Genomic DNA, 288,358 nt, shown 5'->3' on the forward strand with positions numbered 1-288,358 from the left:
GTATCTGCAAGGTAGAACCCATCCCCAGAAGGTATAAGAAATGACTGGGATAACTTAATAAACATTGATACATGTATCTTTGATTATTTTTTCTATATCTTCAAGGTAGATTGCTAAATGGGAAATTACTGAGTCATAAAATATAGACTTTCTTTATAGAAAGATGTATTAATTTACTTTTCTAGAAACAGTGAATGAGAGCATTAATTTATTATCTCATTTTTAATACTGAATATAATTCAAAAATTCTTAGTATAAAGATTGGAAAATGGTCATTTCATTGTTGTTTAAAGTCTCATAAAATTTAAAAGGTCTCATTTTTCTAGAAAAAATATGAAACACAGTTAAGTATATAGCATATTTTCTATAAACCATCTCTGAATCTACCCAGAGGGTCTCCCTGAACTATCATTAAACAGAACCATTTTTTGGTAACTGTGGGGTTTTTTTTTTTTTTTAGCGTAGCTCTTCAAGAGAAACTCATCAGTCCATGAGGGTATGCTTTGCAAAATCAGTATGTTGAAGAATCCTGGCTTCAAAAAAGGATGGGCAGGTCCCATTCAGGACACAGGATGCTGGGAAATAAGTTGTTGGAAGTTATAAAAGAGTCTCAGAGGATGTGGAAGGGACTGAAACAAACACTGTCTAACAGCTCATTTGGCTGAGATGTTTTTAATGAGAAGAAATCCTGGAGAGATGCTAAAGTGGGAAGAAATCATTACGCTCTCTTAAAACAGCGGATGCCAGAGTGAGATGCTAGAAATGACACAGGTCAGACAAACAATCTGGTGAGTCAGCCTCCTGTCAAGCAGCAGGTGGTGGTGAAAGGATGACCACCTAAGAATTGCAGACCATGCTATCTGGGGGACAAGGTGTCCACTCTGAAACAGGCAGAAGGCACTTGGTATTGAGGAGTTCCTTGAGTGACCCCTGGTGGGTGTCCTTGACTCCCCATTGAGTACAGAGAGCTAAATACATTGTCCACCCAAGCATGAGGCCAGGTCAGTGTGTTTCAACATACAGAGACAGACTCTGGGCTCTTAGCTGTGTTTCTGAGGAAGGACCAGTAAAGGGAAATAGAACTTTGCATGCTTTGAGGATCTGGGCAAGTTATTGGTCAGGTCCATGGACCTAGATATCTAAACGTGAGGTCAGTTACTAGAGTTGACTTGCAGGTAGATGAGGATATACTAGAGACCTATGACCCCAATTCCATCCAGTCCTCTAAAAAGGCTTGATATTGTCTGGAGCCTGCCTCTCGGTGAGGCTGAGAGATCTTGGCCATGGTATGGGGAGACTGATGTGACAAGGAGCCAACCATCATGAAAGCAGACAAGGAAGCTGCTCTCAAGGACACCCTAAATGAAACCCAGAGTATCACATTTCATTCTCACCATCCAAGCTCACAAAAAGGTGGAAACTTCACATGATAAATTGCAAGAGATTTATGGGTGAGAAAAAGAAATAAGTATTACAAAAGGTTCAGTAGGGAATGAGCAAAAACTGCATCCATTAAAGTAGGGAAAAAGGAAATGAAATGAGCAGGCAAAGTGAAGTGTGCTTTGATACTGGCATGGGGGACTGGAGAGCAGGAGAGAGGTTCATAGGGACATATTCTTCTCAAAGGCTGCTAGTAAATCAAGAGCATGAGATTAATGATGACTTTAAAATGGCTAAGGGATTGAACTGATTTCCTTAATCTGTCTTTAATAAGAGAAATGGAACCAAGCAGTCGTTTCAATTAAGTGGTAATGTAGAGTTTGCAAAAACGTCCACAGCTGGTAAGAAAAACCTGGAGCCTGTATAAATATTCAGCTCAGCAGGTCTTGATGACATTCATCCTTAAAAAATGATGTCTACAAATAATCCATATAATGCAGGAAACGGGTAGGCAGAGTGAGGAGCCAGCAGGAGGGGGCAAGAATGAGAGAATGCAGCCTGCTATTGAGTACCTACTGAGTACCTACTGAGTGCCATTCAATATGCTATACAGCAGACTTTACACATGGCATATGTGAGCCATTCTCATTACAGTCCTAGGAAGCACACACTCCAGGAAATATATTTCAGGGTACGTTGTTAAGAAAAATCAGTAGGGAATTGTGAATAATGGGTAGCATCAAATGCTTTCCCACATTAAAAAAATTTTTTTTTTGAGGTACTGGGGATTGAACTCAGGGGTGCTCTACCACTGAGCTACAACCCCAGAGTTTGAGTCTTGCTGAGTTTCCCAGGCTGACCTGGAACTTGTGATCCTCCTATCTCAGCCTCCCAAGTAGCTGGAATTACAGGCTTGCACCACCAGGGCCCGTGCCTCGTGTCTTTAACATGGTCAGAGGTTGCCAGTTCATCATGAGATAGCTAATCTGAAGAGAATATGTTGGGTTTTGTTCAGTCTGACAGACACCTGAACACATATTACATATTTCACCTGTGTTGGGTTGGGGATGCAAGTTGAAAAAGTATCTTTATCCAGTCCCTGTCTTTGTAGTGTTTATGAACTTATGCAAGCAGCAAAAATAAGTTGTAAAATAGTGTAAGCTAAATTGTTGGTACAGGCTCTGAGGGTCAAGCCAGAGAACACAGTGCTCACACAGACTTTGAACACGAGGAAGAAAGACCTCAGGAAAGTGGCACTTGGAATAGGCTCTAAAGATGGAAAGATCTAGGCAAAGAAGAGTATTGCTTTCCTTACAGAGGTTAGAATAGCAGTTAGGGTGCATGGGGTGGGGAAGATGGTAAATAGGCTGATTGGTATGGAGAAGGCAGAACAGGAAGAGGAAGGAATAAGGCAGGTAGGAAAGATGCTGAGCTGCAAACGTTTAGAATACAGGAAGAAAGGAACAGAGCCCAATTTGGTCATCAAGGAGTTCTGGGTGAGCTTTGAAGAGTAAAGGAGTGACATGAGGAGAAGGACTTTCTAGGAAGACAGGTTCGTTCGGCATTGAGAATGCAGAAGGGATAGGAAATGGATTGTTAGGAGGATGGGCCTTCAAAATCAGCTCATCACTTTCCTGCTGCCAGTGTGATTTAAGCTCCCACAAACTCTCTGCTAGATGACTGAATTAGCCTCTCAACTGGACTTCCTGCTGCTGTCCTTACCACCTTTGGATAATTTTGACAGGGCAGCCAGAGGGGTTCTGTTAAAGCATAAGCAGATCAGGTCACCACTCGGTTGAGAACCTTTCAATGGCTCCTATCTCAAGGAGAAGCCCAAGTTTGTGCCACATCACCAAAAGCAGTGCCTGTTCCAGCTCTCACTTTATATTCCTCTTAGACTTCATTTTCTTTGCCCTTCATTTATTGCTGTTCATCAAATATGGTTGACGACAGTCCTACTACAGGATCTCTCCATCTGCTACTCTCTGCCTAGATAATGCTTTCCCCAGGTGCATCATCCTTCTCCTTGAGATCTCCATTTAAATATTACTTTTCACTGAGACCTTCTCTGGAACCCTTTCTAAAATTATAAACCCTCCCACCATTTTCTTTCTTTTTTTTTTAAAGAGAGAGAGAGACTTTTAATATTTATTCTTTAGTTTTCAGCAGACACAACATCTTTGTTTGTATGTGGTGCTGAGGATGGAACCCGGGCCACACGCATGCCAGGTGAGTGCGCTACCACTTGAGCCACATCCCCAGCACAACCCTCCCACAATTTTCTAACCACCTTCCCAACTTTGTTTTTCATTCACACTTATTACACTGAAACATACAATTTATTTGAATTATTTTCTGTCTCTTTACCTCTTTATCTCTGAGGCAAAGGTTTTGTTTTGTTTTAGTTTATTGCTATGTTCTCAGCACCTATAGCAGATTGTTATAGGCACAGAATCATATTTATTGAGTGGATAGAAGAAAGAATGAATGAATGAATGAATATCACAGGTGAGAGAGGTTGAGGTTGCAAAGTAGATGCAAGCTGCAAGAATAGAAAAAGTTAATGACTATGAAAATGGCAAATCCATCAGCTGACTGCAGGAGAATTAAGGAAATGTCCTCTGAGCAGAAATACCAGTTACTCAGCAATTCTGAATCCACGTACTGATAAGGCCAGAGATTTTTGAAGGGAAATAATCTTTGAAGTATAATAAACACCTGAATTAGAGTCCTTCAATGACCTGCTCCATGAATAAATCTCAACTTTTTATTTCCATGATGTTTCTAATGAGGTCTTGAAACATGTACTTTTCTCTCTTCTATCTTTAATTCTGCTTGATATTACTGCAAAAGGATCTGTTTTAATACTAGTCATAATTCTAAAATCAATATTAATATGATCTATTCCCTTTAAGAACTCTTTTTTAAAAGGGCATCCAAGGTTCCTTATGACAAATATTATAATTCATTGTTTTGCTATATTAGAAATTCGAAGAATCTCTTGGATATGGAAATTGAAAATAAAGAAGAAAAAAGATATGAGGTAAGTGATATAAAGAAATATGTGAAAATTTAAGGAAAAAAAAAACAAGAATGAGGTAGACCAAACTTTTTCTTAAAGTGCTGTTATAAATAAACATGTGCAGGCCTATAGTGTTTTAGATCAAGAAAGAAAGAGCAGTTGGGATGGGGGTGGGGGAAGGTATGAGCCTGATCATCCTGCGACGGACAAGAGAGAAGCCAGACGGAGGCTCTGCAGAAAAGGCTTAATGTCCTCTGAGCATCCATCTGGAATATGAGGTTAGAGACAGGGAAGGTATGTGTGGATGGAACTGGGAGGCTTTCAAGACTTGAGGGATTAAGAAAGGGGGAAGGATAGAACTTCGATATGTGAAGCTGGTTTCCATCAGTCCATATATTTAAGTGTATAAGAAATACTGCATCTCTATTTCTTCTCCTCAACTTCTTCTAAAGCCATACCTCCATCCCAGCAGGCGAGCTGGAAATCTATAGCTGTTCTTTCAAGTGTTCTGTTTACCTTCTTTAGTTCAGGGTTGTGTCAAAGTTGTTGCCCTACAAAGCGCCAGGGTGATGGTGATAGGGTAGCTATTGGAAAGTCCTGCTCAGATCCTGCTATGGCAGGCCATGTGTCATCTCTTCAGGTCCACACTGTGCAGCCCTTGGTCAGGACTAGGACACAAGACAGTCCAGCCTTCCATGGTTATTCAGTAATCTCTCCCTCTGAGTTGCTCCTGCACATACAGGAAATACTTGCAACCACACGTTTGTCTATATTTCTTGTAGGATGTTTCATTCTGGAACATCTTTTTTAGTTTGAGAGGAATTGCCTCCTCTTCAAACTCTATTCTCGGAACAATAATTTCAGGCCTTCGGGAAAAATCCAGAAAGCAACAGAACAATTTCCATTGAGATGAAGAATCATAAAAGTCTACTACCCCCTTGAATGGGAAAAATATAGGGAGACTGTTTTACTTTTGCATCACTGAGTAAAATACCTGAAAAGAACAACTCAGAGGAGGAAAAGTTTATTTGGAGCTCACAGTTTTAGAGGACGCAGTCCAGACGGCAGACTCCATTTCTCTGGAACCAAGGTGAGGCTGCACATCATCAGGGAGGGGCCCAGGGGAGAAAGCTGCTCACAGCTCATGTTGAAGTGAGGAAGGAGGGGGTGAAGGGGTCCCAGGAAAATACACCCTTCCAAGACTGTCTCCCACCCTGAGACCTACCTCCTCCAGCTACATCCCACCTGCCTACAGTTACCATCCAGTTTTCTATTATTATGCACAGCTGCTCATTATTTGAGTAATGATAATACTATTTAAATTCTAAAATCAATATTGATAAGTTCTATTCCCTTCAAGAGCTCATTTTTAAAGTGGCATTCAAAGTTTTTTATGAGAAATTATAATACATTGTTTGGCTATTAGAAATCTTGCAGAACCTCATAGATACAGAAATTGAAAATAAGAAAAAGATATGAGGCAAGTGATATGAAGGAATGTGAGAATGAGAAAAACTGAGGATAAAAAAATAAGAATGAGGTGAATAAATTTCTTTTTCTTAAATAAACTTGCAAAATGATAATGAGTAGCTGTGGAAAATTAATAGACAACTAAAGTCAAATAGGAAAACCAGAGAATTTGCCTGGAAGTTTAGGAAAAGACTTTCATATCTTGCACAAGAAAGCAGAGGTGAGGTCCAAGTCTAGAACAAAAACTTAGTGTTGATTTTCCAAGACAGCTAAATACCTAAACAAGGCAGACTTGTTATACCTATGAGGCTGGGGGAAAAATGGAACCCTGACACTTGGAATGAGAACACCTGAGAAGATGTCCTTGAAAATATTGAATTCCCAGAATCTCAACATGACTATCTCATTTTGCCAAGGATTAAGGTGGTTCCTAGGATACAGAACTTTTAGTGCTAACACCTAGATAGCTACGAGAGCTGCTATTCACTCTATAAGTTCTCTGATTTCTCTGAACCTGCAGAAGGAATTACTTTGTGCTTGCTAGAAAATAATGCATCTCTCTCTTTCAAGACAGAATGCCCTTTAAGACCTATCCAGATTTCTCTTCTTGCCTTCCAGGCTTGTAACTAGGATTAAGTCCGAATCATCTAGGAACATGCTGGGCCTGATAAGGGCGAAAAGGAACTCTACTCCAAAGAAGCTGTGAGTCCTAGCCAATGTACACTGACAGATGGCAGGGAAGTACCAGTGGGACTGGATTCTGAGATTGCTTGACTAAGGGGAGTTGGACCATAAGATTGGATAAAAGAGAGTTTATTGACTTGGGAGCATTCTGTAGAGATTCAGAATTTTCATCTTTGCAATGCCCCCAGGAGATGGTGTAACTTTGTTTCTAGGATGGCTCCTAGAAGCATGGAAAAGGCAATGACCCATACTGTGCAAAACTGGAATGCCAATTTCCCTGGCAGAAAGAGGAAGAAGGGATTAAATAACACAGGGAAGTGGGATGTACTAAATATATTATATGTTATGTGAGCCCTGAAAACCCACCAAAGGATTATGTTCCACCAAAAGCCCCAGAGGAAACACCATTTGCCAAGACCACCAGGAATATGCTGGAGACTGGGGCTCCAGCATTACTAAAATGTTCCAGAATGATAAAAGATCCCCAAATGGTGATAAGAGTGGTGATATGACTCATAATAACAAAGACCAGGTAAGGATGTGCAATTGCTCAAAGTAAGTCAGTGACATCAATTATCTTATAAGCAATAGGGTGGGAGGAGCAGCCAAGGGGCCTGGCCTGCAGAGAGTTGGGGAGATGATGACAGTGGTTCCTAGACCAGCAGCAGCACCAGCAGCAGCAAGGAACTTCTTCGAAATGCAAATCCCCAGGCATTCTGCAGACCTACTGAATCAAAAACTCTGGAAATGGGCCCCAGGCATCTGTGGTATAAAAATTCTTCAAGTGAGGCCAGTACAAGGTGAGTTTGAGATCCACAGAATTAATGGATCACAGCCTCTCAAAGATTTTACAGACAAGAAAAGTACTTATTTTGTACTATCAGAAGAAATGAGGAATGGTAATGAGGATGCTCATAGCAAGTCAATTTCTGGACTTGAGAGTTTTCAGAACCACGGTTGACTAAAGGTTACAGGCCCCCATGATGAAGGACCCTGAAGAAGCACAGTAAGTAAAGTACTCATGACAACTCATCTAGTTCTTGACCAAAGAAAGCTATGGCCATTTACTAGGGCAAATGTAAGCTACAGAAATAATACATTTCATGACCCCTGGGTCCAAGTTGACTTTAATACCCAGAGTCCTTGAGTATCATTATGCTTTCCTTTCATTAGAGTGGGCACACATAGAGACTGGGTAACTGATGGAGCTCTGGCCAAGTTCTATGGACCCACCTAAAGGTCACTGAGCCAGTGTAAGATGTTGAAATACTTGATACTTGGCACAAGCTCCACATTAGGTCCTTAGCTTGTGGTTAACAGCTATCACAGTGGGGAAGACCAAGTAGAAATCCCTAAAACTGCCTTTCCATCCGAGCCAAATAGTAACAGAATAATAACAGAATATTCCTTCCCAGAGATAGGGCAGAAAATGTGCCACATGTAAGGATTTAAGGGATAATAGTTCCTATATTTCCACCCAATTCACCAATCTGTCCCTTAACATAATGATGTACACCCTGGTAGATGATAGTAAACTTCCACTAATTCAATTGAGTAGTGGTATCTTCTCTAGAGCAGAATAAAAAGGTCTCCAAGTTATGATATATGTGGCCATTAATTTGGTAAATGTGCTATTTTCTATTGTGATCTGAAAAGATCAGAAGGAGTTTACATTCATGTTGAATGGGTGACAGTATACACACATAATTTTGACTCCGGATTATATTAACACCCCTGCCCTCTGTCATAAGATAATCCAAAGAGATCTGTACCCTTTAAACATCTCTTTGAATGTCTCATGTGCTAATTAGTAATATCATGCTTATAGAGCTAGATAAACAAGAAATGGCTAGTAGGCCAGAGACCTCGGCAATATTGTAAACTCCAGAGCGTGGGAGATAAATATGAAGATACCAGGTCCTGACATTGGATTTTTGGGAAAAAATATATATGTATACACACACACACACACACACACACACACACACACACACACACACATATATATTTTCCCACAAGGGATTGAACTTAGGGATACTTAACCTCTAAGCCACATCGCAAGCACTTTTAATTTTTTATTTTAAGATTGGTTCTCACTAAATTGCTTAGGGCCTCACTAAATTGTTGAGGATAGTTTTGAACTTATGATCCGCCTGTCTCAGCTTCCTGATCTGCTGGAATTATAGGTGTGTGCCACCATGCCTGGTGCATGTTTATTTTAAACATGTCAGTAAAATGTCTAAAAATCCAGTTGCTGAAAGTAACTGAAATATTTCCTCAAAAGTAAAAAATAATTCATTGTACATTGTTCCTTCCTCCATATGGAAATGAAATACAAGGCCCGGGAGACTGCTTCAGGGTCTAAAGACAGCATATTTCACACCTGGGGATACTGCCCTGGCCTGTCTTTTAGGTGACCAAGAAGTCTTTCATCACCTTCATATAAGTGAGACTTGTAGCACAAAAGTGGTCTGTAGCATGTTCAGACAGAGCTCATGATGGGAAAAAATGCTTTAAGAACCTTTTGCAAGTTTTTTAAGGGAAAATCATAAAATAGGCCCCTAAGTTTCTAGAACCAGGCTAAATTCTTTCTATTGGAGAATTATACACCTTTTACAAAACTATAATTTTATTTTTCCTCATTTTGTATTGGTGCATTAGCATTGTACTTAATAGTGGAATTCATCATTACATATTTGTACATGCACATAACACAACAATATAATTTGGCCAATATTATTCCCCAGTACTTCTCCTTTTCCTTCTCTCTTCCCTCTCCTTAGTCTTATTCCTATACTCTCTAGGTCTTCAATTTTCATGAGACACTCCTTCACCCCAAATTTTCCTTTCTTTTCATCTCTAGCTTCCACATATGAAAGAAAACATATGATCCTTGACTTTCTAAGTTTGCTTTATTTTGCTTAACATAATTTTCTCAAGTTCCATCTATTTTTCCTGCAAATGGCATAACTTCATCCTTCTTTATGGCTGAGTAAAACTCTACATTTTCTTTACCCATTCATACATTAATGGACATCGAGGCTCGCTCCATGTTTTGGTAATTATGAATTGTATCTGGTATGAACATGGGTATGCATGCCTTGCTGCAGTATGATGACTTTAATTCATTAGAACAAATACTGAGGAGAAATATAGCTGGGTCAGATGGTGGTCTAGTCTTGAGAAACCTCCATACTGATTTCCATAGTGATTGTACTAATTTATAATCCCCAACAGTGTAAAACTCTTCCCTTTTCTCCACATCCTCTTAAGCATTTATTATTGTTTGCAATTTAAAAAATTGTTTTTAGTTATCGATGGACCTTTATTTATTTGTTTATGTGGTGTTGAGGATCAAACCTGGTGCCCCATACATGCCAGGCAAGGGCTCTACCACTGAGCCACACCCTAGCCTCTTATTGTTTGCATTCTTGATGACTGCTATTCTAACTAGAGTAAGATGAAATCTCAGTGTAGATTTGATCTGTTTCCCTAATTGTTAATGATATGGAAAATCTTTTCATATATTTGTTGTCCTTCTGTATTTCTTCTTTTGAGAAGCATCATCTTAGTTCATTTGCTCATTTATTAATGGAAGTTTTTTGGTGTTTTTTTTTCAGTTCTTTATGCATTCTCAATATTACTACTTAGAAGAGTAGCTACCAAAGATTTTTCTCTCATTCTGTATGTTCTTTCTTTACACTGTTAATGGTCCTTTGTAGTGAAGAAACTTTAATTTGATGTCATCTCATTTATTAATTCTTGACATTATTTCCTGAGCTTCAGGGTTCCTACTGGGAAAGGCATTGTCTGTGCCTATGTGTTAGAACGTTAAGCCTGTTTTTTTTTTTTCTAGGAGTTGTGTCATTTAATTTATGATCTAATTCCTGCGTCTTTGATTTGACTTTTGTGCAGGGTGAGAGATGAGGGTCTTTTCTCATTTCTCATCATAAGGATAACCAGTTTCCCCATTGGTTAAAGAGATTCTTTTCTCCGATTTATGTTTTTGGAACTTTTGTCAAGGATCAAATGAGTATCTGAGTGGATTTGTCTGTGTGTCATATTCTGTGCTATTGGTCTATGTGAATGTTTTTATGCCAGTCTCATGCCATTTTTGTTACTATGGCTCTAGTATAATCTGAAGTCAGGTATGGTGATTCCTCTGGCATTGCTTTTTTTGACTTAGAATTGCTTTGACTATTCTAGGCATTTTATTCTTCCAACTAAATTTTAGTACTGTTTTTTCTAGTTTGGTGAAGAATATCATTGGTGTTTGGATGGGGAATGCATTGAACCTGTATATTGTTTTTGGTAGTATGTCTATTTTTACAATATTAATTCTGCCTATCAATGAACATGGGAGGACTTTTCATCTTGTTTCTTTTTCAATTTCTTTCTTCAATGTTCTATAGAAAAAAATACACTGTTTAAAAGCTGTCCATCTTTTTGATCCCTAAGGGACTATGAGTTATCTGACCCTGATAGAGATGCAATACCTCATTATAGAAAACTAATTAACCATGTACATTATGCATCTAGAACTTCCCATCATGAGCTGAATTCCCTCAGAACCCACCAAATCACAAGGTTGGGCAGTCCCAGAAAAAATCCATTCTAATATGGAGATATTACTTCAGGACTAAGCATGAGCAGGACCAGAAAGTATAAGTAAGTGGCCTAAGACTTGGTGCACACCTCCACTTGGTACACACTTATTTTACCCTCCCTCAGATCATACATATATGGAAGTTCCTTGGCAACTAGCTATCTGAGGAACTTGGTTTAGGGAGGTATGGTTTGAATGTTTGTCCTCTTCAAAATTCATGTTGAAATTTAACTGCCATTGTAATAGAATCATTGGTGGGATTGGTTCTATCATAAAAGTTTGGTTATTCATTTCTTTCTTTGCCCTTCTGCCTTCTTCCATGGGATGAACAGCAAGAAGTCTATTGCCAGATGCTTTCCCCCCCTTCTTCTTGTTTTCCAGTCTTAGAACAGTTTTAAATGAATTACTCACCCTCACATATTGTTAAAACAGTGCAAACTGGATTAAGACAGGAGGTGAATGAAAAACAAAAATGGATGGCAACTACATTGCAGACCCACTTAGAAATGGTCATGAAACATGTTGAAAAGGAAAAATCTTCCCAATGGGCAGAGCCTCAAGAGGTGCACATGGTTAAATACTGTATAAAAAGTGGCTGTGGTTAGTGTGGGTACACACGCACACACACACACACACACACACACACACACACACACACACACACTCTTTTGGGAATGGTTAACCAGGAGGTTTCTTGTCCAGAAATGTGGAAGGACAAAAATAGGAAGACTTGGGACAAGGGAATCTGAGCTAGAAGCACAGGAACAGACATATGTTAATGAACAGAAAGGGCAAGGGTATTTATGTCACAACTAACAACCACCAGAAGGAACTTGCCCAATAGAAGATTCACAATACAATCAAGTCAATGAGTAACTCAGCAGATTAGCATAGGGCAACCCTAGTCTCCAGCCACCCTAGCATTGACATAATAGGCAAGTGGGTGGAAAGGCTCTTGGAAGGCGAGATGGATGCTGACTGGGCCCAGCAGCGTGCATTCCCACTTTCAGGACTACCTCTGAACTACTTCCATCCAACACTCAACCTGCCAGCATTGGAGATCAATGTTGAGTCTTCAATATGGCACTGCTCCTTGACAGGTCTATTGATGAGTCCGTGACAAGTAAACTACATTTTGCTCCTTCCATTTGGAAGAGAGACTTCTTTTGAAAGGAATAGATACATCTACATGTTAGTTTGGCTTTCAATCCTGTGAGGTTTTAGCCAAAATCACTTTTTTTTTTTTTTGTGAAGGACTTAGGAATGTTTGACTTACTGGTATGCTCATAACATAAGATTTGGGGAGCCTTTTACAGCAAAGGAGGTGAATATATGTCTATGTTCATGAGATTCACTAGACATTTCACATATACTGTTCAGAAATTCAGACTGTGTGGCCCATGTTCAGTGACTGAATGAGGCAGAGTTAGGAGAACTGGACTATTTAACCTAACTCTGATAAGCCATATATTTTGTGTAACACTCTCCCATGGGGCTGGCTGAAGTTTGTTAGGCCCACATCATTGTTTGATTATCCCTCTGCCCAATCCTGCTTCCTCCCCATCCTTTCCTCAGACATGGATTCCTAATACATACCCTTTACCAGGACTCCTTTTCGTTCTTTGCTCTCAGAGAACCCAATCTGGTGAGCACCAATCCAGCTGTTGCCCTCTGTTGATGGTTGTATCCTGTAAAGACTATTTAGCAATCTATTTTGTACCCAGCAAATCAGCCCTGTCTTGCTGTCTTTACAATCTCACACTGCCTTCTTGGAAACAAGCAGCTGTGGAGAGTGGGATTCTTTGTATTCAGAATGGAGAATAGGACAGTGGCAGACATTTCTATAGTCTCAACTTCAGGATAAATTGAAAGGCCACACCTAGGTCACATTCTTCTGGCCCCATATTCACATTACACTACTTCTTAAGTAGTAAGTGATGCACTGGATCAGGGTATAACCGTAGTCAAACCCTTTCTAACATGCACAGGTGTTCCCATGGAGTTAACAAGGTTGACTCTGGAAAGCAGGATGATTCTAAGAAATCCAGGAAGTCTGGCTGAATTATAGCATTGGGTCATCTGTGCTAGAATGCCCTTTGCATTTTAGAAAATGCTTTGTCTATAGCTAAAAAAAGAACAGGAAAGTTCACAGAGGAGTTACAGATTGTTCAAGTCCCTTTGCATAAAATCTTAAATTTGGAAAATCAATTATTTTGAACTCCATGTGAATATCTCCCTGAAATTAATAGGACCACCCCTGCTATGTTGAACAATGAAACCTAGTGGCCACTTCTACTCAGCAAAGCTACTGCTTTCTTTGCTTTGAGTTGACACATAGGTCAAACACATCAATCCCTCACTTAACTTTGGGCCTTACCAGTATTCCTACTGGTGTTCAGAAAAGGTAAGGGGAACCCTGGGAGAATGTGGACATGAAGGTTGGTGTTATGAATTAGATATGTGGTGTTCCTCAAAACCTCATGTATGAAACAGTGAAAGGAGGTTTAGAGGTGAAATAATTGGGTTATGAGACCCTTAAACCAATTAGTGAATTAATCCCCCATAGGGATTAACTGAGTGATAACTGTAGGTGAGTGGAGTGTTGCTGGAGGAGGTGAGTATCTGGAGGTGTGTTGTTGGGGTGTATATTTTGTCCTTCTTGAGCAGAGCTCTCTTTCTCTCTGCTTCTTGGTGGCCATGTCCAAGCTGCTTTTCTCTACAACACCCTTCCACATGGTGTTGTCTCACCTTGAGCACCAAGAAATGGAGTTGGCCATCTATGGACTGAGACCTCTGAAACCACGAGCCCCCAAATAAACTTTTATTCCTCTAATTGTTCTTTACTTCTATGACGATTGGTCATAGAAATAAGAAAGCGAACTAAAACAGTTGGATTCTTTTAAAATATACTACCTACACTAATACCAACTTGGAAATGTATTAGATCAGAATTTCAAAAGGATATTTAAAGCAGATATGAACTGCTTATTTGCTGGATGATTCACCTTCTAATTTCTCTAGAGTATTCTTGTAGAAGATTTTTTTTCCCTTGCAGTGTGCTGTTTTAGCAGAAACAGAAATCTAAAGTTGAGGCTTATTTATTTATTTTTGGAGCCCCTGGAGAGAAGAAACTCACAGGCAAAATATCTGATCACATATTGCATATCTAACCATGGAGACAAATCTTTCCCCAATTATTTTGACTCTTACTTTTAAACTCTTGCACAAACCATCTACCTGTATAGAATGTATTCATTTCTTCAGATACATGGCCACATTCCATGTTTTCCATGCCCAACTAAAACATATTTTCCAGGAAGTTTTCTGGACAGGTCAGAAACATTGTTCCCTTTGTTTTGATTTTATTCCAACATGTTTTTTTAGAAAAAAAATTGGAATAGGGAGTGTGCATGTTTCTTATTTCACTTTGTGGATATGTGGCTATGATTCCAGAATAATGAAGACTAAGAAAAGAAAAAACAATGTGAGGGGCAAATGTTCACTCTGCCCCTGAATGCTTATAAAAGTCCAATCATGGTCTTTCAAGACATTAGTTATAATTACTGAATACTATGCCAACCAATATAAAACACAGTGAGAGGTGTTTTATGTTAGGATGCACTAATATGAGCTGGCACCAGCTGGCCAATGTTGTTGATGTATATCCCCCTTCTCAACCTCAGGTTCAGCAGTGTGGGCCATTGCAGGAGCATGTACACCATGGCCATCAGCAAATGATAAAAAAGATTAATATGTTTTTTTTTTCAATCCAGCAAGCTAGTTTATCAGCACTCTATTTCATTTATTTTTATTACTCTTTCTACATCTTTTATAGACTAATGATTTTCCCTATGTTCTTCAATATGGAGTAAATTTATGATACCTGTATTAAAGTAATTGTCTAATTCTATATTCTAACTCAGAGGTTGGTTACCTGTGGTGGGATATTGTTGTCTGCTTGTTTTTTACATAGCCTATGAGCTAAGAATGATTTTACCTTCTTAAAGGGTTGTATAAAACAAGCAAACATCATTAGCCTCCAGAAAAATTAAAATAACAAACACAATGAGATACTGCTTCATAGCAGGATAGCTACAGTAAAAAAAGAGAAAATAATAAGTGTTGGTGAGGATACACAAAAATTGGTACAGTACAGTTCCTTAACATGTTAAACCATAGAGTTGCTATAGCAAGCCCATTCCTTGATGTATATGCAAGGGAAATAAAACTTATGTTTGAACAAAAAACTTGACACAAATGTTCATAACAATATTATTCATAATCATAATCTCTCCAAAGTGCAAATAAACTCAAATGTCCACCAGCTGAAGAACAGATAAAATGTGGTATATCCATACCATGGAATATTATTTGACCATTTGAAGAAATAATATGTGTTGAAACATGGAAGAATTTTAGAAATACTATGCCAAGTGAAAGAAGCCTGTCACTAAGGGTAACAAATTGTACGTTTTCCTTTATATGACATGTCTAGAACAGGCAAGTTTTACAGAGACAGAAAGTGTAATGTTGGCTGCCAGGGATTTGAGGGAGGGATGTATTAAGGAGTAACGGTCTGAATGTGCATGGGTTTCTTTTGAGGGTGATAAAATTATTTTAGAATTTATTGTGGTAATGTATGCACCAGAACACTGAATTTAACATTTTAAAAAAGTGAATTTTATAATATATCAATAAAATAATATTTTCTAAAAAGTGGCTCCTAGACTTGGGATTGCACATACCAATAAAGCATCCCAAAAATTTAGGAATACACCACAGATACCTAACTTGTTTGTTTTGGGTAAAAAAGAACATGTATTGACCATCTACTATCAATATAAAGTTTATAAAAGAAAGGAAATTTTAATGCCTAAGATTTAATCAGTAATGAAGAATAATTTTTAACTGGAATGAATGTAGCTTCACTAAAACAATATTATTAATTTTCATAAATAAACTACAATATATAACTTACCTTGTTTTAAAAAGCATTTTTATATTGCTTGAAGCATAAAAGCTCTTGTTATTATTTTTAAAAAAGACTCAAGTATAGAAATAGTTAACATAGAAGATGTTATTTAAGTCTTGAGTTTAATAGTTATATAATTAGGTTATGTGTTTTAATGATTGATTTATTGATAATGTAAAATAAAAAAAACTGAATGGATAAAACACTTTATTCAAAACATGTAAAGAATGATATATTCAAAACTTAAAAAATAAAAGACAATTTCTGGTAACTTAAAAATAAAGAATATCTAAAAAAAACTCACATTAACATCTATTTAAAATACAATCTCAAATTCAAGGCTAATCTTTGACTTTCTCTATTTTACAACATCTGAGCTAGAATCTCCCTCTTTACCCATGTATACTCTGTTAAGTAACTGTTTCAGTTCTAAAACTGAAAAATATAACTTAGGACAAGAAAGAATACATACTATTGATCACTTTCTAGACACCAAAATAAAAAGTTCAAGTGACTAGAAACTAATTTTCACTATGAAAAAGAAGTTAGTAAAACATTGCTTTTGAAAACAGTGGGTGGATTAGTATTCTGATTTGAGCTATACAAATACTTATTTCTACTTGAGGACACTCCATATCATCCACTATGAATTTATACAGTACAGGACATTTGCAAAAAGCCTTCACCCCATTTGTTAGTCAGGACTCACAATACCTAGCTGCAGTGAAACAGCTGAATTAACTTCTACTTACACAGGGAGAACTAAGGCACATGGGAGACTTTGCCAGTGCCAGAGCAAGACCTCATTTGCTTCTGGCTCTTTGTGGAAACAGCAAGCTAGATGCTCCTTTGTGTCAAGGACATTAATGTGTTTAATGACAGGAATAAAATTCCTGGAATTCGTTGTGGGGGAATTCATTTTGGCTCCATAAGTAAAAAAGTTCAGAGCATGGATAAGGCAGAGGATTCAACAGGCAAAAGGTTAGTGGGGAGAAAGTTAAAATGAAAATAAAGATTTCTTTCAGTCAAAGATCACTTTTCAGAAATAAAAACAGCAAAACAAGAAATAGGAAAAAAAAATAGCTGAGGAACTGTAGTTTCTCTTTTCTAAGCAAAGGGGCTTTTATAAAAGCACTTTCAGAGAAGGATCTCTCTTGAAGATAACCCTTATATATCTTATCTTCCCCCATGGCATAAACCCCTATGAGTTAGAGAGCACTAACTTACAGGATAAAACTGAGAAGTAAAGAAGTTAAGACCCATGAAGAGTGGATAGGCTGGAGCAGATGTTGTGTCTTAAAGCATTGGCTTAGAAATAGAAACAGAAGGTGGAGGATAAACAGAAACTTTTATGGATAGACAGTGGGATAATCCAGGGATCCAGTAGCAATACCAGCTACTTAACTTTTAAAAAAAATTTTTATGAAGGATTTTGAATTTCAAGTATATAATTAAATCTAAGATGACAAATACTCATCTGAGTATTGAAATTCTCAGTTAAAGGAAACACATGCAATAAATTCTCACAAGGCTATGTGAAAAAAGCACAGGCATATATGAAACACTGTGGGCAAGTTCTAACAAATACATTTAAGACAAACTGCTGCAGCCTCTAATTAAAAATATAAGGAACAGTGATCCACCAATAAGACTCGAGGAATTTAATTTAGCCTGATCAATATACTAGGGTGAATTTTTTTAAAAACTGGTCATTATTGGGAAGATATTGAAAACCAAAAAAACAGTGCCCATTCACTTGGAAAACCATGTGCACTTCTGGGCTTCATAGCTCCACTGTGAGTTATGAAGGGAAATTAACCTCTGGAGGAGACACATAAAACACCTCTTCATGGCTGTCAGACACATATGGAGTAGGGCAGGCCACAGTTCTAAGTCAGTGTAGCAAATCTGATGTTTTGGGTTCCCAGGGAGGCTTTCCCTCAAGGTCTCCTCTAATCAACTTTCACAGTTAAATCCCATGCCATGGAAATAAATACAATCAGTACAGGTCATGATACCAAGGATACTGCTGGGCCATGGGGGACTGGTCAAAGAAACTTCAAATGGCAGTGCTGGGAAAAACCATAAGAGGGCAACTGTTTGTTTATCCATCTTTAGAAGAAGCAAAAGATTGACTATAAGGCTGCTTTTGGTTTATCAAAGAGTATATGGGGTGTCAACTCTGATCTAATAACTTTAAGTACAAAAAGGTATCTCCACTTGATCTGTCTCCTGTGTAACTCCTATGCTTCTGGCAGCTGTAAACAACATAGCTGTAGAACAGAAACACCAGTATTAATTCATGGAGATGTTGTTCTTTTCCATAAGTTTACAAGACACTGATTTTTAGAAAACCTGGTTCTCTGAAACTCAAGAATTTAACACTAAATTTCACAACAGGAAGATAAGAACATAACTAGTCACTTTATATAGATAATAGCCTTAGGTCCCAAACACTGATTGGGAACAATGGAATAGATTTATTCATGACCAACAGAATGGAGAATGTTTTATTTGTCAATAGTAGTTTCTCTTCTTTCTGAGATTCAGAGGGAACTTCTATATCATGGTTCCAATTGATAATTTATGATAAAAAGATGAATAGTTTCTTTGAATTATTTTACATTTTCTTATTCTAGTCTACTCAGTTTCAAACTTCTAAAATTGAGTTGAAACTTAAGTAGAGGAGAATAATTAATACAGAAATGGTCATACAGTAGTAATAAACATAGTATTTTACAAATTTAAGCTGGTAATGGAAATTTAAATATACCCTTCCTCCTTTCTCTCTGTTTCTCTCTCTGTTTCTCTCTCTCTCTCTCTCTCTCTCTCTCACACACACACACACACACACACACACACACACACACACACACACCCTGCAGGGAGAAGGGGCAAGCTGTCAATAAGAATAAATGCCGATAAATTTTCTTCAGCAAGTAGTTGACATTAGAGGTATGAAAACCTGAGAAATCCTTATAGAATCACGTTACATTTAATAGAATGTCTTGAAATTGGGAATGTTAATCAGTCTTTATGTATACCTTGGGGGTTGTTGGTTGGTTAACGTTCGAAGTATCCCAATCAGGACTACACACTCCAGGGGCTTTAGCATTTGAAAAACTGTTCACTTAGAGATTATTTGTCTTTAGTTTAATACCAAAGACCTTGTTAATAAGTGAGTATTTTCAAAAGTCAAATTAGTGGCATTAAAGCTATGTGGAATGGCCTAAGTAGTATAGGGCACTCCAGCTCTCCATGAACAAGCCTAACCTAGGATTCCTAACTCATCCTGTGCAAAAGTCAAATGGTCTACTGGCTGCCTGGCTGAAACTGCTGGGATAGTTGGATTTACTTCTAATAACTCTTTTAGGTAGGATGTCATTAGAATACCTTAAAGGACAGAGATAGACTCTTTTCAAGCTTACAGGACAGGTTGGATGGCTGTTCTGGTGTCTACTTGCTTACAAACACACATGACACAGTGCTTAGCTAAGACCTGAGTTCAGTGTAAAAAATCACCTGGTGAGGCTGGAGGAAAGGTAAACTCCCCCACCACCAGCTATTAGAGGCTACTAAAACACCCAATAATTGTAAATGCCCAAATTGGCAGAGGCCAGCTTATCACTTGGTTTGATGAGAGAAACCCATGCATTTCAACAAAGGTAACAAGATTAATCCAGTTATAACCTATAGTTTAATAAGCATGCAAGTATTATTTTTTAGTTAATAGGAATGAAAGTCCATGGTTCTATAAGGTCTGCCGAAGCATGACGGATGAATGCCTTGCCAGTCAAAAGCCAGAAGGAGACAAGCACAGAGCTGAGCCACAGGTGAGTCCCTGACATTTCTACTTCACACCCTTTCTATTCTTCTCCTAGTTTTCTACCAAAGGCACCTCTTTTCACCTGTGCACAATACCAGTGTTACCACCCCTGGGAGTTCAATGAAAGTGAGAAAAAGAAACAGAGCAATAAGTGTATTAAAGAACTACCTTGATGAAGGATGTCAGAGAGAAGTTTGTGCCCACTAACACCCAACCAAGTAGGATGGAATGGGTTTGAGTTTTAGTTGCCATTTTGTAGCTGTGGATATGAGAGCCTTTCTGAATATTTAGAGAACATCAAAACCTAATTAAAAAAAAGAGCATATCCACTTGCTTTCACCTTAATATTTCTTATAGTTTTTTTCCCATGATTCCATGATCCTTCCTATAGCTCTGCTTAAAAATGGGGAAAAAAAATCAAGCCAACTATATTTCCTAACACCAAAAGCAGATTGGAAAAAAAGTAATAGCTGACTGATGATCAGCATGACCTATGGTGGTGGCCTGGTGTGTAATGTGAGCCCATCTGTCCTCCTGAGGGCTCTTGGAAAGAGGACAAAACAAGAGTCTGGTCCTATCCAATGAGGTAATTCATGTAAGGTGTTTGTTCTGGAACCTAGTTCATACTATGCACTCAATAATGTTAGTTGTTAGCAATAACTGGTAAAACAAGAACCACCACTAGTTATAGCAACATGAATTTTTCCATTCTAGCTAAAGCTTAAAATCTACAATTCAGACATGAGACTTTCCATAAGGGAAATACTTATTATAGTCAAAGTAAAATTTCATGTTGCTACTTGGTTCTTTCTGGGGACATTAGAGTTCTCTAAATGCTGGTAAGGGTGCCAGACATTGAAGTTCAATATACAATAGAGTGAAAGGCATCTGTTGGTTTGGAACCTTATAATTTCCTGTCCATGATCTCCTTGTTTAATTCTCAGGAAGATATTATAATCTGATTTATGGAATAGACAACTGATGCCCAAGACAGGTTAAGTGACTTGCCCAATTTTCCACAGTAAAGGGTAAAGCTGGGAATAGAACCTGTTCTTTTCAACCTCTACATTCCAGGGAATAAGAGATTTGAAGGCAGTCTTAACTGTATGTAATAAATAGCACCAGGAAATCAGGGCAGGAAGAGACTGAACAATGATGGGAAAAAATGCATTTAAACTACCATGAAAGAGGACTTAGGAAATTTTCTCAAAAGGATGAAGAAATTGTCCTGTGTCTTGTAAACAAGATCACAGAAAACAATAAGGGAGCCAGCTCATTTAGTTTGCTGTATATCATTTTACACTCTACTATGTGCATGTTGTAGCAAAGCCTAGCACAGGTAAGAATTGCATATTATTATGTGCCCCCCAAAACATGGACTTCTTCAAATTCAGAACATATAAAAATCCTAGGAATAGGGAAAACTATTACAGAAGAGATAATAAGTCTCTGCCATTTAATTCTTGTCCTGTCATGTTAGGCTGATCCTATGTGATGCAGATGCTTCTTCCTATTAGTTTGGTATGCACAGAACCCAGTGTTTTGCTCTTGCAGTAACAATGCAAACTCTCAGGGATGGGCTACATATAAAATAGGCAATAAAGGCTGTGTTTAAGGTGAGTGTACACCCTTTCCAAGTGCTATGAAGATTTATTTCTAGCACAGTGTATTTTAGTAAACGAGTCATGGTATCTAATATCAGCTGTATATTATATCCCTAAACCTCACTCATGGACATTTAAAGTCTAACTTCCAAATTTAAAAGGCATCATTCAGGCAGTCTAGGCTCTAAATTTGGAGATCAACAGCCTAATTTTGGAAAGTATTTTTTAGTTCAGGGATCTAGTTGATCAAACCCTTTAAAAACTCTTCTCAACTTAGTTGTTTTCAGAGAGAGAATATGATAGGCACCAGAATAACCTCTTATATGACCCATGAAAAGGGTCAATGGCTGTAAAATCTACCAGTTTGTTCAAGAAATATCAGAGCTGACTGAAAGGCAAAGAGGATACTCAGCTAGTTGGCTGAAAGAGAGATGTCTACATCCTGAAATTTCTTTTCCATAACTACACGAAGAATGTGAAAGGCAGACAGTGGTCCCTCTTGGGAAGGTGCTGAAGAAAGGACAAAGGACTCCTGAAGCCCCAGTGCTTCTGAATCCCTTTCTGTGGTACAAACGAAGACATCTGTACTTTGTCTGGGTTCACAGTGTGCTTTTTTGAAGTTAATTCAACAATCGTTTCCTCAATAAGTCCCTAAAAACCATTCCCAGTACTTAAGGCATTTTTAAAGCTTTGTAAAGGAGGTAATGCACCACCACAACCCCCAGTATTTATAAAACACTTTGCTGTCACAGAGAGCTCTGAATAGTCACCTTATTTTTGAAAAACAATGCAAGGATTCCTATACCTTCAGCTACACTCACTCAGTGATGGCATTCCAAGCAATAAAGTTGATTATCTTCTTTGTGACAGAGGCAGTAAACACTAACTCAGAGGTAGCACAGTGATTCTGCAATAAGAGTCATTGGAGTTTTACCCTCTGATGCTCTACATCTATTGCCTTTAAAATTGCCAAAGATTTGAGTTGGAATGTAAGCTTCCTATTCTCCAGAATTATTGGTCCCTAGGTAATGGAGGGAGAATGTATTACTACTGTAGAACAATGAAGATCATTTTTCTGACAACGCATGGAACTGAAAGAGGAAAACAAACTCAAACACAAACTAAAGCCAGTACAACATGAATCATAAAGTTTCTTTGGCATCTCATTAGAAATCTAGGTTAATGTTCTCCTTTCCCTTTGCTATGTTAGGTTGGGAATGTGCACTATTTTATTTCAGTGCTCCTGATACTGTTCCCTAAGATATAACAAGCTTATAGTGTTTTTTTTTTTTTTTTTTTTATGCCTGTGACACACCTCTAATCTTCCAGAATACACAGTAAATCTATACTTTCCTTCAGATGTGAGAAGTCAGTGATGGGCATTTGCACATGTACCTGTGATCCTTCTGTCTGTGCTCACCCACTGTAATTACTACTGTTAATCCCCATGATGGAAAGTTGGCAAAGGGAGAGGAGGAAACTTCCAGAAGACATTTCAAGACATCAAAATTTAAAGGATACCCTGGTATATAAGTCACTATATTGTTTGTTTGTTTGTTTTTAGCATTTTTTTTTTACCCTTCTCAATGAGGTAAAGTATGGGAGGAAGAATATAGGACATGTGGGTTTAGCACATATGCTATATTAAAGTGGTTTTATTTTTTTAAAAATTAATTTTTGAATTTTTCACCTGACTTTTAAGAGCAGGAGTTCTTTCAGGTGATTTTCCAGTAGGCTTTTCTGAGGTAGATAAAACATGGAAGGTAAGCAGTGTGAAGTATGTAGGAGAGCTAAAACCCATGTGGACTGATATTAGTTTGAAATTCCAGAAGTGAAAGCTGAGTATAATCCTAGAGAAAAGTGGGGACAAGGAGAAAGGCTGTATACCGTTTAGGCAGGGATTTTAGAAATTAATCGGTAGAAAATGGGCTAATGTGGTAAAACGGACAGGACTGTGGGAACTCGACAGAGCAATAGGCAGACTTCTGTTACATACAGCTAGTCTCAAGTAGGCAGGTAATAGCAAGAACTGTGGCTCTGCAAGACCTTACTGACAGAGAAGGGACATATATCACCTTGACAAGGCTATTTAAAAGCAACTGACAGGATTGAAGGTTTAATTGCCTTTTGTTATTGTTGTTTCTGGATAAAGAGCAAATCTTGCCTCTTTCCTCAGGCCTTTTACACAGGTATTGTAATTTCATTAAGCATGTCAGGGAAATCTAAATCCCAGATAAACAATCAGTGAAATGGATTCTGAACTCATTTTCCATCCCTTTGAATTAGAGATGAACAGGCTGGCCTGCCTGAGACCCGGCGAGTTTAATACTACCAGCTGGGGCCTTTCTTTCTGGAGAATGACTACAGTCATCACAGGCAGATGCTGCACTTCCAAATGAACATGCCATTGTAGGCCAAATGTTAGTAGTTAAACACCATCATCACTGAACCACACAAAGCGAGTTCACAAACACAGCTGGTGGTTAAGAAACCCTTAATGAAGGAAAGAAATCTGCTATTAGCTCCAAGTCATTCATCAAGACTTCCAATAGAGTTAGATTGGGATGGGTTATACTACAGAGAATAAAATAACAATTGGCCTCAGTTTCTCTCCCCAATCTAATAATAAACATTTGTTAGAACAACCATTGGTAAAAGAGGAAAATCACACATAATGTTCTCGTGGGTTGATGTAGACTCTCTTGGGGTCGTTGTTTTGATGATGTTTGCCAGGGCTCCGGTCTTGATAGCACATCTGATTGTAAAGGGGGTACATTTGCTGAATCCCATCTTCTCCCGCTGGGTTCTCATCGTCAAAACTCTTGCTATTTAGTCCATTCTAAAAATTCAAACATTGTTTACATTAGCAGAGAAGCTTGTTTGCATTTTTCTATCACTTTGGGGGGAAAAATAGACAAAAACAGAATTCATTAAAATCTGTGTCCCCAATTCATAACCCCATGAGGAATTGAATGGCAAGGTCAAGTTCAACAACTTATCATTTTCCAATCATCTGTTGCTTACAATACCTGAATAAGAATGGTGGCAGGCTCCTAAATACAAAATTGCAACTGAAGGGGCCTGTGATTGGTTTTAGGTTTTGAAATTAAGAGTTAGTATCAGGTAAGATCAACTGGAGAAGAGCAAGGTTATGAACTTCAGGAGTCTCTCAAGCAAGGCTCAAGCTTAGAATTGACATATGATATATAAAGAGAATTAAAACAAAAAGAAACCTCAAAATTCAGCACTGAGGACACAGCAAAATGAACTGGCACTTGACCTTCTGCCTGACAACACTGAGAATAAAAAAGGCTGCCCAAAATATCTTTTTGTCTTGACTTTTCTTTCAGGTTTGACCTTGGCCACAGTTGGCTTGTACAGTAAAATTAATTCCACGTGATGCTCTGTGGTGTATATGCTACAGACCCCTCTGCCTGGTGACTAGTTTCATAACATCTGATTACTTCTGAAATTACTTAGAAGTAGTTCTTAGATTACTTCTAAGAGTAAGGAAGCTCAAGGTCTTTACCAAACCTTAGCACAGGCACTCTAATAGAGAAGAGATGTGGATATCCAATGATATTTTAATAAGCATGTGAGTAACCAGCTCTAGCTGGGCAGATCCTGACAACATGGCCATGCTACTTACAGAGTGTGGGAGACTGCAAATTTCTCTTTCTTTTTTCTGAGTCTGCAAAGGCAAGTGTTCAGTCTGGAAGAAGAAATAAAAAGACAGGCATTTTAAAGCATGGTGAAACATTTCAACCAATACCAGGAAGACTCCTATTTTTAAAAGAGCCAATCGTGTTTTAAGTGTCTACCAATTAAGCAAAATGATGTTCCACAGGAGGATGGAAAAAGCAACTACACACTCATTCTCTCTCCCGCCTCCCCTCCTGGCTCCAGACTTGTTTTACAAAAAAACAAAACAAAACAAAAAAACATACAGAACATCTGCTGCAGAAACTTTATATCTTACTTGAAAGCTCAGCTAGGTTTTCTGCCCTTTCCCAGGAGGGACATTTTTTCATTAGTAAGTAGTTTGGGGTTAGAAATGAAACATTAAAGATTTCATATATATATGTCATTTTCATCTTCCTTATTACTCCCCCATACCCAATCCCACAGATTATGAAGGGGTTCATCACTTTCAAATCTCAGAGGGTCTTTCTCAATTTCCCTCTGCCTTCCCAATACATACCTTACACATGTTAGACCCCACTTCAAATACCACAATTTTTTTTTTCTTTTGTACCAGAGATTGAACCCTGGAGCATTTTACTACTCAGCCACATCCCCAGCATGTTTTTTTTTTTTTTTTTTTTTTTTTGAGACAGAATCTTGTTAAGATGCTTAGGGCCTCACTAAATTGCTGAGGCTGGCTTTAAACTCAGATCCTCTTGCCTCAGCCTCCCAAGGTGCTGGGATTACAAGGCTGCACCACTGTGCCTGGCAAATATCAAATCTTTGTGAAGCCTCAGCATCCTCAGGCATCTATAATCACAATAATTTATTTGCTTGCTTGTCTTCTTTACTAGACAGAATTCTGGTTGTAGTATCTTGCAAACATTATCTCACCTAATCTTTATCAATAATTCTACAAAACTGGTATTTTTATTTCACAGGTGACTAAATCTGAGGCTCAGAGTGTTTAAGTAAGGTATTTCCCATCTACGGGGATATGGTAGATTGTGATTCAAACTTGGTTTTATCTGATTCCAAATCCCATAGTCTTATATCCACTGTTTCCAGCTCAGTGCCTGGAAAATGCATGAATGAAAAGCATGTCTGAATGTGACAGTGGCAGACTGTTAGCATGGTCTGTACTTCACTATCTTTGCTTATGCTGTCCTTTTGCCCCTTAAGCACTGGCAATTGATATACTACCCATATATACCCATATATACTATTGATATACTACCCATCCATCATGGCCCAACTAAAAAGTAATCCCTTTTTCCACAATCTCTCCTCACATTCCCTGTTAATCTTTTTACTCCCAATTTTCCAACTGTTCTTGTCTGTACCTTTTATAGTACATATCGTCTGCCTTGTTTTACAGTCCCAGTGTCTGTATCTTTCAATTCCAGTAGATAGTGAGCCTGTCTTGACTATTGCTAGGGTCTGAATGTTTGTGTTCCCCAGCCCACCACCCACCCCAAATTCACATACTGAAAACTCATCTCAAAGTGATGGTTAAGGAGGCAGGAATTCTGGGAGGTGATTAGGTCATTAGGAAAGGGCCTTCATGAAGGGGATTAGTGCCTCACAAGGGACCAAAGAGATCAGAATTTTCCTTTTCTACTATGTGGGTTACAGTGAGAAGATGGCCATAACACGAAGAGGGTCCTCAGACCTGAATCTGCTGATATCTTGGAACTCTCAGCCCACAGAACTAGAAGAAATAAATCTCTGTTTTTAAATGCTACCTACCTTATAGTATTTTGTTATAGCAGTCCAAATAGACATAGTTACCTCTAACCCCACATTTTAGCAGAGGCTTCTGAAATACTAAGAAGTGAATAGTTAATGAATTGATTGGAATCTACCATCAATTCTTGATACCCTATGTCAAGGTTATCCACATTACAAATTATGACAATTTTGTTGCCCCAGTCATATTCAGCATGATTGTAGGGTGCTTTATACATGAATAGTTGATACTAACTAGACAGGACCAGCTTCATAAATGTGTGACCAGGCACACAGAACCCTTGGCATTTAATGCTCTGAAGTGGTCATCTTAGAATTTTTAAATTACTTTATTATAAACTTTTAAATGACTTAATAGAACAAAGGAGCTATTAAATAATAGACTTCAGGGGCATGTAGTCTTAGCTCAAAGACATTTTACCTCCTGATGCTAGTCCTGGCTGTTCCTCTCCCACCCTAGTGCCCAGGTCTCACCAAGCCCTCCTCTTCCAACCACTGCTGCCCTCCACCCTAGCAGGGGTCAGAGCGCTAGTTCAGGGAAGCTTAGGGTCAGATGTACATGGAGGCCACACCCCAGTGAAAACAAATCTCCTACTCATCCCCAATCTAGGTACCTAATATTGCCACCCTGACATTTCTTAATTTTGAACAAGGTATCTTGCATTTTCATTTACACTAGGCCTCACAACTACGAGGTCAGTCCTGCTCCAAGGAAAACGGACTTGTTAAAAAATACTTCAAGATAAAATTAGCATTTTCTTGTTTCTTCTCTTCACTGTTTTGGATTATCCCTGTAGTTGTTTCACTTCCATTTTAATATGGATAATTAAGAAATGATTCTATATCACTCATAGTTGAATCTTATTTGATAAGAGGCAGAGGAATAAGAAGCTTCTCTGCAGAGAGGATACGTGTGGAATTTCTAAGCCACTAGAGTTCATGTTCTCTTTCTGAAAAGGTAGCTGGATGTCTTAAAAATTGATCTTATTTATAAACTGACTTCTTCTACTTCAAGTATACCCTGTATTGCAATAATAAAACCAAACCATGTTTGTGTTGAGTTTTAGAAGAACAAATTGGTAAAAGCCATCATAACCTGCTATCTCTTTTATCAGCAACAAGGAACCTTTCATAAGGTCATGTCACAGTCTACTCACTCTTTTCTTCATGTCTAATAGTGTGACTCAATTTCTAAGTCTCACAATTTCATAGAAGGGAAAAGCAACTAAGGTAATAATGTTCGAAGCAACCCCTGCTTCCAAAAAGAAATAAGAGTATCTACCAAATGCATGCAACAAATGATTTCTTGTGCTTGTTTGTTCCTCATTTAATGGTCTGCTCATGTGAAAGTGAAAGAAAATAGAAAATAAATCCTGAACACAACCTCCTTTGATGGCAATAAGAGGTATCTTCCACTCTGGCCCCTGCCTATTCCTCCTATTTGTGGCAGTGTGTAGAAAGTAGGGATATGGATAACAGTGGAAGAGAAGCAAACTGGGAACACATGATGTGGATGAAAGATGTGCTGTTCCCTCTTTACTGTAAAAAATTCCAAATGGTAAATCAACACAACCATATACTAAATTATTCACTTCTTCTTGAACGTGCTGTGTAACAATCTGCATTTGGTCATCAGTGAAACACAAAAACAACCTTAAAGTGTCCTGAGTAACAAAGCAACACATATAATGATGTTAGGGAACTACAGAGGCTAAAGACTTACTTTGTTTTAATACAGATTTCAAAGAGTCATGGGTCTTATGAGTAATAACAGGATTGCTACTTTCTCCCTCATGGTAGGAGATATAAAATTAGCCAGAAGTGGTGCATTTAACAAGGAAGGACATGAGAAAGTTTCTAGCTCTGAACAAGAGTAAACAGTGCGCGAGCACTACAAACTATCTTCATGCAAACTGACTGGACAGTAAGTGAATGTGCACGGCCCTCACCATTTTACCTTCTAATTCTCCATCATTAAATCCCTACAACTCACGGGAACCCATGAATTTTGCAATGTAGAAATAAGATGTTGAATCCTACTGACTTTCCTTTTCAATTAATAAACTTTTTTAAATTTTTTTTAATTTTATTTTATTTTTTGAATTTTTTTTATTGTTGGTTGTTCAAAACGTTACATAGTTCTTGACATATCATATTTCACACTTTGATTCAAGTGGGTTATGAACTCCCATTTTTACCCCGTATACAGATTAATCACATCAGTTACACTTCCATTGATTTACATATTGCCATACTAGTGTCTGTTGTATTCTGCTGCCTTTCCTATCCTCTATTATCCCTCCTCCCCTCCCCTCTCCTCCCCTCCCCTCCCCTCCCCTCTCTACCCCCTCTACTGTAATTCATTTCTCCCCCTTGTATTATTTTTCCCTTTCCCCTCACTTCCTCTTGTATGTAATTTTGTATAACCCTGAGGGTCTCCTTCCATTTCCATGCAATTTCCCTTCTCTCTTGCTTTCCCTCCCACCTCTCATCCCTGTTTAATGTTAATCTTCTTCTCATGCTCTTTGTCCCTACTCTGTTCTTAGTTACTCTCCTTATATCAAAGAAGACATTTGGCATTTGTTTTTTAGGGATTGGCTGGCTTCACTTAGCATAATCTGCTCTAATGCCATCCATTTCCCTCCAAATTCTATGATTTTGTCATTTTTTAATGCAGAGGAATACTCCATTGTGTATAAATGCATGCAATGGAGGAAGGATAGCATCTTCAACAAATGGTGCTGGGAAAACTGGAAATACATATGCATCAAAATGAAACTGAATCCCTTTCTCTTGCCATGCACAAAAGTTAACTCAAAATGGATCAAGGAGCTTGATATCAAATCAGAGACATGGTGTCTAATAGAAGAAAAAGTTGGCTATTATCTACATACTGTGGGGTCGGGCTCCAAATTCCTCAATAGGACACCCATAGCACAAGAGTTAATAACTAGAATCAACAAATGGGACTTACGCAAACTAAAAAGTTTTTTCTCAGCAAAAGAAACAATAAGAGAGGTAAATAGGGAGCCTACATCCTGGGAACAAATCTTTACTCCTCATACTTCTGATAGAGCCCTAATATCCAGAGTATACAAAGAACTCAAAAAATTAGACAATAAGATAACAAATAACCCAATCAACAAATGGGCCAAAAACCTAAACAGACACTTCTCAGAGGAGGACATACAATCAATCAACAAGTACATGAAAACATGCTCAACATCTCTAGCAGTCAGAGAAATGCAAATCAAAACCACCCTAAGATACTATCTCACTCCAGTAAGATTGGCAGCCATTATGAAGTCAAACAACAACAAGTGCTGGCAAGGATGTGGGGAAAAGGGTACACTTGTTCATTGTTGGTGGGACTGCAAATTGGTGCAGCCAATTTGGAAAGCAGTATGGAGATTTCTTGGAAAGCTGGGAATGGAACCACCATTTGACTCAGCTATTCCCCTTCTCAGTCTATTCCCTAAAGACCTAAAAAGAGCATGCTACAGGGACACTGCTACATCTTTGTTCATAGCAGCACAATTCACAACAGCAAGACTGTGGAACCAACCTAGATGCCCTTCAATAGATGAATGGATTAAACTTTTTTTTAAAATAAGCATGTGAATAACCAGCTCTAGCTGGGCAGATCCTGACAACATGCCCACTGTCCCTCCAACATACATACATACATACCACCCCATCAACATCTGGCACCACAGGGGCACATCTGTTATTAAAGATAAACTTTTATACACACCATTATCCCTTAAAGTTTAGATTACAGAATTTACTCTCATGTTGTACCTCACACAGGCTTTAACAAATGTATAATGACATGGATCCACCACTGTAGTATCATGTAGAATAGTTTCACTGCTCTTAAAGTTACTTTTGCTCCACTTATGCATCCTTTCCCATCTACCCACTCCTGGAAATCACTATGCTTTGCTGTCTCCATTGTCTATATTATCCAGAATGTCCTGTAGTTGTAATCATTCCATATGCAGTCTTTTCAAGTTGGCCTCTTTCACTTTATAATACTTAAGGTTCCTCCATGTCTTTTTGTGGCCTGATAGCTCATTTCTTTTTAGCACTAAATAATGTTCCATTGTCTGGGTATACCCATTTATTCATTTGCCTATTAAAGAGCATCTTGGTTGCTTCCAAGATTTGGTACTAATGAATAAAGCTATCACAAACATCTATGTGCAGATTTTTTATGGACACAGGTTTTCAATTCATCTGGATGAAAATCAAGGAGCATAGTTGAGGGATTGTGCAGTAAAAGAATCCCTAGTTTTATAAGACATTTTCTTCAAAAGTGAGCATACCATTGTGCATACCCACCAGGTATGAATAGAGAGTTCTGTTGCTCCACATTCTCTCCACTATTTGGTGCTTTTAAAAAATTAATGACCACAGTGTATAAAGTGTCTTACATAGTACCTTACCTATGTTTAGTACGTAATATATATGAATAAAACTAATGTTTGAACACTATATATTATTCTATTTTTCTTGTATCTTTTCCTAGAAAGCCTTAGGCTACTCTGAATCTGTAATACATATTTTGATTTCCCTACATAATGTACTAGACTGCAGCTATTTCTTTTGAACTACAATCTATATTCACTCTTCAGATTTACTGAAGTCATGTGGACTCTCATTCCTGGCTTGTAAAGGCAACATTGGCTTTTTGTGTTTGATTTGTTGTCTTAGTAAACATTTTACTTTCTCTGACCCAAAAAATATGCTAGAACTTCCATTTTTAGTATTGTATTATATTTTACTCCACTTCTATAATGTTTTTAAATCCCATAAGCATAGCTTTCAGAGTTAAGCTTTATTTTCAGTGATGATAGACCTCTCAGGCTGCTATTGTTATGGGGCCTACAAAAACCTGGGAAGTGCCACTTGCTTTGAAAGTGGAAAATCTTCAAACCAGAGTCTTTTTGGGACTGTTGCCCCCACTGCTGAATTTAAGTCTTTCTGAGCTTTAATTTTCTTTCATAATTTCATCCTCTAAAAGTTCTATATTTCCTTTGTTAGGACTATACTTCCTCTGTCTTCTTAAGCTTTTCCATAACACATACCCTCTCCTGGTCAGTCCTAACTGACATTCACCTTTTACAGGAGTTTCTGAAGCCTAGAGCAGTCAGAACCTCTGCTTTCACTCATCTGTTGGGACCACCACACTCTTCACTTTGTGGACTCAGGTACCTAGATCACTGCCTTCTCCCTCTGTCCATGCCATCACTTTCAGTGACCTTGATGTTCACAGAGATAACTCATCTTATGCTCCCATCCCATTCTTTGATCTTTGTCTCTACTTGAGCATATCACTCCCACACCAACAAGAATCTCTTGTCATGTTCTGAAACTTTAGGCCTCTACTCTCTCATTGGTCTTGCCACCAATTCCTTCTTCCCGGTTTACAGACCTATCCAAGCTTCTCTCATCTTAAAAGAGAAATGAAAGGATAGTATATTTTAAAACATTGAATTCCCAAATCCTTTACACACCTCCTAATCCTCAGCTTTACAAGATATCACAAACTCACACCTTCCTGCTCAAAGATCACCATCTCCCTTCAGTTCCTAAGGCTCTAAGTGAAGGTGAAGTCTTGCACCCCATGTGTAACTGGTTGGTCCTCCAGTGCTGCCTTCCATTTTTAAGCATTTGCTAAGCTTCCCTGTCACATCCCTTGGTAATTTTCCACTGACACTTATGTCACAGCAGACATAACTAAATATTTTAATGTGGACTAACTACTTTTTATAGAAAGAGTACATGTTATATGAAGAATGCATGAATAATGAATGTTATTTAATTACTTTGATTCTGTATGAATTCTTGTTCAGTCTCTTAGAAAAATGGAACAAATTGCCATACACTGCTCTCTTATGCCTGTCAAGAAATCCTGAACCCTTCATAATTCAACACTTTATATTACTTTTTCCTTTTAATTTTATTTGTGCTTTCCAATTTCATTACTGACCAGGTGAATCATGTCCCCCTCTCTTTTTTCCCCTACCTGGTCACAGTTTCATACCTAGGGTTCATGTTCAAATAACTTTCCAAATGACTCCAAATAGAAGTTTCTGGAATTACTGAGCTAGAGAAAACCTTCTTCTGGTCTTTTTCGTTCAAGATGCTGTCTATCTGTTGGCATCTGTAGGGCTTCTGACTATCAGCATGCCTTGTCCTGTATGTCTTCCTTGTGCTGACAAGTGATGCCTTTTTACTTCTGCTACCAGTTGTGATGGAGAATTAAGACAAGAGTAGGTCTTTGTGTCATAAACTGCCTCAAGGCAAAAACTGGGCAAAGTGAATAAAATGATAATTTTCAGGCACTGGACAACATGCTGCACAAGACTGGGACCTCAAGGAAACACACACACACACACACACACACACACACACACACACACACACTTTTCTGACTTTTCTGCTGGCATAAGAAGGTCACGGGGTCTTGCTGAGCTCAGTACACAGAATTCAGCATTCAGGTAAGTTAAGGTGGCTGGAATCTGTAGGGCATAGTACTAAAGAGAGAGTCTCACACAAAAAAAGCTCCAGAAACTTGCATAGCTTTAACTGAATTTATTTTAACATTCTTGCCTACTAATCCCCTTGGCTGTATATTAAGCATGGACAAAATACAGAACTACAAGTGGAAAAAGAGAAAGTACTTGGGCTGGGGATGTGGCTCAAGCGGTAGCGCGCTCGCCTGGCATGCGTGCGGCCCGGGTTCGATCCTCAGCACCACATACCAACAAAGATGTTGTGTCTGCCAAGAACTAAAAAATAAATATTAAAAATTCTCTCTCTCTCTCTCTCTCTCTCTCTCTCTCTCTCTCCTCTCACTCTCTCTTAAAAAAAAAAAAGAAAAAGAGAAAGTACTAGAAAGCTGTTATCTTAATAACTATAAAGCTTGATTAAAATTTGGTGACATTTAAGTTCAAGCCAGCCAACGTAGAAAATCCTCTCTACATGTAAGACTGTATAGGTTCCATTTTTTTTTGTTACTATAACAAAATAACAGAGCCAAGAGACTTTATAAATAAAGTTAGTTCATGGTGACTTGAGGTTCTGGGGTTGCATGTGGTGATGACCTCTTTATTGTCAGAGTGTTGCCATAGCCCAGGGCATACATAACATGGCAAGAGACAAGGAGTATACATGTGTGTGACTGGCCTCAGGATTCCACCACAAGGGCTCCACTCTAATGACCTTATCTAATCTCAATCACTTCCTAAAAGCTCACCTCAAAACACCATAGTTGGTGTACATTTCTTCCCTCTTCGTACCTCCCAACAGAGATTAAACTTCAACACATAAAATCTTGGCAGACACTTAAACCATATCTAAACCAGAAGAGACTCTCAGTAGAGACTCAGTGTCCTGCCTTTAGAGTAAGGTTAAAGCCACTCTGGAGAATGGGCAATTGTAAACTAAAGATTAAAGCAAGGTTCGAGAAGATCAAGCTGATCTTCAAGAAAATGAGATGACAGCCAGAAAATAACTTAATTTTTATTAATGAACAACAGCAAAATTAAAAAAAATTGACACTGTACCATTAGAATTGTCCAGCATCCATTTAAAATTTTCTGACCATGAAATAAAGCAGGAAAAAAAAGTAGGTCAACAGAAATGAACCCAGAAGTGATAGATATGATGGAATTAGTAGGCAAGAATGTTAGAATAAATGCAGTTAAATCTATAAAAGAGAGCATCAAAATAACATGATAATTTTAACAATGATGAAAAAGACAAAAAGAGAGCTCCTAAAGCTGAAAAAAAAATACAGTATCTGAAATTTAAAAAGTTACTAGATATCTTAATAGCAGATCAAACAATGACAAAGAAAAGATCAGTGTACCTAAGGGCAGAAACTAACAATACCAAGAACAGATGGAAAAAGGCCCTCGGTGATCTGGGATTCTATGATTTATGGAATTATAGAAGGAAAGGAAACAAAAAAAAAATGTTGAAGACCTGCCAAATTTTTCCAAATTTGATGATTTACAATTATAAGCTCAGTATACCCCCAAAACGACACACATAAATAAAACCATTTTAACTATGTTTCAAATCAAAATTGCTGAAAATCAACCTTAAGGAGATAAAGATATATCTAGAAGAAAAAAACAAGAGAATATATGTAGAGAGAAATACAGTTGAGAATTATCCCTGGCATCTCACCAGTGATGGAAGATGAAAACAGAAGACAGTACCACTAGGACCCTGAAGTACCCAATGAAAAAAAGGTCAAGCTAGAATTTTTATGTCTCACAAAAATGTTTTAAAAATGAAGGCAAAATAGGAAATGTCCAAACAAAAGCTAAGAGAATTTGTGGTCAGTAGATGTGTACCATAAGCAGTCTTCTGGGAAACTTCTTTACATGGAATACAACTGACTCCAAAAATAAAAATTTTCAATTTTGACATTTTTTAAAGAAGATACATTATAATTTAAGAAAAAACTAAGAGGAATGGGTTGTCATTTTTGCAACATGGGAAAATTAAATGTGTAAGAATAAAGAAAAAGGAAGGAGAAAACAGAAGTAAATACTAAGTTCATAGATTTTATAAAACAGTACAATGTTGTAGATTAAGTTAAAAATGTATATGATAAATTCCAGGTAAATCACTAAAATAGTGAAAACAAATAAGTATAAATAATAAGTCAAGGGCTGGGGTTGTGGCTCAGCCTTAGAGTGCTAGCCTCGCATGTGCAATGCCCTGGATTTAATCCTCAGCACCACATAAAAATAAATAAGTAAAATAAAGGTATTGTGTCCAACTACAGCTAATAATAATAATAATAAGTCAATAGGTGAATATAAAAACACTTTATACATCTAATTTAAAAGGTGGCAGGAAAAGAAGAAAAAAGGAACAAAAAAACCATTGATAGAAATAGAAAACAAATAACAAAATGGTGACTTTAAGTCAAGCCTTAGCAATAAATAAGAATGGAGTAAATATAGAAATTAAAAGCACAGATTTTAAGACTACATAAAATAATCAATATCCAACTACATTGTGATTTATTTGAAATATTTTACATAGATATAGGTAGGTTAAAAACAAAGAGATAAAAAAATACAACAAAATCATAAAAAAGATTTAAAAACTAGAGTGGCTATAGTAATATCAGAAAAAATTACTTCAGAGCAAGGAAAATTATCCAAGATACAAGGGGATCTTTCATAAAATAATAAAGTGATCAAATTATAAAGAAGACATAACCCAACACTTATGAAGGTGTACATACCCAATAAGAGAGCTACAGAGATACATAATAACTGACATAACTAAAAGGCAAAATAAATAACATTCACAAATATACTTGGAGCTAATACTCCTTTCTCCTGTAAGAGGAAAACTTGTGTTTATTCAGAAGGCTTGAATTGACCAACAGGACCTAACTGGCATTTATAGAATACTACAGGTAACAACAGCCGAATACCATTTGATCCATGCACATGCAACATTCAATAGTTCAAACCAGATGATGTGTCATATAAGAAGTCTTAATATATTTGAAAAGATTGAAATTCCATAGATTATTTTCTAGTCATTATTGTCAGAAAAAAAATTTATGAGAAATCAGTAAAAAAAAATTCAAAATTTGTAAATTAAATTATGCATTTCTAAATAACTCAACCAAAAAAGAATTAACAAACCTCTAGATAGTAAATAGGGGTGGGAGAAAAAAGAAGGGAGAAGGGGAATAGCAAGGATAGTGGAAGGAGATGGTCATCATTATACAAAATACATGTATGAAGATGTGAATTTGGTGTCAACCTACCATATACAGAGATATGATAAATTGTAGTATAAAGGTGTATTAAGAATTGTAATGCAAAAAAAAATCAATAAGAGAGCTCATGTATAATGGCATAATTTGGTGTGAACATACTTTATTTAGAGTTATGAAAAATTGTGCTATGAATGGATAATTATGAATGTAATGCATTCTACTATTGTCATGTATAAAATAAATAAATAAATAAATAACAAAAAAGATAGAAAGTATTTTAAATTTAACGATAATAAAAAAAATCCTAAAATACAAACTTCTTGGGAATTCAAAGACAAGTGCATATACTTCAAATGCTTGTACTAGAAAACTGGTACTTTAAATGAGGTGAAAAAGAAAAAAGTCTCAAAATTTTTTTAATAAACTAAAATTTTTCTTTAAGAAAGTCAAAGAACAACAAATGAAATCCAAAGAAAAAAAAAGGAAAAGGAAGAACAAAGAGTGAACAACCCATAATAATGTACAAACACTGAAGACAGTAAAACTGATTCTTTGACAAGATCAGAATATTAGAAAACCCCTAGCAAGAAAAACAAGAAAATCAGATCAATATGAAAATGAAAAAACATGACATTACTGCTGAACCCATATAAATTAGAAGGAAAAAAAGAAATGTGTTATGAACAATTGATGCTAATTAATTTCAACAACATTTCCTAGAGGAAATGGACAAAAGTCTTGAAAGACACAAGTAAAATCCTTTCCACAAAGAACTTCCTAGTATATACTATTAAAAATTTAAAGAAGGTCACATACTACTCTTAAAAATTCTTTCATCAAATGGGGAGATTAAAACACCTTCCATAACTCCTTTAGTGAAATTATTTATCTGTATAGCAAAACCAGAGAGATATTACAAGAAAATAAAGCTGAAGATTTTCATTAATTCCCCCAAACTTTACATTGAAATAGCATTCAATAGTTGAATGAGTAAAAAACAAATTATGGTATACCTAATAAAGTAGGATACTTCTCATTAATAAAAATATAAAACTGTACACTTAAAATATGGCATTGTGCTGTACAAATTATATCTCAATAAAATTGAGTTTTTAAAAAAATGTCTGTTTCTATCTTATTATAGCAACTCCGTTTATGAAGAGATAAGGCAGAATGAGAAGTTATTTTGGAATCCACTATGATAAAATTTACTATGTATTTTTAACAAATTGTTCCCTATGCAGAAATTTTTCTGCTACAGTAGCCAATTGCTTATTTATGTTCTTATAACTGAGTTACTAATCTGTAAAGATATACAGATATGTCTAACATACATAATTCACAAAGTATGGATTCTACAAGGCCTATATGATATTATATGCCTATCTGTGCAGTACCTCTCTGAAACAATTCATAAACCATTATTAAAACTATGGACCTATCTGGGTGCTACAGCTTGTGCCTGTCCCAGTTACTGGCAGGCTGGGGTAGGAGGATCATTGAGTTGAGAAGTAGGACGTCAGCCTGGACACTACAGCGAGGCCCTGTTTCAAAATACAAAACAATCCTCACCCTCAAACAAAACAAAACTGTTAACCAAAGGTTGATTTCCCTTTGTTAGGAGAGAGGCCCATGTTGTAGGAGCAATAACTATAAAGACTATTCTAATCAAGCAGAATTTATAACAACATTAATTAGACACTTGTTTAATGTGATACCTAATTGTTATGTTCTCCATGGTAATTATACGTATGGGTAAACTAGTCACATGAATTTCTCTTATTATTATAGTAGACCCTTAGCATTCACAGACTTAACATGGCTGATTTCAAGTATTCACAAATGAGCTTAAAAGGTTTATGACAGGCAGTAATTTGTAATTTTGTGGAGACATAAATTGAAATCAAGACCTGGGAGGTTTTGGTGATAAAGCTAATCATTTAGCTAGTTAATGCACTGAGAGACTACTCAATATCCATCGCTCAGCGTGTCTTTTATTTTTACTCTTATGTATGATTTTTATACAAGATAGGGTTATTCAGGAATGTAGGGTTTCTGAAAAGTAGGTGAAGTATCCTTCCATAAATGCCAAGGGAGTTGCCATATTATTAATCAAACTTTTTCTTTAAAATTTAAATTTTTTCCTTGTTATTTTTTAGTTAATTCTTAGTTCTCCAGTGTTTGCGATCAGTCATGATCAAAGCAGGCTGCCATCACACATCTACAAGTTAAACAGGTAATCTGTTCTGAATATTATTCTCTAAGACATGAGATTTATTTGCAATGTCTGAGAGGCTAAGATTCATTTCTATGTGACAGGAGGCTTCTCTCAAACCTTACATGGTGCTATCACAGAGTAGGTGCTCAAAAAACACTTGAAGTACTATTGAGACACACAATTTGTTCTAACTCCCACTTTTACTCAGGGGTCCTCACCAATGACTTTAGGGCTAGAGAGTTGGGAAACCTGTGCTAGCTAAAGAGGAAACTTGAGTCCTGAACCACTACCTGCAAAAACAAGGGCAGAGATAGGTTTGAAATGGTTTATGAAAAATGAGTGAATAACAAAAGCACTAGGTCCTTGACACAAGATCTTGTTAAGACTAGGGCCTAGTGTTAAGTAAGAAGAAAAGGGAAGAAAGTTTATAATGTGGCAAGTCAAAGAAGAAATGATCTCATGGCAAATTTTTCAAAGGTAGCCTTAAATCATTAGGTAGAAGAATGATAGATACATTATCCTACAAGTTAACACTGGATTTTTCTCAAGACATCATATAAGTGTAATAGCTTAGTCACTGTTGAAAATGGTTCATTCAAAGGAAGGCAGTGTTCTTATCACTGAGTCAACATTCTAGATTTTAATTTTTCAACATGAACCTCAATATGACACCTGTTAATACAATTTTTTATCTTGGTTTATAGTCCAACTTAATCCTTACATTAAAATATATGAGAAAGTTATACTTCACTTACATTGTAATATGTATGCAAAGTACGTAATTAAATAGATGATAAAAGTGATGGAGAATTATTTACAAGTAACCTAGACACACATAATACAATTTTAAGATGTCCCCACATAAATTCTAGTCATTTACAGGGCAAAAATCAAATGGTTATGCATTCCTATGCACTATTTTCCATAATTAATTAAAAATGCACATTTTAACATCAGGATAATATGGTAGTGTCACAATGGTTATCTTTGCTCTTCCAATATATATATATTATTATATTGCTCTTCCACTCCATGCTAATACTATACCTTATTATATTATATTATACTATACCTTATTATACCACTCATCTCACTTATCTTCAAATTATCCTATAAGATAAACTTCAGTTCAGAGATCCACCTGTTAATGTTTTTCTTCCTCAAACCCAACAATCCTCAAGAAGATGAAGACTGTCTTTTCTGCATTAGACACAGTTATGGCATCTCAAGCCTCTAAATGCAGAAATATCAACCATCACACTATAGCATACTGTTTTGTTAAAAGATGCGCTCTTAGAGATAATGGGCCCCAAACAATCTCATTGATGGTTTAAATGTAACAGTAGAATTTTATCTGCTGAAATAAGAACAAATATCTAATTCCTCCCCAGAGATCACTAATATAGGCCTTCCCAAGTCTCATATTTAATTTAGCATCTGAATTCTTTCTTGGTTTCAAGTATTCCAGATCTTCACTTATAATAAATACCAAATAGAGAAAAATTAGGTATTAGCTTTAAAAGGCAAGGGTATAGTAGATAAATGTATACTTTGCTAAAAATGCAACTGTATTTCATATCTAATCTTTTTAGAAACTTAATTTTCATTACATTTCAAAATAACCTAAATAATTTCAAAGCAAACTGCGACCCTTAACTTCCGATATGTAAAAAGAAACTCAGTTAAGAACGTCTATGTGGTTAAAAATTTACATCATTCTTAAAACAAAACTAGAAAGGACCTCATAAAATCTTCAGTATTGAACATACTGAGGAGCCTGGAACAATAGGCAATATTCTAACTGCAGAATACTACTTCCCTTGTTATTTCTTCCTTTTGAAAGGTGAGACATTTATGAATGATCTTTTCCAAAGAGGATGCCATGAAAAGAAAATTAAATACAGAAAGTGCTCAATTCATTTCCTTAATGGTTACTATCTTACTGTAAACCATCTAAGTTCTCCCTTGTTTATATTTAATTAATAATTACATATATTTTTCTTGAGATCTTAAATTTAATTGACCAGTATTTTTCTGGAAGAAACAAAATATAGGAAGCATGCACCATTTTTCCTGATAGCCCCAATGACCTAACTTCCTCCCACTAGGCCCACCTCCCAAGGGTTCTACCACCACCCAAGGGTGACATATGGGGGACCAAGGCTTCAATACATGGGCCTGTAGGGGATACTTGAGATACAAGCTATAGCAGAAGGGGTGTGTGTGTGTGTGTGTGTGTGTGTGTGTGTGTGTGTGTGTGTGTGTGAGAGAGAGAGAGAGAGAGAGAGAGAGAGAGAGAGAGAGAGAGAGAGAGAGATATGAAAACTTAATATTTAACTTTCAGGGCCAACAATTTTGTAAGTGTAAAATTCAAAGGCAATTTTGTTTGAAAATAAGTAAGTTTAATACCAGTATGGCACTGTCCTGTGCAGAGTCACTAAAGAAGTCAGGGCAACCCTTAACACCTAGAAGCACAAGTAGAAGGCATCAGTAACTGCAAGGTTCACAGCACCAGTGATGTCCAGAGAAAAGTGAAGCAGATCATATAAAAGTAGGAGAATCCTTTCAGTGGACCTATGTTGCCTAGCTACTGAAATTAGTATTTATTTTTCATTTTTCTGGGCTTCAAATTTTTTCTGATCTTTAATTCATTCTACAGAATCCGTCTTAATTTTTACATAGTGATACTGTCTTACTAGATGCTACCCTAATGAGGAAAGAAACACTGCTTGTCAAGAGTAAACAACACTTAAAATCTTTTCTCTTCTTATACATATAATTTATATGGCTGAACAGAGTTTGGATTTTTCCTATTGGCCCTTAAAACAGGTTAAAAACTACTACAAACAACAGGTCATCTACAAGTCTAGGACTGGTAAATGCCATTGCAAGATGGCATTCCTTGAGAATGAAAGGGGAGTCAGTCACTTTGTTATGACAGTGGAGGAACTACATAAAATTTTTAAAATATCAACACCCAAACACTTAATGAAACATTCACTTATTATTTTAAGTGCACATTTTCCCCCTGTATAAACTAGTGTAACCCTAACCTGTGGGTGACCCTGCCTGTACTCTTAATATTTAGGGAGGTGTCCTAAAGCAAAAATAGCTTTTCCCCTGGTCCTATGCAATAGTTAAGACAGTGTTAATGTCAACTGTCATCACATTTGCGATGTGATGGGTATTTTGATTCTGTTGTCTCTAAAGAACTGTGCTCCACAGAAGTGAATGAACTTATAATAGTCCTATACAATAACCTCATCCTTAGTAATAATGAGATGTAAAAAGAACTTAGGGGTTTTGGCCCTCCTGGAATTTATAATCTTTTCATATGACTTTGTTTTCAAATAGTTCAACAACACAGAAAGGCAGTTTAAAAGCGATTGGGATGCCTGTTATGCTTTTACTTTGCCAGAGCACTGCAGGGATGCAACCACTTGCTAATATATTATCGTATGCCCAAATCACTACAGGTCCACAGTCTCTCATCTGCAACTGTTAGAAACAGATGTGTCTTGGAATTCAGATATAATTTTTAAATTTTTAATCACATAATAATTGTACATATTTATAGTGTGTGCATGATAATTTGATACACATATTTAATGTGTAATGATCAATTCAGGGCAATTAACATTTGTGTTGGGAACTTTCAAATGCCTCTCTTCTAGTTATTTTTAGATATGTAATAAATTCCTATAAACTAGTCACCCTACTTACTATATAGGGTGTCTAGGACTAATTTCTCCTGTCTTAACTGTATTTTGATGCCTATTATTCAACTACTTCTGAGATCAACATTTTTAGATTCTATACATAAGAACACAATATTTTTCTTTCTGTGCCTGGCTTATTTCACTTAATACATGCCCTCCAATTTCATCCATGTTGCTACTAATGACAGGATTTCATCATTTGTATAGCTTGATAGTATCCCATTGTGTATACAGACCACATATTCTTTTTATCCATTTACCCATCAATGGACATCTTAGTTGATAAAATTAATTTTTTTTGGATTTTAGAAAAGTATCATATATTCTATATATTTAAAAACCCCATCTAACAGGATCTGATACATATTTCCATAATCAAGCACAAATAGTTCTTCAGTGGGAAATATAAATATTCATATTAAGTGAGGAAAAATGACTATAACACTATGAAAATCATTTGTTCAGGTTAAACATGGGTGCAGAATATGTTAGGAAAAACACAAAGTGTTTAGGGTAAATAGCAGAGTGAAGATCTATAATATAGACCACAGGATTGACAGGTGTTCAGAGGCCAGAGCAAACAACATAAGCTATGAGAAGGTGGGGGACAAGTAGTCTATGTGGGGACCCAAATCTTGCTGGTAGAAAGGGAGGAATCACATGATCACACTGGGTATGTCGGCAGTATGGTGAAGTCAAATAATGGAGGGCCAGACTAAGAGGCTCAAGCCCCAGATCTCAGGCTAGGGTAACAGTGAGAGCTGGACCTGAAAAACATTAATTTGGCTGATGATGTTGGCAACAGAAATGACCAGGGTTCCCAGGGACTAGAAGAATCCAGGATTTTATTAGGTGGCAGAGAAAACAAACAAACAAAATACCAATGGACCCAAATAAGCATGCAGAAGCTGAGGATATATGCAAAACACAAGGAAATAAAAATAAATGAGGGCTATACACTTCATTGTGAGACGAAAGGTTTTATTTGTCTACGAAAAGAATAACAGTGTGTGATACAGATGAGATTACTGTAGATTGAGTCTAGGAGTGAGAAGGATCAAATTCCATTCAGGAAAACAAAAGAGATTTTTACAAAGACCCAATGGAAGGAGAAAGAAATGCCAGCTCAATTGGAGGAGGGAGTGTATTACAGGGGCCAGCTATGGGGGAAACCATTGTTCTTGGAGAGGACAAAGATATAAAATCCCAAGGTTTGGAAGAAGCAGGTCATGTTACAGACACTGAAATAATTGTTAGGTTCAGGAAGGAGTAGAAGGTATAAGACTGCCAGGCACTTATACCTGGATTTTGGTGGTTCCTATAGAAGCTCCTGATTAGAAAGATCATGCATCATTATAGGTGAAAAATACAGAAGTGAAAGCTGCTCATGACCTAAAAGTGACAAGATGTAAGAACACAAGAAGGCCTAAATGTTAGCACATGGAGAAGATGGATGCTCAAGTGAAGATGAGGAGCAGCTTCAGGTTCAGAAATCAACCTTCCTTGTTCAAGGAGATGAAACGTCTCATATTAAAGAAGAGTGGCATGCACTTGCAAAAGGAGTTCTGCTTTCCTAACAGACCCAGGATGGATAACACATCAAATGAACAACACCTGTGTATTAAAGAAAAAGGCATAATTGTTTGCTTTCAATTGTAGCTTGGTTTTTTAAAAGAATACTGCATTTCACCAGGAATAGTGGTGCACTCCTGTAGTCCCAGAGGCTTAGGAGGCTGAAGGCAGGAGGACTGCAAGTTCAAAGCAACTTAGTGAGGCTTAAGCAACTTAGCAAGGCCCTGTCTCAAAATAAAAAATAAAAAGAGCTGTGGGTGTAGTTCAGTGGTAGAGCACTTTCTTAGCATATGTGTAAAATATCATTTTATTTGAATCTGCATTCAGTTCACTCAAGAATATTTAGATGATGAATGTCAACAAAACAACTGAATGCCTCCTTATTTTGTGAAATGCTGTAACATACATCATCTACCTCAAGCACATGGCTACAAATCTGTTCAACAGACCTTTAACAGGGGAAACCAGATGACAAAAGGAGTTGTTCTGAGAAAACACATGTGCTTACATTTAAGTGCTATCTTTTTTGACTTATCAGATGACCCCCCACACATACAAACACACACACCTGTTTTCAATTTGTTTTTTTACTAGCTTCTACCCATATGAACAGTAGGCTCATATATTTCCTTATAAATAGCTTTAAAATGTCAACATGCACAGGCTCATAGAGTTCTGTCCTGTAGAGATACAAAAGCGCCTGACGTGCTGGGAAATGATGATGTATTAAATTGCAGCAGCTGAGCATCTTCTGAGTACAATCCCAGCAACTATGAGGCACAGAGCCTCTGAAGCCTGAGATTGTCCTCAACAATTGAAGCATCAGAAGGAGCAAAATTGCTCAGCCCTTTCATCTCAGAAATTCTAAAATGTCAGTGTAAACAGGCTCTCAGAATTACCCAGAAACAAATCCCCTCTTTTCCCATGAGCAGAGAGTTCCAGGGAGGTGAAAACATTTCCCCAAGTGTTCACTCATGAAGGAGTTGGGACACAAATCCTAATCCATGCTCCTTGACTCACAGGCCAGTGATCTTTCCTGTACTGAAAATAGAGTAGGCTTTTTAACTACACTCACCAGAGTTCTTCTCCCACCTCTCCAGGTGATGATACTATGGACTGACTTAATGCTTGAGTTTCAGTTTGCTCATCCAAAAATAAGCAGAGTAATAGCTAGTGCTCAGAAGGTAGGTTATAAGAATTACGAGTTAATGCACACCAAGCTCTTAAAACAATGCCTTAGATTTGAAAAATGCTAAATAAGTGCAAGCTATATTAGGACTAACATATGTTCATTTGGTAGACTGCATGGAAAAGAATTACCTCAAATTAGAAGCCGTCTATTACAGATGACCTTGGATAAATTATCTGACAAAGACCAAACTTTAGTCAGCCTTCTGAGCCCTGTCCTAAATCCATCTGTGCGCTTACTTGTAAAAATCTAGTATATTAATCTCTGAAAGTCAGTTTGGCAAGATCCCCACCCCAATATCTGATCGCAAGAAATATATAATCAGCTTCCTCATTTCCCACCACCCCACCAGTAATGTCTGATCCTCCCAGAGAATCCCATTAGGTCAGTTCAACCAGAATCCTCCTTCCCTGTTTCCTCTTGGTAATCTCCCTTCCCTGACTACCATTCTGTTCCTTTGCTATAATTCCTACTTGTGCATGCTGCATTGAGTGTTGAACTCAATCTCTCTCCCCTACTAGAAGATCCAATTGTAGACAGACTATTCCTATTTTGATGGTCCTGAATAAAGTCTTTCTAATTATATTTTGGCAAGTATCACTGAATAATTTTAACAACCCTCAAAAGGATTAAGTTTCTTTATCAACAGAAAGGAGAAAAATAGTAATTCCTACATAAGAGGGTGACTGCATGGATTAAATGAGATAATTTAGGTAAAGTGCTCACAACAGTGCCTGGAATAGGTACAGCTCAGTAAATAATAAATATTATTTGCAATATAATAATTCAATAAAAATTTCTAGCTCTTTATTGCCAACCTACTTCCACCTTATCCTTACTGATGGTCCCCCTCTACCTTCCACCTTTTTTTATCCCTATGTCTAATAAAGAACAGAGCAGGGGATTTATGCTTTAACACTAAATATGGTGAGAAGGGTAAAAGTTTGAAGAGGATTTAATTTAATATGCAAACAGTCAAATTCACCCCAATATTTCAGTGGATAAGAGCTCACACTTCAGACAGAAGGGCCACACAAGAACACTTTCAATTGATCAATATACCATTTAAGAGAGACAACAATAATCTTGTTAAATGCAGAGCCTGCTAATAAATGAACTAAATGACATGCTTTCCTCTCACATTCTATTGGTGACAGTGTACCTGTGTATAGAGTATAAATTGACTGGCAACAACTATCAAAATTAAAATCCATATGTCCATGACTTTTTACTTCTAAGGGATTCATCTGATACATGTGTTTCCATGTGTAGGAAAATTTGTATTTGCAATTTAATCATTTCAACTGAATGTAAAACTATTGCCATAATTGTTCAAAATTTTAGATATCTTTTCTGTAGCTAGTCAAGACAGAAAATAAAATGTAATTGTCATTGAGTGTTTTAATGGAGAAGTAACAGCTTCACCTCAGGTCCTGGAACTACTTGAAATAGGGCCCAAAGATAGTGCAAGGCCGACAAAAATTATTGCCCTAATAGAATTTTCATTCTAATAGGACAGAACAACAATATGTATCTGGTGTGTTAAATAGAAATAAAGGGTCAAGGAATGGGAAGTCTATACATGCATGCATGTATCCATGTTCTTGGGTGTGAGCCTGTCTAGCCTCTCTGCTTCTGCTTACCTATCTGCTCTTTCTAAGAACATCCTCTAGGTTCTTCTCGACTTATTGGAATTCTTCCTATTTAAAAAACCAACTTCAAATGACTCTCTTTTAATGTCTTCTTGGAATTAATAACTCCCCTCTGGACTATGACAGTTCTTATATTTAAACATTTTTTTTCTTTTTCTTCTTTGGTTGTACATAGAAGGCTACTATAAAGTACCTAACACAGTGGCTTGCGTATGACATACAACAAATAAAAATGAGTTGCCTAAAATTAGAATGCTGACCTAACTGTGTTGCTTGTGAAAAGGGATTCTTTCTAATGATCAGAAACACTGATGTGTTTGGCTTTCCCTTGGTCCAGAATAGTCTACCTTCAAGTGGACTATGAAGTCCATACAAGGGGAGAATCACAGACACCACAAGGAAAGGGGACTGCTCACCTTCAAAGGTTCTAATCCCCACTTGACAATCCTTAGCAACTCTAATTTCATACAGTTCACAGATTATTTTTAACTTCTTTATCGATGTTCTAATTTGTTTCTACTTTGTACCCAGCTTTTATATTCAATATAAAAATTCAAGCCTTTATTAATTATAACAAAAATATGAAAAAGAAAGTCAGTTTTTAAAAGAAATTTACATTCTCTTTATGGCTACCTTTTATTCAAAGAATAACTACTATCTTAATTTTCAGTATTAGAGGAAATCACATGTTGTTATAGACACTAATTATGTACTTAGAAGACAAAAAGGGGTTAGAGAATGTGCTTTCTGAGGTCCCTTTCAGTTGAAAACTCTGTCTCAACTACCCCTAAAATAGCACCAATTAGTCCAATAGTTTCAGTCCTTAAAATATTTCCCAGATGTTGAGTAATCTTTTTAAATACATTTTGACTCATTACAGAAATTCATTTCTAATTGACTTTCAATTTTACAAATGAACATGATTACAGAATGCAAAGTTCCTTAGCTCAAGTGGGTGAATCACCCATGTGTGCATTTGGTTCAGCCATTTATAGACATTGATCTATATGTGTATATATTAGATACTATAAACCCCATATGTGTACTATTTATATATTGTTCCTCCATTATGTGTACACATGTGTACAAAGTATATATACTTTGATGCAAATTCTGAAAAGAAAGATTACTAAGGCTTGGGATACAATCAGAGAGAATGAACATAAAGCTTTGGACTATTACCATCAAGTGAGTAACATTTTCTCTAAGACTATCAAAACCAGTATTCAAACATGTTGAGAATCCATTCCCATGATGGGATTCCAGAGGATCTGAATCAGATGAATACCAGGTAAGCACAGAGAGCAGAAATAATGTAAGAAAGTCACTTTCCGTAGACTGAAGTCCTAGCCTTAATTCCAACTCAGGAAATAGATACTATGGTCATATCCTAGGTCAGATGAGGGACTTCTAAAGGTTCTAAAAAGAAAACCAGTGGATTATTTTTATTGTTAGTTTGGAGATTATTCAGTTTCCTTGCTGCTCATTTTGTTCCTTATTTGGTAGATCTTATCATAAGAAAGTAGACAGGGATCTAAAAAGAAGGGTAGTGGATATGTACTGTTCACTGATATGTCATTTTCCTTTCTTTATGAACACTCGGGAGGATTTTATTTTCCACCCCATTGTAGTTGTGTGACTTGCTTTAAATACACTTAGAGTTGTATTTAATTGCAGGGGCTCAATTCTCCAACTGGCACTTTCCCTATTTTGGTAGAAGCAGGCATTAATGTGGAACTGCAGTTCTGATTCAGTAAAAGAAGGAAAGTTACCCTGGAATATTGCCAAGTCCTACAGCAGAACTGGGGATGTAATAATTTTTTTGTGTGTGTTTTTTTTATGCCCCTGAAATTTGGAGGTTGTTGATGCCTGCAACATAACCACTCATATCCTATCTTGATTTCTACAAGAGGCACTTACGTTTTGCCACATTTAGTAGCTTTGGAAAAACTGTTTTAGAGGATGAAATCAGGTTATTGGTTTCTGAATTTTACTAGTAGAATTCAATTACTTCTATTTTATATTATCCCTCTTCTTATGGATAGCTAAGAACTGGTTATTGCAACACAAATGAAAATGAAATAAGATCACTTAAAAAGTTTATACTCAGTTTAAAAAATCCTACATGAAGATAAAAATAGGCAAATATTATATATTTATAATTACATAATATGTAAAATCACATATATATAATATTACATATATATAATATTACATATATATATATATATATATATATATATAATTTTAGTCTCAGAAGAGCTTTTAAAATTATTTATTCAACACATTTGGCTATAACAGACTAGGCAATTTCCCAAATATGGTTCTTGAAATAGAATATCTTAATCATCACTAATTCATTATTGTGCAACTAACAAGCTATAGGTGAGTGATGCTCATGCAAAGTAGCCAAAATTGCTTATTTGTAAAGGCTTTCAAGTTTACAAGCAAGTATGAAACATCCAAGATAGCCCTCTGGGAAAACCAGAATTTTAGACTTCCTCAGCTCTTTGCCAATAGCCAGAGATGGCAGTGTGGCCAGCTTCCAACTTCTTACATTTCCTTCAAAGACCCTGTCCATTTTTACTTAGTCTAGTTCTTTTAGGAAAACCAGTTTTAAAGAAACTTATCATATTCACTAGGTATTAAAGATAAAATGCTATGTGGACAACTCCTTTTGACTGAAGAACTTCAGTGGCAAAGGTACCACAATGTGGGCTATAAAAAGAACCCTCTGAAAGAATTATCTGCTTCCTGATCAGAGTTAAGCATAACTGTTTTAATAGTAAAAATGTTGACAATAAAAGATGAACAAACATGACATGTCCAATAATTTAAATATGGCTTCCAAAAAAGTATGTCCAAGCTTTAGCTCCTAGGACCTTAGCATATGGCCTTATTTGGAAATAAGGTCTTTGCCAACATAATCATGTTAACATCAGGTTATGCCAAATTAGTGTGGGCCCTAACCCAATGACGATGTTCTCTTTCTATCTGGATACAGATAGAAAGTAAGAATGGCATGTGAGGACAACAAACCAAGAAATGCCAAGGATTCCCAGCAACAACCAGATTCTTCTTGGATGCCTTCCTCAATGCCTGCAGACACCTTGCCTACATCTGGACTTGGGACTTCTATCTTTAGAACTGTGACAGAATATGACTAGTTTGTTCTACTTTGCTGATTCAGCCATAAGAAACCAACACACATGATCAAGTACTGGTATTTCAGCCACAGTTATTTGTAGTTGTAGGAATACAGAGAAAGAAGCTTCATTTGAAGGTTGACTATGCAAAACTAAGTATAGACATGATATTGTACAGATGAGAGAAAGAAAGCCAAGAAATTCCACATGAGATGGCTTTAAGGAATAATACCTAAATATTTAACTAATATGTTAGATGAAATTAAATATTTAAATTTTATACAAATAATAAGAAGATATCTTGTAAGCACAAATACAAGATACAGATTTACAAAACCTGGCTCTTGGAACTATGGTATTTTGCTAATTTTCAAATCTTAATTCTGGTTAAAAGTTTCTAATATCTGATGTCTATCAAAATTTTGAAATACAACTCTTTCACATCATTAATTTTATGTATGTAAATTTTCTTTTTGTTTCACACATAGTAATTCCTTAATCTAATTTGACTTTTCATTCTAAGATTTACTTTTAGATTGTTCCTGGCTCTTCAACATTGTCTTCCAATTTGGTCAATCACTGTGAGTAGTCAATTTCCTTTATATATCCCTTCCATTCATATATGAAACTAGGAAATCATTTTTATCAAAATATTATTTTTCTAACATGTTGAGAATCCATTCCCATGATGGGATACTTTGATACTGCATGGAGAAGAAAAAAATCACCTAAAATCCCATCTTCCTTACGTAATTCCTTTCTATCAGCATTAAAATATTTTTCTTCAGTGTGTCATTGGTCACCAAATGTGGCAATCCACTGATACATGGCAATACAATGCAAAAATACTGTAAATGGACTTTTAAGTGACATTACAAACCTTGCAAAGATTTACCTACCTAAATTAATATTTATTCCACCCCTTATAATATTTAATATTTATTCATCCTTTTAATTTCATATTTTCATGCTTTGAGACAATCTGGACACTAGAGAATAGAGGAAACATTGTATTTTTTCTAAAAATTGTTTCAATACTACTTTCAGCCACATGAGCCCTTCCAGAGTACTGCCACTTACCTATTAGGAGGTAGAGTCTTGTTACCTTGCCTTTTATCTCAGTAGGCCTTTTATCTCAGGTGGTTCAACATCTAGGGTATGGTGGAAGTGATGGTAATTCAGCTGATATCTGATCTCTAACTTGACCATAGAGAATGAGATCCTCAGGGAGTGAGAACATCAACTGTTCCAGCCCCTAGCTACTTAAGTCTTTCCAGTACAGACTCCATATGAGTAAGCCTTCAAATGACTACAGCCTCAGCTCCCATCTGACTGCAAATGTGAGAAACCCAGAACAAAAACTACTTTGTAATATCCAGTAAATCCCAGAATCACAAGGGATAGTAATAAAATGGCTACACATTATATATTTAAGTTTAGTTGGGCAGCAACAACAGAAAACTAAAAGATTTCTGTATCTGGGGTTGCCAATTTTTTTTTTTAGTTGCATATAATAGAGATGAGGTTTCCTTAAATATTATTTTTTAAGGAACTGTTTTCTTTCTAAATTAATTTACCCCAGGGGAGTAAATCAAAGTAAACCAAAAAGTGTAATACCTACATTGTAAGATACTGCCAATTTATAGAGACAAAAACCTTAAGAATGTAAGTGAAAATGCCTCCTGATAGCCTGGAATCAGGGTGGAAAGAACATAATGCTGACTTAAAACCTGTTTATATAGACATACTAAGTTGAGATTCTAGGTTCAAAATATTAGTTTGAGCAACTGGTATGGTTCTGATAGTAGCAGGTTGACTAAAATCCAGGCCTATGTTAAATGAATGTAAAATTAAGTAGATAACTGATTTATCATGTAAGCAGATAACATGATTTATCATGTTAACCAGTCCTTAACTATGTCCTTCAGAGGGTTCTGAGAACTTTCCTTTACCACTTCTGTATGAAGTGCATTCATGAGTGGAACTCTGGCATCCTTGAAGAATTCATTGGTGGCTACTGTCTTTTGCCCAGGCATGACAGTGGGATAAATTAATGAGAGAAAATAATATCCTGGATGACAGAGGCCAAACAGCAGCATTTAAACTACCAGAAACATGGTTAGTGTGGTACTAGACAAACACCCTAGACACCGAGTTTTCTTTGAAACTAATTACCTCATTAGTATAACATACTCTATTGTCATCAGATGGCATTTGGAAAACTTTAAAATTCTATACATATTTTACTTTTCATCTGACTTTAAACTTTATACCTTCACACTTTTTTTTTTCTTTTTTGGTTCTGGGGATTGAATGCAGGGGTTCTTAACCACTGAGCTACATCCCCAGCCCTTTATATTTTTTATTTTGAGACAGGCCCTAAGTTGCGTAGAGCCTCACTAAACTGCTGAGGCTGACTTTGAACTTGCAATCTTCCTGTCTTAGCCTCCCAAGCCATGCACTTATTCTTAACTTTAGAAATTATTGGAGAAAGGAGTTCATTCTTTCTCTAATTCCTGTTTTCAAAAATGGGTCTTTCCTATATTACTTTCCAATTTTTCCCTCCAATTAGCTCTAATTTTAAATTTGAAATATTTTTTGAAATTAGGAAATACATGAATGTGAATATCTTTTTTGGTCAGAAAGAGAAAAAGATACATATAGTAAAAAGTATACAAAGTAAAATTTTTAAAAATCATGTAAAAAGGGGGTAGTTAAAATAGTGGCAAATTGCCCTTAAATAGAGAGAAAATGATATTATAGTAAGTGATTTTATAGTAAATAATATTATAGTAACTGAAAAACTTTGTTGTCTTCTTTCATTTTTGTTTTCAGTTGTATCCCTTTATTTTCTTGATTCTCTTACCAGATTAGGGCACTAAAGAATCAAAAGTTCAGAGCCTTCTAACTGTATTAAACAAAAGAGGCTGAAGATATTCATTTAAAATAAAGGTTAAATTTAATTGAGATAAACATAATAAGGCTAACAAATTCAATTATATGAAAAGTGTTTGAAAGAATGCAACATAAGGCTGTCAAAATACATATATGCACACAAATGAAAGCACACCATGTTGGCAGAAGTTTAGGGATTAGGAAAGCGAAGTTTGCAATTCAAATTCACTTGGCACTTTTAACCATAAGGATTTTTTGTTAATGACAACATAATTCATGAATATTAAGCTTCAGTTTGGAAGAGGAGAGGGGCACACAGAATGAAGGTAAATTATACAAGAAGTGGGTAAAAACATTGGATGCATTCAAGCTGGTTTTAAAAAATATGGTGAGAGTAGGTTAGCAAACTATAACTATTTGAAAAGCTATCAAACAGTTCCTAATGGAATTGTTTTAAGCACTTAAGGTAATGCATGAAATTCACTGGGTTTAAAAATGTGTTCATAATGATAGCTTAAAATGATTAAGAGAATTTTATGAACTAGTAATCCCAATCAGGTCTAATTAAATAAGTTGAAAGAAGACCAAATTTCAAATTTTCTGGCAATTTTTTAAATAAAAAATATAAAACAATGTTTTGTGTAGCACTGAAACTATTAACGAAAATATCTTAGGCTGAGGCCAGATGACAACCTTTTGGAGGTGGTGCTAAAAGAAATATTCTCTTGAGCAGAAGTCTGAGCTGTTAAGACTTCAAATGGCATCTGATTTCAGGGAAATAACTCAGAGTTGCCATATGTGACCCTTTCAGTCCCTTCCGTTAATAAGTTAGGTAATCCATAACATAACATTCCTCATTTTCAAAAAAATTAAGTATAGTAGATTATAGGCAGTCAGTTCATTACGGAAAACTACCACCAAGAACAGGTTTACTCAGGTGTTGAGGACTTAAAAATTTAAACTTGAGTTACTTTTTATAGGACAAAATATCAAATTCATTATAAATCTTTGCATAGAAGAATGATATTGGAAGCAGAGATGAGGAATAGTCCCTAAGGACAATTTTGCAGTGGGGATTTCTAATGTATAAAGTACTCTGAGAACTTAGTAATGATAAATACACGTAGTACAGCAAAAATGGAAAATAATGATGAATCACTTTTATATAAATAAATATAAACTTATAAAAGATAAATTGAGTTATTAATTATAATATCAACAGTTCAATCAGTTGTCTTAATCTTAGCCAATCTAATGGATGTGTAGTGGTGTTTCACTGTGATTTAATTTGTATTTGGTGACTTAACAATGCTGAATATATCTTTAGGTACTAATTTACCATTAATATATTTACTTCAATAGAAAGACTACATAAATCTTCTGCCATTTTTTTGAAAAAAAATCACTGTCTTCCTAATTAGTTGTAAGACTTCTTTATATGTTCTGGATATATTTCGTTTGTCTGATAATATGTCTTATGTCTTCCCAGTCTGAGGTTTGCCTTCGTTTTCTTAATGGTATCTTTAAAAGGCCATGTTTTTAATTTTAATGAAGTCCAACTTATCACTTTTTCATATTTCATGTTTTATGTCTTAGTATAATTAATTTGTTCAGTGTGTATGTGCATGCACACACAATGTTGCAGTTTTACATACAGTCATATCTCAATGGGAAATAACCCTAGTAAAATGTTCAGTTTTGTGGCTCCCTTTGCTTGAATACAGCCTGCAATTTCTCAGCCTCTACTTAAAAGTAAAGCTACTATTTTATATCATTCTTCTAAGGGGGTATTTGTGGTTTCCATGGAAACACATACACAAATAATAAGGCATTTAAAATGTTTCAAACAATACATTTACATGCCATTTCTTTTAATAAACAAGATTGATAGCTTAAATAATTACCGCCAGTTACACATCTGAAATTAAGATTATTACCTTCTGTAAAGTGCCAATAAGTTTAAAATGGGAATTGTTATAAAGCTAAGCATTTCCTTTTAAAGACCTTTAGTAATTCTCATTCTTCCAAAGTTACTTATTATACAAGAAATATCCTGATCTAGCAAGTTTTATCTCTCATATACTATTTTCATGTGTTTAAAGCTACTATAACAATATCATTCAAACTGAATTTAAAATTTTTGGTACCTATGTGAGCATTCAGTCTTAACTGTAAAGCAACCACAAAATAATAGTATATTATTTTTAAAACAAAAATGAAAATGTTGAGACAAGTGAAAAAAATTTGAAGTAATTTTTGCTTATGTTAACTAGCTTTTAAAAAGACCCATTGATATCTGGAATTGGCAACAGCTCTTCAAATGAAATTTAATGAAAACAATAGTGCTGGTTACCTTTAATAGATGTAATTTTAATAACACATTAGCTAACTGTTATAGTTTGGATCTTGAATTTTACCTACAAGCCCCAGTGTTAAGAAAGTTTGGTCCCTTTGATGGCACTAGTAGGAAATTGTGGACCTTTAAGAAGAGGGGTCTATTGGAATGAAGTGGATCACTGGAGGTATGTCACCAGAGGGGACTATGGGGCATCAACCCCTTAATTCTTCTTCTCTTTTTTGTTTCCTGGCCATGAAGTAAGTGGTTTTGCTCTGCCACACATTTATACCATTATGTGCTGTCTCAACATAGCACTAAAGTCATTTGGGACCAACGGATCATGGAGAAAAATCCTCAAAATTATAAGCCAAAATAAACCTTTCTCTTTTGTAATTTAATTATCTCAGGTATTCTGTTACAGTGATGGAAAGTTAGCATATTAATCAATCATATAGTTAAACGTTACACTAAGAATCACATGATGATATTTAAGAACAAATTTATTCTCAAGTATCACTGAAGTTACTTTTCAATTTATCAACTACATTATTTGCTCAAGAAAAAAAGGGGGGGTGTTCAAGAGGTAAGACAAGAAGGTACCTTAAGGCTCACTTCTGTTCCCAATGCACAGTGTCACCAATAACCTATAGTTAAGGACAACAGCTTAGTCTTCTAAATAATAACATTATTTCCTGAGATATCAGTCCCATTATCAGAAAGACCTACTTATCAGAAAGATCTTTTGTATACTGAATATTCAAATCTATCTTCCTATGACTTTTACCTTCTAGTCTTAACTGTTTTCTAAAACTATAAAAAAATTTTACTCTACAAATCAATGGAACATTAAAAAATTATCACAAAATTTGTTTCTGTAGAAAAATCAGAAATGCTAAATGAGCTCAAGCTGAATCACTTGAAAACCAGAAGTAGGCCTAAAGAATTTAATATATTTTAAGTTCTAAGTTTTTTAATTCGTTGTCATGGGAAACATCATAAGGGATAATCCTGAATGTAAATGTGTTACTTATGTACTTGGTAATAATCAGCATATAAAAATAAAGTAAGGATAGTAAGTTGTGGTTAATTGGTAAATCTGAAAATGATTTTCATAGACCTAATGGTTTTTGAAAAGTATTTGTAAGGAAGAATCAATAATTCAATCTAAAGTACCAATCCAGATAATACCCCCCAACAAAGGATCTTAACTCCTCAATAATAAAATGCTGTGTAATCTGAATTTTAAGATTGACTTTTTAATGCCCATGTAAATAAATATGTATCTGTGGGACCTCTTTCCTTCTCAAAACAACACCAAGTTACCAAAAGGCTAACTGCTTATCATGAACACATTCCCAATTAAACAAATATCAACAAAAGGAGATTACTGGATGTGAATCTGAGTGGACTGGTTTAAGAATAAATGACAAAGAATCAACAAAATAAAATTGGCTGCATGCCATAAACAAATTTGGCCAATAGTAAAAATATTTCTCTGGGGAAAGCCAGTGGTAACTGTTGACTACCACAATGCCTAGGAGAAACACGAAAATCATATTACGGTAGCTTAACTATGGAAACTCATCTGACAGGTTTGGTTGCCAAGGCAGAGTGGGTGAAAAATTCCCTTACTCATAAAGAAAATGGAAAAATTTAGTGCCTGTAAGTCAAATGACTATGGTCAACTCACAGAAGGAACAAATGTTCCTAATGTTTGTCCAGCTGTTCAATTACCTTTTACAATTTCTTAATTATCAGCATTTTAAAGGTTTCTGATTTAAATTTATTAGTCAGCCTTGTATATCTGCTAGTTGCCTATCCACAAAATCAAACAACCACAGACGAAAAACATTAGGAAAAAATATGCAAAAAACAAAAAATGTTCATACATGTCTGAACATATGCAGATTTTTTATTACTCTCTAAACAATAAATATAACAACGATTTACATAGTATTTACATTGTATTATTTTAAGTAATCTAGAGATGATTTAAAACTTACAGGAGGATATGTGTGGGTTGTATACTAATGTTATGGCATTTCATAGAAGACATCTGACTATCCAAGAATTTCAGTATCTGTGAGGGAGTTTCAGAACCAATTTCCCTTGGAAGCTGATGCACAACTGTATTATGGCTTATGATCATCACTGAATTCTGTTTTATAAAAAGCAATTCAGTCTTTAGAAACATTTAAACTAGTTCATCGGGATATGATTTATTCAGATTTAAGAAGTTTCTAAATACGATTTTATTTTACTGAAAATGTTAATTCCAATTTTAGACACCTGAAAAATATTTTTAAAAATCAAAGGGTGCTAACTATTCAGTACCTCTGTCATTTTGAGCTCCTCCTAAAGATGTCTTGTACTGTTTTTAAGTGATTCCACTATTTTATGAACCAGAGAATAAAATTGAAATATTAGAAACTATATAATACATATCAATTCACAATATTACTATATTTGTGTTGATAAGATTATTGTCACAATTATACTTTGGCAAGAAACTATCAGTAATAAGAACTTTTACTATAGTCCATTTTGGAATATTTTATCTAAATTATACTTTCTTTTACTAGCTTGAGAAGTTTTAGAGGCAGTGAAGATATAAGTCATTCTAAAGGGGAGAGTATTGTGAACTGGAATGACCAGAGATGGAAAAAATTTTCCTATTATGGAACTGAGAAAGAAGGATGTGCATAACAGAGGAATCTGGAGCACTAGGGAAGCGTTCTACCCAGCTTTAGGCACTGGTGAGAGCTGGTGATCTGAGAAAAATGTCTAAAAGGTAGGAAGTTTAAATTTTCTGTGAAATTACTATGACACCATGCTTACTTAAGAATTCAAAATCAGAGTATATGAACATAAATACATATTGACACTAGGACATAAATATGTAAAAATCAGGACATTCTGGAAATGGTATCAAGTATTGCTATACCAATATATATGAAAAGTTTTAATAATAGTCAACATCCTGGATGTCCCACAGGCATTTTCATATTACAGGTATTAACAGATATTTTTTGTTTCTGATGTTGGAAGTCAGGTACTATGGCTGGCATGGGGGTCTCACTGGCACTGTTATTGCTTGTTATAATATGAAAGTAATTGCTGAAGGCAACTAACTATATTTAGGTCAGCATAAATTTAGTCAAGGACTCCAAAATGACTGAATCTATGTTAAAAGAAAAATCTTAAACAACAATAACAACAACAAAAACAAAAACACTCAATAATGCTTACTATGATTTACTGAATGAACTAACATTGTTAAGTTCAGACATGTACTAAATATTTATCTTAAATAATAAATTGCAGAATGAGCATTTGTAATCCAAAACTCTGAAACACAAAATGCCCCAAATCAGAATCTTTTTTTTGAGTGTCATGATTTTGAAGCATTGTGGATTTCAGGTTTTTAGTTTAAGAATGATCGTCAGTAAATTCTGAGTAAATATAGTATTCCAAAATTGGAAAAAATACAAAAGCTGAAACACTTTTGGGTCCCAAACATTTCTGATAAGGTATACTAAAACTGGATTTATATTATTCTTTCAAAAGTCCCTATATGACATTTACCAATTTTTGGTTGTTAACATGTCAAAAGAACTCTAACAAAACAATCTGTCCAGACTAAAATCAAGACTGAATTGCTAAATTCAAGGTAAAATTAGATCGATAATACCTAAGTAAAATTTAATTCATAAAGAATAAGTTCATTTTCTGAAAAACAATTTAATTGCTTTATTCTGGACATTTTAAGATAGCTTACTTCTGTGTCCAGACTTCTGTGAATTTAAAAAGGAGTTGGTTAAAAAAAAAAAAGAGTTGCTCCTAATTAAAAAAAAAAAAAAAAAAAAACGGTTTTAAAAAGGGGAACTAGTAGGTCCTCTGAAATTTCACTTTACTTAGCTTACTGTATTTAACTTCAATCATTCTTTTACTTGTACTTACTCGTAAGTCAATCAAGAGTCACCCTTAATTAAGACTTAGAGTTCCCTGATGGTGATATGAACTTAACACAAGTCTAAAATAAATTACTCAAGATTTAATTTTCTGATTGCTTCTCAAGAAATAATGCACTAAATTCTTTAAAAATTGAGGTAAAAACACAATTTTATAAATTAATGATTAGGATAATACCTTTCTATATGAATTCCCAATTAGCATTGTCCTCCTAAAACAGTTTTTTTCATTTTGTTTTAAGTTTTGGCATTACCTATCAGCAATTACTTCAGCCTTTACTATGGCTTATTAGGTAGCTTAAAATATTTTTGGTGGTAATATTAAAAAGTTGAGGTTCATATCTAGTATTATGAATTGAGAGTAATAATACTTTGATATGATATAAACTGATACCTTGTCCAAAAACAATGAAGAGCTATATAATTTCCATGTTGTTAAAAATCAAATTTCTAGGTGTTGACACAGACATAAGGATGAAGGGGCACTGTATACGGATTTTCATGTCTTCCCTTTTCCGAAAAATTTTTGACATTACCCTCAGCCTGCTTAGGAAACTGATTTTATGATCAGTTAATTTCACTATCACAGCAAGTCAACAATTGCTGAATAACCTTTATCTAGGGCATTTTATGAGACACCAAGAAAGGAAACAGTAGCCACGGTTTTTATTTGTAAAGAGCTTGTGATTAAGAAAATATAATTATAAAACAAGCAAAAATAGACATATGAGTACAAATAGTGAAGGTGTAATATGTATAATAAATCAATTGTTATAATTCAGTGCTAAGGATTCAAAAGGAAGAAAGAAGATAAGAGGCCTATAATATCAGTAGAGCCAAGAATATTAAAAAAGTCAGTAAAAGGTATGAGGTAGATGTTCTACTCTCCAGATTATTTAGAAAAATCTTAAAAGTCTAACATTTAATGATTTTCTTTTAATCATCTACTTTTGTTACAGAATTTTGGTGGCTAGATATGAAGCCAACTCTTCAATTATTTAATCTGCATTAAAAAAATTTAACCAATATTAGAAACAGCTCTGAAGGAATTAGTCCATATCTTCATGTTTTTCTTATTTTGGTTTCTTTCTTATAATATAACTAATTCTCCTTCTCTGAATCAGTTCAGTTACAAATCAGAAATATAAACAAGAATGGAGATTTCAACTGCTGGGCTGGGGATAATAATAGCTCAGTAGTAGAGTGCAGGCTTAGCATGTGGAAGACCCTGGGTAAAATCTCTAACATCAGAACCAAAGCAAATGTAAACATTTAAACTCCTGGGAAGTCACATATTTAATGTGGTGATGCTGGCAATATTTGCAGACACTTTCATGCCAGCAAAAGCATTGAAGGGTGATAAATTTAGAATCTTAGTTGAGAAATGATCACTCCAGGTTCCTTACATTAGTTCTGGCTTTTGTACATACAATAAGTGTTAATAAAGTTTCTTAAAATATTTCTATAAATTATAGCAACTAGATCTCACTTTAGTTAATTATAATTAGACTGTTGGTCCTATGTGATTCTATTAAGAGTTAACAACATGACTCTAAAATATTTTTCCTTTAAGTCCCACACACTAGTGTCCTATTAAGTTTTTTTTATTAAGGCTAGGCATGGTGATGCATGCCTGTAATCCCAGAGCCTCAGAAGGCTGAGACAGGAGGATTCTGAGTTCAAAGCCAGCATCAGCAACTTAGTGAGGCCCCAAGCAACTCAAGGGATGTGGCTCAGTGGTTAAGTGCCCCTGAGTTTAATCCCTGGTAAGAACAAATAAAGAATAAAAATTAAAAAAATGATTAATCCTCCACTTGGGCTAATTATTATGTTTGATAGGGAGATGAACAGAACATATAAAAACATAGTAACACCTTCTGGGTAGCCACAAAATACTAATATAGAAGAGAGGTTAAATCTTTATAACCTCCATATTTCTCAGGTAAGAACTACCATATTTCCCAAGATAAGAACTACCCATTAATGGTTATGTCTCCTGAGAATAGTACACATTGAAGGAACTCTGATGACCAAGGAAAACTAATTTGTTAAATTCCCTAACTGGCAATAAAGTTTACAGGAAAAAGAAAAATGAGGATAATGATAAGTACATTATGAAATGAATTAACCTTATTCTTTTGGTTAAGAAAAACACAATGAATAAAACTTTCTACACATACACATTCCAGAGGAAACTTCAATAAAGAGAACAAGAATAAATTCTCAATTCAAAGAAATCAATTAAAAAAAATTCAATAGAAAGTACCACTAACTAACTAGACCACTTGAAGATGTTCCAGGTAATGAAGATCAAAACATAATCTTGAAAACAAAGTTGAAGGTGTAAAGAGGTATTAAGAGACCATGATTAGAACTTTCAAAAAATATGGGATAACATAAAACTACCAATTTAAGATTTATCAGGATAGATGAAGGCTTGGATATACAAACCAAACGAATACATATCTTTTAAATGAAATATGTCTGAATGAAATGGAAAATCAAATAAAGAAACTAATGGGATCCCATATATACAAAATTATAACAGACCCACACAAGGGCACATTATTATGAACCTGCCTAACATATAAAATAATAGAATTTGAAAGGCTGCCAGAGAAAAATGACAAGTCACATTGAGAGAGAAATCAATCTAGATCTCAGCTGATTACTAAACCCAGATCCTCAAAGCTAGCAGGTATTGAAATAATATATACCACACTCAGAAATAAAATGCATGCCAATCAAGAATACTATACATGGCAAAATTAAGCTTCAGAATTGATAAAGGAATAAATGCTTTCCATGATAAACAAAAGTTTTTACATATAGAAAGCCTGCACTAGGGCTGGGGATGTGGCTCAAGTGATAGTGCGCTCACCTGGCATGTGCAGGGCACTGGGTTCAATCCTCAGCACCACATAAAAATAAAATAAAGATATTGTGTCCGCCAAAAACTAAAAAAATAATAAATATTAAAAAATTCTCTTTCTCTCTCTCTTTAAAAAAAAAGCCTTCACTAAAAAACATACTGAATAATTTTATGAAGATGAAAATTAAAAGTGAGAACCAGCAAAGGAACAAAGAGAAAAAGAGAGCAAAGTCAAATTACTAAAATAAATAACTAAAAAGGAAATATCACAACAGACATGACTCAAATACAAAAGATAATTAAAAATTATTCTGAAAATTTATACTCCAATAATATAAAAAGTATTGAACATCAACAAATTTCTAGAGATATATGACCTACCCAGACTGAATCAGGAGGTCACATGGGATTTAAACAGACCAATTTCAAGTAATGAAATAGAAAACACCATCAAAAGCCTACCAATTAAGAAAAGCCCAGGACCAGATGGATTCTCAGCCAAGTTCTACAAGACCTTCAAAGAAGAATTAACACCAACAGTTCTTAAAGTAGTCCATGAAACAGAAAAGGAGGGAACCCTTCCAAACTCATTATAGAAGACTAATATCAAGCTAATATCAAAACCAGAAAAAAGGCACATGAAGGAAAGAAAACTTCAGACCAATATCCCCTGAGGAACATAGATGCAAAAATTCTCAATAAAATTCTCACAAATCACATACAAAAACATTAAAAGATAGTACACCACAATCAAGTGGTGTTCATCCCAGAGATGCAAGGTTGATTCAACATACAAAAATCAATAAATGTAACTAATCATATCAACAGACTTAAAAACAAGAATTATATGATCATCTTAATAGATGCAGAAAAGGAATCTGACAAAATATAGCACACTTTCATGTTCAAAACACTAGAAAAATTAGGGATAGTAGGAACATACCTCAACATCGTAAAAGCTATATATGCTAAACCCAAGGCCAGCATCATTCTAAATGGAGAAAAATTGAAAAACATTCACTCTAAAAATAACACAAGGATGCCCTCTTTCACCACTTTTATTCAACACTGTCCTTGAGAAATACTAGCCTAAGAAATTAGGCAGAAGAAAGAGGATACAAATAGGTAAAAAAGAACTCAAACTATCTCTATTTGCTGATGACATGACTCTGTATTTAGAAAATAAAAAAAAAAATCCACCAAAAGACTCCTAGAACTAATAAATAAATTTGGCAAAGTAACAAGATATAAAAATTAATACTCACAAATCAATCACATTCCTCTACATAAGTAATAAATCAACTGAAGAAGAACTTGGCAAAACTATCCTGTTCATAATAGCCTCAAAGAAAATAAAATATTTGGCCGGGCACGGTGGCACACACATGTAATCTCAGTGCCTCAGGAAACTGAGGTAGGAAGATCATGGGTTCAAACCCAATATCAGCAATTTAAGAGAGGCCCTGAGAAACTCAGGAAGATGCTGCCCTGATAAAATATGAAAAAGGGCTGGGGTTGTGGCTTGGTGGTTAAGTACCCTGGATTCAATCACTGGTACCAAAAAGAAAAAAAAATGAAAGAAAATATTTGAGAATCATTCTAACAAAAATGGTGAAAAACCCTACAATGAAAACTAAAGAGCATTAAAAAAAGAAATTGAGGAAGACCTTAGAAGATGAATAGATCTTCCATGTTCTTGGATAGGCAGAATTAATGTTATCAAAATGGACAAACTACCAAAAGTGTTATACATATTCAATGCAATTCCTATTAAGGTTCTAATGACATTCTTCATAGAAATAGAAAAAGCAGTTATGAAATTCATTCAGAAAAATAAGAGGCCTACAATAGCCAAAGCAATCCTCAGCAAGGAGAGTCAAGGGGAAGACATCATAATACCAGACCTTAAACTATACTATAGAGCTATGATAACAAAAAAAGGCATAAATATTGGCACCAAAACACACATGAAGACCAATGGTACAGAATAGAATACACAGAGACTAACTCACATAAATACACTTATTTCATACTAGGCAATGATGGAGAAATGACAGCCTCTTTATCAAATGGTGGGGGAAAACTGGAAATCCATATGTAGCAGAATGTAAATGTACCCCTCTTACCCTGCACAAAACTCAACTCAAAGTCTCAGACCAGAGACCTTGTGCCTACTAGAAGAAAAAGTAGGTCCAAATCTCCACCATGTCAGTTAAGGAACCAAATTTCCCAATAAGACTCCTAAAGTGCTAGAAGTAAAATCAAGAATCAACAAATGGGATTTTATCAAACTAGAAAACTTCTTCACAGCAAAGGAAACAATCAAATACATGAAGATAGAGCCTACAGAATGGGAGAAAATCTTTGCCACCTGCACCTCAGATAGAGTATTAATCTCCAGGAAATTCACAGTACACAAAAAGCTTAACACCAAAAATACAAACAATCTAATCAATAAATGGGCAAAGGAACAGAACAGATAACGTCACAGACGAAGAAATACAAATGGTCAACAAATATATGAAAAAATGTTCAACCTCACTAGCAATTAAAGAAATGCAAATTAAAACTAAATAGAGATTTCATCTCACTGCAATTATCAAGAAAACAAGTAGGCAAGGCTATGAGGAAAAAGGCTATGGGGAAAACCATACATTGCCGGTGGGACTGAAAATTGGTGCAACCACTCTTTACTTTAGTAAAGAGATTCCTCAGAAAACCTGGATGGAACCACCATTTGATCCAGTTATACTACTCCTCTGTACAAACCCAAAGAACTCAAAATCAGCAAACTATAGTGACCTGGACACATCAATGTTCATAGCAGTCAATTCATAATAGCTAAGCTATGGATCCGACCTAGGTGCCCTTCAACAGATAAATGGATATACAGATATACACAATGGAATATTACTCAGCCCTAAAGAAGAATGAAATCATGGCATTTGCAGTTAAATGAATGGATCTGGAGACTATCATGCTAAGTGAAAGAGCCAATCCCCAAAAAATAGGCAGGGAGGAGGGAGAAGTGAACATTCATCAGATTCAACAGGTAGAAGTGGGAAAAGGAAGGGAAATTAGAATGGGAAAGAGTAAAATGAACCATATATAACTTTCCTAGGTTTACATATGTACATGTCCAGTGTAACGCCACATCATGTACAACCACAAGAATGAGAAGTTATACTTCATATATGTATAATAATATATCATAATACACTCTACTGTCATGTAAGGCCCATAAAGAATTTTTCTCATCTCTTTTATTAACTATGTGTTTTCAGTACTGGTACATATTAAATACCCAATAATTATTTGTTTAACAAATGAATGTTTGATACTTAAAGATTTGACAAAAAGATAAACAGAACTATGATTCAAAAGTACACATTCCATTTTAATTTCATTTCAAGCACTACTAACCTTATAAAAGTATCAATAACTTCCAAAAGGACCATATGCAAAGTTTAAATGAACCAATGAATCAAAGTTGAACCAGTTTTATTTTTCTACTGAAATAATTTCACTGCTTCAAGTCTTTAATATTTTTATTAAGAATTTTATAGCTGGACTGGGATTTACCTTAGCAGAAAAGCATTTGCATTACATTGACAAAGCCTTGCATTCATCCTCAGTTCCAAAAAAGAAAACACATACAAAAAGAACCTCACCAAATAAATAATTAATTAAAAAAGAGAATTACACAGCTTCTTCTCTCTCTCTCTCTTTTGCCCCCCCACCAACTCCACCCTTGGTTCCAGGGCTTGAAACCAGGGACACTTTCCAACTGAGCTACAGCTCCAAGTCCTTTTTTTAAATTTTTTTTTTTTTGAGAGAGAGAGAGAGAGAGAGAAGTTTTTAATATTTATTTTTTAGTTTTCAGTGGACACAACATCTTTATTTTATTTTTATGTGGTGCTGAGGATCGAACCTAGCACCCTGTGCATGCCATGCGAGCGCGTTACCGCTTGAGCCACATCTCCAGCCCCCCAAATCCTTTTTATTTTCTATTTTGAAACAGAGTCTCACTAGGTTGCTTAGGGCCTTGCAAAGTTGCTGAGACTGGCCTTGAACATCCATATTCCTGCCTTGGCCTTCTGAACATTGGGATTATAGGTATACACCACTGTACCCAGCAATATGGCTTATTTTTAAAATAAAAATGGGGGCAAATACTTAGTGCTTACTATATGACACATTTTTAAGGATACAAAATATTTAATACATTAGTCCCTTTATAAAACCTTATAAGTTTTCTTTATCTATTTCTCATTTTTAAGACTGATTAGTACGAACTGATATAGAAGAAGGACTTGATACTTCATATGTTGTATCTAACTCAGTTTAATAAATTTTATTTTAAACATTGCCAAATATTATATATATATATATATATCTTATTTTTATGGCTTTGCTTTGATAGACCCTTCCCAAATAAAATCAGTTAATGCATCACTATTTCATCTATGACTTGGTGAATAAAGTTCTCCTCCTCAAACCAGTATAAGACCCCAAAATTCTTTCACTACCACTCTCAATACTTCCCATTATTTATTATCCAGAGGGAACATGCAAGATGAAAATATTTTGTTATTCAAGCAAAAAAGCATACAAAAATGCCGAATGCTTGTTTTCTTGCATTATCCATTCAATCATACACAAAAACATTAAATAATGTACTATTTCCACCTTCTCCTAATCCCACAGTTTATAATTGTTGGTAGTTTCTGGAAATATATTAAAATATTCATGTATTGGGAGGAAACCAGACCATTAATGAAACCAGACCATTAACTAACAAATAGCAGTCTACCTAAAAAATATTATTGGAAGATAGAAATGATGCATTAACAGATGAGTGTTGAAAAGATAACAATGGAAATCTATGAACTTATAGAGAAGAAGGGTGGACAAGTTCAAAAGAAAGGCTTAAATGAAATATGGCAATATTGGCAACTGAAATGTACACACTGGAGGCATAACTCTAACTCTTGAACTTCTGTTTGAAACCAGGTAGTTTGGGGCATCTGAGCTTGATTCCCAATAGTTTTGCATTTTTATCTTCTTATGACATAAATCAATGGGTATATATGATTCATCTTATTACATTTTTTTTTACTACACATCTGGATACCAAGTAATAGTGTACATACTATTCATGCTGAAATCTAAACAAATAACTTCCATGTCTACCTATGAAATGTTTCCAAGTATTTGCCATAATTTTGTCCATTAATAAAAGACAAAAGAGACTTGGATCCTCGTCTTGGACTGCCTCCTGGGTGTAGCTGGGAACTTTCTGTGCAAAAGTATAGGTCAAGATTACCCAAGACTGCTATGGTGAACATCACTGCCTGAGGAAACTCTGTATAAAGGCACAAAACTATATCAGTCTTTTCCTTGAGCTAAGAACCAACCTTGAGCTATGGAACCAACCTAGATGTCCTTCAACCAGATGAATGGATAATGAAAATGTGATACACACACACACACAGGAATATCATTCAGACATAAAGAAGAATTAAAAAAAATAGCTGTTCTGGGCATAAGATAATCACAATGTATTTCTAGTGCTGCAACCTACCAGCCTCAGTCTGTCTGCTTTGCAGAAACTTTCCCACAAATAATCTTTTGATGATCAAACCTCTATAATAAACATGTGTACTAGCTCTGCTCCTCCTTCAGAGGCCAGTGTCCCACCTGATCCCAGCTTTCTCTAAGTGTTTGTTTGTCTTTCTTAATCCACTATCACCCCTCACCAACTCTTGCAGGTTTTACAAAATTTTGCCATGCAAGTTGCGGCAATGTCTTTTTTTTTTAAAGTCCTTAAGATATTTGAAGAGAAAAAAAAAATAACCCAATCAATAAATGGGCAAGGAAGTAAAGAGGCACTTCACAGAAGAAATGTGATTGGTTAACAAATATATGAAAAAATGTTTAACATCTCTAGCAATTAGAGAAATGTATATTAATACTATACTAAGATTCCATCTGTTTCTAGTCAGAATAGCAATTATATCAAGATGAAAAAGTAACAATAAATGTTAGCAAGGATGTTGGGAAAAAGGTTCACTCATACATTGCTGGTGGGACTACAAATTGGTGCAAACACTATGGAAAGCAGTATGGAGATTCATCAGAATACTTGGAATGGAACCACCATTTGAACTAATTATATCCTACTCCTCAGCATATACTCCCAAAATTTAAAATCAGCATACCATAGTGACATGGCAACATCAATGTTCACAGCAGCTCAATTCACTATAGCCAAGCTATGGAACCAACCTAGATGTCTTCAACCAGATGAATGGATAATGAAAATGTGATACATATATATACACATACATACACACACACACACACACACACACACACACAGGAGTATCATTCAGACATAAAAAAGAATAAAATTATGGCATTTGCCATTAATGGATAAAACTGAAAACTATCATGCTAGGTGAAATAAGCCAATCCAAAAAAAAAAAAAAAAACCAAAGGCTGAATGTTCTCTCTGATAGGTGTATGCTAATATACAATGGGGTGGGGGGAGGAAAAACAGAATAGAAGTACACTGGATTAGACAAAGTGGAATGAAGGGAGGGAGAAGGGAAATAGGAAAGACAGTAGAATAAATCAGAACTTTCTATGTTCATATATGAATACATAACCAGTGTAACTCCACATCATGTACAACCACAAGGATGAAAGTTATACTCCATGTATGTATAATATGTCAAAACATACTCTACTGTCATGCATATCTAAGAAGAGCAAAGAAAATATTTTTAAAATATTCTTAAAGAGAAAAGGGTTTACTCATACATTGCTGGTTAGTCATAACAAGACTGCAGAATTTCAATTATATGTATATACTACTCTTAGCAGATTAGCAATAATCAAACAGAACACCCACTTTTGTTGAGTCTAATCAAACACAACCACTTTTATACTTTGTGAGTAGAAGTGCAAATCAGTATATTATAAAACTATAAATACTTGTGCTGTTTGATGTACAAGTAAAAGATGAATGCAAGTGAAAGATGATGTCCAAGATGAAAATTAAAAACCGACCCTGCTGGTTATACTTACATAGATACCAAATGCCATATATACAAAGCTATTCATTGTAGCATAACTGTTTTAGTAACATTTTTAATATTACATATTATATAATATGTGCACATTAAAATATCATATAGATATACAAAAGTAATAAGAATGCTATTTGCATCCAATAATGACAGCTCTCCAGAATATCACAAGAAGAAAAGACAAGATACATAAGAGTGTACATGTTATTTCTTTTTTTACACAAGGGGAAAATGAGTTAAAATTTACGTGTATCTGTGTTTTCCTGTCTATACTTTAAAAACGGCATCAATACAAAAGAATAAATTAGTTATTTATAGGAAGTGGTGGGGTAAGGTGATTAGAAATGGAAATGAGACTTCAGAAACTACCCATTTATGCTGTTTTGAATGTATTACCTACTCAATAAATATATAGAAATAATCTTCCTGAAAAACATTCTGCTAGGAATATTTATGAACATTTACTAAAGGATGCAATATATTGTAGCAAATTATTGGGAAAAAAATTAAAGTTTTCCCAGACAGTAAATTTGGCAGAAGTACTGTGTCACCAATATGACCAACTTGACATTGTAATCTGACTGAGGTTTTTTAATAGGCCTCTATTTTCCTATGATAAAAATCTGCTGACAAAGGGAAAAAGGGCCCTCCAGAAAACCAGAAATTACAAAAATGTATAACATAAAAACAACATTTACTGAGAATTCTAATATACAGGTAATCATAGCTAACATTATGGAATATTTCCATAGTCTCTGGTTCAATGTGTTCTTTCTCATGATATACTGAAATTAGTATCTGATATACTTATATTAGAGATAAGGTACACTGATATTACATACACAAATATTAAACATACTGAAAGATAATATATTAAATATACTGATATATAATATCTGGAATTTAGATATCACAGAACAATGCAGAAAATTTCACAGATCATAGACTGAGGAGAATATAAAGAAGACTTAGACTCACTCATTCAAAAAACTTTTATTGGATATATGAAGCAATGCATCTACTAACTACCTTGATTTAATTATTCCACGTTGTGTGTATATACAAATATACAAATGTATATTTGTAGTATGCAACATAATGATTTGATACATGTATCAAATCATTATGTTGCATACTACAAATATAATTTTTACATGTCAATTTAAAAATGTTTTTCAGGTAGCTATAATATACTAAGCACTGTGTTCTCCAGTAAAGACATGGTACTAAATAATGGTGACATGATCCCTTTAACTGCTTACAGACTACAGCAGAGGTTCTTATTTTTAAGACCTCTTTATACTTTTCTATTTTGAGTACCAAAGCACTTTTATTTAAATGAGTAATAGATGATCATCTTAAACATTAAAACTAATTAAAAAATCTTATTCATTTAAAAACAGTAGTAAATCCATTACGTATTAATATAAATGTAGTTTATTAATATGCATATAAATACAATTATATTAATATGTTAATACAGGTTAATACCTATACAACAGTTATTTTAGAGAAAAGAGTGCCATTTCTTCCTTCCATTTTTCAGATGTTTTAAAAATATCTGGATCGAAAGAAGAAAACTTGATTTTCAAATCTGTTATGGCATTCATCTGTGGCAATATGTTGTTTAATTGGAGTATATGAAGATAAAAACAGTCTCACACAGATATACACTCAGAAAAGTGAGAACTATTTCAATAACTTTTTCAGAGAATAGGAAAAATTCTACTTTCATATCATACCAAAAGTCTGTAAGTAGAAGTTTCTTAAAGTTTGTTGATATGGAGAATCTGAAAACATATCAATAAACTCTCCATAATTTTTATAGTCATATAAGTACTTTTATGCATACACGCCATTGTATCACAGAGAATACTTACACAAATATGCCTACCCACTTATTTGTATATAACAAATGTCTGAAATCACAAAAACTGATCTGCACACTCCTAACTGAAATACTTAATAAAACATTTTTCAAGAAGACTTAAAATTTTAAAATTTAATCAAAAATAATCTGAAATACAACTACTTTTGCAAATATCAGGGAAGAAATATGATAGCTCAAGAGATTAAAAAACACTTATTGATACATCAGTACTGTAAAAATAACTTCAAAAGTCATATTCCCTATAATATTCTTGCTTGACTTCAATCCTGGTATCATCTACAATCAAAGGATTCCAATTTCCAGGAATCTACTAATCCTGACTTTCCAAGGTTAAATGCTATTTTAGGCTGAAATACAGAATGTTTAAACATACATATATTTACATAAATTTTTCCATATCATAAATCAAACTTTATTAAAAACATTAAATATGTTTATTTGCAAATATTCCATATCATTTTAATTTGGGGGGAAATATTTTTCACAGCAGAATATACAACTCTTCCCATACAAAGCTATAAAATAGCATTATTCACAGAATTTACAGTGTTGTCAAAAATGTTAATACAAATTCTGTGTCAATGTTCGTTATTTTATGCTGGATTTGAAACCCTACAAAGGTCCTAATCACTGCAAAATAATATATCACAATAAACAAGCGATAAAAGTTCTTTCATTTATAATAGTGTATATAACTAACAAATTCGAGAAAAAACTGAAAAACTATTAGAATAAAAAAGAAATTTGAGAAAAAAGCTAGATACAAGATTCATATTTAGAAATCAACTGATATTTACATGTTAATAATTTGAAAAAGCCACAGAGATGGGAAGGAATAACACTGACAATCAAAATATTTAAAATGCCTATAAATAAACCTAATAAAAAAGAGAGGAAACAGAGAGCAAGATTTCAGTCCAATATATAAAGGAACTTAAAAACAGATAACTAATTTTTAGAATATAGTAGATTATAGTTGTTGATCCTCACTAAATTAATTAATAAATTCAATATTATTCTTAGGAAACCTATGAAAGCAATTCTAAAATCAATGGGGAGAAGAAAAACCAAGAAAATCTTGGAAGGCAGAAACAGATACAGGAATTTTCTTCACTTGGTATCAAATTGTATCATAAAGCAAAAGTTATTAAAATAGTGCTATCTTGTTTTAAAAAGATAGAAATAGCAATATAACAGAATTAAAAATTCAGAAATAGAATAGGAATTTACTTTAGGATGAAAGTGTTAAATCATGAAAAAGGACTAAAAATTCAATGGTATTTGAACAAAAGCCTATCTCATTGGGGGAAAACTGAGTCTTTACTTCACATCATAAGCATAAATAAATATCAGATTATTCAAAAAATAAAACTATTCAGAACGTTATAAGATATTTTTAAGTATCTTAGATTGAGAAGAGAGGACACTGAAAGGAAGCCTTTTTAGACAAGATACAACTGCCAAAAAATACCAGGAAAGAGAGAATCAGATTTTGACTCCATATATGACACTATGAAATTAAAAAATAAGAGATAGATGAAGAAAAAAGACCTATGTATATCAGAATCCCTAAAAAAATCAATAAGCAAAGTTCAAAATATAACTGAAAAATGAAAAAAAGTGATACAAATAGGTAGTTCATCAAACCATAAATAGGTGAATATGAAAAGATAAAAGATGATCAACTTCATCCAGTAATCTACAAAACTTAAATTAAGCTACTTTTTCAGTTATCAAATTTACAACATAAAAAGGAAAACTGAAAACAGTATTAATGAGGGAAATGAGTATTACTAACCATAGTGAGAATGTATAAATTGGTACAGGTAGTTTTGTTGATAATATGTCACCTATTTAAATGTAAACAATTTTAATTGTAATTCTGTTTCTTGGCATAGGTTTTATAAATATATGTATGTACACTATAAAGTACATAATAAAGTACTTCAAAAATTGTAACCAAAATAGGCAAATCATTGGGTTATTTGTAGTTAATGCGACAGAATATCATTTCAGGCATTAAGAATGAAATAATTCTCAAACTTGAAAGTGCATTAAAATACACCTAATTAGGTAAGTAAAAGGCCCATTGTTATCAATCTCAAAGTTCCTGATTGAGTAAACCTGAAACCACTTATGATTCTACATTTTTAATAACCCAGAGAATTTTGATAATGCTGGCTCCATTTATCTTTGAAAAATACTAATGTCTAATGTAAGACATATTAAGTAGGAAAGCAATTTCAACAAGTTGTATTCTGTGACTTTATTAATGTTTTTTTAAAAATATATTTTTATATGTAAATATGAACAATACATTTATGAAAATAAATTCATGGGAAAATGTCTGGGAGGATAAAATTTATAATAGTATTGATTTTGGGGCAAAAAATTGAGATCTTTGGGGATGGGGGAATGAAAAAAAGGACTTCTATAGTTGCCTTTATAAATCTGATTTATAAAATACATGATTTTATTTTTGTACCAAGAATATTCCTATGTATGACCTGTATATGTTAGAAAAATGAAACATCATAAAACGGTAAAATACTTTTTAATGTCATGAGTTCATATTTGTTTTCAAAATGATGGTTCACTTTTATAGGATTATCAACTATTAAAATGACAAGCTGGTGGTATTTCTAAGCACTCTGTTACTTCAGGTAAGGCATTTCGTTTCTATTTCCTTGCATATGCATGTCTTTACTCCAGATATCTTTTCTAAAATATGACAATAGTTCCAACTCAAGAAAATCGCCTCTTCACAATAAAAGGCTTTATTTTCTTGACTTAAATTTACAGAAAAAATTCTCAGGGATGAATTTTGACATTATCACTACAAAAGCAATAGTTAACCAGAGAACAAATGTAGGTAGGGAGGAATTGCTTCTTTCTCTACTTTCCCAAGGGAAACCACTGATGAAACAAACAAATCAAAGTTTCTTCCTCAAAGACATGGTAGCATTTGGGGAGCATGAAACCTTGGTCAATAGGCTAACTTTAAATAGAAATTACTTCATGAGTTTAAAATGGACAAGTTATCTAGTAAAGTGGAACATTACTAAGGAATTTATTATTGTAACATGCTATCACTCCATGAAATTAATTGGACAATAATTATATACTTACTGATTTCTTGATAGCCAAGAACATTATGTATATTTTGCATTTTGATATTATAAGATTATTTAAGAAACAAATACAATATATGGCATTATAATGCATGAGTCATGATAAATTATCTTATTAATGGATAACTAGCCTAAATTTTATTCCTAGATGCTTTGTAGAATTAAGAATAAAAAGTAAATTATTTATTTTATGTCTAATTCAAGTTCTCACTCTGTTAGACAATATTTTATAGAATCAATTTTATATCTAGAGAGGAAAACATTGTTTAATCGTGTTTTCAACTGTTTAATTTTAGTTGAAGAGAAAAAAAAATCACAATGATACTCAATTGGGACTCTGACTCCCTAGGTCTAGTGTTTTTCTTCTGCAGGTATGCACCAATCAATTTTCTTTCTAAAAAATTCTTTTCATTACTTTCTCATATAACTCTTCATTTGTACCTAGGTTTATGACTTTTATTATACAACTTACTAGTAATCAAATTACTCAAATCTGAGTAATTTATCCCATTTCAGAATTTCCTACAAAACTGATCCATCCAGGAAGCCTTCTCTGACTCCAGCAATACTAAAAATAGCCAAATAGCTGTCTGGACCACTGCCAACTGAGTTGACTTGAACATCATTCATAAATATGCTTCCTTTTGTGCTTAATTAAGCAGTGTCTATATAGAAAACCTATTTTCTTAACTAAAACTGAAGACACATGATCTAAAAATATTTTTTCTCGATTTGGAAGTTTTTGTAAATATCCAATTTGAAGACAATATCAATTTGTTTATAAACAATTATTTTTACTGACTATTAAAATAAAATACAATTAGGATTTTCTTAAAATATTCCTAATGATATTCCAGAAAAAACAAATTCCTAAAACTAAATCTAGAAACCCTCCATTTACTTATTGAATAGATTTGTTGTGGGTAGAAGATGAGTATTGTTCTGCAGCATTTAATAGCTCTAGTTAAGAACCTTATTGACATTTCAAACTATTTGTCACATTCATCTATTTATCAAGAGATGTGAAGCTACACTGTTCGGTAAGAAAAGAAATCTGAAAGGATGATGTATCTTCACCCTCAAGACACTTAGTGTAAGATGTACCCGCTGACAATGGTTGCGAATGCTCCTTCCATCCCGTGATTGGACAGTAGGCTGCCTATATGGTCAACAAAGGAACAGAGGCTCAAAATATCCTGGCAGGTATATTATTTGGAGTTTTCCCACCAAATTAAACTAACTGATGAGCAAATTAATTGCTTTATTCAGGATGAACATATAGGTCATATTTTAAAAGGATAATATTACAGACTATTCCCACAAGTAAATACTTAATAAGAATTTAGAATCCCAATATATTATGAGAAAAAGACAAAAGAAACAAACAACAACAATAATAATAAAACACCTAAATCTGAGTGCTGAGGGCCATTACCAAGTAGGAATGACGCATCGAAATTTCCTTGCCAAGCATACCCCATGCTGCTTAGAGGACATTCGATGGGACATTGCATGCATGCTTTAATAAGGTGACCTTGCTCAAGGACCAAGGCGGATCTGGGTTTAGAGCTGATCAGGTTTGAGGAAGTAACCGGATCCTTGAGTTTAAGGAGTTGCCAGTTTAAGATAATGGGTTTTAGGGAATTTAGAGGTTGAAGATTATTGCTGGGATTAGGGTGTTCCTGCTGCTTGTTCCCATTGAGTTCTCCTGAGATTAAAATGAGATTTGGAGATAGCCTCGTGGAATAGGTGAATTGTGCTGGCAGACGGCAGAACGCGATTGCCCCTGGACCTGTGTGGAAGCGGTGTGAGAGCGGGAATAAAGAATTGCTGTTTGAACCTACAAAGCTGTGTGGTGGCTCGTGATTCTGGTGCCAAGCCGAGACATTGGCTTTGGCATCTGAGAATGAAGGAATTCAAATATTTGGGTTAAATTTTGCCAAATGCTAAGGAAAAAAGATTAATTCAGGCATAGAATACATGAATGAAATCTGTGAATCTAAACTTTCATATGAATTACCTGTAAGCTAACTCCAAAACAAATGCTAAAAGTTATCACAAATGTAGCTTGAGGATCAATATTCACACTTAGAATATTAAACTGGAATACAAACCTTTCATTGCCAAATAAAAGAAAGCTAAAATTTAGACTTTGACCATACTGAAAAAAAGTAAAATACAGTACTCCAAAGAGAAGCAGCTCTTCACCATACTTTACCAAAGACATTCCATTTTTCTACTTTTTATTCCATATAAAAATGCCAATTTTACAATGAATCTGTATGTCAATAAAACTTAGTAGTAAGTCTACCATAAGGTTTTAGCAAAAAGCACTCAATATATTGTTGATTAGTCTTAGCCTGTCATTGGCTATAATTTTTCTTATAATTTTTCTTACTATTTGTAGACATAATTTGATTCTCCAGATATTTTAGAGTAATGATTAAACATAAAAACTGATGAATAATCATAAATGATATGATAAACATAAATGATTATGCATCATTATGCAATTTTCATGTATAATTACTATTCAATATTTGGGGAAAAAACAGAAATGTCTTAGGATTTTTAAATTGTATTTTAGACTGAGTATTCATAAACATACCTGATATACGAGGTCTTTTTGAGGCAAAGGTGGGGACCGTTCTTCATACAAAGGCGGTGGTTTGTGTGTGGGTGGAAGATCAATCCTGCATTAGAAAGGTTAAAAATGTGACTGCCATATTTAGCAAAACAAAGGAGGCAGAAAAAAATCAAAGTTCTCACAAGTCTAGGGGATATTTTCCTCATACTATAAAAAATTATTATTCCATTTTATGTGTTTAACTCACTTCTTATTTTTCTTTAACGTACCAAACAAAAAATAAAAGTAATCATTAATTTTAATGTTTAGGACTAATTTATTCATATTTAAGAAGTAGCTCAAGTAGAATAAGCATTTTTTGAAAGTTACAGTTATGCAAGTAATCTAGTACATGACCAATTTACTTAACTTTTGTTTTCACATTGACTATATCTGCATTTTAAAGATAATCAAACAAATATGTCATTACACTTTCCTCTAGAGTATCATACAAGCGATTTAAAACACTTCATTTTAAAATAATACTGAAAAAAAGTTTATATTGTATTTTGGAAATACTTCCAAGTCTGACTTTCAAAAGACCTCCTTACTCTTAGAATATACATCACACAAATCAAGATTTTTCAGTCTACAGACCATAATCAATCTTGCCACCTGAAACAAAGAAAGGGACCAATATATGCTTAAGAAATGCACTTGTGAACTAAAAATGGATTTAAATATATCTTGTAGTTCTTTATATTTTAGAACATAATTTTATATATATATATATCTTCGTACTTTTAAAGATCATATATTTTCAGTACTTGTAATTAGTAAATAAAACATAAGACTGACTATATTAAAGGATGAAGGAAATGAAAGCTATAGATAGATACTGAAGTAATAAATTCTCTGTGGTTTAATAATTTCTCACATGGGCATAAAATAATATACTCAATAAACAAATTTTTAAAAATAAACAAAATATTTAAGTGAATGCATTAACCTAATAATAAATTGTTTTTGAAATTATAGAAAAGATTGTGAAAATTTGAGAACAAAGGGTATAGTATGCTAGTCATTCTCTATTAAAGAAATAGTTTTATGAAAGGTGTCCCACTGAAAGAGCACTTTACTGTTATTTATGTAATTTTATTTTTCACATAATGAAAATCACACCAAATTCTTAGCTCCAAAGTATCAAAGGCCAAACTGAGGATTACAAAAGTAAAGTTACTTTTTCATAGTCAGATCATCAATTTGATTAAGGCAGAGCTGAAACTGACACCCTGGTATCTTCAATCCAAAAAGAGAAGAGGGGTAATTGTGCCAGATTAGAGAAGCAGATAATATACAATGCATTTTTAAAGATAAAATAAATTCATCCTTTAAATGCCAGTCTTATAACCTTAATAGAAACATAAATAAATAGCAGAAGATTTAATGATAGCCAGGTATGATGGTGCACAGGTGTAATGCTAGCTACTTGCAAGCCTAAGGCAAGATGATTGCAAATTGGAGGTCAGTCTGGGGAGCTTAGTAAAATTGGACCTCAAAATAAAGGAAAAATGGTGGGAGGCCTGAGAGTGCAGCTAGATACATAGAGAGCTTGCTTAGTATACATGAAGTCCTGGGTTTGATCCTCAGCACTGGAGGGAAGGGGAAAATGCCATTTGTATAGACCTGTACAGTTCATAAACATTATCTTATTCTATTCCCATTACAACCATGTAAAGTAAGTAGAGAAAGTATTACTCATAGTTCACAGGTAAAGCAACAAAACTATGGATAGAACTGAGAATGGAGACATACATCATTTGATTCTGCAACAAGGTGAAATTTCTATTTTATCAAACCATCTGAAAGATTTGGCCCAGAATGTTGCTTGTTCCTTGAATAAAAACATGTGTATTTTATAATTCACCAAAACCAAGCATTTCTCTTAAAAAAAAAAAAAAAAAAACAACTTCACAACTTGATGTATTCAACGACTCTTGGTAGATGAAAGCTATATATCTTTATATAATACAGACATACATAATCTGAAGAAGTAAAAAATTAAGTTTCTAAGGTATTTTTAAACTTTTAACTAGTACTTCATCAAAGGCCTGCATTTCTATTCAGAGGTTAGGCAACACAAAGTATCAATGTGTAGTAGTGTGGAAAAATGTCTAGTACACTCTGGGTAAAAAATGTTATTTAATTTATATTTCTTTTCTCTTTTTTTTTTTGAGAGAGAGAGAGAGAGAAGAGAGAGAATTTTTAATTTTTTTTTTTTTTTTTTTTAGTTTTCGGTGGACACAACATCTTTATTTTTATGTGGTGCTGAGAATCGAATCCAGTGCCCCACGCATTCTAGGCGAGCACGTAACCTCTTGAGCCACATCCCCAGCCCCTTAATTTATATTTTTATGGGATTCCTTGATGTTGTTCACTTTCTAAAATATACTTTAAGATGTCCTTTTGAAACCACTACAGTATTTAACAAGTCAGATTATTCTAACTTCTCTCCCTTGGACACTTTAAATACATGCAGCTGTAAAGGCAGATATAAAGACTAATGCATAATGAATAGTGATAGTAGAACATAGGCAAAAAAAGTTACCTACACTTTGTCAAGGTAGGATGGTCTCTTTTTCCGAGGAGTGAGCAGCACAGTCACAAAGACTGCAATGATGAAAAGGGCAAGGACAGCTCCAATGACAGCTCCAGCTACAGCTATGGAAGAGGTCTGCTTAAATGGAACATCTGTAAAGTAACAAAAATTAGGCTATTCAAAACATTTTAAAGAGTTCTTGAAATTACATACCTTAATTTCTAAATTGTGCAAATGCTATTTGATTGAAGTATGGTATCCAACAGTCAGTTTATAGAACCCAAAATTCAATTAATTAGTTTGAGTACCATTCAGTTAACATCCTTTTTTCTTCCTTATTAAGCACCCCAGTTTTGCTTTTTTCAAATTATGAAAAGAATATCCCCAATAGATATCAACAATTAATCTATTCTTTATGGTCAAATGTCTGGAGGAGAAAACAATATGAAAATAATTTTATACTCTTACTCTAAAAGGTGATCAAAAATCAATATTCTTTAAGAGTCAACCAACAATACATACATTCACCATTTTTATTCTATTAGAATGAAAAAGAAACTATTATTAAAGAAACCAAAAACCTTCAAGAGAAAAATATCAAAAAACACTACAGATCAAATGAATACAGTATAAACAGTGACAGAATACTAAAACATTTTTTTAATTTTTTAATATTAATGTTTTAAAACAGGACTAAACATGGCAACAAGGGAAATTCTTTCCTATCTGGCTTGACATAGCATATCACTTCTGAATATCAACTTCTCTTTCCCAGACTATATCACAAATTTTGTAAAAAAGAATATAATAAATGTATTTACCAGTTAGCATTTCACACAATGTTTAAAAAATTAAATTGCTTTATTTTTGAACTACAAAATGAGTCCACTAAGATTACTATAATAAAATATATTTTCAAATTTAGGAGGTATTAAAGGACATTACCAAACCATCAATCCTATGTACATTATTTTGACAATTTCAGTCATATTAAATTCAACTAAATTTGTGAGGTGATTCATAAGTTGCAAAAATTTTTTCATATACATGATTTTGTTTTATCCTTCTAACCAGTAAAAGATATTGAAAATAAGATTTTATAAATGAAAAATACTGTGGTTCTAAAGTTGAATGATTTACCTATGATCATTGAGTCAATGAGTAGCAAAGAAAAAAAGAGTGGAAAGGGTACAAGTCTTCACTCTCCTGTCCTTGTTTGGGGAATAATGTTTTCTTTTGCAATATCTAATATAAACTTGCATTTTGGGCTACCTATTTGATTTATTCACATATACTCTTAAACAATTTCATTTACTGTTAGGATCCAGATATAGGAAATTTAAATATTAAAGCACTGTAAGGACTGACTATTTCATCTACTTAATATCATGTCATAGTTTTGCCATTTAAGTATGTATTTAGAAGTATCTTCTATTTTATTGTGGCCATATGGTATGTTAAATGGTCAAAAAGAACATTTTACTTTCCTTTCAATCATAAATATTTCTTCATAAATACTTACTATTTGTTATCCAATTCTGTCACATTAGTCTTATCATTTCTAACTCGAGGCGTCTACAGCTGAGAGTTGACTCTATGTATACTACTATACTACTGTATTTCCTCCTATCTTAATTTGGGCATTTTTTTTCACCTAGTTCCATTTATTCTTTATTCATATTTATCCTCTCTTTTGCATACCTCTTCTTAATATCATAACAGGATGTTAAGTGCTGAAATGAGCAAATGGAAGAAAATTAAGGTAAGAATCCATTCATCAAACAGATAATGGGGGTAAAATTTGTTAAATACATAATGGGATATATTACATATTTCCTTTTAAGACTCTTTTACTGAGAAAGGGAAAGATGTATTATATTTAAGAATATTAAAATTTGAAGGACAGCAGTCAATAAATACAGTATGAAATGCAAAGAGGTAAAAATATCATGCATTCAAATAATAGGATTTTGATGAAAACTGACAACTTAGTCACCACACTGCCACTCCAACATCCCACTTAAACACACATATACCACATATATAATTCCAAAAAAAAAACTTGACAAGGAAAAAAATCAAATATATTTATAAGTTAGCATTATTAAATGCTAAACTAGTTTACTGATGGCTGACAAGAAGCAACATTACCACCACTTAAGATGTTCTTAAAGTCTAATAATGTTTATAAGTAAAGGAAAATAAAAGGACAAATGTGTTACATTGACCATAAAAACTGATGCACACTTCTCTAAAAAGAGTAGCTTGTTGCTATAATAGTAGCCACAATATTCAATGACAATTCACCTCCAAAAAAAAAAAAAAAGGAAAAAGCATTCCCTGATAACAACAAAGGGATACCACCTATAAAGATATCATGTATATAGCCTCTAAGAAAAATGTTCAAAATCAATTACAAATCATACTAAAAAATGTACACAAAGAATATTACTTTTTGGAAAAAATATGCACATGGGAATTATTACAGACATTAAGGCTTTCTTTATTAACAATGTAATAAAAAATGAATAGAAATGTGAAAGTTATTCAAGCATTATGAGCACACCTAACCCATCTCTGAAAGTGAGACAAGATATTCTTATTTCTTTGGTTCTTTTGCAAAAACTTCAGTGATCACATCACACGATTCAAAGATTAATGCAATGACGTACAATCTTTTATTTGCTCCCATAACCACCCCCATTTTTCCCTCCAATTCAATGTATAAATGTTGGGAATCCAATATGGAGCCTCCTGCATGCTAAGCAAGGTTATTGCCAGTGAGCTACACATACCAGTCCTTCATTCTTAAACTATCCCTTTAATTTTATCTTAATATGACATATATCCACACTAATTCTAATCTCTAATATTTACTAAAAATGTTCTATTTGGATCAGGTAAGACTTCACAGTCTCTTATCCAACAAACTACTAAAAATCTAATATGTTCCAAGCATTGTGCTAAGGGTTAGGAATGCAAGAATGAATCTTTAGGTCTTCAAAAAAGAAAAATTCCCAAAGTGAGGTCACAGAATGCATGAAATATGCATGATCCAATCAAGTAAAGAAATTTCACTGCTTATATTTAAAAATAATTCAATAAACTCAATATTCAATAGTGCACAAGAATTGGCTCTGACAGCAGCACTTGGTGGATGGGGCAGATGTTTTACCTGCCACACAAAACACTTGCAGTACTGTATGAGGGAAATGGTATGGGATAGTTAAATTTTTTTTTTCAGTAGTTACCCCTTGACTTGGTTTTTCCTTCTCATATACATACATCTTATGACAGGAGAGTTCAGCTGAATTAGCTTATACTTAAATTTAACAATTAAAAATGTAAAGGAGGAACTGTATAGGCGTTTCATGTGAAAGAAAAACACCTGACGCATGTACTACATGGGGTTATCAGTGCTAATCTGTTATATACTAGTAAGCACTGATTCATTCCTGAAAAGAATTGATATAATGAAGATAATACCAATACAGGTACACCTAACAAAAAATAATGCAAACACCTTACTCCTAACACAAACTTTATCAGTTACATAGTGAAATAAAACTATGGCAATCTAATAAGATGACAAATCGATTAAAAAAATCAAATACATCAGGAGATCAACTAAAATACAAATTTACATTTACTCATTAACAATAAACCTCACACTAGGGCTGGGGTTGTGGCTCGGCTGTAGAGCGTTCACCTAGCATGTGCAAGTCCTGAGTTCAATCCTCACACTACATAAAAATAAATAAAATAAATGTAAGACACTGTGTCCAACTACAATATATATACCTCACACTAAACCTATACTGGGCTGAAACAACCTAATGCCCAAGGTAACATGATTGTCATTAGCAAAGCACTAAAAAATCCAAAAATCTTGTACATAAAAACAAGCTCTTTAGAGTCTAAAAAGAGGAGTTGAGATGAATACTGTTGAAGTTCCCAATAATATTGCTTCTGTTTTTTGAATCTAGTTAGGTTTCATAGGTAGCATTTTGGCTAACACACTTAACCAAGTATCAACATATATTATTTTTAAATCATTGAATCACAAAGTATATAAAACCAAGAAGAAAAAAACAAATGAAGCACAATCATGTGCTTTTTCCAATGTTTTTAGTAAAAAAAAAAAGGTTAATTTCAAAGATGAAAGACAGTTATTACCAAAATAATTAAGGTTTTCTTTATTATCACTTTAATGACAAAACATTAATCTTAAAAAATTATTCCATCAGTTAAAATTGCCATTTTCATAATGTATATAGTCAAGTTGCTATAGTACCACAAATATAATTTAAGTATATATGAATTTTTAATGGAGAGTCAAAGTTTCCACTGATCTAGAAAAGATACGCAAAAACTAGAATAAAATGATAAAATGTGAAGTGAGTTGTGATGAATGGAACTTGATACAAAGGATATAGGCAGCAGGTACTAATTCTAAGAAGAAACTTTTCATAAATCTATCATTTGAGCTGGACTTTGAATATGGACTGGTTTTCCAATGTGCAAAATGGAAGTAAAAGAAACATTTGGTAGGACATAATATCAAAACACATGGTATGTTAACAAATATAGACATTGAGAAAGTTCCCTGTTAATTTATCCAACAAATAAACTACAAGGGAAAAATATGGGGATGAAGAGGAAGTAACACATTTCTAGCAACCACAATATATGCAGGTATACTTAACAAAAAGTAATGCAAACACCTTACTCATGACACAAACTTTATCAATTAAATTGCAAAGTAAAACCATACCAATCTAATGAGGTGACAAATATGATTAGTGAGTGTTTGAACACTCACTACTTTCTATTAAAGTATTTGATATAATAATGATACTATGGTTAATTTCTCAACAGTCATTACTTTTCTAGGGCAACATATTGATTTACTATACCAATGAGGGAGTGGCAAGAAGTTCATGGCTAAAGGTTTAAATGAAACAAAACTGATGGTAAATTTTACAATAATTGAAATGAGAAAAAAAGTTAATTATTCTCATTTTTGTATAATTTTCTATAATAAAATTATAAAAGTTATTCTCCTAAAACTCACTTGGTTGGCTTCATTCAAGTGCCCAGCCAGAAGGAATAGTATTATTGCTAAAAGCCATGTGAAATAAGATTATTCCAAAATTGAAACACGTTTTACCCTTTCAAAATGAAATGAACATGAATCACCAAGGTTCAAGAAAAGGACTCCTAAAGACAGAGAGATTATATATACATAATACATTATATATATATATAAAATCAAAAGCTTTTGTACAACTATGTTTGGTTTCAAATCTTGATGGAAACATATCACCACTCAGGTCAAAGTAGGTATGTACTTTAAAAAAATAAAAATCATTTCATGGCTTTTCTTTAAATAATAGAAGAAATCAGAAGACTTTTTTTAAAACATAAAAATTTGTATTGTGTGGACACTATTTTCTGAAGATTCTTATGAACAAAATTTTACTGGCATAACAAGAGGGAACACAACAATCCAATTTGTATGTTATTCAAAAAATGGCTTCTTGTTCTAACATAATGTAAAGTTTAAAATATATATATATATTATAACTTTAAAATGTCAGAAATAGGAATCGGGAGAAATAATTCTAAACAATGACATTTTTAATCAAAACTGTTCACAAGCAATATGTAAATATCACTAAATAGCAACATAAATACCATTCAAAATATATTAATTTCAACTGAAAGCCAATACAGTTGTCCTTCAGTATCCACAGAATTAGTTCGAGGATCCCTGATACCAAAATCTGGGGATGCTCAATTCCTTGTAATTTAGTATCTGCATATATCTTCTTTTATAATTTAAATAATATCTAGATTACTATTACCTAGTGACATGTAAATAGTTGTTATATTCTATTGTTTAGGGAGTAATTACAGGGAAAGTAAAAATGGTACATGTTCTTTACAATTTTTTCAAACATTTTTGAATGCTACTCATGAGATCATATATATATGGAATCAAATAGTTAAAGTCAAATTTTAATGACTAACGTGGCATCCTACATGCTCCCCCCAAACTTTATTTACCTATGTCCTTAACCTGATTATTGGGAAGAAAAATAAGCCACATTCTAATTCACAAATCTTAAATTATATTTTGATTGTTAATTAAAGAAAATACATCACATACACACACATATACACCACTGGTAAGCAAAATCAGGATGAGGGTAATACAGAGTTAGTTTCAATATGGAAAAGTACCTTGAGTATTTTTAAACTTCAATAGTTTGTTGCATGACTATTGGAGCTAACACCCAATATGTTACTTGGTTTAGAAAAAAGAACACTAATGAAAACTGCAATTAAACTCAAACCCAACATGTCAAAAAATTTGAGAAAGGACCTTTTCATGGAGAGTGCATCTCTAATTGATAAGTAAATAGAAAAAAAATTCAATTTATACTCTCTTCCCCTATTAGAATTCACATTTCAATATGGGTACCATTTCTTCCTTTCTTATACTGTACATTGATTACTTCCACATAACAACAACTTCTTACATGTTCATATATTTTGTTTTAGCAGTATTTACCAAAATAAAAATGAAACTCAAATCACATTTTCTTGCATGTGAAACGGCCACATTTCTGTTTTTGCACTTCCATTTTGTACTTTCTATGGTTCCTTAATGCAAAACATGTAGCCATCATTACCTTAAACTTTCCTACAAATGGCTATCAGAAGCTAGACTTACTACCAAAAATCTTAGTGGTTTCCTTAATATCAAAATTATCAAAAATAAAAAGTTCTGTTAGGCATATGACAAAAACTACAGAGTCAAAAATCATCTTTAAAGTTAGCCCCTAGCCTACTAAAAGTTTCAGTACATTTTAACAAATGGTAGGAAAAAAAGAGTTGTATTTATTTTCATTGTATTTTTGAAATATTTTAACCAGTAGGAAAAAAAATCCTAAAGGAAAAATGGTTGAAAGCATATGAAAAGAAAAATATGTAAATATAGCCCCAGAATAGTAGAAATCATTCCTTTATCTTTTCCAAGAAGGTACTAGAGTTTCATATATACCTAATAATTAGCTAGGCACATAACTGATATTCAAAAATTAATTTAACAAAAATGTTTATTTCATATAACTATTTATGTTTACAAACCATTCCCTATGTACAGTACCATATATACATAAACCTCTAATAAGCAACAGTGCAATGCTTCCAAAACATCTTAAGCACCAGTATAGGATTCCTAAAACTTCGAAACCTTTTGGTATGCCACATGATTCAGATTAAGGATACAGAACATATCAAATACTCACTTCTATGTTTTCAAGTTGCCTTCTCCCACAAAAACAAAACAAAAAAAACTAACCCATAAGACGACAAAGTAAAAAGGTTATAATCAGTAAGGAGATATTTTTGAAAAACAGTTCTTGAAATACATTGCTATTTCTTTCAGATTATACTCAGATTGAGATTTACATAAAATTCTAAACATGACTATTCAGCTCATATTCATACAGCATTTCCAACCCTTATTTATAAAGATAATTTTGATCAAAAAAGCCACAAATTTACAAATTTACATTTTTATGAGAAGAAATTTTAGACCTATCTTTCTTGTGACTGATATCTCTGATATTTAAATTAAAAATAAAGTTATTTCAATCACATTGTATTATTAACATTTCCTTCCAATGACTTAGACTAAGAAGTCTTAGTATCTGCATGTAAGTGGTTAAACTATATTAAAACACAGACATTTTAAACAAGGTAACCATGAACTTAACTTTATTCCTTAACCTGATATTATAGACTTATAAGTATTAGGGAAGAATTTCTAATTTATGCAAATACTCCTAAAGAAAACTGGTTTATTATTATTATTATTTAAAATAACGTTTTCACTACTTGCATGTAAGAATTTTGCCTTCTATATCACTTTTTGATTTGATAAGGATTGGGAAGCATGGGTGGTTGGGAGGGTTAATAAAGTACCTACTTCACCTTTTTGTTAAAAAAAATTTATTTGATTTGTGATTCTCCTAATGATTCTACTTCTACTTCACTGCCCTGGTAAAACATTTATTCTACACAGTCTTTTTTTTTTTTTTTTCTAATGAATCATCAAAACACATTCTTTGGACCTCAAAACAGCTGTCTTTATGATTACAAATTTATAAAATTCCACTGTAGAAGTCATTTACCTCCCAAAGATGATTCACATTTCAATATTTAAATAACATTTCTTTCTCAAAAGATACATGATTCTGGAAAGAATACACTTAATGAATTCTGTAAAACAAACAAACAAACAAAAAACCAAACCAAACCAAAACAAAACAAAACAAAACAAAAAAACCCTCATGATGTTTCCAGTTTTAATTGGAGAAAGAAAAATCTTAAAACACATACATACATTTAGGAGGAAATAAGAGGAAAAGGGGATGGACTTTCAATATTCATCAGCAAATATTACCAATTGGTTCTGTAATTCAAAATTTTCTAGTTAAATTCCAAGTTTCCAAGTTTAATTTTTTTCCTATACATTTACCCGTTTGAACAACATCAACATTAAATAACTTAAACAAGATGGTGTAGAAAATCCTTTGTACAGATTCCTGGCTGAAATACCTCATCTCTAAAACTGGTATGCCGGTATAATGAAATGCCTTTTCTGTTCTGTATTTAATGTACCATATGTTCATTACTATTTGTATATTTAAACTATTTGTATAAAGCATTAAAATAAGGCTACTGCTTAATGTACCAAAATTCATGTTCACAGGACAATTTAAGAACTGTCTCACAGAGATGACAAAAACTGTAATAATTATCATGTTTAGAAGGCATGTATTTTATTACTCTTCTATGTATATGAGACAAAAAAATGACCAGCTGATGATACTCTTTCACACATCATGTTGATGGAGTTTACTACCACAGTTTTAGTGCAACAAAATATCTTTGAAAAGCCATTCTACAGTAATTATGGCAAGGCTCATTAAAATGCAGAGGTAAAGATTTCATTTGTATGAAACTTAGAAACTTAGAAAATAATGTTTGAAAAGGAAAGATGTTCCATCAGGCTGAATATTTTTAGTATACTAAAAATATATATAAACATATTTTGAATTGCCTTTATAGTCAATTTTGATGTAGTATCATTTAGTGGTGATAAATTTTAAGAGGTATATGTTTAACAAACATTATACTTGAGATTATAGTCTTAGGTAAACATTTAATACACAATGCCAAGGTAGTTTCTTTTTGTTGTTTTTTTTTAATTTTTGTACCAAAAACGTCACACATTTAACGTTGACATTTCTTCTTACCTGTGTGCCTCAGACCAATAAAGTACTCTGCATTAAAATTTAAATCTTGAGACAGTAGTACAGCATTGAAAAAAATTGTAAAGCAGCTCAGATACATTGAACCCAGATTTTACATTTTCATTTGTCAGATTAGAATATAAAAAGCTCGAAAATCAACTTGAAAAAGCTTATTCTTCCTCAAGAAAAAGTATGAACAATCTGAAAATGATCAACTAGTATGAATGAAACATTGTACATAGTTAAGTCACATTTAGTGGTCGCTAAACATACCACTCCCTCCTGGAAATTACGGAACCATCTACATGTGAAACTAAGTCATCTTCATTTTCCTCATAATGTTCATCGCTGACAAACTTCATTCCCATTTTTAGATCTTCGTAATAATCCATTGGTCTTTCAAACCTATTGAGATTTTCTACATTGTTCCACTGAGTTTTTTCAGGCTCTTCTAAATAGTCTTTTCGTATAAGATTGTTCACTGGAATTTTGTTTTCTTTTTTTACACTGTCTGGGTAAGAATCAAGCTCATCTTGTTGAAGAACATCTATTTGTGATTCTTTTTGCATATCTGATGGTGGAATGTAGTTCTTGGCAAAATAGTCTCCACGAAACGTCCGTCTTCTCCTATAGCAGAATATTCCAGCCAAAACACTCACAAGTACTATGAAAAGAGCCCCCCCAACTACACTAGCAATGACTGTGCCAATTGTGTCATCCTTAATTGTTGCCAAAGTTGACAATGGGAAAGGCAATTTTTTAGGTTCTGTTGCTAGATCCTCGGTGACAGCAGTTGAGGGATGCCAATGAATTGTAGGCTGAAGGGTGGTAGTAGTAGGAGGATCTAATGGAAACAGTAAAGATAGACAAGACACAGAAAAGCAAAGAATGTCAATGTAGGCTAATTCAGCAGCAAGTTGAAAAGACAGCACAGTTAATGAATATATATTCATAGTAACAATAGTTTTTCATTCTTAATTTGATTAAGATTAGACAGTAACGGTACTTTTATATACTTTTAAAAAGCAAAACTGACACTTAGTCAGTTACTAATACAGTGAAAAGAATGGAAACCTATGGAGTGAATGAATACTAAATAACTTTATTCCAAGTTTTAAAGTGTACTGCACTCTAGGAACAAAAAGTTGCTGTTTTTGTTTTAATGTAGATTATTACTTCAGTGTCTTATACAGAGCTGGCTCAAGCATTATTGTACAAAACATTAAAATAAATTAAGTAATCAAATGTATATTTTCTTAATGAGTAGCACAAATAAATAAAATGAAAGAATAAAAAACTAAAGTTTTCTTGACGTTCATCTTTACCTGAAAGGTAAGATCTGAACTTATTTTTCAAAGAATGAAAAACTATAGAATCTTGTTAAGGTGGCACAGTATAAGCTGTTGGTTTAATAATTCTCTCAAAAATATTCTTTCTTAGATAAAGAGTACTCTAAATTTTTATAAAGGAAAAAGGAAGTAAGGACAATTACTGAGTAATTTAAAAAACATAAATCATGTGTTTAAATTGTGTTAGCCAAATAGCTATTATCAAAAGAGACTGATAAATAAAACAAAGTAAAAATATTATAATCTACAATGTAGTAAAAACCATCTAATACTCCATGATTAACATAGGTGAACACTTAGAAAATTAAGGAATTTCAGCTATACCTACAAAATTTAATATAATTGCTTCACGATATTGTCTCACAAAGAGCTAATATTTTAGAGAGAACATTCAAATAATAATTAAATATTAGATGCAAATGAACCTGTATACAGACATTAGATTACACGAGTAAATAGCCATTAATATTAAAAAGCAACTAAACATGAATAGTAAAAATTAAAGACTGGTTAATTATCAATTAAGTAGTATTTGTAGGTCATGTTACACAAAAATTCTAAAGTTTGAAGAAAAGATGAGCTTAAAAATCTTGAATATTATCTTAGATAAAAATAAATGACCCAAATGGTAATATCCTACAATTAATTTTTTAAATGAGTGGTATTGACAGAGTTTTTAAAATGTGATTGTTAGAAAAATACTAAATCTACATGGGTAAGTTATTCTAATATTACAAGCTAAAGAAAAATACTTACTGAAACAGGTTTCATCACGGTATGCCATATGTATAGAATGTGGTAAAAATTTAGCAAGTACAGTATAAAACTTAACAAATAACAGTATAACCAATTTCCTGACTTTAAACTGATATTACAGGTAACCCTGTCAAGTACTCTGAAGTATTAGTTATCATAGTATATGTAAGAGAATCAAGGAAGAGTTATAATTTTTAAGAACATATTCACTAGCTGAACAAACAAATGTGGAACTGGAAGATTATTTCTAGGATAAAAGGAGTAAAAATTCATACAACCCAACTTTATAGAATTAAGATAATAAAGAATGAAGAAATACACTAACTTAAATCATTTGTAAGATGATTTGTGTTTTTGAAAGAGAAAGAGTAACAGGGAAGTCAAGTTTTAAGTACTAAATGCCATCTTTAGTGATTCTCAAAGAAAACTATCAAAACAAACTGACATCAGCACATTTAAGTACAGATCTACATAAATTATTTATGATATACATATATTTGTCATATTCCAATTTGGTTTTTGGTAACTTCTAATATGTTACTGGGTTTCTCAGAAGAGTGCATGAAGTATACACAAATAATTGAACATTTTTACCACATATCCTAAAAATAATAATTGACACTTTTATTTCTACTTGCAAAGTTCTTTATATGAATACTGATGGATGTCTAATGTTCATTTCATTCATTTTCAACAAAATACAGATTTCAGAAAAATCTACTAAAAAAATTAAACTTTGTTTAATTTAGTTTTGTTAGTGATCCTATAAGTTTCAATCCACCATCCTTCTCCTTAATCAATGTTAAATACAGCACAGACATCCTATTAGTATCATTGCATAGAGAATATTATTAATACTTCATCATTTTGTATTTTAAACATATAAAAATGTATATAAGAATTTTATTTATTTTTAAATTTAGAATGAAAGTCATAATTCAAATGAGGCAAGACTATTTTATAATCATAAACAGGTACTTATTTATCATGATATAAAAATTCCTCCCAATATCATTCCATATTTTTCAGTCAGACAGGTTTAAAATTTTTTTATTGAATGTGTGCTAAATGAGAATATAATAGATATATAATGGATTCTAGTACATCCTGAGTTCCTCTCTTAAGTTCTTAAGTTTCTTTTTAAACTACTGTCTCCTATCAAACAGAAAAATAGTTTAGTAAGGTCACTATAGCTATAAGGTAGATTTTTGCCTAATAAATAAATTAAAAATCCATGAAAAAATTACATGGATTACTTCTATTTCTTTAGACTTTTATGGGTTGTTTAAATAAAGAAATCCATGCATTTTAAAACTTAAGGCATGCTAAATGTTGATTCTTTAATTTTGACATTGTGTCTGGACCCTCAAATCAGTACGATCTGAAATTCAACTTTCTCAGAGGAATACAATTTTAGGCTTAGGGGAGTTTATTTGACATTTAAAATTTTGTTTTTCTATTTTTAAGGAAAAGTGAGAAAAATCAGGGAGGGAAAAAGCAAACAAGAAAAACAATGTCCAATATTCAGTATGGGATAAAGAGCCACTGCACCCCAGGATAGTGAAAATATATTAGAGTAGAATCTAGTATTTACAGTTGAAAATCGCAATCATGAATCAAGGGCCTCTTATTAAAAGTTGTATGTCTAACAGTATGGGAAAATGGATAATAAAATTTAAAACAATTTGACTCACAATTGCTAACTCTACTCTGTTCTACGTAGAACTTTGAGACTCATCATAAGATACATTTCTTTTATATTTTTAAAAATCATTTCTAAAAGTTTAAGGTGTCTATTTCAACAATACTGAGGTAAAATTTTCTAAAGTTTACAATGAAAAAATTAACTGTTTATTCTGTTTTAATTATAGCCTTTTATTCCGATTTAAAAGGTTTTATGAAATAGTTAATTTTTTTAAAGCAATATTATACCCATGATTCTTGGTAAACTCCAAGAAACTCTTAGCAAAGTAAACTAAACCTGGCATAGTATACTGTATTATGTAAACTCTTGGGTAGAAAGGGAAAGTCTAATTCTTGACCACTTGGAAGAAAATCATTTCACATACTGCTTTCTTCTTCTGAAATATCTAGCAATAATTAACTGATTTTCACATTTTCTTAAAATTTGAAATTTCATTCTTATAAAGATTTAGATGTTGATTTTTAAAAATGTGTACAGTGATCAGTCCCTTAGTTAAGGCAAATAAAATTACATAAAAGCAAATGCTGGAATTTTAATTCTTTCCTGCTTATTCTCTTCTCAAACTTATTCATTCATACATACATACATAAACAAAAGTGTACTGAATACCTATTATATTTAAAACTGCAGATTATGGAAATACAACAGTGATTAAAGTAGACAAAAATTCTTCCCTCTTAGGACTTAAGTTCTGGTGGGTGCAAAATTAGACAAGCATATGAACACAATATGCAGTATGTCACACAACAATAAGTATTTGAGAGAAAAGTAAGGCACAGCAGGACAAAAAGTGGTGAAAGAATAAGAGAAGATTTTCAATTTTACAATCATGAGAACAGAAAGACCTCACTCAAAAATGCAATACTTTATCAAAGACCTAAAAGATGTGGGGTAAATAGGTATGAAAATATTCTTGTGGAAGAGCACTCGAAGCAGTAGAAACAGAAAATGCAAAGACTGATGGGCAGAAATATATCTGTTGTGTCCAAAAGAAAAAACAGGCTAGTATGGCTGAGCTAATGAGGAAAGGGTGTATAAAAGAATGAGGTCAAAGAGGTAATTTGGTACCAGAACAAGAACAGAGCCTTGTAAGTCACTATAAAATTTTGGTTCTCAATGTAGGTAAAATGGAAAGTCCATAAAAGGTTCTGAGAAGAGGAACGACATGATTTGGCATGGTTTTAAAATGGTCACTCTGGTTGCTCATCTGATGACAGATTGAAGGATAACAGATTCAAAATGGGAGATATTAAATGACTATGTTAATACTGATGTAAGAGTTGCTGATGGCTTGGACCATCGTGGTAGCAGGGAAGTGGTAGATAACTGATAGAATTCAATGTAATGCAATGGGAAAGCCGACACGGAATTCTTTATGGACAGCATAGAGTCAGAGAAAAAGTGAAATTAACAATACTTTCAAGACTAGAACTACAAAAAATTGTGTTAGAAAACCTGTAGAAAAACAGGATTGGTGTTAAGAGGCAGGTATAAGATCAGAATTTCATTTTTAACATGTTAAACTGTAAATGCCCATTCAACTGCTACATACAGTTAATGATCATTAATAAGCAGTTGAAAATACAAATCAGGAATACTGGGAAGTGGATGCAGAATTCCAAAAAGATATAAACTTAGGATATCATAAATGGAATTAGCATATATTAAGAGTGTCCAAATTGATTTTATTTATAGGAGTACAGGAAAGCCTAAAATTTACAAATAATATCCCACACCAAAGTGTACAATAAGCACAAAAATAAACAGACTTCAGGTAATTACATTTTAAATATGTGTTTAGTGTGGTTTATCCCCTAATGGAAGAAAGACATTTACTAATGGTTAATCTCCCTCAGATTTTCACAAAATCATTGTTACTAGTAGAAAGAAGTAGGGATGTATACAGCACTAAGCTTCTTACAGGTATAATACAAAAAAAATTTGAGTCTATCATTGTGCTAGGCACTAAGATAATTGCTGAGTATACAGTAGTGGTAAAGTAAATACAAGGTGCTTAAATTTGAGGATCAATAATAAATAAATATGAATACAACTATAAATTGTGGTGAATACTATGAGAAAATAATATGAACTCAGCTTGAATGATTATATAGGTCTGAGAATATAACATTTAAGCAATCATGAAAAATTTTATATCTCTAATTTATTTACTTTTAGATTTAAAGAGATAAAAACTTAATTACCAAGTCAACAATTATCATACAAATCTGCAATTTTAGATTCTATTATACCTTCCCCTTAGTTTTCCATTTGTTAAACATATAGCTTGATATATACTTACAGTTAAGTACAGTTACTCAAAATAATTTATATAATTGTTTCTAAATGAGGATTTCAATAATAATTGATAACTACAATGTGAATGGCCAAATTCATATTCAGCCAAATTAACATTTGATGATACAAATAATAAGTGAAAAATCTAAGTTCTTATCAGCTTAAGAACTGACCATAAGAAAAACAGTACATTCTATTTCATTAAAATATTTTCAAGAGTATTCCTATTTCACCTCTCAGTAACCCAACATAGTCGGGTAGAAAGTAATGTTATTTAACAAAGCAGGTTATCAAAGTTAATATCCTATTTTATTTATCAGACAAATGTATGCAGAGTATTCAGCAAAGGGGGAATAGAAAATCACTGTTCTCTGTTTAAAGACAAAAAAGAATTTAGAAAGGCATAATACCTATAAAAGAAATAAGTAGGACTAGGACTATGGCTCAGTGATAGTGCACTTGCCTAGCATATGTGAGGCACTGGATTCGATTCTCAGCACCACATAAAAATAAATAAAATAAAGGTCTATCAACAACTAAAAAATATTAAAAAATAAAAAGAAATAAATAATATTATTTAACTGAAAACTGTACATATTAAAATATATATAAAGCTATATAGATATTCTGTCATTTCTCTAAGAATACCACTTTATATATGTATTTCAGACAGGTATTATTTCATCATATGCCTTTTATATTATCTGGAAAACTTTATACTGATGAATCTATATTTTTATTACTGTATCACATTATTATATAATTGTTAACAAAGGAATATTTTAAGTAAGGTATTTTGCAAGTAGACAGTAGCTTACCTGAAATGTAGATAACCTTTTGATCACTTCTTTGACCAAGGGAATTGGTCACTTTACAGACATAAACACCAGAATAATTGAAAGTCAGTGGATGGACAAAATGAAGAGTATTGTCTGAAGCCAACAAACCATCAAGCCATTGTCCATCCAACCTAGATTTTAAAAAGCATAAAATTATTTTGAGTATCTTCATACAGAATTTATTGACAATTATTTTTAAAAAAACATCAATTTCGATGCTAGTAAAAGAATCATTATATTTCAGATACAATTAACTATGAAACAAAAACACATAAGAAATTTTCATTTTAATAAATAAGTATTAGAGAAAAGTCTATTAAGTATACCCATTCTTTCCAAATATTAATCCATGTAAGTGTAACTAGATGGACAGAATAGAATAGGAAGAAGAAAGAGAAAAAACTGGTTTTAAAAATATGTATTCAGAAAACTGCAAATTAGAAAAATATTATTTGATGGTATTATCAATAATTTCAAAGCAATTAAAATTCTCCATGAATTATGGATAAACATAAACAAACTACAATTTTCTCAGTGAAAAGCCATCTCATTTAAGTATATTAGATGTTTTGACACCTTCTATAATATAGTTATAGAGAGCATACAAAGATACAAACCAAAGGAAGGAATAATCATTCAAGGAAATAATATCTGAAAATTTCTCAAACCTTAAGAATGATATGGAAAATCAAATACAGGAGAGGCTTACAGGACCCAACATTTAAAAATTAAAACAGACACATACCAAGGCACATTATTATAACATGCCTTATGTACAAAATAGACTTTTTGATAGACTGTTATAAAAACTGCCAGAGAAAAATGATAGGTCACATTTAGGAGAAACCAATCTGGATCTCAGCTGATTTCACAGCCCAGACCCTCAAAGCTAAGAAGTCTTCAAATAATATATACTGCATTCTGAAAGAAAATGGATGCCAACAAAGAATACTATATCCTGTAGACTAGACTTAAGTTTCAGAACTGAGATTAAAATAAAAACTTTCCATGATAAACAAAAGTTAAAACAATTCACAACTAGAAAGCTGACACTAAAAAACATACTCAATAAATATTTCATTAAGAAATGAAAAATAAGGGCTGGGATTGTGACTCAGTGGTAGAGTGCTCACCTAGCACGTGCGAGTCCCTGGGTTCAATCCTCACCACCACATATAAAAATAAATAAATAATATAAAAGTCTTGTGTTCAACTACTTCTAAAAAGAAAATAAATATTAAAAAAAATGGAAAATAAAAGTAAAGCATCAAAGGGAGGAACTACACTAGCAGAATAGTCAGTCCATCAAAGGAGAAACTAATTCAAACTAAAAACCAGAAATAAATCAAAATGACAGGAAATAAAAATCATTGCTCAAAATTAGCATTGAATATAAATGGCCTAAACTCATAAATTTAAAGACACAGACTGGATTAAAAAACAAGACCCAATAATATACTGTCTCCAAGAGACGCAGCTTATTGGCAAAGACATTCACAGACTGGAGGTAAAATGATGGGAAAAAAATATGATTCGAAAGGATCTCTTAAACAAGCAGGGGTTTCTAACTTCATATTAGATAAAGTGGACTTCAAGCCAAAGTTTAGGTCATTTCATACTGCGTAAGGGCATTATACATCAACAAAACATAACCAAAACACTGGAAAAAGACAGGGATGTCTTCACTATTCTATTCATTATAGTCCTAAAAACTCTAGCCAAAGCAATTAGAAAGAAGAAAGAAATTGAGGGGATACAAATAGGAAAAGAAGAACTCAAAACTATCCCTATTTGCCAACCACATGATTCTATATTTAGAGGACCCAAAAACTCCACCAAAAAACTTCTAGAACTCAAACAAATTCAGCAAATGAGCAGGATATAAAATTAATACCCATAAATCAATTGTGTTCCTATTTACCAATAATGAATCAGCTGAAAGAGAAATTAGGAAAACTATTCTATTCACAATAGCCTCAAAACAAGCCAACAATAACAAAAAAACTTCAAAATCAATCTACCAAAAGAAGTGAAAGACCTCTACAAAGAAAACTAAAGAACACTAAAGAAATTGAAGACCTTAGAAAATAGAAAGATGTCCCATGTTGTTAGAGAGGCAGAATAAATATTATCAAAATGGCCATACTGTCATAATGTAATTCCTATCAAAATTCCATTGATATTCTTCATAGAACAAAGAACAGTCATGAAATTCATTTGAAAAAATAAGAGACCCATAATAACAAAAGCAATCTTCAGCAAGAAAAGCAAAGCAGGAGGCATCACAGTGCTATACCTTAAGTTACAGCACAGAGCATGGTATTGGCACAAAAACAGACATGTAGACCAACGGTACAAAACAGAAGTTACAGACTCAAACGCACATAAATATAGTTACATCTCATACCAGACAAAGGTGCCATAAACATATATTGGCAAAAAGACAGCCTCTTAAACAAATGATGCTGGGAAAACTGGAAATCCATATGCAGTAGAAAGAAAGTAAATCCCTATCTCTCTGCACAAAACTTTCAAAGTGGATCAAGGGCACAGGCATTACACCAGAGATCCTGTGCCTACTAGTAGAAACTTTGGCGCAACTCTCCATCATGTTGTCTTGGGAACCAAATTCCTCAACAATACTCCTAAAGCAGAAGAAGTAAAATTAAGAATCAATAAATGGAATGGTATCAAGGCAAAAAGCTTCTTCCCAGCAAAAGAAACAATCAAGTGCTTGAAGAGAGAGCCTACAAAATGGGAGAAAACTTTGCCACCTGCATCTCAAATAGAACAATAATCTCCAGGATATACAAATAACTCAAAAAAACTCAACACCAAAAACAACAAATAACCCAATCAATAAATGGGAAGAAAACTGAATAGGCAATTCACATAAGAAGAAATATGAATGGGAGGCTGAGACGGGAGATTGTGAAGTCAAAGCCCACCTCTGCAACTTAGTGAGGCTCTAAGCAACTCATGAGACCCTGTCTCTAAATAATATACAAAAAAGTTATGGGGATGTGGCTTAGTGGTAAAGCATCCCTGAGTTCAATTCCTAGTACCAAAAAAAAAAAAAAAAGAAAAAAGAAAAGAAAAGAAAAGAAAGAAACATGAATGGTCAACAAATATATGAAAAAATGTTTAACATTTCTAGCAATTAGAGAAATGCTATTCAAAACTACACTGAGATCCCATCTCACTCCAGTAAGAATGGCAATTATAAAAAATAAAAGTAACAATAAATGTTGCTGAGGGTATGGGGAAAAAGATACTCTCATACATTGCTGGTGGGACTGCAAATTGATGCAACCATTATGGAAAGCAGTATGGAGATTCCTCAGAAAACCTGGACTAGAATCACTATTTGACTCAGCTGTCCTACTCCTTGGTATATATATGCCCAATGGACTTAAATCAGCATATGACAGTGACACAGCCACAACAATGTTTATAGCAATTCAATTTACAGTAGCTAAGCTATGGAACCATTCAGCGTTATCTTTCAATTGATTTGTGGATTAAAAAAATGTGGCATATATACACAATGGAAGATTACTCAGTCATAAAAAGAATGGAATTATTGCATTTGTCGGTACATTAATGGAACTGGAGACTATCATGCTAAGTGAAGTAAGCCAAACCCAAAAACCAAAAGCTGAATGTACTCTCTGATATGTGGGCACTAACTCACAATGGTGGGGGGAGGCATGTAGATGGGTACAAGTCCATGGGATTAGACGAAGGGAAATGCAGGGAAGGGAATCGAGGTAGAAATAGGAAAGACAGTAGAATGCAACGGACATAACTTTCCTACGTTCACATATGAATATATCACCAGTATGTACAAACGTCCAAAATGGGATCCTAAATATACTCCATGTATGTATAATATGTCAAAATACATTTTATTGCCACATATATCTGAAAAGTACAAATAAAAAAAAAGAAAAAGAAAAAGCATATTTGTAGAGCATCATAGAATACTAATACAAATTGATCTCTGTTCTATCCAAAGGTGGCACAATTTTGTTTTGTAATTCTAAGGGTAGTAGGTGAAAAAAACAATGGGTACAATCTTTTGTAGTTATGAGTAGAAACTAAGTATCTCTTATCTGAATGCTTAGGACCACAAAGTTTTCAGATTTTGAAGATTTCTGAATATTTGCATAGACTTTTTTATCTAAACATCCCTATTCCAAATATCTGAAATTGAAATGCATCAGCATTCAGAAAGTCTCAGATTGTGGAGTAAATCATATTTTGGATTTTTGGAACAGAATTTTAATTCAGCACTGAAGAGTAAAGACAATATTTTTACATTGTTTAAAAAAACAAATATCATCAGAAGGAGTGGCACATTCCTGTAAACCGGCTTCTAGGGAGAAGAAAGCAAATGGATCCCAAGTCAGAGGGCATCCTGAGAAACTTAGTTATATAGTCTTAAAATAAAAGGGCTAGGGACGTAGCTCAATGTTAGAGCAATTATCTAGCAAGTATGAGTCCTTGGGCCCCAATCTCTACTCCTTTTTTAATTTTCTGAGAAATTTTAAAAAATGTCTTATAATGTTTACAAGTTTACTCAGAAAAGTCACCGTCAGAAAAATCTACATATAACACTATATATGTAAGGAATGACATATGCTAAGCATCTTCTATGCTCTTGTACCTGATTCATCTGACTCAGTATTTCTTATCTGAAATACTGTTATCTACAAGGAAACTAAGTAGTAGAGAGATTAAATGACTCAATCAAAAAGATATCTAGAAGTACAGACACTTGGAAAGAACGCAGATTTACTTGTTTTTTTGTAAATACCTTAACAAATAGATGTCTTAACTCATTATTACTTCCCATTTAAAAAAATAACTGAAAAAGCACTTCTCTCCATTTAAAACCATCTTTCTTAAAGAAAACAAAGTAATCAATATAATGTTTTCTTGTTTCTATAAAATCACACCAAAAATAAAAGTTAAGGGACAGACAAGATAGTTTTGACAAACATTGAGAAAACAGAAAATAGATGGAGGAAATAGTTATATGCTTTAAGCCAGTGTTTCTCAATGAAGAGTGATTCTGGGTTATACTAATGGGGGAGTAGAAGGTGCTACTCGCTTTAGAGGGGATGTGCTAAAAATACTATAATTCACAGGATTACCTATGACAAAAAAGAATTATCTAGCCCCAAATGAAAATAGTGTCAAGGTTAGAAAGATCTGCTGAGTTTGACTCTCTGTTTCTATGGAAGGTCAGCAAAGATTAGTTCAAAGCTACAAAAAAATGAACAGATTCCTTCCAACTTGGTACCAATACCAGGCATTTACTTCTCAGGCTAAAATATGAAGGTAAATTCTATAAATAATTTATGAAGAAAACATAATTTTTGAAGAAAAAATTCCCACTTGTCCATTGGTGAAACCTAAAGTTTCCCTAGGAAAATAATCTCTCTACATGGTCATTCAAAGTGGAACCTACAGAAGAAAAAGTTTCCACCATCCACTTTATTTTAATGTCTCACTCTCAAATGACTACAAAAAGGAAAGGTCAAACCCCAAGAATCTGGGAGAATGAGACAATACGCAGAAGACAGAAAAAAAAATCTCTGAGGAGGAAATAATACTCTAGTATCCCTGGAAAGAAACTAGAAGACACTGTATTTATAAAATATGAAAAGAATGCTATGAAACAACAGGGAATAAGAATGTGCTTATAAGAAATTGTAAATGTGTCAATTTTTAAAAAAATTAAGTCAACAGAAAAATTTTTGATTAAGAAAATATTGCTAGAAAAACAATAAATATACTTATTACACAATATAAATAGTAGTTCTAATAAAAGTGAACAGGGAACAAAAAGAATAAAGTGAAATGACAAAAGACAACTGTCCAAAGATATATGTCTAAAGACTGAAATAAGCTCCAAATACTGAGAAATAAAAATGAAGACTTTAGTAAACCAGTTTCAAATTTTAGAGAAAAAAGAATTAAGGAAATATAGATAATAAATTACATAAGTAAAAAAGAGATAACTATTAGTTACAAGGAAAAAAAAGAGAGCTTTCAACAACAAAAACCAGGATGCTGGTATATTACTTAACCCTTGGTAAAAAAATATATATATATTTACCTGTTAGAGGGAGGCAAATAAAAATTACAAAGTTAAACTAAAAAGTAACTTAAATTCATTCAGACAATGAATCAATGAAGAGTAAGAATGTGTATTTGTGGATGAAAGGGTGGATATAAAATTAATTCATCTACCTAAGAAGTGAACAGTATTAAAAATTGGTAAATCAAGAAGCAGCCGCTTAAAACCTAAGAGGGCAACTACAAGAAAGGATGACTAAATTTGCTAATGTAACCTGTGAGCAACTGACAAGGTAGGAAAGTACAGAGGAATGAGGCAGAACATTTAGAAATCATTCCTTTAAATAAATTATTCAGCTATTATAATCATACATGTACTGATAAAAAAAAGTTTTAAATATGCATTTAAAATTACTCTTCATATTTAATCAGGCATGGTGGCCATACCTATAATCACAACTCAGGAGGCTGAGGCAGGAGGATCAAGTTTGAAGCCAGCCTGGACAATTTAAGGAGATGCTGTCTCAAAATAAAAATAAAAAGCTCTTGGAATATATAGTTCAATGATACAATGTTACTAGGTTCAATCCTCAGTATGGAAAAAAAGAATGTTCTTCAGTTTAAATAATTTCTCTTCTGAAGCATAATCTAACATTACCTGCTCCACACAGATTTGAATGGTGGTGGATTTGCATCAGCATTGCACTTTAGATTAACACCTCTTCTCCCTACAAACCAATTTCCATCATATCCGGTTACTGAAACTTCAGGGGCATCTATAAAATAAACACATGACAGAACAAGTCATCTTTTGTTATAGGTAAATGCAATATACAATGATAAAATATAAACACAACAGACTAAACATTATAAGAACAGCAATTATTTTTTCTGTTCTCAACATATATCAATAAATACGGAAGATAATACTCAAATTTTAGATGCCTAAGGAATGAATCAATGAATGGATAATGAGTACCCAGACACTAGACAACTACAGGCACACACAGTTCTAATTATTAAGGATGCTGAATATAAGACTACTCACAAACCTATAATCACAAAAAGCAAAGTGTGAGTGTCCTATTATGAGAGATGTAGACAACACATGAAAAAAACCAAATACATTGTAGTACTTAATTAAATAATGAGACGTGGCATTTAAGTATCATGTAGAACCAAATCATCACATAAAATTATCATTTAAAACATATTTGATCCAAAAGGAAATATATCTGCTAAGAGATAGCAAGTCAATAGTCTATGGGCATGGAAAGCTATAGCACAGACTTTGTGAGACTACATACTTAAAAGAAAATTACATACTTAAAATTAAATTATCTAAATAGTACTAAAAATTAAACTTTATTCATTCAATGATCCCTAAGATCTCTTAGCATATGTGTGGCTATTAAAGAAGCAATTACTCATATCTACCAAAACTAAATGTCTGCCTTTAAATCATAAACTTCAATGCCTATCATTCATTCAATCATCATTTTGTTTAACTTCTAATGAGATAAAGACTCCATTTTAGGTATGTGGCATATATTTATTTAGATTCTTTATTCATAAAATTTATATTTTACTAATAATGAGGAGGATGACATTTAATAATATTTAGCTAAAACGAAAAAAGTAAGATGTTAAAAGAATAAGAACAAGGACCTAATTTAAATTGAGGCTATATTAGAGGTGAGAGAAGCCATAAAATGATTCCTTAAAACATTTCTTATGTATGATACAGAGACCATTCTGTGAGCAACACAGAAAACAAGTGAATAGCAAACAACAACAGATGAAAGGTTAAATTGACATCAGGTCAGTCTTTAAATCTTTTAGGAAAGCCTGGTCTACTGAAAAGCAGTTTACCAAAAAGCTGTAAAAAATTAAACTTTTACTAAGATACAGCTAACCTTGATAATTAAAAAAAAAAAATGCCTGCCTCTTATAAATACCAAGAATTAGCCAACACTTAAAACTGTGCTAAATTATGTTGTTGAAAGAGTATACATCTGTGAGTGGGTTTAATTTCTTTTTAAAAGGAAGAAAGAATAGGAATTAATGTATTCCTAAAAAAAAAAATACCCCCTAATTTTGAGGTATGAAATTGGACTGCAAGACTATCCCCTTAAACTTGTTCAAGTTTTATTTTCCATTTTCAAAAAGGAAAAAGTCATGAGTATTCCAAGAACATTTAGAAGCAAGTCAATAATAAAAATCATTATCGGGGATGGGGTTGTGGTTCAGACTCGCACGTGGGAGACCCTGGGTTCGATACTCAGCACCACATAAAAATAAATAAGTGAAATACAGGTACTATTTTCCAACTACAACTAAAAAATAAATATTAAAATAAATACATAAATACCATTATTATGAAGACTACATTAGAAAGAATAATTTTATATGTCTAGGATTATATTCAAGAAAATAAATTAATAATAATGATGTTAAATAATAAAAACTGAAGAAAGAAAATGTCACATAATTAGACACAGGCAAATAAATATATATATGAGAAATGGTAGTATTTACAGCTGAGATCTGAATTTTATAAGGAAAAAGAGTCTGTGAAAGGAAATAAACATTAAAAAAAGAAAATAGATTCTCCAAAGAACTGAGAAGAAAAGATGGTATTTGTACTCAAGAATGTAATGGTAATAATATTCATATAAGTACAGACTCTCAAGTTTAACCCCATAAAAACTGAAAAAAAAATACTCAATTAACTTTAAAAACCATTACAAGTTTAATGAATGTATAATTTTAAATTCCATGCATAACACTTCAAAAAACAAAATAACAAAAAAATGAAGTAACTCCTTCAAAACCCTATCTAGATTTATAATTTGTGCATGAATGGAAATGACAGCAGAATCTAAATATTTTTACTAATGTTCTCACTATAACCTGCTTAATTTTCATTATCTTTGCTATAAATTATAAGCAAAACTCAATCACCTTTTTTTTGCTCAAAATTTTAAAATGCAAATAAACAAATCACAATACTCCCCAAACTGAGAAACTCTATAGAAAAGAAAAAAGTAGATACATATGAAAATATACATACCCAAGTACCCCTTAATAACAACAAAATTTAATCACAAGATAAGCCAGCTTAAAAACATATCTATAATTATTATTATCCCAGTGTTTTTAAAATATTGTTTTACTTACCTAAGAATCTTAGAACATTACCAATAAGATCAGATTAGAAATAATATTGAAAAACAATTTTCAAACTAGTTAAAAATGTACCTAGGGGAATAAGACTCTTGCTGAAAACAGCAAGCATGGATAAGTTCCATGAAAGTAAATAATCATTCAAATACATGGAGTTGTCTGTCCCTAAGTATTGTACATTTTGAGATACAAATTTTCCAATTCCCTTATATTTGGTCTACTTTTAAGGTCATAAAAGTCCTTTTCACAAAATAATAAAAAATGCTCTGATTAGGAGCCAGGCACAGTGGCACACACCTGTCATCCCAGTGACTCGGCAGGGTGAGGCAGAAGGATTGCAAGTTCAAGACCAGCCACAGCAACTTAGCAAGGGCTCTCAGCAACTTAGCAAGATCCTGACTCAAAATAAAAAATGAAAAGGACTGACAATATAACTGAGTGGTGATGTGCCCCTGAGTTCAATCCCAAATATGAATACAAAAAAGAAAAAGAAAAAATGTTCTGAGTGAATGAAAATTTTATGTAAATATAAATAAAAAAAGAAAAAGAAAAAATGTCAGTCATGAAAAGCTATAGAATTATCTGAATACTACATACTCAGATTAAAAATAGCTTGACGAAACATGTCAAAAGAAGAAAAATAAAATACATGGATAGAGCTGGAGAATATCATGCTAAGCAAAATAAGCCAATCACCCAAAACTTAAGGACAAATGTTTTCTCCAATATGTAGATGCTAATTCACAATAGGGCAGGGATGCTAGGGAAGACTAGACTAGTTTTTAGATTAAGTAAAGGGGAATGAAGAGGAAAGTGGGTATGAGGGTAGGAAGGATAGTAGAATGAATCAGACATTATTAACCTATGCACATATATAACTATAGGACCAATGGGATTCTACATCATGTATAACCAGAAGAATGAGAAATTATATTCCATTATACATGATGTATCAACATGTATTCTACTGTCATGTATAACTAATTAGAACAAATAAAAATAAGAATTTCCAATAATTTGTTGAGGGAAAATACAGATTTTTTAAAAATACATGACTCAAGTTGAAAAGCAAATATTAGGTTTTACATACATTGTATATCTAACATGAAAGAGTATCGGATATCCTTTTCCAAGGCTGGATGTTTTACAACACAAGTAATCCGCCTTCCTCTAGCAAATCTCGTTGGAAACAGCTTGTACTGGCTGACAACTGTTGCTGTTTCATTTGGAAAGGTAGTTGTAATAGATTCCATTTCACCAAGATCACCTTCCCAGTCAATATGTGCAACTGGTTTTCCAGTGGCTGCGATACAAATGGCTGCTACTGTTTCATTTCCTCCATCGATTAAAGAATCTGGCCCTTTTATCAGGCTCACAGTGGGTTCAACTGTTCAAATGAAAAACAAAATAGTTAAATTTTAATTAAGAAAATACTTCTTCCTTCCAAGACATATCCAGACATATTTCACAAGCTTAGGAACAACTAATCTACATACATGGATTTTAGGTAATGCCAACATCAACTGAGTTTGGGAAACAAGAAGAAAAGATCTGTAGCTAGGACAAACAGGAGACAAAGATTCTATATTACCATTACAAAGACAGCCCTCCCTGACAAAGGTGTACATTATTGTATGAGGACTGATGAGTTCTCTCCAAATTAGTGCACACAAAAAATTTCTGGGAATTTATTCATAATTTCTTTTACAAGATAAAAGTAATTACTTTTGAAGGGAGATAAGAAGCAGTTTTAATATATAATACTTCATTATGTAGCAAAAGTTTTACTTTTTAAAATGAATTACTACTACTGAGACTATAGATAAAATGTTAAGCAAAAGTAAAATAAAATCCTTTAAGTATACTCAACAGATGCTTTTCTGGGCCCTGAGGGTGACTCATTAATTTCATTTAAAACACACTGGCTTTTAAGCATTCAATCTTTAACTTCTCATTCAATCTTTAACTTCTCATAACAGGTTTCAAAACCTGTTACTGTTCAAACTTCCCTTGTTTCTTATATTTACAAAGAGTTATAAAATCCTGATAATTATTCCTTAGTAATATTGCCCTTCTTCACTCAAATGGCAGAAATTAGAAAATTAATTTCAAGACTTCACAGCCTCATGGCCAAAACAGTATGATTTTAGGATATCATAATTTTAATCTATTCTAGACTAATCTTCCTAAATCAGAACTTTCACTACATGAAATCTACTTTAAATTAGTCATCAAGTTAGTTCTCTAAGTCAGGTGAGAACATAGTAGAAGTGGACATAAATCATTAGAGGGTCTTGCTAAAACATAAATTATTGTTCAGTAACTCTGAGAGAGGTGTGAAATTCTGTACTCCTAATAAGCTTCCAAGTGCTGCTGGTTCATGGACCCAGGAAGGATCTGAGAGTAAAAGAGGCAGGAAGAAGAAGCACACCATTATATATATATATATATATATATATATATATATATATATATATACACACACACACACACACACACACATACACACACACACACACACAGAAAGATCATATTTCTAGTAATATGTCAGTCTAGCATTCAAATTACTTTAATTTGCTCTTATTCTACCTTTCCAGACTTGAAAATTTTTGTTTTCTATATAAATACTTTGTGAAGAATCAACACATTACTTTTTCAGTGTTCCACTAATGCAGAGTTTTCAAAGGGGATGATGGAAGCGCTACTGGCATTTAGTAAGTTAGGGGTCATGGATGCTTCTAAATAGGCTACATTGGATAGGACAGCTCACCAAAATGAAGAATTCTGACCCCAAAAATCACCAGTAGGAAGTAAGAAAAATTTTGCCTTAATGTATAGTTTTCTGCCTCTCTGCCTTGGCTCGCCTGCTCTCAATTTTAGAATAATATTTTCCTATTCTTTAATTTTTACCTATACACAAAAACTGTCCATCATTTAAAGACTAACACAACTACCGAGTCCATAAAGCATTTCTTAACTACCATGTTCACCAAATTCATTCTTATACCTTACTTATATAACATTTACTGTATGTCTGTTATATGTCAGGAATTTTTATTAGCTTTAGGGAAAACTATCAGTAACCAAATTCCTAGCAGCTGAGCAGTCTGTTTTTAATTTAATTTTAATTTTTTTTTAGTTATTGATGGATTTTTATTTTATTTATATGTGGTGCTGAGAATCAAACCCAATGCCTCACACATGCTAGGCAAGCACTTTAAGCCTGAGCTACAGCCCCAGCACCAGCTGAGCAGTTTTTGGAGGAAAGACCTAAGCAGTGTATTTCTATGTGAGCAATAAACTATCGCTCCTTGATCCTTATTGCATCATTCCAAAAATACTCTGCAGTGTTTCAAAATTGTTTAACATCCTTCTGCAGGTGGTTATCTTAATGCTAATAAGGTTATTCAAAATTTCACCATAAATTTTAACAGTTATCAGATAGAAAATGGAGGAATATCATTTATTATGAGCAATATCACAAGATTCAAATAGCTATCCAAATCTACAAAGGCCAATTTGATGTGAATAAAATTTGATGTGAAAAAAAAATTGATGTGAAAAAAGTGTCAGAAGGCTCCAAGAAGTCAAAATCAATCACTGAAAATAAAAAAAGAAAAACCTAAATAAAGATGGTAATTATTTATTTCGAGGTTAAAGATATAAGAGGTAGTAATGGAAACAAATGTCACAGAAATAGCTTCTAGTACAATTAAAACATTATCTTTCATGAAAAAAGTAGAAAGCTAAAACAATGACGAATTATATAGACAGATGGATAGATACTAATAATAAGATAAAAATCCTAGAATCAGTAGTAAGACAAAATTTGAAAAATCACATTTGAATTATTGTATTTTAAATCCAAATTTGAAGAAAATTGTAAAACATCTTAAAATTTGAAAATAAGATTCAAACAGTGAATATCAATCAAGCTAAATATAATCAAGCTAATATATAACCCTCACTACTATCACCAAAATACACAATTCAAGTACACCTACCTAACACAGTTACAGTTGTAGAGGACTGGGCATTTCCAAGTGGGAACGTAACAGCTTTGCATATGTATTTTCCAGAATCAGAGAATCCGATGTTATGTAGAGTAATTGTTGCATCGTTAAGTGAATAGTTTTTAAACAGGACTCTTCCCTGATATTCTCCTTGAACAGAGAATCCATATTGAGGATGATGAACTGCAATAGTCTGTGAACTTTTGCCATGTATCTTCTCCCATGAAATTTGTGTTATGGTTTCATTTACTTCAATTAAACATTTCAATGAAACATTCTTTCCCCATACTGCTGTGACATGTGGCTCCACAATAATTGGTCCAGCTAAGGCACCTATGAGGGGGAAACACATAATGGAGCTATTAAAATGGAGAAGTTACACAAAACATACATACGGTGTCTCTCCCCACTTTTCCCCCTTTTCTCAGATTCATATTCCCTCTCTTTCCGCCCCCACCATTACCCCCATTCTTAGGACTGAACATCAAAAAGGACTGAATAAGATATTCTCTGGGCTGGATGTAAGAGTCAAAGAGTGAATATCAATCAAGCTAAATACTCGCCAATATATACTACTGTAGGAAAAAAAGCACTAGAATAAGACAAACCTTGGAAGCAGAGACTTCCCCAGTCAACCATTCTTATGTGAGATTCCAGACCTGGCTGACACTTTACATCCCCATGAGACTCTAAAACTGAAGATCCATCTAATGTATCTTCTCCCATGCCTAGATTCCTAACCCACAGACATTGAAAGATAATGAGTAGATATTGTTTTAAAGTTACTAAGTTTTAGGGTAATTTTTTTATACAGCAATAAATAACTTATTCATATAAGAGCTTTCAAACCAAACATAACAAACTGTTTTCTTTTAGAGGATTCCTATATTAAAAATTAACATAAAAAATATTTTTCAAGACAGACCAATTTTTAGCAAACACTAATGAAGAAATGCTTATATAAATGTGAAATCTATTTTTTTTCCTTTTCAGGATGAAAAAAAAATTCCATAAGCAAAACTTAAAATGAAATGACATCAACCTTTTTCCATATAATATTTATTTCCTTCCTAAAAGCAATGGAGCCAAACTTATATTGTTTTGAGGGAAGACTAACATTCATGAATACTATAGTCAATCAAGATATTAGTTCATTAACAAGTACATTAGAACACAAATAGTAGGTCCTTGAAGAGTTTACCACTCACATGTGTCGCCTAGCAAAAGAAAAAGTACAAAAATTAAAAAGTATCCCAAAAGCTTGGGAGGCTGAGGCAGGAGGACTGCAAGTTCAAAGCCAGCCTCAGCAAAAGCAAGACATTAGGCAGCTCAGTGAGACCCTGTCTCTAAATAAAATACAAAATAGAGCTGAGGATGTGGCTCAGTGGCTGAATGCCCCTGAGTTCAATCCCCAGTTACTCCCCCCAAAATTAAGAAGCAAACCAAAATATATATTCAAAAAATGAAAACTATGAACAATGAATACCTTTAAAACTTAATTTTGTCTAATTAGAATTTTTAAATATATACATATATGTAATGTAAAAGATATCACAAGATAATCAAAAAATGTATTTAAACATGTTCAAACAGTTCTAAACAACTAAGATATTTCATATTATTATTTTCATGTACACATTCTGGAAGGGAAAACTGTAAATTAGAGGACAAATTTTACTATTTAAGTGATATTATAGAAAGCAAGTGACAATTTTCACTAACTATAGTTAACAGCTATGGAAGAAAGAATTTTGGTTTTTTAAACCACTGCTCCCAAATATTTGAGGTCCTCATGATTTTACTATCATTCTTTATCAACTTTCAAGTATATACAATTAATCATTAATCCAAGACACACAAAATGTGGTAGTATATCAGGAATTACATCAAGTTATCATGAGCCTGGTATTAAACCAGAAAATATGCAAACTCATGAAAAAGTAAGTTGCACAAATATTAATAAAAGCATTTAATAAAATATAATATTCACTATCTGGTTTTATAAAACATCTGAGAAAAGGATTGTTAATAACATAGCAGACTTCTCAAACAGTGGCCATCATCACAGTAAAAGTATAAAAAGAGGCAAGGCCATTAAAAAGAAAGATCATGACAGCATGGTCCATTATCACTGCTATTGTTCAAATGAAAACAAATCCAAAGCAGTGCATAAAAAAAGACAAGAAAAGAAAAAAAGAAAAGAAAAGAAAAGAAAAGAAAAGAAAGGAAGGAAGGAAGGAAGGAAAGAAAGAAAAGAAACAAGAAAGGATAAGTATTATAAAGAAACAAAAAGCATTACTATCTGAAAAATCTAAAACCAAGGTCCAGTGATAGGCTATAAAAACCAGTAATCTGGCTGTTTATAAAACGTATACAAAATACATATGAATCATATAACCAAAATAGTAATAATACTTTTATAATTTTTTGCAAAAGGCTTAATTACTAAGCCATAAGTATATTATATTATCTTATTACAAGCTATTGGTCTATTTAGGTTTTCCATGTTCTCTTGATTCATTTTTGGAGCATCTATTTTGTCTAGAAATACATTCACACTTCTTCTAGGTCTTCCAATTTATTGGAATATAAATTTCAAAATTAGTCCCTGATATGATCCCCTGAATTTCTGAGGTATCTGTGGAGATTTCTACTTTTTCATTTCTAATTTTATTATATGGGTTTTCTCTCTTTTTCTTTTTTTTAAAAGAAAAAATTTTTTTTGATTTTTCAGAAAATACCAAAAACTATGAAAAAACAAGCTGAATATTTGGATGTACCAAAAGCAAAATTAAAAGTAAAAAATAACATTTAAAAATCATGTTTTAAGCTTTGAGAAACATTTTAACACACCAATTTTAATTCTTTTTCAATAAAGCAAAACAAATTCACTAAACCACAACAATTGGAGTGCTATTTTTTAACGATTGTAATTTTTTACAATTATAAAATATAATGTAAGCATTTGATTCCTCCCTTCTCTCTTTTTCTTTTGGTTAGTTTAGCTAAGGACTTATCAATCAAAGTATCCAACTCTTGTTTCATTCATCCTTTGTATTTTTTTTTATTATTCTCAGGTTCATTGATTTTGGCTCTGATCTTAATTATTTCCTTACTTCTACAGGTTTTAGAATTAGTTTGTTCTTTTTCAAGTGTCTTGAAATGCACATTAGGTTGTTTATTTGGGATCTTTCTGATTTCCTTCTGTAGGAACACAGATCTATAAACTTTCCACTTAGAATTGTCTTCATAGTGTTCCAGAAGTTCTGGTATATTGTGTCACTATTTTCATTTGAGTTTAAGAATTTTGTCATTTTGCCTTTGATTTCTTCTATCACCCATTCATCATTCAAAAAAACTACTGTTCAATCTCCATGTGTTTATATAGTTTCTATAAGGTTTTGACCTGTTGATTTCCAATTTCACTCCATTATGATCTGATGACAAGGATTATATAATTTTTTTTCTATTTACTAAAAGTTGCTTTGTGGCCTAAAATATGCTCTGTTTTGGAGAAGGTTCCATGAGCTGCTGAGAAGAAAGTATACTTGGCCATTGTTGGATGAAATATTCTACAAGTGTCTGTTGGGTCCATTTGATTAATAATATTTTTCATGTCCAAAGAGTCTTCTGAATTTATGTCTAGATGACCTATCTAATGGTGAAAGAGGTATGCTATTATTGTTATTATTATACTGGGGTCTGACACTTCAATTTGAGTAGTGCCTCTTTTACATAGTTAGAGGAACCCAAATTTGGGGCATAAATATTTATTATTGTTGTTTCTTCTTGCTGAACTTATCAAATACCTTCTTTGTCTCTTCTGACTGAATTTGGTGTGAAATCTGCTTTGTCATGTACAAGAGTAGGTATACTCCTGTTTGTTTTCAGGCTCCATTTGCATGGTATATCAATTTCCATCCTTTCATTTTCAAACTGTGTCTGTCTGTGCCTGTATGGTGTGTCTACCACATTCAAAAGCAAACTCACCAAGATAAAGGCTCATGAGTTGACCAAAAAAGTAATCCTCTGATAAAAATGTAAGAATCTTTCAAAACTTACTAATTGATATTTTCATTAAAAAGCATTTGGTTTTAAAATAATTGAAGTCAGCATATGACACATGCATACCCATGTTTATATGTGCAATTCACAATGGCTAAGTTATGAAACCAGCCACCATGTCTGTCAACAGATCAAAAATGTGATAAATATATAGAGTTTTACTCAGACAGAAAGAATTATGTCATTTGCATGAAAATGGATGAAACTTGACTGCATTAAGTTAAACAAAATAAAGCTAGACTCAGAAATTCAAGTCATGTTTTCTCTCATGTGGAATTCAAAAAGAAAAAAAAAGGGAGAAGCAGGGGAGTCTCATGAAATTAGGAGACCATGAAAGTATGGAGGAAGGCAGGGGTGAAAAGGAAAGGAAGGTACTGGGTAACAAAACTCGCCAAATTATGTTACGTGCATGTATGAATATGTCACAACGAATCTTATGTATAGACATAATTCACTCATAAAAATGTATTTAGTTTTACTAGTAAAAAAAATACTAATGTTAACTATCAAAAGTTTGTTTTAATTTATAGGAGATAATAACTGATTTTTCTACAAAAATATTGTGAGTAATATTTTGCAAGTTTTGGTGTATGTTTCTTTGTTTCAACCCATAAACCTCTGAACAAGATTTTGTACTACTTTTCGAGAATTGATAGTTTGGTTCTCCCTTACATTCTGTGAATTTCTAATGATATTACTTTTGCATTTTAGTCAGTTAGAGCTCTGTTGCTTGCAAATAAAAAAGTCTAATATATTTCTATTCCAGGCCCAAACTAAAAAGCTAAAGACAACTTGTAAATAAGATTTTCTCCATGAAATCTTAAAACTGGAGGAAAAGATCTTTTGTTATAATTCTTAAACCAAACTCCTTCAGGGTACAGTGGTGCATGCCTCTAATCTCAGCAGCACAGGAGGTCTACAAATTCAAAGCCAGCTGCAGTAACTCAGTGAGATGCTGTCTCAAAATAAAATAAAAAAGGGGCTCTGTACGTGGTTCAGTGGTTAAGTACCCCTGGATTCAATCTCCAGTACCTGACCACCAAAAAAACTCGCTATCAGAATGCCTTATTTTTGAGGGACTCTCAAAATCTTTAGCCTATTTCATTCCTCTGCTTTCAATCTGAAATTAAGTTTAACTAAAGAGCAAAGTGTCTTAGAGACACATTTGTTACAAAAGACCTGAAGTTCACCATTAGTTGTGATGTAAATCTGGAATCCAAAGAGATTAAGGAAGTACAAAGAAATGGATCATTCTCTATCTGCCAAGAATTCTAACCATGTCATAAGGTGTTCTAGGTTACTTTCATGCTAGGATTCAAGGGAAAACATATCAAAATATGCCATTTATGTAATAAATAAAAGCAATAAACTAGTTATAAAACAACATCTAAGTATCCTCAACAACTTCGGCATACTTCAACATATTTTATACTTCAACATATTTTACTTGATTTACAAGTTTAAGTTTAGTTTAATTAGTTAGCTAATGATATAAAACTAACATTATTCTTTTGAAGAATGGGAGTATTTCTTCCCCTACCTGTAATTCCATGAAAACATTTTGATAAAAACATAACTTCTGAAGTCTTCATGTATATTTGAATGGTCATTCAGTATTTAGAGGGTGCCCAAAGAATACAAAGTATCTGGAAACATCTAAGAAATAACTTGTGACAGAAAATATAAAATCTTATATTCTGTAACTACTACGGATTATTTTTAAATAATAAAAACTTCAAATTTATATTGGAGACTATGCACTTTAGTGCTTGAAATGAAAGTATGAATAAAGTGGCAGCAGTTCCCTTTCCAGTCCCATTTCCACAGCTATGAACCAGAAATGGTAAGCCATCAGCACTTTAGGCACACAGAGCTGTGGCTCTGAAAAGCAGCTGTAGGAAAGCAAGGCAGGTAATTGGTTCTAGATACTGCAGATACTTACAAGGAAGGATTTCAAATGGGTTGTACAATAACAAGTATGAGTTAATGGGAAAATTAGTAGGAAAGATAAATGCACAGTACAGCAGAATACAGACTTCAGAGATCTCCAGGGGTGAGTGTATTTTCAGGGAGTGGGGGTAAGGGGAATGTAAGTAGCTGAATTTGGAAACTCTCTCCCTGCTCTGATGTTAGCACCAGAATGTCTCCCTCCCTTTTGCTGTAATAAGGAAGGCTTCAGGGACTAGGAAAGAGCTGAACCTGTGAAATCTTGTTTTCTTGAATCCTGAATCTTTGGTCAGTATAAAGGTAATAAAAGTATACTTCCCCATTTAGGGTAATTTGAGTCTTTGGACTGCATTTCTCCTTCAGATAATAGGTTTTTTACTAAAAATGTAGCATATCCTATTGATTTACAACAGGACAGGGCCAAAGGTAAGCTGCCTTAAAAAAAAAAAAAAAAGCTGAGGGTCAATGCAATGGGCCCAGTTTACAGAATTATTCTCTCAACCTCAATTCCCATAGCTATGTTTGTTACCTATCATTAAGATCTACAAAATATGTATATGTAGATATTCTACAAATTAAGCATATATTTTTATCTGTGTCCAACTACATATAGTAAATACAACTTTGAGCTATGGACACTTTCAGATTCCTTTAGAATAATTTTCTGAAGCAACTATTAAAATAAGCACACATTTTCAATAAACTAGTTATAAAACAACAACTAAGTATCTTCAACAACTTCCGCATGCTTCAACATATTTTAGATTAATCAAACTTCTCACTGGAACACTGCATAATTAGCTTGAATTATTTTGAACTTATAAATTGTTTAAGTCATGTAAACTTCAAAAATTTAAAAAGGCTTTCCAACAAAAACCTCAAGCAATACTCAAAACAGAAATAAGCATAAAGGAATAGTCAAGAGAATTAAATAACTTATTACAAAAACTATAAACTGCCTACTCACATCTCTTCTCATCTCCTAACTACAAAACATAATTCTGGGATTATAGAGTGTTCTATTCAATATTCTAAGGAGAAACCTGGTCATAATAGCTAAATTTGGTTGAGAAAACCAACCATTCATTCAGTATGGGTGAGGCACGTAACTTCATGCCAGGTCCTATTACAGGTGCTAAGAATAGCATGGTACAGATGTTTCTGCCATTGAGAAGTTTACATTGAACACTGGAAACAATAAGGAAGAAAGTAAAAATACATAACTCTGGAGAAAAATAAAACAAGTTAAGAGGATGTTTTGGTATGGATTGTATGGTGGCCCCCGAAACTCACAAGTTAAGAGGATGTTTTGGTATGGATTGTATGGTGGCCCCCGAAACTCTCAATGCTAAGAATGCTCAGATGTAAATAATTGCATTATGGAATTTGTGACCTAAATAGACCATACTAGTTTGAATGGACTGGCTAGGTATAACTGTAGGCAGATGGGGTAAGGCTGAAAGGTAGATCACTGGGGCCTTGCCCTGGAAGGGTGCATCTTCTCTGGGATCCCTCTCCAACTCCTCCATTCTCCCTACCACCTCCCCGTTTCTTGCTGTCAAGAGTAGAACAGCTTCCCTCTTCCACACCCTTCTTCCAGGATGTCCTCCCTTACCTTGGGTCCAGAGCAATAGATCTGTCAACAGACTGATAAGGACCTTGAGTCCAAATAAGCTTTTTCTCCTCTGTTGTTCTTGGATACATTTATCAAAACAATGAAAAAGCTAACTAAAACAGAGGGATTACTTTCAGATAGACATAGAGTAGTTTTTCAATATAACGGTGATATAAAAGAAGGCATTTTAAGATGAAAACGGAGCAAAGAGTTAAAAAAAAAGTGAGGGAGAAGAAAGGTCCTTTGAGTGAATAAATGAGAGACTGAATGGTAGGAGATGAGGGCACAGAGATAGCAAGGATCATGCAGGTCGTTTTAAGAACTGGGTTTAATCCTGAATAAGATGAAAAACTACTAGAAAATTTTTGCAGAAATATGACATTCTAACCTATCTTTTAAAATGACCTTGCAACTCTGTTGGGAAAATAGCAGGAAAACCAAGACTAAACCACAGATACCAGTTAAGAATCTGTTATGTTAACAGAGGAGAAGATGGAGTTTGAAATAGGGCAATCAAGATGATAATCTTAAGAAGTCAGATTCGGGACAATTATATTTTGAAAATGATATGGAACAAACAGATATGAGTCGTTAGGAAAATGACATTAAAGGAATTAAAGGAAATTTATAAACTGACCCACTGTGCAGACCCCCACATGCTTTCTTTAAAAAGAAATTTTCCTGCAGCTCTGCCTAGCTCAAATCCAAAGGATGTGTTACATTTCTCAGCAAACTACATGTCATCTGCAGGAGAAATGCAGGCCCAAATGCCAATAAAAAGAACACAAGTTGCTCTGAAATGGGGCGACTTTGGTGACTCTTACACAGACCAGATCCCATAACTTAGGTAAATATAGATAACCTCCCTAACCATAAAATCTGTTAAGAACAGGTACCAATTAAACCAGTCAGCATGGGCCAAAGTGATCTAGAGTTGTCATGACATTAGGGACTTAAAAGTCTGATGTCATCCTTCAATCAATCGAAAGTCAAGAGACAGACTTAGGCAGGACTCTCTGGAAACATCTTCCTCCTCTGTGAAAGGACACACTCTGTCCATTCAGAGTGTCTCCTTTTCCCTTCTATTATCCCTTCTAATAAACTTGTGCCTGTTACTCTAATCTGAAATATTTCTGACATGATTTCAGGAATTGGGGTAAAGAGGGGACTTGTGTTACCTCATGGCAGGCCTTTGAATTGTAACAAAAGCTCAGCAAACAAGATTTTATTTTATTTTATTTTATTTATTTATTTTTTTTTTGGTCTGAGCAATTGGAATAAGAACTAGCAAGTGGAACAGTTTAAGTGTTGCGATGAAGAGGAACTCAGAATATACTGAATAAGGAGAGGGATATGTGAAAGCATGACATTTTGGAGAAAGTGATGGATTTGAGATATAAATTTAGAGTAATCAACAGACAAAATTTTATGAAGTTATGAGACAAGATGAACTCATCTGTAGAGTATTAATAGCAAAGAGAAATGAGGTATTAAGAAAAGCATCTGAGATGCACTAAAACATTTAAAGATTAGGAAGTAGAAAAAAAATCAAAAAAGATGGGAAAAGATTGGCCAGGGAAGAAGGAAGAGAACCAAGAAGGTATTATCCTGCATAGTAAGTGAATAAAGAACCTAAATAGAGGGAGTGATAAATTATTACAAATGCTGTTAACAGGTCAAAAAGGAGGACCGATAAGTAACCACTGATTTTAGACACTGTTTGTTGGTAGAGTGGTGAAGACAAAAGCTTGATTGGAAAAGATTTAAAATAGACTAAGGACTTTTGCTTTCAGACCAAAAAAAAAAAAAAAAAAAAAAGTAACAAGATTCATCCTCCTGTCTGAAACAACTATTTAAGACAATGGTCAACAGGCAACAAAGTACAGTGTGCCCTCTCTATCCACAGGTCCTACATTTGTAGACAGAAAATATATACAGGGGGGAAAAAATTCCAGGTTACAAAAAGTAAAATTTGACTATCATGCACCAAGCACTACACTGAAACCATGTGAAATGATGTGTAGGTATAACCTGAAGTAGCTCCTACCACTTCATTGATGCCTCAGTCTCTCCCTTGAACCGATTAGTGATTGTTGGCCTTGCTTCTCAATTGTGTACTTTATAGTTAGTCTTATAATGGTTCCATGTGTACTAAACATGTACAGATTATTTTTCTTGTCATCATTCCCCAAACAATACAACTATTTACACAATATAAGGTATGATGATAATCTAAAAATGATTTAATGTATACAAAAAGTCATGAGTAGATTATATGCAAATACACTACCATTTTTTATATGAGCCCTCAGCATCTAAGGATTCTGGTATCCATGAGAGGGTGAAAGAGTAGTTATGGAACCAATCCCCTGAGGATACCAAGAGACCGTACTGATTCCTGAGAAACAATTAAACCAAGTGAGCCCTGGGACTGGCCTTAGCTTATTACATCAAGAGAATTTCAAAACCACAGCATCAAAACAAAGAAACTAAATAGAGGCAGGCACTCCTCCTGAGCATTATGGTTTAGACTTGAGATGTTCTCCAAAAGCTCCTATTAATGAGGGAACATTCAGAAATGAAATGATTTTATTACGAAAGAGTGGTAACTTCATCAGTCCATCCCAACTGAATGGACTGACAAGGTGGTAACTATAGGCAGGTGGGGTATGACTGGAGGTGCACCAGTAGGGACTTTCCCAGAAGGATGCAACTTCTGTGTGGCTTCTTCCCACTTTCTCTCTCTGGTTCCTGATCCTACCATGAGCTAAACAGATTCCCTCAGCTGGGCTTCTTCCCCCATGATGTTCTGCCTCATCTTGGGCCTACAACAATGGAATCATCATATATGGACTGAGACCCCTAAAACCCTGACCCCAAATAAACTTTTCCTCCTCTAAGTCATTCTTGTTGGATCTTTTAGTTACAGTGACGAAAACACTAACTCTGAGTTATAACTAAAATTGTGCTGAAGATTCCAGACACTACAATAAAAAAAGAAATAAAAGGTATCCAGACCAATAAGAAAGAAATGTCTTTATTTAAGAGAAAACAAATATCTATATAGAAAATTTAGTGAAATCTACAAAAAAATAAAAAGGTTACTATAATGAGATTGGTCAGCAAATGCAGTAGTAGTCTTCATGTAGGTCCTAAAAGCAATATACGGAAAATAATTGTATTACCATGTATTAACAGTGAAACATTAGAAAATGAAATATTAACAACACTGCTAGGAAGAATAGTATCAACAAAAAAGATAAAATAAGGATAAATGTGAACAAAGGTATGAAAACAGTCAAAACTACAAAATTTGTGAAAGAAATTAAAGATCTAAATAAATTGAGAGATACACACTTTATTCATGAGAAGACTCAACATTCTTAAAACATTAATTCTCTCCAAACTGATCTACATATTCAATGCAATAAAAATTCTTTTAGGCTTTAATAGAAATTGACATTTCTAAAATTCATACAAAAGAGCGAACCTTATTTATTCAATGTCATTAAAAGCATTACCATAAGATTTCATCAGAATTAAAAATTTCTGCTCTTCAAAAGACACTCTTAAACAAGCCACTGAATAGAAAATCTCTACATAACATATATCTGAAAAGGATATTTGAAAAGGACCAAAACAAACAAACAACAAACAAACTCACAAAACCCCATATTAAGAAAGAAAACAAACTAATTAAAAAAAAAAAAAAAGAGGGCTGGGGTTATGGCTCAGCAGTAGAGCGCTTGCCTAGCACATATATGCATGGCCCTGGGTTCGATCCTCAGCACCACATAAAAAAAAAATAAATAAACAAAATGAAGCCATTGTATCCAACTACAACTAAAAAACATTAAAAGCATGAGTAAAGGAGCTAAACATAAATGTCACCAAATTAAGATACAAGAATAAGCACAATATGCTCAATATCAGGTATTAAGAACACAGTAAATATCACTGCATACACACTAAAATAGATAAAATTAAAAAGATTGGCAATACCAAATGTTGAAGAGAATGTTGATTAACTAAACTTCTCCTGCATTACTGGTTGGACTGCAAAATGATACAACAACCTTGGAAGATACTCCGCAGTTTCTTAAAGTTAAATAAAGAGGCACTCTTATGAAGCAACCATACCACTCCTATGTCTTACCCAATAAAGTATGTGTCCACATACTAAGACTTGTACGTAAATGTTCATAGAAACTTTATTCATAACAGCTCAAAACCGGAAATGATCCAAAAGTTCATCAACAAATGAATGAATAAAATAATTATAATCATACAATGAAATATTACTTAGCAGTAAAAAAGAAAAAACACCCAACCAGAAGAGAGATACTTCCTCAACTTGATAAAGAACATCTGCAGAAAAACTACAGCTACCATCATACTTAATGATAATAAAGTAGAAATCTTTCCTCTGAAGATCAAGAACAAGGCAAGGATGTCCACTCCCACCTCTATCTTTTATAACATCATACTGAAAGTCTTGCTAATAACAACAAAAAAATAAATAAATAAAAGGCATATATTAGTTAGGAAGGAACAAATAAAAATATCTTTGTTCACAAAGGATAAACTCATGGAACTAATAAACAATTATATCAATGTTGCAGGACACAGATTAAAAAACAAGACAATCAATTTTCTATATACCAGTCATAAACAAATGAAATTTGAAATTAAAACAGAGTAACATCTTATCACCTCTAAAATGAAGTATTCAAGTACAAACCCAATAAAATATATCTGTATAAGGCTCATATGCAGAAAATCATAAAATTCTGATGTGAAATCAAAGAAGTAAATAAATGTAGAGGAATCTTATATCCATGGATAAAAAGACATGATATTGTCAAGATGTCAGTTCTTCTTCAATTGATAAATTCAATGCAATCTCCATCAAAATATTAGCAGACTCCTCTAGGTCCAAGGTGAGGCAGAATATCATGGGAGAAGATGCATGGTAGAGGGAAGCTGTCCCCTCATGATACACAGGAAGCAAATAGAGGAAGAGGGGGAAGGGACCACAGGGAAGATTAACACTTCCAGGGCACATCCCCAATAACCCATTTCCTCCAGCCATGCCCCACCTACCTACAGTTACCACCCAGTAACTCCATTCAAACTAGGATAGACCTGATTAGGTTACAAATCTCACATTCCAATCATTTTACCTCCAAACATGTCTACATCCACATAGGAGTTTTGAGGAAACTCCTCATATCCAAACCATAACAAGTTATACTGTAGATGCCAACAAAGTGGTTTTAAAGCTTATATGGAGAGGCAGAAGAGCCTGAAAAATCAACACGATATTGATGGAAAGGTGCAAAGATAAAGTACTGGCATAATCTGGTAAACAGTAATCAAGTCAGTCTAAGAGATACAGGAATAAGAACAGACAAATAGACTAGTGGAATAAAATGAAGTCCAGAAATAGATTCACCAAATACAATCAACTAATCTCTGGAAAAGGAACCAAAATAATAAATACAATAGGTAAAATTATTCAACAAGTGATGCTGGAACAAGACACTACTCAAATGAAAAGATAAAACTTGACACATAGCTCTCTTACACTCTACACAAAAGTTAAAATGGATCAGAGGCTTAGATATTAAAGCAAAACTATAGAACTCTTAGGAAATCTAACACTGAAAAAGTCTAAATGACCTTGGATATAGCAATGAGTTTTTAGATAAAACCAAAGATATGATACACAAAAGCAGTAGGTGGCATGCTGTACTTCATTAAAAATTCTTGTTCTGGAAAAGCTACTATCAAGAGAATGAGAAGACAAGATAGAGACTGGGAGAAAATGTTTGTAAAAGATATAGTAATAAAGCTACTTTCCAAAATATAGGAAAACACCACCAAAGAAGATATTCATATGACAACAAGCATATGAAAAGATGCCCAACAGCCTACATCACTACGGAATTGCAAAAAAAAAAAAAAATACCTCTACACATCTATTAGAATGGCCAAACTCAAATATTGACAAATGCTGGCAAGGATATGGAGTAATAGCACTCTCATTCATTGTTTACGGGAATACAAAAGAACTTGTCTACTTTGGAAAACAATTTAGCACTTTCTTACAAAACTACACATGTTCTTACCATAAAATCTTGCAATCATATTTCTTGGTATTTATTCAAATGAAATAAAAAAATATGTCCAATAAAGTAACCTTTACATGGATGTAAATAGTAACTTTATTTATAATTATCAAAACTAGGAAGCAATCAATACATCTTTCAATAGGTGAACAGATAAACTACGGTACAAAGAACACTGTGTTTTATTCAGTGTTAGAAAGAAATAAGTGATTGAGTAATAAGAATCAAGAAGCAATCTTAAATTCATATTGCCAACTAAAAAAGAAGCCAATCTAAAAGACCACCTGTTGTATTCTATTGAGATTATGGGGGAAAAAAACAAAACTGTTTAAAGAATAAAAAGATCAGCGGTCACCAGTGGGTAGGGAACAGGGATAAAAAGGAAAATACTTTAAGGACAGTGAAACATGGATACTATAGTGGTGGGTACACATCACATTTGTTAAAACCCACAAAAGGTATATCAATGAAAATCAATCCTAATCTAAATGGTGTACTTTGGGTACTAATGATGTGTCAATGTGAGTTCACAAATTAGAGCAAATGTTACACTCTGTAACAGGCTGATGTTGGAAATGGTTGTATTGCTGGTGGAGGGGAAGGGAGGTAATATAGGAACACAATATCTTCTGTTTAACTTTGCTAAGATAAATACAACTTCTTCAAATAAATAAATAACTCTAAGGACTGATATTGTGGCTCAACAATAGAGTACTCGCCTTGCATGTGTGAAGCCCTGAGTTAGATCCTCAGCACCACATAAAAATTAACAAAACAAAGATATTTATTGCATCCAACCACAACTAAAAAATAAATATTTTAAAAATAAATAAATAAAAGTCTATTTTTAAAAAGGAATGGCATGTCCGCACAACAAATTACTATGTAGTAATACTATAAATCTATACATGCCATAACACTGATGAATTTTAAAATAATAATGCTGAAAATAGACAGAACAAGTGTTTATAATATGATTCCATTTACATCAAACTCTAGAAAAGGCAAACTATAGTGACAGAAAGCAGGTCAGTCCATGCTTGAAAAGAAGAAACTGAACAAAGTGTGATGGATGAATTAGAGGGCTCAATAAAACTTTGGAAGATGAGGAATAACATTCACCACTGGGACTACAGTAATGGTTTCACAGATGTATACTTTTGTCAAAACTTACCAAATTATACATATATCACAAATATGCACAGCTTATTATGTCACTTATCCCCCAATAAAATTGTTTTGGTAAATAAAAGAAGAGAAATTAAAGAATATTTTTTGCAGAGGGAATTCTGTGAGGATTTTTATTATGAAGATTTTTTTATGAGAGTATTTTGTTTTCTTTTAAAAAGGAGATGTATTTGCATGTGATGGAAATGACCCAAAAGGATAATTTATGATACAAAAGAAGGAAAGGCCAATTGCTGAAAGGAGATCCTTGAGGAAATAGTATAGGATAAATTTAGGATGAAAAGGATGCTGTTGGCCTTTCCTTATGTATCTATTACAGCAGAGCAACAGTATAAGCACAGACAGATAAATGGTAGTAAAAATCCTCTTTTTACCACTATTTGCTTTTGGGAAAGTAAGCAAAATTTTCATCTGAGAGTAAGAGGAAGTTTTAGAGGCTTAAAAGGAAAGGAAGTGTGGAACAGTTGTAGAGGAAAAGTATATGAATTGATGATGCAATATAGATTAAGTATCCCTTATCTGAAATGCTTGGGGCCAAAAGTGTTTCAGATTCCAGTGTTTTTCAGATTTTGGAATATTTGCATAAATTTTACCTATTAAGCATCCTTAATACGAAAATCTAAAACTTTTTGAATAGGTGCTGAGAAAGTTCCCAGTATAAGATTTTCAGATTAGGGAGACTCAACCTGCAGTTCACCAAGTTTGGATCTCTGAAAATCCCCAAGACCTTCTTAGACATTTAATAAAGTTAAAAAAAAAAAAACTATTTTGACAGTTACATTAAGAATGTTATTTAATGTCATCTAAAAACGTTAACTCAAAATTGACTACTACTTTTTAATAAATAAGCATTTTTAAATCTCTTAGTCTTTAATTTTTAGCAAAGCAAATAGGTAGTATCTGCATTAACAAAAAAATTCATTGTAGTCCTCCTCAATGATTTTTCAGAGTGTAAAAAAGTTTTGGGACTACAGAGCTTGAAAACTGTTGATTAGGAAAACGCAGGGCTTCAGGATAATTCCAATGATCACATGAAGTTACTAATATTGAATTATATCTAACATTGATATCTTTCAGCAGCCTGTGGAGTTATGAAGAAAGCAAAGAATAAGATTTACACTGTTTCATAAGGTAAACAATTATATGAGAACTGTACAGGCAAAGAAATAATTTTAATGATACACTATGGATTTTAAGGTGGTCAAGAAGGAAAGAAAAGGAACTATGATCAAAGGACTATAGACCCAATATATTAAAGAATTATTGGAATTCAGTGTTAAGTAAAGTAAGGTATGTTGTAGGAGATGATGGCTGAATGGTGGAAAATTGATTTCTCTGGGATTTAATCTTCATAGAATGTCTAATCACTTTAAAATTATACATTCTTAAAAATTGCTAAAAATAAACTCTTACATACACCATTTTATTTGATTAAAAAAATCACCTTTGGAGGTACATAGCTAAGAATTTCTTTTCCAGACAGATTAAGAATCAAGATTTATCCTATGTCATATAAATAATAAAAGACAATGCTATTTGGCATAATCCAAAAGATTCACAAAAGCTTTACAAGTAGCACCATAAAAGCTATTCCTTGAAGGCTAAACTTTTCATAGGCTGAGAAGACTGCTTCATTCCACACTAAGCAAAGATCTAGCATGAAGTCGAAGTAGGGTAGTACAAATAAGACTAGAAAGAAAGGCTAAATCCAAATGGAAAGAAGGACAATAGTAAGAAATGACAGGAAATCAGAACTAAAGTCTTCTAATTACCATCTGATACAGTGCTTAGCATTCTTAGAAATCACTGTCAAGACCACTAGCCTTATGTGGTTATTTAAATTTAAATTAATTGAAATTAAATTAAATTTCACATTCAAGCTTTTGGGTACACTGGCCAAATTTTAAGTACTCAAGTTTGACATATGGCTAGTAGGTTTAATACCACAGTACTAAAGCATATAGTTATATAACATTTGCATCACTACTGAAAGTTAAGATAACATGGTTCTAGAATAGTTCAATAAAGGTTAACTTCCTTTCTATAGCTCTAGAGTTTTCTATAAAGCTAAAAAGATTCATCCTCAAAGAGCTAACTTAAAAAAGTTTACATTTCTATAATTACAACTTACATGTAATCAACATAGTAAATTACATGTGTAGGAAATAGTAAAATTCTCCTAAAATATCTTTTATATATCAAAATTAAATATAAATTCCATCCAACTTTATCGCTGCTTCTGGTTTGGATATTGTTTGTTCTCCAAAAGTTCATGTTCTATGAGCCTGGCCCTCATGTGGCCATGTTAGGTAGTAAGAAAATCTTTAAGAGGTGGAACCGAGCAGAAGTCCTTAGGAATTACAGAACTCCAGTTGCTCCCTGGCTTCCTGAAGATGTGATCTCTTCCTGACACATGTACTCCCATCATAACATGACACAGTCAAGAGGGCCCTCACCAGAGCTGAGCAAATGACAAAGCCTGCACTGGAACTTTGAAAACTACAAGATACAACATTTTTTCTTTAAAGTTAGTCTGTTTTAGGTATTTTATTAAAGCAATGACAAAACTACAAAATCATAATATTCTTAATGACCTTTAAGTTGCAATTTCAGGTTCTATAAAATTATGTTTGTAAAATGTGTTTTTACCATCTGTTCTCAATTACTATCTTATAATTTCAAACTAGGACAGTATCTTGATTTAACCAACATAAATAAAAGTTCTCTTTAATGGAATTTACTTTATGCCAAAAAGCATAATTTCTTCATGTTTTCAGAATAGAAGCACAAAACTTTGGATCAAAAAGGGAATTTACAGAATATCTGATCCAAGTACATGTTACAGAACCAGTAAAGTAATTAGCACTTTTCATATGGCTAGCTAGTGGCAAAACAGACAAGAAGCTGCCTCCTAGATTTGAAAAGTCATTCTTCCAATTTCATCATGCTAAGTACAAAAAGTCTGACTCTGTCACAGAAAGAAAATCTTCTAGGCTATTAATCAGGGCATTCAAAAGCTCAGTGGTTTTTCAAAATAAAAATGCAGGAGGGACTGTGGTTACCAAGTCAGTATTTCTTCAACCACAGGCAAAATGCATGAGCAAAGATTTCCATAACAATTACTAAAAATATCTTTGGATTGCCCTTTCATCCTATGTAATTCTTGCCATTTTTAGATATTAACAAAGTCAGTATTTAAAAATTTAAAGGTGTTTTAATCATAATGATAAAATTTATATTCCAAAATACAATAGTAATTGCATTATAATAAACAGCAAACTATTTTCAAGCAAAGGAATTGTTTTTTCCACCAAAGTATTTCTGATCCTTTAGTTTACTACAGTAAACTTAATGTAAGTGAAACATAAAAACCAGGAGTCTGTGATAACTTTCCTTCTCAGATGCAGACACTGTAAAGAAAGAACTAGTGCTTTGAACTAGGCAACTATCAATTCTCATAAATACTAACCTATAATCCAGGTTAAAATTTTCAACCACATGTATGCCAACATGCATGAATAACCAAAAAATCTTAAACTTGCTGTTTAAAGGAGGCAAATTTTTTCAGACCTGTGAATGAGACTTAAAACTGTGGATGAATAAGAGGGTGGAATAAAAAAGCATGAACTTGGAGCTGGGTTTGTGGCTTTGTGGCAGAGAGCTCACCTATCATGTTCAAGGCCCTGTGTTCAAGCCTCAGCACCACATAAAAATAAATAAATAAAATAAAGGTATTGTGTCCAACCAGAACTTAAAAAAAAGCATGAACTTTCCAGCCCAGACCAACCTGTACTCTAGAAATACAGATCTTTAAATTTTTACTTGTGTGAATCTGATACTTGAAGCCTAGAACTATTATCACCTAACTAAGCAAGTTTTAATAAAAAAGTCAAAGAGACTACTCAAACATGGTACAGGCACTGAGCACAAGAAGGAATTAACAGAATTGTTTGAAGTCAGATACTAAAACCTGATTCTGTAGTACCACCAAACTGCATGGTTATGTGATCCTTCCAGCCCAACCCCAGCATCACAAGCAGTTGGGAGGTATGTGCAAAGAATATGTAGAGCTTCATAGGTCTAGAGATGATTTTGCAAGGCTGGGAAAACTGAAAAACCATAGGGCAAGTGATTAGGGTACATACATAGCACATATTAAAAGCTCAAATATTTAAGGAATTTCATTCATAGAACACTATAACTACTATATACTGTAAGGTAGAAAATAGTATAGTAGCCTGACACCTCTAAGGCTGAGAATCTAAAAGAGAAAATACAGATACCAGAAAATATATGTTACAGGCAGAATAACTGTATAAATTATTCTATAAGCCAAAACAGTTTAAGAATGAAAGTAGCCTAGAAGAACATTATTAATTGTAGAAGAACATTATCAATAATTATGCCGGAATTAGATTTGTAGTCCTAGACATTCCAAGGCAAACTGGGACATATCACCTTATAAGCTAAGGATACAAAAATTAAAAAGAAATGGGAGAGGAAATGAGAGAAGTGTGTAGAATAAGAAAAACTACATCTTGAAAGTGAAATTTTCCTTTAGCTAAGCCACAAATTGTGATTCTAATTTTATCTGTGTAATTTATGTGGGAGAATAGTGATGTGTAAACTAGATTCATAGTAGACTGGGTTTTGTTTTTCTTTTCAATGCAAAGAGCCAGCACTAAAGGGCAGGTAGTGTGTGGGGGCGGGGAGGAAGCCCAAGGAAACAGAAAAGGCAAGCAGTTTGTAGATAACAGAATAAAAAAATCAAGTATAGGTAACAAAGTAATAAGAGATGATGCCAAAAAGGTAATTTTTAAATTGAGTTTTTAAAGATATACTGTTTTTCCCCCAACTAACGTTGATTTAACAACCCATCTGTGTGGGACCATAACAAGAGAGGAGGCATCCTCCTTATACATCAAGAGGTTTAAAGTATAGTCAGAGAAACTATAAATAAGAAAGAAAGGAAATAGGAAATTGTGCAGGTTGAAATTACAAGAAGTCAAAAAATTTGCAGCATGGTAGGAAAATTCATCTAGCATTTCACATGCATACTCTATCTCTACTGGGGGAAAAAGCACAAATGCAGAAAACGAAATTGGTAGATAAGAACCTGTGAAGGTGATCTTATTTGGAAAAACGATCTTTGCAGTTATAATTAAGCTAAGAGTCTCAGGATATCACCCTGGATCATCCAGGTGAGCTTAAACCCAATGGCAAGTGTCTTTATAAGAGACATAAAAAGGAGAAAGCAATGTGAAGACAGAATGAGTCAATGAAGTTATGCAGTCACAAGTCAACGTAAAGCTACCAGAAACCATAAGAACAAAGAGAGAAAAATTTCCCCTATAATTTCTGGCAGGAATGTAGATGGCCCTGCCAATATCTTAATTTTGGAGATCTTCAGTCTAGAAATGTGAAAGAATAAATTTGCTTTAAGGCAACAAGCATATGGTAGTTTGTCACAAAAACCCTAGAAAACTACTGGCCAAAACAAGAAAAGGGACAATCTGAATAAAAATAGTTAGGATGTTTAGACTTGTACACTGCTCAAAAGTCCCAGAATCACTATTAATTTAGTAGTATTTTATCTTCTCTGCTCCAAATCCAGAGAATAAATTCTGGATTAAGACCCAAGAAGCAGAACTACAAACTCAATTAATAGGAATCTATCCGATTCTTCATGTATAGAAGAAAGAATCAGGACTAGAAAGTGGTTTTCAAATTGTTCTCCATGTACACTTCTACTAATATAAACTGATCACCCTTTGATGAGCAAAAAGATTATAAGAGGATTTCAAAGGAGATGACATGAAGCACCTATCAGAGTAGCTTCACTTTTCTATACACAAAATTGTTTTGAAGAAAGGGAGGGAAAGGGGAATGAGGCTGAAAATTACCAAGTTAGATGTCTAGAATCCTTTTTAGCACTATGTGGCAATTTGTTTCTTCTGCATTCTAGACCAAAAATGGTTCAAAGTAGACCCTGAAAATTCATACCATCATCCAACCATACTATTTTCTTACACCACAAATTCCACAAAGCATGTCAACAGCAAATGATCATCATAATTTGAAACTGGTTAAACACTTGAATACAGCATACAGTATTATAAAAAATTACTTTTATTTTTAAAGTCAATTTTTCACTATTTTTTCACTCACATCTCTAAAATATAGGGATGTGGGTGCTCTATACATATGTCAACTTATTTGTTATTCCTGATGGCATGAGTGATAGTGTGTAACTCTATGACCCGTGACCTTTAAGCCTACATTGATAATATTCCACTAATTCCTTCTGGTAAGATCAAGATTACACCAGAATAAAAACTTGTGGAATAGATAACAGAGGCTTATATGAAGCCTCAAAGAAGACAGTCTTTTAGGTATTCAAGAGTCAATATAAAAGCCTAAATTTATGCTATTTTTGAAAAGGCCTAGTGCCTTGAGTGGCCTCAGAGAACTTAGATTTGGGGAAGGTTCATATCATTAACTAGTAAAAATGAGTCACTGAGTCAACTATTTAAAAACAAAATGGTTTTTGCTAAATATCTACTTTCCTTCTAGGAGTATGAAATTTGGGTATATACTAAGCAGGGAATGCCTTTATAACTGACTCTCAGTAAAAATTCAGTGGACATAGTTATGCAGTCACAAGTCAAGGTAAAGCTACCAGAAACCAGGGTAGAAACTTTCACAAAGACTGTAACAACTTGTTCCTGGGGAAATTCATTGCATCCTGTGTGACTATGGGAGAGGACTCTGGAAATTTGAGCCCGGTTTTCCCCTGACTGCCTTATGACTCTTTGCTGATAGTGCCTGTATCCTTTTGCTGTAATAAATCACATCATTGAGTATTATGATATGCTGAGTCCCAAAGAATTACTGAATCTGAGGATTTTTGAGACTTTTCAACCTGTCATTAAACAAAGAGAGCATTCAAAGAGCTCTTTCTTTACAGCACTGAGGAAAAGTATAACACACACAGGCAAAAAGCAATACAAAAAAGATTCTATGTTAAAAACTAGGAAAACCTTAAACCTCTTCCACTGGTATTTTCCTTTTCATATATGTATGCAAGTTATGATGATTTTTCAAAACTATGCCTATGGATAAAATATTGAAAAAATAAAAGTCCACTATTATAAAATAATCAAATATATGTAAAATAAAGTGTAAGTGATAAACTATTCACAGCTTGGTTGGTTTTTTCTTTCTTATATAGTATATAAAATCATAATCTCGTTTTAATCAATGACAGCTTATATTTGATGAAATATAGTAATTATCACCATTTGATATTCTAAAGAAATAAATCAAAAACAAATAAGAAGGTAATACAAGTTATTACTCAAAATACTGAGTAACAATAGAAAAAACCTGTTTATATTGTCACTACACTCTATGCACTAAATATTTAACACATTTTATTTACATGAATCAATATTTATAATTCTAAGTTTCTAGAATAGCATTAACATAGACATTTTCCATTTCATCTGGTTTAAGAGACCCATGGAACATATAATACTTAAATTCTAATCTTGTGCAGGAATATCTTTGAAATTCCTTTACATTATGAAGATGTGTGCATTATTGCTTCTGAGCTCCAAATATGCCCTTCTGCATATGCTCTACAATAAATGAAATTTCTTTAAGTATCTCTCCTTCAATGTGGATCAGTATTAAGCCTTCTCAGAAGATGGTGCAAAAGGGACAACAAAAGAAAAGGCTATTAGAATTAAGAGTTCAACAGGGTTACAGGAAACAAATGAATGCATAAATTTGAGTTGTACTTCTATAAACCAGCAATGAACAATCTGAAAAATAAAATTAAGAAGATAATTCCACTGATAACACCAACAAAGTAAAGCTTGTGCAAAAATTACAAAATAGTGTTAAAGAAAACCCAAATAAATGAAAAGATATCCCAGATATCCCATGTTCAGAAATGAGACAACATACCACTATTAAAATGTCAATAATCTACAAATTGATCTACAGATTCAAAACAATCTCTATAAAATTCAACCTCAAATACTTATGAAAAGTAAAGGGACTAAACTAGCAAAACACACTTAAAAAAATAACAAAGTTAGAAGACCAACACTTGCCAACTTCCAAACTCTGCAAAATCATGGTAATAAAACTACCATGCAGCAAAACTACAGTAATATAATAAGAAGGAAGATATGAATCAATAGAATAGTAAGAGTCAAGAAATAAAGCATTGTGTTGAAGATCAATTGATTTTCAACAAGAATATTAAGCCAATTCAATAGAGAATGAATAATCATTTCAACAAATAAATTTAGCAAAAACTAGATATTCACATTAAACAAAATGAAGATGGACCCCTCTTCCTCATTCTATAAAAAAATCAAAATAAATCACAAACATAACTATATGAGCTAAACCTATAAAGCTTCTAGAAGAAAATATAGTACGAAATCTTTTTTTTTATTGTTGGTTGTTCAAAACATTACATAGTTCTTAATACATCATATTTCACAGTTTGATTCTAGCGGGTTATAAACTCCCAACTTTACCCCATATACAGATTGCTGTATCACATCAGTTACCCTTCCATTGATTGACATATTGCCTTTCTAGTGTCTGATGTATTCTGCTGTCTGTCCTATTCTCTACTATCCCCCCTCCCCTCCCCTCCCCTCCCCTTCTCTCTCTACCCCTTCTACTGTAAATCATTTCTTCCATTTATATTATCTTGTCTTACCCCTCCTTTCCTCTTATATATCATTTTGTATAACCCTGAGGATCGCCTTCCATTTCCATGTGATTTCCCTTCTCACTCCCTTTCCCTCCCACCTCTCATCCCTGTTTAATGTAAATCTTCTTCTCAAGCTCTTCTTCCCTACCCTGTCCTTGTTTACTCCCCTTATATCAAAGGGGTCATTTGGTATTTGTTTTTTAAAGATTGACTAGCTTCACTTAGCATAATCTGCTCTAATGCCATCCATTTCCCTCCAAATTCTATGATTTTGTCATTTTTTAATGCAGAGTAATACTCCATTGTGTATAAATGCCACATTTTTTTTATCCATTCATCTATTGAAGGGCATCTAGGCTGATTCCATAATCTTGCTATAGTGAATTGTGCTGCTATGAACATCGATGCAGCAGTGTCCCTGTAGCATGCTCTTATTAGGTCTTTAGGGAATAGACCGAGAAGGGGAATAGCTGGGTCAAATGGTGGTTCCATTTCCAGCTTTCCAAGAAATCTCCATACTGCTTTCCAAATTGGCTGCACCAATTTGCAGTCCCACCAGCAATGAACAAGAGTGCCCTTTTCCCTGCATCCTCTCCAACACTTATTGTTGTTTGACTTCCTATTGGCTGCCAATCTTACTGGAATGAGATGGTATCTTAGGGTAGTTTTGATTTGCATTTCTCTGACTGCTAGCGATAGTGAGCATTTTTTCATGTACTTATTGATTGTATGTCCTCCTCTGAGAAGTGTCTGTTCAGGTCCTTGGCCCATTTATTGATTGGGTTATTTGTTATCTTGTTGTCTAATTTTTTGAGTTCTTTGTATATTCTGGTTATTAGGGCTCTATCTGAAGTGTGTGGGTTAAAGATTTGTTCCCAGGATGTAGGCTCCCTGTTTATCTCTCTTATTGTTTCTTTTGCTGAGAAAAAACTTTTTAGTTTGAGTAAGTCCCATTTGTTGATTCTAGTTGTTAACTCTTGCGCTATGGGTGTCCTATTGAGGAATTTGGGGCCCGATCCCACAGTATGTAGATCATAACCAACTTTTTCTTCTATCAGATGCCGTGTCTCTGATTTAATATCAAGCTCCTTGATCCATTTTGAGTTAACTTTTGTGCATGGCGAGAGATAGGGATTCAGATTCATTTTGATGCAAATGGATTTCCAGTTTTCCCAGCACCATTTGTTGAAGATGCTATCCTTCCTCCATTGCGAAATCTTAATGAACTTCATTAGGCAAAGCCTTCTTACTATGACATAAGAAGCATAAAAAACTAAGAATTTAAAAAGAGGTAAGTTGGACATAGTGAAAATTAAAATCTTTTGTGCTACACTGGACATCAGAAAGTGAATACAACCTACAGAATGAAATAAAATATTTGCAGATAACATATCTAAGGTATTTTTATATAGAATATTTTTGTTTAAAAAAAAAACTCTTACAATTCAATTATAAAAATTAACAAACCCCAACTGAAACATCGGCAGAGAAAGTGAACAAATATGCTTTCAAAGAAACCATTATATGTAGCCAATAATAAAAATTATCAAGGAAAGGCAAATCACTTTATACCAACTGTGATGACTATAATCAAAAAGACAGACTAATAATTAACTTTTGAAGAATGTAGAGAATCCTATAAAACGCTGGTGGGAATATAAAACTATAAGCCTTTGGAAAACAGTCCAGCGGTTTGTCAAAAGGTTAATACAGTTAGAAAATAACTAAGCAATTTGAACCCAAGGTAAATTCCAAAGTGAAATAAAAATATAAGGCCACATAAAAAATTTGTACATGCATGTTTACACCATGTAGTATGAAATCTTTATGAACTTCGTTTATTTATAATAATCAAAAGCAGAGATAACCAAATGTCTATTCATAATAATCAGATATTATGACCTAGATAAATGTGATTCAGCCACACAATAGAATATTATTAAAATTTTTAAAAATGAAGTACTGATATATGTCACAACATGGATGAAACTTGAAAACACTAAACTGTGTGAAGAAAAACCAGATACAAAAGACTATATTTTATGAGAGCATTTACATGAAACATTAGAATAGGTAAATCTGGGGTTGTGGTTTATCGGTAAAGTGCTCGCCTACCACATGCAAGGCCCTGGGTTTGATCCTCAGTACCATATAAAAATAAATAAATAAAATAAAGGTATTGTGTCCAACTACAACTAAAAAAAAATAAATAAACATTTAAAACAAAAAAAGAATATGTAAATCTATAAAGACATACTAAATCAGTCGCAGCCTAGGGTTAAAACTCAAGGTAAAAGGTAAATGACTGCTTTTTTTAGAAGATTTATAAAATTGACTATAGTGATAGCTGCACAACTGTGAATATGTTAAAAACCACTAAATCATACACTTTATCAATGAATTGTACAGTATGTGAATTATATATGTTATATATATATGTGTATGTGTGTGTATGGGGGGGGGGCAAGCATGTGTCAAGCGCTCTACCACTAAGCATAACCCCAGCCCCATTATTTTAAAAGAAAGAAAAAGAGAGAAATTTCCAACAAAAATCAGATTTATACTAAAGACAATACAAAGAATGCTCTTCAGGAAGAAGAAAATGAATTCCATATGGAAACTTTAATTTATCATGAAGAAGGAAGAACCAATGAAATGACGATGATGCAGAAAAGGGAAATACATAAAGGAAATAAACATCTATTATACAAAAGAATAAAAATGCCTTACTGTATATACATACACAATAGTACTAAGGATGGAACAGAGATAAAGTGTTTCATAGTGCCTATATTCTTTGAGAAATAACATATATGTACAGTCAGCCTTCCAGATCCAAGGATTCTACATCTGTAGATTCAACCAAGTGCTATGAAATTTGAAAATATTTGAAAACAAAACTGTACTAAAAATGTACACATTTGTTTCTGCCTTTATTCCCTAAAAAAAAAAAAAACCAGTATAAGTACTATTCACAAAGTATTTATATTATAAAAGGAATTATAAAAGTATCTAGAGATGATTTAAAAGTAGTCAGGCACAGTGGCACACACCTGTAATCCCAGCAACTCAGGAATCTGAGGCAGGAGGATCCCAAGTTCAAAGCCAGGCTAAGCAACTTAACAAAACCCTAAGCAACTTAGTGTGACCCATTTATTTATATATATATATATATATATAAGGGCTGGGGATGTGACTCAGTGGTTAAGCACCCCAGGTTCAAAAAAAAATTAAAGTGCATGTGAGTACACGTAGGCCAACACTATGCCTTTTTATAAAAGGAACATGAGAATTTGCACATATTAGTTTCTGAAGGGTGGGATAGAGTACTGGTATCCTTTCTTCTATTTCAAAGACCCTCTCTCTAGAATTATTATATCTTATACTCTAGAGTAGCCACAAAGTGAACAGATTAAGAATATAACACCTACAACTTTAAAAGAGGGAATGAAAATTAAAATAATACAAAGGAAAACAATGAATGAATGAATGAATAGCAAAAAGAAAGACAAATGGAAAACAAAATGTCCTATGGTAGAGTTAAACTCATATATTATATATAATTATATACCAAATACAAGACAAAGCCTACAAGATGGAATTTCTAAAACTACATTCTGCTAATGCAAATTAAAAATATACTGGGATTGCTTTTCACTCCAGTCAGAATAGCAATTATCAATAAAATAAGTAACAATAAATGTTGGAGAGGATGTGGGGAAAAAGGCTCACTCATACATTGCTGTTAGGACTGCAAACTGGTGCAACTACTATGGAAAGCAGTATGGAGAGTCCTCAGAAAACCCAGACTGGAACCACCATTTGACTCAAGTTATCCCACTCCTTAATATATATCCAAAAGTCTTAAAATAAGCATACTACAGTGATATAACTACAACAATGTTTATAGCAGCTCAATGCACAATAGCTAAGCTATGGAATCAACCTAGTTGCCTTTCAATCGATGAACAGATAAAGAAAATGAGGTATATATACACAATGGAACATTATTCAGCCATAAAGATTACAATGAAATTATGGCACTTGCCAATAAATAGATGGAACTGGAGATTATCATGCTGGGTGAAATAAGCCAATCTCAAAAAACCTAAGGCCAAATATTCTCTCTGATATATGGATGCTAAACCACAAAAAGGGTGGGCAGAGAATAGACAAAAGGGAATCTAGGGAAGGTAAGCGGGAGGGGAATGACAGTAGAATGAATCAGACATTATTTTCCTGTGTTCATATATGAATACATGACCAGTGTTAACTCCACATCATGTAGGACCACAAGAATGGTAAGTTATACTTCATATATGTATAATATGTCAAAATACATTCTACTGTCATAACAAAAAAGAATAAATAAAAAATTTAATATTATTTTTTAGGTAAAGTTGGATATTAAATGTCAAACTTGATATTAATCTAGAAACAGGTATAACATGTGAAAGAACATAATTTTGAACAATGAATATTGCTAACAAAAGAGTCTGAAAATTGGGGACTGGAGTTGTGGCTCAGTGGTAGAGTGCTTGCCTAAGCATGTGTGAGTAAGCATGTGTGAGGCCCTGGGTTCGATCCTCATCACCACATATGAATAAATAAAGTGAAAAATCCACTGGCAACTAAAAAATATTTTTAAAAAATGCATTCTGCTTATAAAGAAACATGCCTTAAGTTTAAAACAAAGAAAAGTTGAAAGGTCAGGAAAACAAAAAATTACAAATGTTAACTAAAACAATGGTAAATGTAGCTATACTAGAATCAAAGTATCTTTATAGCAAAAAGTAATGCTAGAGAGAGGGCAATTCAGTAATGATAAAAGAGTCAAGTCTCAGGAAGAAATAACAGATTTGATTATACTTCATAATCTAATTTCAAGCCACAAACTTCACAAAATTACAAGAAAAAATTATGCAAACCCACATTCTGGTAAATGATTTTAATATACTTCTTAGTAATTAACTATACCAGAAAATAAAAATCAGACAAGATTTGAACAACAAAACCAACTTAATCTAATTGGAGTATATACACAGAAAAAGCAAGTATGTTCACGCACATGAACTAGCACAAACGCAATGTCCCATTGCTCCCAAAAAGAGCAATGTTCATTCTTTTCAAGTGTACATAAAATTGCCAAAATTGAATGCACAGGAGCCCCCAAGACTGAAATCACAGAGCAAATTCCTCAATATAATGTAATTAAGCTAGAAATAAAAATAACTTATACCCATCTTCCCCTCATGTTAAGCAATAAATTTTAAAACAAAAAAACTCATATGAAAAAGGTTAGAATGCTTTGAATTGAATACACATGGGAGTATACAAAGTCACACATAAAATTTGAGTGTGTGTGTATATATACATATATATACATATATATATAGGCTGAATTGAGAAAAAAGTGAAAATCAGTAATCTAACCACATATTTCAAGAACTAAAAAAAAGAGAGTAAGAAATACCCTCCCCTCAAAAAAAGTAAAGAAAATAAAACAAAAATTAAAAGAAAATAATGTAAAACAGAAAATAAGAATCAACAAATTAAAGGGGGGTTCTTAAGTCTGATAAAACGAATAAATTGGAAAAGACTGACTCAGAAAACAATAAAAGGCACAAAATACCAATAGGAGAAATGAAAAACTATGGAATGACTATGATTCTCCTATAAAGATAATAAAAGGTCTGGGGAAGTAGTAGATCAGTGGCAGAGTATATGCTCAGGGCCCTGGGTTCAATCCCTAGTACTGTAAAACAAGACATGCTCTATAAAAATAAGTTTATTATAAACAATTTCATGTCAACAGATATGAAATTATAAAATTAATAAATTTCTACAAAAATGCCATGTGCCAAAACTGATATGATAAACCTGACTAGTATTATATTTATTAAAAAGTTGAATCTTCAACTAAAAGCCTTCCTATTTAAAAAAATGAAAAAAATTCCAGGCCAATTGGCTCTGCCTATGAATTCTACCAGTTAAAGAAAAATAAATAAAACCAATCAAACTATTATAGTAGAAAAAGATACTAGAATTTTTTTAATATTTATTTTTTAGTTTTTTTAGATGGACACAATATCTTTATTTTATTTTTTTATGTGGTGCTAAGGATTGAACCCAGTGCCTCATGCACGATAGACCATTTGAAATGCATGAGAAACATTACAGAAGATTTTAGTATTACTTTAATCATTTCATCTGTAGGTGGAAAATCCTATGTTTTAACAGAAGGAAACTTGTGCCTCACAAATGAGTGTATGATTTAACTCTGAGTTTGTGGCTTCATGTAGTGGGTGTCTCACCTTTCTAAAACCTAGTTCATGCTTTTTTTTTTTTTGGCTACTGGGTATTGAACTCAGGTACACTTGACAATAGAATTTTTTAAAAAGTCCTGCATCACCTGAATACCAAAACTTGGCAAAAAGCATTAAGGAAGAAAAATTTTAGGCCAGTATAATTTATAAACATAAATGAAAAAAATAACAAATTCAATCCAGTAATATTATTCAAGAAATACAATAATAGTTTAATATGTTTTAAGAATGTAATTCACATTATAAAAGGAGAACTATCTTATGATTATCTTTTAAATAAAGTGTTTAATAAAATTAAACACCCACATTCATGATAAAAATTCTTAGCAAGTTAGGAAAACTAGTAATGCAAACAGTCTCAATCTAATAAAAACGGTTCTATTTAAAAAATAGCAAAATATCGTATTTCATTCTGAAATGTTGAACATTTTTTTTAATCTGAGATAAAAATGAGACAATGATTGCAGTCACTATATGAAGTCATTATCATACTTGAGGTCTTCATACAAAAAGGCTAAGTAAAAGAAAAAGGTATAAAGATTGGAGAAAAATAGGCTTTAATTATTCACAGATGTATGACAGTACAGATGGAAAAATCCAAAAAAAATCTACTAGGAATTAAAAACAAATCATGTTTAAGAAAGATCCTTAGATATATGTCAAAATCAACTATCTTTTTATTTGCCTGCAAATAGCTAAGAAATATTTCATAGATATAACCTACAACAGCATCAAATAACAAAATAAATCTGTAATTCAAATGATTAAATTTAATCTACAGTTATACTTATGTAAGATTTTAATACACAAAAAAACTAGTTTGTTTTTTTAAGAAAATCTAAGTAAACTGAGAGATTAACCAAGTTCACAAATTAGAAGACGTGCTTTATTATAAAGATGTCAATTCAGTTGACATAACTACATAGATTTAATGTATTACCAATAAAAGTTCAAGTGGACTTTTTGTGCAAATTGATAAAATGCTACTAAAATTTATATGAAAAGGGACCAAGACTAATAATAATAAGCACAATAAATTTTGCCAAATAGACTTAATCTACCCAATACCAGGACATAAAACCATATGAAACACTCTGATATTTGTGTGAAGAAAGAAAAAAAATGATCCAATAAAACTGAGTCAAAAAAATAAGGTCACACATACAGGACTACTTGATTTATTAAAGGCAGCATTGCACAGCAGAGGTTTTTTTTCACATAAATGGAAATAGTTGGCTGGATGGTAAATAAAACAATTTGGAGCCCACCACATATAATTACAATAATTAATTCTAATGTAGTATCCTACCCTAAAGACAAAATAGGAAACTTTCTAAGAAAAAAGTTTCAAGATAGTGTATTAAATATAAATTTTGTAAACAAGAAACAAAGAAACAATTACAAAGAAAAATATGAGTTTTGACTAAATGAGTAAGATATTAAGGAACTTCTGGTTCATCAGGACACAATTAATAGAGTGAAAAGTCCAACATGGAAGAAATTTGCAATAAATATAACAAAGGATTAGGCACACATAAACAATTTCTACAAATCCAAAAGACAATTCAACCGAATAAAAAGGACAAGAGAATGAACAGACACTACAGAAATGAGAATAATCTCAGGTCTCAATTATTAAGAAAATGCAAATTAACACCACAATGATACACCATTACAAACTGACCAGAATGGTTAAAAGAAATATACTGGTATCACAAAGGACTGGTGAGAATATAGAGCAAATGAAATTCTTAATACTCTATCGGTGGAAGTATAAATTGTTATAAACACCTTCAAAAGCAAAACATACAAAATATGAACAATTCCACCATCAAGACAGGTACAATGAAGTTTACAGCAGTACTATTCATTAAAGTCTCAAAGTGACAGGCACAGTGGCGTCCACCTGTAATCCCAGCAGCTCAGAAGACTGAAGCAAGAAGATCACAAGTTCAAAGCCAGCCTCAACAACTTAGGGAGGCCCGATGCAACTCAGTGAGAACCTGTCTCTCAATAAAGTGTAAAAAAACACTGGGGATATGCCTTAGTAGTAAAAACTGCTGGATTTTATTCCTGGTACAAAAAAAAAAAGTAAAAACATTCCAAATGTCTGTCCAACATTAAAACTGATAAATCATATGGAATATTCATGGAACCAAATACTATACCGTATATTAAAAAAGGAACTACTGTTGAGCAACATGGATGGATCTAATAATTTCAGCAAAGTATCGTATAAAGTTCAAGCACAATTAAAACGAATTTGTGATGTTAAGAGAATTAGGGTTATTTCCAAAGGAAGATTTATGATGGAAAATGAATGTGAGAGGGACTTCTGGAGAACTGATGTTTTATTTTTTAACCAGGGTCATCATTTGATGGATATATTCTCTTTGTTCATCCAACTGCACAATTATGTATATGTCAATAAAGAAGTTTTAATATTTCATGAATCTGTCTTAAATCTTATTCAAACCAGCTTATATCTCATCATTTTTTTTTTGAAATGTTGTATTTATCTGGTACTCTGACTTAAATTAAGCCCCAAATCTTAGCTTACAGTGAGAAAATAAAGTCATCACCCTTTTGTTATGAAATGAACTCTGTCCACCCAAAAACATGTTGAAGCCCTGACTCCTGCTACAATGAATATGACCTTATTGGGATATGAATTTCTGCATATGTAACTAAGATGATGGAACTGTAGGGTGAATGAACCCTAATCCAATATGGCTGTTTTGCTTATAAGAGGATAATGCCATGATAAACATAAAGGGAATGTCATGTGACAACAAAGGCAGATACTATAGTAAGGCAAATGCAAGCAAAAAACATCAAACATTGACAGTAGCCACCAGGATCTATGAAAAGGCAAGAAAAGATTTTATCCAGAGTTTTAGAGGGAGCATGGCCCTACTGACAACTTGGTTTCTGATTTCTAGACTCCAGAACTATAAGACAATACATTTCTGTTATTTTAAGCCACCTTATTTGTGGTACTTTGTTCTGGCATCCTGAGAAAACTAATACAACCTTCCACAATACCTAATTCTTTCTTCAACTTCCATCAAAAGGCACTCGGTACTGACTCTATATTGTACTTCCTTTAATACATAAGTACAATTAATTTCCAGGAACATGTTATTTTTTATCAGCTAATTAATGAATATTTTATCCTTTCACAAATACCAAGAATAATGTCCCACAGACTCAGTGCTTGATTAAATATTAACAGCTACCAGCACAAACTTATTGTTATGAGTTGATCTTCTACTAACTACTAAATTTATTTATCAAGTTTCTTGGATGATTTCCCTCCTCTCTGCCTCTCTGTGATAATTTCTCCAATCAAAATACGGGTCTCAACCCCCACCCCCCAATACCCATACCATGTTCTCTTCCCAGGTTTCATTATCCTTTCCTTCTCTTCTTCTTCTTCTTTCTCTCTCTACTGTGTCCTCTCCTAACACCTCATCCAATCCAAATACCTCAATCCTGATAATTCCCAATTTCACTTCCTAACTCCCACTCTGGCTTCCAACTATAGCTCCAAAACAAGTCACAAAAGCACAATTTAAAAGCCTCCAAAGTTTGCGTGGCACGGTGCCACATGCCTATAATCCCAGCATCTTGGAGGACTAAAGCAGAAGATCGGAGAGTTCAAAGCCAGCCTCAGTGACTTAGAGAGGTGCTAATCAGTGAGACCCTGTGTCTAAATTAAAAAATGCAAAACAAAAGTGAGGAAGGCTGGTAATGTGACTGTGCCCTTAGTTAAGTACCCCTGAATTCAATCCTGGATACCAAAAAAAAAAAAAGCCTCCAAAATTTCACTAGATTAATTTGTCAATTTATTCACCATCCTTTCCTAATCATTTAAGAGAGAAACCCAAATTAATTCTTATTTAACTCCTTCTCACTCGCAACAATATCCAAATGCCATATAATCAACCTCTGAGATCCATTCTTACCTTCAAATCCCTCTCTACCATATTGCCACTTATTTGTGTAATCCTTTATTCCCATGGTCCATTGCAATAGTTTTCCTTTTTTACCTGTTGCTCAACTAACATTGCTGCCAGAGCTATACAATATTCTCAAATCACCATTTCCTCAATAGTTACTTGTCTTCAAAAGCTTCTCAATGCTCACTGCCTCCAGAGTAAACTCCTCAGCCAAAAAAAAAAAGAAAAAAAAAAAGGCAAGCCATGACTTTCTTCCATGAAGCTCACACTTAAAAACCATGGAACACTAAATTTCTTGGAGTCCTCATCCCAGTGGACTTTTCAATTTGTAATGTGTTCCTTGATTTTCACTGAACTTACCTCAAAAATATATATCTAAACTCTTCCTTCAAGTTTCAGTCACAAGATTAGCTGCTCTTTAAATTTTCTCCCATCCTCAGTTAAATTGTTCCTTACTCCTTATTCTATAATCCCACAACACTTATATTTTTAAAATAAATGAGATCATTTTCCCTTACATTTCTGTTAGTTGTATTTGTAAGAGTCCTTTACTGCATTTTCACAGCAATTCTGTGACAGAAGTATTACTTAGCTAATTTTATAGGGGATGGAACAGGCAGAGAAGTAACTGGATTTAAATTCATATCCCCCACCTCTGAGAATTTTACATTTCTTATGGGCAAATACTTCAAGGGACCTAACAGAGTCCTCCTGTGTAAAAGATGCTTTGTGTTTTAAATATTACCTCTTTACTTTTGGAAATGGCTCTGTTTTGCCTTTTTGAATTCTATATATTCTTGAAAACAGTTCCAAAGTTTTCTCTCTTCTAATTGGATTTCCTTTGTTCTGGAAGACCTGACTGTCTTTTAAAAAGCTGTGTCATACCACTTGTATGGTGTTACAAATACACACACACACATAAACACACACACTTAATATATACATATATACACACACATTTTTTTCTAACACACCATTAGCTTCACCATTTTTTTCTAACAAGCCATTAGCTTTACCAATAATAAAGCTTTTTTATCAGCTTCAGAGCAGCTACTATCCTTTTTCTACCATGGTATCCTTTATACTGCCTGGCAACATGGTTCACGCTCTGTCACCTGTTTCTTGACTAATGATCAGTAGAACTCAATCTATACCCAGCACTATTTTCTATGTCCTTTATTTTTGGATAATAGATCAACTGTTGTGACTGACTAAACTTCACCATATTTTTACAGTAAACATTACTCAACTCATCCCTGAAATTTAAAGCTTGGAGGTCAATGACAGAACTCTAATCATCTCATGGGAGACAAATCTACAGAACTACTATTTTATTTGACTGTAGAGGGCAGCAAAGCAACAGCAGTATTCTCAGAAAAACTTTCTTTTTCTTAGGGAACTTTAGATTTGTAGTTACATTTTAACATATGTTGTCAGGATTAAAGCTTTTTGAGGACAAAAGATTTTGCTGTACACAAATTTCACCAGCTACTTATATATTTTAACATTTTCATTGTCAACTATTACATACAATGAAAATTCATCAATGTCCAGATACATATAGAAAATTAGTTTGACAAACAATGTATGGCTTTAAAATACCCACCATAATTGATGACTCCTTTAAAAATCTAAAAATTGAAAATACTTTCTAATTGAAAAATATAAAATTAATCTACTTTCCTAATTTTATTTTCTTAAATACAGAAAGTAATGTCAATAGTCTAATTAGACAGTATTATTTAATGATAAGAACAGATGTCCTGGGCTGGGGTTGTGGCTCATTGGTAGAGTGGTTGCCTAGCACATGTGAGGCCCTGGGTTCGATCCTCAGCACCACATAAAAATGAAGTAAAGATATTGTGTTCACCTACAACTAAAATATATATTATATATATATATTTTTTTTTTAATGATGTTTTCGTTAACATTGCTAATTCCAATCTTGATATACCTTTTGTTATTCAAAAATTAGTCAACTGTAGGATCTATACCAGCTTTAAAAGAAAAAAATATTAATCCTTTGCCATTATACTAATATACAACAACAAAATAGAAGGCAACAACTTGAAAAAAACATAGATCCCTACTGTTCTCTGTGTGTGTATGTTACTAGGGACTGAACAATGGTAAGGAGACTCAGCACTTTACATCTCAGACTTTTAAAAATTTTTTATTGATACAGGATCTCACTAAGTTGCCAAGACTGGCTTCAAACTTACAATCCTCCTGCCTCAGAGTCCCTAGTTGCTGTGATTATAGGCATGTGCCACTATGTCAAGCTCCTTACTATTATTTCAATACTGAAATTCAATCTGTTTGTGAACTAGACAAAATGCATCATTAGATGATCAAAGATTCACAATTTCAACACTGTTTATAAGAATAGAGAAGCTATCATAAATGTTGATACTGAATACAACTACATCATTTGCATGTTTCTTAGGTTTGTATCAGTAGTTTTTCATCTCCTTTAACAAGCAGAACTGCAGAGATTTAGCATGGCTGCTACAGCCTTTAACATAAACAGACTTCATGAATTGGTAAAAAATGCTGCTCTGACATTGTAGCTCTACACACTTAACAATGATAGAACTATTAACTAACTATATACCTTCTCCCACTTGAATCTCATCAGGAAAAAAAATGGTTAACAAGAATTTTTTCTAATTTTGTATTTGAAATAAAAGAGCTAGCACAACTCTAAGCATGTTTAAAAACTAGGCTATTTACTGTCACAGTCAGTATCAAGTTGAACTTATAGCCAATTTAAATCAAATTAGTAGACATTTGTGAAATCCTAATCTGGCTCACAGTGCTATGATTTAATTATAAATGTTATTAATAAACTTCAAATACAACCATCTAAAATGTTTTAATGACAATCCTGTCTGTCATGGATAACTCACAGAAATAGTTACTATATGAAAGTAATCTTGCCATAATTTATGAATACTAACATTTCATTATATTTTTGTTTTCCCTCTTAACTGAAGTAATTTAGAAGAGTCAAGCACACTCATAATTATAATGTTCTCAAACACTGAGTTGGAGCCATAGCTCTGTGCACCTATTTTTGTATTTGCCCAGTGGTGTTGTCAAGTCTTTCTTAATAGCAGCACTGGTATATTTCCATTAAAAGATCACTAGTTATCTTAAATGTATCCACTTTATTCCTAAAACTAAAATCTAGAATGAAATTTGCCATACATAAATAAAATACTTCTTACAGAAGTTGTGTGAACTATATACATACTTGGTTAAATAATGCAAAACTGATTTTGCAACATTAAAGAAACTTGTATTCTTCCTAAATGGTCAATACTCCAAACACTTCAGATTCAAAATGGGTAAGATGATAACAAAGAAGAAGAAATTAAAGAGGGCAGATAGAATTTTTTTTTAAGGAAAAGCCAGTATAGTTTTTTTAAGGAAAAACCAGTATAGTGCTATTTCAAGTAATATATTGAAGCCTATCAGTTTATACCTAAAATTTAAAATACGCATGCTTCCAAGACAGGAATAATATCAAGACTGCCTACCTAGCTGGGTGCAGTGGTAGCAGCTCAGGAGGCTGAGACAGGAGGATGGCGAGTTAAAAGCCAGCATTAGCAAAATCAAAACGCTAAGCAACTCATGAGATCCTGTCTCTAAATACAATACAAAATAGTGCTGGGGATGTAGAGCTCAGTGGTTGAGTGTCTCTGAGTTTAACCCCTGGTACCACAAAAAAAAAAAAAAAGGACATACTTAAGAATGTTTCCCATAGTGTTCTACATAGTACAGCTTCTGCAACATGCCAGTAGGTATTACATACACACATACACACACACACACACACACAAGATTTTCAATTAAAGTAAAATAGTATATTTTACTTAATTTCATATACCATTAATAAATTAATGCATATTATGACTTTCTAAGGGGTGTATGATCAATTTTTCCCATTCCCAAATATATTCAATTATGGTACCATATTTCACCACATAATTGCTCCAGATTTTATGCCAGTTTTTTATGAAAAAGTGGTGACTATTATGTGAGGTTTTTTAAAAACTGTGCCAGTATTACTTAAAATACATTTATTACTAAACTGGTGCAAGGGCAGGATACTTGGAACACTCAAGAATATACATTAATGTGGTTGTGACAATTATATGATGAAATACGGAACTTTCTTCCAAAAACTTAAGATTAGTGTACTGTGGAAGCACTTTGACAAACATTGTCCCATACCTCAAAGAGTAAAAAAAATGAAGAGAATATGCATGCTCACTTTGTGCAAGATGTGCTGAGGGAAATCAATCTTACGCCATGCGCTTCAGAATTTGACTAGCTAGAAAGGAAGAGCAATGTCATTCCAGGCCTTATGAATAGGACTGGAAAAGAGCATAATCAACTTCAAAGACAATGAATACTTGATACTTAACACTGACCAAAGTGGTATTCAACATTCACAATACACTTGACTACTGGGTATACTATATGGCTAGTCCAAACTGAAATGATCTGTAAAGTGTAAAATATCCACAGGATTCCAAAACCTTAATATGAAAGAAAACATAAGACATCTGAATTTTTAATGTCAATTAAATGCTGAAATTATATTTTGGTTATCATATTAAGCATTCTAGGATTGACTGGGTTTTTTGCATTTTTAATGTGGCATTAGGAAAACAAAATTATGTGGCTCCCACTGTATTTCTATTGTACAATGCTAGTATAAACTAAACTTGATTTTGCTACTAAACTCACAAAGAAATTTGAGTATCAACTACACAGCAAACACATGCAGATACAAAATTGTGAATAAAATGGTGGAGTGTAGTTCTTTTAAAAGTATGATCACATCTGGTGAAATATTAAATAAAAATGCTGTCAAAATAGAACAGTTTGGGGAAAGAATCATCTGAAAATGTATCTCAAAATACATCTCCACTCCTTAACAGTCTTGCAAAAACTACTGATCCAATAAAACCATAGTGAAGCCTGGCACTGCTATTTTAAGGAAGATTCCCTAATATCTATGATTTAAATCTATCCGTACACCCTATTTTTTTTTTTTGCTAACCTTAGTAATCTAAAAATAATGATTTATAGAGCTCCACACCTCCCCACTTTTGTTGCTATTTTATTTCTTCTGAAGAAGCCTAGGCTGTGAACTTAAAGAGTTTCTACTAGGAACAACAGTCAACCCATTTAAAATAAAAACATTTTTTTAAACCATGAAATTAAAGGAAGCCAAATAAAGTTTTAAAACATGCAAAACTATCGTAATTTTATCTATAGAATAACATATACAAAATACTTAAACCCACAAGCAAAAGTGTTGAAAACATACTGCCATTTTTCAGCTATTTAATCCAATTATGAGCTGGTATGTTTTTATAAGGCTCAAATTCCAATTTCTGAATATCGACTCACAATTTAACAGCTCTTCCCTTCTTAATTAGCAGAATGAATAGTAGGCAATCAACAGACTTGCCAAAAAAAAAAAAAACCTTCAGTATGATGCATTAAAAAGACCAGATAAAATTAACTATTATAAATTAACAATTTCTAAGAAAACTATAGTAACTACAATATGTAGACATCTAGACTCATTGGACAAACTTTCTCTAAAATTCTAATGATGACCTACTACATTATAAGTGAACCATTTAGGGAAAAAAAAAAAACCTAAAATCAACTCTTGAAAAAGGCTAGCAACAAACTTAAATAAATAATTAAATTAGTACAAAAATTAAAAGTTCACTGAAATTCAGGAAAGGAATGTGTCCAAGAATTTAAAGGAATTTCTAAATATATAAGGTAATCAGAAGCATGACGAGCTGGACATGGTGGCATACACCTGTAATCCTAGCAGCTCAGAAGGCTGAAGCAGGAGGATCGAAAGTTCAAAATTGGATTCAGCTAAAAGTGAGGTGCAAAGCAACTCAGTAAGACCCTGTCTCTAAATAAAATACGAAACAAGGCTGGTGATGTGGCTCAGCAGTCTAGTGCCCCTGAGTTCAATCCCCAGAACCAAAAAAAAAAAAAAACATGACAGATCAAAAGTATGACAGATTAATGATACCCAGATTTATAGATGAGTGTGCTACATAAAATCATCTTTAACATTTCATTACAGATATGAGGGTTACTTGATTTTATCCCACCATTTACATATTAATAATATTAATTGTCACATTTTTTGCAAATCATCTAGTGTTTATTGTCAATTTTTATGAAAGCTTTAATAGAATACAGAATATGTCAAGGAATACTGACTAATTTTTAACACTAAATCATAGAATGTCAAAATACTATTTTTGGTAAGTATATCATAACTAGCTTCTTGTCAATAAATTTCAAATAACTGATGTTTTATTCCTCAACTCTATAGATACAAAATGTATTTGAGTTTCTGAGTCATTAAATTATAAATATGTAAATATGTAGGAATGGGTTGAGCATCCCTAATGTAAAAATCTGAAATCTGTTCCAAAAATCAAAAACATCCTGAATACACATGATGTCACAAGTGGAAGATTCCACACTATGAAACTTTGTTTCATACACAAAATTATTTAAAATACTATATAAAGTTACTTTCAGGTTATATGTATAAGGTATATAAAAAACATAAATGTATTCCATATTTTACCTTGGATTCCCAAAATACTTTATTATGCATATGAAAATATTCTAAACTCTAAAAAACAATCCAAAACACTTCTGGGCCAAAGCATTTGGAATAAGGGGTAAGGGGTATTCAGCCTGCCTAACAAGTATGTGTATATACATAATACACACAAAAATGCTCCACACATTTCCAATGCTATAGAAAGGAAGATTAAAGGGGAGGTACAGGGGAACAAAACTGATCAAAGCATACCTATATTATGCTGAGGTACATATACCTAATTACAACACCCCCAAAAAAAATTTAAAATGAAGCTTTTATTCCTTTTACTTGCTTCTAAATTTGGTTGACTTTCTAATAATACATGTTTAGGATGTGGAAAGATTCATATAGGTAACAAATGTTGTTGGCCGCAAACTGATGCTACCAGAAAATAGACAAAGTAGAAGTTAAATTATGACTCCCTTTTCAATCCCATATTTTCAACATAATCCTATTATTCTATGTGATTTTACAGAACTGCCAAAATCTTGAAAATGCATTCAACATCATTAAGGGAAGATTCAAATAGTTTCCATATAGATAGACAAAAAAATCAATTTGACTACATTCTATTATTTTTAAAATTGGTCATCAGTATACTTATCTGAAGTAAATTTAACAAATATTTAAAAACCACTGATTTCCATACAAAAAGATGTAAAGTATAAATACAGGTAGTCAATTGATGTGAAAGCTCAATTATTCAGGACAAGAGAGTAGAATTAAGAATCACCAATACCATGTCAGGCGCTCTGGCTCAAGCCTTTCATCCCAGTGGCTCAGGAGGCTGAGGCAGGAGGATTGAGAGTTGAAACCCAGCCTCAGCAAAAACAAGGCACTAAGCAACTCAGTGAGACACTGTCTCTAAATAAAATACAAAATAGGACCGGGGATACGGTTCAGTGGTCAAGTGTCCCTGAGTTTAATCCCTAGTACCCAAAATTTTTTTTTTAAAAATCAACAATATCAGACAAGATTGTTTATGATGTGCTATGTAATAAATATTAACATTCTGTTTTATTTTATCCTTTCACTTAATTTTTTTAAATGTTCCCTATTATCTTGGATCTTTCTATCATCTTCTAAGCATCCAACTTAAGACAAAACCTTGCTAAAAATGCAAAGAACCATAGAATCCCAGGGTCAAAGGGACCTTATAAAAGGTCAAGTTGTCTATCTTCTTAGTCATCAATACCATATCCCTGCTAATATTCTCTACCTCTTAAGATAAATGTAGGAGAGAAAATTCTGATAAATCTGATAATCTATGAATTGATTATTTGCTTTTCCTTTGGGTACCAGGGATTGAACTAAGGGACACTCGACCACTGAGCCACATCCCTAGTCCTATTTCGTATTTTATTAAAGACAGGGTGTCTCACTGAGTTGCTTAGCACAACGCTAAATTGCTGATGGTGGCTTTGAACTCATGATCCTCCTGCCTCTGGAGCCACTGGGATTACAGGCATGTGCCACTGTGCCCAGCCTATGAATTGATTATTTTCATCAAAATGAAACAGACTTTTAGAATTAAACAAATGAAGTCTGTTAGTGATATGTTGTTGTAAACCTAGTCCACTTGACTTTATACCTAGGACTTTCTTAGACTTAAAAAAAATAAAATGAAATGAAATCTGGTAATTTGTCAACCTGTAAATGTCTCATTGTAAAAGTTCAAATCTTCAAATAAGATAATGTATAACACAAAACAAATAGCATATCTGACATAAATTTTTATATTTTCAGAATATGAGGTTTACCAGTTGTGAGGGACATTTTTCCTAGTCAATTTAACATGATAACATTAACCATAACTAAGGCTATACTAAAAATAAGCAGTGTATCAAAAATAGCATGGAAAAGAAAGATCTAAGTATGATAAAACAAAGCATTCTGAGTAACAAATCAGTAAACTCTTTAAAGCCTAAAAACCTTAGCAACTCTAAAACTAGTTCTACTCAAACAGAAGTACATGCCAAATCTCCTAAGTAGTACTATACATGTTAGCACTACTAGTATTAGCAGTCAGATCAACAGGTTGTTAGATCAACAAATAGCTTACAAGAATAAAATTCTATTTCCATACTTATTAAGTGGCCCCAGGTCACAACAACTGTGTCCTATTCAAAGACTAAACTCTAAAATAAGAGTTTAATGGAAAAAAACTTGTCACAAGGGTTCACAAATTAGGGTGTTATAACACTATAAGCCAAAAAAGGAAGCTCTTTAAATGAGCAGTGCACAGTAACACCAAGCTAGTGTCTATGACTACAACTACAAGCAGAGCTGACTCTTAAAAACTTCAATTTACACTTCCTCTAAATCACAGTCCACAAATCTAACTTCTGAAGTTTTTAGGCTCTAAAACAAAATATCAAGACCTCTAATAGCATATTATTGAACATATTTTTAAGAAACCAAGGGGCTCCTTCAAAAAATAACCAATTCATTTTTAAAACTGTGAAATTATTATGCAAATTATATCTCCTATATCAGCTGTACATATTACTCATTCTTCCTTAACAAATGTACTTCTGTGGAGGTACATATATTCTTCCCATCATAAATATAAACTGAATAGCCAAGACAGTAAACTGTTAATGTCCTTTTCAAATATCCTGGAACTCAACTGTAAGCTTAGTGGAACACAAAATTATCACACAAATTCAATCAAGAATCTTATATCAATGTAAAGGAGTAACAGCATTAAGATCTGCGTCTTGGAACTAAACATCTGAAGAATGGCAAGAACACTAGACATTAGATAACATGTCATTTTTCATTACTACATTGTGTAAATCAGAAACTTTCATTACATTTCACTATGGTGAACTGGTAATGAAAATTCTCAGCCTATGAGGGGCACTCAAATCTCATAACTTTGTCTACCTCATACCCATCTACCTTAACTCACATAACCAAAACTGGTTTCTCTTCCTTTCACTTCACACTATCCAAAAAATCCCTACACATCTCTCCCCTTTTAATAAATGTTGGCAAAGATTCTGCTCAAGACTTCATGATACACTAAAAACCAGTCTTTGATCAAGTGGGAAGTTCTGCCCATCACCTTACCTTCCTCACCAAGAAAGAGCTCTTGAATGAATAATGCCTTGCAGTATTTTGATATTACCCAAAGGCATTTTGCGCTAATCTCCAAAGATTTGTCGTCTTATTTTCCCAAATCACTGTAGTCTGTTAATTACTATTTAGGATTATTTTTCTTGCATAAAAAGCAATTTTTATATAATCCTTAAAAAGTAGGCCTCTAGTCTGAGATATATGGGAACCGAACTTACAAAGAGACTAGACCCAAATGTGCCAGGAAAACTGTACTAAAACAAGGGAAAGATTAATACTAGGAATAGGTATGGAGTTGTTTTTGATTAAGACAGCCCAGCCGGCGATCGATGTAATCAAGTATTTAACATGTATGTCTCGGTCCTGGAGACAAATAGAATGTCCTAAAAATAAGCAGGGGCACACACGTCCCAAAACTGGAAGGCAGCGACCGGGCTCAATCCGAGATGATCAGAGGCTGCCAGGGCAGAATAGGGCCCAAGGACCTAAGAAAACTGAATGTAAGGGATGCTGCGGCAGGGTGGGTTAAGATGGTGCCTTCTCCCGGGTGGAAGGCCATGAGAGGGGGACAGAAGGCTTCATTCCGTCGGACTCCGGTCCTTAAGGTTTCCGGGATCACAGCGCAAGTTTCAACAGGGGGGAAAAAAGGAGGCGGCAAAACGTGCATCCCGGCATCTTAACCCCAGCCCAGAAGTCCGCGCTCTCCGCTGGCTTCCCGAAAGAGCTAGGAAGTAACGGTCCCCACAGCTCCACGCACCAAGCACCGTCGCTGGCCCCGGCCATCAGGACTGAGACCCGCGCGGCCGCTAAGACAGACGGCGCTGCAATCGCCCGCCCGGCCCTTTCCGGGCCTCGCCCGGGGCGCGGCGAAAAGTTTCCAGCCAAAGTCCGCGGCACACGCTCGCGCAGCCAACCGCCGAACACAACCGCCTCGCCGCCCCGGAAAGCGGCCCGCGAGGGCCGGGCCGCCGCGCCGGGACCCTCGGTCGCGCCTCCCTCCGCCCGCGCCGACCGCCGCTGTTCACCTACCACAGAGCCGGGAGAAGAGCAGCAGCGGGAAGAGCAGCAGCAGCAGCGGCGGTGGCGTCGGGGGCGGCAGCAGGAGCCCGGCCCCGGGGGGAGAAGCGGAGGAAAGTTGTGCTTTGCCGCCTCCGGGACACAGCGGGGCCGGCCCCGGGGTCCGCGCCATACCCCACCCTCCCCCCGGCCCGCTCTCCCGCCGGCCCCCCGGCTCCCCGGGCCCCGGCGCCTCAGGCTCTGGGTGGCGGCAGCAGCGGCCGCGGCGCGGCGGCGGCGGAAGGTCCGGCGCGCGTGTCCCTAACTCCCAGCTCTTGCGCCGTCGCCGCCGGCTGACACTCAGCCGAGCGCTCGCGGGTGCCTCGACTCCGCCGTCGCCGACGCCACTGCTGAGGTTGAAGCGGGAGCCGCCCGCCGCCGCCGCCGCCGCCACTCCCCTCCCCCCGGCACCCGCCCGCCTCGAACTCCTGGGAACTCGGAACGCACCACCCCGCCCTCGCGGGAGGGGGAGAGCAAGCCGACCCTCAAAGCCGGCACCCGGACTCGCTTGCCCTCCCCGCAACTCCGGCTCCCGTCTGATCCCGGGGTGCGTGCTGCCTCCTCCCACCCCGCCCTCCTACACACGCTCCTCCCCCTTCAAACGAAAAAAAAAACTCTTCATCCACTTTGATAACGGGGTTTCTCCCAAAACAGAGCTTTAAAAAGGACAAGAAAATCTGGAATAGGTTAGCCGGCCCCGCCCCTCGTTCCTGCCTCGTTTCCCCCCTTCCCAGCCTTTCCAATGGTATCGCCCACTCCGCCCCTCGCGGGTCCACAGCGGCCCCGGCGCAGACGGAGGCGGAGTGCTGCGGGACAATCGCGCTCCCAGCTCGCCTCTCAAGGGCAGCGTTCTCCCTCTGGTGGGGACCTGGGTCATGGAAGGGGTGGCGAGGAGAAAGCAGGATGAGGCTGCCCTTCCGTTGCCCAGGCTAAAGGTTCATGTCTGGGAAGCTGGACTCAGCCTGCTAGACTAGTCGCCTTCCTCCTTGCCGAGGCGCTGGGACTGAAAGAAGAGACTTTCTCCTCCTTCCTGCTCCCCGGGACAGCTGTGCTCTCCGACTCTCTCCCTTCTCTCTAGCCCCACTCCCACTTCGCCCTCTTGCTGTGGCGTATTTGCACAGGCGTTTTTCTTGCGCCTTTCTCTGGGTGGGTGGCTTGGTGGAAGGGTCGTCGGAGCTGGCGAGAGGAGGGACCCCAGAAGGTTTGATTTCTCACTCTTGATTCTCTGGTGCTGCCGGCTTGTCCACTTTCGGCGCCGGGCGATTGGCAACAGGAGGCCGTGGATATTCCCCATCGGAGGGGCTTCGAGGGCGATGGTGTTCTTCTTAGGTCATTTGCATGTTCGCACGTGTAATCTTATTTTTGCTTGTTTTTCATTGAACTAATCGCAGAATAGCGACCTCGGGAAGTATTAAACATTTGCCCATAAGTGAGCGCCTGTAGTCCACTAAGACCCTCCCTCAGCCAGATGGCTCTCCGCCCAGCTCTCCTCATCTACTCGCCACACACTGCCGGGGTGCCTTGACCTTGAAACCCCAGACACTCGTTCTGCGGAGGAGGAAAGGATTAAGTTTGGACTGCCCACGGGGGTGGAGTTGGGAGAGGCTAAGGGTACCAATCCTAAGGCCTTCACCATTCATTTTGTGTAGTCTTGTCATCTCAACCAGATAGTCACAAATGTGCTCCAGTCAGAGGAACAATAATTAGCTACCCAGAGATGAGCCTGTCACAGCTAAACTAAAGCTTGCCTGCGGCCAAGACCACGTCACTAGGGTCCCCCCACATTCCACCCACTGGCTTACAGTGTTTTACTCACCTCAGAGGATACACATCATTCTACACCCTGCCCGCCTCTCATTTTCTTTACTTCTGCCTCCCATCCAGTCTCCCATCGCTTGGTCTTGTACCTCTTTTATCCACCACCCCTTCTTTCTACTCTCTCCCTCCCTTTTTCTGCCAGCCACTGTCATCTCCTGTAAGCCTGTCTCCTGCAGCCAATGCTTTGTATCACCTATCCTCAGGATGCACTTATGAATAAACCTTGTCCTGCATAGCATAGGGAGATCCCCTGATGATGTTCATAATTGACGGAATGTAGCTATTGTGACATTCCTCAGCTCTGTTGACAGTAGTTTCCCTTGAGAAAATGTCTTTTCCTATTGTCCCATACCTAAATCTAATTTTACTGTTAAATTTAGAAAGACCCACTGAGCAAGAACTAGCTAATTATCTGTTTAGATAGCACTGTAATACTACGTTGTTGAGACACAGTTCAATGTTAAACAACCAAAATTTTAATATCACTAGCCAATTTTCATTCCCCCAGCTTTTCCCTGATGGTTCTAGTCTGCAGGAAAACTAATTCAGTCAACATTTTAAAAATGTGCCAAAGGCTTAATATGGGGTCTATCCATGCAATTTGCTACAGACACCATGAGGAGTTAGCAGGTTTCGTGTTTCTCAAAAAAAATAAATAAATAAGATATGAGCTTTAAAAATATATTTCCTATATGTTCTGAGAAATTAAATAATGGCATGCTATGATTATATTCTCCCACCTACAGTATAAAGAGTAAGGAACGAATGCATTTATAGATGTTATATAAGTACTAAAATAGCACCATGCTGTTGTTTTACCTACATGTATTATGTTCTAATAATAATTTGTGTTGATATATCATCTTCAACCAGAGATGGCAAAGCTCATGCTCACTTCCCAGGGAAGGTACCAATTACTATTATCCCTATTTGACATCAGGAATAACCTGGGCACAGAGATTGAGTACTGTGCAAACACTGCCACCATAAGCAGTGTTTTTTCCAGCCAGAACCATGTTCTTGCCTTCCAATAGGCACCACTGACCACTTAATATTCTTCTTTAAGTTAAAAACAAATTTACTCAGACAACTCAAATTTCTTCCTCCTAAAAAGTGTCCAGTCTTAAAATTACATTTTCATCAGATTTAAGCATAGACATACCCACCTCAAGCTTTCCTGTTGGAAATTATGACTGGGTACAAAAAACAAAAAAAGATTTTAATTTCAAAGTAAAACCCATTTTTCCAAGGACAAGAATTACTGTTGATTTTTTTTTTAATCTTTTACAGTATTCTTGGATTTTAGACCCATTTTTCACTTTCCAATTTTATAGGTCATGTAGCAAACTAATTAAAAGAATAATTATTACTAATTTATTAATATTTCTGACACCAATGAATACTAAATGCATATATTTACTTCTCAGAAAAATAATATCTGAACAAAAAGCCAAGTGATCAATACCAGAAATGATTTCATTGTTTTAGGTTAAAACTACTAAGGGTGTCCATCCCATTTTCTTTCTCAAAGACTTTAAATTATCAAGATTCACTAACTCTTTAACTAAAATAAAAAGTTTGCACTTTAAAAAAGAAATAATTATTTAAAGTGCTGAGAATTTTGCATTTATTAAAATCATCCAAATTAAAACTATCATTAGAAGTCCATAAGAGATTGGATCAAAGTATCTTATAGTTTAGGTAGGACATTGCATACTTTAGCCAATTCTCCTTACTGTAAGCAAGTCTTTTATAACCTGCTGTGTGAAGAAGCATAGTGTTTACGTTGATAGAAAAGATGAACAATACTTTGTAGAATGTTTCATCTTGGTAACAGATTATAATCTGATGTTACCTACCTACATTTACAGAATTCTAGAAGAGAAAAAAGCAAATAATTAAAAAGCAACTGCAATCCCACAACAAGTCCAACACTTGTCAAAATTTTCATCAATCTCATATCCATCGGATTCAATGCTTTTCCTATTGAAAAGTTCTTCACCCATATATTTATACTGCTCCTTCAGATTTTCTTTGAGTTCTTACTCAAGTTTCACTTTCTTGCTGAGGCTCTCTAAGACTGCCCCATATGAAAGAACTGCCTCCACCCCAATCTCTATCTCCTTAATTTTATTTTCTCCATGGCATTTTACTATCAGACATGTATAGATTTATTATGTTTTTTTTTCCTTTACTAGAGTGAAGGAGCACTTCAGGCATCTATTTTTTTTTCACTGCTAAAACCCAAGCACCTAGAATATTGCTACATAGATTCCAGATTGAATGATCAAATGATAACTATAGTGACAGCATATTCAAGTGCATGTCTAATGGCAAACAAACTCAATAGAAGTATATTAATGCTTAATATCCTGAGTTTATCATTAATCATCTGGAACTTTTTCCAAGCTGGAAGATGATTACACTGACCATTGCTTAAGACTGATTTAATTGCCATTGGTGCTGCATTTTAAACTATTGCTTCTCTGTTCCATATTCATTGTTCTGCATTCTGCTTTGTAATTCTAGGGCTGGTACTGTGCAAACTACAGTTCTCCTTTACCAGTTAGCTGTCTAATATATTCTATCAATAGAGGTCACTGGAGAGAGAGAGTGAAGGCAGGAATATGGGAGAAAGGACTATTTCCTTTCCATTTTCTTCTTGTTCCTATCAGCATCACCTCAGCAATAATAGCCTGTCACTTTGTCTTTGCTTCCAAACTCTCACTTCCTTTACATGCTAGAAAAGCTCATCATAACCCCTAAATGGTACCAGCCCTAGCTAAACTCAAGAGTTTCCCCATTTCATAAATCCAATTCTAAGCTCAGCAGGATCTCTCCTCCAAGCTTCTGAGTTCTAATAATCCAACCTTTTCCTTTTGCTCCCCCAGCTCTAAAGGTGGTAACATCCTCCTTTCCAGCAGGTAACTTCATATCTTTGCATCACCTCAAAGTTACCCTTTTGATCTGGAGATTCCCTCCAAACCCTGGTAATATTTCTCTATAATAAGTTCCTTCAGATACACAATATGGTATCTGTATTCCTCACTGAACCTCAATTGATACTCTATTTTTTAGTGACTATTTCCTAAAAATTTTCCTTACAACCGTTATTTTTCTCTACATCAAACTGTGTAAAATTAAAATCACACTACCATTCCAACAATAAATGTAAGTAAAAGCAATAAGGTAAATGAGCAAAACTTTTTCCATTTCCTTGGCACTAATCCACAGTAAGCAGAATTGGGTGAGAAACAAATAGAGGTAATTAGGTTTATGTTGTAGTCATATATATGCTTTGTTTTTGTTGATGTTTATCATTTAGGTCATGGTAAAAAATCAATACAAAGTTTTCATTTTAGGTGGTTTAGGTGATTTAATTCATTTATGGACCTTGACTACACTGAACAATCAAGAGGATTATTTGGAAATATAAGAATTGGACTTCTCTCCCAAACCAACATGAAAATAAACATACATTTTATGTAATTACCTAAAACCTACCTCTAATTTTAATATATAGCTCTTTTGTAGGAGTGCTAGGTTTCCAAAGCATATAACTTGAAAAACTGATATTCAGGCTGAAAGGAGAATTATTTTACACCATTGTGGTAGGTTAATTTAACAAAGATGGTTAAACTACTATATGCTGGATTTTGTATAGGTGCTGGGAACAGAAAACCCCATGTTCTGACTCCATATACTAATAACAATATTCTTGCAAACACTGAAGAATGCAAGGTAGAGGAGCAAGCAGAGAAAATTTCAAGGTTTGCCTAAAAAAGACTGAGAAGCCCTCACAAAAGAGACATGTGAACAATCTTAAAGAATGACTAGAGCCAGATGCTATAGTACATGCCTGTAATCCCAGCATCTCAGGAGGCTGAGGCAGGAAGATTGAGAGTGAATGACTAGAAGTTTTCCATACACCTTGGAGAAAAGCAGCAAGGGAATAGAGAAATGACAGATGAAGGTTAAAGAGGCATGACACAGCATCATATGTTCTGGAAAATACAAGCATTTCTGTGCTGCCAAAGGGTAGCATGCAAAGAGTCGTAATGGGAAAAGGTGAAAGTGAAGTTAGATGAGTAGTCTTGGATTTTTAAAAACCTGGTAAAGAAGTTTCGATTTTATCTGATAGATTGTGAGAACAGTTGAATAATTTTGAGCGGGTAAATGACAAGATTAGATTTATTAGAAAAGTCAGGAAAGAGTGCAAACATGAAGGTGAATGGATTGCCAGAAGATTTGAGAGAATCATAACTAGGAATTATAAATTGTAAGGAGCAGAATGTAAGAAGGTCTGAACTTTCATTTGTAGAAGGAATAAAGGGGAAACTTGTATGTAAATGAGAAAGTGGATTCAAGAGAATTTTAGTATTCTAAAACAAAATCTGTTTCCAGAGTGAGCTGATTATGGTATGGGTAGGTAGGAGATAACAACCTAGGCGACTGAAAGAAGCAGGAGGAGGAAGGGAAAAGAAAAAAAATGATAAAGAATAAAGAAAAGAGTACTCAAAAAGGAAATGAGAATGTGGGTAGAGGTAGAAGGACAGTAATATAGAGACCATGGAGAAGGAAATTAGAAAAGGAACAAATGACATAGGCTGCAATAATGCAATCAATGATGTTATAAAATATCAGATAAAATTTTACCACATTTTATAATTGCTTCTACTAAATATTATTCCACTGAGTTTTAATCTCAGTTAATCAGGTTCATATAATGTCCAGCAAGTTTCTTTACACTGCCAATATTCAATAATCAGTTTTTTAATTGAAGAGAGGGAAAAGATAGAATAGCCTCAGCCTTCCATTTCCCCCAACCCAAAACGGTATGCAAATCTTCTACTTCGTGACCTTGGACAAGTTATGGATTCTTGAGTTTCCTGGTATGAAAACAGGGAACCGAATGTGAATGATTCCTTCATCACAGTACAGCTTAAGGATTAAACTAGTTCGTATAATAACATTAGAATAGGCCTGAAACATAAAGCACAAGAGATGTAGTTGTGACCATGGTTGTATTAGTATTAGCAGTAGTAGTATTTTAAGCATACATTCAAGAAATACATATGGATCACAGAAGCCTGGGAATAGAATGTTGGTAAGGCTAATGTTCCTAACAATCCAGTTGAAATCTTAAAGCCAGTTTTGATCAACTCTGCCTTCCATTGGCCAGAGTACACTAATTCAGCCTTCTACTTTATGGTTTACAAAACCTCTGTCATTTATCTCCAATGGTCAGTAAAATAATGCCCTCCCTCCAAAGTTGTCCCCACTTTTTCTAATCTAGCTCCTGTTTTCCTACATCATCATCACCACTGAATTCTTTGTCTTACACGTTTTGTCTTCTGACACCTCTCCAAATCATTATTCCTGTTCTGGCTTTTCTGTCTTCCTATCCAGAATGAACTTCATGGTAAACTTTTCAGTAATGCACTTCTCAAGACCTTATCTGCTTTGCAAACCTTTGCTAATGACATTCACCAAAGTTGCTTGATAAAATCTTAACAGGATGCCAGCTATAATTCCGAAATTTCATGGTATCAAACTTACCCTCAGGTTCCCAAAGATATGCAACAATTCTTACAATTATCCTTATTGAAGCTTTGCAACAACTGTTCCAAATTTTCCCCTTTCTCCTCCGCCTGGCCTCTATCCTCATCCTTCACCATGCACTCTCATTAGTTAACAAAGCTTCCAATTTCCATGGGGAAAAAAAGGAACCCCTTCTAGATGAAGTACTTCTATCACTTTCTAATTTAAATTGTTACCCTTTCCTTTCAACAATGACTTAAAATACCAATGGGAGTAAACTCATCCTCAACCCACCTCAACTCCCCAACTCAACAGCAGTAATTATATTTTCACAGCTGAGTGTGGAAGAGCAGAGATACAACTTATCTCTTAAAAATAGATCAAACACTTTGAGTATTAGAATTCTTAAAATCTAATTTCAGACCAAGGAATCCATCTTCAAAGATAAGAAAGTCCTCTTGTACTGTAGAGACTTTATGGTATAAAAAAGGCCAAAGGATTTGACCTAATTTATGGAATTAAATTGGGAGCCACCAGTCAGCTGGTCAAAGAAATGAGTTCTATTTCTTTCATGATCAAATACTTTCTCTTTAGGAAATATTTTTAAAAATTCTTTTTAGACATATATGACCATAGTGATGAGGGCCACAGACAAGTCAAGATGGCACCTGGCACTTTGCCAGGGGGAGTGGCTTGAGAGGTAACGCCAGCTAGCCATTAAGATGATGGAGATTCCTTAATGACTGACTGCTGTATCTAATGATGTTAATTAAGTTAAGCTGTGTGTGGTTGTTAAGATGATGAGGATTCCTTAATGATCAATTGATGTATCTGGATGATGTTAATTGAAACAAGCTGTGTATAATCAGTTAAGTGTATATATACCTCTACTGTCCTACAATAAAGCGGCTCCCGTGTTTCAATCTTCACAAGTTGGTTGTCACACACACTCCCACCCCCACCCCCAGTTATTTTGCCCAGCCAGACAGACTGCGGCACCATAGAGTGTATGACATATCATATATAGAGAGAGTATAACTTATTCTAATTAGGATCCCATTCTTGTGGTTGTACATGATGTGTATTTTCACTGTAGTGTATTTATGTATCAACATAGGAAAGTTATATCTGATTCATTCCGCTGTCTTTCCTATTCCTGTACCCACTCCATTCCCTTTATTCCCCTTTGTCTAATCCAATTAACTTCTATCCTCCACCTCTCCTCTTTGTTGTGTGTTAGCATCCACATATCAGAGAGAATATTTCACCTTTGATTTTTGTGATTGACTTATTTCACTTAGCAAATAATCTCCAAATCTAACCATTTACTGGCCAATTTATGAAGTCATTTTTCTGGGTAAATACTATTCCATCGTGTATGTAGACCACATTTTCTTTATCCATTCATTTGTTGAAGGGCTTAGCTATTGTGAATTGTGCTTCTATAAACATTGATGTGGTTGTATCACTAGTATGATTGTGTTCAGTAATATGCTGAAATTAAGTCCTTTGGACATATACTGAGGAGTAGTATAACTAGATCAAATGATGGTTCAATTTCTAGTTTTTCACAAATCTCAATACTGCTTTCCAGAGTGCTTGCATCAATTTGCAGGCACACCAGGCACCCCACATCCTCAACAACATTTATTGTTGCTTGTATTTTTAATTGTTGCCATTCTGACTGAAGTCAGTTGAAATCTCAGTGTAGATTTCATTTGCATTTCTCTAATTGGTAGAAATGTTGAAAATTATTTCATATATTTATTGACCATTTGTATTTCTTATTCTGTGAAGTGGCTGTTCAGTTCCTTTTATGTTTGTTTATTGGGTTATTTGTTTTTTGTTTGTTTGTTTTACATATGTATGGGGTTTTTTTTTGTTTGTTTGTTTTTTGACTTTTATCTATCCTAGAGATTAATGCTCTGAGGTTCAGGTTGAAAGGAGAGTGACCACAACACGAGGAGTGACCAAGAGATCTTTATTGCAGCAGTGAGAAAGAGGGGGGGGGGAGAGAGAGAGAGAGAGAGAGAGAGAGAGAGAGAGAGAGAGAGAGAAGAAGAAGAAGAAGAAGAAGAAGAAGGAGGAGGAGGAGGAGGAGGAGGAGGAGGAGAAGGAGGAGGAGGAAGGAAGAAGAAGAAGTAGGAGGAGGAGGAGGAGAAGGAGGAGGAGGAAGGAAGAAGAAGAAGAAGTAGAAGGAGGAGGAGGAAGAGGAGGAGGAGGAGGAGAAGAAAGAGAAGCAAGAGAGAGAGAGAGAGAGCAAGAGCAAGAGAGAGGGGCCCGGCAGGAATGAGTTTTTATAGCCAAAATCTGATGGGGTCTCTGGTCTGCAAGCTGCCTTGTTGGCATACAGTAATTGGATCATACAGTAATGTCATCTTCTGCCTTCAGGCAGGCGGGGCAGGGGCTAGATTTGGGTTTCCATTGCACAAGATGGGTGGGGGTTGAGTGTTCAGACTTGACGCAAACAGGTGATAAAGGACCAGACAGAGGAGGGTTTAAGTGCATGGGTTATCCTGCAACTAACATTCATTCAGCCTGCCCTGCAAACAACTAAGTTCAGCCTGTCCTGCACCTAACACAGGTGATGAAGATTTTCTCCCATTCTATAGGCAGTCTGTTCATGATCTTGATTGGATTTTTGTTGTTGTTGTTTTATTTTGGTTTTGGCATTGAAGAAGCTTTTTAGTTTGATAAAATCCCATTTATTGATTTTTTATTTTAATTCTTGTGCTTTAGGCATTTTTTTGAGGAAGTCAGTTCCTAAGACTACATGATGTAGAGTTGGCTCTATATTTTCTTCTAAGAGTTACAGGCTCTCTGGTCTAATATTTAGGTCTTTGATCCCCATCAAATTGAGTCTTGTGCAGGGTGAGAGATAGGGTTTCCATTTCATTCTGCTACATATAGATTTCCAGTTTTCGTAGCACCATTTGTTGAAGAGGCTATCTTTTCTCCAATGTATGTTTATGGCACCTTTTCTACTATGAGATAAATGTATTTATGTGTGTTTGTCTCTGTGTCTTCTCTTTTGTTGCATTGGTCTTCATGTCTGTTTTTATGCCAATACTATGCTATTTTTGTTACTATATGTCTGTACTAGAATTTAAGATCTGGTATTGTGATGCTCTCTGTTTCACTTTTCTCACTAAGGATTGCTTTGGCTATTCTGGTCCTCATGTCTTTCCAAATGAATTTCATGACTGCTTTTTCTATTTCTGTGAAGGATGTTGTTATAGTTTGGATGTGAGGTGTCCCTCAAAAGCTCGTGTGTGAAACAATGTAACAAGGTTCAGAAGAGAAATGATTGGGTTGTAAGAGTCTTAACCCAATCAGTGAATTAATCTGATAGGGATTAACGGAGTGGTAATTCAAGTGGTATGATATGGCTGGAGGAGGTGGGAAGTGGAGTGTGGCTTTGGGTACATATTTGTATCTCACAAGTGGAGACGTCTCTCTCTGCTCTCTGATCACAATGTGAGCTGCTTCCCTCTGCCACACTCTCCTGCCATAGTGTTCAGCCTCACCTGGAGCCCCAAGGAATGGAGCCGGCCTTCTATGGACTAACACATATGAAATCATGAGCCCTCAAATAAACTTTCCTCTTCTATAGTTGTGACTAAAGTTCAGGTCCTTTAGTCACAACAGGAAAATAGCTGTCTAGACAAGATGTCATTGAAATTTTAATAGGAATTGTATTCAACCTATACAGTGCTTTTGGTAATATGGCCATCCTTTATTTAAATTATTCTTTTTTTTTTAGTTGTAGATGGACACAATACCTTTATTTCATTTCTTTATTTTTATATGGTGCTTAGGATTGAACCCAGTGCCTCACATGTATTAGGCAAATGCTCTACCACTGACCCACAACCCCAGTAACAATATGGTCATCTTGATAATATTAATTGTACCTATCTAAGAACATGGGATATAGTTCCATCTTCTAAGTCTTTTTCAATTTCTTTCTTTTGTATTTTTGTATTGTGTGGCTTTCATTGTAGATATTTTTCACTGCTTTTGTTTGATTGATTCCCCCCCAAAACATTTTTCGAGGCTATTGTGAAAGGGTTAGTTTTCCTAATTTCTCTCTCAAAACTGATTCATTATTGATGTATAGGAACACAATTGATTGATGGGTGTTAATTTTATATCCTGCTTCTTTGTGAATTTGCTTATGAGTTCTAGAAGTTTTCTGTTGGAATTTTTTGGGTGTTCTAAATAGCCAATCATATTGTCAGCAAATAGGGATAGTTTCAGCTCTTCTTTTCCTATTCATGCCCATTTTAATTTCTTTCTTTTGCCTAATTACTCTGATTAGGGTTTCAAGGAATATCTTGAATGGAAGTGCTGAAAGAGGGCATGGAACTCAATGCAATGAACCTTTTAGAATGGCCTTCATAATGTCTCAAAAATTTTGATATGTTGTATGAGTTTATTTGAGTTTTTAGAAGAAATGCTTTTAATTTTTCCCCACTTAGAATGATGTTGGCATTGGGTTCAATATAGAGAGATTTTAAATGTTGAGTAATGGTTCTACTATCCATAGTTTTTCTAGAGTGTGAATGGATGAATGGATGCTGTATTTTCTCAAATGCTCTTTCTGCCTCTGTTGAGATAATCATGTGATTCTTGCCTTTAAGTCTGTTGATGTGGTGAATTATGTTTATTGATTTCCATATGTTGAACCAAACTTGAATCTCTAGATTGAAACCAACTCAATCACGGTGCACTATCATTTTAATATGTTGTTGCATGTGATTTGCCAGTATTTTATTAATAATTTTTCACATCTATGTTCATCAGGAATATTGGCCTGAAGTTTTATTTTTTGTTGTTTCTTTGTCTGGTTTTGAGATCAGGGTGATAATAGCTTTATAAAGTGAATTTGGAAGAGTTTCCTCCTTTTATATTTTATTGAATAAATTGAGGAGGACTGGTATTACGTCTTCTTTGGAGAGCTGGTATAACTCGATTGAGAATTCATCTGGTCTTGGGCTTTTCTATATTGGTAGGCTTTTGATGGCATCTTCAATTTCATTACTTGAAATTGATCAGTTTAAATTTTTTTTTCTTTTGGTACCAGGTATTAAACTCAGGGGCACTCAACCACTGAGCCACATCCCCATCCCTATTTTATATTTTATTTATTTAGAGACAGGGTCTCACTGAGTTTCTTTTGGCCTTGCCATTGCTTAACTTGTGATCCTCCTTTGAACTGTGATTCTCCTGACTCAGCCTCTTGAGAGGCTGGGATTACAGGTGTGTGCCACTGTGCCAGGCTGTTTAAATTTTTATATCCTCCTAATTCAATTTGGGCAGGTCATATGTTCCTAGAAATTTGTCAATGTCTTCAAGGTATCCTATTTTATTAGAGTATAAATTTTCAAAATATTTCCTGATTATCCTCTGTATTTCAGTGATGTGCATGGTGATAGTTCCATTTTCATCATGAGTTTTAGTAATCTGTATTTTTTCTTGGTTAGCTTGGGTAAGAGTTCATCAATTTTATTTATTTTTTCAAAGAACAACTTTTTGTTTTGTTGATTTTTAATTTTTTTGTTGTAATTTCATTGATTTCAGCTCTGATTGTATTTATTTCCTGTATTCTACTGCTTTTTGTGTTGATTTGTTTTGTTCTTTTTTTTCTAGGGACTGGAGATATACTGTTAGGTTGTTTATCTGGTGACTTTCTAGTCTTCCAATGAGAGTACTCAATGCAATGAACCTTTTAGCATGGCCTTCATAATGTCTCAGAAATTTTGACATGTTGTATTGCTATTCTCATCTACCTCTAAGCATTTTTTTAAATTTTACCCCTGATTTTTTCCTGCTATCCATTGGACATTCAATAGCATATAATTTAGTCTCCATGTGTTGGAGTAGCTTCTATTTTTATTTTATCAATGATTCCTAATTCCATTATATTATGAGCTATAAAATGTAAGGTATTTTCTTTCTTTTTCTGTTTTTTTTTGTTTGCTTTTTAATTTGCTAAGAGTTGCTTTGTGGCCTAAGATATAGTCTATTTTAGAAAAGGATATGTATTTTTCTGAAAAGAAAATGTATTCAGTCATTGCTGGATGATATATTCCATATATGTCTGTTAAGTCTAAATTATTAGTTGCATTTTTTATTTCTATAGCTTATTTATTTTGTTACTGTTTTGAAGATGTATCCAGTAATGAGACAGGCATGTGAAAATCACCTATTATTATTATGTTGTGACCTATTTGATTCTTGAAGGTAGAAAGAAAGGTTTCTTTTGATGTATATGTATGCACCATTGTTTGGGGCATAAATATTTACAATTGTGTTGATGTATAAGTCCATTAAGCAGTATGAAATGACTTTCTTTGTCCCTTCTGATTAACTTTGGCTTGACATCCAAATTATCTGATATGAGGATAGAAACTGCTGCTTGTTTATGAGATCCATGTGAATGACATGTTTTCCCGATTCCTTTTACCTTCAGTCTGAGGATGTCTTTGCCTATGAGGTAAGTCTCTTGGAGATAGCATACTGCTGTATCTTGTTTTTTCTTCCAATCTACCAGTTTATGTATTTTGATTGATGAGGTTAGGCAATTTCTGTTCAATGTTATTATTGACAAATTATTTTTATTTCCTATCATTTGATTAATTTCTGGTTTTTAATTTGAATTAATTTCTTCTTTGATTAACTATTTTTCTAGTGTAGTTCTTTCCTTTTCTAGTTTATACTTCTATTTTTTATTTCTTCCTCATGAAATAATTTATTGAGTATGTTTTTTTAGTGCAAGCTTTCTAATTGTGAATTCTTTTAACCTGTTTTTCTCATGAAAAGTTTTTATTTCTTTGTCAATTCTGAAGCTTAATTTTGCTGTGTATTATATTCTTGGTTGGCAAACATTTTCTTTCAGAGCTCTGTATATGTTATTCTAAGACCTCCTAGCTTTCAGGGTCTGAGTTGAGAAATCACCAGAGATCCATATTGGTTTCCCTCTGATGTGACCTGTCCTTTTTCTGCAGCAGCCTTTAAAATCATATCCTTACTGTGTATATTAGGCATTTTCATAATAATGTGCTTTGATATGGGCCTGTGGTAATTTTATATATTTGGGGTACTGTAAGCCTCCTGTATTTGCTTTTCCATCTCATTCTTAAGGTTTGGGATTTTTTTTCAGATATTATTTCATTGAAAAATTTGTAAATTCTTTTAATTTGTATCTCTGAACCTCATGTGTCCTGATAAATTTTATATTTGGTCTTTTCATGTTATCTTATATTTCTTACAAATTCTGTTCATGGTCTCTTAACATCTTTTCCCCATGTTCAACTTTATTTTCAAGATTACATATTTTAGTTGGGCGTGGTGGTGCATATCTTTAATCCCAGTGCTCAGGCGGGTGAGGTAGGAGGATCTAATGTTCAAAGCCAGCCTCGGTCATTTAGTGAGGTCCTAAGGAATTTAGTGAGACCCTGTCTCAAAATATAAACTAAAATGGCTGCATTGTGGCTCAGTGGTTAAGTGCACCTAGGTTCAATCCTTTGGAAAAAAAATTATATATTTTGTCTTTGTTGCCTGAAACTCTATCTTCCAAGTGTTCTAGTCTGCTATTGATAATTTCGATTGAATTTTTAATTTGGTTTGATTTCTTCATTTCAAGAATTTCCACTTGATTTTTTTCAGAATTGCTCTTTATTGAGGTGATCTTTCACTTCTTGTATTTTCTCCCTGATTTCACTCCTTCTGTCATCCTTTCCCTCATCGATCTGTTTAACTATGTACATCCTTAACTCCTTTTCTGAACTTTCTTCCAGCATGGTGTTGATGAATTCTGTTATGGACAAGTTTTTTGTTTTGCTTGAGGCAGTTTTCCCCCTTGCTTTTTTCATGTTGTTTGTGTGTCTACCCATATAAGAGTTTGGATCTGTGGACTTATAGTGTCCCTGAAAATTTCCAGTACTTCACAATTTAGGGGTAAACAAGTAATTACAACATCCAATGCAAACAGTATACAGAATTAAATCAAATATTTCCTGTTATGACATCTACAATGTTAATTGTCACAATGAACAGAAATGATGTGATCAGTTATTGCCTACAGTAAAAACATTAAGTTTGCAAAAGGGTTTACAATTTTGAATGGTGAACTGGGAGAGAAACAAAGAGATGTAAGGTGTGATGGTTATGAAGGAGGAAGAGAAAATAAAAGTAAAAAAAAATCAGATGAAAAGTGAAAGAGTGAACAATAGAGTTTGTTAGTAGAAGAAAAGAGAGAAAGAGCATTAAGGGAAATAGATGAGAGAAATACATGTGTGTGTATAATAAAAAATAAATAAAAAGAATAAAAAACAAAACTGACATGTACTAATCAAATATCGTAGCCCTCAAAAGCCCGACCCATGAAAAAAACTGCCTTCAAAAAATGCTAGAAATGAGAATTAAGAGATAAATATATATATGTGTCCATGAACCATTAAGCTCAAAATTAAACAGAAAAAAAAAGAAAAGTTCTTGATGAAAAGTTAAAGAATTGTGTCCATTAAAGTTCAAAAGATTTCAGCTTCCTTTCTCAGCAATGTTAGGTGGAGTGGGTTCCACTGTGATGTCTGTTTCACCTTCCTGGTGGGGTTGCTGGAGTTTGAGAGGAGATCCCATAGATATGGGAGGTGAGACTTAGGATTAGGTAGGCAACAGGTTCTTTGTTGAATGGTGATTGGTCTGAACATTTTAAATCTATGCACATCCAGGACACAGCAGTTGCTAGTCCCTGCTGGGAAACTACTTCCCAGGGATCTCCCTTGGCTTCTGCTCATGTGGCAGAGGATCCAATTCTTTGCTCCCTTCATCACCCATGAACCCCTTGTTTCCTGGTCTTGCTAGTTCAGTTTCCAAACTCAATCATTCCTACCCCTGCACTTTCAAGTTCCCTGCTGGTCACATCTCTCCCAGCTGGTCCTGTAAGTCATTGGATTCAAGGGGAAGGGAAGCTTCCAGACAATTTCCATGACCTGTATTTTCCCATGTAAACTCCTCTTTGAGACTCTCTCTGATCACATAGACACTTTCTTTGTCCTGCAGTGTGGGTTTTACAGGCCCAAACTTTGGAGCCCAGAATGGATTTACCAAGAATCAGCTCCTGTAGCTGCTGGACCCCATGGCACAGCTGGAAAAATGGCTCTTTCTTCTGTCCTCTATGGGCAGCCTGGAGAGACACTGTACCTCTCTTGCACTGGGATAATGAGCAGCATGATTTGCAGGTCAGTTGGTTGTCTCTTTTTATCTCTGACTTCTCTATACCCAAACATGCCATAGGCCTCCTGAAAATTTGGATACCTTTAATTCCCTCTTCTCTCCACTTTGCTTGCAGGGAGATCACTCTGGTTGGCATTGGCTGTGGTGGTGGCAGCTGTACTAGGTATTATTTTCTTATTTTATTATATCCAATCTCCTGAGTCTTCTGATCTGCTTTGACTATCCATTAATAATTCCCAGTAATGTCCCCCTCTTCTTTTTACCTACCTTGCTGAGAAGCTGCCTATCTGCTTTCTTGGTTTCACACCATAGAGCAGCCAGGAACCTGACCTCCTCTATTCCATCATCTTACCAAACCTCTCATTATCAATACTTTAATGCTTGGCTACTGTCATTTGGTGTTTGAAAATATCATTTTGGAACAAAATATCATTTTGGAACAAAATATATGAGATACTTAGGTAAACAAATAGATATTTTCATTTTCTATGATTCAATAACTGGATGTGCTAGAAACTTATAATTAGAGTCTTTGCTAATTTTCTTGACTTTTTTATTCTTTTCTTCATGCATTACATAAGAATTCCATTTATTTAACTCTTCAAATGTGTCATTTCCTGCCTATTTCTATAACTATCTCCATGGTTACTTAAATTAATGTGAAATACTAGATTTTTGAAAAAATACCCAGACATTTATTCTTCTAGCAATTTACCCAGAGAAAGTATGCCATTTCACCCAAAATATATAACATGAGAGAAATTCTTGAGAAACTGACCCTTTTGCCTAATTACAAATTTTAGAACTAGTAAATGTTTTGTCCCTGAATGAAGAAACTACATTTTGGAATGCTATTATAAATGATATATTTCATTTATTCAACAAATATTTATTCCAGATCTTCCATGCTCCATTTGGTGGAAATGTATCAATGAATAAAACACATATGTTCTTCAATGGCTTTTCACTTTAGCATGGAAGGTAGATATTAAATGAATAATTATGGAATTAATTATTTAGTTTCAATTTTATTAACATTATGAGGAAAGAGACATGTTGATAGAGAGTATATATTGAGAGATCTAAATTAATGTTTTGGGCCAAAACTAGTTTTACTAATGAACTGTTATTTAAGCTAAGACCCCAAAGATAAATTGGTATTAACCTTAGAAAAACTCTGTATGTGCACACACATCTTGAGGGGTTGACTGCAAAAGCCAAGAGTTTGTTTAATTTTGAGAAGTAAAAGTGGAATTGTGGTTGGGAGTTGTTTTGCATGCCTGTAATTCCAGCAGTTTGAAGCCAGCTTCACCAAATTAGCAAGATCCTGTCTCTAAGTAAAATATAAAAAGACCTGGGGCTCAGTGGTTAAGCACCCCTGGGTTTAATTCCTGCTACCAAAAGGAAAAAAAAAGTGGAATAATGTGTCTCTCAGCTCCATTACTGACTTTCTATGTTCTCATCTCAATTCAGGGGCTGTATGCCTGAAAACAAAATTTTACACACTCTTGTCAACACATTTATGTGTTGTTCATTTCTGCCACTGGGCCATACTGGTAGGACACTAGAAAACAGGGGAAATGAAGCCCCTCCTCCCTTCTCTTTTCTGTTTCTAGTGTGGATTCTAATGTCAGCAATGGAAGTGGTAGGTTCTGGACTCCAATAGTCAACAGAAAATTTTGGCAGCATCTGTAGAAAAGGCAGGTGCCTATTTAGTTCCAACAGGAGCAGGGAGAGGCACAGTGCCTCCAGCATGTCTAAGAGAAGTTGAGATTAGTGGGCTTCAGTCCAAGGGGAATAGTAGCTCCTCATCTGCAGGTTATATCTCACCCATAGAAATGATTATTCAATTCTTTTTTTCTGATTGACAAATACAATAGAAGAGTGGCATAGAAGCCAGGCAAGTGGGCTGGGGCTGTAGCTCAGTGGCAGAGCACTTGCCTTGCATGTGTGAGGCACTGCATTTGATCCTCAGCACCTCATAAAAATAAACAAAATAAAAACATGCTGTCCATCTACAACTACAAAACAAAACAAAACAAAACAAAAACAAACAAAAAACCCACAAAGCCTAGCAAGACAGAAAGGAAACAGGTAAAGCAGCTTCTTATATGTCATATTATTTTGGACTTCGGCCTAAGAGTAATGGGAAGCCATTAAAGAATCCTCAGTATAGAAATGACTGGTAATGACATGATCAATTTTGATTTTTAAAAAAAGCAATCTGACTACAATAGAAAGAATAAATTGGTCAGAATAAGAATTCTAAGAATTGAATTAACTGAATTCATGAATCAGTTAATACAGAAATTCAAATAAGAAATGATGGTCGTTTATCCTAAAGTTATAAAAATAAAATAAACAAAGCTAAAAAGGAACAGGTAGGACTTAGATAGACATTGGTTGAATATAGAAGGTATCAGTAAAAAAGTCAAGGATGATTTTGAGTGTCTACCATGAGCTCTGGGTTGATGGTAATAACATTGACTAAGATAAAGCAATTAATTTTTATGAACAAATAGCATAATACTGAATTTGCATTGCACATGACATACCCAAGCAAATATGCTAAATACAGCTTATATGCAGATAGAAAACTCATAATGTAAGTCTATGATGGGGAGATAAATTTAGAAGTATCAGCAAAGTAATTGTACTTCAAGTCATATAAGTATATGAGATTGTTTAATGCATCATGAAAAGATAAAGCTTTATCATGAGAAGTGGGAATATTTAAATGACATATTAAAGAAAATGCAGTGCCAGCAAAGGAGATCAGGGATTGCCAAAAAAATAAAAGGGAAATTAAAAATATGATGAATTATAGAAACAGAGAAATAAGAATATTCTAGAAAGTAGGAATGATCAATTAGGTTGATTACTATGATAAAATGGGAGCATTGGTAATCTCAGCAAGAGTAAGTAACAGAGGGGCTGGGGCTGTAGCTCAGTGGTAGAGCCCTTACATTTCACATGTGAGGCACTGGGTTCAATCCTCAGCACACATAAAAAAATAAATAAAGATACTGTGTCTATCAACAACTTAAAAAAAGTTAAAAATTAAAAAAAGAAAAAGAGCAAGTAACAGAAACCAATTTGGCTAATATAAATAGACACTGAACTTAAAAGATATTAGATAGTTTATGAAATCTCTAGAAGGCGTGATCCAAGAGATCTGAATAAAAAAGCCAGATACAATGCCGAAAAATCACACTGCAGAAGTAAGAAAGAAAGGAGACTATTAATGTAGCCACTAGACATAAGCTGCCAAGGAGAAGGTTCGAACTATACATTAGATATCACCTCTTAAAATGCTGCCATTGTCATCTCTGGAGCATAGTTTCCCTCCCCATCACCATCACCAAACAGACTGGCTTCAGTGCCACATGATTCTTAAACCAGTGCCTCTGACTTGCCTTGTGGAAGATATAGAAATTATACTAAAATTAATGGACGGTGAGAATATGAGAAGAACAACTATAGGTAACTTTTCAAGGTATTTGTGAAAAAAAATAAGAGAGCAGTAGATTAAGGGCAATGAGGTATCCCCCAGAGAGTTTTTGAGATGATAAGGATTCAGCAAATAGGGAGAAGCTGATGATATTAGGAAGTCAGAAAAAAATCTAGTAAAAATGCCTAGTGGTGTGCCGTCTAACATTATTCCGGGGGATACTAAACATGGAAAATAAAATAGAGAATTTGGAGGTTTAAATGTGAGAAAGAAAGAGGTTAAGTTGTTACTGCTTTCAGGTTATATAATTACACATGTGAATAATTAAAAACTCAATTAAAATCAGAAATCAGTAACTACAAAATTAATACACAGAAGTTAGTAGTCTTCATATTCTGAAATGATGAATTAGAATATCTAATAAAAGACAGGATTCACTTAAATAGCAATAAAAATGATAAAATATACAGAAATATGTAAAATTTATATAAAGAAAAATTTAAAACAGAAATCATAAAAGTGGTAGAGGATACCATAAGAATTTGCTTTCCATAATTTTGGGGGAGGAAAGGACTTTCTAAGTATATCATAAAAGCCAGAATATATAAAAATAAAACTTTAATATACCTGTTAAATTTTGATATGACCAAAAAATTGCAACACATATTACAAAAGCTAGTTTTTATGAGTAACTACTACTACTTCTTCTTCTTTTTTTTTTTTTTTTTTTTTGGTGGTGCTGAGGATTGAATCCATGACCTTGGACATGCAAGGCAAGCAATCGAGCTATATCCCCAGCCCATTTCACTCAACTTTTAGTAAACAGTATAAGAAAGTATATTTGTGATAGTTTTATGTTAGATGAGTATGATTACTCTCACATATTTTTTGGTGGCAGACTTTTTGGCAATATCTATCAAAATTAATCGCACTAACTAACCTGTAGATACGTTTTTGCATATGCAAAATAATGTACAAATTTTGTAACTACAATATCATTTATAATAGTAAAAATGGGAAGACAACTTAAATGTCCATCAGTAAGACCAGGTTAAATAGAGGAAGTTCATAGTTCATGCAATGCAGTTAAAAAAAGAATGAACTAATACTTCATAAATTAATATTGTCTCTAAGATAAACTTTAACTGAGAAAAGCAAGATGCCTAACTGTGTAAACTGTGTGTGCATTTTTTTTAGTACTTAAGGAAAAAAATGTGCGTAAACATTTATTTATGCGTAACTATCCCTAGAATAGAACAGGTGACCAGGACCAGGAATGGAAAAGAGATTTTTAATCATATTCTCTTCTGTAATTTTTGAACTTTGAACCAATTATACATTGCTTTAGCAAAATAATTGAAATCTGAGAACAAATATGTAAGTGAATAGAGTCTACAGAATATGTGCAGAGATTGTCCTTGAATAATAACAAGAAATGTTTTCTCTATTTTTATAGGTCAAAAAGAAGAGAGAGGGAGATGTAACACTGATTTGGTTCAGGAGGTTGAATAAATGTTCTTTAATTATTTTTTAAAGAGAGAATACAATGTCATGAGAATATAGGTACAGCAAGGATGAAGTCTGAAATAATTAAGTGAGTGCAGAAGAATACTGATCGTAGTAATGTAAAATTGCATAGCAGTTGGTAGTAGAGGTTAGATAGTTCTCTCTGCTCAGCTGTCTTATATTTCGTCATGAACTCTTAGCAGCTGGGGTGCAATATAAAGGTAAATGAACATGCCATATTTTACGTTTTTACTCTGAAGAGAAGTACTGAAGATAAAATAATCTCTGATACTGTAAGGATACCCTCGGAATGGGTGATTGAACTGCAAGGAAAGGCCACCCTGGTAGTGAGAAGTACCATTTTACCGTTTTCCCCCATCTGTCACACAGAGACAAGAACAAATTTAAAAAGGGGTTGCTTATACAGAAACAACAGAAATACGTTTGATTTTCTTAGGTTTTCAGAAGTTTTGTTAGATCTTCACAAAAAGTTCAAGCGCCATCTATAAAAACTATAAACAAGTTGTCAGCTTAGTACAGACTCTTTTTTACTTGTCATTCATGTTAAATGTAGCATAATATGAACCTGTTTTAAGAGGTGTTTCAGAAAACTTTAAAAAGAACAGTATATTATACTGAATTTTTAAAGTATTCAACCATTTAAGTCAAATGTTGAAGTAGAGCTATATCCTGAATCGTGGTGGTTTATAATTACTAAAATGTTAAAGAGTAGAAAGGCTGTATCTACTGTTCTTGAAAACTTAGCTGTTAAAAACTTGAAGCTCATAAAATAACACATTGTTATTTTTAAGCTTTTTCCTTCAAATATAGCAATATAATTCTTCTTGTAAGGTGCTTTTGAAAAAATCTTAATTTTTAAGATTGAAAGTAAAGTCAATTTCTCAGAAGTTTAATCTTGAGGCATAGCTAAAACTCTTAAAATTACATTTGAGATGACACAATAGTTTACTTTTATTATGATAGCACAGTCTCTGATTTAAAATGAAGGCGATATTCATTTCCTAAAAGTCTGTTGCTGCCAATCTACTTAGGAAGTGCATTAGAAAGCCCTTACTTCCACACTGAGGTAGTGCCTTGTCAATGCCCAAGTATTATTTCACATAGTGATCTTTATATAGCAACAATATAAAGGCTTTATCTTCAGAGTTGTCACTGGAAAAGGTATTTTCCTTGTGCTGGGCTCAGAGAAAGGACTTTACTGATAAGCCTTTTATAATTAAGTTTTAGTTCTGTTTTAAAATAGATAATCTTCAGTGATGGGCCAATAGTTCCGTATGTATTTATGTGGGGGGATATTCATTGTACATCCTTAAAACACCATTTTTTTTTTTTTTTTGCTTTTCCATCAATAGGACAGTCCGATTTCATAGAACCCAGTCTTCTGAAGAATTATGAAAACAACACATTTTTAATTAAAATTACATAACCATTTAAATAGTAAACAACATCAAATATGTTTAAAATAAAATATGTAATTTTATCTAACCATTGCACTGTATAAAATTAAAAACAGAATCTTGAGATTAGATGGTATTTTTTGTTTCTAAATGATGAGTCCAATATACTTTTTTATTGCTTTGTTTTGTTTTTATGAAACATAAAGAACTTGTTTATTATTGCTATAATCAAAGAAAAAAATCTCTTTTTTCTTTTTTAAATTTACTTTAATTAGATGTATATGACAGGAAAATGCATTTTGATTCATTGTACATAATTGCAGCACAACTTTTCATTTCTCTGGCTGTACACCATATAGTGTCATACTCTATGTGCAGTCTTACATGTATCTAGGGTAATGATGTCCATCTCATTCCACCATCATTCCTGCCCTCATGCACCCTCCCTACCAATATACTTTTTGAATCACAGAATTCTTAGTTCTAAAAGGGCTCAACTCTCTTGTCCTCTTTTGTACACAAGGAAACAGACCTGCAGATTTCTTACTCATTGCTAGGTTCACAATTTAGGCCTCCATATCAAAAGACAGATTAAGAGAAAAGCATATAAATTTATTTAATATAAATGTTATGTGCCATAGAAATCTTCATAAGGAAATGAAGACCCAAGTAACAGGTAAACCTGCATATATTTTATGCTAGGCCTGATGGAAAGTAGATAGTCACAGAGAAATATAATTAAACAGAAGATATATGATTGATGATAAACTGGGGGGTTTAGCAAGACTTGTTTGTTCAGTTTTCTTCTTTGTGTCCCTGTGATTTAACAGATAAGTATTTTCCTTTCCTCCACATAGGGGGAGAGTCTCTCTCACTCATGAAGTTCTTATGACCTATTTTCAAGGAAGTCAGAGAATCTTTTACGGCTTGTTTCAGGGGAGAAGGGCAAGAGAAGCAAGTAAGACTTTCCCAATTCTGCTGTTTTCTCAAATGCCAAGGTGCCATGTTTTGGGGAAGTGTGTCTTGAATCTCATGAATTTGCAAGCTCTCTCCTTATTCAGGGGCCTCTATCCTCTTTCTTCTGCATCTTTCTTTCTGAAAGATATGCATGGCAGAAATGTTTGCTTCTACAAGTCTCGGATTTTACTTGAGTCAAGTATTTCTCTGCAGGTACTAGTCACAAAGTACCTCAAAACCACATTAAAAGCTAAGATTTATCTATCCTCCTGCTTCTGAAGATCCTGGATGTCATTGTGATCTCTTGGACTCCAGGGGATGACATGACAGAAAGTGTGATTGTTCAATTACCACTTTGTTGTATGGAATGTTAGTCTTCATTGCTGTTGGGACAGCCTCAGGAGCTCTCTAACTCACAACAAGGGCTGGCAGTATGGTACAACAGCAAGACCCAAGGCTCTGGTATTGGAAGACCAAATTTGAAACTCAGTTTCCCTATTCATTAATGCTCTATGAACACATCTTTTAAACTATTTCTTAAATTCTTAAAATGTTGATAATAGTACTTACATCAAAGACATGGTTTGAAAATCAAGTGGGATATTAATATTATGTGTAAGCATAATATTAACTGAGAATATTATATTATATATTATATAATATTAATATTATATAATATATATATAATATTAACTGAAACTGAGAGAACAAGTTATAAATGTGTTAGCTTGATAATTATTAATTTAATTAAGGGTGGATCCAGTATATACCTCTTTGAAGTAGATAAGATTTCATGAATTTTTAACAAAGTTCCAAAGTGTAAGTAAGAAAATGTCTAGAAAAATTACTCCTTTATGTTTCTATGTTTTGTGTTCCTCTACATTACTTGTATTAACAACAAAGGTGTAATCAAAAAAGGGTTGGGATCTATTTATCATATTAATCAGACTACCTCCTTCATTCATATTGATGTATTAAACCTATTTCATACACATCTAAAGGAAGATATGTCTGGCTCATTGCTTTTGTCTTACTTTGTCACTTTAGTATGCCCCATTGACATCAAATAATGAAAAATTTTACTTGGGATCTTTTCTCCTTGTGCTAGAAAATGCAAGTTTCCTGGATGAAATTGGTTTTAATGCTGAAAAATGGATATCTTTACTTACAAATAAATGCTCACACTTTTCCATTACATTTAGTTTGCAGGTATATAGATATGCTTAAAGATATTTTTCTATCAGAAGACTTAGGAGAACAATCTTTCCAGAATATCTAGAATCATTTTCAAATATCTTTCAGATGTTCATACATGTATTCCCTCAGAGAAGCCTCCCCTGACCCTCCCGCCTAAATTATGTAGTTATAATTATTTCTTCATATAGCAAATGCTCATTTGATTTATTGGTTAACTTATTAGAGTATAAGTGTCATTAAGACATTGTGCATATTGTCATCCCTCATGTACATATTCGCCACTTAGCTAATACATAGATGCACTCAATGAATATTTGTTAAACAAGCAAATAGTAAAGGCAAAGAACAGATAATTCTTTTAATGAGTAAATTCCCTATTCACTCACATTCCCCCCACCTTCCATTAAAAGACAGGTATACAAAGAGAAAGAGAGAGGGAAAGGAGTGATTTAAAAGGCATTCTTGTCCTGAGATTTTTTTTTATTTTGTTTTCAAGTTTCAGATCCTAAACTTGAAAACCTGGTCCAGAGGACTGGGGTCAGGCAGTTCTTGAAAATCCAGTTTAGTTGTTGTCCAGTGTTTGTAGGAAGATTATAGACACTTTTTTAGCTATTTATGCAAAAGTTCAGGAGGGAACAGGCAAATAAGGCAAACCAGTGAGAGACATCCGGGAGGCAGCTGGGGAGTGAATCCTGGCTCATACTGCACTCCCTGCCCTCAGGTGGAGCTCAGGCAGATCAGAAAAGCTTGGCTCTCAGTCTCTGTTTGGCTCCCTTTGTTTGAGCTGGTGAGAACAGGGGAGCATTCTACCTCATACAAAATGTTCCCCCAAAGAAAGGCAATGCTGCTAATTATAAAACTAATGATTTTTTTGTAGCTCCCAAGTATCCTGTCCTGAGAGTCATATTTATTATCTTGAAATGCACACTTACATACACAGTATATTTGAAGCAATATCTTTTTTCCTCTTAAAGTGCGTGTGCTTTTGGATGTGTTTTGATCATTTTTGGAGTAAATAGAATTAGTAATACTTTTGCAAATTTGATTTCTAATGATATGAACCACAGTTCTGGGTTACTCTTCTATATTTGTAAAGAAGTTACGGAAGTGTTAGTCATTAATGGAGTCCCATGTAAAGCATGGTTTCTATATGGTCCCGAGGACTGCACCTCCAACTTTATTTGTTCCATAGGATACTGAATTTCCTGTTACGCTACACAAATATTATAATATTTGATATTTGAGGCATACTTTTGCATATAAGAATTTCTGCCATATTCTTTGGCTCAGGGAATAACTAGGAAAGTATGTGTACTCAAAGGACTCTTTACAAAGCAAGACAGCCCATAGTGACCTACTGTGTCACTGATATCCACAATTCAAAGATGTACACAAAGAAGCAGAAAGAGAAGCCAGGAGTTGCCTATTGGTCACAGGATGCAATTCAGCTACTGGCAGTTTGTTTTTATCAAAATTAGAAAGAAGCTTATTGAAAAGGACTCTTCCTCATATGATGAGGAATATAAGTCATAGGGTTGACTCAGGTACAAAGGAATTTACTAGGCTTCCCAAAACTTCTCCAGACCTGATAAGGAAGAAAGGATGATGAGATCTTATCATTCTAACCAAGAAAGGTAAAGTAGCCATAAAAAAGTCATTTCATTTGTACAAAGAGAAGTCTCGTGAAGTAGGAATGATGGTTCTAACAGCTACTTACAACCTGTGTAAGTTGAATTTTAACACAGTATTCCTACCATGTGTGTACTTTATTAACTGAGAAATAGTTAATAGAAGGTGAAAGTCTAGATAAGTTTACCTACAAAGCACAAGATCTCCCAACAGCCTCATGATGCCCACAGTGCTATCTAGGATGACTCCAGAAGTCACTTTTGCACTATCCACAGACTAATTTCCAAAGTCATGCTGGATCAAATATGCACGGTTTCCTTGTTTACTTTATACTGAAGGGGAAGTGGAAAGAAGAACTGAAGCCAAATATTCCCACCTCTTCTCCCCACATTCATGCCTATATACCTGCACATATCACTAACAGGTAATAGAAACATATAATCTGTAAAGGGCTGTAGAGATCATCCCATTTTAAAATGTTTTCTTTTCATTGACGAAGGTCACAGGTGTACAGAACTGAATCAATCTATTAATCTGATGTGAAAAAAAGGATGCTGTACAGGGTAAGATAAATGAATTAAAATCTAGGACATGTTATTAAGGAGACTGAGAAAATCAACCAAACTATTTGAGCCTCAGTCTCTTCATTTAAAATGAAGTTTGGATTACAACCATTGTTCTGAAAGAGGGGAGGGAAGGTGAACACAACCTTTCTAGTTGAGACCTTCAGGAAAAAGATAATTAAATCTAATTCTTGATGTTCTAAAAATCCAATATTCTAAATTCATGGCACAACAAAACCTGTGTCTACAAATGTGTTCATTTACTTCTTTGTGGTTCTGCAGTAACTTTGTTCCAAAAGCTTAATAAAGATGAAGGAAGAAAAGGAGAAACTTTGGGAGTGTCCGTGGAGAACAAACATGTCAGCAGAGAACAAAACAAAACATTCTCCTTGTTTAATGTCATGCCAGATTGTTAAACCTGGCTGGATTTAATTACTCTGACCATGATGACCTAAGTGGACCAACATATAATCAGTATAGCTTAAGAAATCAGTGTCTATTTCCCAGGGAATCGAGATATTTGGGTTGGTGATGATAAAGCTCATTTTAGAAAAGCCTATACATATATGATTCAGCCATAATTTACTATAGAATTAGAGTGCATGTTATAATTCATTTTTTAGTGCAAAACCTCTGTCAGATACAAAACTCTATCTCCCTGATAATTCCCATGACTAACAGGTCAAATTTCAGTGGAAAAAAAATGCTAAAAAGCTAGATATATCAGTTTCAGCCCATTTACTTTGATTATTTTTTTTTATTTTTACTGAATTATAATTAATTTTTTAAATATTTCAATTTTTTTGAAAAACAAAAGTAATATTCATTCCAAATCCATGTTAGTATCTCTTTATTTTTTGCCTTTTTAAGCACATATTTCCAGTGGAGCTCCATTTAGAGAGAAAATTGTCAATATGATTTTATAACCTCACAATAGTTTGTGAGTGGATTGTCCCACCAATATAATTTTTAAAAAATAACTAATAGACTTTGATTTTTTATAGTAATTTTATGTTTTCAGAAAAACTATGCAGAAAGTGGAGAGTTTCCATTCTTCCCCAAATCTCCCCTATTATTAACATCTTGCATTGGTACAGTATTTACAACAGATGAGCTAATATCAACACATTATTAATAACCCAAGTTTATACTTTATATTAGGGTCTATGATTTCTGCTGTACAATCAATGGGTTTTTGACAAATACGTAATGACAATTCTTTTTGTTATAACTGTTCTAAGAGACTACTTTGACTAAACAAACTGACATTAGTTTACAGCAGCAATAAACATATGTCATATAAAATTGCCTACTTGCAAAGATTTTCCACTGTCCACTACACATTGTTAATTACGTTTCATTTTAAATCATCTTTAAAACTCAAAATTTTTATCTTTTTCCTAGAAAATTTCTCTCTCCAAGTGTCTAGTTCTGTCCTTGTCACAACCTGGCCACCAGGCAGAGCAGCACCTACTTTATATGCTGAGAGCACAATGGGGCAATGGCTGCTTAAATGAGTGTTATTAAATCTAACCGGTTTTACCCTTGCTTGCGTGTTGTAATCTCAAAACAATGAATTTAATATTAATTATATCAGACTAAGACCCCCCAACCTAGTGCTGATCTTAACCTCGATATCAACCATATGTGAGACTTCAAATTCAGGCCTCTACCACTCAGGGATTCAGTTTCTATGAAATGGGGATGTGAAGTCAGGTGATCTTTCAGGTCCTTTCCAGCTGGAATGTAGTAATTCCTCATTCTCTTTCTTTCCCTGGTGCTTTTTCTTTTTCTTCATTTTTCTCCATCTTGTAACTGCATCACTCAAATACTAACTCATTTACTCATCTGAGAACTGAAGTTGAAAATTTAAGTCCCTGCATAGACCAAGCAGGCAAGGTAGAGTGACACCAACTGGATGAATCTTATAACCAATCAAAAAATACTTCTTTTACTGAAAAGGACATTACTAAAATTTGGCTTCCTCAGATGACTGACCTGTAGGAGTGTGGACACAGTGACGTCAGCCAAATCTTTTAATAATTCAAGAGAAAGGAAATTTAGATTTCTTTGAGAAATGTCACAATTTTTAAATGTTGACAGCTAGGTCTAGTGAATTCAGTTCCAATCTTCTCAGTCAAGTCTCTGTTAATTATTCTCTATAACCCATTCTTTTATTTTTTAAATTTATATCACTTTGTGCCTAACACTAATCTGGTTTGTCTTCTTAATTATTTATCCTATCATTCTTCTTTGTCCTTTCCTCTTCCATAATCCATCTTTCTGCCTACCTCCTAAAGCCCTCCCTCTTACATAGTACAGTATTAGGTATGTAGAAGATGCTCAATATCAATAGTGGGTGTGTAAAAATAAACCCTGTGGAGAAATGCACTGCATTTCCCATAAGTTTTCTTCCAAAAAACCATGGAGAGTCCTGTAGGACTAACTTGCTGGAGCAGGGTTTTACATCTTAATACAATCTAGTAGCCTCTTCTCTCTGATAAGTAAGAGATGATATAGTATTAGAATTAAGGGTGAGTTGTGGTTAAGACAAAATGCTGATGTCAGAGCCACTAGAGCAACCACAGATATCAGAAGATAAAGAACCAGAAACTCAGGAGTCAGGATGGATTGACAGATGGAACACTAGGCACTTAGAGTGACCCATTTCCAGACATACAGACAACAATGTGAGGGTACTAGAATGATCTTGTTGCATTGAGGCTATCTAGCAAGAAATCAGGACTGAGGGTGGTGGTTATGGCATGGGAAAATTTACTCTCTGTATCTTATTAGCAAACTTTTCTGTTAAGATGCAATGAGTAAATATTTTAATTTTGTAGGCCATAAGGTCTCCAATGCAACTACTTAGCTGCTGTTGTTTTATAAAAGTAGCCATAGGCAATGTATAAATGAGTGTGATTGTGTTATGATAAAACAATTTACAGACACTGAACTTTGAATTTTATACAATTTTTACATGTCAAAAATATTTTTAGATCATTTAAAAGTGTATAAATTATTCCCAGCTTCCACACTGTACAAAAACAAGCGATGTGTCATAATTTAGACCCCTGATCTAAAGATACTGTGATGCTATATCATGAAACTGAGTACTTATTTCTGCTCATGAAACTATATATTAGCATTTGTGAATTGAACTATCTTTGATATAATTTTATTATGAAAAACTTGCATGCTTAATCATTTTAAAAATAATTATTATTCCTATTTTCTTTATAAGATAGTAATCATTTGCTGAATATCTGTTTCTAAAATCTTACATAATTTAGTCTCATTCTCACAAAAACCTATGAGACTTGAAAGATTAGTTACTTACTAATAGTTCAGTTAGTTAGTTACTAAGTAATCCAGGACTTGACTATTGAAACAGAATCTGCATACCACTGATAGATGCATATTACTTGAAACTGATAGATGCCAATAATTTTAAAACACACACAATAACGGTAAATCATACTCAGTTGTCACTCAAGTTTTATAATGTAAGGCAAATTTAAGTGTTGACTAAAATGATATTTGTAAGATGAAATTAGTATAACACTTCAATGAAAAGTCCATTATTTTGGAGTTTCACTTTATGATGTGATGATCGACAATGAGGGACAGCTTCTCCTATACAAAACAATAGCACAGAGGTAATTCTAAAATATATATTGGGTATATATTTTAATAAATATATATTGGAAGCTATGAAATCCATTCATAAAGAAGATACAATGAAGCATACATTCACCTAATGGTTTTTTATTTGGGATAGAGGAAAATATTTTATATACAGTCACTCTTCTTTAAACTATGATTTATATAGTGTTCCCACATATATTATCATGTTATAGAAAAGTCACCACAACCCTAGATAGTCAGAAGAGCAGATATCATTATTCTTTCTTTAGAAATAGAACTATAAGCCTCAGGCATTAAGTGAGGACTGAAATTTAAATACATTTTCTGTAGATACAGATCTTAAACAGTCATAAGCCCTGTGCAGTTACATAGAGCCCTGCATTTAAAAGACCCTTCTGCTTGGTTAAATGCTCTACTGTCAACATTTTAGGATTCTTGATAATTTATTAACAAAAGATTCCACAGTTTTATTTTACAGTGGGTCTTGACAATAATGTGCCCAGTCTGACCTTAAGCCAAATTCTTGTTTCTATGAAATCTATAATTTGTCATACTTTCTAAGAATTCTTATGATGTGTATACAGTATATGGGGATGTCAAACCAACCTGTTTAATCTCTTACCCTCAAGTATACTCACAAATGGTCTATTGTGCTTAGAAGGCAATAATGAAATCCCTTCAGAATTCTGGTGAAAAATGTCATTTTACTAGAATTCTATACTTACACAATCAAGTATGAGAATAGAGAGAGAAAAAATATCTGCAATCATCAAAGAGTCAGAAAATTTGCCTCCAGCAATACAGGGGAGTAAAATCAGAGAAGAGAAGACAAGAAGCCCAGGAAATAGTAGCTGCAACCCACATGAAGAGTAGTCCCTCGAAGGCCCAGGACAGCTAGGCAGCAGGCCTGGAGAGTGATGGCTCCAGATGAAGCTAGCTGAGGTGGAGACATTGTAGTTGGGATGCAAGAGAGTGACTCCCCTGAATAAACACTTAATAGGATGCATTTCAGCAAAATAAATTAAGAATGTTTATAATGCAAAACTGAAAAAAATAAAATATCAATATTATGAATTTCAGTAACAAAAACAAAAATCTGCGTAAGAAAGGAAATATAACTATAGTATAACTGTTTGACTGATAGTCCAAAGTACTTGACCTGCAGTAAATATACATACCGACATACCACAGATATTCACAAAACAAGTTTAGGTTATTAAACTAAAAAAATTATACACACATATATATAGACATAGATATATCTTTCATATATATATATAGAGAGAGAGATATAGATATAGATATATCTTTCAAGGAATGGGGGACTTACAGTGGTGGCTTTATGAGAGTTCAAGCCTCATTTATCAGAGAAGAACATGAATAGCATCTAATGTTGGCAACTCAAAAGTAACAATATAAACACATTATAAATACAGAAGTCTGTAGTTAAAAATAGGTTGACACTGAAGAAGAGGATCTAGGGTTGAAGAAATGTAGGGTAAGGCATAATTAATATTCATTATAATTCTTTCAGTATTATTTGTTTTTTTGAAGCATATGCATATATTACTTTTACATAATAATGATTTAAAAAACCCTCTATTCAAAGTTGAAGTTCTACATAAGTAAATAAAATGATGTAAATGAGCAGACTGGTTGCACTGTAATCTCTTCAGCCCTAATTTTTTAACTGACCTACATTGTTTTATTCCATGTGTTCTAATTCTTACCTTTTGGTGGCATTGTTTTAAGATTTTGTTAGCTAACACTTCTAAAGTGATTTCTGGCCACTTGAATGGAAGGCTTAGTCAATGTTGAACCTATTTTTCTAATGGGAAATGTTAAGGTACATTTAGTTATGACTTCTGCTTGACATCAAATGACAAGAAAACACAGAAAAGTGGACATTAGAACTACCATTGTGACATTCTATCATAGTCTGCTTTTTAAAAAGTTAGATTTTTTTAAATCAAAGAAAATTAGCATTTAATACTTCCTAGAGGTGACCATAATTAAGAAGAAATAAAATACAGGCAATAAAGTTAAATCAAATTTTCAATGTGACAAAAATGTACTCTGAAATGCACACAATATTAATAATTTAAATGATTTGAGCATATCTCATGTCTTTGCCTGGTATCTGACAATACTAACAAAAGAGAAGAATGTTGTGATATAAAAATTTAAATGGCATTTGTTGAGCATCTACTGTATGTCATACTCTGTTGCTAACTTCTTTCAGATGCATCATCTCCTCCCATTCACCTCATTTACATTGCACAGACAAGGAAATGAGTTTCAGAAATGTTAAATGACTTGTTCAAAATTACACAGGTTATATGGTTAATTTGTAGTTAGATCCTTGGCACCTAATCTGTACCCAATTCAATATGCCATGAGACTTTCAGATAAAGCATGTGAAACTAAAGTGAAGAAAATAAGAGGGATAATACCAATAGGGAACAATGGCCAACGTCTCAAATTGCTACACGTTTAAAAAAGCTTTGAGTTGGTGACACTTTCACAGTAAAACTGAATAAGCAGAATTTAAAGCTGAATAATAATCTGTGGAGATTTGTATTCAGGTTTTTGTTAAGTAGCTGGAATAATAATTAAACTCCTAAAATCAGTGATTCTCAAAGTGTGATCTCTGGATTGATAAAATGCAAATTCATGGACTCTAGTTCAGACCCAGACCCAGACCCAGACCCAGAATGACATCCATGCTTCTCAAACTTTAGATGCACAGAAATCACCTGAACAGCTAGTTACAATAAGGATTTCTTGGTCCTACCTCAGAGATTCTGATTCAGTTGGAATGCACTAAGGACCGTGAATTTGTATTTCTAACAAGCTCCTCGGGTGATGTTGATTCCGCCATTTCACAGATCACATTTGAACTTGAATTGTAGATCAAATAGGTTATCAGTTTTTGTTCAAGGAGTGTCCAAATGAAGGAATGAATGAATAAACTATTGATCAAGAAAAAGGAGTGGGATAGAGCAGGGGGATAAGTACAGGGGACAGTTAGTCCTGAAGAACCAGGGAAACGGGTGGAACAGTTAGGTAGTACTTAAGATCCCTAGTAGTCAGTGTTATGTCCAGAGCAGCTGATGTTTGCATCAAGTGCTTATGTTAGGCAACTATCTATGACTTTTCTAAGCCTTAGCTTGGTTTCATTCATCCCACATTTATTAGGTATAAAATATGGCAATGGAGGAATTTGAAGTTTTTTTGTTTTTTTTTTTTTTAAACCAGGGATTGAAGCTAGTTTTATCCAAGAGGCTATTAGTCATTGGAGGGAAAAGGAAGCAGGTGGAAATTAATTTCGAATTTTGACTATCTCTTTTTTTTCTCTCTAAGGCAATTCCTCAAATGAGAAGTTTGAATAAGGTACCGAGAGCACCTTCTTATCTCTCTCTTGCTGTCACATCAGCAGTAAGAAGCAGTTTTCGAGGACATAACATTTTTTTTAAAATCAATTTTCATGGTACAAAAAATAAAATTCTAAAAAATGCCATAACAGAAAAATTTAAGTACAAAACATATTTTGGTCTTTAAAAGAATCTCATACCCATGTAGTTTTTATCATCTATCTACCATTTCCAATTTCTTATTCAAATTTGGAAAAAAATGTTGAAGTCACATTTTCAGATTCATTTGAACATATTTGTTTTCCAGAAAGGACAAAAAATGCATTGCATAATTTGAGGATCATATTTACCAAAAATACTACCACACAAGAATTTGGAAATCCATAGAAATTATCTATTATTATTATCTACTGCATACTTTTAGGGTAATAGGTTTAGAACAACATTTCTCTTTCAAAGAGAGCTAGAAGATTAATAGCATTAGAGAGCAGGGAGGATCTCTACTGGAAAACTCTTTCTTCAGATAAAAGAAAAAGAAAATAAATGGAGGAAATTATGCTCAGCCATGCATCCTAGATATTACAAAGTATACAAAAATACAAACCCTAGGACTTTGAAGGAGAGAGAAGCATCTGGAGGAAAGAACCTTGGTATACTGGAGGTGTTTATTTTTTAATCAATCAAGGATACTGGAAATACCTTTGAAAGCCTGGCAAGGGTGGCACATGCCTGTAGTCACAGCATTTGGGAGGCTGAGACAGGAGGATGGCTTGTGTCCAAAACTTTAAGACCATCCTGGGCAACATAGCAAGACCTTGTATCCAAAAATAAATAATGCCTTCAAATGTTGCCTGGTGAATCTACACTGCTTTGAGTTTCTCCAGACATCAGGATTAAAGTCCAGTGGGCTTGTTTGGGAGGTCATTTCAGTAGGAAAGTAAGGAAATCAGGGAGAAAAGCATACATGACAGAGTGCATTATTAATCAAGTTACCCCTGGGGATAATGGAGCATAATCTTGTTGGAGAACTCTAGAGGCAGTGTAGACCATGTATATGCATTAGAATTTTCATCAATTTCAAAAATTAGTCAATAGTTAAGGGCATGGTGATAAGAGAGGGGATTCATTTTCTGGTACTGCTGCTCTACCATGCCTATGGGTAGAGAGGATTCTACCCAGGGACAGCTTGGTGGAGCTTAGCAAAGTCAAGATGAGAATGTTGAGATCCTTTTTAGAAAAAGAATTTTACATTTTTCTTCTGTCTTCCACTCCCACCCCATTTCCACACTTTGATGTGTTTGAGTTTGCAGTTTAATGTCATACTCACTCTGGTATTGAAATACTCACATGCAAGTTATTTCTGTCTCTGTTCACAGTTGATTGGTCACTGCTCCATCCTTTCCTACAGGTGAGCACATGAGGTATGCTGGGTTCATAAGCTTTACCTTGACTCTTATCCAAATTTATGGACGGGGTAGCAGAAGTCACTGGATTAGAGGAAGTGTGTATAAGTGGGGGCTCTAAGTCTCCTGTGCATATTCTATTGTTCCATTGGACTTCACTTACAGAATATAAATTCAAAGATAAATGTTAAGGTTTTAATACAGAAACCACAGAGGATTCAACCCCAAGCATAGGGTAAACCCTTCTCAGAACAGGGCCCCATTCTGGGTCCATGAAGTCTGCCCTGGTTTTGCCAGACAGACAAAGCTTCTAGCAAAAAGAAAAAATTGCAGGTGGCTACAGACTAGATGGACTACAATGATGAAAACCCAGGGGAATATAGGTGGGACAACAGTTCATGCTACAATTTCAAAGAGTTAAACTCTACATACCCATTCTCATAATTAATTTAACCTTTTAAATGAAATTGTAGGAAGTTCTTTAACTGGCACTGGAGAGAGTTACTCCAACACTTCCAGATAATATGATATTCTGGCTCATTCCCATATATCGGAGATCTAGATTGTTATACATCCTGCACTAGAAGTCATGGCACCATGTATGATTTTCCCAGATAGGCTCAATAATGTGTTGAATATATTTGTCAAGCTTCTACTATGGACTATATACTATGCTGAGTGTCATAGATGAGCAAGACTGATAACTGCCTACTATAATGGAAATGATACTCCAAGTTTCATTTGAGGAATCTGCTACCTTGATCTCGTTGAAATTCTCCCTACATTCTGGAAGTAGTACTAGTACTTGGAAAGGAGGAAAACTGAGATTCTCATTTCATGTCAGTTGCAGCTCTTGAGAGTTATTCATGAAAATGCAATAGTTACATTCGCCTACCTTTTAAATCCATCTAAAATCCTTGCTGAGCTATAAATTCAGTGCAAAATCCCTTGGGTTAATTATAGATTTTGTAAAAATAATTCTTTCTACTCCTTTTCTCAATGACAAGTTCACCAGCATATCATCCAGGATGAATACATAAGCAGTTGTTTCTAATATACAGTGGTCCCTAATTGTCATATGATTGTTTTTAAGAACAAGACTTTATAATATGTCATGCACTCTCCCATCTAATTCATAGGGTTCATTTTTTTTACCAGAATGAATTAACATGTAAGCTCAGTCTTCCCTGTGTGACTTCCCTGGTTATTATCTTAAAATTGCTCCTGAATATTTGGATCATAATTTCTCTTCAGTGCTCCTTTGCCATATGAAAGTATCTCTATAAAGGTGGCTCTTTTTTCTTTTAACTCTATCTTCAGTGTGAAGATTTTAATAAATAACTCATTCACATCAACAAGGCTTTCAGTACTGTAAAAGAAAAAAATCACATCATGAAACAAAACAATTCTCACTTTGTTCCTGGAAGAAAATGGTCATTGTTTCTTATCTCTGAGGTAGTTCTTAGTATGATGGGTGAAATGGCATGAATAATTGAAAAAAATAGCTGTGTGCATCCCAGAAGCTAAAATGCATCTTCTCTATTATGTAAATAATAATCACTTCTTACTAACAGTTGATGCAATATAGTCAGAGAAGAGTGTTTATATTCCTAGATATGATATGAAAATCCTCTTATCTCTCTTTCACCATATTTGTAGTGATTTAAAATACCATTTGCAGCATGCACTATGTATACTGTAAACACAGGATGTAACATATCTTAGACCATACCTATTTCAAATGGTAGACTGTCTTTATACGTCTGATTCTAAAAGATAAGAAATAGCATGTAAAGAAACATTAAAATGAGTAAAATCACATAGAAATAAATTTTTTTCCTAGTAGTATTTAAATATATATTGATGGTATTTACCATTTAATTGATAAAACCATATGGAAATAAAGGTTTTAGACATTCTACATGCTATTTTTTTTGCAACTGGAGAGCTCTATTTTTCCATATCACAATATAACAATATAGAAAAATAATTCCAAAACATTTCACTAGTGAAAAATGGCAATTGTGGAAGTAATTTCCTATCTCATTTACAAACTCTCTGAAACCAATGAAATATTTAAGAAATTCTAGATGAGCCACACCCCACTGAGATGAATGAAGTAAGTATTTTTTCACTGCTCTTTCCACACCTGTTACTGTAGAATCTCCAGCCTCCTGCATACATTCCCAAAGTTATTTCTGAAGTGTTCAGAAATTATATTCCTAGATATGATATGAGAAGCTTCTTATCATTCATAATTTATTATTATTCCTAAATTTTGTAAGCTATTATTAAATGATGTCTTCCATTTATTTTATCTCCATTTTTTTTAACCTTTAACTCTGACTTGCATTTGAGGATGTCCAATGTTGAGGGTTCTGTTGTCTACTCGGCCACATGAAGATGCCCCATGACATCTGTCTCTGCCTCCCACAGATATCCTGCCTGGATAAGCTGCTTTGATAGGAATAACTCCCACTCCTGGGCATTGTCTGGCTTGCCAGTTGTTTCCTTCTTCTGCTAAGTTCTCTTTCAACTGATGTGACAAAATTTCTAAAATCAAACTCTCCCCAAAATAGTATCTTCTCTTGATCCAAGATGGAGGGCCAGAGGGAGGCAGCATTTTGTGTTGCTCTGTGACCTGGGACTCTGTGACTTGTTTCTCTGTGAGTGATATTCCTGCTTCAGCACAATAATTACTGTCATCTTGCCTGTGCAGGGCTCCAGGCCTCAGCATCAGAGTAGTCTCTCTACTTCTCTCCCACACAAGGACTACCAGGTACCCAAGTGGGACCATCAGCATCAGCACTCACACTCAGAACTTTCAGCTACCCACTTGAGCAGAAATCACAGACACCACTCCTACACAGGATTCCTAGCACCTTCCCATGTGCAAGAACTCAGACTGCCACTCCCGTGTGGACCCCCAGCTACCAACATGGAGTTCCCCTGGTAACTGCCATCTTGGGGTTCTGCAGCAGTGGAGCCAGTTCCATATGTGCAATATTCTGCCTGCACCCAGGAATTTCATACAGGCTCTGAAGTCAGCCAACAGCCACACACTGCATGCCACATGCCACAGAGCTCATCTCTGAACTAATCATCCATCATCATCGCCTGGCTCCCCCCACCCGACCTGACTTCCCATCACTGAAAGTGGGTGCCTCCATCTTGGGGCACCTTCATCAGTATCTTCAGTGGGGCAACTCTCAGTTTGGACAGTTTGGAACTCTTGCTAGCCAAGTATCCAGTTATTAAATGCCCCACACCCGCTTTCCCCACCAGCTGCTACTTGGGCACATTGACACCCTGGTTACCTTCACCATCCTGAGGGCAGAGATACCACCTAGTAACAGATGACCCCAACTTTTGGATGAGGAGGGAAGCAGTTCGTTACTGATCTCTAACCAAAACAATCCTTGTTTCTTCCTTCAAGATTTTTTTCTCTCTCTCTATTCTCCTGCCCTCACATCCCCTACTTATGTGAAACCAAGTATTTTGCATGAATTAGGATTTTGAGGACTGGGATGTCTGAATAGTATATTAGAGTTGTGTTGTATATTCTTATTTTGTTTGTTTTCTTTTTTCCCATTAATGTCTACTATTTTAACATTTTTAAATTTTCTTAATATACATGTGTGTTTGTTTTATGTACTCTACTGTCTTCCCTCTTACTTGTCTACACAAAATTACTTCCTTTCCCTTATCCTGCAACCAATCTTCCTCTTTAGATTTCTCTTTCACACTTTCTAAAATATAATAACTTTATATCCTCACCTCCTACCTCCTCAGCATATCATGCTATTCCTCACCCCTGGTTCTTTGTTCACCATCAGAAACTGAAACCCTTTCACAAACCTACTGAGTATATTGTAGATGATAATTGAATTCACCATTTCTGTACATTGTGACCAAACTGTAAATATCTTAATAGCAAACATTTGTTTTTAGGGAGTATATTGTTTATATTGGGATCTATTAACACTGTCCTTCACCTCCAAGGAGAGGTACTGGAACCCTACATGGGCACTATAAGCCTATAGAGTAGAAACAGTAATGTCTCAGATTCACAGTGCTAGAAGGGAAGACACAAACAATATGAAAAGACAAGGGAAGAAAGTGCCCCAAACCAATCATGATACTACATTATTAGAATCCATGGCCAGCACAACAGAAGAAATTACAGAGAAGGAGTTCAGGATATACATAATTAAAATGTTCTGTGAATTAAAGGATATTATAAGAGAGCAAATATAGGCAGCAAATGATCATTTTGACAAAGAGCTACATAAACAAATATAGGAAGCAAAAGATTTCTTTAGTAGGGAGATAGATGTTCTTAAAAAAACCCAGAAATCTTTGTAATGAAAGAAACAATAAATCAAATTAAAAGTTCAACTGAAAGTATCACCAACAGATTAGGCCATTGGAAGACAGGACCTCAGATAATGAAGAAAAAATATATAATCTAGAAAAGAATGTAGACCACACAGTGAAAATGGTAAAAAACCATGAGCAGAACATTCAAGGAATGTGGGATAGCATAAAAAGACCAAATTTAAGAGTTATTGGGATAGAGGAAGGCATAGAGTTCCAAACCAAAGGAATGAGCAATCTATTCAATAAAATGATATCAGAAAATTTTTCAAAAATGAAGAATGAATTGGAAAACAAAATTCAAGAGGCTTAAAGAATGACACATGTACAAAATCACAACAGATCCACACCAAGGCACATTATAACAAAAACGCCTAACATAATAAGGAGAGAATATTAAAAGCCATGAGAGAAAGGAATCAAATTAGATATAACCAATTAGGTTATATGCATATTTTTCAACCCAGACCCTGAAAATTAGAAGATTCTGGAAAAAATATGTCAAGGTCTGGAAGAAAATGTATGACAACCAAGAATATTATATCCAGCAAAATTACACTTTAGATTTGATGATGAAATAAAAACTTTCCATAATAAACAACAGTTAAAAGAATTTACAACTTGAAAGCTGCACTACAGAACATCCTCAGCAAAATATTCCATGGAGAGGAATTGAAAATCAACAATGAAAATCAGCAAAGGGAGATACTACACTAAAGGAAAATCTAATCTAAGGAGAACCAAGTGAAGTTAAATACCAAAAATAAATAAAAATGTGTGAGAATACATATCATTTCTCAATAATAACCCTGAATATTAATGGCCTAACCTCACCAACCAAATGACAGACTAGCATATTGGATTTAAAAAAAAAGACCCAACAATATACCTCCTCCAAGAGACTCTTATAATAAGAAAAGACATCTACAGACTAAAGGTGAAGGTTGGGAAATAACATAGCACTCACATGGACTAAGGAAGTAAGCAGGGGTTTCCAACCTCATATCAAATAAAGTAGATTTTAAGCCAAAGTTAATAAAAAGGGATAAAGAAGAATATTTCATACTGCTTAAGGGAACTATTTATCAACAAGACATAACAATAATAACTTTATATGCCACAAACAATGAAGCATCTATGTTCATCAAACAAACTCTTCTCAAGTTCAAGAGTCAAATAGACCACAACATAATAATTCTGGGTGACTTTAATACATGTGTTTCACCACTGGATATATCGTCCAAACTAAAGCTGAATAAAGAAACTATAGAACTCAATAATACAATTAATAACTAACTTAGACTTAACTGACATATATAGAATATTTTATCCTTCAAAAAATGAATACACTTTCTTCTCAGCAGCACATGAATTCTTCTCTAAAATAGACCATTATTATGCCACAAAGCAACTCTTAGCAAATCTAAAAAAAAAGTAGAGAAAATACCCTGCATTCTATCAGATCATAATGGAATAAAATTAGAAATTAATGATAAAGTAAAAAAATAAAAGCTACTCCAATACCTGGAGTCTAAATAATAGGCTATTGAATGAACAACTGGTTGCAAAAACCCATCAAGGAGGAGTTTTAAAAATTCTTAAAGGTGAATGAGAACACAGATAAAACATATTGAAATCTCTGAGACACTATGAAGGCAGTACTAAGAGGAAAGTTCATTGTATGGAGTTCATTTCTTAAAAGAAGACAAAGTCAACAAAGTCAACAAATAAATGACTTAACATTACATCTCAAAGTCCTAGAAAAAGAAGAACAAATCAACACCAAAAGCAGTAGAAGACAGGAAATAATTAAAATTAGAGCTTAAATCAATGAAATTGAAACAAATGAAACAATTTAAAAGTTGACAGAACAAAATGTTGGTTCTTTGAAAAAATAAATAAAATGAACAGATCCTTAGCCACGCTAACAAAAAGAAGGAGAGAGAAGACTCAAGTCACTAACATATGTGGTGAAAAAGAAAATATCACAACAGACACTAGAGAAATAAAAGAAATTATTTTGAAATTTGTACTCCAATAAAATAGAAAATACTGAAGATATTGACAAATTTCTACAGTCATAAGATTTGCCCAAATTGAATCACAATGATATACACAATATAAACAGATTAATTTCAAGTGACAAAATAGAAGACACCATCAGAAGACTACCAACCAAGAAAAGCCTAGGACTGTGAAAAAAGCCTGTGAATAGATACACAGCTGAGTTCTACAAGACCTTTAAAGAAGAACTGATACCAATACTCTTCCATTTATTTCAGGAAATAGAAAAAGAGGCAGCACTTCCAAACTCATTCTATGGGGCTAATATCACTCTGATTCCAAAACCAGGCAAAGATACATCAAAGAAATAAAAATTCAGGCCAATATCTCTAATGAAATAGATGCAAAAATTCTCAATAAAATTCTTGCAAATCGAATACAAAAACATATCAAAAAGATAGTGCACCATGATCAAGTGGGAATCATCCTAGGGATGCAAGTTTTGTTCAAAAAACAGAAAGGGATAAATCTAATTCGTCACATCAATAGACTATAATAGAACCATATGATCATCTCAACAGATGCAGAAAAAGCATTCAACAAAATATAGCACCTCTTCATATTCAAAACACTAGAAAAACTAGGCATAACAGGAACATATCTCAACAATGTAAAAACTATCTATGCTAAACCCTAGGCCAACATCATTCTAAATGGAGAAAAATTGAAAGCATTCCCTCTAAATACTGGAACAAGACAGAGAAGCCCTCTTTCACCACTTCTATTTAACATAGTTCTTAAAACACTAGCCAGAGCAGTTAGACAGAAAAAAAAACAAATTAAAGGGATACAGATAGGAAAAGAAGAACTCCAATTAGCCCATTTTGACGAAGATTGTATACCTAGAAAACTGAAAAAATTCCACCAGAAACTTCTAGAACTAGTAAATGAATCTAGCAGTGTAGCAGGATATAAACTCAACACCCATAAATCAAAGGTATTTCTGTATATCAGTGACAAATCCTCTGAGAGGAAACAAGAAAATCTCATTTACAATAGCCTCAAAAAACCAAAACCAAAAACAACAACAACAAAAAATCTTAGGAATCAACCTAACAAAAAAGGTGAAAGACCTCTACAACAAAAACTACAGAATGCTAGAACTAAAGAAAGGAATTAAACATGACCTTAGAAGATGGAGCGATCTCTCTTGTTTTTTGATAGGTAGAATTAATATTGTGGAAATGACCATACCACCAAAAGCATTATACAAATTTAATGCAATTCCAATCAAAATCCCAATGCCATTCCTCATAGAAATAGAAAAAGCAGTCATGAAATTCATCTGGAAAAATAAGAGACCCAGAATAGCTAAAGCAATCCTTAGCAAGAAGAGTGAAGCAAGTGACATCATTATACCACACCTTAAACTATTTTCTATAGAGAAATAGTAACAAAACCAGCATAGTATTGGCACCAAAATTGACTGGTGGGCCAATGGTACAGAATAGAGAACACAGAGACTAACCCATATATTTACAGTTATTTCATATTAGACAAAGCTATCAAAAACATACATTGGAGAAAAGATAGCCTCTTTAACAAATGGTGCTGGGAAAACTGGAAAACAATGTGCAGCAAAATTAAATTAAACCCCAATCTCTTACCATGCAAAAAAACTCAACTCAAAGTGGATCAAGGACCTAGGAATTAAGGAGACCCTGCGTCTAATAGAAGAAAAAGTAGGCCCAAACCTCTATCATATCAGATTAGACCCCCTACTTTATTAGTAAGACTCCTATAGCACACGAATTAAAAACAAGAATTATTAAATGGGATGGTTTCAAACTAAAAATCTTCTTCTTGGCAAAAAAAAAAAAAAAAATCACCAAGGTAAACAGAGAGCCTACAGCTTGGGAGCAAATTTTTACCACTTCCACATCAGATAGAGCACTAATCTCTAGGGTATATAAAGAACTCAAAAAGCTAAACACCAAAACAAACAAAAAAAGAAATAACCTAATCAAAAAATGGGCCAAGGAAATGAACAGATACTTCTCAGAAGGTGATATACAATCAGTTAATAAATATATGAAAAAATGTTCAACATCTCTAGCAATTAGAAAAAATGCAAATCCAAAACTACTCTAAGATTTCATTTCACTCCAGTCAGAATGGCAGCTATTATGAAGACAAACAACAATAAGTGTTGGTGGGGATGTGGGGAAAAAGGCACACTCTCACATTGCTGGTGGGACTGCAAATTAGTGAAGGTAATATGGAAAGCAGCATGGTGATTCCTTGGAAAACCGGGATTGGAACCACCGTTTGACCCAGCTGCCCCACTCCTTGGTCTACACCCAAAGCACTTTATAACAGCATGCTACAGGGACATGCCACATCAATGTTTATTGCAGCACAATTCACAATAGCTAAACTGTGGAACCAACCTAGATGCCCTTCAGTAGATAAATTGATAAAGAAAATAGTATATATACGCAATGAAATACTTTTCAGCAATAAAAGAGAATAAAATAATGAAATTTGCAGGTAAGTGGATGGAGTTGGAGAATATAATGCTAAGTGAAGTTAACCAATCCCAAAAATCCAAATGCCAAATATTTTCTCTGATATAAGGAGGCTGATTCATAGTGGGGTTGGGAGAGGAAGCATGGGAAGATTAGATGAACTCTAGATAGGACAGAAGGGTGGGAGAGGAAGAGAGGTGCATGGTGGTAGAAAACAGGGTGGAATGAGATGGACATCATTACCCTAAGTATATGTATGAAGACACAAATTATGTGAATATACTTTGTATACAAACAGAGATGTGAAAACTTGTGCTCTATATGCATAATATGAATTTTAATGCATTCTGCTGTCATATACAACAAATTAGAATCAAAATTTTAAAAAGTATCTTATCTTGTTTCTGTTAAGTACATTTTCTGCTGAATTTCATTCTTCCCATGCTCAAGTTTTAAAATCTCAACCCCTCTTGATTCCTCTCCTTCTTTCACATCCTACATCTAATGTACAAATAGACCCTCTTGATAACATATCTTTAAATATATGAAAAATCTTGCTAGTTTCTATCAGCTACTTCTACCACTTAATCTGAATCAGTATCACCTTCTGCTAGGCTATCATAATGGTTTCCTAACTTATGTCCTTTCTTCCAGCATTTCCACTAATACAGCAGCTAGAGTGGTCATTTGAAAATCTATGTCATGCTTCTGCTCTACACACTTCAGTGTTTTCTTTGTCCCTCAGAATGAAGCCCAAAGGGTAAACCTATTACACAGCAGCTTTGGTGATCTAGCTCCTGGCTACTGACAAGTTCATTTTCTTTCATGTCTCCTTGCTCACCCACCACAATAGACCAACCCCTCTGTTCATAAAGCTGCTTCTCTAACTTCATTTTCTGCTCCCCTAACAAACCATCTCGTATTTTAAAAAGCATATCCACTGTATCACATTCTTTTTCTAACCCCTTAATCAACTTTATTTTTCATCTCAAGACTTTTTGTCATCTGTTAAATATTTGTTATATTTGTTTGTTTTGTCACTCCAAATGTCAGTAGAATGTCAGTCCTATGAAAGCAGTAGTACAATTTGTTTTGTTCATTCCTATATCCCCAAAGCTGGCAAATATCACGTGCTCAATAAATGTGTTGACTAAATGCATGAATATCTCACCCTGGCTATAGTGAAGAGTGACTACTGGGACAAAATTTTGTGTTTCTGGATCTTTGGCTAAGTATTGTAATAATAGCATTATATCCTACTATTACTGCAAACTATGATGTTCGAGAACAATCTAACCCCCAGCATTTGAGAAATATTTATTTAGTACTGAATGAATGGCTTCATATACTTGAGTACATTTTTGGTTATCTCTCTGGGTGGGTTAAGGGTAAACTCTTAGGACATGTGATATCTAAATTATACTCATAATGCAATTCATACAGAGGAAATTTTTTTTTGCCTGTTAATATTAATTCAATAATATCTAAAGTTTTTCTTAAAAGTTACATTTTTTATGCTTTTTAGTCAAAAGTTGGAAAGATTAAGAATACACACTGAAGAAGAAGAGGTCTTTAAAAAGAAAATTTCTTTTTCTATTTGTAAGCCTAAAAAGGAACAGTATTTGTAAATGAACACTAGAGAAAAATGAAATCATTTTTTACCTTCTCCTGTTATTCTCATTCACAACAATTAGAAATTGACTTTCTTAAAATATTTTTTTAATTGTAGATGGACAAATTACTTTTATTTATTTATTTATTTATTTATTTATTTATTTATTTATTTATTTATTTATATGTGGTATTGAGGATCCAACCCAGTGCCTCACATGTGTGAGGCAGGTTCTCTACAACTGAGCCACAACCAGAGCCCCAGTATTCCACTCTTGTCACCAAATGTGTAGGGGTTTGTCTTACATCAAACAATTCTCTGACACTAGATGGATGTTCTTCAATTTAAATGAATTAACTCAGACTTTACAAGAAAATGGTTCAAGAAAGTAGTACTTCCCCAACTTCAGAAGCCAGTCTAGAATAGCAGGTCCCCAGGTTACCAATGACTTCCCATTTGGCCACCAATGGGAGGTTCTTTCCACCCTTTTTCAGGTCCCATCAAGTAACTGGAATGGCTCACAGAATGCAACATTTTTCTTTTTTCTTTCTTTCTTTTTCTTCTTCTTCTTTTTTTTTTTTACTTTTCCCTCTTTATTTTAAAAGACTACAATTCAGGAACAGCCAGATGGGAAATGTTCATAGAGGAAAGTGTAGGGACAGAGATGAGGAGCTTCCACGCCCAGTCTGAGCACAAGACCTTCTTTGTACTTCCACACGTTGTTCTCAACTGTGAAGTTCTTCAAACCTGTCCAGTTGGGTTTTTGTGGGGCTTCATTATGTGGTATGATTGATTAGATCATTAGCCAATCGACTCAATCCTCAGTTTCTTTCCCTTCCCCAGAGGCTGGGGTTGAGGATGAAAGTTCCAATCCTCTATTCACAAGATTGGTTCCCCTGGCAACCAGCCACCATCCAGAGGCTGAGAAACTCCAGCCATCAGTCATCTCATTAGTATTCAGAAAGACACCAATTCAGTGATCCCAAGGGCTTTGTACCAGAAAATAGGGCAGAGCATAAATATATGTACTTGTTAATATATCCCAATATCACAAAGAGCACTAATTTTTTTACATAGCATACACAGATTTATTTTAGTAGGAATATGTCTTGCTGCCTTGGCTTGCAATGTCTTTCTCCTTTCTAATCAAAGTAGTAATTTATTTACTGTGTAAGTGACAGTGCATTTAAAACCCTCCTTCAAAATAACATAATTTAAGGAGGCTATTTTTAAAATGGTCATTTGTCTGCAGAAAGTTTGATTAGGCCTGAACAGCTATCTGAACACAAATATATAGAAAGTCTTGTAAAACTCTTGTTAATGTCCTCTGTAACTCAAATTGGTTTATAATCCATAATTGGCTTCATAAGCCCTGGACAATATTAGCCTCTGAGGACGCTTATGGACCAACAAGGGGAATCTGAGAAATATAAGAAAAACAACAGCAGAGGAATTGTCATAAAACAGATAGTAATCAATTCATTTATGACAGTTTTTGAGGTCCTCCGAAGTTTCACTCCTGGAAAAAATAGGAAGATGAGAAAAATGAGTTATGAATACAGGCTGTCTTCAAACATAGACTACTTATTATACTAGTCTCCTCTTATCCCCAGGGGATACGTTCAAGAACATCAGTGGCTACATGAAACTACATACTATGCTTTTTTCTATAAATATATACCTATGATAAGAATTAATTTATAAATTAGGCAGAGATTAACAATAATGACTGATAACAAAATAGAACAATTATAACAATATACTGCAGTAAAGGTCATGTGAACATGATCTTTCTCAAAATATCTCACTCTTCTGCTGATGTGAGAGGATACAATGCCTATGTGATGAAACAAAGTGAACTGAATGGTATAGGCATGTAACAGTGTTATCTGGACACAAGAACTATCATTCTGCCATGGTGATCTGACAAGTGACTAGCTATTAAGAGACTAACATGCAGGCAGTGAATACAGCATGGATATCCTAGACAACTGGGTGATTCACATCTTGGGCTGGAGGGCATGAGATCTCTTCACACTACTCAGAATAGTGTAGGATTAAAAATTTATTCATTGTTTATTTATAGAATTTTTTTATTTAATATTTTCACTTTGATTGACTATAGGTAACTGAAACCATGGAAGGGAAAAAGACAGATGAGGGGGGTCTACTGTATAAAATTCTTATAACAGGAGGATCCTGCTATGAAATTTCAATTTAAGTTCTTGAATTAGACAACCTCATTAAACAAGCATTCTCAGTCATTACCAGAGTATCATTTTTTTGCAGTGCTATCATTAGAGAGAATGCCATAATTAGAATAGCAAAAAAAATTACTGTAATACTATTGTAATACTTTTCACCTGAAAAATGGAAACTTGCTTTCTTTTATCTAAAATAATGTAATGCTTAAAGCTTGCTGAATTGCAATTATTTTAGTTAATCTTCATATTCCAGGCTGAATGATTAATCCATCAATACATAAAAATACATTTGTAGGTGTTTTGATGAGGAATTCATATTATCAATGACCTACATTTTTCTCCTGTTCCAATCAAGGTCATCAGGTTAGAATGGTTTGAAGAGTTGATTCTCAAATTTTGGTGTGCAGCTGAGCCTCTGGAAGGCTTGTTAAAATTGCTGGGCCCCACTCCCAGTTTCTAATTCAGTAGGTTTGAGGTGGAGCCTAAAAATTTGTATCACCAACAAGTTTCCAGGTGTCATTTATACAGCTGGTGTGAGAGTGGCAAATGACTACTTTAAATTATGGCAAGTGGTTACCCCACAAATCATTTCAATTTATGTTGTGATATTTTATTGGTAAGATATTATCTGTCATCCAAGTGCAAAAAGATAGATTATTAAAAAATGCACTGAGCTCTCTGCTGTGCCTTACTAAATATTACTAGGGCTAACCTACAGCACCTGTTTTCAAGATTTGAGGCCTATATATAGCTTGAAGTCCAAGCCATTGAAGAGCATGAATATATTTAAAAAGCTATTAGCCCATGACCTCCATCTCCTAATACCAATTAATGCCGCAGTCGGGCTGCAGCAAAATAACCGGGGGGTGACAAGCAACTTGTGTAGGTTGATACAGCAGGAGTGGGAGCCCTTTATTGTAGGACAACAGAGGTATTTATACATTCCACACTGCTTATATTAATTAACATAAACTTGATACAGCAGTCAACCAATAAGGAATCTCCACACTTAATGGCTCGCTGGCATTACTTCACAAACCACTCCCTCTGGCAAAATGCCAGGCACCATCCAGACTTGTTTACAGATCTTAAAAAATTAAATTGCTTAACTCAAGAGAACTATAGATAATATTAAAATATATCAAAAATCTTCGAGTTTGGATTATACTCATTGTCAGGATAATACTTTACTCATACTGCATCAATTTCTGGAACTCTTGACTCAAGTTTTCGACCTATATTACTTCAAAAGAATCCTTAATCTACACTGTAATTTTAAATATTGCCTGTAGCTTAAAAAAGGTTTTATGATCAGATATGCAGTGCCAAGCTATTCAGATGAAATTCACAATGGATAGAATTCTGTTGTAAATAAATATCTCACATCTCAGCTATGTTTTGTTTAATTAAGTATCTGGGTAGAAAGCTATGGAAGATACTGCCGAAGTGAAAATGAGAAACAAAAAGCAGAAAATTTACTTCCATTGTCATGGGAATAAAAAAGATATTATCCTCTCAACAGGTTTGTGCATTAATTTGGCCTATTTGCATTTACTTTTCTAGACATAATATTGCAATTTTGGATTTTGTTAGAAAATTATGTCTATTGCTTATTTTATCATACATTATCTGAATGGATTCACCTAATGCTTTGCTTCTTGCTCTCAGCCTATCTCTGACCACCCCAAACACTAAAACACCACATTTTCCCCCTGCCTAAAGGAAACTGGCAAAACGTCCTTAGACATGATACATCAGGTTATCTAGAGTTAATAACTTGCCATCTTCCTTTATAGTCCTAGGATGACTTTTGTTATTTTCATCTTTCTTGATGGCCATAGGTATTTTATGCTAATAAGCTTTATCCCAGGTTTCTGAATTTGAAGAGATATTTTCTATTTACATAGAAACTCATATCATTTGAAGTATATCTTTTTTTGAAAAACATACCTTTATTTTGTTTATTTTTTTTAATGTGGTGCTGGGGATCAAACCTAGTGCCTCATGCATACTAGGCAAGCACTCTACCACTAAGTAACAACACTGGCCCTAGTATCTTTTTTTTTGGAATAATATGGACAAAAGTTTCCATGGATAAGATAAATAAAAATTCAAATGTTATATTACTTTTGAAAATCACATATAACTTGTCATAGTTTGAGTCTGGAATGTCCCTCAAAGGATCATGTGTTGAAGGTTTGGTCCCCAAAGCTGCTGTGTTCAGAAGTGGGGTTTTGGGGAAATGATTGGATCATGATGGTTCTAGCATCATCAGTGGATTAATCCATTTGATGAATTCACAGTTAATGGACTACTGGGAGGTGGAGGATGTAGTTGAAGGAAGTAGGTCTTTGGTGAAATGCCCTTGTGGACTATATCTTGCCCCTACCACCTGCTTTCTGGGTGGCATGAACTGAGCAGATTTCCTCCACGTATTCTGCTGCATCTTAGACCTAAGGCAATAGCACTAGACAACCACGGACTAAAAACTCTGAAACCATGAGAAAAAATAAATATTTCTTCATTTGAATTGTTTTTCTCAGATATTTTGTCACAGTTACAAAAAGCTAACATAAGTATTATAAATGTATTTGATATTAAACTTTGAAACACATGGTACAGACAGCATATTTCTAAAAGTCAGACCTTAGTGGAGCATTACAGTAACTTAGGACCCTTTTGTAGAGGATACAGAATATTCTTCCCTTCCTATCTCCACATTTCATATCTAAGATAATTTGTCCATTTCTCATTCTCAGAAATCTTTTTCTCCAATCCCTGTGAACTGGAAAAATGGACTAATGAATTTAATACTCTAGTGAAGATGACTGACATTAGGGGATAAATTGGGATTTGAATAGAAATTCAAACATTTTATGTAGTTAACTATAGGACCTAGTTTTGGAAAATAATGCATATTCAAAAATGAAGGACAATGCTATGGGGATTTGTATATGAATTAAGTGTATCCCCTAAAGGTTCATATGGAAGATTGATCCCTAGTGTGGCTATATTCATGTGGTAGAACCTCCTAGTGCAAGGTAATTAGGTATGGGGGTACCACAGTTGAAAGGAACTAATGCTGGTCTTATAGAATGACTTAGTTTTATGGAGAGCAGGTTGTTAAGAATAATGCCTCCTCAACTTGGCCCCTTGTGCACACAGCCCTTTCTGCTTCTTTGCTACAATGTAGCCAGATGGTCCATATTAGGACATTGGTGTCAAGCTGTTTGAATTCCCCAGCTGCTAGAACTGTGAGCCCAGTAAACCTCTTTACTTTACAAAGTACACAGTCTTAGAAATTTTGTTATAGCAACACAAAATGGACTAATACAGATATGATCTTCTATGCACAGAAAAATAAAAATTATTTACACATAAGAAAAAAAGGAAGATTTATGCCAATTAAAACAAAGGAGCAGGGGAAAGACAACATTTTGGCTGGAGGATTTCTATTGACTTGCTTTCCAGTTCCTGCACATCCTCTCTTCTGAAAGATCTTTTTGTAAGCTAGCTCAAGTGAATTTCTATTTCTTGCAGCTGAACAAAGCTTGACTATCATAGTGCTTATGATTTAAAGTTCTTTATTTCAGTAACAGGGATAAAGGATAACAGGAATAACAGAGTAAGTATCAGAGCCATGATGCAATAAAACCCGTGTTTCCCAATACAATTTGTCTTTATTAATAATTTAAGTTAGAAAGTAAAATATGAAAAATTTCAGTGTAAATTATATAAAATAATACAATACTGTACAAAAAGTAAAATATGCATAATCCAAGTTTCACATTCTCCTGATTCCATTCATAAGAACTAAATTCCTGTCAGCTTTTGTTCCATATCCTTCTGGATAGTTTTCATATGTATTTGTAAAAAATTTCCCTACATTAGTATGAATGTCTATATATCAATCAATCCATCTATTCTATCCATCCTATTTCAAATTAAATACAATGACCTCTTTTCATTCCTCTCCAGACCAGGAAACATCTGTTCAAGCTTCTACTATATAAATACTTTAGGATCTGAGGCTAGTCATCAATTGTGTATTAATTTTCTGTTCAAGTAATCCCAGTTCCATTAGTGTTTCCTTGGTAAATCTCTTTAAAAATCATTTTTATACTTCTCACCACACATGCACAGACCTGGTATATGAATTAACTGCTCTAATTAAATTTTTAAAAATCTCAAGTATTATACTTTTAATACAGACTAGGTCTGTAACAAAGTCTCACCATCTGTGTAATGGAGTCAGATTCATCCAGTTGGTTTGGTGTCCTATTTTTTTTTTTTTTGACATTCAGTTGATTACTTTGTGCTAATAGATACTATAGTCATGTGTTGTGAGATGTCATTTAATTCATTTTATTTTAAATTTATCCTAAATGGAAACAGTTTTTTTAATTTAACATGTTGTGATTACCTAAAGCCAAAGATATTGAACAGATTTACTCCCCATTTCTCCCCATTCCCCCTACAAATGGTGATCATCTAACTTATTTATACACCAATGTCTGAATATTTACAAACCTAGATAAATTTTTTTCTTAGTAGTTAATTAAAAATTTTAATAGATTTGATATTTGTTAAATAGCTAAATAGAAAAATAATAATATCCCCTAGTAGTTTTCCTCCAATTACTTTTCAAACCTCTTTAAATTTATTTTGAAATATGCATATAAAAGTATATAAATCTATATAAATCTTTTCTATATAGCCTAAATAACAAAATAAATATATCTTTACCCATCACCTAAAGCTATGAAATAGGATATGATCAGCAGTTGGAGGCAACTTGCCAAATGCATCTCCCTTTTATTCTCTCCCTTGAGGTAAACTCTACCTTAAATTTTGATTCTTCATGTTTTTCTTTGTAATTTTATCACTTAATTATCTATATTTAACATTATTATATTTTTAGTCTTCCCAAAGTTTAAACTTTACATAAATTAGTCATACTGTATAAATTTGTGTGTGATTTCAGTCAGATGAGTTTGAGATTCATTCATGTTGCTGAAGACAGGTTGAATTCATCACTTTCATTGATAAAATGTTTCATTGCATGAATGTACCTAAAATCTATTTATTTAATGTATTATTGATGAACTTTTGGATTGCTTACAATTTTGCTCTTATTAATAATGCTCATGAAATCCTTAAACTTTTGCCTAGCAAAGGGATTGTTTGGTCCCCTCAAGGGGGAAAAAAAAAGTTGTTTTCTTTTTTTAACACTAAGAAAATCTTCACATATAGTAGACTCTCAGAAATACTTGTGTGAATTAATTTTAATAATTTGAATGTAGATTTAAAGTTTTTTGAATATTTTGTAGGAAATATGTACTAAGGAACAAGTATGAAGGATATATTTAAATATGGAATGCAAGGTGAAGACTTAGTAATTGCTTAATTTGATTTACCCATTCCAGAAGGAAATAAGCCTTTGCTGAAGAAAATACCACACAACTAGAAAGATATAACTCATTGTCATTATGTTTGTGCCTTGCTAGACCACCAAGTAAAAACACATTTACCCAAATAAACCTTTTTAAAATCTTCTGGAGAAAGGACAAATAGAGACAAGTACAGTGAGTCAAATATTTGCTCAGCTGACTGTTTCTGTCACGTTGGTCTCTATATGGGTGGCAGTCAATTTTCCCTTTTAAGTCTCTTTCTGGCCCTTCTATTATTATTCATTAAATTCCAATCATATCAAAAAAAGCATTTGTTAAATGCTTACTAAAGGAAATTATGGCTGTAAAATGGATTAGTATCCTTTCTTACTGAAGAAAGCATATTAAATCCATATCCTATGTTAGTGCTCTAGTTGAAATATCAAATCTTGCTAAACAGTTTGAATGATTTATATGACATGCCAAAGCTTTGACATTAGGAACGCAAAGTTAAAGATGATAATGTCCCTGCAGATACTTGTGATCCTAGGGAAGCCTGAGTTTGTTCACCTCTGGCAGGAAATATTAAGAAGTCATTGCTTATGAAATTCTTCTCTGTTCTAGTATCAGACACATTGATTTTGACATGCTTTTCTGGATTCCAGATTTGCTTGCCTTGACGTCAGTGACCTATCTGATTTCTCTTGTTTTCTTACCTGAATTACTTCTAAAAGCTTAGCTTATTTCCTTTCTTTCTGAACAATCCTTATTCTTAACACTCACTGAACCTTCCTTTTGAATTGTAAGGACCAGTCCTGTTTTGTTTTTTATTGTTAATTCTATTACTATTATATTTTTTATAATTAAACAATGCCTAAAATAACTCTTACAATTAAAAGTTTTTCTTTAAAACCAGTATATAGCTGAGTGTGGTGATACATGCCTGTAATACTAGCAACTTGGGAGGCTAACGCAGGAAGATAACAAATTTGAGGTCAACCTTAACAACTTAGCAAGACTCTCCTCAGTAATTGAATAAGACCTCGTTTCAAAACATATTTTAAAAGGGTTGGGGATATAGCTCAGTGTACCCCTGGATAAAATTCCCAGTACTACAAACAACAAAACAAAACAAAAAACAAACAAATGAAAAAAAATCCAATATGTAGAAACTCCTAGCTCAAGGGAAATAGGGTATCTCTTTCTAGAAGAGTGTCTTAGCTCATCTGCCTTCTCTCATATTTTTTTCTCTTTGTAGATTTACTTGCTAAGCATTAGAATTGTCACTGGGTCTAACTCAAATGTTTTCTATTTTCTTTAGTAAGATTTTATAATGGGAAAGTAGTTCTGTGATAGATACCTGCCTTGTATGTGCAAGGTTCTTGGTTCAATTCCAGGCACACATACAAAAACAAACAACAACTAGTAACATTTTAAGTTATAAAAATAAACAATAATATGTGCTTATGCTGATAAAGTAGGGATTTGGATCCATCACTTGATAGGTTTGACAGAAAAGTTAGAGGACACCTACTTAAATGTGAATTTCAGGCAAACAATAAATAATTTTTAATATGTCTGTCATTCCATGTGCCATTTGGGGTACCCTTAACTAAAATTATCTAAAATTCAAATTTAACTGGGCATCTTATATATTTGTTTATTAAACATGGTAATTTTAATTCCTTGAGCTGGAGGACTTTACAAATGCCAGCATACATTGGTTACTCTTTCAAAAGTCACTAATTCTTCTAATACCATGCTGCTGCTAAACTGCTGAACTGTAACCAAAGTCTGAGTAAAGTCTGGTAGTCAATGAGGGAGGCCAGTGTTTGACTAAGATTCTCTACTTAGCCAAACTTTAGTCAGGCTTCTGTACTTCCTTATAAAACCCAGTTTTTGCAAAAATCTGTAAATCAGTTTAGTAAGAAATTCCACACCCTCTATACTTTATCATTCTTGGTATCGGATTTGGTTCCTTACCTTCTACCATCCACCAAGTGTTATTTTAGAACCCAAACCTGTCTTCAGATACAGTCTATTAGATCCATGTGGTAGAATCCTTTGTACCCTGATGTTTTCTCTTAGTTACTTTCCCTGACTCCACCTTGTACCTTGACTATACAGGTATATATTCCTACTTGCCCATGCTGTGTTCAGAATTGAACCTATCTGTCTCCCCCATTGTAAGGCATCATTGTAGTGGTATCTATACTTAAAGGTATCCTAAATGAAGTTTTGTTTTGTTTTCTTTTCTTTTTTTTAGTTGCCAATGGATTTTTAACTTTATTCATATGTGGTGCTGAGGATCGAACCCAGGGCCTCACACATGCTAGGCAAGTGCTCTACCACTGAGCCACAACCCCAGTCCTTGAAGTTTTCTTTATTGTGCTGTAATAGGTATCTCTGGATAAGTTCTTCTTTTAACATATCCAAGAAGACTAGACTTCAAATGGACTTTAAGCACCAGAAGATTTAGCATCAGCTAGTGCAATCGTAGTCCAGTGATTTTTTTCAAGATTTCAAAAGTGAACTTTCTCCCCAATACTGTCCTCAGTGCTTTCTTAGGACAATAATGTTGTATGGTAAGGTAATCCTGAAGTTCCAATGTTATCTTTAGATATAAGCACATAGTTACTTTAGGAAGATATAAGACAGACCATATAAGACTGATTGAGCATAGGTCTGGCCTGCCTCACCTATGTAGAACCAAAGTACTCACTTCAGTCATATTGCTTGGTCTTTGCTTTTTCTACCCTCATAACTATTTTTGTGATTTACTTGCTAAGCATTAGAATTGTCATTGGAGCCAATGACAATTTGCTTTGTTTTGTCTGTGGGCCTCTGTTTGTGCTATTCCAATCTATTGTCACAAATTTTAGTAATCTTGAGTATTGGGAAAAAGTTTTTGAGCTCCATTACCTTTACTAGGAAGTCACAAATCTTATACGTAATTCTTTCTTAATCTTTTCCAATAATCTTTTATGACCTTGATACTTTTTAAGAGTAGGAGCTTGTTGTTTTGTATAATTTTTCTTGATATGGATTTGTCTGCTGTTTTCCTCATAATTAGACTGGAAATGTGACCATATTGTTTTAAGGTTTTTGACATGTATATTCAAAGCCTGGTGTAAGTTATAACGCTAGATTATTTTTTTAAAAGTTGTTTAAGGCAGAAATCTTTAAAAATGGTAAATTATATTTCATATGTTTTATTTGCTTTATGTACCTTCAGTCACCAATACTTTAATGTTGAACTGAAGTTTTGTTTTTAAATTTATTTGTTCTTTTTAGTTTTACATAATAGTAGCATCGTGTTTTGACATATTATACATACACAAAGGATAAGTTAGTCTAATTAGGATCCTATTCTTGTGGTTGTATTGATGCCAAGTTACCCCAGTCATGTATACAATTTATGTCTAATTAATTCTATTGTCTTTCCTATTCTCTTTCCCTCCTTTCCCTTTGTTTCCCTTTGTCTAATCCAATGGACTTCTATTCTTCCCCTTCCCATCCTCTTTTGTTGTGAGTTAGTATCCACATATCAGAGAGAACATTTGGCCTTTGGTTTTATTTTAGGAGTGGCTTATTTCACTTGGTATGATATTCTCTGGTTCCAACAATTTACTGGCAAATGCCATAATTTTATTCTTCCTTATGGCTGAGTAATATTCCATTGTGTACATATACCATATTTTCTCTATCCATTCATTTCATCCACTGAAGGTCACATAAGTTGGTTCCATAGCTTGGTTATTGTAAATTGAGCTGCTATAAACATTGATGTGGCTGTGTCACTAGAGTATGATGATTTCAAATCCTGTGGTTATAGACTGAAGAGTGGGATAACTGTGCTTACTAGAAGAAAAAGTAGGCCTAACCCTGTATCGTGTTGGCTTAGGAAGAGATTTCCTCAACAAGACTCAAGAAGTACAATCAAGAATCAATGAATGGGATGGTATCAAACTGAAAAACTTCTTCACTGCTAAGGAAACAATTAAGAATGTGAACAGAGAGCATATAGAATGGGAGAAAATGTTTACTACCTGCACTTCAGATAGACCATTAATCTCCAGGTTATACAAAAACTCAAACAAACAAACAAAAACCCCCAGACAAGCCAACCAATCAACAAATGAGCCAAGGAACTAAATATGCACTTCACAGATGAAGAAATAAGAATGGTTAAAAATATATAAAAAAAATGTTCAACTTCTCTCGAAATTAGAAAAACGCAAATTAAAATTACACTGAGATTCCATTTCACTCCAGTCAGAATGGTAATTATAAAAAAATACAAGTAACAATAAATGTTTGTGAGTATGTGGGGAGAAAGTCACTTTTCATATATTGCTGGAGGGACTGCAAATTGGTGCAACCACTCTGGAAAGTAGTACAGAGATTCCTTAGAAAACTTAATGGAATTATCATTTGATCCAATTATTCCACTCCTTGGTGTATTTTTCTTTTTATTAGTAAATTGTACTGATTGGAGTTCTAAGCCATTTTCTTTCATATAGAGAATGAGTCACTCCTGATTTTAGCTTCAATTTGTTTAAAATGAGAGAACTTAGAGCACTTGAAAAGCAGTTTTCTTCAAGATTTAAAAAATTTTTTTTTGAATTTGACTCACCCATATCTGATAGCATTTTTTCTTCTTCCACCTTTATTTTTTTTAAATTTTATTTATTGATTCTTCTCAAAGAACTTAGTTTTCATTGAGAAAATAAATCTGATCATATTATATAACTAGTTATCAGTTACTTTTAATACCTGCACCTCAGATAGACCATTAATCTCCAGGTTATATAAAAACTAAACAAACAAACAAACAAACAAAAAAACACCCAAATAACCTAATCAACAATTGGACACAGGAACTGAACATGCACTTCACAGAAGAAGAAATAAGAATGGTTAAAAATATATGAAAAAATGTTCATATATAATTAATGTTAAACAAACAAAAAATCTTCATATATAGGTGTTATTAATTACTTTTCATCTGATCATCTTATACAATTGTTATTTGTTATGTATTGTATAATTATAACATAAATTGTGATGTATTACTAATTTTTAATTTATTAATAACAATAATGAACAAAACTAAAATGAGTTAAGTTTAGGGAAAACATAGATTCCTTTGACAAAACAGTAGTGCTTAGGTGAATTTGAGAGAAGCATCCTAAAGAAGCATCAGGGATTCAGAATGTGAAGAGACCCTGCCAGTGTACTTTGTAGAGAGCTTTCTGAGTGCTAATAAATCTAAAAACTAGGTAGAGTCCAGTTAAGTGAACTGATAATGTGTTGCCAATTGTTTTCCAGTAAAGTTGTCACCTGTTAATAGCTATGTAATATAATAAAAATATATAAATATCTGTAATAAAAATATACATTTAAACATTTTTTCACAGTGCTGGAGATTGAAATCAGGGTCTCAAGCTTGCTAATAAAGTGTTCTACTTTTAACCTATACTCCCATCCTCTCACCTTAAAAACCTAGTGTGGATTGGGAAGCTCAAGACTTAGGAAAGTCAATTGTGCATTTGAAGTCCAAAGGTGGTCTACTAGAGAATTCCCTAATTTTATTTATATTTTCAATTACATTATAGGGGAATTTGTTTCCTGTCTTTGAAAACAGAGGATAACAGTATGTTAAATTTGTGGTCTATCAAATTACATAATATACAAATAAACTATGTTGATAACAGAAAATTATATCTTATGACTCATAAGACCGAATTTTCTTGTCCTTTTGCTTATTAATCATCTGTACTTCTGTATTTGTTATGATCTTAATGTATTTCTACATAGTTGGCACCCAAATTTACTGACCTACCTTTATTCAAAGGCTTTTAGATTGTGGCCTCCTATCAAGTATTTGGTAACAATGATTCTATTAACTGCTGTATTACAAATCTGGGTCTTAACTATGTTTTCTCAAATCAATTTCTGTCTGGTGACTCCCAGCATAAACATTTAAAGTTTCTTCTTTTGTAAAAAAGGCAGATGCAAAATGAAAGGAATCATTCACCCTAGATGGGAGATTTAGCATGGGGATTGGAAACAAAATGTATAAATAAGACATTGCTACTCGTACTTTTCTGAGTCTAACACTGTGTCCCTTACTTCTCTATATTCACTTATATTACTCTTCTCCTTCTGGTAAATACACAGAACACATTTCCACTTGAGGTATGGCTTCTGGCTGATCCCTTTGCCCGTAACATTCTTTCCCTTGCCTCCTCCAGGTCCAAGTCGTTGCTTGTCACATTTGCACTGAAGTCTACATTAGTTAACCTAATTACAATTTAAAATTGCTACCTTCATGACTTCTTTTTTTAAAATGTTTTTAAAAAATATTTATTTTTTACTTGTAGTTGGACACAATACCTTTATTTTATTTATTTTTAAGTGGTGCTGAGGATTGAACCCAGGGCCTCACACGTGCTAGGCAAGCGCTCTACCACTGAGCCACAACCCCAACCCTACCTCCATGACTTCTGACTGTCCTTGTTTTTGTTTTCTGAAGTACTTACAACTTTTCTCATACTATGTTATTCATTACTTATCATATATATTGTTTAATATGTTTCCTATTAATAGAATGAAAATTCCACACTGTAGGTAAGAGTCCGAATCTGTTCTGATTGTAACATTCCAGAGCAGTATATAAAATGTGGCAAATATTCAATACATATTTATTAAATGAATGAATTGATTTAAAAAAAACTCTCCAGACATGCAAAGGAGAGACATCGGAAAGGCAAGTCCCTACCATAGTACTCTTGTCTATCTGGGAAAATGTGTTTTAATCAGAGCCCTTTGAAGATGCTGCTGCTCCTTTTGTTGACTCAGAGAACTAAGTGACAGGACCCCATTAAGCAGTGACAGGACCTGGGAACTGTTGCATCTTTAGTAGAGTATGAGAGAAAGAGGTGGCTTCAAAGGAAGCAGGTAAGAAAAAAATCAGCTAACATTTCAATAAATTCTTAAAGACTAAGTATGGGGGTTGCAGAGCAATTTAGAATACCTGGGAGTTCCACTTATAAAGGTAGTTCAAAGTCATTTGCAAACTTTTCTCCATGGGCTTACACAGGATTCTCACACAAAATATTGGGTCAGGGCAGGAGACCAGATGAGCCAGAAACAAAGGGAGATTTAGTTGTAGTGCAAATAAAGGTAGGAATGCTGAGAAGGCCCTGTTCCCATGTCCCAGGTGCGTAAGAAGGCTGTATCAGGAGAATCAAGAACTATCCCAGTCCCTAGCATAAGCCCAGCACCAATAAATAAAAGTCTACTCGCTGAGGGAGGGGGCAAACACTTGAAAAGACAAGCCTCAGAGGCACCAGCCTCTGAGATTGATGCAGAGACACTGGGAAAAGTTCTCTGGCACTGCCAGGCCTCACACTAAGCCCAACCCATTACTGGAGAAATATGAAGACTGATGATCTGAAAAATGATAGCAACACCAAAATTCAAATGGGAGTTTATAGATTGGCTGCAGGAGGGTTGAGAAAACATGCATCTGATGGTGCAACTTTTCCATCTTTCCTGTCTCACAGCTGGATCAAGGTTTTTGATCTGAAACAAAAATAAAACAACATAAGTGTTTTTGTTTGAGATTTTTGGTAACTCCAAAATTGGAAACCATAAAGCAGTGAGGCCTCTCCAAAGAGAGTAACTAATGAAACAGAGGGATAGAGCAGGAAGTATTAAGATATTATCATATTGTACTTACCTTTTTTTTTTGTTGTTTTCAGTCCTATAACAAACTAGAATTCTATTATTCTAAATCAAAGTTGGTGAGTGGATATTTATTCTTTCTATGAGAAGAAAAAAACCTTATTTGGGGAGTCCTGTGCCTCCTTCCACCCATTGATGAGGTTGTTGTTTAATTTTGTATCCTTGCATTCATGCTACTACACCAGACTAATGGCTCTTAGTGTAAATTATAGGAAAATTCATTTATCATTTCTAATGAGATTATTTTTTTCAAATATTACATGCCAAAAAACATGTATAGGCAATTTGGCTTTATAAAACTTCTAAGAAGACAGACAACGTTAAACGTTATTTTTAAAAACAATATTTCCCAAGATACTCCAGTACACTTTTCAAACAATTCTATACTTTGTATAAATATTCATAAGAGGCTAGAGAATAATTGAAGCAACAATTCATTTGTCAAGGTGAAATTTACTTGTAATGCCTTCCTCTTAGAAGGGCATCCATATTTGCATGTAAACATAATAGTGCAATTAGGAAACACAAACTCAAATATGTTGATTACAATGTAATTTTCATCATTTCACGATATGAGTTGCCCCAAATTTCAACTTCCAATTTAAATATAACACATTTGAGAGAGGGAGGGAGGGAGGGAAAGACGAAGTAAGGGAGGGAAAAAGGGAGGGAGGGAGGGAGGGAAGGAAGGAGGGAGGGAAGGAGAGAAAGAGAAAGAGAGACAGAGAAACAGAGATAGAAAGAGAGAACAATAAATATTTACTAATACTTTTCTGCAGAATTTCAATAAAAATATGTTGATTATTGGCTCAAACTTGGAATTCAAAGATTACACTGAAAGCATGGAGATGTTTTTTAAAAAAACAACCACCTCAAACAACTGTTTCCTACTTACGTAATGAGTTTAAAGTAATGTACAACTTAGTATAATTGTAACATTATCCTTTTCTATGATAAGTAAAAATATTACCTTAATCTGAAATCAATTTTCCTCATATTATGGAGGACATGGAAGTGGGATTAAAAATAAAGTCAATTACTACCTATATTGGAGCTTTGATGCAAGAATATAATGATTTGTCAATGTTTTAGGGTATAATTAGTAAGGTAAAAGAAAGGAAAGCCCATGGGTCCTTCCTCCTGTACTACTTTCAGATATCAACTTTCACCAAGGAGACACTGATGAGATTATATCCTTAGCCTGTCTCATGTCCACCTTAGGGCCAGGATGGTCTTTTGTTTTCATGACTATACACCAATATAAACTATATATCTATAAAATATTATTCCCCATAGCTTTATTGAGATAAAGTTGAAGTACAATAAAAATGCACATATTTGAAGTATGCAATTTGACCAGTTTTGAAATGTATGTAACTAATACAATCAATATAAAAGCATTTCCATTACTTTTTAAAAAAACTGAAATCATGCAGACTATGTTTTCTGCATTATTTATTTATTTATTTATTTATTTAAAATGTTAATATTTAGTGTTTCGAAAGACCTTTATATTTGTCCTGTCAAACTTCTTTTTAAAAAATATTGAGTTGATTTTATTTTTTAAATACACGACAGTGGAATGTGTTACAATTCTTATCACACATATAGAGTACAATTTTTCATATTTCTGTTTGTATAAAGTATGTCCATACCAATTCATGTCTTTATACATGTACTTTGGATAAATGATGTCTATCACTTTCCACCATCATTGCTAACCCCCTGCCCTTCCCTTTTTCTCCCACCCCTCTGTCCTATCTAGAGTTCATCTATATTTTTGTAACATATGAATGTATGATATATATTTAGAAAAGGGAGAGGTGCTTCTACATCCAAAGATGTTGTAACTGTGAGAAGTTAAGAACTGTGATCTCCAAAACAAAGAGTCAGAAATATCTGTATAATTAAAGACATAATTATTTAACAATTTTAGTTTAGGTTTCGAATAACAGGTTTTTGACTGGTATAATGTAATGTAGAACTTAAGGATCACAAATCCTTCCTAATACTTGCATAATTTTTGTAGAACAATCTATCAACTTGGTTAAGAGAAATCTTTCTCTAGAGGTAACAGGTTTCTTTAAAATTCTCTCAGTGTTTTCAAGTTGTGGGTACTTATGGTCCTGCTCTAGTCTCCATGGGTTACAAGTGGATTGTCCACATTTCTGACCCCTAACCTCTTCTCAGTCAGCACTCTTCATTCACATTCCTTCTCTCTCTCTCTTTTTTTTTTTACCCAAGGCATCTGGTGGTTAGTATAAAGTAAATCAACTTTTGACTCAAATAGATACAGTTTTTAATCTAGCCCTGCCCTTAATAAACTATATAATCTGGGAAATTAGTTAACTTCTATGAACTCCAATGTAATCATCTGTGAAATGAGGATTAGGTAATAATATCATAGAGGTGTTATGAAAACTGAACATAAAAATATGAAATTATGGATAGTATACAATAAATGTCCATTATGCCATTGGACACTTGTTAGCCTCACTCACATGTGGCCACTAACCGACAGTGGGGATTCCCGATGATTCCATAATTATACATAGCTTTGGCACTGGTTCCCTGGCTTCTTTTCCTCTTCAGCACTAGACATCAATCATTAAATATCCCAATGTTATTTTTCCTTTACTCTTTTTTTACTAGCCCATTGTCAGGGCAGTATTGTGCTTTGGAATCAGTAAAATTGGATTCATCTCACTACCAATTCTGCACAACATTTGAAATGTTAAATTCCAAGTAGTGCTCTTTCTTGTCTCCTTTGTATTCTTTGCTTTCTAAAACCTATTCTTGGTTTTAGAAAGCATTATAGCTTCTAGTCCAATAACTTCTTGTCTCTCAGTTTATCATCCACTTCTTCATTTTGTTTTTGATCTACTCCATACCTGGTGACATTTCACTTATGCTTTGCTCTCTTCTTGACCTTCTAATGTAGCTACTCCAAAAGTTCCCATTCTATGTATATAGAATGTGTACATGCATTCCAGCTTTTCTGTTCGTACAAGTCTTTTATCATATGTGTCACAAATAGGTTTTCAATGTGTCCAAATTATTCTTCTTAAAAAAAACAGCAGATTTTTTTTGATGAGCATATATGGACTCTATTTATAAGCTTTCATCCATAGTTAGTGCTTTCTACACCCTAAGAAAATTTTTCTTCCTTCATAATTGTGAAGAGTATCTTGCATATTTAATTAGAAATGTAGCTTTTACATTTAGCAACACCTCTAGTTAATTGTTAAACACTGTGTGAAGGAGGGAATCAGGTCCATTTCTTTTCATATAGATTTCAAATGATTTTGGGTCATTTGTTTAAAATATTTTTCTACCTGTTTTGACTTTTATTTTTTACAAAAAAAAATGAATGATCAAATGTGTCTATTTTTAAATGCAATATTGTATTATATATATCTATTTACTCATCTTCATGCAAAACCACTATTAGAAGAAAAATCTCCATGGCTGTCTTTTATTTCTACTTGTCTTAAGAACAGAGGCACTGATAGCTTCTGAAATATCTATTCAAGTATTTTTATATAGTAAATAGCTTTAGAAGATAAAGTGTTTTTTCCACAATAAAGCCAAATTTATTTACAGCCTAGTATAATGAAGATAACGAATATAATGCCTTCCTTCTAGGTAAAGATCAGGGAGGCTTACTGCCTATTAAAAAAGATCTGGGTTCCCTAATTTCAGGGTTTCTCTCCTATGATCACTCCAATATGCATATGGATATCACCTGACTTTTTTGCTATCATTTTGTTGGATTTGGTGCTCTGAATACTGGCACTAATGCTGACATAAGGCTATACCTATTTCCTTGAATGAAAAAACCCTCATCTCTGACCCAGAAGCATTATGTCTTCTGCTGGCATCCATTTAGCTGTGAAAGCTTACCTTGTTAGTTTGTAAGTGGCAAAAATCTCACATCTTTTATGGTTCTTGAAAACCACACTGTCTTGTTTCCCTGGCCTTATTTACTTCATAAGATCAGATAATGTGTTATATATATAATATTTTACATACAATGTATTTAGTTAAATTTGTCCCTAAATATTTTATGTTGTTGTATCCTACTGTACACATTGACTTTAAAAATGTTTTGAATTCTTCATTGTGAATATATAGTAATTCAAATTAAATTTGTGCATTACTTTCTATTCTATATCCCTTCTAACATAACTAACAGTTCTAGTAGTTTTTTGTTAGATTCTGTAGGATTTCTGTTATATCATCTGCAAAACAGATAGTCTTACATATCATTTCAAATATTTATACTTTTATTTTTCTTATTGCAAATTACAATGTTGAATAGAAGTGTTAATATTGGACAACAAAGAACTGTTTCTGATCCTTACATGAAAATAAGTTTTTCTCTATTAAATATATAGTTCCTGCCAGATGCAGTGGCGCACACCTCTAATCCCAGTGATTTGAGAGGCTGAGGCAGGAGAATCAAGAGTTCAAAGCCAGCCTCAGCAAAAGTCAGGTGCTAAGTAACTCAGTATTTAAATAAAATACAAAATAGGACTGGGGATGTGGCTCAGTGGTTGAGTGGCTCTGAGTTCAATCCCTGATACCCCCACCCCCCACCAAAATAATAGTTCCTTAATGGACTTCTTTATTATATTGAGAAAATTTCCTTCATTCTCAAATTTTCTAAGAGATTTTCCCAAAATTAGGAATGACTCAGATTTTCTTAAATGCTTGTCTTTTCATCTATTTTATCATTTTCTTTATTTCTGTCAATGTGATGGATTAACTGGTTTTCAAATGTTACACCAACTTTGCGTTCTTGGGATAAATCCCAATTGCTGACAATATACTATCTCTTTCTTATGTTGCTGAACTAGGTTGCTGAAAATTTGTTAAAGACTTTTAAGACTATGCTCATAAAGGGTATATACTTTTCTTAGGATGCTTATCTGGTTCTAGTAATAGATTAATGATGATCTTATTAAATGAGTTAGAATGTTCCCCTTGTCTATATTTGGAAATTTTTAGAGGATTGGTATGATTTATTTATTAGATTGACATATGAAGCCATTTGGGTATAAAATTTGCTTTGTAAGAAGGTTTTGAATTAAACTTTCTCAATTTATATATAATTCATGAATATCCTCATAAAATGCCCCTCAATATATTTATATATAATATATTCATAATAATCTTATATAAGTAACTAATGTTTTCTCTTTTCTTCAAAAGTCCAATAAGAGATTTACCAATTTAAGTCATCCTCACAAATAACCAAATTTGATTTTGTTGAATACATGTATTTTTTATTTCATTGATTTCACCTCTCTATTTTTTTATTTCCTTGCTTCTACTCCTATTAAATTCAATTTGTTCTTTAGATCCATAAGATAGAAGCATAAATAGTGTATTTTAAACCATCCATTTCTAATATAAGTATTAGAGACTGAAATATTTCCTTTGAGCCTTGTTTTAGCTACATTCCATAAATTTTCACATATTGTTTTCATGACCATTTTTTTAAAAAGTTAATTGCCCTTATAATTTTTTCTTGGCCTTATGGGCTATTAAGACTTGTGTTGCTTAGTTTCCAAGCATTCACATCTATTTAAGATAGCTTAAAAGTTTCTTCTAATTTAGTTCTACTGTGGTAAGAGGATATACTGTGTATCATTATAAATTTTTGAAAGTTATTGTGTTAAAGTCTAGCATGAGTCCTATCTTGGTGAACAGTCCATGTGTATTTGGAAAGAATGCATTTTTTCCCCTTGTAGTATACAGTGTTCTATGAAATTATTTGGTTTAAGTTAATCAATACTATTGTTCAAATATTCCACATACTTTTTTCCACATGGAATTGCTCTATCAATAATGTAAGAAAAGTTTTAGAATATGTAACTCTAATTTGTATTTTTATTTCACTCTTTCAGATTTCATTTCATGCATAGGGATCCTCTGTAATTAGGTATCTACATGTTATAGCTTTTTGGTAAATTCATTCCTTTTAAGTTATGAAATGCCCATCTATATTTAAAGCAGTCCTCCCAAAGTCTATTTTATTCTGTTATTAATTTATGTCAATGCCAGCTTATTGTATTTTCATGGTATTTATTTCCCCATTCTTTTACTTTAAACCATCTTTGTCTACTTATTTCAAGGATCTTTTCTTTAAAAAAAATATATATTTATATCTTATTTTTAAAATCAGCTGACAACCTCTGATTTTAAGCTTGTGTGTTCAGTACTATTATATTTAATATAAAATATAACTGTTGCTATTTTGGGTTTGAAGTCTGTTGTTTGCTTTTTATTTTCTATTACTCCAATTGTTCTTTGTCTATTTTTCATTGTCTCCACCTTTCTTTCTCTCTTGGATTAATTTAGTGCTTATCAGTCATGGTATCTCTTCTTTTGGCTTTTTCACTACTAACTCCTTCATGTATTTGACTTATTTATTTCTTTATCTTATTTTTTACAAATATTTTTATTTGTTGATAGACACAATATCTTTTTAAAATTTATTATGTGTGGTGCTGAGGATTGAAACCAGTGCCTCATGTATGCTAGGCAAGTGCTCTACACCACACTGAGCCACAACCCCAACCTGACTTATTTATTTTTAATGTTCTTTTCAGGGTTTACTACAAGCATCCTTGGCTTATCATAGTATACCAGGAATTTACATAATATCATAGACTGCATAACCAAAGACTATAGAATATAATATTTGCATTTTTACCCTTCCAGATTATTATGCCATTTGTTTCATCCATTTTACTTGTATACATTTAGGATACTTCCTACAATTAATTTTATTATGTTTTCTTTTAAAAAGTAAATTGTTTTTATTTATTTATTTTCTTTTTTAGATGGAATTTTTAATTTATTTTTTGTATAGTTTTAAAATATTTTATTCTTTAATCATAAAATGATATATAGCCTCTTTTAAAAAAGTAAACTTTTAAAGAATTTCAGAAACATCTAGGCTCCGAGGCTTATGCCTGTAATCCCAGAATCTTAGAAGGCTGAGGTAAGAGAATTGCAAGTTCAAAGCCAGCCTCAGCAATTTAGTGAGGCCCTAAGCAATTTAGAGAGACTGTCTCAAAAAAAAGGCGGGGGACAGAGGATATGGCTCAGTAATTCAGGACCCCTAGTTTCAATCCTTGGTATCAGAAAAATAAAAAATAATTTAAAAATTCAGAAACAGGAACAAAAGTATTTTCTGAATATTTGCCATTTATAGTGGTTTTTATTCTTTTGTCAAAATTTATCTAGTCTCATTCTACTTCAGACTAAGAAACTTTCCTTATGATTTCCTTGTAGTATTGTGATATAGGATTACAAACAAAAATTATCCCTTTCTCTCTTTTCTCTTCCTTTTTCCCTTTAAACTTTGTTTTAATGACTCTCAAAATTCTGTGACAGATTTTTGTTCTAGTTGTATCCACTGAAAAGTGCTGATTTTAAAAACTATTAAAATACCATACATACACAGACACATAGACACACACATACACACATACCCACATACACCCAAATGGTTCACAAAACACTTTCCTGAAGGTATACTTTCCTTTATATGCCCACAACTACTACCACACTTCCACATTTATCAAAACTACATTACCAGGAATTATGCAATAGGCTCCTAACTAATCTTTTTATCACTAGTCTCATTTTCATGCTATCTATTCTTCACCTTTCTGTCAGAATGATCCATTTAAAATGTGAGTCTAATGGTTTAAGTTTTTCCTTAAAATCTCCAATGACTCCTAGTAGTTTACATGAGAAATGCCAAACTCTTTTTTTATTGTGAAAACTATTTTTAATTGTAGATGGACATGATATCTTTATTTACTTATTTATTTTTATGTGGTGTTAAGGATCAAACCCAATGCCTTACACATACTAGGCAAGCATTCTACCACTGAGCTACTACTCCAGCCCAAGAAATGACAAACTCTTAATGTTAATATTAAAATCCTTCCTTATCTGGTCTATTCTTACTCCTTTATTATTATCTCTTGGAGTTCTGTGACCTATACTCCATTATAGTGCCAAACAAAGTCCTTTGCATTCCTAGAATTCCAACTATAATTTGCTTTTAACTATAAAGTTTTAGCCACACTGAAGGTAGCCATTTTCCTACACAGAACAGTAGAAATCAAGAAAAACCCAGGTTATCAGGCAAAAGTACAAGGTACTGTCTAAATAGAAAGTAGAAGGGAGTAGAAGATATATCTCCCAAAGAAATTTGTTAAAATTTCCCTTAACTTCAATTTATCTTTTTCAAAATAGGCAAGTTCCAGATTTTTTAACTAGGAACAAAAAAATCTTAACCCCTTTTACCTGTTATCCCTAGAGTATACATTAATAATAGCATGATATTTCTTAATTGCTATGATCTAGTGCTATTACGTATATTGACAAACTGTGGCTGGGCTTGGTGAGGCATGCTTGTAATCCCAGCAATTTGGGAGATTGAGATGGAGGATCAGGAATTTAAGATCAGCCTGGACAATATGGGAGACTACCTTTAAAAACAGACAATCAAAAGACTGCAAAATGAAGTAATATGCCTCAGGTTACAAAAGGTGGTAGACACTATTTAATTTCAGGTCTATATGACTATAAAACTCGCAAGTATTGTACTCAAGACTCAAGAGTAGAGACATTTTGTTTTCATGCTATAAATCATTGTTAACCTAAATGATTATCAATATTATTCTAGTTTTGTTGACAAACACAAATTATGAGCACAGAATCTAATGAAAGTATTATTATTTTCTGTTTTAGAGTCAAGCTCCCTTATTGGTGAATAACTTCATCAATATTCTAGTTTTCTTTTTGGTAACATTTTATGGATTCCTTATAGAAGAGAATAATAATTCTTTGTAATAAAAGTAGTGCCTAGTATTTGCAAGATCTTACAAGACATTTATAATGAAACATATGCCCAATGAACTCCTTTGAGTTGCTTCAAGAAATGTGTAATACAAAGGCAAGTTATTGGGGTTTGAAATGTGTTTTCCACAAGTCCCACAAGTTGTTTTAAACACAATTCCATGATAACAGTTTGTTCAGCCAAGATTAACATAAGCCAATACACACATTTGTAGAAAAATTCAACCCAACTACTTTGAGAAACAAGGACATATTTTAGATCAAAATGCCAAAAAAATAAAATTTTCTTAATAATTAGTTTCAAAAATGACATCTTTTAGAGAAAAACTGTTCTTGAAAACACCTCTATGGCCTTATGTTGCATCTATTATACCAGATACTGAGTTATATAAATGGGTAAAAATAAGAAAAGCAGCTAAGCTCAGTAGTTATGGCTCATATTTTTTTTCTAGTTGACATATGGGGCTAGTTGCCTTAAAGGTCATTAGCCACATGTTCTGCAGATAAATCTGAACAACTGTTGCTGTTTAATTTGGCAGTACTGTAAAATATTACAAAGTTCTGACTAAAATTCTCAAAGTTTCCATAACGCCCTAAAACTTAAAAAATTAAAGCTATGTCAGGATTTGTTCTTGTTTTTATTTTGTAAAATCAAATCATAGCAACTGTGGTTCTTTACTTCCTCTAATACAGCTACAAATACTACAAATACCCTTTTCTTATTCTAGAGGTACATATTTATAGGTATATAAAAGATAATAATTTAATTTATATATGTGATTTTTATTGGGACTTTGAGAGAATGGAGAGAAAGTTTTAAGGAATTTTAGAATTTACTAATTTATTTTTAAATCTGAATATTATATAAAAATGTTAAGAGGCTGGATGAGTACGTTTTTAACAAAACATTTTGGAGGGGTATATTAGTCAAAGACTAGCTAAAATTACAATTTTAGATGCTGATTTCATGAAAAATTCAAACTGTAATATACAGGAAACAAATTAAAGCATTTTAGGGGTTATGTATGCTAAAAGGAAGTTCTTCAACTTTTAGGAATAGAAAATGTTAGATTTAAACCATCAGTATAAAACACATGTTAGAATTTCGAGTGCTTATTTACTCACAATTTGGTTTAATTTTTCAGACACATAGTTTTAAAGTTCCCTGGGCCTGGGTCACAGTCTCCCTTATTCCTAAATTCCTAGAACCTATTGATTCTTCAACAACAAGTTCATATATCACTCAATTCTTCATTTGGATCGGCATATTACTTCTTGTCTACACTGTTCATTTACATGGCCTTGTGGCTATTTCTGAATTATTATCTCAAAGGGTAATTTGACTTTTAAGATTTTCTGAGGAGAAACCCAATCATTTATGACTTGGCATTCTCCCTATTATACTATGGGCACTTCAGCATTTACTAAAACCTGTAAACATAGCTGACTAAAACAAATATACCCTTAAATCGTGGAATAGGGAGACAGAAAACAGGGTAAGATTGTACTGTCTTCAAATGTGAGGAAGTCAAGAACTTAAATTGATAAACCCAGACATAACAGATTAGGCATATGTTTTTCAATATGAAGTTAAGTGCTAGAAAAATAGGTAGCAAGTTGAATGTGACTATCTCTGGTAGGTAAGATAGGTTAGAGGCAGGGGACTTATTTCTTTCAAATTCTGTGCATGTGTTACATTGATAAATATAAAAATTAACAGTTAATTATTGGATATCACCTTTAATACAGTAAGAACGTTCAGTTCATTTTAGCTTGTGTGAAGTGTCCAAAGGTCTTTGGTACCTTAAAGATGATATGAGGGAAAGCGAGCATCCTTTTTCCTGTCACCCTTTAATACTGCCTGGGGTGAATACCTTAGAACCTCCATAATACCTGCAATACTAGGATCTCAAAGATCAGCCCAAAGAGAGGGCTCCTTCTCCTTCCAAATATTCTGTTCAAGACAGCTTCTCAGTTTCAGGAATCTGTTGGGTGGAATCCTTATTTCCTCCTTTTCTAGTTTCCCAAGAGGAAGATATCTAATACTTGTGTTCTCTCCAACAGGCTCTCCAGGAAGTTAGGAGGATCTTCCGGAAGCAAGGAGGAAGGAATGCTTTATAGGTGGGTGGGTTTGAAGGAAAGGAAGAACAGCGCATGCGTGGTTGTGCTCCGGCCGTTTATTTGGAGCACGCACTCCTAAGGACACGAAGGTCGAAGTGCTCTCCTCCATATTCAGCCAGGTAGAGTCTCTTACCTTAAGACTCCCAAACAGGAGGAAAAATGTTTATTCGGCGCTGGCAGGGATTAGATACCCAGTTCTGTGGTTCACCATTAGGAATCCCATCATCGTTGCCCCATACCTGTACTGGAGTTTTCGGTGGTTGGAATGCCAACGTTTGGTTCCGTTAGTCAAGTACTCTGTTGTTCTCAGCTATTACTAATGGGACCATATTAAGTCTAGCAAGTGTCTGACTGTGGTTTTCTAAGTTCTCCCTGTGGGTTTTCTGTGGTCAGCTCGGTAGCAATGTAAGTTCTAAATTTTATGGCCTGATAGAAAATTCTTCTTTACATTATCGGTGTGATAAATCAACTACTTAATGAAAAAAAAAAATAAAGAGGTAAAGTTATTTTCTTTATTTTCCAGTTACCAACATTGAAAATGTAGTTGAAAGATACACTTTAATTTGGTCTCCTAGGAAAACATGGAAGTTATTAATATGAGGATTCAGTAAAGGAAAAAGTTAATGAAAGTAACATGTTTTCCCATTGTATCCCAAAAGAATGAAGTCAACTCTCATTAGAAAATTGATTTATATAACAAATGTACTTTATAATACAATTATTGAGTATCTTTTTAAGCCAGGCACTATATTAATGCTAGCAACACGAGAGGACAAAACAGACAAAAAACTCTGTCCTTGTGGAGATTTCTGTGTAATGGATAAGACAGCTATAGAACCCTAAATAGGAAAAATATATAGTGTATTAGAAGGTAATGAGTGTGTAGAGAAAATTTTGAGTATAAAAATTGAATATGGGATTGAGAATTGCAGTTTTAAAACAGTATACCATTTGAGTGAAGGCCTGGATGATATGAGGCAACAAATAATGCTTGTTCTTTAGGACATGAGAAATCTCATAAGATGTGTACATTAACAGAACCAACTTAAAGTGTTTCTCTTAATTCTGATCCTGTTTTTACACTGAAAAGTTTGCAGAATGTAACATCACCATGTTGGTGGTTGTCACAACTACTGTGAACCTGTGAATGCAGTTGTAGCCTCATAGTTCTTTAGTAATACTTTATTCATTCACGTTGATCCTTTGAGACATTCTTCTCATTTGGCCATTCAAAGAATTTTTGCTTTGCAACCTCCTGTAGTTATCCCCTATATTTTAACTGAACACTTAAAATTATCTCTTAATTAAGTACTTTGTAACTATTTAAAAATTTCCTTTAGAAAATTTGTTTCTTTCTAAAACTCTATTTGCACTTTTATGTGTCTTCCAAATTGCTTTTGCAGTTTTATTCATCTTCTAATTCTTCATGTTTCAAAAGATGTGTTCCTTTTCCTTTTCAAGGATGTTCTGCTTCCTGTGTCTAAGATCCTATATCTTTTATCCTTTTTTGAAACTTGTCTATGCAACAACTCTCTCTTGCCTATTTTTATCATCTCCTTTTATATTTATTCTTTTTCCTATATATAAACATTCATTTTGCTTGTCTTTAAAAACAAACAAAACCAAACAAGGACCACTAGCACAAAAATTTTCCCTTATGTCGTTTTATTTTTCTGTTTTCTTTCATTTCCTAATCTCTTTTTTCAAGAACATGTTTTTCTCATTACAAAATTATACACACACACACACACACACACACACATATACATATATACACATATATGTATATCAAAAAACTTGGAAAACAAAGAGTTCAAAAGGAAATATCCACAATAGAACAATAATTATTAATATATTAGGGCATGTGCTTACATTATTTTTCTGATGTTACACCTTTTTTTCCTGTGAAAATGTACTATTCAGTTTACATGTTTTTCATATTGCACATTAAAAATTATGGTATTCCAGACACATCTTCCTATGTTAATATTTTTATTCCTGATGTAGCCATTTGATGTAATGGCTACATAGCATGTATGTTGTACCATTATATAATTATACCAAAATTACCTAGCAAATTCATAATTTTGCTATTGCTACCAGAATTTACATCATGTATTTTTAAAAATCATTTGCCCATTTAAAGAGAAAATCCATGGAGGTAGGGAACTTTATTTGTATTTCTCTTACTCCCTGCTAACCAATGCTTAGAACCGTTCTTGGTACATAGTAATCAATAAGTGATTATTTCTTAAATGCATTAATATATTGTTACATATTTAATTTACTTCATGTTTTTATTACAAATAATACTATAAGAAAATTATTGTACATATTTGTGTACATTTTTTAGTATATTTGTTTAGTATAAATTATTACAAGTTGAATTGGTAAATCAACTTATGCAAAATTTAAGGTTTAATAAATTGTCTTGTGGTCTCTTGAATATTACCAATGCACACTCTCACTAGTTGTGCATAAGAGTGTCTGTCTAGCAACATTTTTCAGAATTTTATTTTAGTATTTTACAAATTATTTTAAATTTAGTAGGTATAAAGTAACATTTTTAATTTTAATGTATATTTCTTTGATTAGATGGGTGGTTTCAGGATATAATTTTTATAATTTCTAATTGTTAAGTTTTGTTTTATAACCCAGAATGTGGCCTGTGTTGGTGAATGTTTCATGTGTTCTTGAAAAATCATATGTATCCTGTTGTTGGGTAGAGTATTTTATATAGTGAAATCAAATTGTTGTTAGGTCTTGTATATCCTTATTCCTTATCAATTTGTTCTCTACTTATTCTTTCAATTACTGAGAGTGGAATATTGAAATCTTCCAATGTAAGTGTGAATTCATTCATTTCTCTTTCATTTCAATTACTTTTCTTTTCATATATTTTGAAGCTCTGTTTAACAATAATGCAAAAACATTTCTCTGAGAACTGACCTCTATTATTATCTAATGCTTTCCATCATCCCTGGCCATATTTCTTATTCTCCAGTCTTTGTCTGATATTAACATAGGTACTCGGGCTTTATTCTTTTTAATACTTGAATGATATAACTTTTACTTTCATCCTTTTAATCTATGTATGGCTTTGTTTAAAGTAGGTCTCTTAGAAACACCAATATGTTGTGCTCTTTTATATAATGTAATAATTTATCTTTTAAATTGGTGTATTTGACCCTGTACATTTAATATAATTACTCAGGTGATTAAATAAATCTACCATCTTCCCATTTAATTTCTACTTGTTACTTTCTATCTGCCCCCTTATTTTTTTCTGCTTTATTTTGGACTATGTGTTCCCTATAATTCCATTTTTAACCATTATTGGCTTATTACTTATTCCTTTTCATAAAATTTTAATGGTTTCTTTAGTCTTTACATTCATCTTTAAAGATAGCCTATTTTATTTTACTTTACACATACTGTAAGGATATTATGACAGTATAGTCTGAATCCCTTACTCTCACTATGCTCTTTTGACATATTTTACTTTTATTTACATTATAAGTAGACATTGCATTGCTACTGTTTTTTCTTTAGGCAGTCAGTAAACTTTTAAAATGATTAAAAATAAAAATTAATTTTATATTTACATTCATGGTTCCATTACTTTTGCTTTTTATTTCTTCTGTAAATCCAGGTTTCTGATTAGTATCACATGCTTTCAGTCTGGTATGGAACATCCCTGGGATTATATTTGGTATAGTACATCTCTGATGGTCATAAATTTTGAGATTTTTTTCTCTGAAGATGATTTTCTTTCATTTTATTTTGTTTTTGGGTACTAGCGGTTGAACACAGGGCACTCACCACTGAGCCACATCCCCAGCTCTATTTTGTATTTTTTTTTTTTCAGAGACAGGGTCTGAGTTGCTTAGTGCTGTCCTTTTGCTGAGGTTGGCTTTGAACTTGCGATCCTCCTATCTATGCCTCCTAAACTGCTGGGGTTACAGGTGGGTGCCACTGCACTGGTTCCATCATTTTATTTTAAAAAATATTTTACTGAGAAAAGTATTGTGAATTAATTGTTTTTCTCTCTGTACCTTTAAGACGCCCCTTAGTTTTCCTTGTGTTGTTTCTAATGAGAAATCTGCTGTATTTCTTACCTTTGTTCTTCTGTATAAAATGTTTTTTCCTCCCAGCTATATTCAAGATTTTCTCTTTGTCTCCAGTTTTCAGCAGTTTGAATATGATGTATCTAGTTGTTTTCTTTTGTATTTTTGTATTTTTCTTTCTTGGTGTTCTCTGAACTTCTTAGATCTGTAGTTTTGAGTCATGAATTTTGGAAAACTCTCAGCCATTGTTTCTTCAGAAACTTTTTTTTTTCCCCTACACTGTTCCTTCCCTCTTTTCCTTATGATATTTCAGTTGTATGTTATTAAACTGTTTGATTTTGTTTCATGGTTCTTGGATGTACTTTTCATTTCTTTCCACCCATAGTTCCCTTTGTGCTTCACTTGTTAATTTCTATAAACTTATCTGAAGTTTCATTTACCCTTTTTCTCTGTTGAATCAAGTCTGTTGTGTAGCCTCTTTTTTAAATTTTAATTTCTATCATTTCTATTTGATTTTTTGTTACAGTTTCAGTATTACTACTGAAATTATCCATATTGCTTTGCAGGTTGTCTCCTCATTAGAATATTTTGTATTCTAGTAATTTTAATTCCCATCTGATATTTCTAACATGTGTTTTGTATCTGAGACTGGATCTATGCTTTGTTTCTGAACAATTTATGTTTTTTACTTTATTGGATTTCTCCTAATTTTTTGTTGGCAGCCAAACATCTTGTGTAGGACAGTAAAAGTTAAGAAAAAAATTGTGTGTGCCTGGAATACCTTTCCTTCTGCTAGGCTTTTCATATGGGGAAGTTGGGTCAGTAATGTTAGAAGTTGGGGTTTATTTGCATTTTGCTGTTAGTATGGTAACTTTCTGTGTAACACCAACTTTCAATAATTAACTTTAACTTGTGCTTATGATTGGGGCTGGTTTGTCAAAAAGTTTTCTGAATATCTGTTCCACCCTCTGCTTTAGATTTTCTCTTTGATCTGTGTCTCAGAGAGCATCCGTGTCTTCATGATCTTGCTTCTTTCCCCAAAGTAGAATGCTGTTCTTCATTACTCAAATTTAGTTGCATGATAATAAGGATAATAATAGCTGCTGCTTCTGAGGTATTCTCGTATGTTCTGATAAAGCTGCAGACTGAGGCCCTGTTGCATAGTTCATTGGAGTGGGACTTCTCATGTCCTAAGTCTCTTACTTAGCTGGAGGAGACTGTTAGTGGTCTGGTCCCAGCCATTTTTTCCACTTCATTGAGTGGTAGTTTTTTTTTTTTTTATTCCCACTCTTCAGCTAAAATTGATTTTCAGTAGTATCCCAAGAAAAACAGGGTGTTTTCCTTCCTTCCACAGTTTGAAGCCTTTGATCTTAGGAAAGAGAAGAGAAGGATCCAGGTGGGGTTTTGTGATTTTCCAGCAGAGTGTTCCCTCATTATTCTGGTGACTGTTTTTGTGAAAATTTGGCAAGGCCCATGGAGAAGAACCTATAAGTTCTCCTCTGTTTGCTGCTCACAACAGTGTCATATTCTCTGGATAACCCAATTCTTTAAATATTTTAGCTGAATTGTTTTTTATATCTGTCCAGTATCATCTATCTCAGGCTAGCAAGTTCTTGATTTTTATTTATTTTTGCAGATGCCTATGTTTCCTTAGATTTCAGATTTGTTTTTTACCACGCAACCTAAGCTAAATGATGTTTTCAAGCATTGCAGATTGTCCTACATTTTGTTGTTTTCCACTCATTGGGAAGCTTCATGGAACTTAAATGCTGAACTACCACATCTGTTTTTTTTTTTAACTTTCTTTTTTTTTCTTTTTTTTTATTGGTTGTTCAAAACATTACAAAGCTCTTGACATATTATATTTCATACATCAAGTGGGTTATGAACTCCCATTTTTACCCCAAGTACAGATTGCAGAATCACATCGGTTTACACATCCACATTTTTACATAATGCCCTATTAGTAACCGTTGTATTCTGCTATCTTTCCTATCCTCTACTCTCCCCCCTCTCCTCCCCAAAGAGATAACATTAAAAGCTACAAGATTACACTCAGGGGTAAACCAATAAGGTTAACAATGGATTTGAACTACCACATCTTGAGTATAGGATTGAATGAGTTGATGAAGCCACAGGAACTCAAGCAGGATAGCCAGTCCATCCACCTGTTCTATTCATAGCACTTGGAGGATTCTTTCAAACTGAAGTCTTGTGCCTTTTCTAATTGAGAGGACGCATCTAGTTAGGATTCTACATGTAGGAAAGACTCATATAAGAACTCAAAAACTCAGTTTCTTACCTCTTTAGAGTGGTGATAATGAAGTAAAAGAGTTTGTATTTTACATTTCTTATTTTCAATTGCCTATGATAGATGATCTCTTAAAAGGGAAAAGGAAAATAGGCATCTGAGCTCAGAATAATGCTAGATAGTTCTAGAAAACATGCTTTCCATCCCAACTATCTCAAATCACAGTATCCACGTACCTGTAATCTTAAAGGGTATTTAATTAATTCAGCATTGTTAATGTATAGTGAGACTACTGACTTTTTGGCCTACATATTTATACCATCTGGTTGTACAAGCATAGAGCCTTGTTGATTAGAGGATGGTACAACTATTATTTATTGTGAAATTTAGCCATATTATTACAGGTGAATGAAACTCAAATTACCAGAGCATCAAATACAATAAAAGCTTTATCTACTTTCCTGTCCTTCCTGCCAAATACATACTACAAACACACATTTCACTTTAGGAAAAGACTTAAAAGTATTTGAAGTGAAAACTATTCAAAGGTTTCCAGTTTCTGCAGTAAGAACACACAACAGCAGGGCAACTGCAGATCAGACTAATCTTCAAGGTAACAAGATACTCTATAAATCCTTTGAACCATCTCTCTTATATATAACACCACAGAATTGTCAGAAAAGAGGGAGGAGAATCCCATAGTAACTTTGTATCTTAAGTTTTAAAACAAAATTCATTTTTATAATTAATAATTTAAAAAATAGGTCCTTAAATTCTGATCTATAAAGTTTACTTGATGGGATTCTGTTGCTACTGAACACTGCCAATAATGCTGTTCAAATAATAATCTTTGTTCTGTTTATATTGTCTGACTGTGGTTAATATGTTTTTCAAATACAGAAAACATATATATTCCCCTCATAGTGCTCTACAACATTTAGTTCACTACTCTGCTATCATAATGTCTCTTTGAATTAGAAATGTAAAGATATAAAATTAAGCTACATTTTGAAAAACTTAGTAGCCAATTATGATTACAATCTGGGATTTTATATACAAAGGATAAATGTTAATTTTTGTTATATATCAAACAATGGGTAGATAGTAATTTAATATATATTTCTCTTTAAATTCTCCACATGTATATGTGCATTGTGTGTGTGTGTGTGTGTGTGTGTGTGTGTGTGTGTGTGTGTATGTGTGTGTTTGTATAGCAGGCTTAACTATTCTTATAGATGGGAAATATGAGCTCAGAAATGATTAAAACTTGTTCAAGATCATGAAGATTATACTTGGAAAGAGAATTTAAACAGACACAGAAATTTCTGCCTACATAGACAGTACTGTGGACAACACATGCCCCTCCAGATAAACTCATTAGTAACTATCTTGATACTCAGATGAGACTTTGATCTAATGAAGATTTCATACTGTTATTATTCATATCATTCATGTCTAGTGAATACCACCCTCAGAGAAAGATATTGGCATCCTTGTTTAAGTACTACTTTTGAAAAGAGGCCATGTCAGAGTATCACTTATGGAGTAGTCTCTTATTGGTCTTATTAGCAAGATTTGATAGGTGAAAAGGTGCACTTGAGTTTAGAAATTTCTGCTAAAAAATAGTTCTTAAAAACAACATTGTATCAAGTCTTTGGAAAGAAAAAATATTAATTGACAATAACTAATACTGATTTACTACCATAGTCTTAGACACACCATACATCATCCTGTAAATGCAATTTAAAGTAGGATCCAAGTACAGATGATTTTTCATACAAGGGACAGCTTTAAGATGCACTTTGGAGATGGCTTTTAGTCTAGAAATGAAAAAGATGGCAGATATGACAGACTCATCATTCCTGTATTCTTGGTCTAAAACAGGGATTTGGAAGCACTTTACAAATAAACAAAGAAAAATTCCAATATCTGGAGCTAGACATCAGGCATTAGTGGTTTTTAAAGATCCCAAGGTAATTCCAATGTGGAGCAAGTTTGGAAAATTGTAATAATTGATTTTGGGGTTGTTGGTGCTGTCTTGAAGCAGAAAAGAAGTAGAATTCTCAAAATTTTTTTTTTGTGTGTGTGAAAAGTGTAAAACTCCTCACAAGAGCATCAAGGATGGATACTTGAGCTATTTAAATATAACTAGAAGAAAAGTGAACCCAGAAAGCTAGAGCACTTATAGTTGGAGACATCTTATCATTAGTCAATTGGGAAACAAACATATTAAATATGGGTAGTTCTTCCTTTGATGACTAGCTTCTTTTTCAGGAATGAGTAGTATTTCTACTCTGAGGCTAAGGCAGTATCTTATTCTCATTCTTTTGCTATTTAGCCTTTTCTTTGTTCATTCCTATTGTCTTTTTCTTGAGTTTTTTTGTTGTCCTTGTTGTTGTAGGAGTTTTCAGATTCTAACCATTAAGCCATTAATACTTTTCATTATAACTGAAAAGCACTTATTGCTCCTCTTTGTCTCTGGCTTTTTGAAATTACATCAAGACACCCCTAAGCAATGATGAAACTTTTCTAGCTGCTTAGTATAGAATATCTTCCTTCTAAAAAAGAGGCAAAATAAAATAAAGCCAAATGACAAACTCAGAATACTTTTTCTCTAGAGTAAGGGGGATCATTTATCTTTTCCTACTGATTTCATAGGGAAGTACAAAAACTTGCCTTGAAGCATCCAAGTAAATTTCATTAATCTTGGATAGTACATTTGTATTCAATGTGGCATTATCTTGTAACAAAACTCTTTAACCAAAGAAGTAGCAACAGCTTAGATTATTAAGCAAATAGATTTTCAAGGGTGGGGGAATGCTTTATCTTATTCCATTTAACTTTTCTTACCTCCTGAAAGAAGGGAAGATGGTCAAGAAGTAAGAGTTGTGAAAATGTTGTGTTTAAAGTCGTGCTATAGTTTGTATGTTGAATGCTTCTTACATGTCTGTGTGTTAAAGACTTAGTTCCCAGGGTGGCACTATTAGGAGGTATGGTGGAACCTTATGGGAGGTGCTTGGGTTGTTGGGCACATGCCTTTGAAGGAGATAGTAGGGCCTTGGCCCCTACTTTTCTTGCTTTACTTCCTGCATTGAAGAGCGAGCAGGCTCACTCTTCAATGAGATTCCACCATGATATGCTGGCTAATCAGAAGCCCAAAACGTGTCCCCTCCTCATCTTGGACTGGAACCTTCCAAACTGTGGATCAAAATAACCTTTTTCTCTTATAAATTAGTCTCAGGTATTTCATTGTACTGATAGAGAACTGACTAATAATGGTAGTATTATATTTCCCCAAAGTGTTGTTTTTGTATACATCCTGTCCTGAACTTGATCTCAGACTAAGGGTTCTTTGGAGTATTTGCTATAACATAGAAGTGCCCATGTGAGAAATGTGAAAATGATTAAGGTTGAGTATGAATAGTCTGCACAAGGGTCACTGTAAAGAGAAAATAAGAGAAGACAAGGTGATAACACCAAGGAATTCTACCTCATGTCCATTAAGTGGCATGTAATTTTCAGTGGACAAGTTTTGAATTACATTCAAAACTTAGCAGATAATATTTCTCAATAAGAATGTAGCCTATGCATTAAGCTCATATATTTTGTTGCTTAAAGGAACAAAACCATAGTTTTATTTTCTTTTTCCCCCCAATACTTCAAAATATGACAAAACCAATTTTCCCTCTATCAGTCTTTATTTTATGATAGATTTCAACCAGAAAATGAGGAAATGGTTGTCTGAAAGTCAGCCTAGGGATAAAGGAAGAAACTAATTTAATAACTGAAGTAGCAGACAATCTGAGGTCATTTAGTGTAGTGTCTGCCCTCCTTACCTCTGGAATTGCCACATGAGACAGAGATGTCAAAAACTGACATCTTGAATTGACTGGCAGTAGGGAGGAATTCAGTGAGTCCAGTCTGAAATCTGGAGATCTCAATGGCTTTGAGACATCCAGAATATGAATATGATGGTCATAAGACTCTATGTTATTAAGAAAATGTTAAATGCTACTCTGTATATTTATTTGAGCAGGGAAGAATATTACACTTCTCTGAGATTACAACAAAAATAAATACATTGTTTTCTAGTGAGATTTCAGGGAATAAGCTTTCATAATTATAGAAATTTACTTACTAAGGCCCACCCTTTATCTTCCTGGGATACCACCTAACTAAGATGTTATGATGTAAACATTTGGTCCTTTCTTCTTTACCAGATAGCACATACTCATTTACTCTTCCTCATCTTTTCTGCTCCTTGCATCAGTCCTTTAAAATATAAATATCACCATTTCAAGTTAACTTTTGAACATATCTGGTCCATAGTAGAAATTCCACTAGTTAAACTAAAGTTAACTTAAAATTAAATTTGTTTGGTTTCTTGTGAAAAGCACATTATTATGAGCTTCTTTCTTGTTTCTTCCTTATCATACACTTAGTTTGCATTCCTCGCTCCACACATTTCTTAAGCCTCAATCAAATATAATATGTTTGGAATGTCTTTCCTAGTCTCCCCTCTCTCTAGCCTCTCTGCTCTGTTTCTCATCTCTTATATTGAAACTAACACCTAGATTATTTGTTTCTTGGTCATTGTCATAGCTCACCTCCAATGTTAGCTTTTCAAATGATATCACACTTCTCTCTCAACACATATGCTACTAATTCAACCACTTGACATGTTTACTCCTCACATTTATACAAAACACATTTAAACTTTCACTTTTCATTTTCATCTGCATTTCATCCCTCTTTAGGAAAAAAATCACACAAGAGAGAAGCATCTGCCAGAACACCAGTTCTTGTTTCAATTTCATTGTGCTTAATTTTTTCTTTTTCTCTGTTGAGTCATTTAGTAAGGAGAGAAACAAAACATGGCACTCTAACACTTAGCTTTTACTATCTCAAATGAGTAATTTGTTTCTTCTTTAAAATTTTAAATCCACTTAGAATATTTGGGAATATATATGTATGTCTGTATATATTATATGATATATATATATAAAATGACATATGTATATATATGTGTGTGTGTATATATATATATCAATCTATTAAATGTATGGGTGTACATGGTCACATACTTATAACAAGGTTAGAAGATTGGCAGCTTAACTGTCAATTCCTATCAGATATGAAACTTATCTCTTCCTTAGCACAAAACCACCAAAGAGACAGTTTTATCTGGAAGTTGCTTTCAGGTGACTGATTGATTGTTCCTTTGCTTCTAGTTTAACTAGTAGAATTTCTACTATGGATCAGATATGTTCAAAAGCCACAATTTTTCCTTTCAGGACTCCCAGACTCTAGGCCAGGCCATAGGTTTGTATCTGGAGTACTCAGTGGTTTCTCTTCTGCTTAATCATACATAATAATTTCTTGGTCTCTATTTCACTTTCACAATTCAGTCAAATATATTTAAGTAAACGCAAATGATGCTGCAGGCAGTGTGAGGATAAGAAGACAGGCTGTTTTGGTAACTAAGCAACAGACCTATAATCTGCATTGCTTTGTGACCCTCAGCCACATTTGCCTTATTTCTGGTAAGATGGCATTAGTAGGCTGATGGTGTGTATTGATAAATAGGCAAAACATATTATGTACTTTAATGATAGAATCCCACGTTTCTCTAAACTTGAGTGAAACTTTCTTTGTTCTTAAAGGAAATCTCAAAACTATTCTCTGTCACTATAAGTCTGTTTTTTCTGTACTTTGCTTCTGTTTATTTGCTTTTCAAAGTGCCTCAGTTTCTCTTTATATGACTTTGCAATTATTTAGAGTCCTGGGCAATTGGTTGGAAACATTAGCCCTGCCCTGTTCTTTTATTTGCTAAACATAAACTAGATAATCTGTGTTGTAAGTATCTATTATATCCCTATATCAGGTTAAAGGAAAATTACCTTTTGGAAATGTATGCATCTGGTGAACAAAATTTTTCAGTGAGAGAAAAATATTAACATTTCACACTGATGGAGTGAATAGAGCTAGGGAATACCACCTTGCCTAGAAGGGTTTGAAAGCCCTCCAACAGTGAGTGCATGCCAAACTTTTCAGTATATCCTTGTACTTTAGCTCACAGTGCCTGTCAAATATGGTAATGTGTCTGTAATTTTCGGTTGACAGAAAGCACCAGTTAATCAGCAACCTCAAAAAGTAAACAAAACTGAGCCACAGAGAGCAATCCATAGACAGAGTGGTTCATATAAGTAGTGTTATGAAAAGCATACCAAGATAGTAAGAAAGTGAAATATTATTCTCACTATTCTGGGTCACTTCCAGTCACTTCCTAACCTCCATGATATTAGATAGTTGTCCAACTCCCTTGACTAGTAGTTAATTATATGGTGAGATTACATACTGTAATGCTTTTCACTTTGTCTTCAAAATTCTTTCCATGTTTCTCCCTTTGTTTCAAAAAGTTAAAAACAACAAATAAGAAACAAAATACAAAACAAAACCAAGAACACACATTATGAAACTACAGATAATATTACGAGCATCAATGTGCTTACCTGGAATTTAAAAACATGGTCATCTTTACATTTTACTTTGAACTTAAAATAAAGGGAAAAGTTGATAGTCTTTATTTAGTTAGTCTTCTTACTTTCCTCACTGAGGGTGCATTTTGTGAACTTATTGTGAGCTTATTGGTTTTTAAAAACTACTTATTAATGTATCCCTAAAACAACATGTGATTTTGTTGATCTGTATAAAAATTTGCATAAATAATAGCCCTGTGTATTTCACGTCACTGGATTATTTCCTCACTTTTCACACTTATATACTTTTGTTGCCCTTTAATTGTTTTCCTCATATGTTCTTTCTCATTGCTTCCCCGTGACTGTGGCTCACTTTATACCCTGTTGTCCTTCCTCATGTTTGTCCTTTTTCTTACTTCTAAGGCACACATGTGACCATTTAAATTGTATGGAGACAGCAGCATGGGAATCCCTTGCTATTCAATTGCTGTAGACTTTCCCAGATTGATGTGACCTTTGCGACCACCAAAAGAGCAGTATATCCACTCAACAGAGGAGGATAAGTAGATGAGCAATGAAGTCTCCAATCTCTTGACTAATTCAGGTGTCTAATAATTCTCTTGAGAAAAATGACTCATTTGTTTGGTGAAAGATAAGCCTTGTTAGGTTGACCATTGAATGATTATATGTTTGCCTTTCTCTGCTCGTGTTGGAAGCAGCTGAAGTTTCTTGCTATAACTTTTACAAGATTTTAAGGGACTTGACATTTAAAGAGATCTCAAGACCCATTTTCCTCCAATAGTTTAGCAGCTAGGTCTTAGAATTTCCCTAGGGAATGGTAAAATTATTCATTTTATGATATATACCTCCTGTTGTAATTTTCCAGTCCACTTACTGAACTCCCACTCACACCCAAAGGGCCATATGCATCGACTAATTGCCTTCTTGGTTATCTGCTTCTTTTGCCATGTGGCTTCTTTGCCATGTGCTCCTACCCTCAGTCAAATATGGACACTTACTTGTATTTCCTTGACTGAGCCACAATTTAGTGTTGTCTGCCCACAAGGATATAACTTCTTTGAGGGGTAGTCATATAGTTATGTCCATTTAGTGTATTTGTATGAAGCAGTCCATATCAAGGAACTCTCTATTCCAGGCATACTTATATTTTATAGTTTTTTGAATATACTATGGGCGTTTGAACATATGTTTACCTTTGCCTGAAACATCTTTAATAAATCCTTTCCCACTTCATCTCCTATCCCAGTCTACAACTAAACATTCAACTTGATGACTCATCCTCATGTACTATGTCTCAGCTTAGAAATAACTTTCTGTTAAAAAAAAAAACTTCCTTAATATTCTAAGTAATGTCCTAATCACTTATCACATTGTCTTCACTATTGATTTACTTGTTTCTTTCCCCAATTAGATTGAAGCTCTGTACCTATGTTTAGGTTGTGCCTCAAATACTTGGTACAGAATCTGTTCATAGTGAAAACCCTTCAAATGAACCAGAGTGCCTAGATTGAGAGAACTCTTATTTGTTCCACCAAACAGCTTTGTAAAATCATTTACCTTCTTTCCACCTCACCCTTATTCCTTTTCTAGACAGTCTTCTTCAGCTAATTCTAGAGAAAGGAAAGTCATTCTGCATTTATCATTTTTATGAGTTAATGTATTGTATATTTGCACTCTTTAACAATAGGAGGAAAACATCTTTATACATTATTAGCTACTTATATTTTTCTATGAAACATTGATTCAATAAGTATGAACTTACCTTGCTAAAATCTTCATCTTGAGGAATATGAAGCATCTTAAGTAGAATTTATATTCCAGTTTAAGAAAACTCAAATAATATTGCTGATAACACATTCACCAACATCACCTATATATAGTGTACAGCATTTTTATCTTAGGACTTCACATGGCTTTACTGACTAATTAACCAATAGAGACAACCTCCTATGTACAGAGTCATCTAAAGCCCTTTTAAAAATCATTGTGAACTAAGAAACTCATTGAGTCTTTTCTACCAATGAGGAAATACACATTTAAAAAGTTTTATCAGTACAAGGCATTTCTTTATGGTACCTTTTGGTCCTTTGGTAATTAGTCATTCTTATAAAGATTATTCATGGTAATAATTATTTTAAAACTGTTGAAACTTTGCCCCTTACATATATAGCCAAGTTATACAACCTCTAGGAAAAGTGAGTTATTTTTCTCCTATCTCTTCCTCTGTGGTCCTTTAAATGTGAGAAGAAAAAAATCTGGTAAGTAATGTCAAATAAAGAAAGAAAAATGGCCCTGAAATATACCAAATGGTAGTACACTGACTCATCATATTTACATTTATTTTATAGCTTATATTAATATAAATTCAAGCTGCTAAAAATCACTCCAACAGGCAACTGTGTAAAGTCAGTTTTTTTCACACATTTTCTTACAATAAGAGAAGACTTGGAGTAATTTCTTTAAATAGTTGTAGAAGAGAAAATGAATATGAGGTGCCAATTTCCAAATTAGGAAACTTCACCTTGTTGCCATGAGTATTCTGTGAAGAGTCACTCCTGAGAGCTGAGACTCCTCTTGCTTCAGAAAGTCACTTCTTCCAATACTTAGGCTTTGGCTACTGCTAAACTAGACTCCTTACTACATGGAATAGGTGCCATGCTTACTATGTGGAATAGGTGGCACAAGAGTAGGTGTTGAATTTAGACACTTTTTGTTCAGATATTCACTCTGTTGCTTTGTTGCTGTGTTATTCTAATTTATCACTTATACTTACCTCTGAGGTTTCGTGTGAAGATCAGATTATATAATTAAAGCAAGGTGTTCAATACCGTGCCCAGTATAGTAGTTACTCAATAAATGTTAGTGCATGTCTCTGTCTATAGTATATTTACACATACTCTTTCCCTCTTGGTATATTCTCTTCTGTCTTCTTACCTTCAAAGAACTACACTTAATGTTTTACCCTAAGAATTCCCTTATAATTCTAATTCACAGTGATTGGCAGCCTATTTTAAGATATTTTTATTTTTATTTGAGATATTTAATTTGTTATTGCATTTTTCTAGTTATTTCCTTAAGCAAGTATATTCTGAATACTCAAAAAAATGTCTGTTGACTTGTGATATTTTATTTGTTCATAATTATCATGCTACCTAACATTGTATGTAGGTAACTGAGGGGCTCTGCAAACTATGTAATTGATTATAATTATCTAGGACCACGCCAGATTTATAAGATGTCTAAAAGGCTAATCTCTAATAAGGCAAATACAGTGGTTTACCCATTTTGGGGTTTTAAGTTCCTAGTTAATTAAAAAGCCTTTCATTCTGTGAGTTGACCTACTTTTAAAAATAAACTATCAGCTGGTTGAATTTTTTTCAGTTATTCCCTAGAAAAAAATATAAACAAAATCTAATTTCTCATTTTATTATTGTATTTGAATTTCACCAACTTTGCATAGCTATCCAATTATTTTTTTACTTTAATTAATTTTTTTATTTATATATGACAGCGGAATGCATTACAATTCTTATTACACATGTAGAGCACAAATTTTTCATATCTCTGGTTTTGTACAAAGTATATTCATACCAATTCATGTCTTCATATATGTACTTTGAATAATAATGTCCATCACATTCCATCATCTTTTCTAAACCTATGTCCCCTCCTTTCCCTTCTCACCCCTCTGCCCTATCTAGAGTTTGTCTATTCCTCCCATGCTCCCCCTACCCTACTATGAATCAGCCTCCTTATCTGAGAAAACATTTAGCATTTGGTTTTCTTGGATTGGCTAACTTCAGTTAGCATTATCTTCTCTAACTCCATCTATTTACCTGCAAATGCCATGATTTTATTCTTTTTTATTGAGTAATATTGAGTAATAATGCCACCTTTTTTAAAAATCCATTCATCTATTGAAGGGCATCTAGGTTGGTTCCACAGTTTAGCTACTGTGAATTGTATTGCTATAAATATTGATGTTTCTGAATTGTATTGCTATAAATATTGATGTTTCTGTAGTATGCTGTTTTTAAATCCTTTGGGTATAGAACAAGGAGAGGAATAGCTGGGTCAAAATGTGATTCCATTCCCAATTTTCCAAGAAATCTCCATACTGGTTTCCATATTGGCTGCACCAATTTGCAGTCCCACCAGTAGTCTATAAGTGTACCTTTTCCCCCACATCCTTGCCAACATTTATTGTTTTTGTGTTCTTAATAGCTGCCATTCTGACTGGAGTGAGATAAAATCTTAGAGTGGTTTTGATTTGCATTTCTCTAATTGCTAGAGATGATGAACATTTTTCATATATTTGTTTATTGATTGTATATCATCTTTTGAGAAGTGTCTCTTCAGGTTCTTGGCCCATTTATTGATTGGGTTATTTGTTTTTCGGTGTTTAGCTTTTTGAGTTATTTATATACCCTCCAGATTAGTGCTCTATCTGATGTGCAAGTGGTAAAAATTTGTTCCCAAAATGTAGGCTCTTTATTCACCTCACAGGTTGTTTCTTTTGCTGAGAAGAAACTTTTTTTTTGAGCAGAACATTTATTGATTCTTGATTTTAATTCTTGCACCAAAGGAGTCTTATTAAGAAATTTGGGGCCTAATCCCACATGATGGAGATTAGAGCCTACTTTTTCTTCTATTAAATTCAGGGTCTCTCTTTTAATTCCTAGGTCCTTGATCCATTTTGAATTATGTTTTGTACTTGGTGAGAGATAGGGGTTTAATTTCATTTTGTTGCATATGGATATCCAGTTTTCCCAGCACCATTTGTTGATGGCTACCTTCATCACTATACCAGACCTTAAACTATACTACAGAGCAATAATAACAAAAACAGCATGGTATTGGCACCAAAACAGACTAGTAGACCAATGGTACAGAATAGAGGACACAGAGACTAACCCATGAAATTATAATTATCTTATATTAACTACTTTTTATATAGTCTGTGATTTTATCCTTAAGGATTTAGATTCTGGATTTGTTTTGGTGGCATGAGAAATAAGATTCAGAAAAGTTAACCACTAACATTCCTTCCAAATGTGTTAAAATATACTGAGCAAAGATCACAGAAATAGTTCTTTGAGAGTGCCTAACCAACATATATTGAAGATATGAGATCCAGACCTATTTATAAGTGCATGAAAAAGTTCATACCAAAAATAGTTGCAGATTTTTAGGTGAACTGAAACACCCCAGTGCCTAAAAATTATTTATTTCAATTAGCTAGTGTTGCTCTTAATAAATTATTAAACTTCATCAAATATATAAATCCCTACTATGCTCAAGTCTAGAGCCACTTACATGGAGTTGCCCTTTATAGACTCAACTCAAAAGTAAAATAATATTAAAATTCAAGAAACTAATCTTATATCTTTTCTTTTAAGGCTAAGGTGACCATATCTTTTAAGTTTGTTAAGGAGAGAATTGATTTGTTCAATGTTTTGAGGTAATTATTAATTGTACCCACTTTCATTATCAAAACACTCTACTGTTATATATACCTAAAAAGAAAAAAAAATAATTAAAATAAAAAAGTAACTTTGGACAATTTTTAAAAATCCCTGTCAGAGTTCTAATTGCAGACCAATTTAGTTTCTGTGTTTATAGTATCCTGGAGCCCATATATCTGCCCATATTGATATTTAGAGGCTGGCATAAAGGAGGTTCTCAAACCATGTTAGTTAAAATTCTTCCTGTTGTATTAGGATGTGTCCACTAAAAAGATATGATGAAGTCCTGATCTCTGGCATCTGTAAATGGATTTAAGTGGAAATAAGGTCTTTTCAGATGTCATCAAGATAATGTTATACTGGATTAAGCTGGACCCTAAGTCTAGTGAATGATGACCTTAATGGAGAGAAGGATTTGAAGACACAGAAAAGGCATGGAGAGGAAGCTTCTGTGAAGACTCATGTAGAGATTGGAATTATTCTGGGAATGTGGAGGATTGTTAGTTACCACCAGAAGCTGGAAGAGGCAAAGAAAGATTTTTTCTGAGTTATCTGAGCAATCATGGCTCTGCTAACTTCCCTGATTTCAGATTTTCAGTCTCTAAAAAACCTAAGATAGAATACATTTCTGTCATTTTAAGCCATTTAGATTATGGTAATTTGTTAGCTGCCTTAGGAAACTAACACATTTCCTTAATTCACTTTCTCTGGAAAATGACTGAGGGGTTATTTGGGGCTCACAAAGTGAAATTTATATATTTCATGTAACCAACGTCTTAATTCAGAGCATCCCAAATGTATAATTTAAATTAGATGAAAATCCGTCTTCAGTTTTGACTATCTTAGAAAGTCTCCCAGATTGTATTTTGAATTTGGCATGACTCTATTTTAAGTCAGATCATCCCAAATATGCTTTTCAAATTTGGTGCAAATCTTTGTAGTTTTATATAGTGTGGCAAGTACAGGTAAGATGAAAAATTGTCAGAAATGCTTAAAAATATTTATATAGAGAGAGGAGCATGGATTAAGACTTATTTGTAATTTCTTAAAAGACAGGGTGTCTATTTAGTTATTAGCTTTTTAAAAAACTTATGTCAATTCTATATAGACTTAGCTATAGATATAAACTATTCTATCCCCATGTGCCTTTATTTCTCCTTGTATCTATATCTATTTATTCATGGCAGTCTTAAAAGTTTCTAAGTTCTTCTGTCAGTTTGACTTTATTGGCCAATTGATAGGTTGATCAATAGGTACAAATACATACTATGGGTAAAGATCAACTTTCAGAACACTTAATAATTTGGCCCTGTTTATTTATACTGTATAAAGATATTTTACTGATTCTGAAGTGGTCTTCGTATCATGGCTGACTATCTTCTGTGAGAATTAAATCTACATGCTTTACTAAACTGTTAGCATTTAGGGAAACATTCAAGGGCTAATGGCACTAATGGCAGAGAGATCAAGAAAGGGTGGATACTGATGAAACCATGCTGGGGAATAAGGAAGGAGCCATCTGGACCTCCAGCTGAGGCCAATTGGATTCAGACAAGAGCTGCCAGCGGGAATGGTCTGGATGAGAGCCATCCTTGCCTAAAGAAATGGGTTGGCTGGATCTGGAGGAGAGAAAAAAGGATGGTCTTCTCAGGAGAAGGAACTTGGAAGACAAGTTCTCTCAGACGTCACAGTAGGGACAGACATGCTATAATTATTAACACTGAAGACCAGCAAGATGATGAATACTGTTGAAAACATAGAAACATTCTTGATTCCTATCCAGGGAATCATTTATTTTGTAAAGAGGTCAACTCTTTGGTATTTTTGCCCTTAAATTTTTGCTCTACAGAAGAGTCATCTTACTTGAACTAAAGAGACCAACCGTTTTCTTTCATTAACCTCATACCACCTATTCAGTTTCAGTTGAAAATTCTTTCTTCTAGGGCTGCCACTCTCATCTCTTTCCTTACTTTGACATCAATTCTAGAAGAAAGGAAATGTTTCCTGAATCATCCACATTTTTTTCTAGTAGAATCTACCAAATGCTGTGCTGTAGTCAAATTACACTTTCACTTTTGTATATTATCTAATTAGTAGGTATGGATGAGTACCTTATTCTAGAGTAGGCAAAGAGAAACATTGAAAAAACTTTATATATTGTAGTTCATTAATTGGAATTAAAAATGAATTGTTGGTGAAGTATTGTCTAAAATATGTGTTTTTCTCTTTTCTTAAAATTTTTAGTGGCACAGTTTTATTTCTTTCTGCTTCATTGAGGTATAACTGACAATTTTGTACACAGTTATCCCTTGGTATCTGTAAGAGATTGACTCCAGAACCCTTTGCAGGCAGCAAAATCCCTGGATGCTTGAGTCCCTTATATAAAATGGCATGGTATTTGCATATACCCTATATACATTGTCATAAAATTTTAAATAATCTCTTGATTACTTATAATGCCTAATGCAATACAGGTACTATGTATATAGACAGTTGTTCGATTGTATTATTTAGACGATGACAAAAATGTTTGTTCATATTCAGTTTAGGCCTATTTTCCCCCAATATTTTTAATGGGCAATTGGTTCCCATGAATGCAGAACCCAGGAATACAGATGACTGGTGGTATATTCAAGGTATACAATGTAATGATTTCATATGTGTATATAATATGAAATGATTACCACAATCAAATACATACCCATTACCAGAATTAGTTACCATTTATATGTGTGTGGGGGGCGGTGATAACATTCAAGATGTAATCTCTTAACAAATTTCAAGTGGAAATACAGTATATAGTTAATAGTAATAGACAATAGTTAATGTCACCATGTTATTTCTTAGCTCCCTGGAATTTATTCATCTTGTAAATGAAAGTTTGTACCTTTTTACCAACATCCCGTTTCTTCCATACTATAGTGCCTGGCAATTATTGCTGTCTATGAATTCAACTCTTTTTAGATTCCACATATAAATGAGACCATATGGTATTTGTCTTCTATGTTTGACTTATTTCACTTTGATTAATTTCTTCTAGATTCATCCATGTTGTCTTAAATGACATAATTTCCTTCTTTTTTTAAAATGGGCAAATGATATTCCATTGTGTGTATGTGTGTATGTAGACACATTTTCTTTATTCATTCATTCATCCACTAACACTTAGGTTTTTCACAACTTGGATATTGTGACTAATGTTCTTATGAACATGAGTGTGCAGTATCTCTTTTTGATAATGATTTCTTTCCTTAGGAAATGATACCCAGAACTAGGCTTGCTGGGTTATATACTAGTTATTTTTTAATTTGATTAAGGAAATTCATATGGCTATATCAATTTACCTTTCCATCCATGATATGCAAGAGTTCTTTTTTCTTCATATTATTATCATCACTTGTTATCTTTGTCTTTTTGATGTTAGCCATTCTAACCCATGAGAGGTGATATCTCACCTTGGTTTTTGATTGCCTGTATGATAGTTTTTAGTTTATTTTAGATCAAAAGTGATTTGAATTGATAACTGAATATACTGATTTATTTCTTGCAGAATGAATATGGTATTACATTCTTCTCTGCATTAGTATCATGAAACCCATAGTAGCTATTTTATCTATGAGCACCATGATAGAATGTCCAACAAAAACGTCCTGCCAACAAATTTTTGCTCTTTACCCTAAATAATTTATTTATGTTTTTAACTGAATCAAATATTTGGACACTCTCTAGACAATAATTAAGCAGTGGTTGAATATTATCAGAAACGTACATCAAACATATTTGAAGAGTTTAATTAGTTGTTTTTAAACTGTATGTATATGGGCCGTCTCTGGATCTTTTTTTCTCTGTTCTTGGGTAGACACCAGCAAAACCATTTCAAGTGAACCCAATATGTATGTCTGAGTCAAATCCATTATTTGTAAGAATGTTCTGCTCTGTATGGTACACTTCGCAACCTAAGAGTTCCAATACTACTCCAATTTTTGTCTCATTTCTTTATCCTGTACAATATTAAGATCATACTGTGCATGATAGCAAGTTGCTCATTTGTCTCTGCACATGTGAATCTTTAAGGTTAAATCATCAAATTATATATTCATGGCAGTCCACTTTTCCATAATCATGTACGTCAGATACTTTTATTAATTTTTGAATCTTAATATTTTCTCCAGTTTGATCTACTGACAATAAGAAAGACAAACTAGTCTACATTTTATCTTTTTGTTTCCTTTTTTAAACTCTCTTCTGGATGTTATACTTCAATAGCAGAAGGCATAAAAGAGAAGTTATCTGCAGCAGATGAAGCCAAGGTCCTCATCACTGAGATACTCACTGAATAATCATCTCCTGGGTTATGCTAAGTAGACGTGAGAAATTCTGAGACAAGTTCATCAAAGTAAAAAGTGAAGTACTTAGCACAGTCTGTCACAGCTATAGTGATAAGCCCAAATAAAACAGCACAAATGATTAACAAAATAATAGTGGGTTAAATAGTATTATAACAGACTATATTTCATTTGAGACTGTTTCTACTAGAACATACATAGACATAAGTTAGAAATAAAGGCTATTAAGTTTCAGTCAACTAATTAAATTATTATGGAAAACAAATTCATTACTTTTTGAAGCTGCCTATTGACAGGCCCTTGCCTGAAGAACGAATTATATACTCAAATCACAGTGGAAAACAATCACTATTTTCAGATTATAAATTCACTGAGCTCATAAACTCATGACACTGTTTCAAGTAATATTTAAGTAAAATATGTGTACTTTGGTTTTTTGGTGAAATATGTTATCTGATTTTGGAAATTATATTGCTGAAAGTCAAAATTTATATGCCATATTATTCACAGAAGCCAAATTAGGATATCTTTGAATAATAAAACATAAGGTAGGAAATAAATAGAAGAATCCAAAGATGTATACAGAATGATTTTCTTATTACATGAATACATATTACTTGTTTTGGCATTTATTAATTCAAGGAAACATTTATAGAACAGGTGCTTTGTCTCATATTCAGGTAGACAATGGGAAAGCAAAGTTGAGTAAATCATATTCCTTGTTCTTAAGGACAAGTAGAAAGTAAGCCAAAGACTATGAGTTAAAGTAAGTAAATCATTTTTTGAATAAGTGGCTATGAGAGCATAGGGAAAAGACTGTTAAATGGAACTTGGTAGTTAAGGAAATGACTGTAGAACTGAGTTTCATATTTTGCCTTAGTATCAGTAGAGCAGAGGGAAACAAGAAGTGGAAAGAAAGTTATTTTGGAAGAATGCTAAATGAAAATTCAGGTTCCTGCTACAAGTCCCTTGTAAGTTTCTTTCAAGACCATGTGTTTGAATTGCTAATCTTGTTGAGTACTCACAATGTCTTTGGATTCTTGATCCTCTTGAGATGTGTGATCATACGAAATCCATTCTGAAAGTTATTTAGTTATTTTTATTTCTGAGGAATGTGTTTTTGACAACTTCAACAAGTTATATTTTTATGACCTGTCTTAAGAGAGAGTTGTCAATTTCATAAGATTAAAAAATTCTACTTTATTCATTTTGAGTTTTAATAGAGTACCATATGCTGCAAGACAAATCTGAGGAATGGATTATTCTCTTGTGTAACAAGGACACAATTGAAATCATCTGATACTCCAGTTCTGGTTTTCAAAGTAAACTTCAGTTCAAGTTGAGATATCCTTTTACACAGGGCTTCTGTTTACGAGAGTAAGACAAAGACTTTTTACAGGTCAATGTAATTTCAGAGTAGAATTTGATACATTTTCAACAAACATTGTTAAGAACCTTTAGATTTCTGTCTTACATTTACTGGGTCAATTGAAACCTGTTAAATGTCTAGAGTTCTTTAACTTGGCAGGGAAATATGGAAAACACTTTTGCTTCCTATTTTATAAGATAATGAATATTCATATCCTGGAAGTAGCAAAGTTATATTAAGGGAAAAAACATTTATACTTAGTTTTTTTAATAAAATATTAAATAATTGAAAAATAAAATATGCTTAGTTTATCATATTTAGAACAATTTTGTCATATAGTATTGATATGGTTGTCAGTTATCACATAATTATGTACATCTCAGATATTACACATTTGCTATAATCATAGGCTCATAATAAATTAGTCATGAGATAAAATATTGAGAAGCCTAGGAATCAGGTTGAATATTATAAAGGTTCCATATAATTTGTATTTCTGGTAGCAACCAAAGAGATTAATTTTTCTGGATTTTTTTAATAGATTTTGTTTAACAAATGACTTTAATGCCTCCTACCCTATTTTTTAAAGGTTCTGCGATATGTTAACACATGCCAGTGATTAGTTTCAAGTGCTTTGAAAACCACATATGAACATGATGACTTTAGGATAATCTGTGGATATGATTCTGTAGGCTCTATTTTTCTATTTCTATTTTCCTCTTCTTTTTAATTTTCTTTAAGTAATATGTTAAAGTTTAAAATATTTCATTTGTTTCTTAAAAACAATTTTAGCTTTCCTTGAGTAGAACATAAATTACCTCCAATATAGTAGAGTTTTCTTAACACAAGATTGATCTAACAGAGGGGAGACATAATAAGCAACTGTGAAAGTGACCTATAATTTACATTTTTCCAAGATTTTAATTTTTGTGTGTTCTTTTTTCACTTGAAAATGTGTTTCATCTCGTTTTCTATATTCACCCATGTATTTGGTATTCCAATTTCATTAGATTTCTTGAAGTTCATCAAATTTGTAATATACTTTCCCTCTTCTGTGTCTTTACTCATCTTAAAATCTTCTACATACTGATTGGTCAGCTCAAGGGTAACTGTTAAGGTTTGGACATGAAACGTTCCCCCCAAGGCTGTGTGTTAATGGCTTGGATGTCAGCCTGTGGCCCTATTAGAAGGTGGTGCAACTTTTAAAAAATGGGGCCTAATTGGAGGAAGTAGATCACAGAGGATGTGCTTTTGGAGGGTATATATTATCCCTAGCACCTTCCATTCTCTCTGTCTCTTTCTGTCTCTGAATTCCAGCTGCTATGAGATGAGAAGCTCTAGTCTACCATGCCCTCTACACCATGATGCTCTGCATCATCACAGGAATAAAAAGCAATGGAACCAGCTGACTGGACTGAAACCTGTGATACCATGAGACAACATAAATCTTTCTACCTTTGAGTTGCTTTTCTTAGGTATTCTGGCATAGCAATAGAAAACTGACTAATGTATAGTCACCTTTTCGAGATGGTAGAGGGACATGGCATAAAACACAGGGAAGCCTGGGTACAAGTTTTGTCTCTTACAGGCTATCTTGGGCAAGTTATTTAATCTCTTTGAGTTTTATTGTCCTCATTTATAAATTGAGATAAAAGAAGATAATTGAGAAAAAAGCATTTTTTAAAAATTTTTTTTCTCTTCAGATTCCTACTTTTGTGAAGCTTTTTTTGATTATGCTAACCCTTACTTCACAATCATGATCCTTCCTTCCTTTGTAGCTATCATGCTTGTTTTAAGTATTCTGTTTATTATAATTGGTTGTTTACCTGTCAATTTTCTTTAGTAAGTAGAAAGCCCTTTGAGGGGTAGGGCAATATTTTGCCTAAAGCACGGTAAACATTCAATCAAAATATTTAATAAGGGACTGGGGGTGTGGCTCAAGTGGTAGTGCGCTTGCCTGGCATGAACGTGATGCTGGGTTTGATCCTCAGCACCACATACAAATAAAGATATGTGTCCACCAAAAATTAAAAAATAAATTAAAAAAAATTAATAAAATGTAAATTATACAGTTCTTCTTTCCATTCCCTGACTTTTCTATAACTAGAATTATCATTAGGCATTTTGTAGGATGTGATGCTAGAAAATGTATATAACACTAAAATTATAACAGCATAATCTCAGGTGTGTACATCCATCTGGTGGTTTGTTTTGGCTTGAATTTTAAGATCAGAGATGTGAATTATTCCTTAGTGAACTTGTTCTTATATTACTGCATTGCAGGGTGCCGTGGTTTCTTGTTTAGATTTCTATCCATATCTACCGTAAATCTAAATTGGGTACATTGTTAGGGTAATGATGAGATTTTTAAAAAAAGACTGTTTTTTTCCCTATGTCTCACTTCCTGGGAAATGTTTAACAGTACAACAGTAAAGGTTTCGTCCTCCCAGTAACTATGTAGTCCCCTGCCAGAAGTACAGGGCAGGAGAAAGTAGTAGGTGATAAGAGAGAGAAAGAGAGAGAGAGAGAGAGAGAGAGAGAGAGAGAGAGAGAGAGAGAGAGAGTGTGTGTGAGTGTGTGTGTGTGTGTGTGTGTGTGTGTGTGTGTGTATGTTAGTTAAAGGTGGGGGACTTGCAGGGAGGGAACTTGCAGGTGAGATGGGTGATGGTGACAGACCATTTGGCATGTTTCTTTCACATCTGCTGAAGAGAACCAGCCAAGCCACCTGTTGTACTTTAATTCTCCATTCCTCAGGGACCTGCTGCTTGTAGCAAAAAGTTTAAGATAGCAGAGATTCATGAGAACAAAGACATTTTAGTTCACCTGTTCTTTACTCTGGGGATCCTCATCAGACCATTCTCTTCAATGCAATGCAGGACATTGTTGAAACAGTGCACTCTTTGTCTAGCCTACTTTCAAACATTCTAAGGGACAAAGGATTCACTTTATTCTAAAGGAGATGAATCCCAAAATTTCATTGTTTGCAAGGTCAAGAAGTGTGGCCCTGATTGTCACCTGACAAGAGTCACTTTCAGAACTTCCTAGTAATCTCCATCTCATTTCTTCTGCACATTGGGTCTTGAATGAGGGAGGTTGTGACTTATCTTGGCCCACAAAATACCCAGCAGGATGTTTAACACAATGAAAAAAGGTTTAGTCTATTTCTGTTAAAACTTAGAGAAGAACTTTCATCCTTTCCAGGAGCTACTAACTTTGGGATCATATTCATTCTCCCTCTCCCTCTCCCTCTCCCTCTCCCTCTCCCTCTCCCTCTCCCTCTCCCTCTCTCCCCTCCCACCCCCCACTCTCTGTAAAGGTTTATAGAAAAAATGTTCAAGCTGTTTCCCCAAATTTCTAATTTAGTCTTCTTTTGTCAAACAGAAAATTCAGAGGTAAGCTGTTTCAAATCTTGAATTTTATAACAGAAGAAACTGATACCCAACATGAGGAAATGAATTTCCAGGAAGAATGAGGAAAAATTCAAGTCTCCTAAAGCCTACCCTATCAAAGGTTCAATAATGAGCAGTCCCAATTCTCAACATGAAGAGTAGGATATTGTCTTTCTCCTCCTCTGTCTAAACCAAGGGTCCAAGAACTGTCCAAATGTGATAACTAACCTCTGTGAGCACTTGCATGAAATCTCAAAGACAGTGTGGCTGCAGCTAGAGAAGTTTTCAGGAGTTCTGTAGGTATAGGACCTTACTCTGTTTGGCTGGGTGTCAGGCTGCTGCCTGGGGATGTCCCTTTGCTAGATTTTGGAGATTCTTTGGCTCATTTTATAGAGTAGAGTCTTGGTGATCCTCACCTAGCTGTAGTAAACGTTAAACACTCATCAATTCTGACCTTTACTGGAATAAGATTTTGTATTTATCTTTTATAATAAGTTCTTCTAGTTTCTTCTGTAGTTCAAGCCAAGCAACTAGCCTATATAATTTATGGTTATTTATCATACTTTGGAACATTCTAGCTTGGGTTCAAATTTCCCATCACTGGATCAGCTCCTAGCCTTAGGGCCAATTACTTTGGCTCCTTAAAATTCAGGTTTCTTGTCTATAAAATGAACCATATTAGTACCTGCCTTAAATAATCGACTTGAGGATCAAATAAACTAGTAAGTAAAAACAGTAGCATGTCCAGTAAACATTAGTTGTATCAGGTAAAAGGAAGGTCATTTTGATAGTTCTACCATATCTCACTGACTGCCAGAATCCAGCCCTCTGACCACCTTTACTTATTCTTTCTGAGAAGACAAGGGTGACTGCCCTGTGTTCATGAACACAACAGATCACGTACTGTATTGGTGCATTTATATGTGTTGCTGCTGTTTTCACCAAGTAGATCTCTCCAGCACCACTGCTTCTTCTGTGGGGGACTTTTACCGTCATTGAAACTGGAGGTATTCTGTAGTGAACTGGAGTGGGTAAAGTACCCCTCTTCTATTTTATGGATATCCTTTTGTGCAAATTCTTTCAAAGTAGAATAACTAGCACTCCAATGTTACTTATTGTTTTTTTCCCCACATCCCTCTGTTTCCTTAGGGCCCAGAAGAATCCCCAAAAGGCTAAAATGTCAGAAACCAAGCCAGTTTTGTCAGCTGAGGTTCTGTCTCTTCATAGGAATAATTATTTCCCAAGAAGATCTAGAGAAATGGACTATTAGCCAGAATTGTAGTCCACAGCATTTCCCCAAGTCTGTGTCTTGGTTGTGGGACCCTTGCTAGTGTTCATTTAACCTGACATGGCAAAATTCATATCAATAATACTTAATTGTATGAAGTTAAAGATTTTAACCCATTTAGGGAGAGGAAAGTAGCCACCATCTGACCTATAAATAAAATTTCTTCCTAATATTGAAATCTACCACACAGCAAAGGTATGCGATTTAGCTTTTTTATTTTAAAAGCAGAATTCTGTATCTGTCTTAAAATGGCTAATTTAGAAATCCATTTAACCTAAGACCTTTCAATATTCAAATGGTTGACATTGATTCTCATTTTTTGCTTCAATTTTCAGCATCCCTTAGCTGCTACTTGCTAATGGGCTAGGTGTGGGAGATTCCAGGGAAAACAAGGAAGTGATTTGTCAGCTTAAAGGATGTCACTGGATGTCATCAAAGAGTCTTTTTTTTTTTTTGTAGAAGCTGTAAAATCTATCTTGAGTCAAAAATTCAGATGGTGACACTTAGTATATCAATTGACACTGAATGCTTATGCCAGTTATAGGCTGTATATGATGAAGAACAGAACTGATTTAGCCTGTAGACAGGTAACTTACCTTAGAGCTCTGTGGGATAAAAGAAACTTTTGTTAAGTAAGAATAAAAGTAGAAACTAAATTTGGCCTGACTGGTTGCATTCTGCTGCTATCACACTATTTATTTTAGAGCCATGGAAGCAAATCCTCATAAAGGATGGATTTACCAAAATAAGTTCATTGAAATTTTATGAAGCAGAAATATGAATATTTATATGTAGTATATTTATATATAATATAAAATTTATACTCATAATGTGAATATCAGTATGTATGTAACAAGAAATAGCATAAGGTATTGACAACATATGTAGTTCCTACTCTCAAACTTCTACATTCTTGTTGAAATATATGGAACATAATTTTGTGCCAAATAAGTGATTTTAATGTCTGATATTTAGGATGGCCTATCTCTTTTTTATGTTTCTAAGTAAACTTTTAAAAATTAGAGCGTTATAATTATACATACTATTTAGGTTCTTTTTTGAGAAAATTATACATACAAACGATTTGATTTCAAATTCCCTGACCCTCTTCCTCCCTTCCTCCCTCCTACTTTTCTCCCCCTCCCCTAGTCTACTAATCTTCCTTTTTTTGCTTTATTTATTTTTATTGGTGTTTTTTACATGTACATAAAAGTGAAATTCCCCTTTGGTATATTTATATATGTATATAATGTGAATCTGTTAGATTCATTTATATTTCTTTCCATTTCTCTTCTTTAATTCCTTCCTCTCATTTTTATATTTTACTCCACTTATCTTCCCTATACCTTTATGATATATGATTCCCTCCCTCCACTGCTTTCTTTCCCTTATTTTGCCCTAGCTTCCACATATGAAAGAAAACATTTAACCCTGGATTTTCTGAGTCTGCCTTATTTCACTTAGCATGATTTTCTCCATTTCCATCCACTTACTGGCAGATGACATTATTTCATTCTTCTTTATGATAGAGTGAAAAAAACTCCACTGTGTATATATGTCACATTTTCTTTATCCTTTAATCTGTTTGTGGGCATCTGGACTGGTTCCATAACTTGGATATTGTGAATTGTGTTGGTATAAACACTGATGTGGCTGTATGGCTATAGTATGTTGATTTTAGTTCTTTTAGATAAATACTGAGGATTGGGATAACTCAGTCATATGGTGATTATATTCCTACTTTTTTGTAGAATCTCTACACTGTTTTCCAAAAAGGTACTAATTTTCACTCTCACAAAAAAATGTATGTATGTACCTTTTCCCCCCACATCCTCACCAGTACTTATTATTACTTGTATTCTTGATAATTGGTTCTGATATATTTTATCAGTATTCTTATTTAAGTATAAGAATTTTGTAATTTCTCCCTTGATTTCTAATATCACCATTCATTATTCTAAAGAATATTGATTAATCTTCATGTGTTTATATAGTTTCTTTAGGGTTTTGTCATGCTGATTTTTAATTTAATTCCATTATAATCTGATAAGGAAGGAATTATATCAGAGGTTTTTATATTTGCTGAGAGTTACTTCATGGCCTAAAATATAGTCTATTTTGGAAAAGATTTCATGAGCCACTGAAAAGAAAAGTGTATTCAGCTGTTGGTGGATGGAATTGTCTATAGATATCTGTTAGTTCCATTTGATTTTTAATATTTTTCAGGTCCAAAGAGTCTATGGAGTTTATGACTGGATGACCTATCTAATGGTGGGAGAGGTATGTTGAAACCACCCAGTATTATTTTTCTGGGGTCTATCTGGGGCTTCAAATTGAGTAGTGTCTCTTTTATATAATTTGATGTACCCATTTTGGGGGCATAAATATTAATTATTGTTGTTGTTGGAATATACTTGTTGGATTGTTCCCTTTACTAATATTAAGTGAACTTCCTTGTCTCTTCTGATTAATTTTGATGTGAAATCTGCTTTGTTAGATATGAGAGTAGGTACTCCTGTTTGTTTTCAGCTTCCATTCACATGGTATATCAATTTCCATCCTTTTACTTTCAGCCTGTGGCTGTTTTTACAAGGTGCATCTCTTCCAAACAACATATAATTGGTCTTGCTTTTTAATCCATTCTGCCAGCCTATGTCTTTTAATTGGAGAGTTGAGACCATTTACATTCATTGTTACAGCGTGATGTTCATTAGTTCCTGCCATTTTGACTTATTTATTTGTTTAGTTTGGTCCTGTTTCTTATTTGCTTAGCTACTTTTTAAATGAGATTTGTTCTTTTGTGAGCTCTGAGGTTTGTTTTTTATTTCTTCTATGTGCATATTTTTTCTAGTTGCAATACTTCTTTATGGAAGTTCTGCAGTGCCAGTTTAATAGTTATGAATGCTATTAGTTTCTGCTCTTCTTGGAAGGTTTTTATTTCATATTCAATTTTGAATGATAGCTTTGCTAGATATAACACCTTGGTTGACAGTTTCTTTTAGGACTTGGAACACATCGCTTCAAGCCCTTCTGGCTTGTAGAGTTTGTGCATATCTGATTGATGTGCCACTAAGTGTAACCTCACTTATTTTCTCTTGAGGCTTTTAAAATTCTTTGTTCTGTATGTTAGGCATTTGGATTATTAATATATTGTTGAGAAGTTCTTTTTTGATCTTGTCTATTTGGGGTTCTGAATGACTCCTGTATCTGAATATCCATTTCATTCTGAACATTTGATATTTTTTCTGTTACTATTTCCCTGAAAAGTTTGTCCATGTGAAATGGATAAACTCTGTTGCATATCTTAGAGCCCTCCTTAATTCCATTGATTCTTACATTTGGTCTCTTCATGTTGTTTCAGAGTTCTTGTATAGTCTAATCGTGGTTACTTTTTTTTTCTTTAATATTATCTGATGTTCAAGGCTGGACATTTCATCTTCCAGCTGTGTTTTTAGCATAGTCTACTCTATTAGACAAACATCAACTGAACATTTTATTTGATTTATTGTGTCTTTTATTTCCAAGATTTCTGTTTTTTTAAATGTTTCTACCTCCTTATTGAATTTCTCATTCATATTCTGTATTGATCTCCTTCATTAATTCAGTTATTTTTGTGTTCTCTTAGAATTGAGGAAGCATTTTAATAATCATTCTTTTGAATTCTTTATCTGATATTTCATCCACTTCAATATATAGGGGGTCATTTGCTGACAAATTATGAACTTTAGAAGGTGCTGTGTTACCTTGCTTTTTCACATTTTTTGTATTCATGTGTTGGATTTTATGCATCTATTGGAAAGGATTTCTCTTCTACTCTTATGGATGAACCTTTGTATGGTACAGTCTTCACTTGCCAAAGTGTCCTAGAGTGAGCTATATTTGATAGATAAGATGCATTTTCCACTTAAGATATTTTCAACTTCTGATGGGTTTATTGGGATGTAGTGCATACGCTGAGGAGCATCTGTATTCTTGAATAGTCAAAGAGTCTTGTTAAAATTGATGTACACCAAACAGTGTTTTGGAGAAGTCAGTCAAGGATTGAATGGGATAGATCAGAAAAGGTAAGACTCAATTATAGGCAGGCTGATACAGAGGCTTGGAATATTGTGTGGAAATGATCATTGGTAGACTTCATAGTGGAAGAAATTTAATCCAAAATGAAAAACCTCCTTAAGAACGTGGAATAAGTATGGGCTGGGTTGTGGCTCAGAGGTAGAGTGCTTGCCTAGTGTGCTCGCCTAGCATACGTGAGGCTCTGGGTTCCATCCTCAGCACATAAAAATAAAAATAAAATAAAGATATTATGTCCAATTATAACTAAAAAAAATAAATATTGAAAAAGGAATGTGGAATAATAAAATCAGTAAATAAATGAATAGTCACAGCCCTTGGTGACTTACTTACTATAAAAATGAAGTAAAGGGGTTTAAAGCTTGAATGGGACCAACAATAGAAGAGGGAAAATCAGGATGTGAAAGTGGCATTTTTGCTAATATTTTCAAAATGTGCTTTTCTAAAAGTAAATATTTTCAAGTTGGCAAATTAAATTTTAATTCTGTTCAGATTTCTAGGCCTATAAGACCATCTCTTGAGAGCAATTAAGGCATGTAAGGATGGGCTATACACCATAAAACATATAGAAAGATCAAATGTTAATGTATTAACATTACTGACTGATGCACCTTCATAATTTGTTAGAAATTGTCCTCTGAACATGTAATTTTACATGGAACTCCATTCAAATTTTTCTTTAATAAATTAATATCCTTGTGGGGCTGGTTTTAAAAGATTTAAGTCACTAACCCCTCAATGAACAGAGCTTCAACTAATTATTATTTCATTTATTAAGAGATTTTCATAATAGTATTTGAAATTTGAGATTTCTGATATACTTTTTTTCTTATTTATTTGTTCTGATTAGTTTTACATGATAGTAGAATGTACTTGGACACATCATACATAAATAGAGTATAATTTCTGATTCTTCTGGTTGTACATGATAGAGAATCACACTGGCTGTGTAGGCATATATGAACATAGTAATTTCTTCTATATTGATAAACTGCATTGTGTTACAAGGGACAGAGATTGAGTTTGAATCCTTGATTCCCTCTTAATAAATATGTGACTTTTTGTTAAAGCAAGTCTTTTTAAAGAATAAGACATGGTGAAGATATGTTAATGTATGTAGAATGCTTGCCATAGCATAAGACATATGGTATGCTTTGAATAAAGTTTAGGTGAATTTGTACTGTTTGCACAAATTTACCAGTAGTTATTAGCCCTCGAACTAAATAAAGCTATATTTCTTTATATATTCAGTTTAACATGATCTGGAGCATCCATCTTGGTCTTATAAGAATAACTCTATCCAGGAAGAGCCCAGTAACCCAGATGCTGTCTCAGATCCTATAGTTAGTTGAGTTTATAATCAGATCCTATCAAGAAGAAATTGATTGGTTGGTTGTCTATAAACTCTGCCCTCACTGGGTAGTCTTGGCTGTTGCAAAGATTGCTGACTTCCCTTTTTGCCTTGCTGAAATTCTGTGCAAGTGGGGAGAAGAGCAGCTTTTCCAGTCATAGTCCTTGTCGTCCTGTGCTATTAGACAATGGACCCTTAATGCCAATCAGCCCAGTATCACTCATATAATTTTTATGTTCTGTAGCAAACCCACTGTGTTAGCGTAGCTGATTTGAGAAAGTTTTCAGTATAACAAATCAGTACCTATAGCAACCCAGGTTAGTCTAGGGCCTTGCTTTCTATTTCAGAATCTATTCTTCATGGAAGTTTTCTCTGTGCAACTGATGGTGTCCTTAGCTGCTAACTTCAGCTACATAAGCCTCAGTAAGGTAGAGGTGTTTGAGTAACCTGCAATTTCAGAGGGAACAAGGGTAATGTTTTCTATCACTTTTCAAATATAACCTTAGAAATTTGCCCATAGCCATCATAGAATCCATGGAACTCTGTATTCCATGGAATACAGGGAAGAACAGCTTCAGTCATGAAGGGGTGGGATTAGGGGTGAGGGTGGATAAAAAGAAAGCCTGTTTTCTTTTACCCAGAATAAAGGATTCCTGTTTGCCTTATATGTACTTAATTAAAATGGTTCTTCCTATAATAGCTAATTGATGTTTCCACTAGTGGAAGCTGAAGGGATTTGCAGGTTTTAAAATGCATAGTCTCTCATTAGAAAATTTCAGGTTCTGCCTCAACAGTTATTCTCCTACACTATTATTCTTATTCTTACTATTGCTATCATTTTATATTTCAGGAGCTAAAAAAGTACCTCAGAAGACAATTTGTGATAGTGAGGAAAATATGATCCTTTTAAAATCCTGTAGTCCCATCAATGACCATTCTGGGTTTGGTCTGTCATGTATGAGAAGATAACCTCATCTTCTAGTATGATTTTTCTTATATGGCATATTGAATTAGAGATCCATCTTAGATGACCACCATTGTTACTTTTTCAATTAAATTTTTTTCTTAGTAGCTGTTTTCTTTCAAAATGTTTTTGGTAATTCTCATTTCTCATAGTTCCCATGAAAACTAGATTACTTTTTTCTTCCTCTGGCTTTAATAAAGAGAGGAAAAGCCTAGATGTTACAATGTGGTCACTGTGTTAGTTTGACATTCTCATCAAAGAAAACAGCTCTCCAAGCAATGCTGTCCTTAAAGCCAGAGACAGACTTGTCAGTAACTCAGAGCCAGAAAAACTTGATTTTCAGAACTGAGATCAAACTGTCGGGACAATACCACTTCCATGGGAATCAAGACAAGCCCACCTGTCTGATTCTTTTCCCAGACATAGCTAAGAACTACAAAGGTGAGACAACCTAGTGAAAGACATCAAACAATTGCATCACTATTCCCTTGGGGGATTTTGTACTAAAGACTAAGAAAACCCTCTTAAATTAGCTCTAATTAAATGCTATGAATCTACTCTCCCTCTCATTGTTTAGAAAAAAGGTTGTCTCATTTTTTTTAATGTTACTAAGAGAATGAGAAAATAGAAATTCTTTAAAAGATTAAAGGCATGAAAGGGGAAAGAGGAAATGTGGGGGTGGGGGGTTAGATAAGGCCAAGACTGCTCTAGACCTTCTTTGAATAAATAGACTGTACCCTAGATGATCATTCAGTATATGTTGACATAGTGGTTTATGTGATTGCTCTGGTGTTATGCTAACCATATTGATTGTGGGGTGATACACATAGATTCTTAAGATGACTAACTGCTTTTCACAGCATACTGGCTGATTGCATATACAGACAAGATCAAGTTATTTTGTATAGACTATTCCTTAGGCAGCATGTGGGAGATGAGGACTCGCTAGGCACTCTGCTTTAAGTTATCCTGACAAAATAGACAGTTATTTTAAAATTTACTATAAAGTGTTACTGCACAAAGGAAATTTTAATGGAAGGAATTCATGTCAAAAGTGTTTTCCTTTAATTGGAAACTGGATACACTCTACTAAACATTTTATTGGGATATTTATTTCACATTTTCGGAAGGATCCCAAGAGAAATGCTTTGTGATTAACTGTGATTGTCCATATATGAAAAATGAGTATGGGGACAGGAATAAATATGTAATTATTAGGGCAGGCTTCTGATTCTTTATTTTCTTTCTGACATTTCCAGAAGTACCTTCTCCCAAAGATGATAGTATCAAGCAGGGCTTCTGACACCAAACCTAGTCACATTGGCACCCTGTTATCTTTTATTTTAATTTTTGGTGCAGTTTAGTTGTAAATAGAAAGTATTATAATCCTGTACATAATTTCACTTGAACAGAGACAAAAACAAGACACAAAATCTGTTCTACTTTATATATTCTTAGACAATACTCCTGACTTATTTGTAAACTGGTGACTTTTTAATTTATTTTTATTTACATTTTAGTGAATAGAGCTTTTAACTATAGCAGTAGTACCCCAAATGAACAGTGTCAGCATTACCTGGAAACTTGTTAGAAACACATGTTTTCAGATCAGTCCAAAATCCTTGAATTGGAAACTGAGGTGTGACTCTAACAATCTCTTTTTAACAAGCTCTCATAGTGATTTGAAGCCCATTATAATTTGAGGACCACTGTATTACACTATCCAGCTCTCCTCCTTTCATTGCTTTGCATCCCAAAGTATACCAGAGTCCAGCTATTACTTAACATAATTGGTAGTTTACTGCCTTTTATTAAACTCACTGGCTTTGTGTTTTAATGTTTTGTTTAATGCTCTAAACAACTAAATATAAAGGGAATACGTGAGTTTCTCTCCTTTTGTCCTTTTTCTTTTTTGTTGAGTAACCATGGTATTCTAGGGCAGACAAGTCTAATTTCAAGTTCTGATGAGTCCCAGTAATTGTGATGCTAGAGAAACAAGTTATTTAACCCCTCTAAATCTTATGTTCTTCTATTATAAGCATATATGTATTATGTAATTGTTTTGAATATTAAGTGAGATCAGGACCAACACTAATACATGATGAATTTGTATGATTTAGAAAAATATGACCCCCTTTTGAATAGGTCCAATTAGTAAATAGTATTTAAGCATTCATTTATTGGGGCCAATATTACCCTTGTCTCTTTTCAAGATTTGGCAAGGAGAATCTGAGCTGGATTTCAGTCCTGACTTTGGCCTGCTTATCTGAACAATTTTTTAAAAAACTTTTTATTAAGGCAGATGTCAAACATACAAAAATTGAGAGAACATATATCATGAACTATTATTTAACCATCACTCAGCTTCAACAATCTTAAAGACGAGTTTTATTTCAATACTCCAATGTACTTAATATTAAGACTTATTTTGAAGTAAATCCCAGACAGTCTATCATTTCAACTCTAAATATTTGTGGACAATAACTCTTGTTTCCATAATACCATTATCACAACTAATAACTAATTTTCAGTCAATGTTCAAATTACCTTGATTATCTCATAAGTACAACTCATTTTATTGTTTGGTTACATCAGGATCCAAATAAGATTAATGCAAGTGTTTAAAAGTCTCTTTCAATCTAGAGATTCATCCTCCATCTCTTTCTTTTATCTTTGGAATATATTTACTGTAGAGGCGAGTCATTTGTCAACTGGACACCTTTGTACAGGCCCAAATACATGCAGAATTCTTGCCTGAGATGATGAGCATAAAGTTACTTTTCATAAAGTGTAACATTTTACAGATAAATATCTTTTAGATGTGTATATTACAGTTTATGTAGAGGAACATACATGGTAATCATTTAGTTTTTAGGAAAGATGTTTAGTAGAGGTTAAAAATAATCATCTTATCCCTCACTGCTCTCAAGGGCCAAATTAAGAGGTTAATTGAAAGCATTTAATTTTATCCTTAATGCATCACAGATATAGTTTATCTCTGAACCATTAAAAATAAGGAAATCTGGAAAGAAAACTGCACGTTTGCTACCCAAGTACCACTCAAGACTATATACTCTGATGAAAGAATTTAAATACAGGACTAATATTCCACAATAACATGGGGAATCAGGAGAGTAAGTTCCCTCACAAGATATTTTTTAGAAGCTGAATACTGATTTCAAATTCATTCTTAAGCACAAGGTCATTAGGGAGAAAAGTCTGGGTTTCTGTAAAAGAAGATGAAGAAAGTGACAAGAAGGGCAAAAGTGAAGCTTTTGATTCCTTCACAAGATTACCTTCCTGGAGTTTTCTGTTTAAAAACTTGAGTGCTGTCACCCTAGGAAAGAATATAACCCACACTAATGTTCAGTTGTCCTAGATTTTTGTATTCACTTTCAGCATAGCTCATTATTACTTTATCAGTTCCCAGGTGTAATGAGCTGGGGTCTGCTTAACACTCATTACATATTAAATCTGCACAATGAAAATGATGGAAAAAAGCTTTGGTTTTAAAACCAATAGAGCTTTGTAAGACTGCACTAAATCTTTGTCTATCTATACAGTACTAGGTTACTATATTGCCACCACAGTTAAATGCTATATGATTAAATGTAATAAGATATTATGTGGCCAAAGTAAAATTCTAACCTAAATAGCATTGTTAAAACATAACATAGAGGATAAAATTGGAAATCACTTTTAGAACACCACTTACGTTATAAGATGTCAGAATCATACATAATGCAAGAGTGGAACTGGTTAGACTTTACACAGGAGAATTTAAACTTGCTTCCATGGACATGAGGAACTGCTCTTTAAAGCATTGCCTCTGATGAGATTCTCCCTATCTCTAATGACATTCCAAAGGAGTTCGTTCTTTCCATCTGATACATATGGGGTATGGGGTGCTGAATGAAGGAGTGTTCATACTACGTGGCAGATTGCACCTCCACCATATTTTTCATTAATCACATTTTCTTTGGCATCTTCACCATTGCCTCATTATTGATCTGTTTTTCTGAACCCTTTAGGTGAATAAACCTACAATCACAAAATTACCCATTGATCAATGTCAGCAAACACATTCCTGCAAACACAACCTTTAACTCCTTTTCTCCCTGAATCTCATTCCATTCTCTTTCTTGTGCAAAGGCCTGAGAAAACATATGATCCTTGTATTATTCCCTGAAGGGCAACAAATCCGGTCTTTGCTAGGTTTATAAGACTAAACACAAAACCCATCTCAATGAGAATGCTTTTCCTTTGCTGTTCAGATTTTAAGTCAAAGGGTCTTTGTTACTCACTCTAATAACCCTCTTCTCTAGTCTGTGTTAAAGACTGTGCATCACTTATTGGTCTTTGTTGTCACAGAGAAATCACCATTTTTTAAAATATGTGCCAAATACAAACATATTTATCCACACAGTAACCTCTCTAATTTGGACATAATTAGAGAAAGGGCTATTTAATTAGTGAAAAAGTCTTAAATTATAGATGGCTGATTACTTTTGAGTACATAAAGTAATAGCAGGAAATGACTAACAAAGTGTTGCCAAGTACAAGACCTGCCAGGCCTGTTTTAATGAATAGTTAAAGATCACTGAAATTAGCACATTAATTGTATGAATGTAAATTGCTTCTGCTAAGTGCATAAAAATGTTGTTTTCTTTGTAATCATGTTGAAATTATTTATTTGGTTATTACTCTCCTTTTGTAATTATTCATGAAAGACAAAAATGTGAACTTCAATATAGCTCTTTGCCTAAATCCTAACACTATCAATTACAAGCCTCCATCCATATTTCACCATGAATACAAAGTACAGTTGGCCCTTCATATCCATGAGTTTGGCATCCATGGATTCAGCATCCATTGATTCAACCAAACTTGGACTGAAAATACTTGTGTGCAAAAAATCGCATCCGTTTTGAACATTACCCTTTTTAAAATAATTATTCCTTAGGAAATACAATATTACAACTGTTTACTTGTATTTGCATTGTATTGGGTATTTTAAGTAATTTGGAGGTGATTTGTGTGGAGGTTAAATGTAAATGTTACACCATTTTTTATATAAGGATGTTGAGCACCTGAAGCCTGTCCCCTAGGATATCAAGAATGAATTGCTTTTTAAAAATCCAACATGCACATCTGATAAAACCTTTTATTCAAGTTACCCGTTTTCTTTTTGTCTTTCAGAAACTATTAAAGGTAAATAAGATCTCAGACCTCAGATCAAACTCCCTGAGTATGTGAATTCCTGCTGCATCAAATAATATCTATGTGACTTCAGGCACACTACTCAGTAACTCTGAACTCAGTTTTCTCATCTGCCTTAAAGGATTGTAGTGAGGACTAAAATGAAATGATGTTTTAAAAAGTGTTTCTTAAACTTCCCTGGTGATAAAAATCATCTGAGGCACTAGTGAAACACAGCTTTCCCAGACTCTTTCTCTGAGACCTCTGATTCAGCTGGACCCACCAACTACCCCAGGTGATTCTTATCATCTGGGAAACACACTTTGGAAACACCTGGCTCATAGTAGTTTCTCTTCTGTCACCTTCTGTGCAATGTATGTTGCATTAGTGAGCCAAGAAAAACAAAGGCAAAATAGACTGATGACCTAAGAACCAAAAGTCATCACAGCATCCTTGGCAAAGTTTCCTTAAGTAGTCCACTGTTGAGTGTTTACTATATTGTAAAAAGCAGTTTTCTTCATTGTTGAATAGTTCCTTTGGTTCAAAAGACAGAGATCTTTTATTGTATAAGAACTTGATGGAACTTGGAAGTTCTAACTATTATTCTAGCCTGATATTTTGAGCAATATGGAACAAGTCTGCTTGCCTATCCATTTGATAGCCTTTCACACATTAAAAGAACTCTATCTCCTAATCTTCTCTTTCCTGGCTAAATATACCAAATTCATTCATCCATTATTGGTCATAGAACATGGTTTATATAGTTCTCATATATCAGCCATTCTCCTCTGGAGCTGACTTGAGACAGTCACTTTTCCACTTAAAGTGTGTTTTGTGACTGTGTTAGATAAAATTCTATAAATCTCTGAACAGGATAGAATATATACAAATCATATTTCTATAAAAGATGCTGGAAATAGATTTTCTGGAAAGAATGGTGTTTCTAACCCTAGTTCTTTAGCTTACTTTGTGATCTCATATAAGTCAATTAACATTTCCAGAATTTTAACCATCTAATCTCTGAAACTGGGGTAGAAAAATGCTCTGCCTACTCACTCATCTTATAAGGCTGTTTGGAGGATGAAATATAAAAGAAAGTGGTCAGAATGATTACAATTCTACAATAAAAGCTATATTCAAGATAATAGTCATTTGAAAATTAAAATATATTTTAATTAAAATAAGTACAAAAGTACAAAATAAGTACAAAAGTTTATTACCTGAAAACTTCATGTAAATAAAATATATTAAAAAATTTTTAAATTTCCTTTTGCAAAGAAATCACCCATCAGCTCATATCAGACTCCATTTAAAAATTCCTGAATTTTTCTTAATATATAGATTGCTGCCAAATCAGGTAACCTTGTAGTGTATTTGTGTAATCAGATTTTTGAACTGAAATTCTGAGCTTCACTTTTGGTTTGTCTTACGTACTCCCAGGATGAGAGTCTATATATTCAGGAGACTGGATCTACTCTAAAATCTTTAAAGCCTTTTTTGTTAAGTCTGAAGAAAGATTTGAACCCTACCCTCATCTCTTCTAAGTTTGCTGCAGTTCTCTTCAAGGAGGAAAGTGCAGTTTGCACAAGTGTCCTAGTCCTCATGTTTGAGATTTAATTATTATACCTTCCTGTTTTTATTTTCCTTTTCCTTTGGTGTATTCTCAAGGTGAAGTTTAGAGTATATGAGAAATAAGTCTGCTATAATCTTTTATAAAAGATTAGAACTGAGATTAATGAGAGAAGTAACTGCATTAAAAATATGGAAACTTAACCTTGTTGATATTTTCAAATAATATTTAGTTATCCAAGATATATATTTTTTCTAATGGTGAGGCGGAAGAGAAGCAAGATCCAAAATTATATGTACATGACATAACAGGTATGCAAAATGGTTATATAAGTGTATGCTTATGTGCATAGAAAAATAATGAACACCAAAGTAAATAAATCAAAATGTTAAAAGTGCTCATAACTGTTTAATGAGATTATAGATATTTTTTCTCTTTATACTTGAAATAAGATTTTCATTGAAATAAGATAAAAATTAAGAATCTGAAAGAAAGACTCTTGCTAATAGGCAACAAGTTGATGTTTGTATTAGAAACAAAATTTCATGAATGCATTTTTTTATTAGCACCAACTCCAGAGGTGGGAAAAGGATCTTCTCTTATTCTCCTTCCCATTTCTTCTGACACGTGGGAGCTTATTTATTTATTTATTTATTTATTTATTGGTTGTTCACAACATTACAAAGCTCTTGACATATCATATTTCATACATTAGAATCAAGTGGGTTATGAACTCCCATTTTTACCCCCAATACAGATTGCAGAATCACATCGGTTACACATCCACATTTTTACATACTGCCATATTAGTGACTGTTGTATTCTGCTACCTTTCTTATCCTCTACTATCCCCCCTCCCCTACCCTCCCAGAGGTTGTGAGGGGAATGGGATAACAAACATGGAGGAAAATGAATTACAGTAGATGGGTGTCGTGACCCCTCGCCGGCAAAGGAAACACGACACAGGATTCTTCTTTCAGCAGTTTACTCAGGACCTTTGAATCATGATGAGAAAACAGGAACAAGAGAAGAAAGCGCGCGAGAGCGCCAGCAGTGGGTCTGCCCTAGCTTAAGTACCCAGCCTTGACAATGAACCAGCACTACGTGGAAGAGTCTAATAGGTACAGCGCAGCAGAAGCAGGCCAGAGCCCAGCCCCACAGCCTTACAAGGAGTTGTTTACTTCTAACAACTCTAACCGCTGAGTCATCAGAAGCAGGAAGCCAGCGCCATTTTCAGGGTGCGGTCGCTGGCTCCCAACAGATGGGGTAGAGAGAGAAGATGTGGGAGCTTTTTTAATGATATATTTCGGTGAGGGAAGGACACCTGGGGCAACAATCAAGGGAGATTTAATTACACCATAACAAAATATTTAGAAGTGCCTTTCTGTTTAGGCCATCAAATATGCTGCAAGAGGTGTAAATCCTTTTTTTTTTTTCTTAAGTAGTATTTAAGGTGATTTCTTACACACTGAGATACACATTGATTATGAAAAAAATAACCTCTGGCCGACTTGCACATTTCTTATTTCCATGTTAATTTTTCTGATCTTTTGTCTAAATCTTAGGTCAAGGCAATGGTACTTGGTTACTAGACAGAAAGTTCCATGACACTATGAACCATGTTAATTTGTTTTTAATTCATTTATGTATCCTCATCATGTAGCCCAAGGCCAATCACTTAGCAAAGTGGCAACAAAATGTGCAAGCCAATCTCAGGCCAGCTGACTAGAATTTAGAACAGAAAGCTCCTCTTTTCTCCCTGGGGTACCAGTGCCTGGAAAAATGGGGGAGAAATCTAAAAGACCTGGGCAAAACAGGGCTGTGTAGACCCTGCTTTTCACATGGGCAAACTGGAGGAGATGGTAAAGCAGGGCTAGGGAATCTGGTTGGAATCTCCTTGGTATTGTTATACTTTGGGCAATAAGTAGCAAAGATCATTACTAAAATCTCTTTGTCACATTTTCTTTTCCTCTTTCTTAGAAAGGGGTAAGGTAGATTACAGGGGCTATATAAATTTACTCTTAAATATTGGAGAATGAGTTGGGACAAGGCCCAATCTGACAAAGAAACATTTCAGAGTCAGTAGGTTCCATATCATCAAGAAACGAAGATGAGATCTTTGGTATATACTATGAATTACCAGAACAGGTGACAAAGCAGGGAGGGTTTAGGTCTTATGAATAGATGCTCAGTGTGACTTTAGATAGATTCCTCTATTATTGGACTGAAATTCTGAAACTTTATGGGTGAGGTCAGGAATGGCTTTGGGGTTTGAGGTGAAGGAAAGGCAGATGAGGATAAAGTTGCTAAAGGTGTTGAGACATTTGGCCTGGGGAAAAGACTAAGAAAAAGGTGAATGGTGGGGGTAGGTGCATGCTAAGAGACCTTGGATGGCTGACTTGAGACAATAAAACAAAAGTTGGATCTCTTTAAGGGAAACTACAAAATCAACTTGATAACCATTGCATACCTTCAATTTGCTGATGTGCATGTAACATTCCTCTCCGTGTAGAAAAGCTGTGGAGATTTCTGTGTCTTATATTACTGGTTAAAGTGAATGAAGATCTGATTATTCATTACAAAAGAGAGCATTAGAGAGTCAAGTTCTTAAAGCTGGAATTGGAAGAGAAAATATACTTTTGTTTCCTGGTTGTGACAGAAGCAACAAGAGTTTCTAATTGAGATACAGGATAATGTGCTAATAACTTTAACAGAATTTAGGAAATCTTCATTTCAACCTAAAGTGGTGACTCAAACTGTTGAAATTTCAAGTATTGTGAAAAAATTGACAAATATTTATATAGGCTTTTGAAACTCTCATATCTAGATAGTCTGGACAGCTCCATGTTAAGGCTAGATGTGGTTTCCAAAGGTATCTTTATCTTCTGTGTAGAAATTTAGACTCATTCAAGGTTCTATTTCATGCACCAAGAATCCTTTTAAGCTAAAGTCCCCAAATAGCCATTCTGTGCCAGTCAAGCCAATTGCTCTTTGAAATCCTAGTCTTCTGGTCTAGATATTACCCTCTCTGGGGCCTCCAATAAATCTGTCAGCCTCCTCCTAGTTGATTCTACCCACTATCTCTAGATTAACTTTCCCCAAATAACTGCTTTCATCATATTTGTTGGTTGACTTTTCTGTGAAGTAAACATGATGGCTTTCCTTGAAGCATTGAACCCAATGATGTATTTCTTGACCTAATAGCATCAGCATTACCTAGAGAGTTCTGAGAAATATCAAGTTGGAGGTCCTACCCTATATCTACTAAATTAGAAACTCTGGTGGTGGGACCCAGAGACATGTTTTAATAAACCCTCATGCATGCTGGTGTTTAAGAACCATTGTTATTGCATGGAGCTCTTAAATCTGGCATTCAAAGCATTCTCTTTAAAAAATCTTGAAATCTTTGCCTCTTATTTGGCACTTATTGTTGACTCTTTTGAGTTAAGATTTTTTTCCTTTCGATATCATAATATCACCTGTAGAGAATAATAATAATTTAAAAACCACCCAAAACAAAAACTCTCTGGTCTGTATGTTTTCTAGATTTACTAAATTATAAAATCATAAAGTCTGAAAGGACCTGGACAAGCATATTTTGCAATCATTTAATTTCAGAAATTTTGAATAGTACCATATGCATAGTGGACATTTAATTACCATTTGTTGAATGAAATTAACATGCCCACAAGGGGCCACAGAGGTGCATTAAGACTGCTGAGACCTCAGTGTCACTGTCTTAATTTAGATTGTAAACCTAAGGGTTTGAGAATGTATGGGAAAATCCATGGATGCCTTTTCTAGCTTTTCCTCCATGGTTCTTTGCAGGAGCTATGATATTTGCTTACTGAACATAAGGCAGCATGATGGTTTGAATACAGATGGCAGAGAAGATGAATTGAGAATGAAATAAAAATGAAAACAAAAGTAAAATCAATGTTTTTCTTATAACTACTTTGAGATAAAACATGAAATATGAGTCTGTCATACATAAAAATAATATCTTTCTTGAAGATCTAAAGCATAAATAAAAATTAATTGTAGCACACAGCTGTTAAAATTATCAGGCTTTGGAGCATTCCAGAGGAGTTGCTCATAAATATCTATTCAGTGAAAGATCACTTGCTCGTTAGGACATGCTGACATCTAGTTTGAAGACACTTGCCAGTTGGTAATAGCTGTAGCATCTGTATATTCTAGAGGTCCAGGATTCCAATGGTCATTGCACTTTTAAGGGATAGACTTGTGCAGTAGAAATAGCAAGTTTGGTTTATGAAACTACTTTCTTTCTATCAGTGTTCATACTTCGAGAGAAGATCCGTGGCTTGCTAGGATGCCTCTGTGGTGATTCTTCTCCCAAATGAATTGGATCATGAATATGACAGACATTTGTGGGTGTGTGCTACTTTTTTGGCAGGCAGTAAATCATAATGGTGTACTGAATATAAAATACAAAAAGTAGCTTTTATATTGCATTTTAATTATCAGGGTTCAGTGCTTTGGGGCCATGTTAGAAGTTGTTATTCCTAGAAGAATGGCAAAGACTTGAAAAACATATTTATTGTCCTTTAGAGAGAGGACAAGGCCATGAAAAAGTCTTTGTATCTGAGATTAGAAGAAATTTGAAAAGGCAATTCATTCCCATAGGTTATAAATAAATAAAAATTAATTATAGCACATAGGTTAAATTTAAATACTAATGAAAAACAGAAAAAAAAATAAGAAAGTGTTCCTTCCCCCCACCCTCACCCTCCTAATCTACTGTGGACAGGGCAGCAAAAATAACCAATCTTGTTACTGTAGGTCAGGTTCATTAAAACAAACTCATGGATTTTTCTAATCATTTTTTGTGGTTTTTGAAGTGCAGGCAAAAATAAAAGGAAGTGGCTTAAATAAGAATAATCTACCTATTTAGAAAGTTTCAGGGCAATAATATTGAAAATATAGATAGGTCTGGTTTTCCTGATTTTGTCTGTCAACATCATATATGTCTCTTGTTCCTTGGATCAGTTTCTTTCTTACATTGCAGTTCTTAGACCTGCATTCTTTCTCATTATCCAGGACTGAGTTCCTCGTTTAGGAATTGGTCAGTTTTGCCCAGGTCCTTTAAGTACCCCTAAGATCTAACCTTACACTTGCCATTCCTTCTCTCTTTCAGCTGCCAGGGTCCAGCCCCTTTTCCACAAGCTGATTCATTTTCTTCTATCATAGATTAGGTTTTCTGATGTTGCCTGTAATAATTTGGAACACTGTCTTGCTTCTGGATCCCTTGGCACCATGCTGGGCTAACATTTTGAGTGAACTCCCACTATTTCATGTTAGCTTCCTGATGCCAGTTCCCTGGCTGCATTATCACCTCATTTATTGTCATATTCTTCAGATGCTTTGTTCTGCCTGCCAGACTGGGCATTCTTTCTAGCACCTGCAGTTGGGCTGTCCTCTCTGGTGAGCAGGTCTACTTTCATGTTTCAGCTTCTTCCACTAGGACCTCCCCAAGCACTTATTATGTTTAATTAATTCAAAAAATGTAAAATATCTCCTTCAAAATGTTTGCTTCAAATACTGTAGTTTAATCATTTTTATTCTAGTTAGGTTGTATTACATTTTAAAAATTTAATCCTACAGTTTTGTATTACTCTATGTGGGTTCTGAAAATGGTTATCTTTTCCTATTTTCGGTGATTTTAAGTAATAAAATGCAAATGGATCTCAGTTTTAATGGAAATTCTGAGAAAAATTCTTAGAGGAACTTTAAAGTGCTATCATCTAACTAAATTGTGCCTGTTTCTCTCCTAATGTCTAAAACAGAAATCCTGGGCCTAATGATTGTGCTTGTTTACTGTGTTCAATCTGAATCTAGATTGGAAGAGTTGAAGAGCAGGCAAAATATCAAAGAAAATAGGTATGTTCATGAGTGTGTGTGTGTGTGTGTGTGTGTGTGTGTGTGTGTCTATAGTTGGAAGAATGAGAGGTAAGTAAGGAAAGGAGAAACTTATTCTTTTCACTTGACAAATGTAGAAGGGATTTCTGTGAAAGTATGGAAAAAGGGATCACTCACCTGCCCACCAGTAAGTGTCATGGCTGCCACCTATATGAGAAAAAATAGGTTAGCTAGAAAAAAGCATAACAAATTTATTTAATTATAGTTTTACATGTCATGGGAGCCTTTAGACTGAAGACCCAAACACCCAGAGAGAACTATCCATTTTTAACCTTAGGATTGAAGAAGCTTAGACACCTGTGTGGCAATATGATTGGACAAAAAGATTATGCTCTAATTGGATATATGACTGAAGAAGGGTAATGCAGCAATGCCTCTCTATTCAGACTTTTCTTGGCCTCTCCTTCCTGCATTCCTTCTCTTTGAAAATGGTGCAGGACCCTTTCTAGAATAGTGATCTTAAGACTTACAATCAAATTTCTTTATTTGACTATTATTTATTATCCCCTTGCAAGAATTTACTTCTGTATCCTGACAATGGACTTTTGTTTTTTTCCCCAAGAATTTGCTTTTTTAAATGGTGCTTCTAAGAACATTCATATGCATACTTTATTTTATGTACATATTTCCTAGTTATATACCCAAGAACTATGTGTTAAAAATGTACATTTAGCACAATAAATTAAAAGGAAGGCAGTTCATAAACTAATTATGAAAGTGTTCATGAACTAGTGATTTTAGTTAATTTCACTAAAGTGAAAGAAAAATTTCTGTATACCTAAGGTTCTACCCTTGCCATAAGTAATAACCTGATTTGGTGACTCATCTCGGGCAACAGAGTGGCAGAGATAGGACTAAACCCCAGAACTATAATTATAGACAGTTCATATGCTTTTTTCATTTCAACACATGAACATTATTCTCAGCATTCTACTTGGGTGGCCTGAGAACTACAAACTTCACAGGTTCAGAGGAGAGATTATACACCACTGAGTTGCAAGTCTGTTTCTGCAGAGGAGATTTGGTTTTGAGAAATTGCTCAAGAGTGTTTATATTGCTTCACCCATGGGCCTGTGTGCTGTAAAGCTTGAAATGAAAAGAATGGCTTTGTGGTTTAGTTTTATGAGGGAACCAAAGCCATAGAGTTATGATCCAGTGCATATAACATTGAAGGATCACAATTTAAAGTCCAATAATTCTTGCCATTTATCTTCACCAGAGGATCTCAAAAGAATTTTATGAAAAATTATAGACTAAGAATTTGGAAGCTATGAGCAATTTATGATTAAAAAAGGAAGTGCTAATGTTTTCTGGAATGCTCTATGGCAGTTATTAGAAAAAATATGAAGAGAGAGCCAGGATCATGGACTCCTTAGCTAGGAACCCTGGAAGTATTACATGTGACCAAAGATTCAGAGATTCTGAGTGGCTTTGACTGGCTTTTCTAGGGACCCTGATGGTTGAAGAAAGGCATAGAGGAGGCAGTTGTGAATTAGTTCCCAAGAACTTATAAAAAGCAGTCATATTGCAGTGGTTCTAATAATACATTTTTTATAACATCTTGTTTTTCTCATTAGCATTTCTATCCTACTAATGGGAATTTTAAGCACTGTAGTGTTGTGAGCCAGCAGAGATTTTTAAACAACATAAATATAAATAGTTATCCTAAATTGTATTTGGAATAAACTACTTGAAGTATTTAGGTTAGTAAATAAAAACACCAAGTTAATATGGGCTATTTTAAGACTAAATATGAAATAAAAATAAAACTTTGGCAATCTGAATGCTTTCTAGTCGCTGGCCAATAGGATTTTTAGTTGAATCACTACAGAAAATTCAGCACAAAATATTATCAGATTTAACCACCCACAGAGTATAGTGTTGTTACTAGTTTATTAGGCTAAATCAAAGGTTACAACATCTCTTTTTCTGCACTGATTTTCAGCCCAGAGGGGTAAAGTTTTAAAATGATAAAATTTTAGAAAAAAAAGCACGGACATAATAAAGACATAATACAGAAATAGTTTATTTAGAAAAGCAAAACTGTTGCATAGTTATGCATGCATTTTTAGCTTTTAAATTGTTAGAGAATATTTCTGACATTTCAAGAATGAAACCAGAAGAGGAACTGTTGGGGTCTGAGGTCCCCATGGAAGAAAGACCTGTAGTCAAGTACAGTATCAAGGTATCCTCCAGAAAGCCCAAAACATAGATGGTGGGTGGCATGGCTGGATACTACTACCTAGCAGACAACCTTTTCAGAGCCTACACAGGTTACATTTGGTGATAATAAGTGTTTAGGAATTCCTGTCTTTTTTACCTGTTCTGACTTAGTGTGTCTTATCTTGCAAATGAGATAATCTTATTTAGGGGTTTTCAGTGCAGTCTCCAGAAATAGGAACTTGTTAGAAATGCACCACCTAGGAACTTATTAGAAATGCAAATTCACTTGGACGAAGACCCACTATAAGTCAGCAATAGTAGAGGTGGGCCCAATTATCTTTTTTTAAAGCATGTGTTTATGATGCTTGCTAAAGTTACAAAAAGAGCTGACTTAAATTAAGTTGATCAGTGTAAGCTTCTTGATAATCATATCAAAGAGCTCAAAGAGCTCCTTTCCCAGTGCCTGATTCATAGTGTGCTCTCAATGTGACCCTGAGAATATAAAATATATTTCATTTCTTATGCAACAATCTGTGATGTTTACTATCACATTTTATTCTCTACTTTTTTTTCACTGTATATTAGGAACTAGTAGTTGCCTTTGCAGATTATTCATTTTCTTTCCCTTTGAGACTAACACTTCAGCCTTTCACTTAATATGAAAGAAAGGTCATCTTCAAAGAAAATTGTTGTCTGATGCTTCAGTTATTTGATTCTCTAGAGAGTCACTGAGAAGCAAAGTTGATTCATGCCAATCATTTCTTTCCTATTTTTAAAGAAGCATAATCACTTCACTGTCAATAATGATTAGTGGAATCTAGTCTCTGCTTCAGGACCAGCCAAAAGTTCAGTGGCCAAGAGTTTGTTTTTTTAGGACTTCTAAATTGGCTCTAAATCTGCTTAGGCAGCAGTTTCATCCAAGGGCTTTAATATTCTCTGCTTAAAGAAATGTGAAAATAAGGAAAAATCCATTGTAAAGAAAGTTAAAGTGCAACAGGGTTGAGGAGAGAAATTATGACATGTGAATTCATAGGTATTGTATACTCAGTTATTTGTGATGTGTGAAATCAAGGGTAATCATGTGTTTCACATTCTGTTAGATTCACCATGGTCCAATCCTCTTTTGTATCTTGTTAGGCTGAAGGAAGACCCAAGTGGATTGAATATATCATCCTTGCATGTGATATCTAAAATCTAGATCTTGGGGAAGAATTTTCTCAGGGTAGGGACACTAAAAATAAGAGTCAAGATGTGGAGTTGGGCATGTCCCTATGGAAATGAGATAGGTGATTCGGAGTAAACCTTGAAATTCAGGGATCTCTGAGATTTGAGGGAAGCTCTGCATTGAGCAAGGAAGAGAGGTAGCGATGGTCAAGGGATGCTGAGAATCTAGGAAGACTTGGAAGTCTGCTGGGGGCAGAAAGGAGGTAGGTTCATAGGGAGTCAGAGGTCTAAATAACTATAGGACCTCCTTAGGAAGTATTAGGGGAAGTAAATGGGAAAGTGCTTCTAGGATAGAATTCAGTTGAATGGTGTTAACCACTGCCTGGCCAGATTTTTTTCCTGAGTGAAGTTAGCTATTTCATCATATATTCTGCATTATTTGCTTGACTGATAGCTCTGAGTTTCTGGATAGAACTGCTCAGCTTTGTTCCCCAGGCTCTGGTGTATTCATTCGTTCAGAGAGGTATTCAAATATGGGGGAGGATTAGCCTCTAGAACCCAGATTCTGGGAAGCAGCCTATCAAGACCTGCATTTTGAAGTGTCCACACTGACTGAATGCCTTCCAGTGTTAGCCACTATGGAGATGCCAGGGATCTGGTAATGATCAAGAAAGGGTTTCTATCCTTAGGGAGCTATGAGCCTAGTGAAGGTGATAGATATCTAAACAACTTATATAATTCAGTGACATGATCGTTGTAGGTATAGAATATTATATAAGACTCTAAATGCTTTTTCTGCCTGAGAAAGTTAATTAAGGCTACTCAAAATTGATATTATAGCTAGGCCAGATAGTGAAGAGTGCAAGGGACATTGCAAATAAAAGGACAGTGTATAAAAAAAGTACTGTGCTTTCAGGAAATGACAAGCAGTGTGTTTTTGCAGAAGCATAAAATGTCTGAGGGTAAGAAGTGGAGTTAAAATTGGACAGATGGTATGGAATTAGATCACAAAGGACCTGAGTGTGATTTTGCTAGAGGGAATAGGGAACAGAGTTTTAAACAACGGAGTGACATGGTCAGATTCAGTTTAGAACCATCATTCTGTCTCCATTAAGACAGAGTGAATCTGAAAGAGAACAGAGGTCAGATTTTAGGGTAGAACCTTGGTCAGGCCTGAATCAGGGTCATTGCCAAGATGGTAGAGAAGCAAGGTTTTAACTATTAGAGGCTTGAATTTGTCATGCTGACTTCTTTTTCTTACTACTGCTCCCATCTTCTTGGGTGCTTTTATAGTTGATGCTCTGATAATTTTTACCTCTATGGTTGCTTTAGGTAGAATAGATAGAACTTAAGCCTATATTTTGATCTATAGGGACCTTTCTCAATCTCAAAGATTTTATCATACTTTCCTAAGGTAAGCATGGAACTAAACCTAATTATAAAGAACTCACTGTTAGTATATTAATAAGTAAAGTGTGTACTCAGATACCATCTCTTATGATGAGTAATATTTTTTGAACTTAGCACATAATTTATGTGGCCTCCATCAAATGCAGTAATTCATTCATGAAAGTTTTATTGACATTTGTTACTAGAAGCTGTTGTTAGCATCTCTGAAAGGTAGCCAAAAAGTATTAGATATTCTTTTGCAGAATTGACCAATCCTTCTTTAGTCTCTACAGCCATAAACCAAGAAGTTTTTTGAAAGCATTTGATTCATTAATCCATTCACTTACTCATCATCTGTTAGTCCATTAGTCAAAAAATATTTGTTAAGCACCTACTATGCGAAGATAATAATGACATGAACACCATATTAGGTGGAAACAAGAATAGTACAGAACATTCTAGGTGGGACTCATGGTTCTCAGAAATCCCAGCAAATAAAAATGTCCTCAGAACCTTGTGCAGTCTTTAATATTCAGAATATTTTTCATTCATTCTTGGATTAGAAGGGAGGGTTTTAGCTTCTTATATGACCTAAGAGTTTTATCTCTATCCTCATTTGCCTCTGGTAGTTACTTGAAATGTTGTTCACTGACTCTGTACTATGACACTATATTCACCAGGTCCCAGTAATTTCAGGAGATAAACAACAAAAATTTTACCATTATCTATCCGTAGTATTAGTCATGGTCAAAAAGGGACTAGATAGCCTGCTGTCCTAGTGTGATAGGAAAATATGGAGCCTCCCCTGCACCCCCTTTTCTCTCCCAAGATAAATTGATGAATTTTTTTTTAGAATTCAGCTAGCTAGTTGTTTTTATTAATGTCTAAGGGTCAACGAAATGTCTACATGTGCAGGTATATTTTAATCTCTTCTTCCTTTAGAGCCTTTCTTTTAATTTGAAAGTCCTTTTCTCCCCCTTCTGCTCTTTTGTGGAAAGAGCTTTGCTATAAGCCAGATTATTTGAGTCTAAAGTATCCTGGCCTTTAGAAGCTTATAATCTGGTTAGATGATATAGTTACAAGGATTAGAAGTTAAATTATAATACAAAGTAATAAGAGGTAAAATACCAAACTTTTTGATAATGATTAAAGGATTTCAGAAGAGACAACATATGTTCTAAAGTAATTAGGGAAGATCTGTAGGGATTTTTTTGTTTTTTACGAATAGTCATCCTCATGGTCCTATAGGATACAAGATTCACTCTCTCTAAAATAGTAGTTTTCAAATTTAAGAATGTATAAAAAGTACCCAAGTACTGGGAAAAAGTGCAAATTTCTGATGCAACCTGAAAAATTCTAATTGTAGGTCTAGAAATCAGTATTTTTAATAAGCACCCCATATGATTTTTACATACATTGAGAATTTCTTTACTTTTAGGACTACTACTCTGGAAATTTGGTAAGTTGTTAAATGCTATTTCTGCCCAGGGATTATGCTAGATCTGGCAGTTTTAGTGAACCATGGGTTATGTGTGATTAGAAAGGACTCTGTGCCCATGGAATAATTACAGCAACTTTCTCTCTTCTTTTAGGAAATCTATTATCCATAGGCCAAGAAGAACAACCCAAGGACTCTATTTTTGAAGGTCATTAAAGTTTAGATAAGTCTAGAGGAGAGATTAGAGATCAACCCACTTGATGCATTATTAGAAAGATTCATGGTACTGATTACTTCCTTTAGCATTTGACTCTTGGTCCTTTTGTTGCAAGCTCCTTATTCCTGAGAAACTGGCTGTGGTCACCATAGTGGGTCAAAAAAAACCCTTAGTGGCAGAGGTTGGGAATTACCATCCTCCAAACCCAAGCGTGTCATTGATGTCTTGAACATATTACCAGATACTCATGATACATAGGATAGACTTCACCCTTGGGAGAATGACCTTCTGAAAAGAAGTATGGAATCATCATTAGAGCCATTAGAGGGGACATCTCAAAGTCATATAGATAAGATTTCACAAGATCCATCTGTGCTCCCAGTCCAGAGAGGAAAGCAAGACCCACGTCCAAAAAAGCATAGGCATCCTAAGAAGGGTGAAAGGACAAAGAGAATGAAAAAGAGAAAGAAGAAGGAGAAAATGAAGGCCCAGTGCCCCCCGAGTCTTCTAACATCTTTGGCACCACCACAAAGAGAAGAAGATGAAACTACAGATAAAACACCAGCCCTACACAGTACCCAAAATGATTCTGTCTTTCACCATGAGGTAGGAATTAGGCATGGGTTGGCAAGATCCTGGGCTTGTTACTATTCCATAAGAAAAATGACAGCTTCTCATCTGACAGGAGGATTTAGGGATTAAGATCTTGAGACACAAATTGGGATTCTTGGGCCCAGATGGAATATGAAAGAACTCACTCAGAGATCATGTCATTACGTATGGGTCTCAGTTTTGAGAGTTTTAAATTTATGTCTTATGTCTTCTACTTGCAGGACAGGGTACAGAGACAGCAGGACAAGAGTCCCTGTGTGATGGATCTGGAATGTCAGATCCAGCCCTGTGAGCTCTCAGTGGCTCAGGAACCTGGGCCACCTTCACCTGCAGTGACATCCTTGGCATCACCACCACCCTGCTTTGGTCGTTTCCTAAGCTGTGTCTGTCAGACCTTCTCAAAATCTAGGAAAAGGAAACTTTGCAGAAGAAAGAGCAGCAACCAAGATGAAACAGGAGGTGATGCTAAAGTTCCAAGACCTGGTCAGCTAAGTGACCTGGGCCAAAACAAAATGTAACCTCACCAAAGCCTGTAGCAAGATGGAATTGATATAGCTTCTGCTCATGTTTGGTTTTATAGTTTTTTCTATATGTCATTGTTCCTGTTAGTTGGCTTTAACTCTATCAAATAGAGTTCAACTCTATCAAACTTCTTTTATGCTGAGATTCACAAGCTTAAAGAGGAAGTAAAAACAAAGTAAAAGTAACTTTGAGGGTTTTAACTCTATACCCAGTGATGGGATTACTTCCTTCTTCCTTCACATTAGTCTGAAGTGGGATTCACTTTTGTGTTTACTCATGTATTCAGCCAACTTAATTTTGCCTGACTTCTCTGAGAATGGGAGGCCATACAAATCTGTCATTTTGAGTAGTTTCCTCCAATATCAACAACCATGTTGCTACTCCTCATACTCGGCTTCTCTCTTTCTCTTTTACTTTTGGCTGGAGATTTATTTTGCATTTTAAACCTTCAGTTGCTTGGTTGAAATTCTGCCACTTATTATCTGATTTGAATAACCCTAAGGGTATGGTGGCTGTTTCTGTTCTCCAATGGATACAACTGTGTTCTCAGAATTCTATCTCTAACCAGTGTTTGTTTTCCTTTTGGCCACTTGTTAGTAAGACACTTGGTTTTTCCTTCTGATGTGTGTCTTTGGTATTTTTTAAAAATTCCTATGTATTGAAAACAGTCACCCAAGGCAGTGTTCCTTCCTTGTCATTTTTTAGTCAGGCTTTCACAGAGCTTTGAGTTTCTTGTGAGAATCCTAAAGAAGATAAACTTTTCTTTAAAAGTTAAAGGTCATTTCATTTACCTTTATTCTGTTGTGTTTGGTTAATCTTTTTGCTAGGATATAAAATAAGACTTCAGTTTATTTGGTGCTGGGGTTTGAACCTAGGATACTAACTAAACAGGTGCTCTACCACTGGCCATATCCTCAGCCCAAAATAGAAGTTTAAATTAATCTTATACCTTCTTTTGAGAAAGTATGTTTAAGAAAATTTAGGAGATTCCCTGTAGTTTCCATTACCTGTTATTTACCATGTATCCCAGTTTATCAACTCATATAAGAAAAATAAAAATATAAATATAAATAAATATGTGTTGAAAATATCTGAGTAAGAGGTAGTATACTTTATTTTCTTTGATTCTTAGCACTGACCCTACAGATTATTACACTAAAATTGGAGACATCACCTGTTTGTTTTGTTTCTTTCTTGCCTGGAATAGGGCTTTGCACTGTTGGAGGAATGTGTTGCTTGGAAAGAGAATGACTTGTAGGAATGGTGATAAAATTCCTTAACATTTCCTTGGAGGTATTATGTACAAACAAACTTTGAATAAGTCTTGTGGTTTTGTGAGGCTCTCAAATGAGAATCAGAAATTTTGCAAAAGGTTATATTCAGTGCTTAGAATAAAATGGGACTCCTTTTATAGTGTCTTGCTTTAATACTTTTAGTTATCTAAAAAGTGGTTGATTTGTCATTTTATAGAGTTTTAGCTGAGCTAGTTATCCATCATAAATAGGATCAGACTATTATATAAAATTCAAATGATCTAAGTTTAGTATTTATGAATATAGTTTCTCAGTTTAATGCAAAAGAAGTGCGCTCCTAAGCAAGGCATAATGTACATAAAGCCTTATAGCACAAAGAAGGTAGATGTTATTATTAATATATTACTGTTTTTATTATTTCTTATCATAATTTCAGGATGACCTTTAGTTGGAATCTACTTAGTCATAGCTCTAGCCCATCTATATAGTGGTTTTTACTTAACAGTTATTTATTACAAAGTTAGAATACAGTTTCCAGATAAAGAGTGACCTATACAAGCATTTTGTTTGGAAATTCTTTTGTTCACATATCTTGGCCCCTCACTCATGAAAAGGAGAAAGGATATACACATCTCCACAGGTACGTCTGTAAATGTAACTATAGAGTTACAAGTGTTAGATTTTTGTGTTGTTTCTTTATTTTTAATTATTAAACATAATTTATGACTTAAAAATCTGTTTTTGAAAAATATTTTTGGAGGCTTTGAATGTGGGACTTCACTCCTGGGTGGATCAACAGGGCACAAGGAACAGGGAGGAGAGCTACCTGGCAGGCAAGCAATTCCAGCAAGCTGTGGGCAAGTGGGCCATGCGGCTTGAGTGGAGCTGTTAATAAAAAAAAGAGAAAAGAACAAAAAAGAAAGAAGAAAAAGAAAAATGGAGTTAGAAAAATGATATAGTTGTATCAAAATAAAAACAAAAATAAAACCTGATGAGAGATAAACTTGGGAGTTAGTTTTTAAATTGTTTCTCTGGCACAGCAGATAAAACAAATATTAAAAATGTCTTATAAATAAATGTAAATAATTAACAACTATAAAGTTGATCATATTTAATTTATTTAGTCTCTCAATGCTTTTTTAATTTGGTAGGAACTTGAAGAGCTAGGTGTTGCTATGTTCATTGCTACTGGGTTGATAAAGCTAAAATTAACAAAACTTTTCTAGTAATTTTTTTTTTCAAGATCACTCATTTACTCTGATAGGAAATCAGAATGCAAGTTTTTTTTTTTTTAACAGATTATTTAACTACTAATCTATGTTTTTAACTTCTAAATGGGATTACTTTTGCTTTGGTTCTTTGCTTTTTGTTTTTGGTTCTTGTCCCACTATTCTACATTGAAACTTTTGCTACCGACCGTTTTGTTTTTGTCACCTTGTCCTCACATTACTGTCCAAATTCCAACTAATGTCATCATTACTCATTAGGAAAATTTCATCATGAGCAAACCCTGGCTAGTATAAAATTATATGAAAAATCTATTGAGAGGGTTTACCTATTAAGTGAGTTTTAACAGAAAAAAATAGAAAATATTTGTTTTTTTAAATTTTTAATTGATTTTTTTAAAAAAATGACAGGAATGCATTACAATACTTATTACACATATACAGCACAATTTTTCATATCTCTGGTTGTATATAAAGTATGTTCACACCAATATGTGTCTTCATACATGTACTTTAATTATTTGGTTTTGCTGTCTTATTTAGTAAAGGAACTTAGAAACAAAAATCTCTCAAATTGACATATCTGGTTATTGGCCAAACTAAAATAAACAATAGCTAACATTAGATATAAGTATCTTATGTTTTATATACACATCTATTTTCTTCAGGGAATTTATATAGGGTTTATGTTAGTATTTTCACTTTACAGATGAGATCATTTAAGGTCAGTAGGGTCCCAGGAACTGGCATATTTTTATGCAGAATCTAAATACAGATCCGGTCTATACTCATTGCATTCTGTCTCTTAGTATTATAATGTAAAACTCTTTGCTACCAGTCTAGTTCTATGATATCATGAACACACAATTTCTCTTACTTGCCAAAATTTCAATTTTAGCATTAACATGTATTCAGTAAAAATAGTCCAATAAAAATGTCTAATGAAAAGACTGTTTGGGTAAAATTTCTGCATTGAGCCATAAATAATAAAATACCTAAATCATGTGTGATTGATAAAAGAAAATTGCAGTGTAATATAAACAACTTTTAAGCATTTCAATCAATTAAACTGAGACAATTACTTAACTGAAAAGTGATCAAGAATAAGGGGATAGCACATAATCAAAGCAGGGCCCATGACTTGACAAGGTCACAAGACAAAGCACAGCAAAGATGAATTAGACCCCATAGAAAGCTAATAGACTTAAGGGCGTTTCTAAACTGCTTTCAGGTGAAGGGTGTAAGGCTTGGGTAGCAGAGAGACAGGCTCTACTGTGAAAACCAGTGACCCTTGAAATAAGTGAGTATACTCCTGCTAATGAACTCCAGGCTTTAAATAGGAAATTTGAATTTTCTCACGCTTCAAACATTCTTTTCATTCTGATTTGACAAGGTCTCTTCCAAGACAAAGGAAAAGAACAACAAAACTGGAAAACTCAAATCACTGGGCTATGTGGTCAAGGAATGTTGTTCTTCAATTTTGCAAATTCAGGGTGGAAGGTCAGCCTTTGTATGTGGGTGAACAGATTGGTGGATATTTCTGCAGCTATTTCCTGCTAGCTATAAAAATCTGCAGTACTGCTCCTATCATGGAACCTTTGTAATGGAATATACTAGACACAGATAAGATTATCACCCTGTGAACAGTGCTGACCTGGAGAGGGAGTTGATTGGGATCCTTCTTGTTGTTTTTCAACCCTGTGCTTTAGAGTCCAGTCTGCAGTTGGTTGACAGGGTCCAGGGCTGATGGCTGCCTATTTTAATAGGGGTTTTGACGGTCTGCATAAAAAGGAAATATCAAAACAAATGACAAAACTCTTGAAACAAATTACATAATTTTAGAAGAATTCAAAATTCTGAGATTCTGTTACACATAATTTCTAATGTGAACTTAACCTAGTTGTAATTGCTATCCTGATGCTTGGGATACCTGTGAAAATGCACAGGACTGGATTGTTACAGTGATGACTCTTCTAGTGAACAAGACAATGGATCCGTTCAGGGAAGAATGATGAAATGGCAACTGAAATTTTTAATAATAACTGTGAGAAATATCCCTTTATATCCGTCCTTTTACTTAGAAGAAAGAAGAATTATACTGCCTCTAAAAGTAAAAAATTAAAAACACATTTCAAGTAGCATTTAGTACCACATTCCTACTTGGTTGAGATACTCAATAAGAATCTCTGGGGGCTGGGGATATGGCTTAATTGGTAGAGTGCTTGCTTCACATGCACAAGTTCCTCCCAACACCACACACACACACACACACAATCTCTGGTTAAAATTTATATATGGGAGATAATAGATGAAAAATCAGTGAATCAGTGATTCTATAACTCTTTTCTTAAAGCAACTATTCATCTTAATCTTAAATTCATTCTAATTTTAAAGTTAAAATTATGAAGTAAAGGTCTGTATCTAATTTTGTAACTTATTTACTTGTAAATGTTATGTAAAGACATAGGTACTTGTGAAATATCTGCCTGAATTTGGACTTCAAGGATTTAAATAGTGGATACTGGTTTTGTAATTTATTACTGTTTAGCCTTATCTATTGATTTAAATTATTAATCTTTGGTCTACTTATCTAGAAAAGGAGCATATTAATGTACCACAGGTGATTTTTTTTGAGGATTTCATGAGATAATGTCTCTAAAAGAGCTACTAGCTCTTTTGTAGTGGAAAGCTTTTGACATCATAATGCCTATCAAATTCTTATAAAACAAACCAAAACGTTAACAGCATTAAGTGTTATACAAGGATAAGCTACTCTTGTCAATCCTTATTTCAAGGGGAAGTAAATTTTTATCTGGGACTATCATGTGGAACAAATAGATTTAATATCGGTTTATTCCCAATTTGTATGTTTCTAGAAAAAAATTTACACCAGAATTTGACAAGCTAAAACTCCTTTATTGCTATGCCCTGTGAAATTCATATTAGTTGGGTTTTTGTCCTTGATTTGTGGGGCTGAACAGACACTCATCTAGTTCTAACTTCTGGGATTCATGCTACATATATTTTTTTTAAATAAGTAATTAACATTTTCTAAGGAAACTTAATTGTAAAAAGAGTTTACTCAATAACTGTATCAGAGTAGTGGCTCAACTTTTTTGCTCCAACTCTCTTGGATGATAGGGGATATCTGATCAATAACAACACTTCACCTTGGCAATGATTATTAATGAAATGATGAAGGGGCACCTCTCAGATGTTTGTAGAGTTTTGGAGAATCATCACTGGGAAGAGCCCTCTACATTTTCATCCTATGTCATTTCCCCTATATACCCTGTTGAATAGTTCCCTAAGACTGTCTAGGTAAAGAACCATTAAGTTCTAGAGTTTTGTGATCCAGAATTCTATTTTATTCCACTCAATAGGCAAGGGACATTTGTGCCTGAACTAAAGTTATTTTATCTAAAAAATTAAAGGACATACATAAAAAGTAGAAGAAGCTCTCTGTAGTCTGTTTTGAGAAAATAAGAACAAGCATTTGTACAAGGACTGCTGAATAATGTTCATAATCCAAACAAGCTCCAGGGAGTGTGATACACTGTGATTATGTAAGCACTGATGGAATGCCTTGTAAAGGATCATTATAGCAATGTGGAATATACCGGACGGCTTTTTTGAACAGATGAGTTTTGAGCTGAACCTTGTAAGTAAAAGAAATAGGCTAGATTTCTTCAGTCCCATAGCAAAACAGCTTAAAACTACTCTAGTGGGTAAAGTCTTGGAAGCTGGATGGAGCATATCACAAGTGTAAACCACATCCAGGTTAGAAACCGATAGAAATGGTGAAGCCATTATGGAAAAGTCATCATGTCCAAAGGTAGGGATTCCAGAAGATGAGTAAAGGAAAAAATGGTGCAGAGGCAATCACAAAGGCTATAGAGAGCATGAGACTTTTACCTGTATAAAAGAAAGTTCTATCTGGTGTTGGTTATGAAATCTTTATGGTGGTTAAGTCTCTTCCAAAAGAGAACCAGAGTAGACAATATTGAAGGACACAAGAACAGATGA

At 34.0% G+C, this 288,358-nt stretch overlaps 2 protein-coding genes across 5 annotated transcripts; one reads left to right on the forward strand and one right to left on the reverse strand.

Annotated features, from left to right (window-relative positions):
* Positions 1-16,324: 16,324 nt before the first annotated feature.
* Nectin3 (nectin cell adhesion molecule 3) lies at positions 16,325-154,517 on the reverse strand. 4 transcript variants are annotated; one of them, XM_078044262.1, is made up of 9 exons: positions 153,930-154,517; positions 109,170-109,511; positions 106,256-106,552; positions 102,638-102,755; positions 95,872-96,023; positions 79,630-79,768; positions 77,060-77,144; positions 25,214-25,276; positions 16,325-24,403 (listed from the first exon to the last, which is right to left on the reverse strand). In XM_078044262.1, the coding sequence occupies exons 1-9, from the start codon at positions 154,087-154,089 to the stop codon at positions 24,230-24,232; spliced, it is 1,530 nt and encodes a 509-aa protein (XP_077900388.1). In that variant the 5' UTR covers positions 154,090-154,517; the 3' UTR covers positions 16,325-24,229. The 4 variants fall into 4 exon arrangements, with proteins under 4 accessions (XP_077900388.1, XP_077900386.1, XP_077900387.1 ...); XM_078044260.1 differs by lacking the exons at positions 16,325-24,403; positions 25,214-25,276; positions 77,060-77,144; positions 79,630-79,768 and adding an exon at positions 86,723-89,789 and having other exon boundaries at positions 153,930-154,513; XM_078044261.1 differs by lacking the exons at positions 16,325-24,403; positions 25,214-25,276; positions 77,060-77,144; positions 79,630-79,768; positions 153,930-154,517 and adding exons at positions 86,723-89,789; positions 109,787-109,919.
* A 119,695-nt stretch (positions 154,518-274,212) lies between these two features.
* On the forward strand, positions 274,213-283,802 carry LOC101973085 (uncharacterized protein NECTIN3-AS1). Its single transcript, XM_040270394.2, has 3 exons — positions 274,213-274,309; positions 280,657-281,325; positions 281,553-283,802. The coding sequence occupies exons 2-3, from the start codon at positions 281,020-281,022 to the stop codon at positions 281,847-281,849; spliced, it is 603 nt and encodes a 200-aa protein (XP_040126328.2). The 5' UTR covers positions 274,213-274,309; positions 280,657-281,019; the 3' UTR covers positions 281,850-283,802.
* The last annotated feature ends 4,556 nt before the right edge of the window (positions 283,803-288,358 follow it).

The sequence above is a fragment of the Ictidomys tridecemlineatus genome, chromosome 3, assembly GCF_052094955.1.
Source record: "Ictidomys tridecemlineatus isolate mIctTri1 chromosome 3, mIctTri1.hap1, whole genome shotgun sequence".
NCBI lineage: Eukaryota > Metazoa > Chordata > Mammalia > Rodentia > Sciuridae > Ictidomys > Ictidomys tridecemlineatus.

Excerpts from the sequence above, each read along its gene's own strand:
- Nectin3 (XM_078044260.1), bottom strand. The coding sequence starts at position 154,089 with ATGGCGCGGACCCCGGGGCCGGCCCCGCTGTGTCCCGGAGGCGGCAAA. Across the intron at positions 109,512-153,929 it reads GCTCTTCTCCCGGCTCTGTG|GTGCCTTAGCTGGACCAATT; the intron begins GTAGGTGAACAG and ends TCCCCCTCATAG. Across the intron at positions 106,553-109,169 it reads TACAACTGTAACTGTGTTAG|TTGAACCCACTGTGAGCCTG; the intron begins GTAGGTGTACTT and ends TCATTTGAACAG.
- LOC101973085 (XM_040270394.2), top strand. The coding sequence starts at position 281,020 with ATGGAATCATCATTAGAGCCATTAGAGGGGACATCTCAAAGTCATATA. Across the intron at positions 281,326-281,552 it reads ATTCTGTCTTTCACCATGAG|GACAGGGTACAGAGACAGCA; the intron begins GTAGGAATTAGG and ends TTCTACTTGCAG.